Source organism: Mastacembelus armatus, chromosome 4, assembly GCF_900324485.2.
Source record: "Mastacembelus armatus chromosome 4, fMasArm1.2, whole genome shotgun sequence".
Classification (NCBI taxonomy): domain Eukaryota; kingdom Metazoa; phylum Chordata; class Actinopteri; order Synbranchiformes; family Mastacembelidae; genus Mastacembelus; species Mastacembelus armatus.
The window spans coordinates 24835572-25081742 of NC_046636.1; the positions used below are offsets into that span (position 1 = coordinate 24835572).

The following is a 246171-nucleotide window of genomic DNA, read 5'->3' on the forward strand; positions in this document are numbered from 1 at the left end:
TTGGGAAGATAGCTTCAATCTCAACGGGTTACCTTGTTATACAGTTATTGTTAGAAGAACGTATGTAAATAAAATGAGGACCCCAAACCATGACACTGCTCTTACAGACAAAAAGCCCCATGCTGCTGATGAGACAATGTCAATCTAATTAGGCAGAAAGGAGGAGAAACAAAAGTTAAATGATGCTTTGTAGGCTTTCAATGAGCATTTACCATTTCTACCCTGTTTTACCCAGTTTAGTGAATATTTGTTTTATTTTTCAGCATAATTAGAAATACTTACAACAGCTTAACTAGTTTCCTGTCATGTATGTGACCATGCATGAGAGAAGAATTTGCTGGTGAACCACTAACCTGGCAGTGAAAAGGAACAAGAGAGGTGGAGAACAAGCTATACTTCTAAGCAAAGAGAAACCTCTTTGCAAAAGGGAGTTCGAGCTACATTTCATCTTTTGTGTCCCAGATTGATGACCTATGAGATGGATGATGTTCTGTAGTGCTGTGTGGCATTGTCTTATCCTGCCCAACACAAAGAGAGAGAACACTTATCATCTCAGGCTTATGTATAGAGCAGGGGGCAGGGGTTGTCAGCATGGTGAAGAGGATTCAGGAGGGTAGGAGGTGGTGGGGGTCCCTCCGATAAAGCGTGATGGAGATGGGTTAATGACAGCAGAGGCAGATGGAGGGAGCCATCTCCCATGACGACAGAGCCAGAACCTCCATCCAGAAGCCAGGGAGGGAGGTATACAGAAAGAGAACAGGGGAAACAGAGGAAGGCGGCCAAAAAGGAGGGAGCAAAGACCTGACAAACAGGCTCGGTGTACGTGATGATGATGATTATCCATGCATTTATGAGTTTGTGCTCCTTGTGTGAGGGCTAGTGAAGCGCTGTTTTTAAGGTGATTCCGAACAGCTGGTTTGTTACTCGGGTTTATGTTGGCCTTTCAGTCTTACTGTGCCTGTGCTAGCAGGTGGCCCAGGTTTGTTGAGCTTGGTTTAGGATTAGGCTTTAGGACATTGTTTGGTGGGAACGGTACTGTGAATACAAAAGGATTAGTGCAAAGGGTTGCTTCATTGACTGTGAGTTTGTTATGTGTGTAATGGGGAGGGGGGGGATTAGAAACATGAAGTTGATGGATGGTGTGGATAGCCAGCAAAATAAAACATTTGCTGTAATTAGGCAAAGGAAATGAACTATAAGATGAAAAAAAATAATCCAAACAATATGGTAGAACTGGAATTTGTACTAAATAACATGGTGGTTTTAGGCCACGGGCATTTCTGATATTGTGTCTTTATTTTCAGAAAGTGTTTAAAAAATAAGATAAACTGACAAATTGCTGGATATATTTGAAAATTTCATAAAAAGAAAAAAGACACACGTTTCCCCTGGTTCCCACGTTCCTCTCCTAATGTATTAGAGAGGGGGGAAAAAACCTACCAAAATCATCTCAGTGCCTTGAACCATGTGCCACCATTAGGGACACACAAAGAGAGATCTGACAAATGACCATTTTAATGTCTCTCTTTGACTTTAATGAATTTATACGTTATCTGGGCCTAATAGAGGCTGCGGTGGAGGGGCTGGCGCAAGGCCATAACAAATGAAAAGCTCTGATTAGTGTAGAATGAGCTGAGAAAAAAACGCCATTCATCTTGGTTAGCATCCTCCTGTGCTCTTTTATGGGTCGCTGTTACAAGGACGGTGGAGTCGGGGGTGCTTGTCCCATTAGCGCAGCAGCCCATGGGCCAGCTGAGTGGTCAGCGGGCCGGCGTTGACGGAGCGTCTGCCCGCTCCGCAGTTCAAGACTGTGAATGCCTCAGTGCGGCTTGACTCCTGAATAACCTTCTGAGGTACCGGGAGCTTCACCCCTACATGACCCCGCACTCTGCACAGGGGTGTGGGGGGACTCCGGGGGGTACCCAGACCAGGACTCACTCTAGAAATAGGTAAACACTGGAGAGATCCCCTCACAGAAAGACTTCAGCAAATAAAAAACAAACAACAAAATATTTCTTTATTTCGCATTTGAAATGTTAGAGCCATAATAGACTTTACAATTACACTTTAATTAGGATTAATGACACACATTAGCATGGGCAAGGCTGAATGCAGGTTAACTAAAGGAAACTGAAGAAAATGTAAATATTGTGGGAGACTGCTTTAACACTAGATGTTTACAATCAGTCATAATGCGTATAGGCTCAAAATAAATAGAAAATCGATCTAGTGTTATGGGATTCAGGCTCATGTAAACGGGTGGCCATATGCTGTCATATCCGCTGGAATCACTTATAAGTCGTTTATATTTCATTATCAGACTCGGAGGCTGCAGCTGTTTTTGAGTATTTGTGGGTGTGAAGCTGAAAAAAGGCGATTTGAGGAGAAAAGACAGGTCGTGTTCAAAAATTTTTTTTTTCCCCCTTTTCTGTCGTGAAAAGAACATTTTGCTGTGAAAATATTGCAACGCCGTGTCACCGTAGGAGAGATGTTTCGTCATGATGGTGTTGGAGCCTGACATCGACCACTGTTGTCATTGGGAGAAGCCCTGTTGTGCCGCTCCCCCCCCCCTCGCTGGGCCCCCGCGTAGAGCCGCCTCGCAGAGTTCAGTCGGGCTGGGAGAGGAATGCGCTGGGATGCGGAGCAGCACCGACTGTAGGAAATCGACTCAACAGCTTGCACAGTATGGACAATAATGATCCGTATTTACACCTCAGTAAGTACGACTCCATGGTTTATTTCGAGCCCAGGCTGGGTGTTGTGATCCTCGCCGAGCTGCTGCGTTTTGTTTCGACTTCGAGGAGAGTGCGTTTGTTTCATGGCGTCTTCTCTCCAGTCTGCGAGCTGTGCGCGAAAGCGTCCGCGTAGTTTGACCACAGGCTCCCGTCTTTACATTCCGGTGCCGGTAACTTTGGTCATAACCGTTTTGCAAACAGCGCTAATTGGAATGAAAGCTGTGGCCTGTGCAAAAGTCAGGTGATCGTGGTGGTGCCGGTTAGGAAAGGTCAGAGGTTGGCACTTTAATTGCGCTTATGTAATTTATGGAGCTTGTCGCGCGTCTGTTGCTAAACTGTTGGAGACAGAGAGACAATTTATTGTCCTATGATGGTTGTCAGATGTAGAGGGAATGTGTGCAGCAGCGTCGAGGAATGGCCGATAAACAAACTTACGCTGTGTCAAACATGAGCGTATGTGAGTGAGACGCGCCCTGGTCAGCGCTGGGGTTATACTGAGCTGAGTGACAGCATGATTTGATTTTGCTGTTCAAGCTGAACTCTGCTCTGACTCCCTGACTTTGCCCTTGACCCAATTCACGACGTTTTTTTTATTATCAGATATATATTTTTTTTATGTGGAAGCCTTTGTTCCACAGAGCCAAAGAAATGAGATGACATCTTCTGTGTCCAATGTCCGCTGAGCAACATGTGGAGTACACCCTCTACATGTCCTATTTAAAGTGTGGCAAATACGTGTTAAGCCTGTGTTTTTATTAGCCAGATCTTTTTAAAATTAGACTGTGTAGTGTAATAGTTTGGGGCTTTTTGAGCGTCAGTGAGTCACACACTATATGCATCATTTATCATGTGATGTGTTCCTTTTCTCCGTGAAAGATGAACTCATTGTCAAACCACAGCAGTAGAAAAATGGCATGTGCTTCTAAACCACTGTCCCTTGTGGGGGGGAAATGAAAGATAATAGTGTGGTACTACAAGGAAACAAATAAAACCAGTCTTTGAAGACTAAATTGTGCAGCCCTTGTATGTTATCATGGATTTCTCTGCACCATTTTGAGGGGCTGAAAATTGTTTCCATAATGATTGCGGCTCTCAGGGGAATGAGAGAGACATCTGGATGGGAGACCATGTAGAGCGAAGCCCACAGTATATAGAAGTAACAGAGCAGTCCCCCTGGGCAGCACGGTATGTCCGTCTTTTAAGATGCTGGTCAGGCAGTAATGCCATCCCAAGCTATATGTGGATTCAAACAGCAACAGGCAAGTGTATATTTGTTCAGATATATTCACCTCTTAATGGTCTTTTATTAAGCATCAGATAAGAGTCAGGCATTTTCCCCCTGCTGATAATTTCAGGCTAAAGTTACATAATACCTGCCCAAAAAACTTTGGAGACGTGTAATTTAATTTTTAGCACAGTTTATTTACACATATAATTTATAACTTTGGTTGAGATGTTCCAGTGCACACTTCAAACCCTGCTCTTCTCATGAATTTCATTAGCCATGGTTTTGTGTTGTGTCTGCTCTTGCAGCTTTCCCACCCCTCAAATATCAGATATCTGGGTTAACTGATCAATATTTGGCCTTTTTTTTTCTAAAACAGCCAGCAGCCAAAAAATATGAACTGTGAACAGACCAGTTCTAAAAGTGGTGGTTGTAAACCTGTATCACTGGAGCCCTAGTTGAGGGCAGGTCTCATCTTAAAGTGAAATTACATTATAAAAGTTGAGCTGAATAAAAGCCACAACCACAAAAAGATCTTTCCAAGTCTTGTTTTGTCTGTGTGTTGGCTCACAGCGACAATTAATTATGTATTTTGGCAGGAACAGCCCACAGCAAAACTCTTATGAAGGATGGGCCACAAACACTGCTCATTTATTGAAGCTAGTCATAATTATGGGGCCAAGGTGAACCATTGTGAAGGCAAAAAACATCCCGATGATTGTGTGTGGATTGTTTCACGATCCACTCAGCTTTTCTCAGACATGTTATGTTTCAGCAGGTTTGATGCAGACCTGCCTCAGGCATTAAGTGGAATCAGCATTTTTCTCTCTCAGCACTTCAGCATTTTTTGTTTCCGTCAGTGGAAGTGATTCTAGACACGCTGACGAGCACCCACTCACTGCTTTTGACAGTAAGACCTTATTTAGCTTGCAGATCATGGAAGTCATAGCAGAAAGAAGAACAGGACTGGAGAGTGAAGGGAGCAAAATAAAGGGGAACTATATGGTGGAGGGGGTCAGGAGTGAAGAAAGAGGTCACCCTGGCTGATGTGAACTCTTAGCACTTGCCAGGAGTCAATGATTTACCTCCCAGTAACCCCCCAACACCCACACACACACACACACACACCCACACACACACACACACACACACACACACACACGCCTCAATTTGCACAGATGCAAATGCTTCTTATAATTTATTGTAACAAAATGTGACCATGATCTTGACCAACTTCAAGAATGTGGGTGGTACAATTTGACTGTGATGTCCTGGCAGATTTAAAACCTGTTCTGTAACCACTGATCCCTACACAGTGCATTCCCCACCCACTCCTGCAGAGCTAAATAAACCACACAGGTGGAAAAGGGTGTGGCTCTCTGCAGGTATTTGCTCAAGGTTTCTATAGCTAGACCTGCCATGTGCGCTTTTGATTGAGTGTGGGTATTTATGCACCACTGTCTGTGTGTGAGTGGTGCTAATTGTGCGAACAGGAAGAGGGAAAAGAGGGGCCATAAGGAGGACATTCTCTGGACTAATTGCCAGTAATTAGTCATTAGTGAAGAAGGTCAAAGCCTTGATCTATTTCCAGCTTTAATCAAGCAGAGAACCTTGAAAGGCCCATGGGCTAGAGCTGTGTTTGGTCAGGAGATGTATTAAGCTATTTCTTTTGCAATTACGCAATAACAACATACATGTCACACATGGATGCACACACTCTCGTTTTCTGTGGACTGAACATGTATTTATGTATTAAAACACTCCTATGATATGAATCATTTATGTCAGTAATTGCTTTTGATTAATTCAGCAATCACAAGTCATTATACATCTAATGTTGAATAAATGACCATATCCTGCTAAGTATGCATCTGATATAAAGCCCAATAAATACCACAAGTTGCACCTGCACACATGGTGCAATAACTGCAGATGTGGTTGCAAAACCAAAATGATGACGATTCATCACTCCTGCACATTTTTAAGAGGAAACACTGTTGTTTGCCTTTTAAAAATAGAAACGTACAGTTAGTGGTAAAATAAATATCCAGGTAAAAGATAAAATACACCACCACAAGTAAAGATCCGGCATTCAATAAAAATATTTTACTTTCATAAACAGCAAACAATCTGAAGTATCACTCTCACTAATCAACAGAAAATAGATTAGTAATTATTGTATTTATAAAAACAAACATTTTTTTCTACAGTTTTTGTAAAGTATTGTTTTGAACAGTTTGGCTAAGGACATCACCTCAAGTAACTTGTGGTTTTTTTGAATGTTTTCTGACATTTTAACCCGTTAATTTCTTCTTTATACATTTGTTCTGCATGCTTCCTTGTAAGGATAATATTCATTTCTTGCACCCTAGAGTCAGTTCCAAATCAAGTATGTCATTAGATAGTTTAAGCACCATAAACACAGCTTTAATTGGAATGGGTTTGATGGAGAGAGAGTTCATAGCACTCTGTGTTTTTGTGACAAGAACACAAGTGGCAGCAACAGGTAACAGCTAAGTATTAGATCTCATTAAAGCTCTCCGCTGCAAGACATGGACATACTGTGAATCATACGTAGCTATTTTGAGTGCTCTGAGTGCCATTTTAGTCTGCTAGTCCTAGTTCACACCCACAAATGTAAATGTGTAGTGTGTCCATCAACCCAACACATATGCACACACTGACATTTTTCTGCTCTGATTTTTATACATTTTATTTTTAAACTGCCATGAAGAGAAAACTGAGACAGTGCTAGGATGAACAGTGCTTGGTTCATCACTTTTGATTTTCTCAGTAAAGCCTGTAAAAGAGTCATAATTTGTAGACACAAGTATACATGACACTGCTGACTATACAGCGATAAGATTATTAGAAATTTAGATTAAGCCTTTAAGTGCGTACACTAAATTTAGGGTTACCCATTATCCTCCTCCCACGCCTTAGCAGTACATCTATGAATGCTAATTATGGCTCTGCGGGTTCATTTGAAAGTTTTTACTGTATGTGGGCCACAACTAAAAAGGACTGTATTATTTTTGCCTCTCCCTGTGGCAGTTGTTCATTCTGAAAGAGAGTCAAGTGTCTCTTCTCCTTCAACGTCTTCCCATCGTCTGCTGTCGGGCTGCTGAGTCCCTTACCAGGTTAGGGTCACTGAGGAGATCTGGAAACTGGTGGCTCTCCTATAAGCACTGTATAGATGTCTGATCCAGCCACATGCAAGTCCACTGTACAAGGAAGAAGTGTTGACCAAACTGCTTTTTGATTATATAAAATGTATTGCTGTTCTTATAGCTGTAGTCCTGTAACAAGGCTCAGGCTGAATTTGATCCATCCCTGTAGGGGTTTTGCGGTTTATTTACATTCCCTAAAGGCTCGTCATGTATTGTTCTTCTGTGGCTTTAAGGTATATTTTTGGCTTGTGGTTGCATCTGGGTTTTTGCTTTGCTTTGTGTGTTTCTTGACCATCCTAAACCATTGAAAGAGACAATTCCCGACTTCCTGGAATGCTATAACACTTTTTAAACACACAAACATACTAACAATGGGCACACAGTCAACTCCACATGCAATAACAGTAGCATTAAATACACACACTGGCATGGTATTTTTATTTTTTTTTTTAAGACATAAAAATATTTTGAGGGAGAGAGAAAAGGGAATTCTTTAGCCTGTAGCCACTTCTTGTTACTTTCTTTCTCAACACTCAGATCCTATTTATTTCACCTACACATTAGACATTACAGAGTCTGTGACTAATATTCAGAAAAGAGAACCAAATGATCAAATGTCATTGACACACAGTAACTTCTCTAATGGTACAGGCTTTCCCTGCTCTACAGGCCCTTCCAAGATGGGGTAACTGGAAACGTCTTGTTATACTGTACACTTAAGTGTGCCCCCCTCCTCCATGACCAGCACCCTCCCTCCCCTGAGTCCCTCCCATTCCAGATATCATGGTCTGCCACTACAACAGGTGTCTCTGTACAGATAGTTTTACCAGCACAGAGAGAGAGAGAGAGAGAGAGAGAGAGAGAGAAGATGAGTAGGTGGTAGAAGAGCTGATTTGTGCAGTAGTCAGGCAGCAAACAGTTCCTGTAGGATTGATCTCTAGGGAGGGATAATCTGAGTAATCCTATAACGCCGATGGTAGACTCCGCCTCTTTTGCTCTTCACTAACACCCCTTTGACGCCCACGCCTCCACCGCCTGACTGCCCGTTCATGTCAGACCTTTTCTTCCTGTTCTGTGTTGAAAAGCGGTTGCTGTCCAGACTATCCACATCATTTTTTTAGTTTGTCACTGAGCCAACGCTTGAGTCTGACTCCTGTTTTTGAACGTCACACTTGTACCTCCAGGCATGTGGCACCCTGTGGCATCACCTGCAACCAGAGGAAGCCCTGGGAGGGATATAGGTTATGGTCACTGTGAGTACCTGGGTTTTTTCTTGCCTGTGTGTGTGTTGTTGCTGGAAATACAGCAATGTCAGCCAGTCCTGGGATTGTCTTTGGTGGAATTTGTTGCCTGTCTACACGGCTGTTGATCTGTCGTTTTCCACAGAAATAAAGCTTGAGCACTAAAGGGTAGTGCTGCATTATAGTATTGCCTGTAACCTGCGTGCACTCTTTGTACAGTTTTTTTTTTAATTTCCTTCCTGAGCTGGAGTGGCCTGCAACTATATACATATAATCCATGTGGAAAACTGCAAATACAAAGAAATGATGAGTGATGAACTTACCGTGCTAGTTACAGGGTAAAGGTGGATCACTGTAAACAGTTGTGACAGGTACAAGGTTTTGCTGTTGCAAAATGAGTCTGTGACTCACTTGATGTCTCAGATGTGGTCAGCGGGGTGGCACTCAACTTAAGACAATGCTTCCAGCTCTCACTGCCTCATCCTTCACTATCTGTTTACCTCTCAACACTTTCTGTTAGCCTTCTCCAAGCTGCTTTCTCTCTCCGTTTGTGTCTGCTGTTTGTCACCCTGCATCTTTCTATCAGCAGTCGCTCTGGTGAGGTGTTTGTCTTTTCCTTCCTCTTCTGTTCGAGCGGGTGAGCTCACAATAATAGTAATGTAGTGATGTGGAATTCCTGTTTACAACCGTGATTCCTCCTCAGTGAAAACCGTGGAAATTGTCGTTCATTATGAAGGAGAGCAAATGACTTAATTTCTTTCTCAGATGTTTTTTTCTCATACCTCATTACTGCCCTTTGTCACAATGAGAGACTGCTTACATTAATTCATTTGAGGTACCCCATCAGCCAAACCCACAAGTGCAGATGCCTCAGTTTGCACTGGGCCTTTTAGTCCACCTGTCTGTTTGTTTTTCAGGAGTGCTTGGTCAGCCTGTTTGGACTTGTGTTAGCTCTTGTTGTTTAAGTTCCAAACTTTTTTATCACTTGCAAAACAGTCTTTATCTCGTCCCTGTCTCAGCACCTGCCCTGCTCATTGATTCTTTCTGCCTCTGTGTAAAAGTGTCCAACTGGCAGCTTTGTGGATGCAGTGTCAGCCTACATATGTGAGATACGATGTTCTATACATGTTCATTAGCTTGACTGAAAACTCCTTTTGTTTGTCTAAAGCTGTGCAACAGGGAAACTCAGAGTGTCCGGGGATAGAAAGAGAGGAAGGAGTTAATTTTGTTCTTTTTTTAGAGATGTGTGTGAGTTTAATAAGGGACAGATTTTTGGGTCAGAGAGGTTCAGCAGCTTCAGCCCTTGTGCTCTCACAGCCATATGGCTTTATGGGAAAAAATATTTTCTATTTGTTGTATGAGAGGAATCAAACAGATGTGCCGTTTCTGCAGCTTTACTTCAGCTAATATTGTGGGCACATTTATTTTAGCTGTTGAAAGGAAGTCAGAATTGACCTTAAAGCAGCTTTGAACAGTTTTCTGTTTATATAGCAGTAGGAAACATCTTAATTTTCTCTAATCAGTAACCATTTTTGTTTCCCAAATCAAAGCTGTACAGGAAAAAAAAAGGGGCTTTTCTCAGTCGATGATCTAATGTTCTCAGCTACGCAAAGAGATTAGTTGTGTGTGGTGGTGGGATCACGTGAGTGTTGGGGAGGGAAGCCGTTTCAGAGTGGGACAACCTCCTGTCCATCTATCCATCCATTGCTCTCTTCTTTACGGTCTGGCGCTGTGCCTCTCGCCGCTCCTCTTCCTTGGCCTCCCACCTTCTTGACAGCTGGCCTGCTGAGCTGCAGATACTTACCCGGGGATAAGAGGATTTTCTGACACAATTGATCAGACATCAACCTCATCGAAAGAAATTCATGTTTAAAGTGTGGAGATTATGTGCTATTGTGCATGGAAGATTTGTGTGATTTTTTTTTTTTTCTTCTTTTATTGTGAAAGAGCACGTGACAGACGTGAGTTCACAGCCAGCACTAGTGAGCTGGATTGGCAGTGGAGAGATTTCTTAATCACATGTCTGCTGTATCTAATGAGCACTGCAGGCTGTCTGTCTGATTACTTTAGGATGTGTTCTGCTCCCTGTCATTGGGTCGCAGAGATGAGAACATGCAGATGTACTACAAATGGTCACACAAAGTGATATGCAACAGATGAATGCATACTGACTGAGGATCTGTATCACAGCAGCGTATTTTGAGAGATATTGAGGCTTGTGTTGTTGTTAGGGAGTGGATTTGCTCCTTCCACACCCGTCACTTATCCCTCACTACCCACTCCCCCCAAATATACACTCGCAGAGCTGCTCTGCTCGCCAGACAGGAGATATTATTAGTTAGTGGACCATGGGCTTATTGAATTACCACACAGTGGAGCGCTTCATCTAGGCACTAGCCAGTAATTAACAGCGAGGGATTTAGAGGGTTTGTGGTCTTTGATGTTTCTTTAAACCTGTTGATCATCAGATCAGTATGATACGTTTGTGTCTGTGTATTTGTGGCTTTGGCTATTCTCTGCAACAAATCTCAGCATTAAAGGTGGTCGGCCCAGCCTGGCCTGCGTAAATGATCACCTGAAGCATACGGCAGCTGAGTGATGGCGATGATGATGATATGATCTTGGTCCTTGGTGCATAGGAAATGTGAAATAGCCCAGACTGAAGCTCTGTTTTTGAGTGCATATATACACTATGATATACAGATGTTAGGCATCATGTTTTAACCAGATGTAGTCATATTATATTATGCTCCTATCAAGTGGACATTGAAAAATATTAACAGGATAAGTGAAGTGTTTTATCTGCTGTAAATTGTCACAGAAGGGAATTATTTAGTTTATAGAGTAGCATGTTTAAATTGCTTGTTTTGTACTATCAACAGTCCAAAACCCAGAGGCATTTTCAGTGATATACAATCGAGAAAAGCAGCAAATCCTGTTATACACAGATGTAAGAGACCTAAACATTATAATCTAAATTTTGGCTTTATTTTTGTTGTTGTTGTTAAGCACTACATCATAGTATGCCTTGCACTACATGCATTTACATATGTTAGTCAGTAGAATACTCCAAATGTTATACTGTAGATCTGGATTAGTGTTTCATCAAGTCAAATTGCACATGGTTCTGCTAATTTTATATAACCAAACTGAATTTACTAAATTGCATGTATTATTGTATAGTCTTACTGAACTGTTTTTGCTTATATTGTACGTTTCAATTAATAATTGTTAGAATCCCACAAAATTCAGCCGAAAACAACAATATTTAACAAATTAGCTGCTGGGTCACACTGTAGGTTTACATCCACTACCTGCCGTCATTTCTGGGAATCTTCAGTGTAACTGTGTGCTGCGGCAAATAGGAACTCTTTTGAACTTGGTTCAGGAGTTTGGCAACAGGCGACCTTTGATTGGCGACGCCAGTGGTCAAAGGTGCCCTTCACTGCTCTGTCTGTTTGCTCTCAAACAGATGCTCACATTGCTGCAGCACTGTACAGGCGTAAACAAAGGATGATAAATCTGTATTACTTCTATGAGTATCTTAATGATGGTTCTATCTATGAACAAACCCCCAGTGCTTGCTGATGCAGTTTCCTCTGCTGTGTAATGTGTGATACTGTAATACTGTATGTTCCAGAGGCTTCTTTGTATAGAGGTGATTTACATAGAATAGAGCTGGAACAGCCGGTTGAGGTGGGTCATTCAAGGATAGGCCCCTTTGAGCCACTCTGGGCCGATTTATGCTTCCTCCGCTGAACATGTTGGCCTCCTTCCACATACACACACACACACACACACACACACACACAAACATATACACGCACAAAGAATGTTCACCTCTCTAGCCATTCCCTTTTAGGCATCCTACTGGCTGACTGTCCATGTGCTTTGCTGCTCCCCTGTGAGCTGCAGCCACAGAGACCATCAGCTCTGGATGAAGTGCAGTCATCTTTGCTGTTGTTTAAAACATGCAGGTTGTTTTACAGGACATTTTACAGGAACATATATTACAGTAAATTTATACTTTAACAAGACAGGGACCTAATAGGTTTCAAATAAGACCATAGCCTAGTAGTATTCTTTATATACTGTTTTTTTTATTATTTGTTTATCCGTTGTCAAAGATAGTGAGAGCTCAAGGTGTTTTTTTTAAAGAGGATCATTAGTTAGTTCCAAAATAATGAAATACTGTCAGTCTGTTGATCTTCTCTAGCACCTGTACTTTTTTATGCCTGTGCTTTGATAATTATAAGTAGTAATTGATGGTTCTGATTGGGCCTTGGTCGGGTGTGTTTTGATTGTAAGTGTGCAATAAGTAGATGCATTGCTGGAAAAAAGACATGATCATCAATGCAAGAGCTTACCCTTAATATGAAAGAGACCCTTACTGGAGGTTTGTTTGACATCCAAAAGCTTGTTTGATGACGCAAAGCTTGTCTTGTTGTTGCTTGTTTAGTCTACCCTATTCAGTGTGTCATTATTGCCCCAATAGAGCTACCCTTACCTTTGTTGACAAACCACAAATTGTTGGCTGGGGTAACAATAGCCCTGTTACCATATCTTCTGCCCAGAACAGGAAAGACCCTTATGAGCCCCTGGAGGGAATTTGTCATGCACATAAAGAGTGTTCAGTGCACAAATTCAGACACAGTACATGCCGTACACTGATCACCCATTCAGTAAACTGCACCCGCCCCTCCACACACACACACACACACACCATTGTAGAATTTAATTTGTTGCATTACAGGTCATTTAAAAGTTTCAACGCAATATATCTTTTGCATCCAGTCATCTCTGTGGTAGAGACGGAGGATCCACTACATATTTGCCTGCCAGGGATCACTCATGGAGGGCTGGAGAAAGTGGGCGAGTTAGAAAGGGGGTGGAGGCTATAGTCTCGCTGCCAAACAGGAAGTTGCACAACATCTGTTCCTTGGCATACAGAGAGGGAGTGAATGGCCAGCTGTGTGTTTCAGAGTTTGTCTTCAGGCAAAAATGCTACATCCAGACGGACAATGTGACATTCCTCCATGTTTTCTAATTTCTTGAAATCTGAAAGCAAATGTCTTGTATTACTCAAAGTTTCCATTTCTTTTAAATAGAGTTTATGCTTCTCATACCCAGTGGAGAGAAAAAAAAAAAACTATTGCGAGCTTAATTGCTGCCAGAGGTTAAGTATCAGACCAGCATTTATTTCAAAAGTATTGCAAACTATTTAGCAAGTATCTGTTTAACTTTCAGACTGAAGTCACTTTAGCAAGTTGGACAAGCATAAACAGTCCAAATAGAATTAAGCTTTTTTTGGTCGGTTAGACAAGAAATCAAGAAATGTATCAGCGTGAACAGTGTAGCTGACAGCTACTAAATGTGGACGAGTATTTAGGATTTCCCAGGCATTAAATGAGAAAATGTATCAAATAATAGTTAGATTAGTAACAATTGCATTAAAAAGGACTGATGACTACTATGGTGAAGACGTGATTAGCGGACAATTGTTGCAGCTCTACCAGGGTCCTCAGGTACCGAACTGATTTGCAGTACAAAGCATCTCTTTCACATTTAGTCTTTCAAGCAGAAATAAGGAAGCCACACTGTAATGAACTCACTCTTCAGCTGTGAGAGGCACCACTGATTCTTTGCCAGTATGAAATGTATGTAAGAAACAAGGGATGCATTATTGTTTATTGGAAAATATCTCCTGACAAATTGAGTCTTCACAAAACTGTGTAAATGGAAATTTTTAAAGATTACGTTTGGCATATTATTTGACAAATGCGGCAAAGGTCCCCTGGTTGAGAACTGAACTGTGGACATTGCCATGCCAGTAATTTTGTTAATATAAGTGATTGACTGGAAATGGATTTTTGAAGAGAAACAGAGTTGTTATCCAGTGATACAGACAGTATCTTAGGGGTGCAACACAAGAAAAATTGGGCCTGTGAAAACACTTCTGGACACTGTCTCAAGTCTTAAATAAAGAAGACAGTTACCTTTGTTTATACGTTTTATGAAACCAAAACAGGTGCTTCACAAACATATTCACACACATGCGCACATGTGCATTCAAACTGGAATGTGACATTTAACTACGAACAGTGGCATTGGGCCCAGTATCGCGCTGTGTATGTGTGTGTAAGGGTGTGTGGGGAATGGTCCACTAACACACAAGCAGAAGCTTCAGCATTTTCTGGCTTGTTTATTTGCGTAAGGTGGCATGTCACTCTTCATGAATAAAATTTTGCTCAAAACATTCTTTGGGGCACTGACAATAGCCCAGAGAGGTACTGCTTATTACATCTGTCTGTACTAGAACAAGCTGTGACAGCCTGTGCCATTTATTTATAGTAATTGTGCTGGTCCATGCATGCGCATGTTTGTATTGGTTGCAGTTTGTGTTGATGATGTATGAATGTTCTTCCAGCTACAGCACATGCATGAATTTACACATCACGCCTTGTTACCCAGTTGACTGACAGCTTTTCTAAGTAGGTCATCTGTGTAAATGCCAGGCTGTCAGTCTACATCAATAGATGAAAGCACCCTGTGAACAAACTCAACAGGGTTTCACTCAGTGTAGACATATGTAGACACATGTAGACATCACCTATAAAATCAGATTGCACTGCTGGTCAACAGTGTATTCTGGATATATTCTTAAGCTTTTGTTCCTTGATCCTCATTGCCCTGAAGTACTGTCCTGTATTATTATTGTGGGGTCTTAATGTTGATATAATCAATAATTTTATATTATGGCATATGCATGTGAAAGGTGCTTTCCTTTAGTAACTCAACAACCCAGAGTTATCAGCCAACTCAGGAGTTTCCTTTAGCTCCACAGGGAGTTTTAGTGTTTTTGTTGTTTGGCTTTTACAGTTCTCGACTTTATTATTTATTTTTGTTCACTCCCAGCACTCTCATTTCTAGTTGCAGTTTTTAGCTAAATAAAAGCTCAAAGACCCTGTGTATGTTAATATCCACATGTCTTCCATGTGTGACTTGATCACAGACAGCATTTTTTTTTTCATTACTTCTGATAATACTGATGTATCTAACTCCTTTTTTCTCTAACACACCTTTCCCTCTCCTTCAGACTCTACAGGGCCAATGAGCACAACCCACACCCACCCACCTCCTCTGGGTGGCATGGTGGGCCACCCATCAGTCATCAGCACCTCCAGGCCCCTTCCGTCCCCCATGCCCACCTTGGGCTCGCCAATGAACGGCCTGGCCTCACCCTACCCAGTCATTACATCATCTCTGGGCTCACCCTCTATATCACTTCCATCCACACCTACCATGAGCTTTGGGCCACTCAGCAGTCCACAGGTGAGAAAATGTGTGGATGTTTCCATGCTTTTTCTTTTTTAAAGAGAATATAATCTTTCTTTTTCATTGAGTGAGGTTTATGATTAGTTTATAAGGTTTGGTACATTCCAGATGTAATACAATACTTCATCCTCTTGGTTTACTCACTTCACTTAAAATAGACAAGACCTTTACTTCATTGCTACACTCTGCTAAGCACTCATCAATAGGGGTTCACATTCTTTCAGATTACTAGCTTTAGGCAGGGTCAGTCTGTGTGAAACTATCAAGTTCTTTGGTTGATCATGTTTTTGAAATCTCCAGCAGCACCAGGAGATTGAAGCTTGGCCATATCCCACATGTTTGGATAATATACCTTGGCTTTCCTCTCTCTCACCTGACCTAAAGCTGACCTATAAATTTCTCACCCTAAAGGTCATGGCTAAGTTCAGGGTTTTTGCTGTCATGGGCGGGCACTCAAGCGGCAATCTAAATATTAGCCCTTTAATAGATTACTGAGAGAAAGGCAAAAGGCAAAGTGATCAACTTCCATTTGTCCTGGTTTTCTTTTTCTTTCCTGACCTTTACTCTATTTTTTTATTTGCCTCTGCTTTCTTTAATTTCAGTTAAAAGTTCTATTTTGGTTATTTTGGAATAATTTATGATCCTTGCTTCAGAGACAGAATCAAGGCCAGTGCTGCGGGGCGCAGCAGACTGTGATTGCTTCGATCTCAGTATGGATCTGTGCCTGTAGGGACGGTCAGGGTTAATATGATTGTGTGGTCTTTTCAGTGCTTGCCAACAATCAGTGACCAAGCTGCCATCAGGTCACTGTAATGTCTCATACTATTTTCATGGTTCAACTGGTTTTGCTGACGGCACTGAACAATTTCATTATTATCCTCGTATGACCGCTCTATGATATCCTGGTTTTTACCATCATGTCTCCAGTAGATGAACATGTAAAATACAGGTATGTTTACATTAGGGCTGTCAAAGTTAATGTGATAATAAATTAATGCAAATTCTTTGTGAACTCCACATTTTCTATGCTCAATTAACAGTCAAGGCCAGTGGTATGAGACAGCCTATGTGATTGGCTTCTGGACAGTGCTGGATATTCAGTGTTGTCACCCAAGTGTTGGCTGCAAAAACAAAGCAAAATGACCCTGGACCTTCTTGCACTATCTGCTCTATCTTAATAGTGCTGGGTGACATGGCAAATACAGTGGCAAGAAAAAGTAGGTGAACCCCTTAAAATGAACTGGTTTTCTGCAACAATTTCCCATCACGTGTGATCTGATCATCTAAGTCACAACAGCAGACAAACACAATGCGCTTAAGTTGATAACACTCAAAAATTAATTTATCATGTCTGCAAAAACTAAGTGAACCCTCGGAGTTAGTAGCTGGTCGAAGCTCTTTTGGCAGCAGTGACTTCCACAGCATGTCTATGGGTTTAAGGTCCGGGCTCTGACTGATCCACTCCAAAGGCACATTTTAATTCAGTGCTTAGAGTCGCTGTCCTGCTGCATCACCCAACTTCTACTAAGCTTCAGCTGGCAGACAGCGACCGTGGTACTATCCTGTAGGATATTTTGGTAAACATCATTTTCCCCTCTATGATGGCAAGTGGTGCAGGCCCTGAGGCAGCAAAGCAGCCCACATCTTGATACCCCCTCCATGATGGGAGGATGTTTTGATGTTGGTAAGCTGTGCCCTTTTTGCATCATAGACAGTACAGAGTATTCAACAAACAAACATTTTCCCAGTAGTGCTGTGGAGTGCCAAGCTGGTCTTTGGTGTGTTTCAGATTTATAGACACTTTGTCTGTCGACTGATGGATACCTAAAAACTTTGATATTAGTATGATGTTTTATATTATATATTTATATTTTATTTTAATTAGTGGGCAGCACGGTGTTTGTCTCTATGTGGCCCTGTGATGGACTGGTGACCTGTCCAGGGTGGACCCCTGCCTTTCACCCAAAGAGAGCTGGGACAGGCTCCAGCTGATCCCAGGGACCCTGGTTAGGACTAAGGGGGTATAGATAATGGATGTATGGGTGTGTGAAATCAGTGTAAGCACATTGTGTTTATCTATTGTTGTCATGTAGATGAGGACCAGTTGACATTTGATGTATTAATCCAGAAAACCAATTTATTCCAAGGGGTTACAACTGTATTAGCTTTATCTCGGATGTTGATGTTAGAAAGCGGTTTTGAGTACTTTAACTGGAATTTCAAGGGGCTGATGACCGACATTGGAGCCAGCTGCTCCTGAGCAGATTGAGCATGAACCCAGTGCTCTTTTGGTCCTACTGTCCTGGCCTTGATTGACAGAAAAATCTGCAGTATTGTGAAATAAAAAACAACATTGGTAAGATGACATTTTGAAAGAGAAGCTTCTGAATTTTAAAAAAGGTGTTTTGCAATAAATTCTGTGATTGTGAAAGCGAGCATGATGAAATAATTTTTCATAATAATGAGCAAATGTTTAAAACATAAAACTATTTCAAAATAATGGGCTGAGTTTTATAGCTGTGTTTCATTATTTTACAATTTCATGGTCATATTAAAATATTTTGTATACTTATTCAAATAATTCATTATTACCTATGTATATATTTAAATATGAATGTTTTGAAGCTCTATAGTCATTCTTCTCTTGTTCTCCTAGTTCTAACTCGACGCACCCATCTGTTGTTGCTTGTTAAGCTTGTCATTTTGTGCTTTTAGCAAATGTTTCAGGCATGCAGTACCCTTGAGGCTCTATGCTATTACTAAACATTCGATATTTAATATTCAGTTGTTTTATTAATATCTAACTTATTTCAAATTGCATTAAAATACCAGTAACAGTTACTTACAATCTTGTGCTTTGAATTTTATATTTATGATGGGGCTCTATGTTTGGAGACCAAAAAAGAAAACAGTAACTACAACCTGAAATCAGTAGGAATCGTTTAAATATTGATTATTAGTAAAATTGCAGATTTATTCTCTCTTGAAATTGACTAATCTGATTTATCCTTTATATTGACATCTGTATTACTGGTTAAAACTCTCCATAGGTCTAAAAATGTATAATTGAAAATAAATCTGTTTTAATTAAGAGATGTATGACTGGCTCATTGTAGGTATAAGTAAGTCTTACATGTGCTATGCAGCACAATCCTCATATCATGTGAATCCTGTAAAAAAATGTATGATGCATAAATACTCTAGGTACAGTGTTGCCTTTTTTCTATAGCTGTACGTCTGCTTTAAATGGTTTGACTGTTTGAAGTCAACTCAAGGCTTATTTTTTTTAAACCATACATTTGTAAAGTGAATAGTTTTCTAAAAACTGAAGAGGAACAGCTGCTCACCACTGACTCATCAATGAGGAAGCAGGCAGGAGGCTAACTGCTCATTTAGTGTGACTGTCTGCCTTTGAGACATCTACAGTCAAAAAAAAAATTATGTTCAGTGCTCAGGGGGAAAATCTAAATAAATAAGTGATAGGAAGACCCTGAAGTGACTGTAGGTAGGATGTCTATGCCATGTCATGTTACATCAAATATATAGAACCACAGAGTGTATGTAGCATATGTCAACTGCACTTCCAGTTGGAGTGCAGATGTTTGCACATAACAAAAATGCACAAAATGTGCAGCATAAGCATGCATCTTGTCTGGCTCTCGTCAGCAGGAGTGGGTTAAAGGCACAAAGACAATGTGAGAAACTGAGAGAGGGATGTGGAAGTTGAAGGAGATCACCTTGTTAGTGTCATTAATTACATTAATTAGGGTTTGGTACTTTAGAAGAAGAAGAATTCTCACAAAAATTCTGTCAACATCATGACAATTCTTATTATCCCACAAATATAGCTGATCTGACACATGAGCACCCTCTGGTGTTTGTAACTGCACCTGCTACACATGTGACTCCTCTCACACCTCTCCCTGTCAACAAATATTAAAAAACCTGCATGACAAGCCTCAGACAGAAGCCTCAGCTCCTCCTCCTGAGCATGTGATCACGCTGTGAGGCACTTTCATAATAAAGTGTGTGGGTGGGGAGGAAAAAATAAGCGGAAGGCAAAATGAGAAAATAGAGGAAGGAGGAGAGGGTCATGAGACACTTTTCACTTTTACTTCCCTTGGCTTCCTCCTTTGCTCTGTTTTGTTGAGTTGTGGCCACCTCAGCGTCAACTCTTTGTCTCTGTTCTCTCTTTTGTCTTCCTGCTCTCCTCAGATGAACTCTATGAACAATGTTAGCAGCTCAGAGGACATCAAGCCTCCGCCTGGCTTACAAAACCTCGGAAACATCAACTACCAGTGTACGAGCCCGGGGGCAATGTCAAAGCACATCTGCGCCATTTGTGGGGACCGCTCATCAGGTAAAATGAGAGGGTGAGGATGAGTGAGAGGGCTAGACACACAAATCTACACTCACACTCACCACAAATATTGCCATACAGGTAGCTAAAGGAAAGATAAAAAAGACTGATTGGTTAAAAAGTTAGTTGTTAGACATTTAGGGCAGTTTGTCAGTGTATTTTTCCTATTAAGATCTTTAGCGTTCTGTTGTCTGTTAGGATATTATCAATCCTAATTCCAAAGTTGTCTCCCAAAAGGAGGTTTACAGTCCACACTGTGAGCCTGCACAAGAAGATACAGGTATATCACTGACTTAGGGCATTACTGATGTGGGTTGTGTTTCCAACAGGAAAGCACTATGGTGTGTATAGCTGTGAAGGATGCAAAGGCTTCTTCAAGAGGACTGTCCGTAAAGATCTTACCTACACATGTCGAGACAGCAAGGACTGTCCAATTGACAAGCGCCAGCGAAACCGCTGCCAATACTGTCGCTACCAGAAGTGCCTGGCCATGGGCATGAAGAGAGAAGGTGTGTGTTTGTGTGTGTGTTTGTACGAGATGCTTGTTCATGCATGGGGATAGGGGCTTAAACTGGGTTTTCTTTCATCTCTTCAAAACATATAATACATCCTTCTAAATGCATGTGCAGACAAGCTTTGTTCGACCCTCTAGAAAAGTATTTTAATTCTAGGCAACTTCACAAAGCTTCCAAACATGTCAGGCTGAATCTCATGGAAATGTCAAAAACATGATGCTCATTAAGTGCTGGAATAATCAGATTTGAAATAGTCAAGGAAAACAATCTGAAAACTAGGGTTTGGGTAATAACTGTTTTAATGTTGGTGACTGTTATCACTGATATTATGTTGGCAATACCTAGTCTGGAAGATTAAGGATGGGGTGCCTGTGTGTGTGTTTATCTGTGGTGGTGTGTGTGTGGGTGTGTGTGTGTATGTGTGTGCACAGCGGTACAAGAAGAGAGGCAGCGTGGGAAGGAGCGGGGGGAGAATGAGGTGGAATCTACCAGCAGTTTCAATGAGGACATGCCTGTGGACAAGATCCTGGATGCTGAGCTGGCTGTGGAGCCCAAAACAGAGACGTATAGTGATGGCAGCCCTGGAAACTCAGTAAGAATCACACACACACTGAGGTGGATTTTGTCAAACATACCCACTCCAGGTAAAAAATAGGCTGGTTTATGATGTTGATCCTTTGTAAAGGGACAGTCAGGGATGAGATATGTATCCATAATAATGGCTGTCTCTATTGTGACTCCATTATTCAAGCTGCTATCAATGAATTGTTATCATCATACAAAGTCTGACTTTATTGTTTTCTATTCAGTGTGAAATGTTAACCCTTGTTCTAAGAAATTAGTACATCAACAGTGAAGTGGACCCTGAGTTAAGTGCTTTATTGAGCACACTTACACAATGCCATGCAATCCATTACAGCAGCCTCATAATAAATCCTACCACCCAAATCATCACGTTGAACTCTGGTGACACAGTGTCAGAGAAGTGATGATTCAACTATCTGGTCATTTGTGAGACTGTGCTTTAATCTGCAATCTATTAAAACTCAAACTGAAATTGATTTACAAAGCACACAAAAACAGCCATAGCTGCACCCACAAAAACTATTCTTAGATAAGTTTACGTGTCACAGGAGGAGCTCGACAGCACAGTTACTGATGGTATTATTTTGGTAATCGTATTTCCTGTTTCTCGCTAGACCAACGACCCTGTCACCAATATCTGCCAAGCAGCAGACAAGCAGCTCTTCACCTTGGTGGAGTGGGCTAAAAGGATCCCGCACTTCTCTGAACTTCCCCTTGATGACCAGGTCATCCTACTACGAGCAGGTAAAAACACATACAGAAATATGTGCACATACCTAAATGCACATTTTTGTCATGGTGGTGTAGTGTTTACATCAGGTTAGTTATTCATCACCAGCCAAGAAGGTTATTTAAATCTGTTACATTTGCCATATAATTTAATGGAGCATTGAAACCAAATATAAATGGACTATCTGCCAACACACAGCAGTGACCAGTGCTGACCTCTGCTGGTGAGATACTTTCCTGAATGAGGAAGTCAAAAGGTTACACAGCAGACCTTGTAAGAGTCTTTGTAATTTTAGCCAAAACAAGGGAAGACTAACAAATTGCAGACATTATTTCATATTTCATTTATCCAAATCTGAGACTGACTTGAAAGAGAAAAAAAACATGGAGAAGTCACAGTTGTTTGTTGTTTTGCATCCAGGCTGGAACGAGCTGCTCATCGCCTCATTCTCACATCGGTCGGTCACGGTGAAGGACGGCATCCTGTTGGCGACAGGCCTCCACGTCCACAGAAGCAGTGCCCACAGTGCTGGAGTGGGTTCCATCTTTGATAGGTGGGTAGCGTTAAAAACGTGAATTGCATCTTACATGCTGCAGTGCATTGTCCAGTGTTGTCCTTCTCCTGTTGGTCATGAGCACTCACATTTTCATGTTTTTTTAACCAGAAGCCATTTCAAATCATTGCATATTTATTTTGGTCATTTTGTGTTTGTCAAGTGACCATATAGGCAGCTGCTGTTTTAGTTGCCTTCAACTGTGGTGTTAAGCTAATTAAAATGCTTCCTCTTTGAGAAATACATCTTTTTTGTTATTGACTGGTTCACTGTCACTGTTATGACTTTCTGATATTACTCTCTTGATCTCCTGCAGAGTTCTGACAGAGTTGGTGTCTAAAATGAAAGATATGCAGATGGATAAGACAGAGCTGGGCTGCCTTCGAGCTATCGTCCTCTTCAACCCAGGTCAGTTGCTCTTCCTGGCACCTTTACATGATACACAAGAAAGTAACACAAGCAGTGTTCAGAGATATGTGTCTAATACACCTGCACCTGACTGTGAATTTTTATTTGTGTCAGATGCAAAAGGTCTTTCAAACCCACCAGAGGTGGAGGGGCTGAGAGAAAAAGTCTATGCCTCATTGGAGTCGTACACAAAACAGAAATACCCAGACCAGCCTGGCAGGTAGGGAATACGTCACATTTTAATGGAGTATATGATATAGACTGATGGTGTTGTACCTCACAGAGAATGGTTACAATAGATTAGCTTAATTTACTGTTGAGAGCTTAATAGGATTCATCCGCTCTTCTGTTTTCCCACTCACCAGGTCATCAGATTTTGAAAAATAAACATGGTGAAAGAATTTTGAAAAAGACCTATAAAATAATGATCACTTATTTCCCTTATATTCCCTTTGTGCCGGCAGGTTTGCCAAACTGCTGCTCCGCCTGCCTGCCCTGCGCTCCATCGGCCTCAAGTGCCTGGAGCATCTGTTCTTCTTCAAGCTGATCGGGGACACGCCAATTGACACTTTCCTGATGGAGATGCTGGAGGCGCCGCATCAGATCACATGACACCAGTCTCCCCTTTTACCCTTTGTATATACTCCCTCATTGTCAGCGACATGAAGAAAAGACTTGATTCAGACTGTAAAACAGCGTATTTTGTACCAAGCAAAACATTGTAATTAAAACTTTTTAAAAGTATTTTGAGATTGTGGGGAGAGTGAGACGTACGATTGAGTACACTGTCAAAATGAATTCTAATAGAACTGTTAACAGATTTTGTTTGTAAATAGATAATTTCCGGTGTTCATTTTAAAGGCAACCCAATGCAATTTGAAAGAGAATATTTTATGCAAAGAGGAACTGTGTGACAACAGAAACCATCCCTTCATTTCGTAAAAAAACACATTCAAGAATTCTTATGGAATAAAGTTATTTAAAAATGTGTCTGAAATGTGTTGTTCGTCTATTTTCATCTTATTAATTATAAAATTGCATTATACTTCAAAACTAAATGTTTAACTGATAGATATTTTGTGTCAACATTTAAAAATTCAAGATGGTACCATATTCATGCCCTAAAATTTGAAGTATTACTTATATATTTACTTTTAAACTGTGATATAGTAAAACTACAATGTACCAGATTCTGTAACAATCTACTCTTTAAAGGTCCCTTATTATGCAAAATTGAGTTTTTGGCCACTTTGGTGCATTTATATGTCTGTCTGGTGTCTCTTTTTTGCTTTTTCCTGTTTTTTGAAGAGAAGTCAAGAAACGATAGGTTTTCCACTTCCTTCTCTTGTTTACGTAAACAAGAGGCACGTCCCTCCTCTGGCTCTGCTCAAACACCACCCACGGAAAGGTTCGACAGAACTCGGCTGCCCGCCATTATTGGACCCTGGCTCCGGCACCGAGCACAGCACGGCTTCAAGATAAGCACAGAAGCTGTTCTCTTGTTGACTGCAACAAAGAGCACAGGAGTTTGTTCTCACTGCCAAACTCACAAGACACGAAGGCAGAGTGGATTTATTTCATTTATAATAAACAGATGTCAACAAACCTTCCCAAAGTTTTGTTCGTGTGTGGAAACCACTTCACCTCATACTGCTCTAAAAACGAGGGCCAGTTCAATGCTGGATTCGCCAACACACCAACAATCCTTGAGCAGTCCTAGTCTTTCAGTGGTGAGTTTCTGTATTTTTTAATACGTTTTTATAGCATTGGCGTGTTGACATTAGCCACGTTAGCTGCATAAGTTAGCTAGGGCTAATGCTACCTGGCTAACGCATTCTGTCTGCTCCTAGCCTCGTTTTTACTCTGAAATAGGACAGACTTGCTGTTTGCTTGGTAGTTACTAAAACTGAAACGTTTAGATAATATTTTTAGTGCGTTTGTTGGTTGTACTGTTTATTTTAAAGCATTATAAAGCCGAGTAAAGATGTAAATAGAGACATGGTTGATGCACTCCAGTCGCTTCCTTGTCTTCAGGCTCCCGCCGTTGCCATGGAAACAAGAATGTTGTCAGAAGGGGCAGTCACCTAATTAGCAGGCACTTCCTCGAAGGGGCGTGGTCGCAGCAGCTTTATGCACATTACCAACACAAACTGGTAGTTTTTTTTCCCGCCACAAATTCCATACTGTGTCACCTTTAAAATTTTAGCTTCTTAAGCGGAAAGAAAAAATTTTAAATGGTGTGACAGCTGTCTGTGATGTGTATAAAACTTCACTTTACTGGTCTGCTTAAAAAATATTTTGCTATTTTAAACATAAAAACAGCAGAGAAACATTCGGCCTTTGCTTTCAGGCTCCTGGCTGGATCAAAAGCGCCTCACTTGCATTTAGATAGCATTTACATGTTCTAGCCACCAGATGGCAGCCATAGAGTGTAACAGGATCTCTCTCTCTCTCACACACACACACACACACACACACACACTGATTTGTATGTCAGTGTGAAAGTCCCAACATCAGAGACGCCTCTTATAACAAGTACCCGTGATATAAATGATGTCACATGGAGATGTAAATATAAGAAGATCAATATAACAAAAATGTATCTGTCTGTCTACCAATCGATCTATCTCTGTCTGTCTGTCTGTCTGTCTGTCTATCTATCTATCTATCTATCTATCTATCTATCTATCTATCTATCTATCTATCTGTCTCTGTCTGTCTGTCTGTCTGTCTCTGTCTGTCTATCTATCTATCTATCTATCTATCTATCTATCTATCTATCTATCTGTCTGTCTGTCTGTCTATCTATCTATCTATCTATCTATGTCTGTCTGTCTCTGTCTGTCTGTCTGTCTGTCTGTCTGTCTGTCTGTCTATCTATCTATCTATCTATCTATCTCTGTCTGTCTGTCTGTCTGTCTGTCTATCTATCTATCTATCTATCTATCTATCTATCTATCTATCTATCTGTCTGTCTGTCTGTCTCTGTCTGTCTGTCTGTCTGTCTGTCTATCTATCTATCTATCTATCTATCTATCTGTCTCTGTCTGTCTGTCTATCTGTCTGAAAAATGGAAGATGTGTATGTTTTATCCGCACTCCTCACTTCCTGAGCACTCGTAGGCCTGCTGGTTTCTAATGGAAATAATTCCTTTCATAAGCGTCTCTGGTAACTGTGGCATTCAGCGTGTGGGGGGAGATACAGAGGAAGGCACAGAGAGAGGAGCTGAGGGGGGAGAGAGGTAACCTGCACCTGCACATGGAGGAAGTCTCTCTCTCTCTCTCCCTCTCTCTCTCTCTCTCCCCCTCTCTCTTTCCCTCCCTCCTTCCCGTTCGCTCCTAATAGGATAATTGATAGATCGCCTAAATAGTCGATAACTGAGGACTGGACGAGGTCGCCGGAAGCTCAGAGGAGAAACTTTGATGCGCTGTTCTCTGAGTCTCGGAGCAGAAAGTTTCAGCAGGACTTTCACTGCCGGTGAGATGCTCTGAGCGGAACTGGGAGTTCATACCCAAAATACCTTTTTACTGTCTGGGAGCTCGCGTTTCACAGGTATTCTTTTTAATATTAAAATAACGGTATTCTAAATTTAATTAAAAACCTTTTAAATTAAGTTTGTTTTTTAAACAAATCACGATCTTTCTTCAGAGGGCTGCAATGTACCAGAATTCTGCTTAAATGGGTAACATTTTATGCCAGAGTTAGCCGATGTGTTAATCACATTTTAAGGCTTGAATATATTTTTAAAAACACATTTTACTGTTTAGTGATTTTAGCACTGCTTTATGCACGATTTAAACCAGTAAGAAGCCTAGTCGGTGTGAACAATTAAACTTTTTAATGAACAGTGCCAATTGAATTAACATTTTCCGCATTTGATAATGACTGAGTGTGATTTTGATGAGCCCAGCAAAACTTTATTCCTACAGCTGCGTCTTGCTGACTGGGAAAGTGCGCTTATTAAAGGATTTCGTTCGTCGTCGCAGATATGGATCAGAGGGCAGTGTGCGCCGGATGCCACCGTCTGATCAGAGACAGATTCCTGCTCAGAGTCACCGACGGCCTCTGGCATGAGGAGTGTGTGCGGTGCGCGGCGTGCGGGGACGCGCTCACGAACTCCTGCTTTCTGAGGGACCGCAAACTTTACTGCAAGCGGGACTATGTCGAGTGAGTAGACTAGTCCTGATCTCCAGCTCTTCATATCATGCTCTCAGAGGTTTTGCATTAGAAATACAATTTATGTTGAAAAAGGTCAACAGAAAGATCGTTTCAAATCAGATTTTCTAACTGACCTAAACACATTTTAATTAAAGGAGATTAAACGTGATTTGATTTTGGTTGATACTTTATCATGAACATGTTTTGATTGTATGGAAAATGCTGCAGATGCGCCTGGTTTCTCTTTTTTTCTGGTCCTATTAAGACAAGTTAATAAGATAAGTTGTAAATACAGAGCTTATTATTAACATTATAGCCCGTGTTACAGAAAAACATTTAATGGTGCTCTGCTACTCTACTCTTAGTTTTTTTTTTTCTTATAATTTTCATCTTTTTCTGCTTTTTGGCCTTAGGTCCAAAAATAATTGTGCGTTATGAAGCCAATTTCCACAACAGAGCCCTTGTCCAGATCTGACCTTGACTAAAGATTTGTGTGTGTGTGTGTGCATGTCATTCTAGCTTTATTAGATACCATCACTGTGAGGACATTTTGGCCTGTCCACACACCTGTGTGTGAAGGTTAGGACTTGATTTTAGGGTTTAGGTGTTGGGCCTAAGAGTTTAGTTGTGATGTTTAAGATTAAGGTAAGAGGCAAATGTGTTCAAAATGCATCCTTACAACTATAAGTGTGTGTGTGTGTGTATGTGTGCGTGTGTGTGTGTGTGTGTGTGTGTCAGCGTTTGTACCTGTATTACTCATGTTGTGGGCACATATGGCTGCATGATGTAAAATTGCCTTTCTTCTTGAAAGAAAAATGAATTACTGTTTAGAATAAGGTTAGGTTGGTGTTAGGGTTATGGTTGAGTTGGGCTGATGGTTAGGCAAGAAGTGGATATGATTAGGGTTAGTAACCAGTAAATAAATGTATGTCAGTCCTTTAAAGTGTTGAAAACAGCTGTGTGTGTGTGTGTGTGTGTGTTTGAAAGAGAGAGACAGAAAGAGATATGTCTTTATAGTAAATTAAACTATGTATTCCTACTTAGTGTGGCATATTTTACATGTGGGGCTAGATTTCATAGTTTATGACAGAAGTATCATTATATATGTGTGTGTGATCTTTGTTGTTCCACAGTATGTGTATGTGTGTATAAGTCGACTTCCATGGAACTTGGCACAATGCTCTAAGAGAACAAGGTGACTGTGGGAGGAAGGGGCGGCGAGGGAGCTGGAATGTGAAAGCACTATTGCATATTATATGTCCGTACACATTGTCACACGCACACACACACACACACACACACACACACACACACACACACACACACACACACACAAAACAACAAAGTCACACCTTCACACACATAGAGCACACAACCAGGGGTAGAGCTCAACTGACACATTGTCAAAATGTGTTAAAATGATGAGGCCTATTGGCGCGGCAACTGCAAGCTGGGGACAACATATGGTCTCATCAACAAGGTACTTCCCCACCAGTCCCCTGCCCCCCGAAAACTCAAACCATCACCCATTGCCTGACACCCCCATAATCACCCACACACCCTTAAAGACCAAACCCACACACCCCGAAAGGCAGCAGCACACATTATTTCTGAACAATTTAGTGAAGCTGTTTTGCCAGACAGACAGGGAAACAAGAAACGTTACAGTACCCTCAGTGGTCCAAATGTTTCCCACAATTCAAATTCTGGTTTGAAATGAATGGAATTGAATCATGTTCCCAGTCAACTAAAGTTACACTGTGTGATCGACGCCCATGTACCTTTGTGAGCAAAGTATTTGTTAGAATAATATGTTTTATTTAAAACATGCCAGTTTTTTAGTGGTTACGGACTAATTTAAATTTACGTGGCATTTCACTATGTAAACAGAAATTAAACTGGATACTTGCAAATGCACTTGAATCCAGAATTGCTTAGCATGATTAGTGGAGATAACAGTACTTGGCCAAAGCACATAGAAGTAATTAGGAGAGTAGAGCCATATGTCGGAAAGACTGGTGCATCCCTGCAAGAGAGACAGTGAGGATGGTGTGAACTTATTTTGGGGGACGGTGCGCTCCATGAGCCCTGGCGCTATGTGCCGTGGCATCTGGAAAGCTCCGCTCACAGTAGCCCCTGTGTCGAGCAATGGGACAACGCCCAGCCGACCGTGAGATATCTGACCTGACCAATTAGCAGGAGGCCTAGTGCCAATGCTCCACCTTTGAGATCCAAGTGTCTGAGCGTTTTAAAACTGTGCCAGTGGTTTTTCTCACCAAAAAACTGCATCCCCGTCTTTTGATCCAGGACGGGTATGAAGCCAGCCCAAAAGTGATGATTATTCCATACTGTGACATCATTTGTCAATTAGTACTGTCTTCTGTCTGAATCTCACCTCAGTTTTTTTCTTATATCATTGTAAGCCAGAACACCAGGTTCAGCTGGTTGTCTCATTGATCGAAGCTAAAACGCAATAATAACATTACTTTTATCTAGTAGCAGACTGTCATTTTATTATTTTATATGAAGAATTATTAAATCTCACAATTCATTATGAATTATAATCGAGGTACACATACCAAAACATGCAGAGGTTTCATGTAAAGAAAATGGGACAAAGAATTAGGACACGACAGGAAAGAAGCTCATCAAACTTATCTCAGATTCTTCCTGATATATAGGAACATTTAATTTGATAAATTATCATTCAATTTCAGCACCTGCAGGTAAATATAGGGGATATATTTTATATAAAAATAGGCGATATTAAAAAGAAAAACTTAGACAACAAAAAAATTGCAGAAATTGGGACCTCCTATGATATTTTTTATTTACATGATGTATATCCTTTAACATTTTTTTTAACAAAACCCTGTGTAAAGTGTAAACATAACCTTATTATTTAGCACAGATGAAAAAAATCAAAGGAGTTGCATATGTGCTATTTGTATGAGTCTGTTTTACAAATCCATACTCATTTTAAGGACAAATGACAGTAATTTGAATACAGTTTATATCACGTAGTGAACCAGTGAAACTTTAGCAACTACAGAACATAAATAAGTAAAAGAGGAAATGCAATTTAGAGGAACAGTAAACAAATAAACAAATCTCTTGTCAAATATCTTTTAATGTCACAGTGGCAGAAATGTATGTACTTTATAATTTTATTTTCTTTGTTATGAGTTAAAAGCTGTGTGGTGAACAAACCTCCAACACATCCAGTCCACAGACCAAGTGACCTTATTGTGTTATGTCTTTAGTAGGAAAAAAGCATTGGTAATATTAATGGGACATTTTTGTGGTTCATTTATTATTGGCATCTCAGGTATAATCACTGGAAATTTGCTGAATGTTATAACTGATATGTTGGTAAATATATAAATGGTCGGATTGAGAGTTTTATTTTTCTAGTTACCATTAGAGACCAAAAAAAGAAGATGGTCGGTGATATGTGTAATATGTGATTGTGTTGTCCATATCATGTAAATAGTTTGTTAGCCTGACCTGCAGCAGTCCACTGGATATGTACTGCATACCCTGGGGTCAGACTGTCAGTAGATCTAGATAGGCTGAATGGTTCAGTGGACAGGTGAATTGGACAGCACACTGGTCATCAGATCAGCGCTGTGACTGGTGGTGCACTTGAGTCGCAGATCTGTATCTGATACACAGCCTCTGTTGGTGTGTGTGTTCAGCAAGGGAACCAGGTTAACCTGATCCAGAAACAGTATCTGTGTCTGTGCTTATCCAGCAGACCAGCAGTCAAGACAGGAACAATGAGACACAGGGACTTTGAGTAAATTTGTGTCTGTACTGTTCTGCTGTACGAACACTCACCTTACTATGTAGTGCATCTACCCTGAGACTACTTTACCGAGGCCGGTGTAGAGGATTTCGCTGACTAATTTCTCTCTAACGATGTTGTCACTAATGCCATGAATGTCTAAATCCAGCGTGACTGAGTGTTCCCACTCTCCTAGCAGGGCCTCTGGCCCAGTCATGTCACCGGAAACTCTGAAATATTAAACATCTTGGGCTAGTCCATAAGTACTGGAGGTACTCTTAACAACGCTTAAGAGTACTGGGTATAATAAGATGATCTGGAGTGTGTATAATGGAAAAGCAATTCCCGAAACATGAATGACCTCACAACATTAATGCCCAGAGTTTCTTCTCCACTGACATCCACCATTAGCATCATGTTGAGATATTCATTCAAGTACTTTGCTGTGTCATAGAAACCCAGGAACATTCTCGGTATTTCCTCTGCCACACTTTGAAAATATGTTGTTGCATTTTGTGTTGCCCGAGGAACACACATACCACAGACGGTATGTTGTCCATATTAAAGTGCATACCACTGAGGCTGTGGGGCAGACGGCTCGGATAGGTCAAGCAGCCCGACTGACCCTCTTGAGCTTCTGGGAATGGACTTCACCCTAGCAACCCCAGAGCAACAGCAAAAGGTCCCAGCAATGCACTGCAGCTCCAGACCTTTTGACAGGGATGTCTCAACCTGGATGTCTACTTTATGTTTAGTCTGACTTTTTCTAAATATCGTGCTGCAGTTACGCAGATACAAAACAAATATTTATTTCACTTGAAATTTAATGTGAAATGTGTTTCACAAAAAAAATATATTTTCACAAAATGTTAACTTTTGTAGAAGTGATGTGAAAGCTTGTGAAACAAGAACATAAATATTTTTAATTTAAAAAATAATGGTTTAGTCACAGGTGATTGCTGTGGTTTGTTATATCAGCAGTGAACCACATAGGTGGCCAATATTATCTGTTATTTAGGGAAATATTTTTTATCAGCATTAAAGGAAACTTCATATCATTCAAGTTATTTTGTAGTTTTTATCTTATTTTAACCTCTAATGGCATTTTTTTCAATACCCAATAGCCAAAAACATATACGTAGGAAGTGTGCTAGTATTTATGTGAAAACAAAAATGTGGAGAAAAGCTGTCACTTTCTCATGCCTCTGTGCTGACTGGTATGGTGACCCAGTCAGGTCTGGAGACAAACGCCAGCTCCTGAATGATGACGCATCATCCTGCGTGACAGACCCAAAATGCTGAGGTGCCAGCCAGCGGACAATGGTCCTGCTGCTTGGGGGATGGCTCTGTCTTTGTCCCAGTCTGGTTAAGCAGACTTAGAGATAATTCTGCGGATAATTCCTGGGACCGGCTGCTCAGCCGCTCCCACCAGGATATCTGATTCCCCCCCTCTGCCTGGAGCCATGGCATGCCGAGAGCTTTTCTCTTTCCTCCCCAGGAGCACAGCCTCGGACACGGCAGCCGGAGCCACAGCAACAGTCTCTGAGACTAAGCCCACCAGTCCTGGTTGCCAGGCGCTAAGACGCACACCCGCCACACTAAGGGTATGTGACTGAGTGGCCGGGGCAGGGGGAGGTGGAGGAGAGGGGAGATGTCAGGCGGGGAGATGTATTGAGTGACAGCTCGACTCAGCAACATTCCCTAAGTCAAACAAGTATTTTTTTTCTCTCATGTAGTCCCATCTTACAAAGGTGTGAGAGGTCCTCAAGTGTCTCAGTTTATACTGAAGCACTAGTCAGCCCAACAAAAGCATTACACTCTCATTTTCTGAGCTTTCCTATGTTCTCTCCTTTGTTAATCCCTCACCCTCCTCTTCCTCTTTTCAGTCTGTTTGCAGTGCGATGTGGGGGGTGTGCGAAGGCCATCTCTCCTGCAGAGCTGGTGATGCGTGCAGGGGCCTCGGTGTTCCACCTGCACTGCTTCACCTGCAGTGTTTGTTCATGCCGCCTGCAGACCGGAGATCGCTGCATCCTGAAGGAGGGACAGCTGCTGTGTGCCAGAGAGGACTATCACCAGTGTCTGACCAGCCCGACCTCTTCTGAAACAGGTATTGGCTTTACCAACATCATGTTTAGTTTAATTAGTTTTGATCATGCATTATAAGTTTAATTTGTGAACATAGTGAGCTTCTCTTAATAATGAAATAAGTGTCATACTTACTAATAATTCATTCAACATCCCAGATTGATAGAGTGCATTTTTGTGTCTTTCATCAATTTTGAGTGGCTGGCATCCTAATAAATAAACATTTTTTCAATCATGTCTACCCACTAGGAAAAAGTGATGATGAAGATGAAGAGGAGGAGGAATCTGGCAGAGTAACAGGGAGACAAATTAGATCAGAGGACCTGGAGAGCAAACGTCCTAAAAGACCTCGCACTATTTTGACCACTCAACAAAGACGGACTTTTAAAGCCTCCTTTGAGGTCTCATCTAAGCCTTGCCGAAAGGTAGTGTGTTTATTTCATACCCACCCAGTATGTTGGCAGGATACAAAAACACTAAAAGTGCCAGAATAATGTCCTCTGGTACTTCTGTTTCATATGCTGCACTGCTATTGGCCATATGGGTAGATACACTGAAACCATTAAAGCACTTTCTGACAAAGCAGACATGACTTTAAACTTCCAAAATACTTTATCTATTCTTTCTTGTCTAAGGCAAATTGGTGAGGTGATACAGATTTTTTTTAACCTTCAATCGACCTCGACTCTTTTTTAATTTTCCAATTTTTTGCACTGCTTTTGTTTTGTCTCTTTCTTTCTCCTTCCATCCTGAATCTTAATCCAAGGTAAGGGAGACCTTGGCAGCAGAGACTGGTCTGAGTGTCCGGGTTGTGCAGGTCTGGTTCCAGAACCAAAGAGCCAAAGTAATAGAAAGTACACACACACACACACACACACACACACACACACACACACATACACACACACACATAAAGGCATATGCGCTACTAATAAAAGGACTCTTTCTGCACTGTATTTGTATGCCAGGGTGGAAATCAGCCTGGTTATCTCTTCATACAGGAAACTGATGACATCTCACAGCAAGATTAGTTAGATTATTTTTTCACAAAGTGGGCTCATGTGTGGTTTCCCTCCTCCACTGTTTTTAGATGAAGAAACTGGCCAGGAGACAGCAGCAGCAACAGGAGCAGCAGCAGACTCAGGAACAGCGTGAGCACCCATCACGTCACACAGGTACTATACTATTGAAAACAATTATAATAACTTAGAGGGAGATCTTTTAAGACAGACAAAATAATATTACAAAGGCAGGAGATTCTGCTGGGTAAGTTCTAAAGGATTTCAAACAGACGTTTGATGCATATGTGAGTTTTGAAAACCACAGAAATTAGATAATGAACTTAAGAAGAGTCCAAATAGTTACATCAACATGAAGAATTTATCACAGGGCACAAATCCTGTTCAAAAGTCAACAGACAGTGGTAAACCTACAGCAGTGGGCAAGATCTCTCTCTCTCGTTCTCCACAGCGCCCTCTCGTGGCAGTTTGGCTTCTGACATGGAGCGCCTGGGGTCCTCTTATTCCCACATTCAGCCGCAGCAGCAGATTGGGCTCACCACACTGGACCAGCAGGATTATGACATGGATCCCTTCAGACAAGGCCTGACCCCACCTCAGATGCCAGGGGATCACATGCACCCCTATGGTAAGAGCTCTGTGCTGTTATCAAACCATGACAGAGAGCTACATGTTTAATTATTGTTCCAAGCATTTGTGAATAGCATGATAAGCAAAACTAAAAGAAGAGGTAAATTACATGATTTGCTAATATTTTTGACTGTGTGAAATCTCAACTTCAGTCATGAGATTGTAATTTTAAAATCCAGAAAGGTAGCTGTCTTGTTCTTTAAAAACTTGATTGAAGCGAGCTTCAGTGTGAATGATGTAAATGATTTTCAAATGACTTTTCAGCTGTTCAAAATCATTTCAAAGATAAAAATGTCCTGGGAATCATATTGGATTTTCATTATATTGTCTTCATTGTTTTGTCCATCCTTTGTACTTATCCCATTCACTATAGTCATCCCATCTTAATCATGTAAAAGTCCAGCTCCTCCAAACAATATCTTTATTTAAAGCTGTAGCTGATTGGTTAAAACTGTTAAATCACAGGCCTTTAGTCCTTAGGATGAACATAAACTGAATGTTATATTTAAAATCAGTGAAGTGCACCTTTACACCAATTAATGATCAGACTGTTCAATGAACAAGAATGCTTTGTCATTTTTAGGTTTTAGGAGCCTGTACGATGACGTGGACAGAGATCCTCTTTGCCACGTGGCTGACAACGACTGCCTCTCACTGGGTGACTCCTCTTTACTCACTCCTATTGACCATCTCTACTCCATGCAGGACTCTTACTTCACCTCCTGAGGGTTGAGATCCAATTATCCCTCACTCTACATCATTTATCTGTCTGGACAGTGCACAGGGTAGTTAAAGCAGGTGTTAAAATAATAAAGATACTGCCAAGGGGACATGGATACACTGTGATACCATGCAATCTATCATATGCACCTCGGTATAAACATGATTACATTACTGCCTTGTATGCTTTACAGCCTCATTGTAACACACAGGCTCTTTAAAGTGGCCTGTGTCTGCATGATACTGTTGGACCGCTGTCATTATGTTTGAATGTTAGATCATGAGGCAATAACTGCATTTACAAATGTAAATAGCTGTTTGGGTGTGAATTTGTATTTATTCTCACAATTTGTGTATGCTGCTCATTTAGAACAAATTAGTGATGATCAATAAATGCAACAGTAAATGTTCAGTGTGAAATGTGTGCCACAGTAAGTACAAAGTACAGAGTGATTTTTTTTTTTTTGATTATGGAGATTGCTTATTCATGCTGAAGGTTACAGCCAGGTCAGTCCATCCTCAGTGCTTATCAGTCCAATCTAGGTGACAGGTCAGCAAGGCATCTTCCCCTGGTTGTTGGGTGGATCGTCAGATTGTAAAATGCTGGGCTATGACAGCAGTATGGGTCAGTGGCAGGTAAGCATCACATCCACGCCGCCATCATCAACGCTCACATTGTGTTCCTCACGGTCAAAGGCCCTTGCTGCATTTTTCTGCCTTTTCCTTCCTCCAGTCATAAAAGGCAGGAGTGGGGACCACCCAGGCACTGTGCCCAGCTGGAATGCACAAAATCTGGAGAAGGAGGTTGTGAAAACCCAGGGAGGGGGCTCCAGACAACAGAGGGGCTGAAAGCTGTGTCAGAGGAGAATGCCCAGGGTGACATGGAGATATGAAGCCCCACTGTATGGAGTATCTCCTTGCCCCAGCCATGAACTCTCTCCTGGACCCATCTCATATTTCCCACTATGAAATCAGACCTTGCAGAGCAGAGAGCGCAAGTCAATGGTCAGGAACAATCTAACTGTCTGTCACCGTGGTATGCTACTGCCAACCAGAACTAAAGAAGTGTGCGGCAGCATACAGTATGTGTGTTTCTTTGAGTATGCCTTTGTATCTGTTCCTGTATCTGCTCTAAGTGTCTGCTGGCATGTGCATGTGTGCATGCTCATGTGTTAGGAGGAACAACACTCTTTGTTGCAGGGACTAAAGTACCATAATGCATTTCCTTGTATCTTTAGAGGTAAATGAAGGGAGGGAAGCCAGACTTAAATATTAGGGAAAGAAGCCAAGGTGGTCACCTGCGGGGTCTTTTCCCTTCTTGTGTGTGAGTCAGTACACAGTTGGCACGCATATATGACTGCCAGCAGCAACGGTGGGAGGGATGAGGAAAATAATCATACGGTCGCAGCAGGTAGCAATAACCTCATTATTATTCTGATGGTAGCCGAACAGTTTACTGTCAACAGTTCGGTTATTTATTGCACCCTTCGTGCCAGCCATAGGCCACAAACCCTCTGTCTTGTAACCGCTATAATTGGCTTCATGCTGTTGCAGCGCTGAAACAGATGCACATGCTTTGCTGAAGATACTCCAAAGGCCATTTCCAGCCCATATTTACAGTGTGGGGGCATATTTCTACTGCATTACTGGCACAGACACACAGGAAGGATCCATTACAGTGGACATAGTCAATGAATAGAGTTCATTTTTAAATTAGACTTAAATTAATTTTAAAAATTTATACTAGAAAATGTATATCACCCCTGATATATAATACCAAGGCCATTCAATTAAATATACTGTAGGAAATAAATTACCCCTCAATGTTGGATCAGTGCCCAGTGTGACAAATCAAGCTGAGACTAATAATTGATCACAGCCTCATCACTCAGTGACAGAACACCAATAAATCAATAAATGCGCTAAATTGACACTGTGGCAGTTTGGCAGTCTCAGAACATTTCTGTTACTTCAGTTATTGACCCCACAGCATGTAAGTTCCTATGAAGGAGCCTGTCATGTGAGTAAACAGCTGCTGAAGGTATAAGGATGACAGGGTCTCCCTATTCTGTATCACCAACTTTGATCAAATGCATAATGCATGGCACTGGGCAAGACTAAAAATAAAAGAAAAATTGACAATGCAAGAATTGTTTGCCTTTTATTAACAATTCAAGAAATATACAGGAAACAAAAAAGGCAGGACAAACACTATTACAATGCATGATTTCTTTAAAAACAAATGAGTTTTTTAAGCAAAATGTGCATAATTACCTATTTTTTAAGAATTGTCTATGAAAGTTAATATTTATCGCTAATCAATATATAATCTTCTGTTATCAGTCTAATATCTACCAAGCTACATATAATATTAGTAGCAAGCATAAAGCTGTAGTATTTGAATGCATTTGAAGCAAATATTAAATCTCAATGTATTTAAATCTCAACAAAAAAATCAAAACTCAAATGCTGGATTCTCTCTTTCTTCCCATGCTGGCACATCAGACATGATCCTATTTCCTGAAAAGATCAGAATATTTGAATTAGGAATTCACTCTGTACAACAATACCCTGTAGGTATAAATGTGAAAAATAAAAGTGAGGAGCGTCATTATAGTAGGTCTCACCTTTTGTCTTAAATCGTACCAAAATGAACAAAGCCAGTCCTATCAGGATAACTGGAATGACAACTGAGGCCACCACGACCCCAGTATACAACAGCATCGTTCTTCCCACTGACATGCCTTTCACAGGAAAATATAATACTTTCAATGAATACAGGTATTTTTGGCCTTTTCTCCTTGGATATGTTTTCATCATCAAATGTCATTAGTTTATGTGTGTTTTTAAAATGTTTATTAATCTTAACTGGCAAATAAACACCACTATTCTGAAACAGCAAAAACTGATCATACACTAGTATTTCTGAAAACACTAACTTCATAAGGTAGCACAAGATCACTTTATACAAAAATGATTTACCAGTGCAGTTAGGCAGCCTGTCACTCCAAAGCCCAGGGGAGGAGCAATGCAGCACCTTTGTGCCATTTAGGGAGAATCCATCTTTACAGGTGAAAAGACACTGGGAGCCAAAGCTGAAATTCCCCAGAGGATGGGAGCAGTTCATAGACAGGGGTAAGGGCAAGGTACTGATGACCTCGCACTGTAGCACTGGAAAGGACAAAAATTGGAATAATTGCATAGAAAACTAGAACAGCACAAATAAACTAACAAGTTTAAGGTAGTGCTGGGTACTTACACTGACAGGTTGGTAGATCCTGACTCCATTGGCCTGAGTTGTTGCATGTGATAACTGGTACTCCTCTCACCAAGAAACCCTCATTGCATTTAAAGTCACAGTGAGAGCCATAACCGAAAGGGGAATGTGGATGGCTACAGTTCATATGCCCATGTTGTGGAGCCTTGTCCAGCAGGGGGCATTGACGTGCTGTAGATAACATTGAAAAGAACTATGACCTTAAGCTCTTAGAACAACCTTAAAACTGTTTATATATGGGAAGTTATTGCTATAGCTTTTCTGTTGTGTATGATACAAATAAATGCACTGACACACTCCAAAACAAAAGTACACAATAATGTGTGTGCAGTAGGAGGGAATATCTGCCAAGGGCATCACTCCTATATTATGATTAATTACCTAGGCAGCAGGGTAGTTCTCCACTCCACATGCCCAGAGAGGTGCACTCTGTGTCAGCTGTCCCGTTTAGGACAAAGCCCTCCTCACAGGCTGATGTGCAGCGAGAACCAAAACTGAACTCTCCATGTGGATTAGAGCAGGTTAAAGAACCATGAGAGGGAGGGTTGAGAGACGTACATCTCTTAGCTAGAGCGGAACACAGAGAGGGTCTGAGGAGATGGACAGTACTTCTATCTAAACATAGACTAATCACAAGTTCATGTGCTGATTATTACCAATAGATTAGGATTTCTTTTTGTTTTTTTTACCCAAGCAATGTGGAATGTCTGCACTCCATGTGCCCAAAGAGGTACACTCCACATCAGCTGTCCCATTCAGGAGAAAACCCTCTTCACAGGTTGATGTGCAGTGAGACCCAAACCTGAACTGTCCATGAGGATTAGAGCAGGATAAAGAGCCATGAGCAGGAGAGTTCAGAGTGGGACATCTCTTAGCTGGAACAGAAAGAGAAAAAGAGCAACAAGACATTTTAGAACTTTGGAGGATTCACATCTAAATGATGAAATTGCATACAGTCTGCTGAGTAGGACCAACAAATTATTATATAGACATCCATAATCCTGACCTATGTCCTAATATATAATGTTTTCATTTTTTTACCCAGACAACGTGGCATGTCTCTGCTCCATGTGCCTAGAGAGGTGCACTCAGTCTCAGCTGTCCCATTCAGGACAAAACCCGCCTCACAGCTTGATATGCAATGAGAACCAAAACTAAACTCTTCATGGGGATCAGAGCAAATTAAGGAGCCATGGGTGGAAGAGTTCAGAGCAGGACATCGTTTAGCTAGAAAAGAACACAAATAGAGAGAGACTAATATGATATTTTAGTTTTATATAGTAAAGTGAGATTAAAAGGAAATCTAAATAAGGAAATTATGACCTGTTATGTTGAGTATGATTAACAGATTAGGAAGCAAACATTTTGCATTTTCTTTACCCAAGCAAAGTGGGATCTCTGCACTCCACATGCCAACAGAGGTGCATTCAGTGCTGGCCGTCCCCTTCAGTAGAAAACCCTCATCACAGGTAGTTGTGCACCGAGAACCAAAACTGAAGGAACCGTTTGGGTCAGCACAAGACAGGGAACCATGAGGGGGAGTCTTAATGGGACTGCACTTCTTAGCTTGCAGAAGGGCAGACAAGGAGAGATAATTTACCTCCACGAAATTACACGAAATAAAAAAAATGTACATATTTTAAGATAAAGATGTCGCTCCTATAAAGTAGCAGTTTTTATAAACTGTGCTATATTTATTCTGATTATACTATATAATTACCCTGACAGACAGGAAGTGCATGACTCCAGTTGCCATGTGAAGAACATTTAGTCACATTTGTGCCAATCAGATCAAATCCTTCTTCACATTGCACGGTGCAAATTGAGCCATAGCTGGACGGCCCTAGCAGGTCATGACATTGCATAAAGGCATGTAGTGGGACCTGCAGACTGTTGCATTGTACCACTGGAGAGAAAGAAATGCTACTATCATCATCAGAGCACTGTGCCATTCGATCCATTTACAGAGACCCATGAAACCTCTGTAACTGTAAAAATCCCACCTAAATTCTGTGACCTACCTGTGCATGTCGGTGTAGGTTTGCTCCATTGTCCTGAAGCCAAACAATTAAGTGTACTGTCTCCGGTCAGGTAGTAGCCTTGCTGGCAGGTGAAGTTACACTGTGAGCCAAAGGAGAAAGGCTCCAGAGTGTCCACACATGTCACGTTACCAATGACAGCAACAGAAATGGGGGGGCACTTTTTTACTGTGGGGAGATACAGATATCAATTGTCAATGTGAGATATTATAATGTATGTATATTATGACTGTACGTCTATAAACATAGCAAAAACGTAAGGTAGTGGCATGAATAATTATGTTGAAGTCATTTATAGTGAAGTGGAAACGGCAACAGCCTACTTAAATATTTAGCCCAGCATTGTTTGATTAATATTATTGTCTGGACAGGATGGGACTACATATTGAGGCCAACTAAATCATCAAAGGTTGGCAGTAGATCTAGTACTTGGCTTCAAGTATTAAGGAAAAGGAAAGTCACATACAAGCTTCACAGCTACAGGATATTTCACATTTAACCTTCACATAGAAGAGCTAGAAGCTAATGATAAAGTTTAGAACAGAATTTGACCTAATTTTGCTCTTTAAAAATAACGACAGTCACTTTACTTGTACATGCTGGGACACTGGCTGTCCACTGGCCGGTGTGGTCACACTGTATCTGCTCCTGACCATGGAGCTCGTAGCCTTCATCACACCTGAACTCACAGCTGGAGTTGAAGCTGTACGGTGCAATGGGGTGGCTGCAGGTCACATTACCACTGATGCTGGTTTGGTTCAGAACTGGACACTGTTCAACTACAATCAGCAGTAAAACATGTTTTCTCTATAAATTTCAGATCTGAAATAACAGTTATTTCCTTGATATCTAATGGTCATACCTTGACAAAGAGGAACTGGGTTGTTCCAGTGTCCACTGGCTTGGCAAAATAGTTTGGTTGCGCCCACCAACCGAAAGCCAAGTTCACAGTGGAACCAGCAGGAAGAGTTGAAACTATTAGACCCATGGGGATTGAAACAGTAGTGAGAACCTTTTTCTGGATCCAGCAAGGCTCCGCATGCAATTGCTGAAAAGAAGACAAATAAAAATATGTTATTTAGCTCATCACAGAAAGAAGTCTTGGCTGGTTTCAATATAATGACTAGATCTGTTCACCTTCTTCACAACGTGGTCCAAGGAAACCAGGATGGCACCTGCAGGTATAGTTTCCTATGGTCTCCACACAATCTGCATGTTTACTGCAGGAATCCTGTGTACAAGAGGCTGCGTGAACACAGAAAGGAATATTATACTATATTAAGTCTACAGGAGTCAGTAAATGTGTCAGCAAACAAAATTAAGAGCGGTTTACCAGTGTAGCAGATAGTTCCCTTCTTACTGCGACATTTCTCATTGTTCCACTTGGCTGTGTCTTTGTCCCTCTTAATGTAAATCTCCACACAGTCCTGACCATTTATATTATCGGGCTCTTCTGGGGCCCAGTTTTGAGCCTCTTTGGGCACATGCCTATTGGTTCCTACCCAGGTCCATACACCAGCCACTCTGTAAATGCCTAACCAATAATATTTTGGGTTAAATGGCAGCAGGTTGTTGAGGAAGTCAGTCTCCTCTTGGTTCTGGATGATCACCATGTCTGTGAAGTGCTGCTGGCACCACTGGCGAGCTTCTTGCCATCTACGGTTTGGAGTGACGCTGTAGTTGTAGGTCCATGCCTGTGCTCGACCGTAACTGCTCTGGTCTAAGATTAGATATAAGAATCATGATGCAAAAATGAACTGATAGAGCAAAACATCTGGGGACAATAAAATTATAAAGACCTACCTTGGGCAAATGCAATTAGTGCAGCTATCAGCACCTTGTGATACAGGCTTTGTCTAATATTAAATAATTCTTGAAACATCTGAAGTTAAAAAGAAAAATGAGATCTTTTAACTGCATAGGAAAACAGAATTTATTTGTGCATATATGAATATATATGTAAAATTACCATTTAATCTGTCTCCAGTCCCTCCTTATTGCTGCTGCATCTACTCCACTTTGCTGACAATCAATACAAAAACAGTATTAATTGTCCCTTAGGGAGTGAGCCAATGACCAATTTTGTAATATCATTTTTTCGTAACTTCCGTTGCAACTTCCTTTCGGGAAGGACATCACTGTACCACCCATAAGACTGAGGAAAAAATTCACACACTCAAACACATGCAGACATTAATATTTAATAATAATAGCAAATTTTAAGTAAATCCATGTAAGTTAATTTATTATTAGCAAAACTATCATAGAAATACAACTGAAGTCTTGTTAAATGCATAATAATGCATAATAAACCATCACATTAACAATATAATATGAGAAAGACAGAAATTAGGTTCCAGTTGTCCTTCATTCATGCACCTCACTGAAAGAACTTGTTGCTTCTTCAGGCTGCCTATAAAGACAAGCAGATTAACATAAAGAGACACTTTCTTCATATTTTTGTCTAAAGACCTTTGAAATGTTGAAACATACTCGTGGTGTGTAAAAGGATAAAGCTGCTTTGGACAAATGCCACATTGCAACACTGACCTGACTTGGGAAAGTCTCTTTCCTGTAAGAAATGAACAGACCAACAGCTCACTATTCAATAGTGTTACAATAAGATTGCTTTGCTTTTATATTGATGAAGTGCAATAGAGGATTGCTGACTTTTTCTGTTTGATCCAGCAGAAACAGATGCAACAGAAGGCTGAGAAGGCTCCACCCCCAGCTACAGCCAGCAGAGCCTGTTTATAGCCGGGGAAAAATAAAACAGACATTTTTATACTAAACCGTAAATAGTTACTTAAACAAGTAGGCCTTGGACTGCCCCAGATCCCAGTGACCCCACAGAAGAAGAACCTATCAGCAGAAAGCCCATGTTGCATTGAAACTGACAGGTTGAGTTGTTGGTCTGATTTCCTCCAAAGCACCTTAGGTATCCATTATCAGGTTCAGACAGAGGGGCGCAATCCACAGCTTGGAACACAAACAGGATAAAGTTTAGCAGAGATGCAGTGACATAAGGTATAACAGTATCTTTGTGTTGTAAAAACACAATACAGTTTGAACTATGTACATGCTGATAAGTAAATGTTATAATCAGTATTTTGAATGTAATCCTAAGCCTGGCCTCAGGAAACAGAGGAAACAGATGCAGGACTTGTGATGACCATCTGAGCAGTGTAAGTCACTGGACCATGCAAAGGATGTTCTGGAGAAGGAGATAGTGTAGTGGGATTTTTTAATTTTTTTCATTTTGTCATTCCTCACCCCCTGACAATTTGCACCTGACCTGCAAGATTAATAATCTTGTAAGGGCAGTTGGTTTGGGGGTGAATCTCAGTTAAATATTGCAAAGTTAAACAAAGAGCTACAGTATGCTGAAAAGCTCAATAGATTTGAGAGGAGCTGGGTGTTAGAGAGACCTTTGCTCTGGAGAAGCAACCGTCCACTCATAGTTTAGCAGTTACGGCTAAATTGCACCCGTTATGTTGCAGGCTTGCAGTGGATAGTGGTAGTTACACCTGAGCACCAGAGGTGTCGCTGAAGAGGAGCGTGTAGAAAGGAAAAAAGAGAAGAAGACTGAATGCGACAACGCGACAGGTAAGTGAATAAATTACTGAGGTAATAAAACGTCTTTTGAGTGACTTGCCATAACAGAATTCTTGACAACTACAATCTAGTCATAAATGCGCCTGGAGACGCATGGCCGGATGAGAAGCGTTGTACCACACTGGTCGGCTCCGGAGGGACAGCGGCTGTTCCATACAGTTCTGAATCAAGGTACAACGTTTGATGAAGCCGGTTTGACTGTTGTTTTACTATTGAATAGGTGTTATCTGAGTACATCACTCCTATTTATATAGGTCAGTAGGAGCCTACCCACCTACTGGAGACAATGAGAGTCGATGCAATTAGCATTAGCATTAGCAAGTGACGTTGCCAATGCCAAAACTAATGCTAATGCTAATGCTGTACACTTTTGTTCGTTTTATTTCCTAAACTCAACCAACACGTTTTATTGCCTTAATATATAAGTGAGTAGTTGTGCTTAAACTTAAGGCCGTAACTTACGTAATGTACGTAATGACGACAACGAAGATCTGTAGGATAAAATCGACCTTCTCAACCTGCCAGTAGGTTCCAGTGGGTGAGTAGGGACCTACTGACCTATACAAATAGGATTGATGTACGTTGATAACACCTATTCAATAGTAATACAACAGTTAAACCGGTGTTTGATGAAGCCATGGCTGCACTTGAAAAAGCACTTTGTCCGTAAAATCAAGCTGGAAGATGAGTGTTTCTCCAAAATCCTACCAGAGGTAAATAACATAAATGTGTATTGTCTTGAGGATCAAGTGTATTTTGTGAATATTCTCAGTAAAGTCTGTTAAACAAGCAGAGTAGTTTACATTGTCTGAACTCAAGGCCATTAGTGTTCTTAAACAGTAATTTTAAGTCATTTAAGTAGCAAATAAGCAACATTAGATAATTTAAACAGTTTCTTTGAGTGGAGATGACATTTCTTTCAACTTTATAGTTGAGACCAGCAGAAACCCTGAATCACTTTAACTTTAAATCCTTTGCTTTTCTGCAAAGTTAATCGCACTTAATCTTTTATAAGCTTTGATTAGTCTGTATTATCAAATATTTGCAGGTAGAGATAGTGTTTGAGAGCAATTTTTGGACCAAGTTGGAGGGTTGTCGAGTCAAAACACTGAACTGTGTGAGTTATTGAAGAACCTTCTGCAGGTACTGTTGTTACTGCTGATTTGGATGTTTCATCGCAAAGCTGTGTATTTGGTACCATTAACACCATAGAACACCTTTTATATGAAGTCTAATATGATGATGTTGATTAATAATAATTATTATAATAGTCCATATGCTTATTTCGATTTATGCTTTAATTAGAAATCTTGTCATCGACAACTATTCTCCAAATTCATCATGTATTAAACATATGGATAAAGGCAAAGAATTTTTTGCACTTTTTCTGGTTTGATAACACTACAACATAAATATTGGTAAGATCTGATGCATTTTAATTAAACTTTGTTTTTGAACATAATAAATAACCACAGAAAAAGCGAAAAAGAACAAAAAAACCTAAAAATATTTTTTAACAGATGTTATTTAGCATCAAAAAACAAGATATTCCTTCATGAGGTTTATCATGGTCTCCTGAACGTAAGTTTAGGTAACCACTAATGAATTTTTAAAACAAAGACAAAAAAGGTCCTTTATGAAGAAAAGGACAATGACTGTGATGTCAGGGGGGCGCCCCTGGCTTTGCCGAAACGGGCAACATCACAGTCATTGTCCTTTTCTTCATAAAGGACCTTTTTTTGTGCCACCCTGGAGCAAGGCACCAAGCAACCTTGTGCTTGCGTGGGAGGTTGGGTGGTACTGACTAGAGATAGTTGTGCTCACCTCCACGAAAAGCCTGGACTCTGGTACCCAGCTCCTTTAGAGGGGCTGGACTCTTCTCTACACTGGAGTTGCCTGCGGTGAGAGGTGGCAGGCTGGTGTGGACTTCCTTATAGCTCCAGCTGAGAGGGTTGCAACCCTGCACCTTCAGGTCGGGGACATGTCTCTTACTGTTGTTTTGGCCTATGGGCCAAGCAGTAATACAGACTACCCAGCCTTCTTGGAGTCTCTGGGAAGGGTGCTGGGAGGTGCTTCAACTGGGGACTCCGCCATTCTTCTGGGGGACTTCAAGGCTTTGGTGAGGCCATAGAGGAGAACTATCGGTCCTTGGCCTCGAGGAAATTCTGGCAAGCAGTTCAGCACCCCAGGAGGGGGAAGCAGTGCTCTGCCAACACCGTTTACAGTGGAGGTGGGGAGCTGCTGACCTCAACTGGGGACATTGTCGGACGTTGTAAGGAATACTTCGAGTATTTCCTCAACTCTGTTGATGCACCTTCCATAGAGGAAGCAGAGGCTGAGGTGTTCAATCAAGCTGAAGTCACTGAAGTAGTTCGGAAGCTCCTGAGTATCTGATGGCTGACACGCCTCTGCAACATAAGTATCTTGGGATCTTGTTCACAAGTGAGGGAAGAATGAAACGTGAGATTGACAAACAGATCGGTGCATCAGCAGCAGCAATGTGGTTGATGTACTGGTCTGTTGTGGTGAAGAAGGAGCTGAGCCGAAGGGCAAAGTTCTCGATTTACCGGTCAATCTATGTTCCTACTAGAGACTGACTGATATATCGGTTTACCAATATTTTTCCTGATATTTAAGCATTTTACCATAATTGGATATCGGTTTTGTAAACGCCACCATCTTGTGGGTGTTCTGAGAATTGCGCGCAGGATCACATGTCTGAGGGGGAGATGAGACAACAGTGTGCACAGGTAAAGTATACTTACTTGCTTTGCTGTTAGTAAACTTTATTTAACATAACAGCCATTAATGCACAAATCAGATGTGTTACATAAATGCTTGATATGTAGTTTATGCAGGTATACAAATAGTATACAGTATACTATACAGTGGGTACGGAAAGTATTCAGACCCCTTTAAATTTGGCTGGGCCAGTCAAGAACGGTCACAGAGTTGTTCCGAAGCCAATCCTTTGTTATTTTAGCTGTGTGCTTAGGGTCATTGTCCTGTTGAAAGGTGAACCTTCGGCCCAGTCTGAGGTCCTGAGCACTCTGGAAGAGGTTTTCTTCCAGGATATCTCTGTACTTGGCCGCATTCATCTTTCCTACAATTGCAACCAGTCGTCCTGTCCCTGCAGCTGAAAAACACCCCCACAACATGATGCTCCCACCACCATGTTTCACTGTAGGGATTGTATTGGGCAGGTGATGAGCAGGGCCTGGTTTTCTCCACACATACCGCTTAGAATTAACGCCAAAAAGTTCAATCTTGGTCTCATCAGACCAGAGAATCTTATTTCTTGTAGTCTGGGAGTCCTTCATGGGTTTTTGGCAAACTCTATGCGGGCTTTCGTATGTCTTGCACTGAGGAGAGGCTTCCGTCGGGCCCCTCTGCCATAAAGCCCCGACTGGTGGAGGGCTGCAGTGATAGTTGACTTTGTGGAACTTTCTCCCATCTCCCAACTGCATCTCTGGAGCTCAGCCACAGTGATCTTTGGGTTCTTCTTTACCTCTCTCACCAAGGCTCTTCTCCCACGATTGCTCAGTTTGGCTGGGACGGCCAGGTCTAGGAAGAGTTCTGGTCGTCCCAAACTTTTTCCATTTGAGGATTATGGAGGCCACTGTGCTCTTAGGAACCTTGAGTGCTGCAGAAATTCTTTTGTAACCTTGGCCAGATCTGTGCCTTGCCACAATTCTGTCTCTAAGCTCCTTGGACAGTTTTCCTTCGACCTCATGATTCTCATTTGCTCTAACATACACTGTGAGCTGTAAGGTCTTATATAGACAGGTGTGTGCCTTTCCTAATCAAGTCCAATCAGTTTAATTAAACACAGCTGGACTCCAATGAAGGAGCAGAACCATCTCAAGGAGGATCAGAAGAAATGGACAGCATGTGAGTTAAATATGAGTGTCACTACAAAGGGTCCGAATACTTATGACCATGTGATATTTCAGTTTTTCTTTTTTAATAAATTTGCAAAACTTTCTACATTTCTGGCTTTTTTTTCTGTCAAGATGGGGTGCTGAGTGTACATTAATGAGAAATAAAATGAACTTTTTTGATTTTGGCAAATGGCTGCAATGACACAAAGAATGAAAAATTTAAAGGGGTCTGAATACTTTCCATACCCACTGTATAGTGCTGCACTATATAGTGACTGGGAGGTTAAGGACTGGGGGGTATTTGGACACAGCCTATCACAGTAAGTTCAAAAGTACGTCAGAAATGACGTGCAAATAAAGATTTGATGTGTTTTGTTGCAGCAGCATGGGCTAATTTGACCCAATGGTTCTTTTGGCACCCTGCAATCATGTGCAGTGTCTTTATCAGAGTCAATACTAAAGCACATCTAATTTAAATACACCCTTCTGCATTTCATTGTTTGTCCTTTGATTCTCTATCAAAAACTTAAATCACATTTATACCAAGTGTTTTTTAAAATCAGGTGTTATCACTGTCAGACAACTAAAAAGTGAAAGATGTGAAAAGAGACCTGCAAACATAATTTGTCTAAGAAATAGAAGGTTTCATTTTTACTTTTATTTGATGGATGATGGCTTTCTTGGCAGATAGCCTCCAATCAGAATTTCAAGGCTGTTTTTCTAAAACGTTCATGCAGGAAGGGGAAAATCACATCCTCAATGAGAGGGGAGTTTCTTGTTTAAAATCAGCAAGAGCTCCTTTCACTTGCTGTTAAGAGGATGCCCGTTCATTTATGTTAGATGGGGTGAAGATAAACTTTTTCCTCATTCCCACAGAATTTTCCGATGTAGTTCTAACAAAAAGGACAGAAAACAATGTTACAGAGAGATAAAATACCCAGAGCTGCACTGTACTGTTATATTTAGCTTATTAAGTCCCACTCTAAACTTTCCCGTTTTCCTTCCTGTACTTGGATCCTTGTTGTAGACTAAATTCTGACACTATGAACAAGGCAAAAATGGAGCCAGCAGTTAGTCAGATAAAGGTGGAGGCAATCAGGAGAGGCTCTTCTGTTGGAGGCTACGCCACCTTGGAATTTACCCACGCAGCAGCTATTTGTCTGCTGATCCAGAACATATGCTATAGGAGCACATGGGTTTCGCTGTCATCCTTAGGGTAGACATCATTCTAGGTCATTTTCATTTTTCATGAAGAGGAAATCCCTTTTTTTTTTTTTTTTTTTTTTTATATTTAAACCCAAAAAATGATAAATATGTCAAACATGCAAAAATTAATGTAACTCAAAGCATAAAATCTTTAATATTTTAATTAGATATGATACTTTCCTCTACCATAATGTCATGGAAAATATGGAGATCATAGTAATACTTGAAATTAATTTTAAAAATGTTTTTTTTTACTAGTAACATGCAATATTTTGGAAACAATAGAAAATATGTAATTTCATCCTTTTTTCATTCTTAATCTTGTCAGCAGCCTCATTGTTTGCACAAAAATACTCATTAATTTCAAAATTTCAAGCTAAAGTTTAGATTTATTTGATTTGTCCACAAAATGGGAGCATTGTTTACCATTAATTTATAGCAGTTAACTCTGTTAACATTTGATAGTAAAAAAGTGACCCTGTGGCAAGGTGGCTCAGATAGTGTCTGTGATCACCTGGTTGACTGACTTATTGACTTTATTATACTTGGACTTTTGGGAAATGCTACTTTCTTCTGCTAAAGGTGGGAGATTTTTCAGCAATATGTGAAAAGATATTTCAAATTAAAATAAAGCACATTAAACATCACTAGAATAAAAAAAGGTGGAAATCATTTTTTTTTTTTTTTTTTTTGAAATTATCTTTGCCTTTTTAAAAAAAAAAAAAAAAAAACCTGCCTAAAAACACTAATTTGTCCAAAGTGGCAGAACACTGGCTGTACCTGGAACTAAACTTTCCACTTATTAGTGTCCTATATCAGCAGGTTTAGTGACACTGCTGCTCGGCATAATAACAGTATAAATTCCATCTTTAAAAAGCAACAAATTGCAGAGTGCACCAAGGTGGGTTAGACGTTTTATTAAGGAGTTTTTATTAAGAACAGAAAGTCAGCAGTGCTTTAAACATACAGAAACATGAATCGACATTTTAAATGCATTACTATATAAATCTACTATATCTACTATAGATAGTATATAAATACTGAATCAATATAGTAAAACTATTCACAGTTCTGCAATGGCATGACCATCCACTCACAATGTAAAGTAACATTTGCCATTGCCATTTGTTTGTAAAATTGGAGAACAATTTGTTCAAGACAAAATGTCTCTTGGGAGAAAATATAAGTCTGAGCAACTATACAAAGCAAATCATGGATCAGTTTTATAATTCAGCAGAATATTGATCCCTCTGACATACTGGGATTTCCTGTTAAGGTTTACAAAGTAAAGGTGATTTATAATGTTGATATACAGCCACAGTAACGATACATGTAACTGTGGTTAGTTGCCTATGAAGACTGCCATTCAACAAACCTTTTTTAAGTTTCATGATTTAAGGAAGGTGACATCTTATCTAACCTGTTCAGCGCAAACTTAGTCGCTTTCCACTTAAGCCGTTTGAGGATCCACACACCAAGAGACAGACTAGATAACAGAGTGGCCCCTCCCGCCACACTGGAGGCAATGACAGTAGACTGAGATGGAGAAGCTGTGGAAACATTTTCAAAAGTGAATCTTCTGACCATTAAAATTCAAACTTGTATTTAAATCTTGAATTTTATTTACATGTCTTAGAACATTTGTTTACTTTGTTTCACCTTGACTTGAGGGTCTCTCTATAAAGCCTCTAGTCAATAAAATCTAAAGTGTGTGGGCGTACCGACACAAAACGGCTGTGAGGCATTCCAACTTCCTGATGCTTCACATTGCAGAGTGTTAGACGAGGAACCGATGAGCACATGACCTTCATCACAGCTAAAAACACAAGTGGACTGGTAGCTGGAGGGGCCCAGAGGATCAGAGCACTTCATGGATCCTTTTTCTGGTGGAGGCAGCTCCTGACACTGAATCACTGTGGATGACAAGACCATCAAAAACACATTAGAACATCAGTGTAATAATAAAATGTAGCTCCTCTGACCATGATTAAGTGAAATCATAAATACAATTGGACAATGTCAGACTCACATTCACAGGAAGGAGGCTGCTCTGACCACTTTTTGGGGGGGGTGCATCTCAGAGGTCTGGACATATTGAGCTGGTATCCTTTCTCACAGGAATACTCGCATGAGGTGTTGTAGGAGAAGTCTCCATACATGTGTGTACAATTTACACTTCCTTTATCTGGGGCTGTGAGCTCCTCTTTGTTACACGTAATGGCTGCCAATATTTAAAGAAGTCACAATTAGTTATCATCTCCAGGCTGCGAGTTACGACACTTTAAAAGTACAATATCATGTATTTTCTTACCTTGCTCACACTTCTCTCCATAAAAGCCTTCAAAGCAAACACATTTGTGGCTGTTGATCGTTTCTACACATTCTCCATGGTGGCACGAATCATTCTTACAGGCAGCTGGAGAAAGAAGAAGTACTTTCATATATGTAATCTTACATAAAATATTCTTATTTTTCTGATGTTTTAATGAAAAAAGACCATCACAATAAATAATTTTATAACCAAAGAAAAGCAGCTACAATGAGCAGCTCTTCTAATTTAACCATCAACTTTTGCTCACCTGTGTAACACAGAGCGGTCTTATTTTTTCCACACCTCTCATCGTTCCACTTGGCTGGCTGTGCATCCCTTTTGATGTACATCTCCACACAGTCCTCAATTGCCCCCATACGATTTTCATTCTTGCCATTGTTTGGTTCACCCTGCGCCCAGTTGGTTGCTTCTGCTGTCAGGGCTTTGTTAGTGCCCACCCAAGTCCAGATTTCATTGACCTTTCGGATTCCGATCCAGTAGTAGGTGTCTTTCTTGGGCAGCCAGCTGTTGAGATGCTGAATCTCCTCCTGGTTCTGGATGGCCACCATGTCTGTGTAGTGCTTCTGGCACCAGTCTCTGGCTTTCTGCCAGTTCATGGTGGTGTCAGAGTAGTAGTAAGACCAGCAATCTCCTCTAGTCCACATGCACAGCACTGAGGATGGAGGACAGAGACACATATTAGATGATTTAGTAATAAGTGTCAGTTAATCAAATAATAAGTTGAAAGTGAGACACTAATTGAGGCTGTGCTTGCATTCGATTGACATACTTGAGCAAAGAAGAGTCAGACTGATCCATGAGGTAGAGCTCTGACAGCCACAGGGATGGACTGATCCGAAGTAGATTAGCTGTAAAAAAAAAATAAGTGAATACATGTATCACTGACCACAAACAAGCACCAGAGTAATTTGCATTAAGGACAAATGAAGTTCAAATTAAACCTTCTGCACTCACCATTTTAAATGCTGCTGTGTGTGTGAAATCCTGCAAATTATTGAATTTCCCCTTGGGGATTAATGAAGTACTCCTTATTCTTCTTTTTCTTCTTCTTCTTAAAAGGTTCTTTAGTATTGATCTGTCTGGATGAAATGATTCTGAGTTGTATTTCCTGAGCTGCCTGCTTTTATACACCTCCTCAGCCAAGTCCACTTTTCCTGAAAACTCTCAGCACAAGTGGAATTTCCTTCACCCCCATGGCTACTGGCCTGGCCCACCCTTGGAAAACTTTCCCCTCCTGCACTAATGTTTCCATTACAAAGCGTGTTAGCTCTTTCACTTAAGTAAGGATTGTAAATATTTGCCTAAAATGTGGTAATGCAATGATAATATACTAATATATTTGTGGTGAAGATACACATTAGGTGATCAGTTTCCTGTAAAAGGCACAATAGCTCACAAACAGATTTAGGAATGAAAGATAAATGCAACTGAAAAAAAAAAGTTGCATGAAAGAGACTTTCTGTCTGTTTCCCCTTTTGATATCATCTTATCACAGATTTGACACAAAACAAATGTCTTTTCTTTGGTTCCAAATTAAACGCTGAAACGTTCATTAATTCGACTCCAGGTGTGCAAACTACTGGCTCCATTTAGTTTTCATCGAAGTAATTAGGTCTGGATATGTTGCCCCCGTGATGAATGAAATAATTAGTCTACAGGTTCACTTATAGTTCCCTCAAGAACTATGAATGTTTACTGGGTGTTTTCAGTAAAAGCATGATAAATTAGAAATGTTTTCAGCTTAGGTGCATTGTGTTTATTTTTGTGACTTAGATGCATGGCATCAGATAGCAAATTAGAATTATTATAGCTAATTAATGTGGAAAGCCAGTTAAACTGATTCCAGTTCAAATGTCAGTACAAACATCTGTCTCTAAATATGAACAATGGTTCAAATAATTCAAATGGAACAATTAAAAATTGGTCTTCCTGACCAATAATAATATATGAAGATCTTTTCAAATATGAACCTTTAGCTGCTTAAAAATCTCAAAATCTATGAAGGGACTTTCAATAGCAAACCAAATCGGGTTAGGCTAATAAAGTAAAGTATTTAGTTAACATCAGAAACACTAATCTTGTAACCCAATCTTGTTCTTTATAAATCAGCAGATATTTTGAGTTATTTATAAATACAGGCCTCAATAAGAAAAAACAAGTTAACAATGAAAAGAGAATTTTGCAGGTTTTGTTTTTGCCTGATCCAAATGCTCCATTAACATCACTTCCTCTTTGTGATATAATTTAAAGCAACACTGCACATTACTAAACAATACAAGTTACAGTGATGGACTGGTAAGTCAAAGTATGTCACTGCTCAAACAGGAAAGATGTGTTTAGAAAACTAGGTAGCCAAAGGTCAGTTCATACAAAAACAATTTACCAGTGCAGTTAGGCAGAATGTCTAACCCAGGGGAGGAACAATGCAGAGCCTCTTTGCCATTTTGGGAGACTCCCTGTTTACTCTTTGAAGACACTTGAAACCAAAACTGAAAATTGGAAGCTGGGAGCAGTTCATGGATAGAGGTAAGGGCAAGGTACTGATGACATCATAATGTACCACCATAGTTGCTTCTCTTCATTGGCTCCCTTTAAAGTCCAGCCCTTCATGATCTCTCTCTCTCATTACCTTCTGCAGGTGTCCCTGGTCCTCGAGCTGTATATTGCTGTTGTGCAGTTACTGGCCCCACCAACCTGCAGTGTCTATTTGTTGTTTATTGTTGCTGTTCTTTTCTCTCTCCTCTATCCAGTCGAGGCAGATGGTCACCTGAACTGAGTCCAGTTCTGCTGGAGGTTTCTTCTGTTAAAGGGAGCTTTCCTCCACTGTCACCAAGTGCTTGCTCATAAGGGATTTGCTGGGTTTTTATGTAAAGTGCCTAGAGATTGTTCTAGACAAATTAATTAAAATTAATTGAAATTGAATTTAAAGGAAAGAAACTGATCCTGAGTTGTTGCATGTGACAACTGGGGTTTCTCTCACCAAGAAACCCTCATTGCAGTTAAAGTCACAGTGGGAGCCGTAACTGAAAGGGGAATGTGGCCATATTGTGGAGCCACACCTGCTGTCCAGCAGGGGGCATTGGCGTGCTGTAGATAACAGAAAAAAACTATGACCTTAAGCTCTTAGAACAAACAAACCACATTGTCTGTATAGAGCAGTAATAAAGGGTATTTTAGAGCTAAACACCAGTTTTGTATATGGGAAGTTATTGTACAGCTTTTCTGTTGTACATGATACAAATAAATGCACTGACATGTAAGGTATATATCCCCATTATAAAACTCAAGTCTGCACCTAGAAACTGATTTCTGAAGAAGCTGGTGGGATTGCTGGTTTGCAGAAAAAGCTTCAGCTTGTGTTGCTGGCTGCTAATCAGCTGAAAGTGGTTTGAATTGCTGGAAACAGCCAGGAACTATAAACTGCACTGATAAAACTTTGTATAAAGGTGCAGAGAGTGGTAAAAGAGGAAAGTGGATGAAGAATACAATATGTATGCAGTGAAAGCAGATTAAATTGGACTCATATTGTGTGAAAGTGCTAAATTACTGTGTTGAAAGACTAATGGCTGGGAATTTTTTTAAGTTAGAATCAAGTTTCTTTATAAATGAATGAATCAGTAAGAAAAGACCGAAGATGATGCTTTCCAGCAGGCAAGGCAGCCTCTCACATGATTCAGTGCAAACAAACACATCTAATGACGGTCTAACAACAGAAACAAACTGGAATGATGAAATGAAAAGGAGATATCTCCCTGGGATTGAAAGAAGAGGAAGAGCCAAGAGCCCACCCACATATTTATGCCAGCATTGTGGAACTAAGGCTGGCACAAATGAGTGTGAAGCAAAGTGTGAACGGGTGTGACCTGCATGTGACCTGCTGTACAGTCTGGAGTGGATGTGACTACACATTGAGGTCAGCTAAATATTAGTAAAAGGTGGCGGTCAATCTATTTTCAGAGTTCAAGTATTAAAAAAGTTAAGTCGTATAAACGTGACCGTTATATATCACAATTAACCTTCAGATAGACCTTTTAGAAAAAGCCGTAGAGCTATTAGAAACATTACATTACTAAAACCAGGTTAACAGAATTTGACCTAATTTTGCTCTTTAAAAATAACGACAGTCACTTTACTTGTACATGCTGGGACACTGGCTGTCCACTGGCCGGTGTGGTCACACTGTATCTGCTCCTGACCATGGAGCTCGTAGCCTTCATCACACCTGAACTCACAGCTGGAGTTGAAGCTGTACGGTGCAATGGGGTGGCTGCAGGTCACATTACCACTGATGCTGGTTTGGTTCAGAACTGGACACTGTTCAACTACAATCAGCAGTAAAACATGTTTTCTCTATAAATTTCAGATCTGTTTCAGTTATTTGATTGATATTGATTGATTGATTGATATCTAATGGTCATACCTTGACAAAGAGGAACTGGGTTGTTCCAAAGTAGTTTGGTCGCGTCCACCAACCGAAAGCCAAGTTCACAGTGGAACCAGCAGGAAGAGGCTGCATGAACACAGAAAGGAATATTATACTATATTAAGTCTACAGGAGTCAGTAAATGTGTCAGCAAACAAAATTAAGAGCGGTTTACCAGTGTAGCAAATAGTTCCCTTCTTATTGCGACATTTCTCATTGTTCCACTTGCCTGTGTCTTTGTCCCTCTTAATGTAAATCTCCACACAGTCCTGACCCTCTATGAAAAAATAGATCTTTTAACCACATGGGAAAACACAGTATATATATTTGTGCGTTTACGAATTCACATAAACTCGCACGTAAAATGACTATTTCATCTTCAGTCCCTCTTTCTTTCTGCATTTATTGTATTTTACTGACCATTAATATCAAAACAGTATTAATTGTCCCTTAGGGAGTGAGCCAATGACCAACTCTGTAATATAATTTTTATCGCAACTTCCTTCGCAACTTCCTTTCAAGGAGGGTATCACCACCCATAAAACACACACACACACACACACATACACACATGCTCAAACACATGCAGACACCCACTGATATTTAATAATAATAATACATATAATAAATGTAAAGTAAATCAATTTCATGTAATTCATTTTATTAGTAGTAAAGCTATCATAGAAGTACAGCTAGTGTCGTTAAATGCATATTATGCATCATCTGATAATAAACCATCAGATACACACAGACATTATTCATGCAGAACATCTCAATTAATTAACATACAGTAGATTAAACAAATTGCTTAGGTATTATTTATTAACAATGTAATATGAGAAAGACAGAAATTAGGTTCCAGTTGTCCTTCATTCATGCACCTCACTGAAAGAACTTGTTGCTTCTTCAGGCTGCCTATAAAGACAAGCAGATTAACATAAAGAGACACTTTCTTCATATTTTTGTCTAAAGACCTTTGAAATGTTGAAACATACTCGTGGTGTGTAAAAGGATAAAGCTGCTTTGGACAAATGCCACATTGCAACACTGACCTGACTTGGGAAAGTCTCTTTCCTGTAAGAAATGAACAGACCAACAGCTCACTATTCAATAGTGTTACAATAAGATTGCTTTGCTTTTATATTGATGAAGTGCAATAGAGGATTGCTGACTTTTTCTGTTTGATCCAGCGGAAACAGATGTAGCAGAAGGCTGAGAAGGCTCCACACCCAGCTACAGCCAGCAGAGCCTGTTTATAGCCGGGGAAAATAAAACAGACATTTTTATACTAAACCATTCAATATTATACACTGTGATATTTATTTTTTCTAAGAAGTTACCAGTACTGTCCCGGATTATTTTAAAATGGCATGCGTGCAACCATATTTGAAAAAACCGGGCATTCACCCCTCTTGCCTTGAAAATTACAGACCAATTTCGAAATTGCCCTTCTTATCAAAGATTTTAGAAAAATATGTTTCTATTCTTCTACTCCAAACCACAGATAACTGTAACATTTTTGATGAATTTCAATCTGGCTTTCGCAAACATAGCACTGAGACCACTCTTTTAAAGGTGACTAATGACATCCTGCTGGCGTCCGATGCTGGCCTGTGCTCTGTTCATGTCCTTCTGGATCTCACTGCTGCTTTTGCTACAGTCGATCACCACATTTTGTTGGAGCGACTGAAGCACTGGGTGGGAATAACTGGTTCTGCACTGGACTGGTTCTCTGCTTACTGTATCTGTCCAATAGATCGTTTTGTGTCTCCGTTAATAATTACAGGTCTTCTTTCTCTCCAGTAAAGTACGGAGTCCCACAAGGTTCAGTGCTGAGACCGATCCTGTTCTCCTTGTATATGCTCCCTCTCGGACATATCATTCGTAAATATGGTGTCTCCTTCCATTGTTATGCTGATGACACTCAAATGTACTGTCCGTTTAATGTCTTAGACCATGGAAGGTTGAACCATTTACATGAATGTCTCACTGAGATAAAAAGCTGGATGGCTCAAAACTACTTGCAGCTTAATTCAAATAAAACAGAAATAGTTGTTATTAGCCCACAACATATAACCAAACATGTACATGCCCTGTACAGACCGTCTCTTACAGAACCCCACATCCGCCGCAAAAAATCTTGGTGTTTGGTTTGATTCTAAACTAAACTTTGAGCGCCATGTCACAAAGACTGTCCAGACATGTTTTTATCACCTCAGAAATATCTCCAAAATATGCTCAATTTTATCATTTAAGGATATGGAGGTGAGTTTACATGCTTTTATTTCTTCACGCCTTGACTATTGCAACAGTCTATTCACCTGCCTGTGCCATAAATCAATTAACCTGCTCCAGGTTGTCCAGAACTCAGCTGCAAGACTCTTGACTGGAAAAAGTAGAATTGACCATATCACTCCTGTTTTAGCTTCCTTGCACTGGCTCCCGATATGTTTTAGGATTGATTTTAAGATTTTATTAATAACTTTTAAAGCACTGCACGGCTTTTCTCCAAGCTATATATCCCAGCTGCTACAGCCGTATAAGCCTGCTCGTAGCCTGAGATCCTCTGATAGAGATCTTCTATGTATCCCCGATGTTAGAATGAAAACCAGAGGTAATAAAGCCTTTGCAGTTAGAGCTCCCAAACTCTGGAATGACTTACCTGAGGAAATAAGATCAGCTGACGCAGTACCATCTTTTAAAGCCCTCCTTAAATTTCACCTTTTCCGGCAAACCTTTAATTGGGGACAAGCTTTTATCTTCCTTTTATCCTCCTTAGTATTTAGGACTTTGTTGTTCTTTTATGTCTTTTATTGTAAAGCACTTTGTAACATATGTTTAGAAAAGTGCTCTATAAATGAATTTTATCATTATTATTATTATTACTATTGGTGCCCATTATAATATTAATCTATATTGATTCATCCAAAACAGAAAACTAGTGCAATAATGATTTTGATGTGTATATTATATTTAAAAAACATATTTTCAACTTTTGCTCAATTTCAAATAGTTACTTGCACAAGTAGGCCTTGGGCCGCTCCAGATCCCAGTGACCCCACACGTAACAGAAGAAGAACCTATCAGCAGAAAGCCCATGTTGCATTGAAACTGACAGGTTGAGTTGTTGGTCTGATTTCCTCCAAAGCACCTTAGATATCCATTATCAGGTTCAGACAGAGGGGCACAATCCACAGCTTGGAACACAAACAGGATAAAGTTTAGCAGAGATGCAGTGACATAAGGTATAACAGTATCTTTGTGTTGTAAAAATAATATATTTTTGAACTATGTACATGCTGATAAGTAAATGTTATAATCAGTATTTTGAATGTAATCCTAAGCCTGGCCTCAGGAAACAGAGGAAACAGATGCAGGACTTCTGATGATCATATTAAAATTGTCAAAAATGTAATAGTCTGAAGAACAGCAGTGTAAGTCACTGGACCATGCAAAGGATGTTCTAAGGAGAAGGAGATAGTGTAGCGGGATTTTTAAAATTTTCATTTTGTTAATCTTCAGCCCCTGACAATTTACACCTGACCTGCTGACATGGTGGTTTGTAGGCTCTTATTTCTGCATGTAGTTCAGTTGTCTGGGACAAGAGATTAATAATCTTGTAAGGGCAGTTGGTTTGGGTGTGAATCTCAGTTAAATATTGCAAAGTTAAACAAAGAGCTACAATATGCTGAAAAGCTCAATAGATTTGAGAGGAGCTGGGTGTTAGAGAGACCTTTGCTCTGGAGAAGCAACCGTCCAATCATAGTTTAGCAGTCACGGCTAAATTGCACCTAGTTATGGTTAACGCATGTTACATTGATTAGCACATGTTGTAAATATTAGGAATATTAAGAAAGCTTGACAGGCAGTAAGTGAGTGTGAGGTTTAACAAATGAAGCTCTGTGGCTTCACTATCATCACCTTTTAACATACAAATAGTCAAGTGATCAATTTTGAATGTATAAATATCTACCACTGAAAGAGTAAGTTTACATTTTAAAAAACAATCTCAAGACAATGTTCATGTGCCTACGTGCACACTGGAAGTCAAGTGTCACTGTATGAAATGTGTTTTTAAGGGCTGCAGATTTTGTGCCTGATCTCCTACGTTAGAATTGCTTAGGAAGGAATTTCTTCACTGTGAAGCATTTTACATATAAAGGATGTGAGAAAAACAATCTCAAAATCTGAAAATTGTAATAACTAGTGAGATGTTTACAAGCAGCTCTCTCCTTACCTGTTTGGCACCTGTCTCCCTTAAAGCCAGGATCACAGAGGCAAAATATGTTTTCTACAGTCTCCTGGCATTTTCCTCTGTTACATGATGTTGAATTACACTGGGCTGTCAAGAAAAAGGTGCAGTGCTAAAACCTCTACCACTTGTGAAACTGCATTTCATTACAAATGAAAGATTCATCTTTACATACCTTGATAACAAACGGCATATTTTTTTTTTGAACATTTCTCGTCGTTCCACTTGCCTCTGTTTTTTCCTCTGTTGGTGTAGATTTCTACACAGAACTCTGTGCTGAGGTTGTTGTTGGGCTCATTTGTCGCCCATGACTGCTCACCAATCCATGTGCTGTTAGTCCCAACCCAGGTCCAAGTTTCATTCATGTGGGCTTTGGTGATTCCAATCCAGTAATATGGACTCCCAGTTCTGTTTGGCAGGATGGAGACCAGGTAATCATTCTCTTTCTGGTTTTGGATGGTCACCATGTCTGTGTAATGGGTCTGGCAATACCATCGAGCCCGGGTCCAGGTCATGGTATAATTTGAGTAATGATATGTCCAGCCCACAGTAGTGTCAGTCAAGGAGCTTCCTAAGATATATTCAAAATAAAAAAAAACAAGAAAGGATAATTCATAAGATGACAATTCATGATCAGATTTGATATTATTCACACACATTGTTTTGTGTTGTGTAAACAGATTTACTCAGCAGCACTACACAGTTTGCCATAGTATTAAAACTGATACTCACCAAGGACGAGGAATAGCATCCACTTCATTTTCAGCTAAGGTTCTACAGCCACCTTTTCAAAAAAATAAAATAAAATAAAATGACATGAAAAAATGAAAGCATCAGTGAATATCAACATGAAATATGACTGAAAGAAAAATTACTTACAAAGAACTGGCACTGAAATATATTAACAAAATGTTTTCTTTGTTTCAGGCAAACTTAGTAATTACTGTATATTTTTCTTATTAGATCAAATTTTGAATATTTACAGAAAGTCAGTCTTGTTGCAGCCACAGATCAGTGGCAGGCTTTTATATTTGTCGTAGGCTATTTAGTCCAACATTATCATAGAATTCATGGATGTTTACGGTACAAAGTGCATGAGCGTATGTGACACTGGAATGTGGTTAACACTTCTGGCTTTGGAGTTTCCTGTTTACTGTGTCTTTTGTATGTGTGATTAAGCTGCTTACTCCATGTACTAAATGTGCATGGGCAGTCTGTGTATGCACATTGATAGAGCAACCTGCCCCTAGAACGTACATGAGTCTGCTGAAAATGCTGCAGCAACAAATACCTGCTAGTTAGTTTCAGCGAACACTGCCACATCCTAAGAATAAGAATGAAAAAGCATTAGATAACATAATTAAATGATTATTCTGTAGAATTTCAACCACTTTTTCTTTGACTAATGTTAAATGCATGTCAACTGGTGTCGAGATAACTACCACACTGGGCAACAACTCAGGTGACAGGATTTTAAAAATATGTTTAAATATAGCTATATTCAACTTTTTAAACATATCACACTAAAAACTGATGTTGGAGAACAAGATCGTTTGACAATGTAATATTGAATCTTCAGAACAGAGTTGGGGAACACTGTTCCATATAAGATAGAAAATAAATGGAAGAAAATTCACAAAGACAAATATGAATCACTTCAACAACTAATGTGCGTTTTATAGCATCTATCAAATAGTCTGTTCACCATCTGTGTCACATTTCATAATGTTTTCGGGGTTTCATCTCTGCGGGATTATTAACCAGCGTGAATGACACAGAACCGCCCAACGTCAAACCCGCAACCGTGGCGGGGCTGCGGGTTTGACGTTGGGCTAAGCTAAGGTGCGCAGCAACACTTAACGTTGACGATGAGACAAGTGGATGTTTATCTAGATAGTTTTGCAAGTAGGTCAAACTATGGGGCTTATTTCACTCGACTCGCCATTTTACTAGAAAAAAAAAAAACAACTTTTCCCTGAGCTCGAAAACTTTAGAAGTTGAAATGAGTCGATGGCTTTAAGCAAATTCACGCGTGGAACAATTCACCTTTCCTAGCGCCGTTTGACAGTGAAGTACATGTTTAATTAAAAAAAAAAAAAGAAAACTTACCAATAACGAATCCAATAGCAAAGTAATCCGTGTCTCTCCAGCACGAGAAAAGGACGGTCACGCACTCTTGAGGTGAGCTTCTTCTGCACATGCGCAAATGGCGACCCCATAATCAAATGTGTGTTAATCAAATTGAAAAAAAAAACTCATAGATGACAATATTTATACATTTTATGTTAGACTGATTAAATATATATGTGTATTAGTCTTAATTAGATATGTTTAAATAAAGTGACCAGAATATTAATGTGTCATATCTATGAAGTGCTTGAATCATTCTTTTCAGTGTACATGCTGGGACACTGGCTGTCCACTGGCCGGTGTGGTCACACTGTATCTGCTCCTGACCATGGAGCTCGTAGCCTTCATCACACCTGAACTCACAGCTGGAGTTGAAGCTGTACGGTGCAATGGGGTGGCTGCAGGTCACATTACCACTGATGCTGGTTTGGTTCAGAACTGGACACTGTTCAACTACAATCAGCAGTAAAACATGTTTTCTCTATAAATTCACAGATCTGAAATAACAGTTATTTCCTTGATAGCTAATGGTCATACCTTGACAAAGAGGAACTGGGTTGTTCCAAAGTAGTTTGGTCACGTCCACCAACCGAAAGCCAAGTTCACAGTGGAACCAGCAGGAAGAGTTGAAACTATTAGACCCATGGGGATTGAAACAGTAGTGAGAACCTTTTTCTGGATCCAGCAAGGCTCCGCATGCAATTGCTGAAAAGAAGACAAATAAAAATATGTTATTTAGCTCATCACAGAAAGAAGTCTTGGCTGGTTTCAATATAATGACTAGATTTGTTCACCTTCTTCACAACGTGGCCCAAAGAAACCAGGATGGCACCTGCATGTATAGTTTCCTATGGTCTCCACACAATCTGCATGTTTACTGCAGGAATCCTGTGTACAAGAGGCTGCGTGAACACAGAAAGGAATATTATACTATATTAAGTCTACAGGAGTCAGTAAATGTGTCAGCAAACAAAATTAAGAGCGGTTTACCAGTGTAGCAGATAGTTCCCTTCTTACTGCGACATTTCTCATTGTTCCACTTGGCTGTGTCTTTGTCCCTCTTAATGTAAATCTCCACACAGTCCTGACCCTCTATGAAAAAATAGATCTTTTAACCACATGGGAAAACACAGTATATATATTTGTGCGTTTACGAATTCACATAAACTCGCACGTAAAATGACTATTTCATCTTCAGTCCCTCTTTCTTTCTGCATTTATTGCATTTTACTGACCATTAATATCAAAACAGTATTAATTGTCCATTAGGGAGTGAGCCAATGACCAACTCTGTAATATAATTTTTATCGCAACTTCCTTCGCAACTTCCTTTCAAGGAGGGTATCACCACCCATAAAACACACACACACACACATGCTCAAACACATGCAGACACCCACTGATATTTAATAATAATAATACATATAATAAATGTAAAGTAAATCAATTTCATGTAATTCATTTTATTAGTAGTAAAGCTATCATAGAAGTACAGCTAGTGTCGTTAAATGCATATTATGCATCATCTGATAATAAACCATCAGATACACACAGACATTATTCATGCAGAACATCTCAATTAATTAACATACAGTAGATTAAACAAATTGCTTAGGTATTATTTATTAACAATGTAATATGAGAAAGACAGAAATTAGGTTCCAGTTGTCCTTCATTCATGCACCTCATTGAAAGAACTTGTTGCTTCTTCAGGCTGCCTATAAAGACAAGCAGATTAACATAAAGAGACACTTTCTTCATATTTTTGTCTAAAGACCTTTGAAATGTTGAAACATACTCGTGGTGTGTAAAAGGATAAAGCTGCTTTGGACAAATGCCACATTGCAACACTGACCTGACTTGGGAAAGTCTCTTTCCTGTAAGAAATGAACAGACCAACAGCTCACTATTCAATAGTGTTACAATAAGATTGCTTTGCTTTTATATTGATGAAGTGCAATAGAGGATTGCTGACTTTTTCTGTGTTTGATCCAGCAGAAACAGATGCAACAGAAGGCTGAGAAGGCTCCACACCCAGCTACAGCCAGCAGAGCCTGTTTATAGCCTGGGAAAATAAAACAGACATTTTTATACTAAACCATTCAATATTATACACTGTGATATTTATTTTTCCTAAGAAGTTACCAGTACTATTGGTGCCCATTATAATATTAACCTATATTGATTCATCCAAAACAGAAAACTAGTGCAATAATGATTTTGATGTGTATATTATATTTAAAAAACATATTTTCAACTTTTGCATAATTTCAAATAGTTACTTAAACAAGTAGGCCTTGGGCCGCTCCAGATCCCAGTGACCCCACACGTAACAGAAGAAGAACCTATCAGCAGAAAGCCCATGTTGCATTGAAACTGACAGGTTGAGTTGTTGGTCTGATTTCCTCCAAAGCACCTTAGATATCCATTATCAGGTTCAGACAGAGGGGCACAATCCACAGCTTGGAACACAAACAGGATAAAGTTTAGCAGAGATGCAGTGACATAAGGTATAACAGTATCTTTGTGTTGTAAAAATAATATATTTTTGAACTATGTACATGCTGATAAGTAAATGTTATAATCAGTATTTTGAATGTAATCCTAAGCCTGGCCTCAGGAAACAGAGGAAACAGATGCAGGACTTCTGATGATCATATTAAAATTGTCAAAAATGTAATAGTCTGAAGAACAGCAGTGTAAGTCACTGGACCATGCAAAGGATGTTCTAAAGAGAAGGAGATAGTGTAGCGGGATTTTTAAAATTTTCATTTTGTTAATCTTCAGCCCCTGACAATTTACACCTGACCTGCTGACATGGTGGTTTGTAGGCTCTTATTTCTGCATGTAGTTCAGTTGTCTGGGACAAGAGATTAATAATCTTGTAAGGGCAGTTGGTTTGGGGGTGAATCTCAGTTAAATATTGCAAAGTTAAACAAAGAGCTACAATATGCTGAAAAGCTCAATAGATTTGAGAGGAGCTGGGTGTTAGAGAGACCTTTGCTCTGGAGAAGCAACCGTCCAATCATAGTTTAGCAGTCACGGCTAAATTGCACCTAGTTATGGTTAACGCATGTTACATTGATTAGCACGTTGTAAATATTAAGAATATTAAGAAAGCTTGACAGGCAGTAAGTGAGTGTGAGGTTTAACAAATGAAGCTCTGTGGCTTCACTATCATCACCTTTTAACATACAAATAGTCAAGTGATCAATTTTGAATGTATAAATATCTACCACTGAAAGAGTAAGTTTACATTTTAAAAAACAATCTCAAGACAATGTTCATGTGCCTACGTGCACACTGGAAGTCAAGTGTCACTGTATGAAATGTGTTTTTAAGGGCTGCAGATTTTGTGCCTGATCTCCTACGTTAGAATTGCTTAGGAAGGAATTTCTTCACTGTGAAGCATTTTACATATAAAGGATGTGAGAAAAACAATCTCAAAATCTGAAAATTGTAATAACTAGTGAGATGTTTACAAGCAGCTCTCTCCTTACCTGTTTGGCACCTGTCTCCCTTAAAGCCAGGATCACAGAGGCAAAATATGTTTTCTACAGTCTCCTGGCATTTTCCTCTGTTACATGATGTTGAATTACACTGGGCTGTCAAGAAAAAGGTGCAGTGCTAAAACCTCTACCACTTGTGAAACTGCATTTCATTACAAATGAAAGATTCATCTTTACATACCTTGATAACAAACGGCATATTTTTTTTTTGAACATTTCTCGTCGTTCCACTTGCCTCTGTTTTTTCCTCTGTTGGTGTAGATTTCTACACAGAACTCTGTGCTGAGGTTGTTGTTGGGCTCATTTGTCGCCCATGACTGCTCACCAATCCATGTGCTGTTAGTCCCAACCCAGGTCCAAGTTTCATTCATGTGGGCTTTGGTGATTCCAATCCAGTAATATGGACTCCCAGTTCTGTTTGGCAGGATGGAGACCAGGTAATCATTCTCTTTCTGGTTTTGGATGGTCACCATGTCTGTGTAATGGGTCTGGCAATACCATCGAGCCCGGGTCCAGGTCATGGTATAATTTGAGTAATGATATGTCCAGCCCACAGTAGTGTCAGTCAAGGAGCTTCCTAAGATATATTCAAAATAAAAAAAAACAAGAAAGGATAATTCATAAGATGACAATTCATGATCAGATTTGATATTATTCACACACATTGTTTTGTGTTGTGTAAACAGATTTACTCAGCAGCACTACACAGTTTGCCATAGTATTAAAACTGATACTCACCAAGGACGAGGAATAGCATCCACTTCATTTTCAGCTAAGGTTCTACAGCCACCTTTTCAAAAAAATAAAATAAAATAAAATGACATGAAAAAATGAAAGCATCAGTGAATATCAACATGAAATATGACTGAAAGAAAAATTACTTACAAAGAACTGGCACTGAAATATATTAACAAAATGTTTTCTTTGTTTCAGGAAAATTTAGTAATTATTGTATATTTTTCTTATTAGATCAAATTTTGAATATTTACAGAAAGTCAGTCTTGTTGCAACGACAGATCAGTGGCGGGCTTTTATATTTGTCGTAGGCTATTTAGTCCAACATTATCATAGAATTCATGGATGTTTACGGTACAAAGTGCCTGCATGTGATGAATGACAGGCTGGGTTGACTGACTTATTGACTTATTATACTTAGACATTTGGGAAATACTACGTTTTTCTGCTGAAGGCGGGATCAGGGGAGATTTTTCAGCAATGTGTGAGAAGATATTTCAAATTGAAATAAAGCACATTAAATGTCACTAGATTATTTTTTTTTTAATTATTTTTTTTTGTGATAATGCTCTTTAGCTGATCACTTCCTTTAAGTATAAGTATTTTGAAATTATCTTTGCCTTTAAAAAATTGACTAAAAACACTATTAGTTTGGTCCAAAGTGGCCAAACACTGACTGTACCTGGAACTAAGCTTTCCACTTGTTATTGTTAGTGTCCTATATCAGCCGTTTTTAGTGACACTGCTGCCCTGCATCCTGACAGGTTATAAATTCCAGCCTTTAAAAGCAACACATTGCAGAGTGCACCAGAGTGTCGCCTTCAGTCTGATGTACTTCTGATCCCACTAAAGTGCTGACATGGAAAACAAACAATGTTAATGGTCCAGCAAAATACCCCTTTCCTCCTTTACATACCTGTCATTGTTATTTAACTCTTCTGAGCTGTCCTCACCCCTCTAATGGGGTATTGATGGCGACAGACAGAGATCTATGTTGTCGTTTCAAAAGGCTCTTCCTGGACACATGGAAAAACACATTGTGTCCTGCAATGTCAGGATAAATGTTACTGCTTAAAGTGTGGGAAAAGGCTGGAGTTGATGGCTGAACCATTGCACTGCTGTACCAGAATAATGACAGAACCATCCATCCATCATCTGTACCCCCTTATTCCTAACCAGGGTCCCAGGGACCTGCTGGAGCCTATCCCAGCTCTCTTTGGGTGAAAGGCAGGGGTCCACCCTGGACAGGTCACCAGTCCATCACAGGGCCACATAGAGACAAACAACCTCACAACACTCACACTCACTCCTATGGGCAATTTAGAGTCACCAATCAACCTGACATACATGTTTCTGGACTGTGGGAGGAAACCAGAGTACCTGGAGAAAACCCACACAAGCACAGGGAGAACATGCAAACTACAATGACAGAACCCTACATATTATTTTAAACTGGGCTACTAGATGTGCAGTTGGTCATTATACAGGATAAAATGCATTAAATAAATGATTCCCAAATGATGGTTAGACGTTTTATTTAGAAGTTTTTATTTAGAAAAAAAAGTCAGCAGTGCTTTAAACATACAGAAACATGATTCGACATTTCAAATGCATTGCCATCAATTAAATAAATAGTGTATAAATACTGAATCAATATAGTAAAACTATTCACAGTTCTGCAATGACATGACCATCCACTCACAATGTAAAGTAACATTTGCCATAACATGAATACATCCACTTTTCAGCATGTTTGTAAAATTGGAGAACAATATGTTCAAGACAAACTCCCCTTGGGAGCAAATACAAGTCCGAGCAACTATACAAAGCAAATCATGGATCAGTTTTATAATTCAGCAGAATATTGATCCCTCTGACATACTGGGATTTCCTGTTAAGGTTTACAAAGTAAAGGTGATTTATAATGTTGATATACAGCCACAGTAACGATACATGTAACTGTGGTTAGTTGCCTATGAAGACTGGTCTATATGAGGCTGTCAGTGCTGCTTTTGTAGACCTCTGCAGGGGCGTCTATGTCGGAGCTGCTGTATAAAAAAACAAAAAAGAGAAGAACTGAGTGCTGCCATTCAACAAGCCTTTTTAAAATAAATGCATGATTTAAGGAAGGTGAAATCTTATCTAACCTGTTCAGCTCAAACTTAGTCGCTTTCCGCTTCAGCCGTTTCAGGATCCACAGGGCAAGAGACAGACTAGATAACAGAGTGGCCCCTCCCGCCACACTGGAGGCAACGACAATAGACTGAGATGGAGAAGCTGTGGAAACATTTTCAAAAGTGAATCTTCTGACCATTAAAATTCAAACTTGTATTTAAATCTTGAATTGTATTTACATTTCTTAGAACATTTGTTCACTGTGTTTCACCTTGGCAGGAGGGTCTCTCTCCAGTCCAGTTACCATTACGATCACAGGTCAGCAGTTCATGTCCATCTAAGACATAATCGTCATTGCATATGAAGGAGCATTGAACGCTGTTTCCTGGCTCATGGTTTGAGCAGTTGATATGACCATTTTCAGGAGCCTCAAGCAATGGGCAGGTTACAACTGTTGAGAGAGTGAGAGTTTATGGTAACCAGCACATCCTGATAGTGAGGTAAAACTATCACTGAATGAAAGCCTTTGAGCATGTAACAATTAAAATGGTACCACAAACAGTGTACTGTACCTGTGCAGGTTGGTGGAGTGGAGGTCCACTGTCCTGGATGAGCACACTCCATGTTGAGTGCACCTTGGAGCTCATAGCCTTCATCACAGCTGAAGGTGCACACCATACCAAATGGATAGGGGGTCCCAGTAGAAAACGGTATAGACAGAGAAGGGTTGCAGCTGATCTGCACACCTGTTGAAATCTGGGGAGCAGGACATCTTATTTCTAGAAAAACAAAAAAACATGATTTCATGAAATATGAGCAGGCTGAGGAAAAGTTCTGTGTTTAGTAAATAAGGTGGTGACCACAGATTTATGTGAACACATTGTGAAATTATAAATCTATACCTTTGCAAGCCGGTATGGCTGCACTCCATTGTCCGTCCTCAGAGCACTGAGTTGTGTGCGCTCCCTGCAGTTCAAAGCCGGTTTCACAGCTGAAGCTGCAGGTGGAGTCGGGCCGCAGGTCATTCAGAGATCTGCTGCACTGGCTGATCAGGTGAGCTTCTCCCTCGGGACTCCTGCAAGTGATGGCTAAAATGGGAAAATACATTTTAAAAAGGACATTTAGTGTCTTTATCACAAAGCCACAAAACAAGAAAGCTTCTTAACTGTGAAGACGGGGGTTGGATTGCAATTAAAGTGTGCTCTCACCTTCACAGTGAGGCATCCTTTCACTCCATTCAGCTGCTGATGTGCATGTCACCCCGCTCGGTCCCACCAGGCGGTAGCCAGGAGCACAGCTGAAACTGCAGGTGTTTCCGTAACTAAACATCATTTCTGCATGATCTCCACAGCTGATGACTACATTCTCTAGGTCCTGGAGAGCAGGGCACTGGACAGCTGCCAAAGGGAAGGGCAACAAACGAGGTCAACAGCAGCCTTTAAAAAAAAATCATAGTACAGTAAAAGTGTAATGGAGTCAATAAAATCTAAAGTGTGTGGGCGTACCGACACAAAACGGCTGTGAGGCATTCCAACTTCCTGATGCTTCACATTGCAGAGTGTTAGACGAGGAACCGATGAGCACATGACCTTCATCACAGCTAAAAACACAAGTGGACTGGTAGCTGGAGGGGCCCAGAGGATCAGAGCACTTCATGGATCCTTTTTCCGGTGGAGGCAGCTCCTGACACTGAATCACTGTGGATGACAAGACCATCAAAAACACATTAGAACATCAGTGTAATAATAAAATGTAGCTCCTCTGACCATGATTAAGTGAAATCATAAATACAATTGGACAATGTCAGACTCACATTCACAGGAAGGAGGCTGCTCTGACCACTTTTTGGGGGGGGTGCATCTCAGAGGTCTGGACATACTGAGCTGGTATCCTTTCTCACAGGAATACTCGCATGAGGTGTTGTAGGAGAAGTCTCCATACATGTGTGTACAATTTACACTTCCTTTATCTGGGGCTGTGAGCTCCTCTTTGTTACACGTAATGGCTGCCAATATTTAAAGAAGTCACAATTAGTTATCATCTCCAGGCTGCGAGTTACGACACTTTAAAAGTACAATATCATGTATTTTCTTACCTTGCTCACACTTCTCTCCATAAAAGCCTTCAAAGCAAACACATTTGTGGCTGTTGATCGTTTCTACACATTCTCCATGGTGGCACGAATCATTCTTACAGGCAGCTGGAGAAAGAAGAAGTACTTTCATATATGTAATCTTACATAAAATATTCTTATTTTTCTGATGTTTTAATGAAAAAAGACCATCACAATAAATAATTTTATAACCAAAGAAAAGCAGCTACAATGAGCAGCTCTTCTAATTTAACCATCAACTTTTGCTCACCTGTGTAACACAGAGCGGTCTTATTCTTCTCACACCTCTCATCATTCCACTTGCCGGCCTGCCTAGCCCTTTGAACATACATCTCCACACAGTCCTCATTTTCCCCCGGGTAGTATCCATTCTTGCCATTGTTTGGTTCACCCTGCGCCCAGTTGGTTGCTTCTGCTGTCAGGGCTTTGTTAGTGCCCACCCAGGTCCAGATTTCATTGACCTTTCGGATTCCGATCCAGTAGTAGGTGTCTTTCTTGGGCAGCCAGCTGTTGAGATGCTGAATCTCCTCCTGGTTCTGGATGGCCACCATGTCTGTGTAGTGCTTCTGGCACCAGTCTCTGGCTTTCTGCCAGTTCATGGTGGTGTCAGAGTAGTAGTAAGACCAGCAATCTCCTCTAGTCCACATGCACAGCACTGAGGATGGAGGACAGAGACACATATTAGATGATTTAGTAATAAGTGTCAGTTAATCAAATAATAAGTTGAAAGTGAGACACTAATTGAGGCTGTGCTTGCATTAGATTGACATACTTGAGCAAAGAAGAGTCAGACTGATCCATGAGGTAGAGCTCTGACAGCCACAGGGATGGACTGATCTGAAGTAGAATAGCTGTAAAAAAATAAGTGAATACATGTATCATTGACCACAAACAAGCACCAGAGTAATTTGTATTAAGGACAAATGAAGTTCAAATTAAACCTTCTGCACTCACCATTTTAAATGCTGCTGTGTGTGTGAAATCCTGCAAAAGACTCTTAGTAGTTCTTTAGATGTGTCTGGATGAGATGATTCTGAGTTGTATGTTCTGAGCTGCCTGCTTTTATACACCTCATCACCCAGATCCACTCTTCCTGGAATCTCTCATCACAATTGGACTTTTCACTGGAATTCCCCTCATCCCTTCGGCTACTGGCCTGTCCCACCCTCGGAAAACTTTCCTTTCTGTTTCCCCCTCTTTTAGTTTTTCCACGAAGCCGAAAACACTTTGAAAAGTAAATTTGACCACTGTTGTCATATGCAATTTTTATTCATAAATAGTATGATAAAACTATGAAATAGGAAAAAATACTCTCACAGATTAAATAACTATAGTATGATACAAAGGTAACTCAGACAGCTCCACTCAACAAGTACTTTAAGATTTAATTCTTAAGAACACTTTACTGTGAATAGTTTTTTACTTCTAAATGGGTTTTTCAGTACATGACTTTTGCATGTAATGAAGTATTTTACATTTTTTTTAGTAAGAGATCTAAATAATTACCCAAAATGTGCTAATGTGACAAATAACTACAAATACAAATATTGTACAGAGACAAGTTTCAAGTGATCGGTTTCCTGTGAAAGACACAATAGCTCACAAACAGATTCATGAATGAAGTGAAAGGCGACTGAAAAGAAAGTTATCTGAGAAAGATTGTTTCCTCTTCTTCTGACTTCATCCTGTCAGTGATGTTTCACAAAATGAAAGTAAAGGCCATTCTCTCTGTCAGCACTAATAAGGCTATCTGGTATCTGTAAAGCAACTTGGACACATACGTGTAAGTTCAAGGAAGTAAGTGTCATTTCAACTGTGTACAGTAAACACATTCACGAGGATTCATTCCAGATGATGCATGTAAGAAGTGGTACAAAATGTACCGACAGACAATGACCTATGCACACACAATGTATAGGCTGGGATTTTCAATAAATGTACTCAACAAAAGATGAAAGGAGGAAAAAGAAAACAATGCAATGGCAGCTAAAGTGTTACTGGTAGTTTTAAATGTGTGTCTGGGGACTGGAAGTGTTTTGTGCAGGAGTCGAGGCGTCTGTCGGCTGCCTGTGTTTTTAGAAGTGATAGTTCATATCCTTCCTTTCTGACCCCAGTTGCAGACAAAATCCACTGTTGCCCGACATCTCATAAAGCCCCTTCCTCCCCCCTTTTCTTGAAAAATACAGACCAAGGCCGAAGGGAGAAACTCTGCTTTAGCTTTAATAAGCATTTCCTGAACAAAGGTTTATTTAGATCTGTGCTTGTATTTGTTATTATTATATTATTTCAAACACACAATAATTATTGTAAAAAAAATAAAGTAAACTACTGTCCAGTTCCAAAACAAACTAAATTGTCTATACTTGTCCATAGTCAATTAGTGTCCATATATTTGTTACAATAAGTCCTCATTGAAACAAGTGATAACTCTTCTATATATATTACATGTTTGAAAGGGAATAGGAAGAAGTGAACACTTACCCAGTCCTACCCCTTTTCTAATTCCCATTGCCCTCTCATATCATTACACACACAGCAAAGAGATCTTGTAAAGGGTATTGTTTAAGGACACCTCCACAGAGCTATTCTTGAAAGTCGTCATGTGTTATATAAATGGACTAATGCAAGTTGTACTCACTTTATTTTCTAATATTGTTAAATCTGCTGTATGTGTATGGAATAATAAAACAGCTACACTTGCTGCATTTTGATCACACCTTGTTTGACTGTAATAAAGATTAGACAATATGTCAGGTCAAAAAGAATGAAGAATGTGTGGTTAGCAGTGTTGCCTCACAACAAGAAGGTTCCTGGTTTGAAACCCATCAGGGGCCTTTCTGTGTGGAGTTTGCATGTTCTCCCTGTGCTTGTGTGGGTTTTCTCCAGGTCCTCTGGTTTCCTCCCACAGTCCAAAAACATGTATGTCAGGTTGATTGGTGACTCTAAATTGCCCATAGGAGTGAGTGTGAGTGTGTGAGGTTGTTGGTCTCTATGTGGCCCTGTGATGGACTGGGGACCTGTCCAGGGTGGACCCCTGCCTTTCACCCAGAGAGAGCTGGGATAGGCTCCAGCAGGTCCCTGGGACCAGTGTTAATTTTGACAGCAGATTTTAATTTAGTTTTAGTCATAGTCTTTTGACTAAAACGCAATTATAGTTTTAGTCATATTTTAGTCATCTGCTTTGTTTTAGTTTTAGTCTAGTTTTAGTCGACTAAATAGCATAAGATTTTAGTCGACTAAATCTACTGTAGATTTAGTCGACTAAAATATATTGGGTTTAATTTAAGTGTAATTTAGTTAAACTATTGTAATATACAAAATATTCTAAATTAAAATTTAATGAAAAACAAGTTTCATTAAATATATATGGAATATGGCCTTTCCATAAAAGACCAAAAATTAGATATGCATCGTTTATAACTTGCATATGACATTCTTCATTCTTTAAAGCAAAAGAGCAACTCCAAAATATTTAAGAGAAAAACTGTAGTTTTAAGCAGTAGTGCCATTGTATCAAACGTGAGACTGACCCATATATCATATAACACAACATGAATATGTTGGTAAAATAGCTGCAGTGCACTGATACGAGTCTTCATTATTTTGACTATTTGATTTCTTGATTTTTATGGCTTTCAGGTCCAGGTAGTTCCCTGTTGTCGTCAAGTGGGGGCGCCAGCGTGCAAACTTGCCTGCACGCTTATAAATACAAATATGGTCTGTATCTTTAAGACAGGAACCAAATGTCTGGGCCCATATAAAGCGGTGAATGCACCATGTTGTCTGTGGTTGGTAGACCTCTGAACAGTTTGAGAGTCTTCGGTGCGTTGTCCAAAGCTACAGTCGCAATGACAGACGCTCTGGCTAAAGTGCCCGATGTGGAGATCGATCCAGAGGGAACCTTTAAGTACATACTGGTCAGAGTCAAAGTGAAAGATGGTGATGTGCATAAAGACATAGTGCGAGGCACGAAAAGTGCAGAGTATCACAGTAAGTTCAGAAGTACGTCAGAGATGACGTGCAAAAAATAAAGACTTGATATGTTTTGTTGCAGCAGCATGAGCTAATTTGACCCATGTATCCCTGCGTTAATGTGCAGAAACACTGCACCGACCGGGACGTCATGCAGAGCTTGACAACCTCAGTACATAGATATAGATATGCTTATTGACTGTAATGTTAATAGCTAAACATGCAAACTGCTTATAAATTGAAATTTTAGTGTACTCTAAACAAAGACATATATTTGATAATGATTTAAATTATTCACAGATCATATATTTGACAAAGTCAGTCCGGCTCTGGAGGCCTTGGGAATGGAGTGTAAATGCCTTGGAGGAGGGAAGATAGAACACAACAGTCAGGAGAAAAAACTAAGGGTGTTTGGAGAATCAACTGTAAGTTCATTTGATTGGAAGAACATTCAAATCTGAATCTAATACTCAGCATCACCAGAGCAATCTTTAAATGTGATAATGTCAATGTTTTCTGACTAATTTCAGGGCTTTGGCAAAGCAGACCACTCTGTGTCTGCAGAGAAGTTGAAGAGTGCCTACAGCGACTATGACATCAGCTGGTCTGACGACAAAAAATAGTGTAAACATGCATCATCTCATTGCAGTTGTGTCTTCATCAGATTCAATACAAAAGCACGTCTAATTTAAATCCACCTTTCTGCATTTCATTGTTTGTCCTTTGATTCTCTACCAACAACTTAAATCACATTTATACCAAGTGTTTTTTAAAATCAGGTGTTATCACTGTCAGACTGCTAAAAAGAGAAAGATGTGACCTGCAAATATAATTTGCCTGAAAAATAGAAGGTTTCATTTTTACTCTTATTTGATGGCATTCTTGGCAGATAGCCTGCAATCAGCATTTGAAGCATGTTTTTGGAAAGCGTAAATTCCCCACAGGAAGGGATGACTCATGTTCGCTGGAATCACATATCCTGTTACGCTAAGGAAAAGTTTGTTGTTTAAAAAGCACAACGATAAGAGCAGCTTTCACTTGCTGTTAAGCGGATGCCCTCTCATTTATGTGTTAGGTTAAAAGAAGATACATTTTTAGCTCATTTCCGCAGAATTTTAAAATAATAAATTACAGCCAAGGTTCTAACAAAGCCAGGGATAGATGTTAGAGATGAAATAGCCTGAGCTGCACCACACTTTTATATTCTATTGCTATATTTAGCTTATTGAAATAAACATCTATAGACAAGAGCGTACAGTCACACTAGCAGCTCTGTGAGGCAGTGTGCAGTAACAGTCCTAACATGTTGATATTTTGTAGATATAATATTTACCATGTTCAGCATCTTGGTTTAGCACATATTAACATTTGGTTATTAGCACTAAACATAAAGTCTAGCTGAAGCTGAGGCTTATGGGAATTTATGTCATGTTTTTCTGGTGTTTGATCATAAACCAAAGTATTGGACTAATTGATGGTTAGTTGTCGCATGAAAGACATAAATGATCACTTTTACATTTATTATCTCAATATGAGGTGAAATAATCTGTTACCTCAACATAAATCTACAATCTGGTGCTAGAGGAAAAAAATAAGATCATCAAAGTTATAAGGATCCATTGTAGAGATACTTAAATATCCTAATGAGCTTTAAAAATAATAATCAAATGATCTAAAAGTAGAAATCAGAAAGTCAATATTCTCATCTGTGCTGACAGTAAGTGATGATGCCAGGTCTCTTCCATTAACTTTAATGGAGAGATGCATTTGATGGCTTCTTATCTAACACAAATTCTCATCACACTTTGTACGACGTTATTTGATACGTAGCTATTCATTGAATTATTTCTTGTAGCATCCAGACATAAGTTTTAGTTCCTAAAACATGTGGACAGTGTTAAATGCTACAGGTATTGACCATAAATCATCCTCTTTATCCTCAAGAAATCTCATTATTCTTATTTGGTCGACATCCTTTTCCTCAGGGTCTTTCCCGCATTACACTGGCCAGGTTCTTAAACAGAATGTGTATTACAGTGGTGGGGCACATTAATTCTTTTTTTTCGCTTATGACTCATCTTGAACTTGATACGCTCCAGAGAAAGTAATTATAGTAAGAGTTGCATGTGGCTCTAAAGTCTATATTAACAGAATTAGCTACACACCAAAGAGACTGAGTCACCTTTTGACACTCAGCAAAACAAAAAAACAAAAAACTGTTTCCTTCCAGTTTCATACCAAATCTGGCGTTTGTTTCCTTTCAAGCGATAACCTTTCCATTATCTTCAAATGATGAGGTCAGTAGGACAGAGAGAAGCCTGGTTTTACACTCAAGCCTCTTCTCGTAAAATGCATTATGGTTAGAGCTTAATGAAATAAAACTTAATAAGACTTATTTGTAAAACAAACAAACAAAAACTTCTGTAATTTATTGCAAGGCCTTAACCATAATCGTTTTGTCTAAACCTATCCTCTGATTTGTTCCAAACACTGACAGAGATGGTCAAATGTTCATAGACTCATACTGGTTATAAGGATGGAAGTAACCGTACATGTTGTCATCATTACTATTATTATTATTATTTGGAGAAGTCCATCATGAAGCAAAGTGTTTGTGATGAGGTATATTTGGTCAATTGCCAAAACACAAAGTGTAGTAATGTTGCACAAGATGTGGTCTTTAAAAAGAGATAAGCATCAAAGTGGAGTCTTGTTTCCTAAACAGGAGGTCAGTCCCTTCCTGGTGTGGCAACAACTAACACCTCAAGCTGTCGGGAAACAAGGGTGAAACTCCAGGATTTAAGATCTTATCAGTGACACAATAGCTTTACAAGACTCAATCAACTGAGTGAGAGCCAACAGAAATCCCATACACATATTACATATAACATAGTGTGCACATTTATGATCCTGGTGGGTGTTTGCCAATTGAAATTATAATGTGCTCATGAAAAATGTGAAATTTGAATGACCATAAATAAGTACCACACTGCAGTGGATTGGTTTTTACACAAAGATGCATTTTGCTCACTTGGAGGGGGTTGAAATTGTTTGCAAAAGTGGCAAAACCAAAATGTCATTATGACAAAATCTGATATCATTATTTGTATTACAACATAAAATTAAAATACCAGTGCATGGCATATTACTTTACCTGTTTAATCCTCATGAAAGCCTTATTGTTTATGGATTTAATGTTTAATGTAACATGTTTAATGTTTATTAATTAACCCTCTTTTTTTTGTTAAAGTCCTGAATTCAAAACTTTTAAAACTCTAATATTTACATTATTCTGTGACACGGGTCTGATTAAATATCACCTTATGTTGTTCTGTGGCGTGAACATGGTGACAATAAGCATGCTGTTTTACATTAACTTTCGCACTGTGAATGAACGCGTTTCATACCGTTTGACAAAATTTAGTGTGACTTTGTTCTGAAATGTGATATTTCCGATATTCATAAGCGATGCTTGCAATTTTTGTTATACACCCAATCCTTTGAAACACTGTGTGAGAAGTTATTTTTTTCTATTTACATTATTCAGACAGATGTGTATTAGGTTATTTGTAGGCATATGAGAGGAAACTGTTAAACTATTCATATTTCACCCATGGGTGTCTTATTTCACCTTTCATTTGATCCGGGAGCCTTAGTGTTGTTATTTACAACGCATTGCAGCGTTGCAGTTCTGTCATTGGTTGAAAACTTTGGAGTCTAACATTTCGACCAATCAGACGGAGGACAGTTGAGTGTCGTTGGTCTGTACGTCACATCCGTTTCGACCGACGGCGCGCTGTATGTTTTTTCTAATCGAGGACACCAATCTGCTGTTTTCTATTTTTAATCGATGTCAAAAATACTATGTCGACGTTAAATGAACTCGTAGTACTTGTGTGATATTATGCCCCCCGAACAGAGGTTAGCGTCTCGTATTTATGGTAAGAAGCGACGTGTATTTACCAAGTTAGGCTATTATGCTAACGTTAAAAGTTACGCTGTTAGCAAAACACAAGGTAACGTTAGCTAGCTAACCCGTTGATTGACAGCGGCCACTAATGAAGCTAAAGTGAGTCATTTCCAGGGACTGACTCAGTCACATTGTTGTAAACCTTTCAGTCATTGGGACAGTGGTCCTGACCTCCCCACGGTAAGTGCTCTCATCATGTCCCAAAGCAACACGTCTCTCCTGGATGAGGTGGTGCAGTGGAGTCAGGAAACCTGCCGCCAGGAGCTCAAGTCTGTCCTGCCAAAACTCGCCATATCCTGTATTATACACTGTTATGTCTTCATTTCAGCTTCATTCTTCTAATTTTAAGCTTCAGGTTTTTTTTTTTTTTAACTAATGAGAGTCCAGTGATTTCCAGGTTTTGTAAAGTTTTGAAATTCACAGAGCAGAAAAAACTTGGGAGATTAGATTTGTACTTTTTATGATAAGGGGACATAATATCCGTCACTGTGATTCATACTGAACCCCACCATGTTCAAACTGTCTAAACTTGGTAGTGACTTAAATCAATTTGTTATAATGCTGTGGTTTTCCTTGACTCACGCCACTCTTTGCATCATAAGTCTGAGAGCTGGGATGATCATATACGTAAGTTTTCCTTTCCTAACTCGTAAATACAAACTCCGTATTTTGTGCCTTGAGTACTGTTTGTGGTGAAGTATGACCTGTGCCATTCATATAGGTATACTGAAGATAATTACAGAAATGTTCCTCCCTCATATTCGTTTGTCCGAGCTGGAAGATGAGTGTTTCTCCAAAATCCTACCAGAGGTAAATAACATAAATGTGTATTGTCTTGAGGATCAAGTGTATTTTGTGAATATTCTCAGTAAAGTCTGTTAAACAAGCAGAGTAGTTTACATTGTCTGAACTCAAGGCCATTAGTGTTCTTAAACAGTAATTTTAAGTCATTTAAGTTGCACATTAGACAACATTAGATAATTTAAACAGTTTCTTTGAGTGGAGATGACTTTTCTTTCAACTTTTATAGTTGAGACCAGCAGAAACCCTGAATCACTTTAAATCCACACCTTGGCTTTTCTGCAAAGTTAATCACACTAAATCTTTTGGAAGCTTTGATTGGTCTGTATTATTAAATATATGCAGGTAGAGACAGTGTTTGAGAGCATGATGAAAGAAATTTTGGACCAAGTTGGAGGGCTGTCGAGTCAAAACACTGAACTGTGTGAGTTATTGAGGAACCTTCTGCAGGTACTGTTCTTACTGCTGATTTGGATGTTTCATTAGAAATCTGTGTATTTGGTACCATTAACACCATAGAAGTTTAGTATCTAAAAAAAAACAAAACCTTGTTCTCATGTCAAACTTAACCCAATATTTTGGCTACTGTCATTCAGGCTATGATGCAGATAATTGATGCACTATCTGCTTGTGTGCACTACGTTGGCTCATTTGAGGAAGCCCCTGTTCTGGATGCTATCCGCTCGTTACCAACTTGTATCCTGAAAGTCCTGAGGGAAACGTTTCAGCACTGCAAGGTCAGTCTGTCAGTTCACTTATGTTCTTATTGTGTATTGTCATTAGACAAGAAGTGCAACAAAATTAAACCATGCGTATACAAGCTGAAGAGGAGTGGGCTCAGCAAACAGCCCTATGGGGAACCAGTTCTTAGTCTGATGGTAGACAAGCAGTGGGGCCTATTTTGACAGTTTGACGAGTTTGTGCGTAAGTCCCTTATCCAGGTACAGGTGGATGGGGGGAAATCCAGGCAGTTTAGATTGTTGGTGATCTGCTGCAGTCCATTCCACACCTGCCAAATGTTGTTATGAGCCAGGTGCTCCTCTCTCTGTCCTGTAGTCCTTCTTAGCTGTTTTGATGCCTCTCCTTAGTTCTGCCCTGGCTCCACTTTACTGGCTCTTATCAGTTGACCTGAATAGAGTTTCATGCTTTTAAAAGGGACTGTACCTCACTTGTCATCCAAGGGTTAGTATTGGAATAAACCTGTATGTGCTTGGTTACAGTCACATTATCAGTGCAGGTCTTTATGAAGAATACAACAGTTTCAGTGAATTCATCTAGGTCCTAATGTTCAAATATATTACTGTTGTTATTAAACCTGTTTACACTGCAGTTTAAACTAATCTACATCCATGAAATACTTCAGTGAAAATGTATTTAAAAAAACAAGATGTTGTCCACAGGAGAGTGAGGTCATTTACTGTGGCCGTCTGTCTCTGGTGGCAGACCTGCTGCAGAGACTCTTCAAGGAGGCCTATTCCCTTCAGAAGGGTCTGCTGGAGCTTCTGGACAGGATCTCGCTCGACAGCAGTGCCTCAGAGGAGGAGGTCTCTGACATTGTTACAGGTGTGTGTTGGTTTGTATACACATATATATCCCTCTGTGTTTTACTGCCATGCTCTTTGTTCTATAGCCTTTCATATATTTTTAAAATTTTCCTCAGTGATTCATAGCCTGCTGGATATCTGCTCAATTATCTCCAACCTGGATATGGCACTGCATGCAAACACATGGAAATTCCTCATCAAGTCAGTAAAGCAGGCTCTGAAATTGACACTTATTCTTTTATTAATGTCATACAGTCTGTCATACTTTGCTAGAAGAGTTGAATACATTGAATAGTTCATTTTCTACCTGAGTGACTTATTTTAAATGGCTAATACTCTGTTCAGACAGAGTCTGAAATACCAGTCTTTGGTGGAGGAACACCTGCACCATGGTGCCATCAGCACCAGCCTGTGCGAGAACTTGTTGGCCTTTTTTCACAACAGTTTGGAGCTGGCTGAACAGATAAAAGATGCTGGTCTGCAGGTAGGAAAGCTTGGATTCCTAAAAAAAAAAAAGAAATATATATATTATTTATAGTTTTTTATTTTAACCTATGTCTTGTTTAAAATTTGAAAAAAAGTGTGATTTTTTTTTTTTTTGTTTTTTTTTTTATTGGTCTCAGCATAAGAACTGTATGTATTTGTGTTTTTTGTCTTGGCTGGCCTGATACTGTCAGGAATCACCACAATGGTGGATATTCTTGTCACTGTTATATTTTATTGTATCCTGTGTATAGAAGTCATGATGTGTATTTCTGTGTTGTATACCTGTATACTTAGAAATATTTGTTTATTGCATGTAAGGTTAAAGATTGACTTGATCTTTCTCACCTTTTGAATTATTGCTTTTGTGTCCTTTTTAAAGGAGGCGACCCAAAGCCCAGAGTACAAGCTGTTCCAGAAAACTGCAAAGATGTGCAGATTTTTTGCCAACACTTTGGTTCATTACATAAAGGTACAAACAATAGGATCTGCTTGCATTTCATTTGGCTCTGGCCTAAAAATCTGACAGTTAAATTTAAAAAAAAATTCTACTATAAACTTACACACCATTATTCTTCTAACAGGAATTCAAATTTTTTCTCACAAAGTATTGTACCTGCTTTCACCAACTCTACCTACAGATTGTCAGGTATGTGTGGTGCACCTGTGGTTTCAAGAAGCAAATTTAAACTGCATTTTATCCTTTGTGGTGACACTATTGAGCATTGTAGAAAAATGCAATCTCAGATCATAATGTCTTTCAGTAAGTTCCCTCCTAGCTTGTCTGCTCCGACACTGCCCGCGGCTCTGTCCGAGGAGCTAAACGCAGCAGGTCTGGTTCCCATGGATGCCCTCCTGCTCCAGCTGTTGCCTTTAAGGCCATTTGCTGAAGTTGTCCTGCAGCAGAACATGCGTGAGTTTGCCATTGCTCCCACGCAGGATTGATAAATGCTTTCCTGTTTGTCTTTGCAATGTTTACATTATTTTATAAACGTTTCTCGGCTGTGTACTAGTTCCATTTCCCACCTTTTTGTTTTTTAAATATAAAATATATATTAATTAAATGTACAGTATAAACCTATCAAGACAGGTATTTAAGTGTTTGTCACTGTAACAGACAACAATAGAGGTCTTGTAATGGTGGATATAAATTAAAGTACAGCTTGGGAACATCACTCAATAAGTTTATCAAGAAGGACAGTGTTAGTCATGTACATCTTCTGATCATTTTCTGGATTGTCTTCACTTTTCATAGCCAATCCATGAAACTAGATCCACATCGGCGCTAATACCACTCATATCATCCTCACATTATTAATATGATGTATGTGAATCTTGTTCATTTCCACAAATAACTTGAGGTGCGTTGAGGATACACAGTTGCTGACTTTTCTGTTTTTCACCATTAATCCACTGAAGATAGACATCGCTGACAAAATGTGGGGTTGACTAGCTTATTCAGGAAAATGTTGGTTGTATGTTCTTACTCAGAACATGTTAACATCACTTTGTAGCTGCTGACACATGGATTCTGCCACAATATGCAGCTTACAGTGTTAGAATGACCCTTATGTTGTTTGTCTTCAGGGTTAAGTCCGGAGCATAAACTTCCTCAGTGTGTTTTGCTGGTGAATGTCCTGGATCAGCTGCCCTCACAGCCAGAGGAGACACTGCAGCTTTGGCACATTGGCAGCCAGTTCTCAGAAGAAATACCAAGGTGATAAAAAGTTTTTTTTTTTTGTTTTTTTTTAATTCCTTTGCTTTAAAGCAAAGACCAGCAGTTTGCTCGTCTGGCAACTGTTTATGTAACCATGTCCCTCACATTATGGATTATTTTTCTTTTAAAAAGAGTAAATCAATTTCAGCCCCATCAAAATGTGATCTCGGTTTAGCTATTTGCATCATTCTAACATCCCAGCCAACAGTTTGAAGAGTGTGTATGAATGTTTGCATCATTTTGATGCCTGAAAAAAGATGAAACATTATGTGTTTAAGATTGAGTTTTGATCTGACAAGACCATCGTAACCTCTGTAGTGTAGTCTTTTTTTTTTATGCTAACCTAAAGGCTAAAAGGTTTTTTCCTTCCTCTCTGTCTCCAGGCTTCCTCTCTATCAGGCTTTGTTCGCTGGTTTCCGTCGTTGCTATACTGAGCGTAGGGTACCAGTGCTCTTTCCAGGGGTGATGATGAAGGGTCAGGCTCAGGCCCAGGTCACCCTGCACCATCACATCTGTGTGCATCTCTGTGCCAGCGTGGCTGCGCTTCCTCCAATGTACTTCCCCGTGCTGGTGAGGTCTGCACACAAAACCACATACACTATGTAATTAGGGACATCAGTAAAGGTGATTTGGTATTGTTTTGGAGGTCAGGTCATGTGATGCAGCACCCTATCACTCTCCTTGGCCCTTTAGCCTTTACATAGCCTAGTGGATTGTTTTGGAAGATGGTCTCACTAAGTACAAAACCAGATGGGATGGTGCATCACTGCAGTGTCATAAAAGTCATGCTGGTTAAATGAGCCTTGAATTCTGAATAAATCTGCAACATTGTCACAGAGGAAGCACTCCCACGCCATCCCACCTCCTCCTTCATATGCAGATACCGTCTTTCTGTGTTTCACAAATACATGTCAGATGGAAGCAACAGTCTCAAATGTGGACTCATTGTACCAAATGGTCTAATGGCTATTTGTTATGTTAAGGCCAACAGGGCTACTTTAAGGAATCTGAAATATGAAGAAAGAATCTGAATTAGAAATACTAATTGGGAGATTGTTTAAAAAAAGCATTTAAACACATTTTTACTTGTGACATAATTTCCTATGTTCTTCATATAATTGGTGCTAATGTACTATTTAGATCTTTGGCTGGTCCACTTTAAGACAGAGGTCAGAGACTTGTCCTGAAGTCATACTAGAGTTCCCTGCACACTTCAGCAGGGTCTGACCAGGGGGTTTAAGTTCTGTCTTGTCAGACCGGTGTCTTTTCTTTTTTTTAATGTAAAGTGCCTTGAGATGATTGTATTGTGATTTGGTGCGATACAAATAGAATTGAATTGAATTGAATTGAAATGAAAGGTCTCTGAATGTTTGTATGCAGTTTGACAAACTCCAAGTGGGCTTTCATATGTCTTTTACACAGCTGCTCTACTGTTGTTTTGTCAAATATGCCAGAGGGCATGAAAGTTAAACAGTGTTTTTTTTTGTATTAATTTTGCAAGCTTTTAATGTCAACATTGGCCTGGAAAGTAGAAGAAACACTTTCATTTCACATCTAAACAGATTGTTGCCATGGTTTTTGGGGCAGGATTTCCCGTCATTCAGAGAATCTCTTTTACTTTTACTTTATCAGCATCTGTTAAGTTCTTTAATGCCTTGTTTACTTTAAATTCATACCATCCACCTCTCCTCTATGTCTGGCTTCCTTTACTCTTTATCTCTCTCTTGCAGGAGCGCTCTTTGGTTGATGCTGTGCTGCAGGCTGATACACAGACAGCTTTACTGGCCACAGATGTGTGGTGCTTTACAGCTCGGTAAGAGTGTGGAGTAACACGTCACTATTCATCATATCTGGCTGGATTTTCCTTTATTAGTCAGCATTTATGTCGAATTGTTTAGATATAATTGGGATCAGTAATGGTGCACTATTGTATTTTGATCAATACTTGCTGTTACCGTGTATCACAAACATTACAGTACATGTGAAACCCCTATAGACTTCTTACAGCTACTGTATAAGAATTTTAAACATGTAGGCAAATGTTTGTCTTCTCTGATTTCAGGTATGGCACAGCTGAACTTTGTCTTCATCACGTCCTCCTCATTGCTCAGCTGGTGGGTAGAAACCGAGCAGATAAACAATACACTTGAGACAATAGGTTTTGAGCTTTTATTTAAATTTGAAAGAGCAGTCACAACAAGCAGCACTTCACCACCTGTTTCCAGACATCATTTATAAAGATGCTCAGTAGAGTGTAATGTGCACTTGTTATATTGAGCAAAGATACATATCAATTCTGTCATTATCTTGAGTATACACCTTAAAGTCATGGATGTTTTTTCATCTGTGACTTCATCCTGAGCGCTTACTAAAATCACTCAAATTCCTCTTCTGTGGGGTTTTGGATTGGAGCACTCATTTGTTTTCTGTGACACTGAGGTGACGGTGTGTGTTTGTTGAACATTATGTAACGATGCCATCATTAAGTTGGATTCCACTTCTGCTCTGATATCTGGGTGGCTTCTAGGCGGCTGTGGCAAAGGAAGTTGAGCCGAAGGGTCGAGGTTCGATCCATGGCATCTCTACTCAGTGTATCTTTGGGAAAGTCACTGAAACCCAAGTTGCTCCCGGTGGCTGTTCTGTCGTTGTGTGTGTGCATGTGAATAGGTGAATGGGCTGACAGTGTAAAAGTGCTTTGAGTGTAAAAACATGTCATTTACCATTTCACTCCTGTTTAGCCTTTACACTAGTCTACATCTCTGATCTACTTCTGCCCTCTTGTCTTTTAGGTGAAAACCTGCACCGCTGAGTGTTTCCAGTCGCTGCACCTGGGCCTGCTGCTCAAACGCATGGTTTTCCTCATGACTCCAAACCACCAGGTTAGAAACACTAAAAACTGACATACTTTTTTTTTTTTTTACAATTTCATGAAGTACTCTAGGGTGTCAGTGAACGCATGTATGCATGCAGTGTTTTTCACAATTTTTCATTGAAAGTCAGTCACTGAGTATTCACATTCATTAACATTAAATGTGATAGGTCAGAAACACAGATATACCAAATAAGATGACAGTAGGAGAAAACAGTGACCTAAACAGTGAAAATTGTGTGGACTGAATACAATATATCAGATCATATCAGATTTAAACTACTGACAAAAAATAGTGTGTATAAGATCATTCAGTGCCTTTTACACAAATACTCATATCTCTATGCTTATTCCATTCACTGACACCTCCCCCCTTACTATGTCTTTGTCTAAAAAAGAGATATAGGAGCATAACCTTGATATAAAGTGATTTCTCATAAATTAATCGTTAATTTTCCAGATGGAGCTGGTCATGCGTTATCCACCCTCTGACGTGGAAAACCTTCCAGTGTGGCGCCATGTCCTGTTCAGGGCTCTTTCACGCGATGCCTGTCATCAAGTAGAGTCTGATATCATTGGCCTTACTCAAAAAGCTTTGGCCGACTGGCAGAATGGAGGGTTCAAACTGGGACAAGTAAACAAAATGGTGAGGACAACCTCCGGTAGCAGCAGAAACAAGCATGTGACGCAGTAAACTATTGCTGTATTGTTCAAGGCATTGTTAAATGTGTTTACCCTTCATTATATATCCAAATGGGACAAAGGAACTGCAGTGATTGATATGATCTGATACATGGAGGGAAAAAAGAGGTACAGACATCAAGGGCAAGGCTGCAGAATAATGCCTGTCCTTGTGTACTGAAGAGAAAGTGGGTAGATGACAAATGGCCTATTAAGAATAAGATAACTTTGTTCCCATGGATAAAAATGGACACGGATAAGGTTGATGTTATTGACCTCTCTACTTCATCTGACATCTGAGTAGGAACCAGGTAGATGTTTTAAGGTTTTATATCTGGTATAAATACAGATTTGATGCTCAGAATCATTTTTAGTTTTTATTATTTTGATTTTATATGCGTTTCTCCTTACCTTTTGTAGTGATAGTTAAGATCATAAAAAACTTATGTGCAGGTGAAAGGTTATCAGAAAAGGAAGAGGAAATTTAAAAAGGCATGAAGGCAAAAAAGATGTATTTACAAAGTGCCTCCGGTTTTCAGAATGCAGTGCTCTTGCCCCTCCTAGTGGTGATTCGAGGGCTGTCCTCTCCTGAAGAAGAGTGCGTGTTGTCCATAACAAGGATGGTCACACAGCTCTGGTTACGAATGAATCCAGATCAGGTGAGATCTAAATACACACATGCGCACACACAGATGTAGTAGAAATGCCTGACTGTAAACTGTCATACTCCAGGTGCAGACCCACCCTGTGCTCCAGCGTACTGTGGAGCTGCTCCTGTCCATATCTGCCATTTTGGTTAAACACATTGAACCTCAAGTCATTTGTCAGGTATCATATTAGTTTTCACAGTTCACTATAAACAGATAGCAAACACCTCTGTTCACTGCTGTGTGTGTGTGTGTGCATGCGTGTGTGCGCTCCAGGCTTTGCTGTGTGTGGATGCTCTGGTGTCTCAGGAGTGTGTGGATCAGCTGCTGCTGGCTGCTCTGGAGTTCCTCTCCTCCCTAGGGAAGATCTTTGTCCCCCCTGACACACAGGTAATGAAACCAGAACATTGGAAATGAGAAACCTAATTTTACTTCCTTGCACTCCTTACTAATGGTCCCACAAGGAAAACTATTTAGTTCTATTTTGTCAATTCTCATTAGCTGTTTATTTAGAAAATATCAGTTATCATTTGATGATGTTGACTGGCTTTCTGCCTCAACAATCATGTAGTAAATATGCAGTTTGAAACATTACTTCTGGATTTTTACTTGAAAATACTGAAATTCAAAGTCTACCATAAAAATATATTTATTTTCTGACTGGCTGTTTGGTCCCAACAGAGTCAAATTTTGCCGAGGCTGAGTAGCCTGTTTGGAGTCCTGCTGGCAGACAAGTCCTGGCTTGTACATCAGCATGGCGTGGAGGCCTTTTCTCATTTTGCAGAGGTATGACAAGTACTCCACTGATGCCACTAATTTTTCAGATGTACAGCCATGTACAGTTGATGCGTTAACATTATGTTGTTCTTTTGATATTTAAGATTACAAACCACGAGGAAGTCATTTCCCAGAGTTTGTGCGCAGAAGAAACCAAGGCCAAAGTGGTGAATTATCTTACTAAGGTAAGAGACGCCAACATATTGTAATAATGATGTGCCTAAAATAAAACAAATGTAAAGGGGACTGTGTTTTGTTGTAGACTGTGAATGCACAAGAAGACGTGGAGTCTCGGCTACAGAGACTCAAGCTGGAGACGCCAGTTCTTGAGCAACACAATGACAAACTGGAGAAAAACAAAGAAAATGTTCCTGACAAAGTGGCTGCTGACACTGTTACTGATGCAGAGGTTAGTAACATTGTTAAATTAGCTTTAATGCATTCACAGGCTTTATAAATCCATGCATGTGCACAGCCTTGCTTCATCTGCACTGTCATAAGTATCTGAAAGCTAACCACTTGAAAACCAACAAGTAGTAAATATTGCATATTATTTTTCACCTTTGAACTGACAGAAGACACTGGGAACGTTAAGACTAAGACACAAAGAAAAGAAATGGGGACATTATGGGTATCACTGAGGTTGAATTTTGTACTTTGACTTTGGTTGAAAGCTCACCTCTTTATTTCTCATCCACTGATCAGCCACAACATTACAACAACCTGACTAATATTGTGTGGGTCAACCTCATGTCACCAGAACAGCCCTGTCCTGTAAGTTGCACGGTGGGACCCCCATAGATCACTCTACACTAGGAGACCAAGGCACCACCTTGAACTTTGTCATGTTCTTCAAATCATTCCTGTTTGCAGCAGGGGGCGTTACCCTGCTGAAAGAGGCCACTGCCATTAGGGAATACTGAGACAGTTTGTGCTACAGTAGCTATTCTGTGGAATCAAAACAGACTAGACTTCACTCCCAACCATGAGACTTTTGCCAATTGAACCAGTTGTCCTCTCCCTCGTCAGACTCAACTTCAAAAACTGACTTCACTTGCTGCATAGGATAATCAATTCACGTTCCCTGCCAGAGGTTTTAATGTTGTTGCTGATCAGTGTATACTTTAATATGCAAGTTATGATTTGAATGTTTGTATTTCCAAATGTATTTAATATTTAAACTTGACATGTGAAAACATTGATTCCCCTTGTCATTATTCTTCTCTCAGCCATCCCCAAAGAGAGCTCGGCAGGAAACCAGCACGGAGGAAGAGTACAGACGCTACATCCAGACAGCTGAGAGTGCTTTGAAAGCCCTTCAGGCCCTCACTGAGGGTAAAGTTGACACAGCTTCACCACCTCAACAGTGGCTGGAGTCTAAGCTGCAGGAGCTGCAGAGCCTCATAGCTCACATCAGTACAGCCAGACACACAACCTAGCTACTCCAAATTGTGTTCCAGCCCCCGATATTTACGTTCTGTACAGAAAATCTCCTGAATGAGCCCGGGCCTGTCGAAGTCTGTACCTTTGCTGCTACAGAGAATAGCTTTTTACTTTTTTAAAACTGTTATTAAACTTGTTTCAATACAAAAACATTGATTTTTCTTTTTTTAAATCATAAAGTCCAATCGGAGTCCTCCCTAGCTAGGAAGTTGAGACACAGTGTGGCTAAGGCCGACATCCTGAGTTTGAGGCTGTTAGTATGGTCTTGGATGAAGCATGCTGTCAGTAGCCCTGAATATCTACAATAACTTTGTATGGTAAAGCTACAAAACATAACTAGTGTAAGATAGAACTTGGGTCATATTTGATAGAGTAAACTCTTTATTTTACCAGCAACCAAAACCAACTAATAAATTACGTATTTTCTATTTCACATTTATTCAAAGTGCAAGCCTTCTGTAACTTAAACCGGACACGTTTTGGACAAGTCTCATCTTTCCAAAAGGTGCATCTTGATCTCCATGCCAGTGGTGATGTTGGCACAATTAAAAAAGTAGCCGATAATCAGCGTGACATTTACCTTTGATACTAGTCACCTCAAAATGAATGGAGGGCCTAATCAGTTCACAAGCAATTAAGAATGGCTTCATTTCATATCCAAGTCTAGCACCATCTATTGAGATTCCAGTCTTTCCAGTTCAAAAGCAAGTTACCTTAACCAAATTAAAAGTCCCGCAACCAAGAGATTATGACATTAAAAAAAGAATTAAAAAAAGCTCAGCCCATATCTGTCATTATTCTTACTATACCATGTTGTTAAATGCGGACTGGAGAAATTCCCATCAAGTGGTGCATACTTTAGGATTTGTTTTCCTCAGTGGTCAAGTCTTTATGCTCCAGATGAAGCTGATGGATCAATCATCATCACCAGGAATTCTCATCCTCCCAATTTAGGTCTCCTACATCTCCCCAGCCATCTGCATCCATCTGTGAAAAAAGAAAAATGTATGATGTAAACAAAAAAAAACAACTTGTAATTTATGGATGTATATGGAGTCATTAACTATATGAAAAATAAAATATATATTTACAAAATATATTCTTTTAATCTTTGAATGGGCTGCCACAATTTATTAACCTCGATCCACCTTACCTTTATACTACCCTGTTTTCAGAGGGGTTTTCTTCCTGACTAAACATAGTAATGCTAATTTCATGCAGTGTTTAAAGCAGTAGGAATTAAGAATAATAGAAATATACTACGCAAATTTAAGTGTTTTTCAGAGTTTTCCTGTGGGAAACTACAGTTTTATCTCTTGTCTCTAAAATGAAACACTGAGGAGAAAAATATACAGAGCTTCTCAACCTTATAAACATGTATACTCTATAATGAGGGACTGGAAGTAGCATTAGCTTCAGCTTTAGGTACCTCCTTAAACTGTATGTAAATACTGCTGAAACTGTTCAGGCACAATAATTTGCCTATCAAAATCCCAGAGAATACAAGACCACACACAAATTCACTCACCTCTGTCAGGTTGGCAGCTGCAAACTTGGCTGTGAGTGTTGCAGTATCGATGGATGAGTCCACCATTAGAGATTTAGTGTTTTCTGATGACACTGTACATAGTCCAGTGTCACTCGCCCCGTTCTCTTCCAGTGGCAGCAGAGTTGGAGAGGACACCTTGATGTCTGGCACCATGTCAGCAAATAAATCCAGCTCTGGGTCTTGTTCTACTTTTTTTCTTACTTTAATAGTGAACTCCTCCCCCAGACCTCCTACTCCTCGATTCTTTTGTGGCACTGTAGATTTGGGTATTAGGTTTAATGGACTGTGGGATTTCTCAGAGCCCTGCTCTTCTTGAGCCCAGCCATTGTCCCATGAGGAGGTCGTGTTGTATGTGGATTGTCTCACTGTTGAGGTCAATTTGAGTGGGTTGGAGGATCCCAGTCTCAGTGCTTCCAGGCCATGGTTAACAGGTGTAGTAGTAGTAGTAGTAGGACTAGTAGTAGTAGCAGTGGCCCCTCTGTGTGTTGTGAGTATAACTGGGTCTGATAAAGGAGCTGTAGGGGACAGATCTGAGGTAGGTTCAGTGTCCTCAAAGTCATCCCATGGCTCCTCTTCCATGTTTTGCTGTGAGAGCGGCAGTTTGCTTCTGAGTGAATCTGCTGCCTCTGAGGTCTGGATGTGGATCTGAACCGACTGCCTGGCTGTGTTCTCAATTTCTTCAGAGTCATTCCAGTCAGGCCAATCATCTACTGGGCCTTCTAGTCTATCTGGCTGCTCTGGGCTATATGACACTGGCTCCGTCTCACTATCATGATGAAGGCCATTCAATGGTAGAGACATCTCTCTATCACCTGAAACACATAACAGAAGAGACAGACTGACCTTCATGTGCAAAAGCATCATGGTGAATCTAAGCAATGGTATGTATGAGGGTGTCATATACCTGATATTTTTGCCAGGGGGTAACTTCTTGAAGTCTCCCTACTGCTCACACCCGTATTACCCAGCACCAGGTCTTTAGTCCCTGATGGCCTGGGAAATAAATTCAAGCCTTTGGAAGGCTGAGCCAGCTGAGGGTGGCTGCCTCCAACTATATGGACAGGTGAAGCTTTCAAAAAAAAAAAAAAAAAAGAAAAGCAAAAAACAGGGTAAGCTTATAGTTGACGACATGTAGCTTTTTTACGTTCAAGTAATCAATGAATGGTTTGCTGTGTGTGTGTATATATATATATATATATATATATATATACACACACACACACACACACATATATATATATATATATATATGTATATACATATACATATACATATATATACATACATATACATATATATATACATACATATACATATATATATACATACATATACATATACATATATATATATATACTTAAAACACATACTTCATTACAGTAACGTGTGTATGTAACTAATTCGTTACTTTCCACCCTGCTTTTAATTGTCTGCATTTAGACTTTTTAATAGTAACTGTTGACATGTTATTTATGCTATTTATTTTATTGACTGAGTGCCTTTATCTGTTATATTTTATAGTGAAATTTCTATGTTAAAGCTAATATAAGAGCTGCAGGACAATCTGAATTTCCCCCATGGGGGCTGATCCAACAACTTCAATTTAGTTATTGTCATTGTTAGTTTGGTGTTGCTTACTTTCAGGTGTAGCCTCTGTAGACTTGGTGAAGTTGGGTGTGGTGCGTTTAAAGACCTTGGTTCTCTCTCCTCCAACCACCACTTGAGCCCCAAGCAATGGCACCAATATTGCCAGACTCTGCAGCGTCATGGCAACCAGGGAATCATTGGTGTCTCTCATTCCTAACAAAACCTGCATCCAGGGACCGAAAGGCATTATGTAGCTAACTAAGAGAAAACGTTAATTTCAAATTAAAAAACATTAAGTACTTTTTATTCCTTTCATTTTTTTTTTTTTTATCATGCTCAGTTTTAGGTATCGGACAACAGGTTGACACTGTAGGAGTAAACCAGGTTTACCAACCAACCAATATTAAAAATTGTGTTTCTGTGTCAACATTTCACCTGAGGTAGGATCTGGATTTTGAGTTCATCGTGAGAGAAGAACTCCGCATAGATGTGGATGTGAGCCAGCAGCACTATCCGGACATGTTCCTCATTGACCTTGAAAAGCTTGAGAAGCTGTGGAATCACATGTTTACGGTAAAGGGATACAGACAGCAGGCAATCCTCACTGCTACCACTGCTACAATCTGTTGACACAGACAAAGAGGAGCATAAGCACTTCAGCATACTTGTAGATTTACACAACAGTTCTACCAAACAGATGCAGTATTCGTGGAGGTATTATTGGCAGCAAAAGAAACAGTCTAACAAAAGGCTTTCTTACCCTTCTTTGGCCTTAGGAGATGAGGCAAGAAGCTTTTAACAGCCATGGGTTCTGCAAAAACGAGAGAGTTGAGAAGTTTGGGGACTAGGCGTGCAGCTACCAGCTCTTCAGGGAGACTCTGGACCCGGTCTAGAAGAAACCTATAACACACACAACAAATGTGTCAAGGCAAAATGGGTTATTTAAACTTTAAAATTTATATATTACTTCTGAATTTCCCCCATGGGGGATGAATAAAATATCTATCTATCTACCTTCCTAATTGTGTTTACCATTTACATACAATAGAACAAATACTGTATGTGGACTGACAGAGAAAGACCCATGAAAACACAGCACATTAATATCAAATCAGCACACTGACCACACAAGATCATATGCAAAATAAGAAGACCATATTGTTTCTCACTTAAAGAATTCGTTCTTTTCTTCTTCTGTTTTCAGGGTGAGGCTCTTCAAAAAATTCATCACTTCTAGAAAGTCATTCCTAGACATAGGGGGAAAAAAGTGTTTGAAAACAAGTCATTTTTGGTATGCACCGATAACAGCAAAAGCAAACACGTCCATACAAACCTGAAAAAGTCATGAGTCAGCAAGGAGCTGAGTGGAGGTCTAGACAAAGGGTCAGAGTTCAGCAGGCCAACCTGCAGGGTCTTCGTCAGACTGTCTGATAACTCCTGTGACACTGGAAACAACCCAGAGTGGGATTATCAAGTCTCTGAAAAGGTACATACAGCTAAAACCTGACGAGATGCAACATAAGGGTTGTGGTCATATAAACAAAGCCAACATCAAAAAATTGCTGATGTCATACCATTTCTGTTCTAGTGGCATATGCATTAGGATGATGCACAAATTCATATGACGTGCCTAAACAATGCAAATGTAACTGTTTGGCCAGCCAGATGCATAGGTTTACTATCAATTAGGCTCTGAGGCCTAGGCTAGCAAGTCAGCTAATGCAAGTTCTACCAATATATATATATATATATATATATATATATATATAAATAATCAGAGCCACAAAAACATTGCACACAAAGAATTATAGGTCCATGTTCACTCATTTAAAGCATATTTACTTGAAGTTACAATGTCAAACACAAACACAAAAAATACCAAAATATGCAAGAACCAAATCTGCATTTTTCCCCCCAAAGAACAGTGATGTGACTCATGTTAGTTACAGTTTTAAACAGCATCTGCTGTTAGGAACAGTCTACGTCAGTAGAAAGGTGGTATACCCCTAGGAATGTGCAGCCAGGGAACCAGCATATGCCACTGGAACAGCAGTGGTATGTTATCATCCACTTTCCAATCTCAGTGCTGCTGGGACATAAGATCATCTTTACTCACCATAGCCATTAAGCAGAGGAATAAGGGTCTCCACCATCATTCCGAAAGAGTAACAGTCTCGAGAGTGAGCGTGTTTGTCTGGAAGCATTTTAAACCCCTCAACCTGGAAACAGCAGGTTTTGTAAGAATGTGTGAAGGAAAAGAAGATTTCATCTATTCGATGTTATGACTTTTGACTGACCTGTTCTTCTGGAGGAACACAGCTGGGCTCTCTCACATTCTGAATGCTTCTGAGAAACTGAGGAGTTGAAGAAAACCAAAAATCAAAACACAAAACTGATATATACTCCTATCTGAGCCTTAAAATATGTGCCTGTGGGGAAAAAAGACATGGACAGACTGCATTTTATTTATACTACCTCTGGAGTTGCTTCAGAGAATTTGCAGACAGTTTCCATCCCTCCCAGTTTCCAATGACCATCTTCACTAACAAATACAGATGAAATGTAGACATTGTTGTGGCTTGATTTGCCCTGGGTGAGGAGAACAGGTTAGAAATATATGCACCCTTCACAGACAAAGGGATAAATACTAAACCAAACACCCTCAGAATTTACTTTCTATAATGATTTCTCAGACAAATTTGATTTTGTTTCTATTGTTACATTATTTAACTACATGCATTAGGATAACTGCTCATGGGTCATTTGGGAGCAACAGCAGCAACGTCCTCTTGTTTTCTGCTCACCCTCTCATGCAGAAAGACAAGAGCCTGTAGAAGGTCATAGATGCCTGCACATATTTCCTCTGGAGATAGACTATCCAGCAGCAACTCCAGGGGCTGCACACGCTCGGTCACCAGGTGGATGCCACCGTCCTGCACCGAGCAGGACAGGAACCGCAGCAGACATGGGTGCCTCAAGGTCTTCAGGTGCTGCAGGAAATTAAAGACTTTCTATATTTACTAGGAAAAGCGAATATTGTGCAGCTGATGGATGATCCATGAATAGAAAATGATTATACAGCTTCAGTGCCAAAACTGCTGATTCACTAATGAAATTAAATGCACAAATGCTGTGTATAGAAAGCTAAAAGACATTTCTCTGTGGCTTCAGTTTTACACTGCAAAGAAAGATTTCTTTCTTTCATAACGCAGATATTGGGATTCTGTGTAACTACCTTTGCGGCTTTGTTGACTTTATCTTCATTGCCCCGCTTGTGGACAAACACGGATGCGGGCTTTCCGTCCTGGAGCACCGCAGAGTACATGGTGAGTCCAGAGGGCAGGGTGAGGAGCGGCTCCTCCAGGGTGCAGCTTCGCACCGCGCTGCTCTCTGCACCCATGGCAGGGCCCGCTCCACAACCTACAGGTCAATGGTGGGGGGACAGAGGGACGTAAAACACGCAAGATAAACGTGATATGTAGCAATGGCAGGCTGTGAGTCTTTAAATTTAAAGGCGAGACGTCCACATACTGACACCTGGAAGTTAGCTTCTGGTGTTAGCGTCTAGCTGGCTAACCTCAGCGCTACGTTAGCCAGCTTGTCATTGCTAGGCTTCTCGGTCGCTTTTCCACCAACAAAAAATCATGTTACCCAGACCGTGATACCGTGATACAAAATTAACAAAGAGTTCCCCCCCCCCTAAAGTTATCAAACTGTAGAAAAACACAGCACAGCTCCTCTTCACAGCGTGTCAAATCAACGACGCTAGCATGAAGCGAAAGCTGCGCTGTAAACATGGACACTTCCCGTAAAAGACCAAACCACCGAGTAGGGGACATATTTATCACCAAAAGAGTTTAGAATGCGTCAATGATGTTGTTTTCGTTAAAGTTGTGTTTGTATATTTATCATCGAAAGGTTTCATATAATTTATCTATAGGACACTACACTAATCGGTTTAAATGAACCTTTGAAATTCACGCACAGCCACAAACACCCCCTCGCTGAAAGCTAGTGGTTGCGACTGAAGTGGTGCGAGATAACGCACGTAAGTGACTTGTGGACCAGCACCAAAACAAAAAGGGCCAGGATCTGTTTTAATTTCTCTAAGTGCTCACTTTGACACAGTTATTTAGGAGACACAAAAGACCAGCAACACCAGCTACATGACACATTCACTTCTATAACTCAAACACAAACTTCATCAAGTGAGTAATGAGACACAAAGTTACACAAAATGACAATAAAGACACACAAAACTACTTCATAGACTCAAAACATCCACAGAGACACAAAATGACATTAAAGAGCTGCCAAGCAACCACAAAATGAAACAAGACTACTTCGACGAGACACAAAAAGACTCAGGGCCTCATTCAATCTGACTGAACAGCACCTGAAAATTAAATATTTCTTTAAATAGTTATTAATTATAAATTGAAATACCACTCAATTTGTTGCAAGAAAAATAAATGTTTTGTGGAAACATACAGTTAAAAAGAGTTTATCTTTAAAAACATGTCAAAACATAGACTTCCCAGCATGCACTGGCAACTCTTCAGGGGGTGTTCTTATTTGAAGTTCGAGGAATACTCTTACGTTGTTCTTACTGAGTATGTACTGTGTCTTTAACACATGTCAGATTTAGTCATGGTTGCTATTTTTTCAGAAAAATACAATAAAAAAATAATATTACTTATATATTAGTATTAGTAGTAGTAGAAGGGTAGAGGTGAGTCATCCACTGCAACTGCTTCTATTGTCCATCAGGATGTTGCGATGGGGATGATCAATGATAGTCAGTGTATTCCAGGATGGCATCTACATCTTTCTGTGTGCATCTCTGCACCACAGCCTCCAGTGAGTCCAACCTTGTCCCTGTCACTGAAAGAGCTGTTTCCACCTGTTTGCCTAGAGGCCTTGCATTCTTGTGCTTTATGCTGCCTCTTCAGAAGACTGCTGCATAAATTAGCATACCAGAAAATTGCTCCCATAGTTTGGTAAAACATGTGCAGCATCTTCCTGCAGACGTCAAAGGACCTATGCCGGTATGTTTTAAAAGGTAAATTAAGGGTATTTATATAGTATAATGTGCCTTTAAAAATGATCAAGTAAATGTACATTCTTTGTAAATCTTTGTTTTAATTGTACAAATCTGTATGTTGACTGTAATTGGCCATGAATAGAATCATTTTATTAACAACTGTTTACTGTAATTTTAAACATATCTGAAATTTTTTATGGAAACTATAACAACGTGGTAAATGTTCAGTATCAATTATTTATTTATTTATTTTTATTTTCTTACAATTTTTTACGGCGTAAGTGTGAATGTCTGTCTCTTTGTGTCAGACCTGCAATAGACTGTCCAGGCTGTACCCTGCCTCATTGCCAGCTGGGATCAGCTCAAGTTATTTAAAACAATACTGATATTTTTAACTTCTGTGCAGCGGTGTATGAATCCATGATGAAGAGACACTGAAAGAACAGTAAAATTTCTAGGCTGAGTTCTAGACAATTTTTCTATATTCTATTTTACTAAATTGACTGTGTTTTCTTCTTTTTCGTGCATTTTAATGTATTTATTTTTCTTATGGAAAGCACTTTAAAAAGTCCTGACCATAAATCTCTTTCCATATAAACACTTATAGCCAATACCATTTGAAGGGGAGATCATGTTTCCATTACTGTGTGCATATTACTCTTAGTGTCATATTCATATGTGTATATGTGCATACATAAAAACACAATTAAAATTCATGACATTGTTGTATCAGATAAAGAAATGTAACAATTGAGCACAAAACATATAGTTGCTATCGTAGTTTGTGCCCACGTGGTTGTGAAATAGTTCTTGGTTTCCTCCTTTTCAGGAAACAACAGCACCTCTTATCAAATATGAATATATCACTAACGAAAACCATAGTGAGAGGAAGTGACGGTTGGTTCCTGAGTAGATGAGGAGTTAGGCTAGTTGTCTTAGTAACTTACAAGCAGCAAAAAACACACACTCAAGTAGGCTTTGTACTGAGAGCAAGAGCCAACATGGACGAGCTTGGTAAGACAACATTCAGTCAAGTTTTGAATAGGTGATGAACCTTAAACTGATCAGTGGAAAGTGTTATACTGTTGTTTTTTCTTCAGTACAGTGTACAAATATAAGTGTAATACTTGATCATTCCTTATGGTTTTGTGAGTTTATAATATAGTATGCACTAAGTATAATATTTACTGTACTCCGTTGTGCTGATTGTTATAAATAATTTAAAAAGTAGTTACTGTTGTCACAGATTTTCACACCCCTTTGTTACATTTAACATATCTCACTTTTGGTGTATATTCTTAATTGCGTAACATGGCCTTACCCACAAGTTTTAAAAAAGTTGTCAACAGACTATAATAGAAAAATAATGGTTAAACAGATTAAATAAAAACCTGCAACGTGTCTCTTCAAGGATATGCGGGAGAGACACTGATTCAATTTTCAAACACAATAGTTCTAGAGGCTTAAAAGTTTTCCGTGTTTCAACAACCGTAGCGACTATAACCTCATAATATAGCCAATTTTTTCATACAGTTCTCTTCCCAGTTTTTTAAACATGTGAAGGAGAGTGCTGGATCTGTGGTAATATTTTTCACTTGTCTTGCGACATTACAACAAGTTTCACTTCTGTAACATTGACTTCCTGAGGAAGCTGCCTTGCATTAAGCAAACTCAAACCTTGATCTGCACATCAAGGTGCACTCTAGCTTAGTGTACAGGAAGTATGTCAGGGTGCATAAAAATTCACATCAGCTGGTTTAAAGGAAATGTCATTCAGTCGTTGTGTAAATGTTACACTTTATATACATGCATGATGTCAAGTGTATTTGTGTTTACACATGTGGTTAGAAGATATATAACTATGTTCTGCCACAGATTTGCTGTTGGAGGAGCTCGCCTTGAACACAGCGGGTTCTGAGACTGTCACAGAGAACCGGCGCAAAGATGCAGCTGATGGAGAGGTGAAGACATAATCACAAAATTTAGACTGCACCATCATTTTCTGGACTACCTAAAACCACAAACTACATCACATTTGAATTGTGTGTCTGCAGGTGCCAGGTGCAGTTTGTTCTGAGATTACCAAGAAAGAAAAAGACACAGTTTCATCAAACGTCTACAGGTGAAGTACAAGCCTTAGACTCCTGCTGACCCATGATTCACATTATCTTCGCGTAAACATCATTTCTAATTTGCCTCTCTCTGGGTTTTAGTGATCTCCCTGCTCCTGTTGCAGCCTCTCTGGATCCTGACTCACCCACTAAAGAGCTAGAGTCCATCTTGAAAGATCTGATGGGTCTTGGACAGGGGGTCAGTATATCATCTGCAAGTGCATGCCCCAAATTATTATGACTTCTCATATCGTATCATCAGTATTGGTCCTGTGTTATCAAATGCTCTTAATTCAGTCCTACATCTGTATGTTAAAGTTAAATACTGTTGAAAGACAGGAAAGTAAAGAAACTTTGAAAACAGGATTTAAATTGACCAGGTTTGACAACAGAGGGCAGTATTGTTCTAATGTTAACACTGCACAGCCTCAAGCAGGATTTCAACATAGGAGCACTGGGAAGCACTGACTTACAATACATTTATGAAACACATAGCTAATAGAAACAAATATTTGTACTTTTCTGTTTTATTATTTAGGATCCAGTGGCCGAATCAAGCCCACCACCACTTACTCAAAAACAGTCTGTGAAACGGACAACAGAAGGTGAAGCACAAGAGAGCAGCAGCACAGCAGGTTCAGATGCAAAGGCCTCGACCACAAACAAGAAAGCAGATACTATAGATGACTTACTAGGAGGTCTGAGCTCCGACTTGGAGAAGTTTGGCGTACGCACTGTCGCCAAGGGCCACTGTGCTTCCTGCAACAAGTGCATCGTGGGAAAGGTATTATAAAATGAGCCAGCACTAAAATCTGTGTATTGGAAAGTCAGAAATCTATTTCACTAAAGATGCAAAGATGCAGGTAGTTCTGTATTTCTGGACTTAGGACTGTAAAAGAGAACTTGGCATCCTTGTGGCGAATTACGGCATTTGAAACAACAAACCTCTTCTTGTTCCCAGATGATCACAGCACTGGGTGAAGTGTGGCACCCTGAACACTTTGTGTGTGTGGTGTGCAAGATGGAGCTGAGCAACATGGGGTTCTTTGAGAGAGACAGACAGCCGTACTGTGACAAAGACTACCATCAGCTATTCTCCCCACGTTGTGCCTACTGCAAGGGCCCCATTATGCAGGTGACAAGGGCTTATGTATGACACATAGCCTAGGTTAAGACAAAACAAAGCAACTATCCCTTTTTTTTTAATCCCCAGTAAAGCACATCAGTTCACTGTAAAAATGCATGTTCTGTCCTTTTAAGTTGTCAGTTTTTCATTTAATTTATGTTGATGAAGAGGTGGCAGAACTCCAACAAAATCATACACTTGTTTTCTGACCTGTACTCTAATTTGTTGTGTCATATATTCCATCTATTACTTTATATTGAATTCTTTTAAAGACTGGAAGATGACATACGGTAGTATGCAGTTATTTTTCTAGACATATTAAACGTCAATTTAATAAATACAATACAAAACCATATTGGGGTTGTGGGGACTGGGCTCATACTATGGTGCAGACCAAAATCATTAATCTGAAACTAACCCAACTTCTCCTTAACTCACTGTATGTGGTTCACCATATAAATTTTTGTGTTTCCTGACATCTGAACATGAACTTGGATAAATCTTATTAGTGTTCAAGGGAAGTAAAAGCTTGATGTAATATTTCTATATCTCTGTGGCTTACCAGAACATCCTGACCGCCCTGGACAAGACCTGGCACCCCGAGCACTTCTTCTGTACACATTGCGGAGGCCGGTTTGGACCTGAAGGTAAGAGCCTTGTGCATTAGTTTTAGTTTCCTGGAAAATACAACTTCATGACTCTATGACTGTATCATATACCTGTTCCAGGTTTCCTAGAGAAGGATGGAAAGCCATATTGTTGCAGGGACTTCTACCACCTCTTTGCTCCCAAGTGCTCAGGCTGTGGGGAGTCAGTGAGGGATAACTACCTGACTGCAGCCAATGGCACCTGGCATCCAGAGTGCTTCGTCTGCGCAGTAAGTCTCTCTCAGACCACACACATGGCTCTGGCTTGCACACAAGCTTGGGAATAAATGAGAAAGATGCCCACACATTTGCTTTATTTGCAGCATTTCTACCACAAGGCTGATGAAACCCGTCTGCCTGTTCAATATGTTGTGGTTGAAATGATACAAATAAATCAAGGAAACCATATTGCTCAGTGTGGGTATCTTTCACATTCTTGTCAAACCTACTTCTGTCTGCAACATCTGGTCAAAAATGGTTCAGTGTGCAGCTCTGCTTCAGAAGAGATGTTCTGACATCAACTTTAATATTTCATGCTCACTAAAAAGTTGCACTTGACTGAAATACAGTGAGCATGAACCCAAACTCTAAATACATAAAATGTATTCTTCTTAATACCTACCACTTAGAATTATACATTAAACATGGAATACATATAACTATGACTACACATCCCAATCATTATAGCAGCTGTATGCCTCACGATTAGAACGTAAACATATATGGAACAGTCATTATCAGCTGTATCTGGTCCTTGTTGGTCTACATCTAACTCCAGTAGGCAGGAGGTCAATCACTTCATTAAGAGGATGAAGTGGGTACTCCAGAGTGGTCAAGCCTTTTTAATCAGCTAATTTGGCCCCTCATTCCAACCACTCAGTCACTGTGCTGTGTCGCAACCTGTTCCTGTCCACAGACATTTCCGTACCATGAAATGTTAAAATGTGGCAACTGGCTTAACCCTAGTGGAATAGTTAGAAGACAGTCATTATGAGGTGAGTTTCCTCTGTAAGCACAGAGGCCTGCAGTGGTATTGTTAGCAAAAGTCAGCTGAGGATGATGATAATTGATATTATAAGAAACTTTCTGCTCTAACAGTTTCAAACATACTTACATTTACCTATAGCAACACAGAGTTTTGAAAACAGTTGTCACTTCTACATTTTACTTTCCAGTCACAAGAGAGAGTTTTCCATTCTTCCTAATAGATCACTCTAAATATTACACATTGACCCTTTATGTTGTCAAACACGTGGAGTTAATGTAATTAATGGATTATTCCATTGAAGTGTTCCAAGGCCGAGGTGTTGTGCATGTTGGCTCTCTGTCATCGCTTTCTGGCACGTAGAAATGGAACAGAGCCATCACTAATGTTAAGAGTTACACCTGTGCTGTGGCAAGTGAAAATGTCTGCCAAGAGAAATGTCTGTAATTAACTACAGGAGCAGATGCAACATTGCCTCTGTACAGAGCCATTTAGTTTATGCTCTAGCAGTTATTAATGGGCTGTTAAAAAAAAACAGTTGCAAATCTCTTTTAGTTTTTTCGTTTAATAACATATGAAAGGTCCATGTCAGTGATGTTACAGGTGAAGCTACGCTTTACATTACAGCTGTTCTGCAGAACCTTCCACAGGGTTATAGAAATCACAGCCTTTGGTTTACATGAAACGAGACACGAGTGAATCCGTAACAGTGGTTTAAATAATATTAAAGTTTCCCTAATTAGTCAACTAAACAGACCCTGGCATCCATCTTCTCAGAGTCAGCTACAACACAGCAGCAACAATACATGAAGCTACATGTGTTCACTGAAATGTTTATTTTTCATGCAGAACTAAAGCTTTGGTGATATAAGTAAACTATAGAAGCTACATCATGAAAAAACATTGGCATAGTCCTTTAAATGCAGCCATATTCCATTCCTCCTAATTACTATGCCTAACTATTGTTTTCTGCCTGGCTCCATCCTTTCCTGTCTTCCATTGTTTCCCACATCACTCTCCCTCTTTTCCTCTTTTATCCAGGACTGTCTGAAGCCGTTCACTGACGGCTGTTTCATGGAGCTGGACGGTCGACCTCTCTGCTCGCTGCACTTCCACTCACGGCAGGGCACGCTTTGTGGCGGCTGTGGCGAGCCTGTTATGGGCCGCTGCATCTCTGCTCTCGATCGCAAATTTCACCCTGAGCACTTTGTGTGCGCCTTCTGTCTGCGGCAGCTCAGCCAAGGCATCTTCAAGGAGCAAAAAGGGAAGCCATACTGCTCGACCTGTTTCAATAAACTCTTTCTGTGACATTGTGTAAGTGATTTTGGAACCCAACATGATGAATTACACGATTAACAGTGTGGAACAAGGAGTGTGACGTAAATTAATAATATATTAGATAAGACTGTAACAAAATTAATGGCATAGCTGTAAAACACATGGAAAATATGTTTCCCATGATAAAAACTGAAGAAACTTTTTATGTGTGACCTTTGGATGGTTCTGAAAGGTGTGTTTCTGACACATGGGTCTAAATTTTATTGGATTTCATACTTCATGATCGCATAAAATTTATAAATGGAGAAAGAAAAACACAGACGTGCAGTTTTAATCTGTGGTTTCCATTAAGCTATCCTCAGTTTGGAATAAGTCTTGGCAGAACAGCGATACTCTGGCAAAATGGAGCAGTTTGTCAAGGGGCTTGTCTATGCGGCCCGATAGCTTGTATTGGCAGTGACTGGCAGGGAATCAGCATGCCAACCTGAGTTTCCTCTTGCTCTGACCTACCATTTGGACCCTGGCTTGCACTGGATTCAGACAACTGCTTCATTCTGCACATAGGCTCTCTTATAGATGCCTATTGAAGATTAATGAAGGTGGTGAGGTAAACAGAGGTGGTTTCAGAAGGAACTCCTTCAAATCACTGCATCTCTTCAGCAACTCACTTTGAATGTTGAGGGATGAACTGAGTGTTTTAGAGTAAAGATAGTTTTGTTATATACTTTGCATGTCTGGGCATATTTTGTTGTTGCAAGTTTTTTGTTGATGCCCACTGATAAATGTGTGTGGAAAATATGTTAAGGTGAGATACATAAGTTGCACACGTGAAAATGTAAATGACCTGTGTAAATGTGAGATTTGTTTTCATCAAATCTGTGGAATAAAATTGTAATAAAATTGAGGTTTGCCAACAATACACACTGCACATTCCAAGCTGCACTAATTGCAACAAGCTCTTTAATCCAGCCCAAACTGAGATATGCTGAAATTACAAAACTTTCTTTTGCATCCCTCTATAGGTTATGCACTTTTGTTGACAAAAAGCATCACAGAGAAATTCTGCCAAAGTCAACCAATATCGTATCAAACAGTATCTTATCTTCAGATGAGCGCTGCCTACTTTTTGCTGACCCTGTAGGCAGCTTTCTTCAGCTTTTCTTCAAGCCACTGAAGCTTGCTGTGTAATATCAGTGTATGAGTGGGAACGGAGGTGGGCATTAATCATGCTGTCATCACAGTCAGGCCAGGCCTCTCATGGCCTCTACAGAATATGGCCCTTGCATCACAGAAGAAGTGTGAATGTATAGTATTCAGTTAAGATCCAAGATCATAAGTGTTTAATGATCTGAGGGCCTGGTGCCCAGATTCCTGCTGAACTCAAAGACATAAAATAATGTTGAATATTAGATGTTTAGGCCCACATGAGAGATTTGTATTTTATGAGACACAAGAGGAAATGAACTTTCCAGCGGGGATCATTCGAAGATCAACATACACTTGGATCTGATCTGAGACTCCTGTATGTGACAAGACTGTAAAATTTTACATTGCCTCACAACTCGAGGGGTAATTTGTTCATTCTAGTATTAACATTTTTTCTTTCTGCACCATTCACTGTCACAACTGCATGCTATTATGAGTGGATGTAGTTGCCTAAACAGTCTTAGAAGTGGGAACACTTGTTTAATGCTGTCTTTCCTATAAATGGCTTCAAGGAGTTGTAACTAGTGGTTAGCTTAAATTTAGATTTGGGAAAACCTCAGACACACATGCAAACACTCATCCTAGCTGTCCAATACATTTTCTGAAATACTGACGACACCAGAGCTGTACAAAGTTTTAAGGAAAAGAAGAGAAGCAAAGTATAAGGTGGGAAAAGACTTTCTGGTATTCACAGAAAAAAATGAGTGTTATTGTATGGTTGAATGCAGAGGTAAAGGGTTCTCTGGCATGTTGTAAAAATGAGAAAACATGAAATGCGAGCAGGGGTCTTTTTAAAAGGATTGTGAATAAAGGGCCGTCTGTGGAAAGCAGGGAGAGGAAAGAGAGAGGTGACATTTACAGCAGTGAAACAGAGTAGGAACAGTCTGGGAGTGCACTGGGCCTTGAGATGGCAGCTAGAGCTCAGCAGGGGAGTAAAAGGGAGTGAGGAGTATACTGGGACATAATGGATACTGGTTCTGAGGGAGGCAGGGTCTGAGGAGTGTAGTTACCCCTGCATGACACTGAAACCCAACACTCACCTCCTCTCCTGTAAAATAGCTGTGTCTGCTGGGCCACCCCTGATGGAGACAGTGGGGCGGACTGTCCAGACCCTTATTGACCGACTATGGGTCACACACTGGCTGGCCCTTCCCTAACCTGTATACCCACAGTTCACATCAGTGCTGAACCCATAACTGTCAGCTACGTCTAATGTACACACTGACTCATTAATCAGTACAATTGCTGGTGAATTCAGACACACATTTACTGAAACACCAGCTGGAGGCAGCTCTAGTTGCAAATCAGGCCTGACAATATGAAATCACAGCTCCAGCAGGCACAATAAAACATAGAAAGATCAGATTGCTTGGAATATTCATGCATACACTGATGGAGTAACAAGTCACAGCATTTCTTAGCTGTATGAATGCAGATATACTATTCTGACAATAAAGAAAATAACATTTCATTGGAACTATATTTAATTTAGCTAGTCACAAATGTTTGAATCATCTGTAACACTGTAAAGGACAGAAATCAGCCACTGATTTTATCTTACTTACTTTTAGCTTCGTTAACTGGCACAAAACTTGTCAATGTAAAACACCAATTTATGCTGACATTACACAAACCTTCCCTCAGTACAGTCAATGAGAGATGCTAATGCTCCTCACAAGATGCACCTCTGTTCCTTGACCCCCACAGCAACTGCATAATGGGAACAGGGAAACATATTTTGACTTGTTCAAACATTATTTTAAGATGACCACTCTAGCCTCACAGGGACATACTCTCTAGCCCTAATTGACCAATTTTGCAGTTATTTGAAATTTAGAGAAAACTTTAATAAGCAAAACTAAATCCAAACATTTTGTAAAGAAAGAACTGAGCTGAACAGGGACGAGTTAGTGTGTCCATCATTACTGGCCAAACAAGCGCATGCAAACTTCAGTCCTCCATAAAGATGAGCTGTTAAGCCTAAAGAGCCTGTTAAGGAAAAGCCTGTATGAAATAGAAGTGTTTCTGTGTAAAAGTTCAAATGAAAGTGTTTTTAACAGCAAAAGCAAAGCGACAACTTCAACACCTCAGTAATTACTTCCACACAGGGAGAAGTTGAGCCCGACTCCATTTTCGGGTGTGTTTGCTTTGGCACTCTGCTGATGCTGAGTGCAGGTATCACACCTGATTCATGACTAGCTCCTCTGTCCAAAAGGAACTTCTTGTTGTCCTTGGCTAAACACTGAGTGCTTCGTGCTATCTCACACTCTCACACACTGGCAGGCATGTACATACACACATACACACACACACACACACACACACACATACAGTAACCCAACAGAATAGTGTGTGAATTTTCTATTCATTCTGTCTTGGGTTTGATCTACATAGGCACACAAACACAAAAACACGTGAATACAAATAGCTTCAGCCTACCCACACATATACAAATACCTACACAAAGTTCAAACATGCATACTAGCTATGGTTTTGGTCAGCTTGATCACGTACAAACACAAATGCAAAACACATGCACGCACATAAACATAGAAATGCTATTTATGAGCTTGGTCTTTGTCTCTTTCCATCTCTCATACACATACGTGCACAAGAACAGCCGAGAAAACTATGCTCTTTGTGGGTTTGGCTGACACAAAGCATATCTGTCTGAGCATCACTGCTCTCTCTACTTGCTGATTCTTAACCAAGTGAACTTGAGGTCTTTTATGGGTTAAATGGAGTCAGGTCCTGATGGGGATGTTATGGGAGGTTCTCAAGACAACTTCAAAACACTTCATCTCCTATTCCTCTGCTGCATGTCTTTGTCTCATCTCCCTCACATCTCCTGCCAAGTCTCTCAGTTAGACCTCCACGCTCAACATGGAAAAACAAGGAGACAGAGAGGGAGAAAGAGAGCACGGTGCAGTTTATCTTAATGGCACAGACCGGCTGGGGTTATGAGAAACACTCATAGGACAGTGAGCTCCTTCTGTATGCTAACCTTTAGCGTCAGGAAGATAGATGGTTTCATTATGCTTCTTCATTGTGTCCATGTGTGGGTGAACGGCACAGTGTGCCAGAGCGGTACGGTCTGTGATGTATTTGGCAAAACCGTTCTTGCATTTGATGGCGCTCATTGAGAAAATTAAACCTTTCTGGTAATTGTTAGAACATGTTTTGAATGGTGGGCAACCATATTATATTTGGCCGAGCTCCTTGAGATCACAAGAGACCAGTTTCTAAATGCTGAGTATTAGGCCAAGTTTTCACAAGGGTTAAAACTGGGTGATGGATAGAAACATGGGACAGGACCAAAACTGTGTTGCTGCCTTGCATTGTTTGCACAGGCGATGGTTTACAGCTAAAGCATCAGCTCTTGTTGCAGGATAGGTGGCAAGTCGCAAGCTTGGACTAAGGGTCAGAGACTGAGCAGAGTGGCTCTGGGAAAGGGATGAGGCCAGCTGGGGATATGGCTCTAATCCAAATCCACTGCCTCTGCAGCAGCCGCAGCATGGATCATTATAAGATTTGTTTTAAAGAGTGATGGTTAACCGCAATACAGTACTGTTGCCTGAGAGCTGAATGGCCTCCTGGGTTTAAACAAGCTTGTGGAGGTTTGTTGAGGGTTGGGAAGGCCCACAAGGAGCACATCAGGGCTGGCTGCTTGATAAATCACAGTCACTGCAGGGGGAGCCCACAAGGCCGGCCTGGAGTCAAACCTCCGACAAGTCTGCTGGAAAACACTGGGAAACTTTGTGGATACACACACGCACGCACGCACGCACGCACGCGCGCGCGCGCGCGCGCGCACACACACACACACACACACACACACGCACACACAGACTTGTTTTTATAGCTCAAGGGGACTGTACACTGACTTAATTTAATTTCCATGAGACTTACCCTAACCATACCTAACCTAACCTTTACCATAATCACTACTTGCCTAGCCTCCAACTCTTAACATGAACTTAATCCCACCCTAACAAAGTGTCCCCTCTAAAATAGCAGAACACACTCACTCACAGGCAGAACATTTTTATCCTGCCCACTCTGTTTCACAGTCATTTCATTAGCAGGTATCAATTTTTTCAGCATCTCAGCTCTGGTATATTTGACAGAACATCCACTTAAATCAGACTGAGAGGATTCAGGTTTGCCCTACAGAGGTAATGAAGCATGTTCCAAAGCTTTGGTTCATAGAAGATATTTTTCTAATCACTAATTCTCCTGCACTTTCTGGTACACCCTGTTCCCACTAAACCCATTAAGAAGCAATCATAAGCCCTTGTCTGAGCCCAGGACTCATCTTCAGTTTGGTGATGATGGACCGGGACTCACTACTTTGCATAAAAATGATTTAGTATGCAGTAATTCAAAACCACCACAATGCTTCCATCATAAAGATTACTTCTTCATTTTTATAATCCTGCAACTTGAGTCATTCCTATTCCATTCCTCTGTAAAGACCGCAGAGCTTTTATAGCTAGCTCTCCTGAAGGATGCACGACAATCCAAGAAACCTTCAGGGTTCTTCATCTGTAATATTTAATTTAATCTCCTTTAAAATGATTTTAATCACAACAAAATGAATCAAATGCACATGATTTGAAATATAACAATAATTTAAAACCAAGCAACCGTGGCCAATATATGTTTTCTACCTGCCTAAATTGCCTAATCAAATGTACTGATGCATTTTACTCATAGATAGATTTTATTTTGAAAGGTACTCTTTTTTATATGTGAACATATGTTTTTGTAGTTTTTTAAGAACGTTATGATAAAGCTTTACGTCATTGTCACTGACACTTTTATTTATTACTGTACCTACAAATATGTGCCATACAATAGTAGATTCAAAACAGGTTCATTCCCCTTTCCTTGAGTTTTTCCTTTACCAATACTCTGCCAGTGCCACATAAGCAAAAACTCATGACAGGAATCTGAAGATTTTTGACACCACGTTTTCTCTCTTTTTGACACCAGGAACTCTTTCCATCTCTCTTTTCATCTCTTTCTCTCTCTTTCTCTCTCTCTGTCAGACACACACAGAAACCAAGAATGCCAAGACAAACAGGAACTGTAGGATCATTCAGTCATTTTTATCAACATCTTCTTCACTTTCCTTCCCCAAAAGATGTCTGGCTTTGGAAATGTTTCCACTAAACAGTTGAGTCTCCGTCAAGGCTTACGGTGGGATTAGAGCTCAAATTACAGACTCTGTGGCTCATTTACTCTTTGAATCCTGTCTTCAAACCAAAAGTTGCACATGGACATGACCAGTGATATGATAATAGCATGAAATGAGAAACACATTTCAGGAGAGGAAATCTTTCCAGCGCCATGGAGAGGCTTTTATCTGCAACCATTGATGTTGCAACACGCAGAGGATGTGAAAGGCAAGAGAAGAGACAAAAGTAAAGAAATGTGCTGTATATTCAACTGAACACCTCAGTGAGAGAAAGAGGAGCAGTAGCCACAGTATAAGATACAATAGGATGATTTCTGTGAAAAGACAAGTACTGGTAGATGGCAGTAGTAGTGTAGCAAGACAAATAATAATTATATTATCAATTCAATTCAATTCAATTTATTTGTATAGTGCCAAATCACAATACAAATCATCTCAAGGCACTTTACAAAAACAAAAAACCCAGCAAGTCCCTTATGAGCAGCACTTGGCGACAGTGGAGAGGAAAAACTCCCTTTAATGGAAGAACAAACCTCCAGCTCAGTTTGGGCGGCCACCTGCCTCGACCGGTTGGGGTGAGAGAATACACTATTAGTATTTTAAAGGACTGACCTGAAGACACAGAGACAAGACTAATGTCTAACGTCAAACAAATGTAAAGTGATTAATGCTAATGATTAGAACTGAATGTAGTGATGTTAATTCTAGTTCATCTCTGTGTAAATAGTTTTTAAACTTAGAGACTATAATCCGTCATGACTGATAGAGAAGTTATTGCTTAAATGAGAAAAATCCGTCAAAACACTGGAATTCAGTCAAATAATATTGCCAGAAAATGTTTGACTGTAATTTTACTGTAGTTTTCTGTTCAACACAGGTTCTAACCCCTGATGAGAGGAGGCTCATTTTGGTTGCTGGTTTGCAATGTTTTATTTTGGTTCAGTGTGTTTGCAGCATAAATGGTTTGTTGAAACCTGCATAACCAAACTGTTGTTATCTCTGTTTTCAAAAGACCATGGATGACAACATGCCATGCCCCATTTACCATCTTCTGAGACACTGTCACTGTATGTAACTTGATAGCTGGCTAAGACGCTGCTGGCTGACACTAGTTATGATGTGCCCCCACAAAATCCAAACACAGTGTCCACAATCTTACTCAAGAGATGAGGGTGAGTATCAAAATACTTTTGTGATGTTGTGTGCTGGGTATCTGATATCCAACATTTCTATGTTGGCTGATAAAGTGCTGCATGTAGTAGTTTGTCATGAAAATAAAAATAGGTGACAAACAATATGCAAACATGGTTTGAGTGAACATAATTCACAAAATGCTAGAATTGCCCACAATTTTCTGCATAAAAAGCTGTGTGTGTATGTGGTCTTTCCTCATTATGTGATTTTGAATGGCTGTAAACAAGTACAGCGTTCAATATGCCTAGTCTCATGTGAATGCAAGGATATGCCAGTGTAGGAAGGAGGAGAGGAAAAGACAAAATAGCAGCAAATAGAGTGCAGGGGGGAGAGAGAGACTTATGAGGAACAGAATCCAAATGCTACTTCACAACAGTAAAGCTATATCCTGTGTGCTCAAATTACTTTGTAAATGCTACTCTGTCAACTTCATTTGAGACGCTCTGATATCAAAACAGGACGCAGTAATTTCTGGGCATGTGCAGTGTGGTGAGTGAGTGGCCGGTACATTGGCTCAGATGTGACTTTCCATCACAGTGGCGTGCCTCGACCCGGTACACTAAGCTGGACTCAGCTCCGGCTCATAAATCAACCGACTGTCTCACTGAGAGGGCTGCAGAGGTCTGAAGTCCCCAGAGACTGATGTGTGTTTTAACCCTTTGCAATCAGACCAGGTTGCTCTTGTATAGCCACAGTGGTCAACGGGGTCATGGATGAAATCGTGTTTGTGAGTTACATGTCTGGTGTTTGTCACCAGCTGCAGCAGGGAACACAGCTGAGTGAAAGAGCTTTAACAGGTTATACTATTCTGTTTTAAAGTTGCTTTTTCATATAGGTTATAGGAAAAGTATTTTTTTTTCTAATGCTTTACAAAAAAAATGAAAAAGTGTAGTGTAACCCTGGGAACTAAATACCTAACACTGGCAGAAAACCTCAGTTTACTAGACCTAACGTCCTTTAGTCAACAGGACGGACAGCTACTAAGCTCCTACACTGCAGCCATAACTAAATGAAAGGATGAAGTCTAGACTTACACAATAACTGGAATTTGCACAAAAATGCCCATAGAACTGAATGAACATTTTTTATTGCATCCATAGTGCCCAGAAGACAAATTTGAATGACTTTCATGTTTTTAATCTTAGTGCCAAACCAGGTCAAACGTTTGACTTATCTTGTAAAATATTTCATGATTTGTTGGATGAATTTACAGACATTCATTCCTGCATCCAAGACACAGTTTTGTAACAGGTTTAGTGAACCCCTGACTCTTCCACCACTATGAGGTTCATGTTATTGCAATTTTGAGTGATATATCTCCACAAATACTAGATGAATTACAAGGAAATGCTTGCACGTTGTACTATGTGTGTGTCAGTTTTTTTTGTGTCCATTTATATTGCCCCCACTGCATTACTGGTGTCCCCGGTGGGACATTAAGGCTTCAGACTTGCCCTCCAACTGGACCTGTGAATCAGAACCCAGTCTGAGCCACACTATAATTCATCTTCTATGGGGCCAGGTGGAGATGGAGGCTGTCGTCATGGTGTTATTGATGGCCTGCATTTAAACCACGACGAGCTGAGCTACAGTATATTCTCTGCTTGGTTTGCTAAAAAAAGAGACACTTTTACACTAGAGGAATCTTCTCTCAAGATAAGACTGCAAAAAACTGTCTAACACGAAGCTGAGCTATTGACTGATGGACTGAAATAGTAAACATGAAGCTAAGTAGTGGGTGATGTCGTTCTACATGCACTCAGCAGCACAACACTGACACATCTCATGCCAACTGACAAGAAATCCAAGCAAACTGTAGAAATGAAAGGAGAAGCAGAGATGGTGTGTTTTCTTTTCTCAGGTGTCTTACAGTAGATTACAGAATAAACCTTGACACGTGTTCAGGATCAGCTAAAGAAGCAGAAAATTAACTCTCCAGACCTTTCCTCTGTGGACTGTTTGTGTATTTGTCTCTGCATCTGTGTGCATATATGTGTTTGTGTATTCAGTCATAAGGGCCGTGCTGTTTAATGTGTTTCTGGCCTCTGTGCGTCTGTGTTACAGTTCAATCAGTTCAGTCATACAAGCCGGACTATTTAAAGTGTCTCTCTTGACCTGCTATGCATGTGAGTTTGTGTGCATTTTGTCATAGAAGCCATGTTGTTTGACATGTTTCAACTGTGTGTGCTTGTATGGATCTATGTTTATATCTGTGTGTGTGTGTGTGTGTGTGTGTGCTGCAGTGTAGCCTCCTTCTTGACAGCCTCTGGACCTGTTGACAGCTCCTCTGCTCCCTGTCAAGCACGAGAACAGCTCTATGTGTGAGTGAGGAGAAAGACGTCTGGAGTGTGTGTACATATGTGTGTGTGTGTGTATGTGTGTGTGTGTGTGTGTAGCTGTTTCACTCTCTATTTGTGTCTGTCTCTGTGTTTATCAGGCTGCACAGTCAGGCTGTTATTATGGAGACAGTTCCTTCCCACCTCCTCCTCCTCTATCTACAAACAATTAACTGCAGACACTTGAAAAATGCAGTTTAAAGTAGTAAATTGTGCCTGTGATGTATCAATATAATGTCATCAATCATATCTAATCACTTCTCTCTCTGACACTCCTTCATCTCTTCGTGTCAGATGCTTTCCATCATAATCTTTTCCTTTCATGCTTCTTTTCATTTTCTTCTCCCCCCTGCTCTCTATCTCTCAATCACCCATCCTCTCTAACACGTGAACTTAACTTTTTGGGCTTGCAGGAGCAGAAAAAAAGCCAAGTGTTACAGAGTCGTGCATTGATCTTGAAAATAAACAGAGCCTGAAATCCAACGAAGATGTGGAAGAAAAAGACACAGAGGCTCAGAAAGGAGTGGATGACAGAAAAGAAGCATGAAATGTCATACTGATTTACCAAAACAAAATTACATGCATATTGGAAAAAAGGGAGCTTTTACACTATACATCGCCTCTCTGCCAAGGTCTTACACTGTCTCTGACCTCACTGCTGAAGTCCAATTTTATTAATCACAGAGATCGAAGAGCTTTTATCTAGGAAGGCATCATATGGTTCTCTTTGACAATGTAGCTGAAGCAAGATGTTCGCTGTCCTGTGCCTCATTCTGTGAATTTCAACAGACATCCAATCTACAGGTCACATATTTGGGTTTTTATGCTTCTAAACACACATTCAAGCCATATGTCTCCCCAGCCCAACTGATTTAAATCTTCCACACTTATCCTAAACACTGTCATCCACTGTGGGCCACAGCAGCTGGGATACAATACCAACACAGACAAAGATATGTTCTAGATACACCAAATAAACCTCAGGTAAATGGCCGATGACTATGGTTAAAGTTGTGCTGTCACCAAACTGAACTCTCTACATTCAAGCCGACAGACACTGCTCAGACATAAGCCAGTTTGTGCTTTTTCTAGTCGTACCCACCAGCTCATATTACAGAAGCAAGCAAGAGCAGCATGTAGGAAAACAGTGTGGTCAGACGCTGGTTAAAGCATTACTCTTCCATCTCTGTCAATCCTCAAGCATGACATCTTTTTACAGAAGCAAGCTTTGATGCCATGAACTTACTAAACACGCTGCAGACACCTCATTTGAACAGATGAGTATCTTCAAAGCAAGGTCAACTCCAAACTGTGATTTTGTCGACTGGAAGAAGAGCTCATCTTATCCTTGAGGTTGGAATTCATGTGTGTTTCCTGCACACCAGAGCAGACCAGAGGCTTTGGTTTAATGGTATCATCACACATTCCGTTTAGATTTCCCAGACAGTGCAAAAGCCTTTATTTGGTGCTGGCAGCCTCTGCTGAACCCCTGCTTGGATAAACCACAAACAAGACGTTGACACTGAACAACAAAAGTATCATAATGTCTAACATTCTCTCTATACAAATATTGTTATATATTTTTCACAAAATGATGATATAAATATGTCTGTTGTCCCATGTTGAGATTTGCAGCAGCACCACAATTGTTACTGAAATGACAAGATGGGAAATCATTGTTCCTTCATATCTTATTCTCTTATCATTTGAATAGCAAAACTATATATCTGTTTAACAGCAGGAGGAAGCTTTTCACTCTTCCAGCTCAGGAGTAAATGGGGCAGGATGAGAGAGAAGGTAGCTGGGGGGGTTCCAGATATGGACAATACAATAACTCACAATGCCAAGCAGCGGGTGACAGTGCATCATGGTGTGATTTGGCAGCCAAGCCTTTAATGTGAGAGCATTATGGCAAAACAAATACAGGATATGTCTTTTTGTATGTGGGACTTTATGCAAACAGTACAAAAATAAACATGATGATAAAAATTGTTGCTTTGCTAAAGTCTCAGTATATGAGCCACAATATCTGTAAGAAAGAGGACAGACTTGCTTTATCTCCAGATGATCATTAACAGATTCTCCAGGTCTGTGGATCTCTACTGGACTGAGCATTTCTGTTTTAATAAGGTTTGTCCTTTGAAACAACAGTTCACCCTTTTTGGACACACATTTAACGTAAATAGCCATCACTCAGATTCATGCTCCTCTTCCCTTACTGACAGACAAAAACCCAGACACTGCTTCCAGAAAAAACAATCCTGACTATGACCCCTGTCACTTTATCTCTCCATCTCATCTTTCCCTCTCTGCTTTTGCTCATTTTGGATGATGAAGATAGACAGATAGTCATCCACTGCATGTGTTCACATGCCACAGAGGACATCACTGCAGAAACTGTGGAGAAAACAACTTAACACAGACCTCTTGCCACTAAGCACTGTCTAAATCAGTGTGGGTAAAGGACACAACAAACTTACGTCTGCTTATCTATAATATAACTGATTTCTGTGACTTGGCTTTATTCCTTTTGGACCCACTTATGACATTCTTGATATTTCAACCCCTAACATTATTCTCCTCCTCTTTTACCACTTCCCATTCTTTTCCTTTTACCCCCTTTTTTCCCAGGACATCCGGAAAAAGGAAACCACAATAACATTTCACCAGAGCCTCAGTCAATATTATTCCTCAACATCTTCAAAGCATGACAGAGGATATTGGAGTCCATGCAAGAGACGGGTGGAGATAACGAGGAAGTGTGTGTGTGTGTAGTCCAGCTGAGAACAGAGACAACAGACAGAGACAGTTCACTGTGGTCTTTGCAGACTCTGAGTTATGGCTGCCTGAAGGTATGAGCCACTCCTTCATATCCATCATACTCATTTTCTTTGAAGGACTGTCTTTCTGCCCTCGGGTCCCTCATCTCTCTCTGTCCTTTTTACCTCTGTCCACAATGTTGATAACCTTAATTCTTATTCACACCACTAGGGGTCCCTGTGCACATAATAAACAAATGTGCATGTTTCTAATCTCAGGGCTTCTCGGTCCAGTAATGTTAAGGATACAGAGGAACAGGGAGTGAGTTCATCTTCAGGTTTTGTGGCATAATTTCTGCACAACATCAGACAAGCAGTAAAAGATCGACAAGGACAGGAAGACACAGGATCCATAGAACTGCAGCATCACAAACATTAACACTTCACTCCGTCCTTTTCCAACTCCCCCTCTCCCTTTATCGGGGTGCATACTCTGTAGACACAGACAGAACTGAGAAAGATATGTAAAGTAGTGGACAGAATCAATATTGAAAGGGTTCAGCTATAGAGGTGAAATACCACCTCCCCAGTCGCCCTCTTTCTCTCTCCAGTGCCTCCCCTACATGTGCTTTCTGTAAGTGAGCATTTCTTCGTTCTGCCTACAGAACATTAAATTTAAAGTCTTCTTTCGTCCCTGGCTGTATGTGTGCTATGCTGTAAGCGCTGGCTCCCTTCCAAGAATCTCCTGCAGCCAGCCGTTCATAAGCCCTTTTCTAACCAGCCAAGAATGTGAAAAACTCCTTCAAAGAGAAACCCTCTGCAAGGTGTGGTTAAAGCAGGTATCTGAGTCCGCAGGTGGCCATATTAGAGCAGATGAAACCGCTAACTGAAATCCCACACCTGTCTCAGAGCAAGAGCCTCAAAGGGGAGAAACAGAGTAGAGAGGATAAAAAGACAAAATTATCTCAACATGGTTCTATTGTGTGGTTCCTTTATATGCTGGCTTCATGTGTCACACAGCATCTGGGGCTGCATTCAGGTAGGCCATTGTGCAGACACATAAAACAAAGAAATAATGATTTTCAGCCTTCAGATTCTCCATTTTTGATGTGTGGCACCCAGTGAAAGCAGTCAGTCAAAGGTCAAAGAGCAAAGTGTCAGAATTTCACAACGAGCTGATCAAAGCCTCTCAACACAAACGCCCAATCTGCCTCATCTGAATGGAAAATACAATGAGCGTACAGGGACAGTCAGTCAGCAACAGAGCTGCCCAGTAACAGACGTGAGCATGGAGTGGTGAGAAGAGGAGTGGAGAGGAGGGGAGAACATGGCCGAGGACAAAGAGTTGCTTGTCCGAGGTCTATCTGCCACTGGCCTGCAGGGAGGGGCCCGGTGCCACTTGCTGGAGGGGTCTCTATGATAGATTTCCCACTACTTGACTCCGTCACACTGTCTGCCACTTGGACAATAACTGAGGTCACAGCAGAGTAGTGAAGCGTTGACATCATGGCCTGCACAGAGAGGGGCCACTTTCCCTCATCATGAGCATTTACTTCAGGCCTGCCTGCTCCACATCATGACGAATACATAGTAAGAAAAGCTGGTGGGCTGAAAATAAATAAAACACTTCTCACAGTTGTCTTTACTCAGGCCTGTTTATTCGTGACCATTAATCACGACTATAAGGTCTGAAGGTCTCTGCTGCAATGTGGCCCGTGTTGCTGCAGGGTTGTCAAACACAGAAGGACAGAGATAAATGTAATCGTGGTGAAGAGGAAGCACATGACAGCATTTGAAATATTGTTCGTTTACATCTTTAGAATGAATCTGTTGAAAAGCAAACAATAACACCTTGGAAATAACAGTGGTGAGATTTAAACAAGCAAATATAAAGACCTCCAGAGACTTCCATCTCCTTCTTACTTGTCTTGTAATAGAAAATAATCTTAGTGAAATCATTCAAGGCTTAATGAATTTGATTAAAAACTAGTTTACCATGATAAAATCATGTGCAACCACGGGAATAAAGTCACTATTAAACATGACCGTATGGCCAGCAACACACAAAACACTCTAAGTCTTACAATGAGATCATAGAATAGAAAAACTACTGTGCTGAATGAGGCAGACTGACACGTTAGAAGAATATAACACTCTGCAGTCTGCTTTACTCACGCAAACCTGTCATCCCTGTCTGAACCTGCGCTCCCTCCTCCTAAAAGAAGCAGCGTTGCGTGTGTAGGTTGTAGCCTGTGTACCGGGGTGGGCTGGAGGGGCACTCACATCGTTCCACCTCCCTCTCGCTCTCAGTCAGGACGCTCCAAACTTGAGGAGCGCACCGCGGAAACTTCTCCTAAGAGTTTTCAACGCCTATACGTCAAGACCTGCAGGCGAGTCGAAAGGAGACAGGAAAAGTTTCTGAAACAGCCAAACTGAGAAGTTGAGAGCGTAAGGAACAGAGAAAAGGGCGGAATGGTCCTCCAGCCGAGCGGCACATGTGAGCCCAGAGGCCACCGGTAACGTTTATTTATTTCAGCGGAGAAAGGGGGAAAGGGCGGCGAGAAGCGCGCACATAGATAAGGGTCTTCAGAGAGCTGACTGTCACTAGTGCCCTGTCACCTCGACACGATGGTCTGTAGGCCAGGACTCAGCTGGGTCTTCTTGAGCTCTCTCCTGCATACAGTGGCACCATGGGGCGCAGACCGGCCGGACAGACCGAGACAGTGCGACGCACCAAAGTCGGTGAGTTGTCCTGTGACAGTTGATCACTTTATCATCATGACAGACTCATATTAAAACCCGTCTATCACCTACGTAAGGTGTAACTCTGTCTAACAAGTTATTCAGCCTGCGGAGCAGGACACAATGAGCACGGAGACACTTGTATCCGACGGTTCTCTCTCTTGTGGAAGAATTTCTAGTGCCTTCAATTTGTTATTTTGATTTCTTTAAACTTTTCAATATCTTTTATTATGGACTAGTACACTGAGGTGCAAATGAAGAAAAGGATGAATGCAGATGTTACAATTGCAACATGAATGTGGGTTGCCAAACTAAAGTCCGCCAAGGGCTGGAATGTATTTATTATAATAACAATAATAATAATAATTTCTATATTATTATTAATATCCCTCCATCCATTTAAGTGAATCATTGCCGTGTCGATTCTTTTCTAACATGAAGGTGCAGGCATTTCTAAAGTGCCTAAGAAAAACTGCTCCGGGCCTCACGAGTGAAAGATGCTGCCAAGAGAAATTGTTACCGTTCGCCAACTTTATGGCTGTTTATGTGACAAACGCAAGTGGGGAACACCCACGCGTGACTTGGCTTCATTTGGAAAAGTTTCACAGACCTTTTCAGATGTAAGAGTGTTTCAGCGCAACACGCGGGCTTTAACAAAGCTTATCAGGCATATTGGTAAAGTTATGGATGTGGCCTGGAGCTGGACAGTGAAGCGCACGCAGCGCGGAGCAGCAGGTCATGGTCCAGCTCCATTACAATGCGTCTGTGTCTGTGCGCCCCTCTGCCTCCCACTGCGGATGCACATGAAAGATGTCAAGTTCATTAAAATGACGAATGTAGACATCACACCCAACCACTACAAAATAAAATCTATGACTTTAATAAATAATATAATTTCAAATAACACTTTTTTAGTGAAGCGTTATCGTTAAGGAGTTCAGGACCTTGTTTCTTCAGTGCATCATATCACAATGCAATAATCGATAATGGCTCAGTTGTCAGATCACTGAGGGCTTCACGCTCCTTGCTCCGTGTACACTGGTCTCTGTTTTCTGTTAGGAGTAATTCCCGCTATAAAAAGGAGTCTTCGTCGGGGCTCTCCGGAAAAGTCCGCACAGTTTTAGCAGACGGGCTCTCGGCTCAGTCCTACAAACACACTTTTCCACCGAAAGGTCTTCATTTAAAAAATGAAAAAATGCTTCACACAAAAAAAGCTCTTTCCCGTCTTTCCCACAATATGATGGAGAACGCACTGATGCGTCTATTGCCGTCCAAACCAATGTAAAAACTGAATTAGAAACTGAGAATCAAAGTCTGTTTAAACATTTCAGTGTGGTAGACCTATCTAACAAGGGCTCTGAAAGTCAAACATACCACTTTCGTTTTTTTTTTAGCTAGAAGATGACTGCGCCAGAAATGACTTTATGTTCATTGCAGACAATTAAGATGATAAGAGGACGTCCCACAAACTTTGGCAGATATTTCAAAAGTTTCATATGACAAAAGCAGCCTTGGCAGGGTGCAATATAATTGGAACACTGCTAAAGAAAATCTTGATTAAACTCTAGAAGCAAACATTTTCTAAGAATAACTTTATTTTACAGTAATGGGTTTCATCCCTCGCTTGTATGATTACACTGTGTCTCAGAAGCCAGGAGGTTTGATATTGTTTATAAAAGCTAATTCCTTTTTTCATATTTGAATAAAGTCAACATCAAAGTCACAGCACATGCAGAGCACATTTGCAGATCACTTAACAAGAAACATATTTTAAATGCAGCACGGCCTTAAGTGCATTTAGAATGGCTGTGATTATTTCATTTCCTTCGTGATATTGTTTTATAAAAAGATAACCACAGTCGACAAACACTTCCTGTAATGTAAACCATAGGGGACAAACAGCGCTGTACTTACGGCTGTCAGCACCACATCTCCTTGCCTGGTGTAAAAAAAAATTCACAAACAAAAGTAACACAGTGGGGTCAGAGCAGAGAGCAGGTTTCTTTCAGCTTTTGGCTTTTATGAGCTCCAGTGCAGTATGTTTGCACTGCAGCTTTCGAAATGCTTCCCAGGCCAAAAGGGGCTTGGCAACAGAGGTATGCACCTCAACAATACACAGGGGTCTGTTTACAGCCCAGAAGGCCCCTCTATAAACTCCCTCCTTGCACCACAGCAGCAAGCCCTCACAGCAACTGCTTCCCTTGTCGTCATCTCAAAATTGTATTTCAATCTTTAAGCTGTTGACCTGAACCTATGAGCTAAGGAACCACAACAGCTTTAGTTTCAAGTCGAGTTGTTCTAACACTCTGGTGTTTTTGTTTGCTTTTGCTCTCAAAGTCTTTAACACAACCTTCTTTGCCCTCCTTCTTCCTCTGTGTCTTCCACAGCAAAGTGACATGAACTCATTCCTGTGGAGAATAAACCGTGCACCTCCTCATCCTCCTTCTTACCTATTTGGTACCATCCATGTGCCCTACACACGAGTCTGGGACTTCATCCCCATCAGCTCCAAGCAGGCTTTCCACAACAGCCACAATGTTTTCTTTGAGTTGGACCTGACCGACCCTCTCACCATCTCCAAGCTGACCAGCTGCCAGCTCCTTCCCCACGGGGAGAACCTGCAGACGCTGCTGCCTCGAGACTTGTACCGCCGCCTCAAACGCCACCTGGACTATGTCAAACACATGATGCCTTACTGGATGACCGCTGACCAGCGTGGTCGCGGCTTGTATGCCGACTACCTGTTCAACGCCATTGCGGGGAACTGGGAGAGGAAGAGGCCTGTGTGGGTGATGCTGATGGTCAACTCACTGACAGAGTGGGATGTCCGGTCCAGGGGGACACCGGTGCTGGATCTGTTCTTAGCTCAAGAGGCAGAGAGGATGGGAAAGACAACAGGGGCAGTGGAGCAGGTGGAGGAGCAATGTCACCCCCTGAATGGACTCAACTTCTCCCAGGTAAGAGGAGGAATGAACACTTGTTTGTTTTCTCCTTTTGGCATTTGATTCCAAGTGTGTACACAGCTGGAATAAGTAAGGAAATTGCAAAGACCAGCCAGGCCTGGGGGAGCATGAGTAGATCCTTTTAGATTGTTCATCTTGGATCATTCTGCTTGTAATAAAGTAGCTCTGAAGACAAACAAGTTGGGCTACAAAACGTGACTGTAAGTAAAAGAAACAGCAAGAAAATGTAGAAGACAAGCTAAAACCTATTAAAATATGTGCGTGACAGCAGTTTTCTGGTTATGGATGTCCCTTCATCTTATTAAACAAATAGTCAGCAGCTGAATCTGCAGAGAGGGTGTCAGGCAGAACAGATTAGAGAAGGTGAGAAGTGTGGAGAGCTCTGCCTTTCTTTAATGCAGACTGTCTGGCTCTCTGTGGTGTTACTGGGCTCACACTGCAATCGGAGCCTGAAAGATGAACGCAATAACCTAATTATTTCTTGTGTGTTGATAAAGAAATGACAGGAACATGTGTCTATTTAAAGAATTAGTCATCTGGAGGTGGCCTAAGTTGGAAGCTGGAGGCAATTTTTCAAACTGCGGGAGGTCCCAGAAAAATCTGTGATGAGCCTTGACACCAAGAGGAGGATGCTCTGTTCTAATACAATATCTCTGATCTACATTAAGGAGCAAAAACATCTCAGTGTGAGTGTGTGTGTAGTCATAACTAAGCACATGTGCTGTGCAGGCATGGCACACCACACACGAAGGCATGTATAGAAAGTATGCAAAACTCCATATGAGCACAGTGCTGGTGCAGTGCAATCGAATCTGTGAAGGCCTAAGCCTCCATGTGACAGGTCAGGTCGCAGGGCTGTAGAGCTAATTTGAGAGGCAGTGGGCTGCCAGCATCTCCTCTTTCACCAGCACCTCCTAACTACGTTGTCAACGTCGCACCGCATGCCTTGCACATGCCAGAGAGCTTTGCTGCACCTAGAAATAAGCTTGGCAAGACACACTTCTCAATAATACAAAGGACAAGCACTAATGAAATATCTGTCCTATAGATGAGCGTGTTCATAATATCGTAAGCGTTCAGCATTTTTCATCAGTCTCAACTGATATAGTAGGTTGAAAGCAGTATATGGTGCCATTTTTTAACCAGTCTTTTCCAACATATCTGGATAACTTCTGTGTGACTTCAACCTTCATAATCTATTGGTCTTCCGTGAAAAGCACAGGCATACAAATAAGATTTTACAAGACAGGTGCTCAAATTGGTCATGGTCATGGATAACTTGAATTTCATCCCACCAGAGCACAAGCATCATTAGACTTGTGAACTTCCAACCTCCTCCTTCCAGCTATGTATGAGAACGTTTCCGAGTTGAACTGAAACTTGACATGGAAACCATTATTTTCAATTATAATAATTTGTGATTTAATCTGGGCACCAGGGTTGATTGGATCCCTTTACGCTTGACTGTAACAGTGATGAGGTCAGAGAAGGATGGATGGACGAAGAGTCAAAGATGAAATGTGTGGGTGGGAATCAGAAGAAAGGGAAGTGACACACTCAAGACAGAAAGAAGAGATAGAAGCTGACTGGGGAATATAAGAAAAGTGAAATCAGGCTGAAAAGACATGGAGACTGATGTGCATCATCTCACTGCTAACACTAATCTGAAACAGAAGCAATTCTTAAAACTCTGCTGGCCTACATATTATTTGTTCCCAGTAAAAGTCGGTGCTCACAGGTTCCTGTGCATCATGATCTGGCACACTGTGGATTTGTCACTGATAACTGGTCCCAGTGGTTACGCCACTGCACTGGCACTAGTGGGGGAACGATGGTTGTTCATCTCCACAGGTTAACTGTAGTAACAGGGGATCTGTGACCTCAAAGGGAGTTTTTTTTTTTTTTTTTGACAAAAAGAGAAATACCAGATGAATCATCCTCTCTGGGATAGGAGCGGAAGGAGCGGATGTTTGTGTGTGGTGAGCGTCTGTCTGTAGCGGTGGTAGCATAGGAGGGATGGAGAGACGTGAAGCGTGCCAGAGCACTCTTTAGACCAATGTGGTTTAACGAGAACTTTCTGCCTCGGATCTCTCTGTAGTCTCTTTAGATCACAGGGAGGTGTGGATGTCTCTGTGAGAGGGAGCATAGAGGCTGTGGAAACAAAGGCGGTCATGATGCATGGTTCTTCTCCAGTTCTGTGGAGGCCAATCTAAGCTGACAGCTGAGGAGGCCGACTAGTACCAAAGACTTTCTAAATGCTTTGAGCACTGAGGGGAAACAGCTGGAGAAAGCTAAGAGTTCAATCTGCACATCAGCAGCACTGTGTGCTTCCTTTCCCCTTAAAGGCCAATTAATAAATTACTACATTAATTACTTACTACATCAGTACAGATCAAAACTCCTAAGACGCACAGCACTTTAGCTGAAATCAACAAAATCTTGTGTGACAGTATCAGAAGTCTCAGCATCACAATGGCACAGCATACTGGTGATGCTTATAACCAAACCATAATGGCTTAGTTCCACTTAGATACTGTATATTATTGGAGTTAAGATGTGGAACAAAAACAGACTTAGTGCAAAGCTACTGTTGGGAACTTTGAGTGTGGCTCCAGCCTGTGGGCCTCTCTCACTCCCACCAAATAAACATCTATATTTATTTTCCCTGGGTCGCATTGCAGCCCACGTCAGAGAAAAATGACATCATACTGTTGGCGCCTGTGTCATGCGCAGGGGTCGACAGTCACGGTGGGAGGTGGCAGTGGAGTCGTGGAGCAGCAGAGCGGTAAGGAGGCTAGCCGTCTGCTAGGGTCAGTCTGGGCACCACTGAGCAGGCAGGTTTCACTCAATCTGACAAAGTACTGGGCTTAACTGATTTTCCATCAGCTATTTTGTGCTGTGACTCTGTGTGTGTGTGTGTGTGTGTGTGTGTGTGAGAGACAGAACTGGCTACCTGTTGGTAGACCACAGTGTTGCGACCTTTCGGGCTGGAGGTTTAAAGGGATGGGAGGGTGGTGGGTGACAGAATCCAGTTTCCTCCCAGCAGAAGGGAGTCCTTCTCTCAGCAAGAAGCAGTCCAGTTTAAAGCTTCACTGGCAGTCTGATGTGACTATTTCAATCAGTGCAGATCTTGTGCCATCCTTCTGATCCTGAAGCTGTCAGTCTGAGGCTTCTGCTGTGCTGATGCTGCAGCCTCCCACATGCTGTGGTGACTGTGGGATGCTTACAGGCCTGGAGATGTGAGCTGAAGTGCCATAACGATATATTTCTTCATGGTAAAATAATGACAATGTGATGAGAGTCAGGATTTTTCTAACATATGGATGAAAACATCTAATGAAAAGTTCATGGTGCTAGGATAGCAACACTGACTTTACAAACAACAGGAACATTTTGTCAGTCTGGGCCAGACACATTCCCTTTAATATGTTAAGACTCACATAGCTTGTGTTTCCCATAAGCCAGTATTACTTTATATTATATCCAATTTGATTTGTATTTGTGTTTGCTTTTCCAATTCAGATTGGATCTCATAAAGTATATGGTTCGAGGATATAAATCAGTGATTTGAAAATGAGCAGTAAAACTGTTAAAGTAAAATATAGTGCATATCCAGGAGGAATGTCTTTCTCTTCAGAGATCCAGAGGTTTCTGGCTGTGCATGGCAGTTACTTGATGAGCATTTATGGTAAGCAGTGAATATGATAGTGTGATCCCATGGTAGTGAACGTCTCCAAAGGCTAGACAAGGGTTGCTAAGAGTAACAGCAGAAATGAAATAAAAATAAGATTCTCATGCGTCGTATCAAATCATGCAGAGTACTTTGCTTTGTGTTTCTTGGACTATGTTCACCTAAACAGGACATCGTTAAAGGGAGGAATTAAGTAACATCCAACCATACCCATATCCAAATATTTACATTCCGTGACGGGTGTGTAACTTGTGGTTTGAAGGGACGTGTTGGCCACAGAGACCTACTGATGGAAAAAGAGATTCTGTGTCTGCACTCTGCTCTTCTTTTCTCTGACCTCCTCATTACTTCTAGATCTCTGTTCCCTTCTTCTTGCTCCCTATCTTTCTCTCTGACATGTCCCGAGGCTCTGCTTGTCTCATTGCTAACCCATTGCTCATCTGCACACATGCACATCAACACACACACACACATGCACGCACACGCAACGAGTGGAAAAAGAGGTGAAAGAGGAGGAGGAGGAGGGGGAGATTACCTTTAAAGTGTGCTGGCGACGTGTATCCCCTCCTCAAGCGTCACATACGAGGGTGTTTCACATCTAAGCTATAATTATCTGCACAAATACGTGGAAAACTGCAAAGCAACACGTATCGGGCCGATCATCTGGTCCTGTCGGCAGGCAGACGGCAGTCCCACTGTTGCACTAATGACTTAATAGGCCCCTTAATGACCAAATAGCCTGCTGCCATCTAGAAGCACTTAGACAATTATGTGCTGGCCAGAACACTGCAGCCTGACGGTGAGACTGAGGGAGGCAGAGAGCCTGGATGAGGATGCTGAAAAAAAGAGGGCTACTGTGCACTTGACAACTGAATAAACTGCGTTTTTTTAAAATTTGATTTTCTTTAGAAAAAATGAACAAGAGAAAAAGAAAAAAAACAAAACAATGGTAAAGCTATGATTGAGTTTGATAGTAGAATAGTGAAAAGCAATGCAGCTACTGGAAACGTTCCACTTAAAGTAACTGCCACAATTGTAGCATTTACTTTACTGGAAAAACTCAAGTCAGCTCCAGTCACTCCACTTAGTATTTCTCCAAGTTGAAAGTGCCAAGCTCACAAACCGAAATGATCTGTCTATCTAGGACTGCTTTTTTTATTCTATAGAACCTTTACATTTTATTGACAACTGGAAACATTTAACTTCTATACTCCTCTTTGAGCTCACTGCATTGTCTTCACTTCACAGAGGCCACGTCCCTCCTCACTCTGAGTACCTGAGAGACCTGCAGTAATGACTCTACCACATTGTCACTGAGCTGATGTTGTGTGTGGCAAGTCAGAGTGCATGTCCACATTCTAGAGTTTGATGTGCCAAATCCTTCCCCTCCTTCCTTCGCCCACATGCTCTTCTCTGGTGGAGAAACTGTGCGTTCCTTTCTGCTTAAATTGTAACAGTCTTATGTCACATTGTGGCTCCATCTCCACTCTGCTTCTTCTGCAGATGAGTGTGCAGATTTGCACACTCTACACTCTCTGTTTCTGTAGAATTGCAGCAAATCGAATGGTGGCTGAGTGGGTTAATCTCAAAAACACGCATGCGCGCACGCACGCACGCACGCACGCACACACACACACAGTATACCTAAGATCTATATTATGTGCTTGCTCTTCATAACAATGGAAACTGCAGTGATTTACATGGAGCTGGAGGTCGTTAGAAAGGGCAGGTAGTTTGAAGGAAGGCTAAGGTTAATCTCAGGTTGTCCGGGCCAGAGGCTGATTGATCACAGACAGGAATGTGACTGACTGATTTCCTCACAGATCCACTTGGCCTCTCTGGAATGTTGGTGTCTTTTAGGACGTAGCCTGCTAGAACCAAATATCACCGTATGTACCTGTGATGTGTGTGCCATTAAAATGTGCACATTTCTCTAGTTACTATCAATTATAATTTTATCTAAATTTATCCAAAAGGGGATTAAATGCAGCACAATTTTTTTTAATAGAAATTTTGCTAATTCCACCAAGTCCTCCAAATAAATGACAATACACATCATACTGTATTTAACTGCCTTCTGCAAAGACACATCTAAACATTTTCCGATCGGACTCCCACATTGGCAGGATGACGTCCTTCGTGATTGTCTTTCAAAATCACCATCACAAATCACTACTTGGAAACTCAAGGCTTTTTTTCTATGGGACTGCTGTAGTTAAAGTTTGGTTAGTTTAGGCACAAACTCAACATTGTTGATTAGGTAGGGAATGATCGTTGTCATTGCCTGTATGTTTTGGAAAGTGGACACGAGACTCCACTGTCTCCAACTCATCCAACCACCCCGACTATGACAAATTCTGCTGTACAGCCTGAATAATTCTTAGGGTAGAGTTATGTTTAAAAAGAACCAGTATGTACAATGTGCTGTCTAACTTAATGGGAAATCAAAAGCCTATAAAACAGTTTTTTGTCTTTTAAATGGTGCATAGGTTCAGGAAGCCTCTATTTTTGTTCACATGAAAGGTGACAGAAATAGTTGTGTCAGGACCCACAATTTACCCACCAAAACATAAAAAAGTGTGAAGGTTGGATTGTTCCTTTCAGAAAGGTGTGGGGTCTGACAAGCAGATTGGATGAAACACATCGGCAGCTTTAATCTCCTTCCAAACATGTGCTACCTCAGCGGTTTATGTGTGTGTGTGTGTGATCCCGAGTTGCTTAACCTCAGGAGTGCAGTAGCAAGATCTGTACCCATAAACAGACACAGACAGTTGGTGCTAAATGAGACAAAGTAGTGGAATACAGTATGCAGTGATTTCTATCCACACTCTGCTTCTTTAGAATCACAATGGAACCAAGTCCAAACTCACAACAACCATATATAACATGTAACATTAATGTGGACAAAATTATGACACTGCATCACCCGACAAGTGAACATGGATTATTGTATATCGATATTACCTAGTGTTGGCGAACATGGAAAAAAGCTTTGTCAGTACAACACGGTATGTAACTTTCCCTGTCGGATGCTTGCTGGGCAGAGATGAACAGTCCAGTCTTCGCGTGACATCAGCCACATATATTACCACAGCTCTTACACACCCCTGGCCAACAGTCATAACTGTGTGCCCATGGAGAACAACTGCATATACATGTGTGTGTGTGTGTTTGGGTGTTTTGGGAGCTTGGCTTATGTGGATTAGGTAGCATTAGCGGAGCCCTCTCACTGACCTCAGTTTTAATGTGACCCATGCATCTTCTCTGCTCCCTCTGCTCTGTCCCCATTACACACAACCCAACCTTCCTATACCCTCTTTTCAAAAAAACCATACAAGCTTACCTTTATTTTTACTTTACCAGCAATTACAAGCACAACTCTGCAAGTTAAATCAAATTTTTTGTTCTTGGTTTCAGATTTATTTATTCAGTTACGTAAAATGTACATCATTTTTTTGGGAAACAAATTTGTGCATATTCATGTTTGGCTCTGTCCTGGAAATTAACACTATGATTTCAAAGTGGTGAAGAAACTGTTTGCCTTTGAGTGGTATTATTTGTCACTGTGAAGACAGGTTCGTTTCAGCTGGGCACTTGATGATGAGAGAGCTGAGAAGCGGATTATTGTGACAACAATATACAGAGAATTTCTTTTTTAATGATCGTCTGCAAACAGTCCAGCAAAATCCAGCAAACGGTAAACTCGCTAATTTCAACCGAGGCTTAGGTGCAAAGCAGGTCAGCCAGAGTCACACATTGTTTCTGCATCTCTATTGATATTCCTGCTTTGTCTTGTAAATCCACGAGACTTAAATGCAAAATATAGACATGAGTGAACTCCAGTTGGAGCTTTTTTGCTGCCAAAAACTGAGTGTGCATGACCTGTTCCCCAACTCCCATGCTGATGCGAAAACTGCCAGTTGGAGCCCTTAAAACAAGGCTCCACTCGTAAACTTTATGAGGAAGCACATAAATCCTATCATTCGTCTCATCTCCCCCCATGTAATCGGGTACAGTGACGCCCCTTACACTCCTCTCTATCAAGTGCCTCTTAGTTGAAGCAGGAAAAAGAGGCAGACAGTCAAACCAGCTGTGAGGTGTAGTGTTCAGCATCATGGATAAATGGGTAGGCAGGAGGTAAAGCATGCAATCAGACAGACATTTGGGCAGCCAGGAAAGCAAAACAAGACAGCAGCAGAGACAGGGAGCCAAGACACTGGCTCCAGTACCAATAACTAGACTCAGTTTTCTGCTACCAATGCAAACTGTTTTGCAGGGATTGATAACTTCAGCACAAACACAGAATTTCACAGGTCAAACTGAGCTGAATCATCAGTTTGATAAGTGTTACCATCTGTACAAGCCTTCTTCCTCCCATTACAGACCTATTCTCAGTCACCCTCCTCTACACATTATACACCCTCTAGATCCACCCTTGTGATGCATAGCAGAAAGATTTATTTCCTGGTTGCACAATATAGTGATGCATTCACTTGGTTTAAAACAGTAAAGTGTTGGGCCCAAGTGTTGAGGGTTAAAAACCAATAACCAAACCAGCAGCTGAACACCTGGATTGGCAAACAGGCTTCATGTTACTGGAGCCTGGAGATCAAAATTCTTCAGACCCCAGTCAATAAATTTGTTTTACCCCAGTGTGCCCTCAGTAGCTCAGGGGATTTAAGGCATTTGTGCATTCAGGCCTCTGTTTCACCTTTCAAATTAGAGTTCCCAGAACTAGTTCTGAGCCAAATTGACTGAGGGAGCCTCGTCCTTGCCCTCTGGATGACCCCATCCCTTTGGCTAAAGCCCCAGTAAGCCCAACACTCCCTGCAAGGCTGTTGAACATGACCTTTTCAATTCTTTGTAACTTCGGGCCTGAGTCAATTACTCTTTGCAAATATGATTTTAATAAGATAAGCGGCTTAGTGACTACATGGATGAATGACGATTATTTCTAGTCATTTTTGCACCATATGATCAGTTTACTGTATCAGGACATTGACAAAAGCTGCACTCAACTCTTTGTTTTCTATAGTCCTATGTCAAAATGACATAAAAGGGAAGAAATAATGATAAAATTGGCTGCACTGCTGTTGACGCGAACTGGTCAATCCTTAACACGACAGAAAAGACCAAAAAAAACAAAGACAGGACAATGAGAAGAGAGAAAAATGGAGGAACAGAAACCAGCAGGGAGCACGAAGAAGAAGCAGAAAATCCTCCACACCACTTAGGCAAAATGGGAAACAGAGGAGAGGAAAATAAAAGTGTTCAATTTGGTGGTACTGGAGAGAGCAAAATCAACAATAACACAGGAAACCTTTCACTTTTACCACTTGACAGTTCCCCTCTGTGCCAAAATAAAAAGATAACAATAAAAAAAAATGAAGGATGCTGCTGTGAAGTTTCTTTTCCCAAGTTTTTTCTCTGCTGCTGATTCACATCATGGTCAATTTCAGCTGTCAGGCACTTCAGCAGTGCAGTTTTTCCAACAAAGTTCTTCCACCTTTCCCAAGGCATAGAGTCTCTTGGCATCCACTGGTACAGTTTGAATATAATATTCCACATATGGCAGAGTTTATGGAATGTAAATGAAATGAGAAATCAAATTTACTTAGAGGGCTGTAGCGGGCCGTGGTTTCAGAGGGTGCTGTTGTGTGGAGACAGCCTAAATGATGGGCAGCTGTAATTACAGCCACAAAGTGAATGCGAGCTGGAGATGGAGGGCATGGGATACGTAAGAGGACCAGGAGGAGAGAGAGACGTTTCATGGGGGATAAAAAACGAGGGCTGAGAAAGAGGAGTTCTCTGTGGGTGGCTCTTGCCTCATTTTTCTTCTTCGTTTTCTCTTGTGGGTGTGCATCATGTGACGATGTGTAATTGGCCTGTGGTCGCAGCAGAGTTGTGCAAACAGATTAGCATGGAAACATGTCAGCCTGAGGGGCTGCAGAGGTGAATGTGTGTGTTGTGTGAATTACAGATGTGGGATTGTGTGGGAAATGGTTTGATGGAGTAGAACTTATATTAATGGTGAACAGGTGGGGCAGCTGACTTTGTCACAGACAAATTTTCGTCGTGCAGACAGGCAGCGAAAATCTACAGCTGATATTTTTTTGAACACTCGCACATTTGACAAACCGATACACACATTTTAATGTTTCATTGTGATTTGATGAGTTCTTCTATAAAGCCTGGCTAAAGCTGCGAGACCAGCCTGGATTTCTACAGCTTCATTGATAATAACTAACACACACCACACACCAAATTAGCTTTTTTGTTTTTGATGCCACCCACTGTTGATGTTTGTATTTGCACATCCTCAGATTCCCAGTTTAAAAAATGAGAGGAAACTGAGACAAAAAGAAATAATATTGAAAAAATACTTTCTGCACCCAAATGAACTGATCAAAATGTGTAATGGACAACGACCTATATTAATCATGAAATATATCAAAACATTTTGCAGCATGCTTTGTATTTTTCTCACTGCTTAAGGTTTTGCAAAAGTATCTTAACTTTTCTTTTGCAATGGTTTAATGGCATCAGAGTGAAAAATCAGTGTCACCATCTGTTTATCTCAACAAACCAGCTTTTACAAATCAAACCAAGGGATGGAAAAACAAACTCGAAGTTTTAGATTTTCGTCAAAGCTGCGGTACATTTGGAAAGAAGGTGAGAGGCCGATGCCACTTTTGTATCTGTGCACTACAAATGAATCTACAGCCAGCAGCTAATAAGCAGAAAGAGACACCCACCGCTTAATTGTGAAAATGTAAAGATCACTTTTGTCCCAGAGCACAGAACTTTTCTCATCTAATGTCGACCCTGGGAACAGTGGCACAAATGCTGCATAAGTGAGCATTCCTGGAGCTGAGCTGAGGAGACAGACAATCAGAGAGTGTCAGGAAGAATAAGAGCAAGAAGAAATCTCATGAACATACTGTACGCGCCCTTTCAGATACGCGAGTTTAACTTGGCTGAAGAAACTCTGTATGTAAGCAGACGCAGTTATTGGTTTCTGATGGCTCTGTCAGCTCTTTGCCAGACCACCTGCCTTTGGGTAGTAATAACATCACAGAATATACCACCCAATGTGGATGGCAACCAGATTTTGTCCTGAAATACTCCAACCCCTGTATTGCCAGGTCATTCCACTGTATCCATTAAAAAGGGTCTTTCATTTCCAGCACATGTCAATTTAGGGCAAATGTATGTTTTTGTTACCTTCTAGCATGCAATAAAAATATTTGAATTAAAGTTTAAAAGTGTTTTTGTTGTTTTTCTGTAACCACTGGTACCAGAATTATTAAATGATCCATCCATTAGATAGTGGATGGATCTCTATACCACTTATTCTGTAGGAGGGAGCTCTAGCCAATTCCAACTGACACTGGGTGAGCGGCGGGCTACACCCTGGACAGGTCGCTCGTCCATCACAGGGCTGACACATAGAGACGAACAAACACTCACATTTACAACTACAAGTTTAGAGTCAGTCAATCTAACCTACATGTCTTTGGACACATGTCTTTGGACTGTGGCATGCAGGGAGGAAGCCAGAATACCCAGAGAAACCCACACAGACAGAGGGAGAACGTGCAAATAATAAAAGAGAAAGATCCCAGTCAGCCACGGGCTCAAACCCAAAACATTCTTTCAGTGAGGCAACCACTTCTCCACTGTCACATGATATCAAATGATGAAAACGTTTTGAAATCAAGCATGTGATCCTGAATAAAGTATTGTTTGCAAATTACTTTTTAACAGGGGGCTGGTTTTGTTTGGCCTTGTCATTATAGATTACAGTGGATTTTGCCATGTATGGCATCTGTCCTGTTGTTCTAGGCTTTATTGTGACGATGTGTTGGGCAGTCTTGAAGGGTTCCACAGAGATGTTTCTTCACCACTGGTCTAACTCACATGGCCCTCAGCATCTTATGTCATGCTGCAACTTTACAGACTCTGTTAATATGAAAAATATGGACTGGCAGCAGTGTGAGCCAAGCCACGTTCTAGATCGTCATGAACAAATCCTGTGTTTCTGGTAGATTTTTCTGCTGTTGATTCTCTCAGGTAATAATATCAACGCCTCAGGCAGCCGTTAGAAGCCTGACAGACAGACATTGCAGGCATGAATGCCATTGTTGACAGCCAAAAACCTAGATCTTTGTGAAAAGCTCACAGAGAGTAAGTGAGTATTGGAATGGAAACACAAGTCTGTTTTATCAGCTTGCCAAAATGCAAAGGGGGAGAGCATAGGAAAGACATAGGAAAAGAGAGACAGAGAGAGATGGAGAAAGAGAGGCCAGGCCCTTTCAAAGTCTCTGTAGTCAGCTCTGGTGACGGCCAACCCAAGCACTTGAGAGCAGTGTGAATGGCTTTTTAATACTTACTAACAACTGGGATATTTAGTGGGATAGAGGGATGGATGAAGGGATAAGCGGAATGATGGGAGGGATAGAGAAAGAATGAGAGTGACACCAGTGTTTGTACATGAGATCCCAGCCACTACTGCAACACTGCTGCCCTCCTACAGGCAATGATCACATTTTATAAACATTGTGGTCTTTTTACTAACTCCAAACTCATTTATCTTGGTCATGCCTCAGTATTTTTCTTGAGTCTTTTTGAAATTGACACAAATGAAGTCTCAATTATGTGGAAATCACAGGGGTAATTGCTTTTATTGCTCTACTATCTATAGATGAATGTCCAGCTGGCTACAAATGGCTGGCTGTTGAGAAATGCTGTCCAGTTTAAGTTTAATACAAAGTCCCACTCACTGTTCTAATCCTGATGAACTTGCACCAGAATGTGGCAGCGGTCAGAACGAAGGCAGTGACTTGTCTTTGACTTAAGTTGGACTTGACTTTTGTTTAGTCTTGGACTTGATCATGACTCCAGCACTGATTTACATCTTCCTACAAGTGGTTCAAGACAAAACCTTTACAGCACAATAACTCTGCCTGAAACCTAATGAGGCTTTAAATGTGTCTGTAGGTTAAAGGAAGAAGTAGGAGTGAAATAATCACAAAATTACTCCCATTGCTTTGTCTCTGACCGATTCTGGACAATTCAGTCTGTATATGGTGAATGACAAGCACTGCAGGTAAGTGTGTGTGTTCCTCTACACTGTGCTAATGGTGCTCCTGAGTATATCAGTGTTGTGCCTTCCTGGAAGAACCATAAGATTATAACAAAAGGTATCACCTTCAACCTCACCAAAAATATTCCTTTCATAAAAATGATCTGCAAGCTCTACAATTAATAGAGTGCATACAGTAATTTGTGTGTTCTGTCCCTTACTGTGTGTAATGGATTAGTTTTGTACTGCATTGCCAAAGAAGCGAGTTAATAAATGGAGTCTACTGTTGCTGTTAAAGAATGCAAATGTGTGTCCAAATCAGTGACTGCTTACTTTTTGACTGAACAACAAAGGATTCTGTAAATCATTCACTGGCCTAAGTGTCATACAACTCAGCATATGTATTACACAGCTATGCACTAAATTGGTCCAAATGTCAAAAAAACATATGAAGACAATGAGTCAGTTTCCATTTTTATCATGTTTATCATGCAGGGAGACTGATGCAAGAAACTGCCGAGGTCATATAAACCACATACTTTACTACGTTACCTCAGTGTGGCTGCTGTTTACACAGATCGGCCCCTGACTCATGCAAAGGCTGGACGGCTCACTGGAAACCAGGAGAAGACGAGAATGATGAGGAGAGTGACAGAAAAATACAACAGGAGGTGGTAGAAGAGGAAAAAGAAAACAAACAGAAATTAAAATGTGGTATTTCCTTTTAATGTCCTATTTTGTAAGAAGAGCAAAACAAAGACTCCTGCAATTACTTACTGACTTCATGGAGCACCAGATGTCTCTTTATTTTTAAATTTAGCCTACAGTGTTTCGTGGAATTTTGCATAGACAAGCAGCCCAGGCTAAAACTTTTAACTGAAGAAGTAAAACATATTCAAGCAAAGAATTTTAACCCTCATTCCATATCCTTCAAACCCAAGGGGGTCAGCTGCCAAAATGGAGAGACCAACCCTGAATCCCTAAACCTCCAAAGCTACTAAACAATTAAACCTGGTGGCACCAAATGCGGCTCAGATGGATTATCTGTCAAAACCATCCGCAGGGCTCTATAAATAAAGACGAGATTTACAAAAATCTGGTTTAAGTCTAGAAAAAGCTTGGGGTATTCCGTCCATCTTCACTTGGGCTAACCTGGGATGGTGCGACCTGTGGATGGGTCGGTGCCAGGTATTGGAAAATTTTTCAGGCTTGCCTGCTGAAATGCTGGACGTCCCACGTCCCCCCCCCCCCCCCCCCAAATTTTCTTCCTTCTCTGTCATAAAAAAAATGCTTATCTTGGATCACTTGCAGGCGTCGGTGAACCAGTGATTGCGGATGAAATCATTTTGAAGGATGTCTGGTTTGGGTTCAGCGTTTCTGCGGCAGCATTGCCCACCCTGGAGGACCTGCTGATCTGGCTCTCGTAAAAGGCAACTCTATTCCACTTTCTCTCCCAGTGAAACACAAATAAATTCCTTTTAATCAGCAATGGGTTCTTCGTGGGGTCATTTGGAAGGAATGCAATTGAAACTTAAGGTAACATTATTCATAAGGTAAATGTGCTTTTGTAAGCTTGATTTCTTTCTCCCTCAGCTGGTCTTTGATATACCTGAGGGTGACCTTGCAATGGTTTAAATCAAGACCTATTCATAACTATTCACGGTGGCATGGGAGGCGGCTTTGAAAGTCTTTAGGAAGACAGTGTGAACTGTAAACATCGTGGAGCATGAAAAATATTTCAACAAATATTTAAACACAAACTATCTGATACTGTGAAAGGTCCTTGCCTCTCACTTCCTGTCTGCCTTCTTTCCTTCTTGTTCGCTGCTTTACTCCCTGCGTTGGCTCCTGTCTCTCTCTGGAAGTGCTGAGGGGGAAAGGTCCTGAGTTCAGCGCCTCTGAAAGGGGATCCAAACCACTTGCTAATGAGAATGCCAAGCCTAACAGGGACTGACAGCTCATCGCATTGGGAACTGCCGTGTGTATTTGTGTGTGTATCTGTGTGGGTTAGGATTGGTGTCAGAGTGTGCCAAATATCTGTGTGCATTTATTATGAAAAGGCAAACATCCCTCATGAAGCTTAATAACGCTGTTATTTTTTTCACATGCATGCATGCAGGAATGCACCCACATAAACGCACTCAAAAATGAGAATTACATCGCACACACACACAGTCACACAGACACACTGTCCACATGCATCAATCAGTAAGCAATAGTAATTCTCAGGAATCCGATTGGAAAACTATGAATGTCTCCCCACCTAATGCTATCAGGGCCAGAACCACCAGCTTTCTTCTGTCTGGGCTCGGATGAAAAGCAGATGGGCAGTGAAAAGGAGACTTAAAGAAAGACGTGAAGAATAAAACGGGTGTACAAACAGATGAAGGCTCAAGGCAGATGAAGGTCAGAGTTAGACTGAAGAAATGAAAAAGTTCTTAAGAGAAATCGTCCGAGGAGAGAGAAAGAGAGAGAGAGCGACAGAGAGAGAGACAGGAAAGTGAGAGTGAGGCCAATAGAGACAGAGGGAGATAAAGGCAGCCAAGGGGTCAGGCTGGGAGCGAGGGAACAGTCAGCCATTTTCAGATGAAAGGAATCCAACCAATCCCCTCAATGATAAACATGTGTCTGTGTCACCCATCCCAGGGCTCTGCTCTATTTATGCATGCATGTGTGTGTGGGAGACAGGGTGTATGTCTGCATTACCACAGTCTGACACTTAAACACACACTAACACCTCGTCCACCATTTTGGCAACGGCGTGAGTGTTACCTGATACAAGCCATCACACCCTCAGCACAACACTATAACCAGATAGCAACGTTTTTCACTCCTTTCTTCTCCTTGCCTCTTACCTGCCTTCTAACTTGCTGCTCACTGCTCTAAAATGAAGATGATGACCAAAACAGTACCTACATGTATTTGGAGAACGTTCACCATCCAAATTATTTTGTTCTTTTTTCTACAATTTCAGCTTTAGCACGATTAACATTTTTACTGGTTATGCTTAGGCAACTTGATAGAGGTTGTGCATATGGCTGTAGTCAAGACCAATTACGTTGAGTCCAAGTCAAGTCTAAGTAAAAGAGTAAAAAAAAGCATTTCAGCATTTTTTACAGGGCTACAGTTGCATCTGGCTACAAAAGGCTGCTGGTCTAAAGTTGACATTTTATGCAAATTGCACATAATTAGACTCAACAAATAAACAGAAACAATTAAATTGAGAATTAAATGGTGAATGTTATAGAACTTTTTCTGTGCTGACTGGATGTTGGACTGGACCTCATTACACTGGGACAGAGAGAGAAACAATAGGTCTTAGTTGAGACGAGGCATTCAAAAGACTGACACTGAGGCAAAACATCCACAGAGACATATCCTAGATCACAAAGAACTCCTTTAGTCCAGACTCAAAACAAACCGGGACTTGACAGCACTGCAGCTCTGAGTGGGAACACAACTTCATCCTAAACACTGTAAAAGTCATGACATGAAGCATAAGATGATACTCTCACTCTTTCAACATTCAACCAAAACCACAAACTCTCTTTAACCTTAAACAAGTTTTAGTTGTCTAAACCTCACAGCCCAGGAGACACACAATGCAGGTCTCAGAGTTACAGTCAGAAAGTTCCCCACTTTTCGTCATGACTTCACCTGATACGTAAAACGAATTTCTAGGCATTTTTCTTTCCTTTCACAAACACCCATGTGTAGTGAAATTGACCTCATTGGGACTTTCTTATTTGGCTCACATTGCTTTGAAAATTTAAAATAACATTAGTCAGCATCACAATAATGGAAGTTTGGTTTTCCAGACTTCTTTTATAGCTGACGACTGCAACTAGCATTGAAACTAAGGTGATGTGTTTGCTGTCTAGATAATACTCTTTCCTGTCCTCTTGCTCTTCATCATCTCCCCTCCACCAGTCAGTAGGTCTTTCAGAGACTGCTCCAGTAAATGTCTTACCGCCCAGAGATGGAGACGGAGGAGAAGTGCCTCTGTGTATTTCTCTGTTGACTCATCCACCTTCCTGGAGTGTTGCCATGGCCACAGTTGGCCTGGCCTGAAATGAACTAGATGGGGGTGGGGGAAAGAAAGAGCAGGGGGTCAGGGAGAAACAGGAAATGAGGTGGAGAGACTGGGATGGCGAGCTGAGGAGCAAAAGAAGAAAAAAGACGGGATGCTTTGTTTTGGTGGTGTAAATATTGAGCTTGTTCTTGATGTAACTCTGTGTGTCTATGCATGATAGTTTAGGTCATATGTTTGTATGTATATGCATGAATGCACGTTTAATTGGGTGTTTCTTCCTTTATGGTAGTTTCAGAGACGATGGATGTGGTGGATAGAGTATTTATTTGTGAGAGATGGAGAATACAGTCGCTCTTTTCCATTCTTCTGCTGTGATCCTGAACTGTGCAAACGCATTTGTCAGCATGCCTCGTTTGTGTGTGTGTGTGTGTGTACGTGTGTGTGCGTGTACGCACGAAAACCATGGCTACTCACCCATAACCACACTTTAACAATTGGGTCACTGGCACATATTCATGCATGTAGGAGAACATATGAACACTCCATGGATGTACACACACACACACACACACACACACACACACACACACACACACACCATGCTTGATGATGTGGCTCCATCTCTACTCAATTGACCTTGACAGATCTTGTTTTCAGTGGCCCTCTAGTTGATAAACCACGCATATGCAAAAAGCATTTTCATTTTAGTAAACGCACCAGAGTCTCAGTCCTGACTTCAGCACTTAATTAATGTCAAAGCTGAAAGTAGCTGGTACTAAACCAACAGTGATCTAGTAAAAACCCAGTGTTAATTAAGATAGGCTTTAGCCCAGCAGGGAGTGTGGTGAGATGGAAAATTAGTTTGCTGTGAAAAACAGCCTCTTGTATAATTCGACAACCAGTAACGCACATACAAATAGGCAGGGTCATGGTGGAACAATTCTTGTTTTAAGGCCATCTCAATGAACAATGATTAGGTTTAGACCAAAGGTTTAGTTAAACACTGGTCTCTTTTACGGCGCAGGGCAGACAGAGCATATCAACGTTACAATAAAGACGAAATAAACAGCTCTGGAAACTCACAGCAGATTTGATGGGAAATCATTTCCTCTGTGGTGAGACTTGGACCATTAAGCCGAGGTGTGTATGTGTATGTGTATGTGCGCCGACTGTGAGAATGTGTTTTTGTTTGTTTGTGTGTACAGCCAGGCAGACAGTTGGCCTGCAGTCACAGGCAGTGATCAGCAGTGAGATAACACTAAGGTTAGGCCAGGGTCACAAAGAAGCAGTGTGTGTGTGTACATATGGTGTTGAAGCACCACATGTTCAGTCATTTCTATCCAAACAACCGTGCTGTATCTGTGAACCATCAAATTGACTCCTGGAAGAATGATTCATTGATCAGTGTTTTAACATAATAGAAGCATCAGTTTCCCAACAAAGATTTGGAACTTGTCCACATGTAGAGTAAATTGCAACGCTGCACTCTCAGCTTGTCTCAAAGATTAAGATGTTTTCACTGTTAACCAGCTGCAAACCCCTGACCCTTCATGGGCTGAGGAGCCGCTGAGTCCGAAACAGAGAAAGCTATCACACTTTAGTAGCTGCATAGCACCATCCACCATTAATCCTCCTCTGTCAGAGCAAAAATTGTTCTAGAGAGGAGAAATGGTTTGCAGGCCCCTATTAGATAAGACTCTATGGAAGAGCTACGTCTTTTGAATAAACAGTGTGAAAGCTTTGTTTTCAATAATTGTTTACTGACAAAATGGTAGACCCAATGCTGGTGGGAAAAGATTGGAGAAAAATTGTGGCAGGCTAAATTCCCTTGGTAAGCATGTTAGTGGTATTTTTATTTATCATGACTCATGAGTTTTTTACCTCTGTACATGGATTTGGTGTCAGATCAGGAATTCAGGAAACACCAGAGTGCACCTCCTCAACACATTTGGTTCAGCAGCCTCTCTCTCATCAGCACTTTCCCATGGCAATTTTCCACACAATGACAAATGATTTATCAAGGAAACAGGTATAAATGCTTATACTATGTGTCTCCTTTCCCCAACATGGTGCAGTTCAAACCCTGGTATGTGCTTCAATCAGGGAAACAAGACAGATAAATAAAAAATTGTATTAACACAAAACACAAAAGTTATTCAGAAACTGTCTTAAATGGTCTCGTTGTTCAACATTCATGCTCATATTATATAAGACTATATTACCTCCACTATAGCCACTTCTTCTAAGGGCTTATTCTTTCACTTTAAGTAAAGACAAAGTGTAGAGGCTGTAATCTTGTTTATCCAGTACTCCTCCCGTTTGCTTCAGCATTCCTGTCCAACGGTGTGGCCTGTTAGATGATTTGCGGCCCATTTAAAGCCACAATCCTGTGATCTGTTGGTCGGGGTGACCACAAACCCTCAGCATAGCTGACCAAGTCTGCCCTTGAGCCTCTGCGGGCTGCGCAAACACACACACACCAACACACACATCCAGTACACCATTTCCCCAAAAAGCACTGATGTACATTCTCACATACAGTACATACAACTCATACCTACATGCACTCAAACACTGAATTATGGGCTTTTCCCACAGGCTGATTCCCTGTATCAGAAGCTTGTGCTAAGTTGTGGTTCAAACCCAGTGTTTTTCTTAATAGAGGGTATGGGTGCTAAAATGATTAGAGGCAGCGATCATAGTCCTAATCATATTGAATTTCTTCATACCAAGCACTTTCCCTGGGAGGCTACAGGGCTGGGAGATCTAGGTGGTTGGAGACAGAGATAATGTGGACGTGTCACAAAAGAAGGTTATATGTGCTCATAAAAGTATATATTTCTAGCAAAGCATAAATGCATTTCTAGTAGCACATTTTATCCCAAAGACATGTGATTTGGCTCACAGAAGGATACGAACATCTACACAAAGTTTCTGTGTGAATATTTGTGGTTACCTATTTGGATCATTTTGAGCATGGTAGATTGTGCCATTTGGATGTTCAGTCACCAAGAAACATCAGATCAGACTTAAAATACAAAAATACCAGCAGCAGGCTCTTGAAAAAAAGAGTAATACAGAGATAAAAGAACAGCCAAGAATGTGACAGAGAAAAATAAAACTTACAAAGTAAAAATATGTATCAGAGATTCATGAAGGAACCAGGCGAACAGCAGACGTGGTGAAACTGAATTCCCTGTTGGCGCGGTGCTAGAATTATCACATTAGCTCCAGTTGGCTGATGCATACAGACACAGACACAGACACACACACACACACACACACACACACACACACACACACACACAAACAACAACAACAACACACACATGCATGAACATATATACACATTAAACATGAAGAAGGCAACAAACAACAATAAATTCTCCCTCCATCCACCAATATTCTGTGACGTTCGTTCTCTCTCACGCTCATCCACAGTCAAAAATGAACCAAGACTGTAAATAAATTAAGGAGATTGTAAAAACATTCTCAAAGACTTGGCTTAGGCTCAAATCAACAGAGCTGAGCGCCTAAACTGCAGATTTATGAAATAATGAGAGTCTTATGAGGGCAGTTAAATGTCCTGTCTCTGATGTGACAGCCAGCACCACTCCTAGTCAAGGCCAGCTACAGGAAGAGCCACTAATCTATGGCCAGCATTACCCCTACATCAGTTAGCAGGAAAGACTCAGCCTTCCACCTCCAAACCACTGACAGCATGGAGGAGTTATTACCCATATCCTGTCACTGGGCTTTCTCCCCATTCACCACCTCCCACTTGGTGCTTCTGTGAATTTTCTTCTGTTTTGCACTGTTGCTTTGTTGGCTTCAGTGCCTCTTTCTCTGTCTTCCCTCTTCCTCTCTCTCTCTCTCTCACACACAGACACACACTTTTTCTACATTATATAATAGATAGAGAGATACTACGTTAGCAAATACATTTATACACTTCCACAAGTTCTCTCTCTTTCCTCTGACATTAATCAGTTGTTCTGATTCTCATAAACACGATTAAATCGTCCTCATTTGGATTTTCAGCTCAGGCTTGACATCTGCTTTAGCTCTCATTATGAGCAGGTTCTGTTAATTGATTGCAGTAAGGCAAGGAGAAAATGTCTGAAACAGTATTAAGTAACACTTGACTGAAATCCTAACTTCATAAATATAATTTTCTCCCACAAAGTCTTCATTTTTAAACATATTTGGATCATATTTGTATAAAATCCAAGGAAAATATAAAGGTGAGAAGTCAGTTGATGTTTTAAGCTCATCAGTTTGCAGTTCACAGAAGAAAGTCTCATGGCATTTTGGTTAATTCTTCCACTTTGAAACTGTAGTACCTTAAACGTGCGATTAGTAAAACACAGCTCTTATATCTTTTGATCACTTTCTTCAACTGTGCGTCCCAGGGGGGATGCTATTAGGGTATTACTGTAGCCCATTATACTGTGCAACCCAAACACAACCTTTCAACAAGTCCTGAATGCAAACAGCTGACTTTCCCATGTTCCACCTGTGACATGTGTATCCTATGAGTAAAAGGTTATAATCACTCACATGAGAAGTGAAAAACACACTGTAAAATTGGTTGTGAAATTGTTGTGTCAAAAATGAACAAAAGCCAGCTGAAGAGAGGTCAAACTCTGGCCCCTATTCTAGTCTCCACACAACGGCCCCATCACGTCGGACTGTCAGATTCAGAAAGCCACAAAAACGGCTTGTCACAGCCATCCCCCTGCTTTAACTTTGGAAATGTGCAGAGGGAGGGCCAATGCACCAGGCCACAGCGGCACAGAAAGGTTGACGTATAGGGTATGTACATATGTGACTGTTTGTGTGAGGGGGCAGGTTCTGACATGTGCAATAAATTAACCATTTCTAATTTCTGGTAAGGTGACTATATTAATATTCAACAGTACACAAGAGTACAAGTAATTAGTTAGATTAATACAGTTACATTATTTATCATTACATAGCCCATCTCTAATCAGATGCCTTTCTGATGCTAATACATTACAAAATACAGTAAAAAACCAAGCCGCTGGCCTAGACTGCACACAGCACTCTGCAGGATTCACACACCCTTAACCTGCAACTAAAACCCAGGCAATTCCTCAGTGCTGCTTAGCGAGTGGCGATCTAGCCACATAAGAAAAGACAGCTTTGGACTTTCTGGAAGGTGCTTTCCTCCTCTTTTGGCAGAGACTGAAGAACATGTCCTCGACCGGCCTCTCCAGTGAATGCACAGAGAAAAAATAACACAAACAATTGCAAAACACTTTCAGCGAATGCCAGTGGCATGGCACTTATTCTTCCTCTTATCACGTTAAGAAAAGATGCCGCCAGTAAACTTTTCTAACGTTGAAAATACTTTTCTGTCAAACATTATAAATCTCCCTGGTGACCCCACAATTATTGCCAAGTGCTGGCAAACCTTGGAAAGCAATAGTGAGCAAGGATGTGCACATTTGTGTGTCTGTGTCTCCTTGTTGCTTCATTGAAGGCAGCTTGTTTTCACTGGGGAGGTGACTTGGTCTCTGCTTCCTCATGGATGAGTGTGACTGTCAGTTAGCAGTGTGATTTCCACCTGTAAAAACCATCATTTCCACACTTCCACACACTCGCTGCGTGTTCACAGTCTGTCTTTCTTTTGTGCCTGAAAGGTTTACATTACAGTTTCACACTCTCTCTCTGTCTCTCTCTCTCTCTCTGATTTTCTGCAGGCTGAATACGCTTGCATGAAATTGAACATTTCTCTTGCTGATTTGCCGTGAAATGGTGTGCTTGTGTGGGATTATGGCGCTTTAGCTTCAGAGCTGAGCCTAATAGAGCCGTGACTGAAGGGAGGGGAGGAGAGGAAGCTTGGACCACTTGCCCATCTTTCTGCTGCTTCAGTCTATTACACAGTCAGAGCACTGTGAAATTTGGACAAACGCTGGAGTGAAGACAGACACATATGGAAACACAAACAACACAGTACCGACATGCAACACATGTAGAATGTGTATGAAGCAGAGCACAGGAAGGAGGAAGGAGGAAGGAGGAAGGACATCAGTGACTGTGGTGGATGGAGAGGAGAGAGAATCAGACCAGGAGGGAGGGCCGGCGAGAGATGAAGGGATGTTGCTGAACTGTATAATCTAGAGATTTGTCATTGAAAGCGCATAACCTGGGTGGGAAAAGGAGGAAGGTTGGTGATTGAAGGTTTGAGAACTGATGGAAGATGAAGAGACATGAGTTGCTTTTGGAGGGATGGGGACAGGGCTAAGGATAGAGGGGCTTTGGGAGGATGAAGCAGTGAGGTAGTGGAGGACAGGACCAGCCAGATGGGCTCCAGACCTGCCAGACAGGGAAGGGAGAGGAGGAGGTGAGGGGCATTAGGTCTGCTCCCTCCTCTCCTCTCCTCTCTCTACCTTGTGTGTTTAACTAGAAACATCTGGTCTTTTGTCTGTCGTTTTGCCTCTTACATATTTTTACATTATGCCTACTGCTGTGTGTCTTCCACCAGTTTTCTTTCTCACTCTTTTCTTCTCTTTCTGTTTCTTTCTTTCTTTATAGCAGCGCTCACTTCTCATTTTACCTTCTACTCCTCTGCACATGCCACTGAAGAAACACACAAGATTCAGACTCATTTATAAAACTCTCCCTATGATATGAGAATATGCTTTTCTTATAGCTGTGGTCCAATATTCCTCAGGGGAAATTCACTCTGACTGTCAAATAGTGCAAACAATAACCAAAGTAGTCTGTTCCACACACAAACCTGTACAAAAAAAATAATGATTTATTTAAGGAAAACTAAGTTCGACTCAACTTGGAGTGACATCATTTGAATATTATCAGAATGATGCGGGATGACTGAAGGCTCTGTGCGTGCTTGACTAGGATTTCTCACTTTTAAAGGAGCGGGTTCAGTCACCTGGACACGCTCCTACCAACTGTTTCGACACTCGCTATTTCCCAATCTGGATCCAGTTTTTCCTCCATTACTCAATTTATGTTCATTCAGGAGATTATGTGCCGCTCTCATGTTACAGCCGGACCTCAGATGTGGACTTTGCAAAGGACGAATCATTCTTTGGGAATTATTCTGTCTAAATCCATTAGTCCAACCAAAGCAGACCGGGGGAGATAACAGAAAGTTGTTGGGCCCTGTTTAGGGGCTGGGTTGACTTGTTTTAAGCACACATGGCTGTTTCTGACTGTTCCTTTATGATGCTTGTGGAGAAGACCCAGCTCATCTGGTTTGGATAGCATCACACATCATAATGGGGGACGGATAAATCCGATGGAATGAGAGTTTTTCCTTTGGAAAAGAAAAGCAGTCTGTGAAATGTGTTAGGATTAGTGGAGACCATGATGTTAGTGGTAGACTACGAGCTTTGGTGGGAGATAAAGTTAGAGTGACCTGATCTGAGCAGATCTTAGCAAAGCCTTTAAGTGAAAAACTCTAAGGGTTCTGGTAGTGGGTGAACTCATTTCATTTGCTTTGAGTGAAGTTCAGTGATTCTACAGAATCTTCACTTCTTTTTATAAAATTAGATTTTAAGACCTTTTAAAAGCCTTTTTAGGTTTGATTACAGGCACTGCTGTCTCATAAACATACACGTTTTTCTTCTAACAGCTAAAGTATATGTTGTACTTTTTACACATAAAAGCTGTAATTTATGGCATTTTATTATATGCCGCTGATATAGCCTATGCACAAGAAGAAAAACAGTTCATTTTATTTAATTTGATTTCAATCAGGAAGCATTAATTGTTTTTTTTTTTGTTTTTCTTCCCTTTGGCTGCATCAGGCTGTAAACTCTGACTAAACTCTACCCCTTTCTATATAGAGATCGCAGGAAATTGCTTTTTTGTGGATCCTTCTTCCAGGCAGCTTTTTTGATTTAGAGTCAATTCAATAACGTTCACACTTTCTTCACTTTAATTCTTGCTCTCCACAAATTCCTGCTAAATGCTCCACTATATTTATATTTACTTTTTTCATGTGGTACCAGCTCCCTGCTGCACTTTGAAACATGGTAGACAAGGGTGAATGTAGATGTTACATGTATAAATAATAATAAAACCAAAACAACGAGCTAAAAGAGGATAAAATAGTCGGCATAGTTCGGGGGGAGTAAGTCTTTGGGCTCATCACTACAAGCAGCTCCTTTCACATTATACCGTACATTTGACCCATTGTTATTGTAAAAACGTGATAAGTTCAGCTTTAATTTAATTTATGTTTTTCAACTAAGCATCATTTTCTCTCTCTATTCACTTCAGAGGGGGATCAATAGCAAAGAATTTGAGTCTAGCAGGTTTTTCCTTTCTCCTGTCAGAGTCACTCTTGTAATGTTCAGCTGTGCTGTACGGCTCATATATTTACACACACTTATTCCTGTTCAGCAGCTCTACGCCTGTGATGTTGAAAGAAAACAAAAATTAGCACACTCTCCCACTATAATTTTCCACCACTCTTTCACACCCCACACCCTCTGCTTGTAGGCATTCACAGTGAGGGCCCAGCTGTGTGCTCACTCCCGATCAAGTGATACTTTATTATTTTCTCTGTTTTCTGGGGAGGCAGGAAAGCTGGGATGACTGGCGCAGCAGCAGCAGCAATGCCAAGTCAAACAGCGGGGTTTATTTGTGGACAAGTGTAGGGAGAGCTGAGGCGACACCCACCCTCCCCCGATTCAACTAGAGACTCTTATTAAGAGGCAGGAGGCTGTGTGGACTGGAGGGCTGTGTACAGTGTGTGTGTGTGTGTGTGTGTCTATAGGTCTGGTTTCACTGAAGCAAAAAACATAAGCAGAGAATAGTAAGCTGTGGAAAGAAGACAGTAGTGGAGGTGGAGAAAAACAAAACTTTAGTCAGTGGAAAGAAGAATGAGAAAAAAAAAAAAGAAGTGGATTTTGACATACCAAGCTACTAAGCAATCATTAGACCCTCACCCCCTGCCTCTGAGAGGAAATAAGACAGGACGGAAGGAAGAAGGAGGGTGGGGTGGGAGGGAACAGGAGACTTTGGGTGGAAGCTGGGAGCAGCAGGTCTCTGCCACTGGGATTGTCCTTCTGGTAATCCCTGGATTTCCTACACTGAGACAGGAGGTAGACCAGGCACGGCGAATGACTTAGTGAGACAACCAGAGGATAAGAGAAGGAAGTGAAAAGAGAAGGACAGATAGAAACAAAGAAGAAAGAGTTTTTGCGCTGTCTGAAACAGAAAACATCTGAAATTTCTTCTTTTGTTTTTGGCAAACTGTGACTAGGCAGGTGTTGTTCAAAGAGGAATGTGATGTGTATAATTGCCATGTGTGCTTACGGTTGGTGTGTTTGGATCATGGATATTAACATGGGTAAAAGTTCATAAGGAGCTAAGGCTCTGGCTTTCTGTAGCTCATGCCAGATGTAATGAGTTGAAAGGGATGTTTACCTTCAAACGAGCAAATGTAGAGAAAGATGCCGGAGGAATGTAAAACTATCTGAGCGATGCCTGGATACCAGAGGCCTCGTTTGAAGCACATTTATTCTTGAACGTTGCCTTTAAAGCCCTGACAGGTTAGAGTCCCGTGAAGTGAAGAGACTGAAAAAACAAGTCTTGAAGACGTTGTTGATAAAACAGTATCAGACAGCAGTGAAGCTATCATGTGAGACTGTCCAGACGACTTTGATGTGGACCAGGGAGACACCATCTTTCCACCCTAATGTTTTCAAGGTGCTTTTCAGAGTTAGTGGGGCCTAAAAGACCTGACAGCAGCAGGCTTTTAAGATACCCCCACTACTGCTATGTGCACATTCAAGCATGAAACCATACTGAGATAGTACAGATTCAAGACTGAACGGACTCTAGTTATGACTTTCTAGGAAGACAGAAGTAATATTTAAGTGAAACATCCATAAAGGAGCATAGAGGATTAAGCTGACACTGACGGAGAAATACAACAAGATAAAAGGTGAGTAGTGCACAACCTAAGTAAAGATAAGACATAGATTTCAATACTAACCCAGGCCTAGCTCCCTCCACAAATAATTACACCCATAATCTTCATTTAGACCCACCCAGTCGGTAGAAATGCCCCTGCTCTGTGGAGAACAGGGATGAGATATCCCTCGTTTTTTCCTATTCTTGGGTTGCCCTGGATGTTATTTCAACTCCCTGCCTCCTTTCCTTCAGTCACCCCAGGGTGCTGTGAACTCAATCCCCTCTTGCGTAGGAGCCCACTGGGGAAGCTGGCTCGGCCCAGAGGAACCCAGCAGTGCATGTCCTGGGTCAGAGGTCTAGCTCTTCTCTTTCTCAGGCCATGAAACACAAGCGGTTCTCAGCAAGTCGAGAGCGGTGAAGGGGAACACTCCACTTAGAAACTGTTTGGACTGTTTGGACTGAATGACCAGTGATGGGGACAAGGAGCAAATGATGAAATGTAATCCTAGATGGATTCTCTGTGTTTAAAAGTGCAACAAAGTTGAATTAATGATTTACACTGAACAGAAACTCTACCACTATTACACATCAAAGTCTGTTTCCATTAGTTTGGGAGTACTATACATGTGGGACCTGGATAAAATCTGATAAATTTCAAATAAAGTGATGTGAGTTTAATCAGCTTACTGTTGGTTTGGGGAAAAAATCTAGTGGTGTCGGGTTGGAAAGAAGTTTCATTTCACCTGCCTGGTTAATTCCTGTGCCAGCTCTTGACCCCTGTGCTTTACACCACCTACTCCAAACTCTCACCAAGCAAACAGAGAAGACCCACCTCCATCTGTACAACACATGTTCCTCATAGAAAACAAGGTTTTATTTGTCTTGTACCATTCTATCACACTCTTATTCAGTCCTCTATTTTCCTCCTGCCCTTGGTTCTCTGTCAGTTTGCAGGAAGACTGGAACAGTGTCTCATTGTTTCACTACAGAAATTAAAGAAAAATACAGCGGTGGCCTTGGGGAAAGTATACACATGACACTGGATTGCAAAAATGATTGAAGCGGAAAAAGAACGGGCATGTGACAGTGTTTTTATTTTAACTGTGTTAACTGCTGTCGCTGTTGATGCCTGCGTTTTGATTTCTTTTGCAGACATCAAGCTGTCGTGTTGTTTTGCCGGAGTTCGATGTTTGTCCTCCACACTTTTGACATGTTCTGTTGGATTTGCAGCCCTTTAGTTTTATCCTTCACTCACATTCTCAGATTTAAGAAGGTCTGACAGGGGAGTGAAGTAGTCGACAAGTTCCAGCACCTCGTCATTGACACCTACTCATTACATGACTCAGACTGTGCAAAAGTTTTCGGCAGGAAAAATACACAGGGGATACTTTTAATATAAATGACATAAACAGTTTTTCATTTATCAATCAACTTCATACAAAGTGCAGTGAAGGGAATCAAACCTAAACCTAATCAGTATTTGCAGCACTTTGCCCTTAAACCAGCAGCAGTTCTCTCTGGTTTGACCTGACACAGTTTCTCCTGGTACTTTGCAGCTTCTTGGAGAAGCTGCTGCAGTTCTTCTGTAGATTGAGCCTGTCCCAGTGTTTCTGTCTCCTCATATGATCCCAGACTGACTCCACACTGCCCAGATCAGGGCTTTATGGGGGTCGGACCATCTGCTGCAGGACTCCTGGTTCTTCTTACCTCTGAGAATAGTTCTTCATGAACTCTAGTGGGTTCTTTATGGACTTGTTGTCCTGAACAATGAACCTGGGAAACACCTGAGAATCTTAAACTTCATAAGTGCCTAAAGCATCCGCACAGCACTGTATAAACCTTCAAACAAGCTAAAAGTACTGCTAGCTAACAGCCAGGATGGTCTTGGACTTCAAGGTCAGTCGCTGTAACGCACAGACATGTTGATATTTTCACTCTGAAACATGAAAGACCGCTCTGATTTTTTTCATATTGCTCCTGCCCAGCCCCTTCTGTTTTCTTTCCAGTGCTTGCTAATGAATTTTTGGAGTACTGCACTCAGATCACAGGTTCCCAGACAATGTGTGTGCTCTGCTCCTTCCAACATTGCTCTTATAAATTTTTTATTTAATTACAATAAGAGTTTCTCACGCATGTATTAAATGAGAGGAGGGAACAAAATGAGAGAAGAGAGACCTGCAGCAGTAAAGTATGTGGTGATCAGAGTTAATGTTAGTAACTTTGAATAGAGCCAGTCTGTCAGCGAGAGGGGTCCACTTCAGTATGAGAACACCCACACTCTTAGTTAATACATGCACGCACGCACACACACACACACACACACACACACACACACACACACACACACACACACACACCACAGGGAATGTTTGCATTTTTCCTCTCTCCCTTTCTTTCTTCCTCTCTGCCTCTCCTGCGGTGATTGACGTGTTCTCTCATTCAGCCCAGCACAAACCGAGGCACCATGGTTACAGCCGCAGAGATCTTCCTTTCCCCAGAGATCGACAATATTTAAATAACAGCTCCCTTAACAACACAACCAACCACACACACACACGCACACACACACACACACCCTCCCTTATACCCTGCATCCTCTAATGCATTCACCCAACCATGTATCGGTCACTTGAGTGAAACTACTGAAGCTGGCCCCATTACAAACAGGCTGACAGGTGTGTGTGCTCTGCCAGCTCCGGCCTTGCACTGGTGTTTCTCTTGGAGAAACTATCGAGACATGGCACAGCTCCCTGTGGGTCAAGGCCTCAGGAAAGCGACAACTTATTGGCTCAGAATCAGCATCTGCACAAGATGAATTAGCTACTGTAGCTGCATAGCTAGTCAGCCAGGTATTAGCCTGTCTAGGCCTGGCATCACCTGGAGATTAAACCAATAAAAGAATCTCATGTGAGATGGAAATAGAAACTGAAATAATGTATCATGATTATTATGCATCGTCTATCATGCATCATTAGTAAGTCAGCAGGGGGACGTCTGGGTTTGGGAAGTCTGGTGATGAGATGTGCAGAGAAAAGAACAAGTCATTAGAGGTAATGTAGTCATTTTTTCAGGACTGAAGTAATCACAGGTTTGACCATGACCCATTCTTGGTGCAGAGACTGTGGTGTGGTGAGCATAGCAAAAAATACGCAGGATGAAACATTTCAAAAAGAGTGAATAAGTTCAGACTAAGTTGTTGGTTGTATAGTGGGAGGAAGGGCTTGGGTTCTGGTGCTGGCACACATGAAACTGGGTAAATGAGAGGGTTAAATTGGTTAGTGAGAGGTTATACACATTGTTTGCTCACCTGTTGTCTCTTTGAGTTATGGAAAGAAATCACACTAAAGATAAAAAGCTCACAAGACTGGTTAGCAAACACAATGGCCTCAGTGAGAGGGAGAGGGAGTCACAAGGTTGAGCTTAGAGCTTGGATGTGATTATCCCAGCATAAAATACAGGTCGCCTGGAGTTTAAACATTCAATATGCACCATATAGGCATTTATGATTTAGAAAACATAACTTAATTGTGTGAATTATGACCCAGATTTCTGACATGCACCTCAACCAGTGCTGCAGCTGTACTGGTCTTAAGCTGCTTCACAAATCATCTTGGATGTTGACGTTCTCCCTGCACTATTTTCTGAAGCACTCATCAGGTTTCTTGGTAATTAGGATAATAGGCATGGCTCAGTTTGATGTGGCACGAAGACATGATGAGCTGAGTCACTTGTTCTCATCAAGTCAGTGGAAATGCTCTCACTGGGTGCAATGTAGAACTGTGTGAAATCTGCTGCACTTCAACACAGAAGGAAAAAAAACACATTTGCTCCTTCAAACACACCATTGGTTTCTGTAAGAGAGCTTAATAGTGATTGACAACTTGGTCCCAGTTGACAGGCCAGTCAGAGGTGGCGTGGGATTGTGTAGGGCGGGAGCAGGGAGGTTAACTCCTGCTGTAGAGGACAGCTGTGGAGTGGTTGGGCTGGCTCATGCCTGCATGCTATAAATTTTCTCTAAAGAGGGTTTACTTTTATTTTTAATGGGTGCTGTAAATTTACAGCAACCTAGTCGTGGTGCAGGAGAAAGAAGGGTTATTTTGAAATGCTCCCTCTCTGTCTTTCTGGATTCTGGCCATGATTTTGTGGTCTGCTTCTACCTATATTCAGCCTGTATGTAAAGTGTATGAATGTATCCTGAAAAGTAATGAAAACATTGCAAAAGAGCATATATGTTTTTCTGAAACACAGCATAATGGCTCAATTGTATATTAATGTTACATGATATTTGTAAAAAATGAGCACTGACAAAATTCTCCCACTTAATGGCAAATCGCTCCCAAAGAGAAATCAGAAAGTATGTGAACAAAGAAAATATCAGCACCCCCTCTTGTCTTTCTGTCCCCCTCTCTCCCTGTAGGTGCTCTTTGCTCTGAACCAAACACTGTTGCAGCATGAGGGCGTTCGAGCAGGCAGCCTGCAGGGATCCTACACCACAGAGGACCTCATTACACACTACAACTGTGGTGACCTCAGCTCCATCATCTTTAACCATGACACCTCACAGGTTGGTCTCATCTAGATCATCTAACTTACAAAGATGATGCTAAAATAACAAATGCAGTTGTTATTTACAGTTTTGCCAGCTGAACCTCTGAACTTGTTATGTCTGCCCGCTATAACACAAGGTAGTATGTGGATCTTCATCATAGTCGTGCAGATTTTTTTAAAGTTTCTACAATTAAAGAATAATTTAAAAACTTCCAAGCTACATATTTACCAAGCGTTACCCAAAAATATGACATTTTCCCACTTACAAAGTTTTAAATGGTCCAGTGACAGACGACTGGAAAGATCTTCTTGTCTTGCTCCTCCCAACAATCGGTTTCTTCTGAATTTATGAAGTAATAGACGTAAAGTACAAAGAGTAATCCACAAATGTAACTTTCTGTAACATTGTCAGACTCAAAGTATTGTCTTGTTTTACCACACATTCTCCTTTCTTATGATAACCTGACGCATACATCACCCACAATGCAACGCAACTAATTCAGCCTCAGCTACATTCAGATCCAAACAACGGTGACTAAAGTGACATCACTTTAAGGAATTTATCACATTTGACACAAAGCTAACTACAATGTTTTTCACAGTAGTAATCGTGACACCTGTACTTTGATGGTCAAACTGATGTGTTCCCCTCTGAAATGTTACTATTAGGATCAGGCCACAGCAGACCAGCTGCATCAAAAACGAGTGGCTGTTTTATGACAGGTGATATTTATAGACAGCTGGGAAACCTCACAATCTTAATAACTAGTGCCTTTTTTCAACTAAAGTCCAAAGTATACTAGCATAGTACTACATGTTATTTCTGCGTAGTACTGTATGGTACATGCTAATAAAATCTGATTATTTCATTTCAGTGGACTAAAACTTTAAAAGAGGGTGATTCATCCTCTGTCCAGGATGTGTGGGGGTGATGCACCCTCAGCTTACTGTGCAGACAGACTTTCATCATTAAGCTGTACCATATATAAACATTTGCTGTTGCTGTCAGGTAGAAGAGTGAAGCTGGTTCTTGACACTGTCTTTTTGACCAGTACTAGTTATTCAAGTCATAAAACACGACAAAAATCTCTGCACCTATTTAAAAAGGCATTTTCTGATTTATTATGTTGCCTATTATCATTTTTCACAGTTTTAGGCCAACAAAGTGTACAGTTTTAATCTTGCCTCTTTTGAATTATTTTTATATTGTTTAGTTTTGTTGGACAAAAGATCAGCCAAGATACGATTCAACATTCACACAAAATGACAGCTGCTTTCAGCTTCATTCCAAAAACATCTGTAGCGGTGTTCAAATACCCAAATCTGTCAGACCCTTGATGTGATTTGGCAACTCTCTCACAGCCACATCTCTGCCATTAGGTTATCATCACCTCAAACGTTTAGGCACAAAACTGCACATTGCTGTATTAATCCATCTCAAGTTACTTGATAGTTTGACACTGTAGTAGTGCTGGACTCAGCTGTAAATACACCATCTGACCTCCTGCAACTTTGTGTTTCCTAACATAGCCTCTGCTGCCTCAGTGACAGCCTCCTCATCAGTCTTCACACCCACGTCTGCTAGCTGTCAAAAGGCCATTCAATATATAGAACACGTACATATGCTGCCCAGACACCACATGTATTTGCACCCTTCAATGCAGATTTCCTTGAAAGTTCTCCTCATAAATCAGTTGTGGTGTGTCAACCTCCCTCGCTGATCCTTCAGTCCCATTAAACCCAACACACCATGTAACCTCAACTCACCGCTCAACAGCAAATATTCTGCATCATTTACACCAGAAACACACAAAGTAAGAGACAGTGTTTGCAATCTACTGCTCAAACACTTCAGACACAAACTCATATTGTCTCTGACGTTACAAAAGACACATTTCCCTTTTATCTTTTTCTCCCTCTGCCTCTCACTGACTGTGGTTCTTTTCTCCAGGAGTCATGGGGAGCTTGTTAGTCACAGTTTCACCTGCAGTTGTGGCCACATTTGTCTCCTGCATGAATGTATTAAATCATACCAATTCACCCCTGCCCCTCATGTCATAATAATGTGTACTAATACTCCCCAGCACATGATAGAGCAACGTGTGTGTGTGTGTGGTTTTTGATAGATAGGACCAAATCCAGAGGGCTCAACACCCCCGACACTCTCCTCGCTCAACATCCATCATATTAGAAAAAGGTTGGTGATGGGCTCCAGAGCACAGGAGAGCAAAATAGTGCAGGACACACTGATGCTCAACTGGTCCTAAATCCATCAGGGACACAAAGTCAGAGTGAGACAAAAAAGAAATACTAGAGTTAGGAAAGGTCAGTAATTTCAAGTTTTAAAAAAAAAGTTAAATTGAGCTGATCTGACATGGTCAAGAAGTAAAGTCAAATTTAGGTGAAATTTAATCTAGATACCATATTATTTTGATGGTTGCAGAGTAATTGACTGTGTCCCCTCAGTTATTTCTCACATTATGTGGTGATATTTCTATAGTTTGATGCTAAGGGAACAGGAAGGATATGGATGAGAAGCAGAGTAAAATAAAAGAAGAAGACATTAAAAATAAAAGAAAGAGACGTATGGAACAAAGCAAAAAGCAAACAGAAATGAAAAAGACAAGAAATGACAGTATAAGAAGAGAGTTCAGAAGAGAGAAAAAACAACATTCAAGAGCCAAATCCGAGAGAAAAAGAAAGAAAAGGATAAGTTGCTGGTGGGACAGTGAGTGGAGAGTGGTACCAGTAGTGAGGAAGGGAGAAAATAACTTGCTGTCACTCCACATTTCCTGTGCAGGTTTGGATACAGAGCAGCTAATGGCCTTTCCTGTGATAACTTATCTGCATCTACTGCTACACTCCCACCTTGACCCCTTTCTGACCGAACACTTTTTTCTCTCATCATGAAACACTTACACTGTGCCCCCACATCAGCGCGATGATGAAGCACTCCTTCCTCACCTCCTTCTCTGTAACTTATTCCCACATATTCATCCAACTATGCTTCATTTCACTTATGAATCATGAAGTCCTGTCAATCTGGATAAAGCTGAATGATTCACTTTGAAAAAACACAAAGAGAAAACACCAGTCTACAGACATCTTTGTGAATGTAGCTTTCTTTTCCAACTCAGTGAATAATATGGCTTGCATCATGCAAAGTATTTGGAAAAGATCGGGTCTTGAAATTAACAACCACTAACCAGCCAAATGACTTATTTTCTCACTTTACTGACTTAAATTTAAAATTGTGAACCTGAACTGGTTGAGTGTTTGAAAAAACTGAAAGAAATCAAAGTGGTATCAAAAATGGTATCACCCCAAACTTTGTATGTTATTTACAGTCAAGAAATGCTATTTATTATTTTTGGTTCATGACCAAATAAACTTAACTTAAAGCTTCATTTTAAAAGGAGAATCGGGGGAATCTATCTTATGTTTGCAACATCTTTCTGGGCAAAATGTCACTTACACTGGCATTAATGTACATCACTGATTTAGCTTGAAGCGTGTTAACGTTGTTAGAATCACTCAGGACAGTTAAGAAAATGCTAATGAATCACAGACATGTTTTTTTTATGCTATAAATTGACTTCTACCTTGTCAAAACATCACCCACAATGCAACTTGGTTGGCCGTTGACAGTTTCTAGTTGCGGTTTTTGCAGCCTCAAGGAGCTAGTCTAAGCAGAGACAATGAGTGGGCTACAGACATTTGGTGAGCTCACGTCCCCAGGGCTGGGGTTATTAGGTTGTTGAGAAAATGAAAGGGATAAATATTAGAAGTTTTCAACTCGTGTGTGAAACAGTCTGTAAGAACAGCAGTGGAGGGAGTGAAAGAAAATGTTATAGACAGATTTTGGCTGGATGCTGGAGTTCAGCACCTTGGGCACATGTGGTACAATAAATCGCCCCATGTATTCAGTATTTAGACATCACACACTGACACACACACACACACACACACACACACTGATTTATGCTCCATTTGTTTCCATTCTACTGTTGTGTCAACACAGTTTTACACAGTCACTGCATGTATGCAAGTGTGTGTTCTTGTCACACTTAAATTGGGTTCCAGTTTAAACACATGTGCATTTGTGCAATCAAACACACACAGAGACATAGTGCAGCACAAAACCCGAATGTTTCTTTAGTCCCTCCATCACTTCATTCTTTGCAGTTCAGTAAGCAATGCTGGCGGCTGGGTAGATGCCAGGTGGTACTAGAAACAGTTCCAGTGAAGGAAGGTGACAGAGTCGAGACAGATATCCCACACAGGTGAACTATATATGGCTTAACAAGCCACATGTCCAGTGGAGGAAAAGTCAAAAGTACGAATTACATAAAAAAGTATTTCTGTTCCACAATAGCACAAACAGTCCTCGTTAAGAAGATATGGTTTTATTACTGCCAATAAACAGCATGCCAAAATTAAGAAAGGGGAAACGTCGTATTTTACTGCACTCATTTTAATAGAAAGAGCCTAAAAACTCTACAATGCTACCCTGACAGAAGGTGAATAAGCTAAAGACAGAGGGGTGTGGGTTTATGTATTTCTGACCTGGGCAGCTAAGACCCTGAAGGCAAATCCCGACTACTTCAACAACCTGCTGAATTATCTTGGCTGAAAAGAGTGGAAGTGAGAGAGCGTCCTCCCTCAGTTTCTCCCATTCACTGATGCTTCCTCATTTAAAACTCAGGCGTCAGAGCCAAACCTTGAAATGGTCACTTTCTGTCAAGCTGTCACATCACAAACACTCCTGGTTGCCAGGTCTCACACTCACATGGGCACAGAAACTTGCCACTTTGTCACCAACGCCCCCATTCAGTCCTCTGCTTTCTTTCCATGTCAGTTTTCTTTAATCGCTTTTTTTCATTTGATGTATGCATTGAATGATTCACAAACCTCTTGACCTGCTATGGATTTTTACCATAAAGGGTTTTAAATTATAATTTTCTATCTTTTTTTCTTCTCTCAGCTTCCTCACTTCATCAACAGCTCCCTGCCAGCACATGACCGCACGACAGCCCAGCAGATTGACAGCTACTTCCGCCAGGAGCTCATCTATAAACGCAATGAGCGAATGGCTCGCCGAGTGTCTGCCCTGCTGCAGAGAAATCCCAACCAGACTTATTTCTTTGCATTTGGTGCAGGTAAGGGAGTCTCAAATGCTGCATGTCTGACATTTGATCTGCTGGTTATTGGGCGCTTTTCTAAACTGCAGGCCAAACCATATGAGAATCAAGCATCCCAGCAATTCTAAGGACCAAATCTCCATTTTACATGAACTGAGGTCTTTCCAAATACACTCTGATTGGAGCTGAGAGTGTGTGTTTGCATGTAATTGTAAAGTGAAAGAGAGATCAGGTTTGCTTTGGTCTGGAACAGTGTTTCTGTCAGCACTAATGTGTGTATGGTGAACAATTTGCTCTCTTTTTGTGTTTGAAAGCAAAACTGGAGAAAAAGCAGGAGAATAACAGTGTACAATGGCTCCCAGATTGCTGGCATGAAAACTGTGTGTTTTCACACACACACGCACGCACGCACGCACGCACGCACACACGCACGCACACACACACACACACACACACACACACACACAGAAGTCTCCATTACAGCCAGCTCCCACCTCAGAAATGAAGAAACCATGAGTTGTTTGTTTCAATTAGCATTCCTGGCTAATGCTGCTAATGTTTCCTAAATGGTGTAGTGTGTCCTTAGGGAAGTGTGTGTACGCGTGTGTGTGTGTGTATGCGTGTGTGTGCATCAACATACGCACACATAGTGTGTTTTCCCTCAAACACAGGTGGTGGGTGTGTGTCTATTTACTGTACGACTGTGTGTCTGGCATTGTGAGTCTGAAACTTGGTACCACCTCTATGGTGAGTGTGTGAGTGCACGCAGTGTGTCTTTGGTGTATGATTAATGCTGAATGCCTGGTTCCTTCCTTTTTTTTCCTCTGTCTGCCCTTTGTACTGTCCAAATAGTACCACAGTAGTACATCTAGTTACTACATGTGAGTGTCCTTGCACGTGCACGGACTGAACACTAACACTGCACACTGTTATGACTGAAGAAGCAATGAATTTGTGCAATAATGTCAGTGACACGTCTCCTGTTATACAGTGATAAGAAACAATGAGGCCTCAGAAAACCAACAAACTCACTCCAACTCCAGGTGCTAACAAGGAGCTGAGGAGTTTGAGTGGAGCAGTAGCAGAACAAAAAAGGAGCTAGAGGATGTTACACTGTTTAAAACAGGATATATTTCCCATAGGACTGACAGCTGGGAGCCTGGGGAATATTCCTTTTAAGATCAATAAGGGGTTACATTTTTGTTCTGTTGTGTTGTATTTGATTATTTGCAGAATGTCATCTAAATGCACTATATACTAATAAGGCTAATAATAAAAAAATGTAATAGTGTTACAGCTGTACTGGTGTGGGAGGTATCAGTTCAAATCAAAGCACAAACAGGAGAAAGTAAACACTAAATTGGATGTGTGAGTTATACAGAATGATTAAATTACTAAATCCCGTGGGAGGAAGACAATGAAAGGAAATGAAAACTCCTACTGGCGCTCACATCTAAAGGTCATTGCTAGCATGCAGCACTTACTGGACAGTTTCTGAATGTGAACATGTCGAACTGTTTAAACATGTAGAAGGACAGTGTTCAGCCAGGAAATCTTGTGTGGATAAATATGTAACTGTGCATGTGGCTGAGTCTCAGACTTTGTCAACTTACATTAAACAGACTACAAAAAGTTCCTTACAAGCATTTAAACTTGGAAGAGGCACTGACATGGTGTGTTCAAAGCCCATCAACATAAATCTGATGCTTTTGATCCTTCACTGCTGACTTCATTATCTTACAAATGTATGTCATTTGGGGAAATTGAACACGGCCTCTGTCACATCTTTAGCCTAATCAGTCAGGCTGTTCTAGTGCAGCCTCATGTTTTCCAGGTTGGTCTCTGTTAAATGTTTGCCCTTCAGTAAAGCAGCTGTGTGTTACTTTCCCCCATGTGCACAACCTGGCCTTGCGTGTTGGGTCACCCACAGGCTACAGCGTTGTGTGAGAGAGAACTGACAGCTAGTGTGAAGTGATAAGAACCATAACAGCTATAGCTTGCTAACACACATGCATACACTTAGATTCATATTTAAACCTGTGCTGATATATGTGCATACTTTATAACTTTCTAAACAGAGAAGTGCTTTCACTCACGCACACACACACACACACACACACACGCACACACACACACGCACACACACACACGCACACACACACACACACACACACACACACACACACACACACACACACACACACACAGTAAGCACACACACACAGTAAGGCCTAGAGCAGATATCAGTCAATGAGAGCCACATGAATGTGCACATGCATGGGCTACATGCTTCATTCAGTTTTCCACTCACAATCTGCATGGAATTAGTGTCCAATTTACAGACACTTGCTGCTAATTATGCAAGTAGTTACTGGGGTTGCCTTCTAGGTTCATTCAAGGAGAATGTCAAAGCTAAAACAAACTTACAAAGTAAAGAATTAAAGAAATACAACATCTCAATGTCACTACACAAACCTCCAAGAACATGGGAAATGTATTTTTTTTAACTAAAAGCAGATCTCTATGCATTCCAGGACTTAAAAATGTTTCTCACCAGCATCCTCCATCATTCCCATAATATGCCCTTTCAAATTTGCACTGTCTCTGCTCTTTAGTCATAGTTAATAACTTCAGCTGGACATTAGTCTCCCACACTTATCATGTCCTCTCTCTCTAGTTTCTATACTCATGTAGAAGCATAGCCATAACAGAGAGGCGCACATCGTGTCTCAGATATCTGTTTGATAAATGATACACAGTACATGTATCCAGATGCACATTGACCAAAAAACCTTAATAAATCAGTCTTAATAAAGACTCTCCCAGGCTCTTATCACAAAACATCCTTGCTCCCATCTTTTATTTCTGTCTTTGCGATGCAGACTCATGTCTTTACAGTTCTGTAACTGTCCCTGCTGGTCCCAGTTTCCCACTGGCCATTAACCAGCCATGAAATTTTATCATCCACTGATGCCTGGACATATTAACACTGCCCTGCACATGATTTTGTCGGACTAGCTCTGGAAGTCGGCTTCCTTTCTGCTTATACTCTGATTACAATCTAACCACAATGCATATTTTAAGTAATGAAGAAAAATAACAGGAGGTGTGAGGGTTAAGATTATCCAGACATATTTTAAAATAAATATATCCTAGGGAGATGGATTACAACCATTTTCAAGCCGAATGTGGGCGTTCAATAATGTGATCACATAAAATTTAAAATCACATTAACATGACGTGTAACTGCAGGCAGTTGGCTCAGAGTATGGCTTATTTGTATGGATTATTAGATGGGATAATCATAACATGAGACTTAAGATGTCCGAGCATTGTTTACTGACTGGCTCATGAACGCTCTAGAACTATGATCCAATGTTTGACTCCTATTTTGTCCATGTTTAGAAGCTGTGGATTTGTCAGGTTGCGTTTCTGCCCCTACAACAGAAATATATTAGCACTTGCCTTTGCCTTCTGTCCTGAACCATGTCCAGAGTGCAGAAGGAAAACAGGACTGTCGGGAAAGAGAAAGGGCAGAGCTCAGGTCAAGGCCCTCTAGAGTTATTGATGTCAGAATCGAATCCATGGGTTTTTTCGCAGGGTAATTAAACTATACGACATGTGTATAAAGTGGTTTAGGCAGGAAATCCATCTCTGCTCAGCTCAGCACCTTACTTCCCAGCCTCCCCCTGTCCTCTCACTGTACACCTACACCTTCCTGTAGTACAAGCACTTTAATGTGCAAAATGAACGCTTAAAACAATTTCTTTCTCTTTTCCTCTGCCCATTTTTCTTCATCATGCACATGTGCATGCACATAAATGTTGTAACAGACATTTGTTATTTTTTCACTTTCACCAACAGGCCATTAATACAAATTACAGAGGTAAAATTGCTACAGCAGGCAGTATATAGGAAACTGACCGAGCAGTGAGTGATTGTCTTCCACTGGAGGCAAATACTTTGAGATACTGATGGTTCACAGCAACAGTTCAGTCAAACTGAGTCTTTCTGTCTCATGTATAACATTGGTATTTCAGTCAGAAAGTCAGGAAATAGCTGAATTTCAAGTTGGTGAATGTAGTGAGCTGACATTGCTGTACAGCTAAAATAGGTCAGAACAACTCCAAGAAATTCTATGGGTATTGTATGAAATCACTACAATTGTAATGTAAAAGACCTTGCATGCCAGTAGTCAATTCTAGCTGTAAGCAACTTTTTTGTCTCATTTCCAGCAGCACCTTATTTCAGTTTGTAGTTTTCTCACTGCTCTCAGCCCTTATTCAAACAGCAGCAGGGAGTGGTTAATAACAAAAACACACTGTACACTACAGCAACAAACAAAAGACAGATGAGTTATTGGAGCTGTTTTTTTTTTTCCTTAGGAGCTGGAACTAAATGGAGACTGGATATCTGACTGTCATGGTCATGTGTTCTGTTAGTAGAAACTCAACCCTAAATGAAAGTAAGAAGACTGAAGACAGCTATTTGCTAATGCGTTAGCCAAAACTCTGTTAACTCTGTTAAATGCAAAGATACTGCCTGCAGCTAGTTCAGCTTACAGACTGAACAGGGAAAACTTTGGGGTTTTTTTTGAAGCGACTTTGATTCTGTTGCTGAAAGAATATTGATCAAACATTTCCATTCAGCTTTTCCATCCTCTTCTCCCCTGTCTCCTCACAGTTTCTCATCCTGTTCCTGTACACCACTGTGGTCACTGCTGTTCACTATTACAATCAGTATTATGTAATGGGGACCAATCATAGGCACCCACTGTAGCACGAGGCCAAGTGAACTCATCACTGTTTCCTCTTGGGCAGAGTGACACAGCAACACCAGATGATAGTAACAGGAAAAGCATGCTGGCAAATACGTCGCACTCGCATTCAGCACTTGTTCTGTTGCTATTGTAAACTGATACAAGCCTCAATGTGCCTTTTTTTTCCTCCACTCATTCAGCAAAATATGCATTCTGTGTCACGCTCTGTCTCAGTCACACACAAAACAAAAAAAGTACATGCAGAGTTGTCATTTGTGCTGAGTAGTGAAGTGCTGCGAGGGTAGGCGGTGTGTTGTTCCAGCGTTATGGTGTGCTTCAGCAGGTTTTCATTTGCCAGTTCTCTGGCTACCACTGCCCGCTCTTATTGAAAACATCCCATGGAATTTCCTGACGCTGCCACAGCCTAGACACCAACTTCACACATGTACACACTTACATGTGTGTTTGTGTATGTTTGCCGCACTAAAATCAACTGATCTGCAGAGATATTTATCGCCAAAAAGAGTAGTCGCTGTCAAAAATACACATGTAGTATTGTTTGTTTTGAAGCTTGAGCCACTTTGGAAGTGTTCGCTGAAAGTGGATTTTTTCTTGCATGTGTTCTGCTGCGTAGGCCCATAATAGCCTATTGTGCCGGCAGAGAGAGAGTCCATGTGTTTTGCAGTCGCTTGTGGTGTTGTGGTGTTGAAGTGATGACTGAGAGAGAGACACAGAGCCTGCCTGGCGTGCATGACACTTTGTCTCTGCAGCTCTTCTTCTCTTAGTGCTTCTCTCAGCCCTTTCCTCATCTGGCTGTCAGTCTCTCTCTCTGGCTGCACCCTTGCTTCCCAGTCTGTCTGCCTGCTTTCTCTCCTATCTGTCCTTTCCATCTGCTGCTGTCTCGTCTGTATTAATCCGGCAGCATGCTTTACTGCTGTTTACCTCAGTCTGTTCCGTTGCTTACCGTCTTCCCCTTTCACCCGGTGCAGGAACATTTCATGAAGTAACAGAAATGTGTTCTTCCTGTGTTGTCTTCAGCAGAGAAGACAGCGAGGCAGAGATAGGAATTATTAGTGCTTGTTTACTCAGTTTGGTACATTTAAATTGATTTTTAACTGGAGTGTGGTTTGGCCAAGAAGCCAGTGTTCTGCAGGGTCACAGAGAAGTAGTTGAGGTAATGCAATGTCTTAAACGATTGAAATCAGTGGTTTTGATGTAATTGTTAAGTCAATTTGAAAAAGCTTATAGGTTATAGAGTAATAAAGCTCTTGAAACAATTCTCTCTTCTTCAGTGTGTGTTTGTGTGTGTGTTTGTGTTGTGATCCAGTATGAGAACGTTTACTGACATGCTTTCCTAAAAGTTCCTGCCCCTTAAAAATATTTTTTAGCAAGTCACAAGATTTGAAATTAAGCTAAAATGAGCTTGAATGAAATATATTCAGTTATTCAGTGCTCTGAATATTTATTGCAGGGTGTTCTGTGCTGCTTTAATGCAAATTTACACCAAATTTATGAAGCATCAGAAACCCTGAAAAAAAATGTCTTTACACAAATAATTTTACTCTACTTCAGCTGCACACATGACATTCCTTTCCTTTCCAGGTAGAGAGGTCTGAATTTTCTTATAAATGCTGTAAGTGTTCAAAGTTGACTTGAGATGTTAGCACCATACCTTTCAACTACTGTAGCAACAGAAACAGCTCTATTGTGGTTGCCATGTAAGGTTATGTTGTCTCGTAAATGTCAAAGAATGTAACTTTGTGAGTTAGCATGAAAATCATGTTAACGCTTAGCTACACTGGTCAAATTCCTCACGCTAATTAAATCAGCATGGCTCATTGGCTTGTTCAAAGATTACACACTTCATTAGCAGCTGAAAGAACGTCTCAAAGCCTATTTAGAGCCAATAAGCTTAATGCAACTTTTAGCTACAGCTTGTCTTTCTCTGCTTTGATCTTTCGAGCCTTAATACCGGTCTACATGGATACTGCAGTACTACGTGGACACAGGAATACAAGTACTTCAGTACGGGATGTGTTTGAAACTGTTACTCATTTTGTGGAGATGCTGAGTTTGTATGTAACTCACAATACTGTATAATACATTCACATATTGCGCAATAGAACGTGAAAAAATATGTTACCTACACTACGTTCTGCTAACAATCCCACAATGCAACACTCCATGATCTATCTGTGGGACTCTATAGGACCTGCAACTTCAACTGAGTGTTAGGTCTCTACCATCGTGTGTGTTCATAAGAAAAGTCTTTCTCTACTTGTAGACCATCTGCTCACTAGACTCCACTTGTCCCAGCAGGAAGCGACCACAGGTCCACAACGGGATCAGCTAAGCCCCCCTCGTGTCTCGATTTATTTGGGCCTTTGGTTCCTCCTCTGCCACTACTTTTTCTTTTTTCCTCTCTGTGCTTTTCTTTTTCCCCTCACCTCAGCCACCGTTTTCTCTTTCTTTCTGCTTACTAGGACAGCTTAACAGACTGCAGTGGCACGCTCATGCAGCCTAAATATTTAAACATGGAGAATCACTTTAAAGCTTCTAACACTGTGCCAACGAGGCCTGAGCCTCCCTCCAGCCTTTTGACATGTACTGTTGTCAGGCCCACCGCGTGCAGCAGTCGGCCTCTGGATCTGATCCCTCCCAGCTCTTGATCTTTGTATTTGACCAGAACGTCAACCAGAACTTGACGTGAATGGCCCAGTCAGCAGCTGTCACTCATAACACCTCAGTGTGGGGCAGGGAGACAGACAGACGTCGTGCCGCATGCAAAGGAAATGAAGTCATTATGGAGATGAGGAATGAGTGAGAGATGTGGGAGGGTGAAGGGAAGACTCCAGATTGTGCTATTCCCTTTCTACAAACCCAGAGCCTGGCTGTTCATGGGTGGAATTTACCATCCTGTTTTTTTTAGATTTACACATTAAATGAAAGCAATGCTCCGTTTTCACTGCAATGGTTCAACTATTTCTCAAGCGCCATGGGTAGTTGTTTCTCTGGCTCTGCTTTGTTAATCCAAAAGCTGCTATGTGATTTATAGAGGAATCCCAACACTGTAAAGCTGTAAATAGAACTGCACAGCAAGGCGCGGGGATGCTGCCCTTATTAAAATCTTTGTTGCATTACTCACATGTTGTTTGAGGAACGAGTGCTAGTGCTACACAGATTAAATAATACAGCATCTGTCTCCTGCAACACATATCCACAAAAAACATTCATAATACCAGTCTACTTTTGCAAGTAGGCAGCCACACCTGTTAGCAGATTATCAGGTGACAAAACGGTTTAATTTAAATTAAATGTGCACATGACATGGTGATGATGGCTGTGGGGGCTGAAGATGCACATCTTGGAGAAAAACTTTGCGTCCTCACAAGTTAAAACTGCAAAAGCTTCCACATTGAGTATATTTGACTCCTGAATTGGTAATATAACCTTTGACCCCAACAAATCAGTACAGTTCAGGGACTTCCAAGCAAAAGCATTAAATCTGTTCTGGATGCTCATTGTTGTTCAACACTTTTCATGTTTTCATCTAGTTTGTCACCAATTTGTCCCATCATCCATTTTTGCCATCATCTCAGTCTGCAGGCATATTTCCAAACAACTCTAAGGAGGAACATGTCCTTTGAATATAAAGTGGCGGGGTGGAATTTTATTTTTCCACTCAGTTCACCAGGTTTCCCTCTTCACTGTATCCTCTCTGATTCTCCCTGTTTTCCCTCATCTTCTCATGCCTCTTTCATCTGTTGTTCAATTGGCTGGGAGGCAACAGCTTGTGTTTGTTTGGACCATAATGTAGCAACAGTACCCAGCATGTGTTCTGGCTGGGCTGGGTGGATGGGGTACGTCAATGCAATCGCTCTGGCTCCCTGAGCACGTGCTCCATCCAACCGCCCTTATCTTCTCCACCCCCAGTCATTCCCTGAGTCCACGATCGGTCCCCTTTTTCCTTCATCCCTTTTTTATTCACTTCATGTACCACTAAATGTCCTATTTATTCCCGGCCTTCTTGTGTTCTCTCTTTTTGTGTTACTGTTTGGGTAATTTTCATATGAGGTGGTCTGCTTGCAAACCATGTGGAATTTATTTAAACCACTAGACTATATCAGTTTATCCATTGTTTACCTAGTGTAATTGCAAACACATTTGTTTGCACAAAAACTGAAAAATATTATAATTTCCTTCCTGTGTTTATTTCTATTTTATTTTTGGACCAGTCCACTATGCCCTAATCTACTGCACGCTGCTGCCAGCTTCTCTGTGCTCCTCAGAGGTTATTTAGAGGGAAGTAGACAGGGAAGACTGGGGAGATGGATGAATAGAGGAAGGAGACAGAAAAGGGGGGGTGTGAGGGAGTACAGACCAATGCAGGGTGCGAGAAAGGAGATGTTGACATACCTGGAGTCAAGCCTGGGTGGCAACAAGAGAGACATGCAGCAACACCTCTGTTTGCAACACACAGTAAAGCATACATACACAGACTTTCATGGAGAGGAAAAATTGACAGACGGTGGGAGACAGACGCAGTGACATCCAAACGACTAAAGATGCTTTAAGAAGACATGATTCAGTCTGGAAAACCAGACAGATAAAGAGATAGACCCGAGACAAGAGGTGGCTAGAGTAAACACAGACAGAGAGAAGGAGAACTGGAGTACATTACTGTAAGTGGAAGTCAGGATGGAAAGGTTATTACGCAGAGGAGTGACTGGGTCATTAACCCTGCTCTCAGAAGTCACAGGAGTGAAACACCCTGTAAGGTGGAGCACACACTGCACAAAGTCACAACTAAAACATTACTTAACTTATTTATGGTATATGATGACAGCAGAGTGCCGAGAGAAATTAGATTATTAGGTGATGTGTCAAAGTGGTTGTAAGTGGTTTGAAGCCACAAGACCACAAGTTATGTTATTTCTGTTTAACCTTAGTCCGAGCCACACATCATTTGGCACATTAAACACTGATGGTGAAGAAGCTGCCATTTGAACACTACATAATCAATTTAAGCATGTTTTGACTACTGTGTGTTGTGCATTTACCAGTGGAAAATAACAGTTCAGTGTACCCAAAACAAGTCAGGACTTGAACCACCTGTTATGCTGAGGAGCAAGTGGCACATGTTTATTGAGAGAAAGATATGAGATATAGGATGAAGTTGTAAGGAGGCTGCTGAAGCGGATGGTGGGTTTACACAGTGCAGCATCCTGAGCGCAGCATCCTCAGTCCAGCATGTGGTTAAGTTTAGAAACAAACTCTGTTAATTAAATGTTCCTGGCTCATGCTTAAAGTCCTCTTTGAGTTTTGCAATACAGTACTTAACAAAGAGCAAGATCTTTTCCTAACCTTAACCAAGGGCTCTGAGTGCCTAAATGTAACCATAAAAATGTTAATCATGGAAAAAGAAGAGCTGCCCACAGCTGCAAAACATCAAAACAGTGTGCAGATGGTGGTGATGCAGCTGTAAGGAAAAGAAAGAAAGTACCAAATGTCATAAATTACTGCCAAAAATATCCATAAGTAAGAATTTTACACACGGCCACAGCATGTTTTACGGTGTACTACCGCTGCAGTCAGCCCACGAGCGCTACATCCAGCAGGGGAGCAATTAGGAGTCACCTGACCCCTTCATTATGTCTTGGCTAATGGAACTGTTTGGTAGACCTGCTCTCTGCTTCAGAAGCACCACAGTGTTTACTGTCTGGATACTCCACAAACAAACACACAGTAGATCTCGCACCACCCCTAGCAACATTCACTCACACATACACACATACACAGAGAGAGAGAGCGAGAGAGACACACACACACACACACACACACACATATAGTCTCTACCCACACCCAGAAAACAATACACATGCCACTGTGTTTTCCAAAATAGGTCTGACAAATTGTGCCTACTTGTGGTGAACTGTGCAATTACTCCATTTAAACTCAAACATGGTAGTTTACATAATTTTAGAAAGGCTGGTTTTCACCTTGAGTATGACAATGTGTTTATGTGTGTGTGGGAGCAAATGTGCATAAGTGCATGTTTGTCTCTGGTGTATTTGTGTCTTTCTTTAACTTTGTGCTGCTGTCAGAAGTGTTTGTGCTGTGTGTTCAGTAGGTTGTTTAAGGAGTTGGTGCAGGATCCTGTAAACAACAAAGTTCATATTGAAAGGAACCCTCAGACAATTGAATGTTTAAAGAATTTCAGATTTACAGCATGTGTGTCCCAGAAGTTAAAATCATGTCTTGCTGTTGTGAAGGAAAACTACAATTACTTCATGCAAACAAACAAACATGCACCCACACACATGCATTCAAATATAGCAGTGTGTGTGTGTGTGTGTGTGTGTAGGGCGCAGCATGAGTACATCAAACAGGCAGCTTGACCTCACACCTTGAAACACACAGGAGGTCTTCTTCCCTCCACCTTCCCTGCCATGAAATTAATGAAATAGCTGCTTGACACAAATGAGGGCGCTTGAATCCGTCAGCATGCCGTCACTGAATGAAATGACTCCAGTCAGTCAGACTGTTTTGACCGCCTACATTTTAGCAGGGACTTTTCCCATGTATACACATAACTAACTATATTATTATATTATAGGCTCCAACTAATAATAACATTTTGATGATTTATTCTTCTTCATGACTCCTTCATAACTGATGATTGTGTTTAATATGAAGTAGAAGGAGGTCATCCTGGTTAATGTGTGTATCCATGCCTATTCATCCTCATGGTGACAAAAGAGGAAAGGTGATAAGGACACTCATGCCAGTGCAATATGAATTTCCTACCAATCCAATTACTGAATTATTTCCCACTAAAGGGATCTACTGTGAACCAGCAGCTGCATGGAGAAGATCACTTCTACAACATGTGAACTTCACTTTTTTTTTTTTTTTTTTTTTACAGTCTAACATTTTGGTCTCAGTACCCTCACCCTGAAAACAAGGATGAGAAATGTGTTTTCACCTCTGTCCTTGTGTAAAGAAACAAGAACACACACAAGCACACACACACACACAATTACACACAGCCACCTTCAGTCAGACAAAAACTCATACTCTCCCGTCTGTGTAATAACATCTGATCTCGCCAGCACTCTGTTGTTAGAAGCCTCCTCTCACTCCGCAGCCTATCCCAGCACTGCCTTTGAACTTGGCTGCCAAAAAAGTGTGACACGGCGCGCCTCTTTCTTTGACTTTCAGAAATGATCGGTACCATTAGAATGATAAAATTGGCAGGGGCTGAGTGGAAGCAGAGGGCCGTCACAAAAGGCGAGCAAGAGCCTCGGATATTGTCAGCGTGTTGTTAATAAGTCGCAGACGTGAGCTGAGGTGTGTAACTGTTTGAATTCCAGTGTGTGTGACAATTTTGCATGTGCAGATTTGTGTATGTGTGCGAGCAGAAACGTGAATTTCTTCTGTTAGTGCGCGTGTGTAGTAGGGGTGAGGTCAGGCAACAACCAAGCTTATTGCTGGGTTGAGTGACGCGCAGGATTATCGGCTGATGGGAGAAATTAAAAAAAGCTTTCATCAGCATGGGGCTGGGGCCCGCATGTTTGATGTTAGACTAAAGGAATCATATACAAGGTGAAAGAAAGAGAGAGAGGGGTGGAGCGCAGGCTGAGGTTGAGTGCTGACAATATGGGGTCATTACAGAGCAACAAGTGGATCCAGTAGATGAAGAGAGAACTTGCATTTAAAAAGTTCTTCTCATCTTTCATCAAAGTTTTGCCACAGTCCTTTCTTGTTTCTGTCTATACTGTACTGTATATGGCATAATCTATAAGGGGCACATGAAGGTTTAAACCACATTTTGTAACAATCCACAACATAGTCGTTATATGTCATTAAATACGACAAAGGTCAACCACTTGGGGGCGCTAGAGGAAGGGGATCGCCAAAGTCAGCAGGGTCCTGCTACAAGATCAGGACATATCGCCGTCTGGACCACTCCCATAACTACAGTCACACCTCTCAGCATCAAAGGATTTTTATTAAACACACTCCACATTGCAACAAAGACCAAATATGAGCCCAGCAAATAGATGTTTTAACTCTCTCTCTTGCTTCTTCTAAATCTGTCATGACCTTAAGCGTTTTGTCTACTGTTAGGTCACTTCCTGGGGAACCACAGTGTGCTGGACATCCTCAGGCAGCAAGGCTACGAGATCGTCCACATGCCTTCTGATCACCAAGAACCAGTCACAGAGTGAGTAATCAGGGAAGAGTGTACAGAGTGTAACAGATGACACAGCATGTCATTTGATTAAACTGCTCCGGTTACAAAGAAACAAACAAAAATCTGTTTCTGAAAACTAGAGAAAGTAGATAACATATGCTTTGTTACACTATGACTGTTTGACGTCATGGAATTTGACAAAGTTGTTTCTGACAATATGTAATATTTTATCTTGGAGGCTAAATAATTCCAGTGCAAGCAAATTATGAGTTTTGGATGAGTCCAGTCATGAGCAGGAAAATCAGCCACAGGTTTCACTTCGAAACTAAACCACAAAAGTGAGCTAATCTGACAAGATAACAAATGGAAAAAGATGAGGGGAGCGTGATTATGTACAAGAATTACACTGATGAGGCTGTGATAGTATGGTACTGCTGAAGAGCAGGCATGCAGGTACACGTGGACATACATCGACAGAGCTCATCGGACGGGGAAAGAGACTCTATCACCCTCTCACAACTTTGCCAGTACACATCCGTCTTATTCTCTCTAGAGTTGACGCATTCAACCTTGATTTACTGAAGTGCAACGCAGATTCTGTCTAAATTGTGGTCTGTAACAAATAACGTTCAGCTATTCAGGAATCTTTTGATACCTCAACTCCTTCACCTTCCTCCTTTGCTCCCTCCCTTCCTGCCTCCCTCTCCTCCCTCGCCTGCCAAAGACCAGCTGCCAGCAGTGGTTCTGCCTGTTCTCAGCAGCCACGGGTGCCACAGTCCACACAAACACGCACGCATACAGACAGTATGTACTGTATATGCAGGCTAGGCCCAGTGATGCACGGTGCCAAAGAGCAGGCGCAGCGGGGTTGCATATACAGTACACACTCACACACCTCACACAGAGGCTTGGCTTCCATCCTGCAGCATTCTTCACAAAAAAATTCTGCAATAGTGTGTGTTTATGTGCACCCCCATTTCTTGGCACAGAGCATCCCATTCCCCCTTTCACCGAAGGGGTTAGCCCATGAGCTAATAAAATAGTAACAGCCACTTGAATCAGACTGAAAATGGAAAAACAACTGACAACAACAGGAATGTCTTTAAAAACAGCAAAAAAAAAAAAAAAAAACAACCCTCCCCATCCATCCATTCAGCCAGGGCTTTTAGAAAATTCCAACTACAAATTACAGCTGTGAACGTAGCCTCCCTATCTCCCTCCACCCTGTTTGCAGAGTTGTGGGCTTCAGCCAGTGGTTCTGGTTTAATAGCTGACAAGTGGAATGACTTACTGTGGTCACAAAACACTTGCAGTTGCTGCACACATTCACAACCACGCGACCACACACTTACCCATGTGCATGCACGCAGACCCTCCAAGTCCCCTGATTCAAGGTGATGTAGCATCGGAGGAAAAACACCACAAGATGACTGAACGAGAGGTGTTTATGAAAGCTGGAGTGTTTTGACTCGATGGGCAAAAGATTTTAAAGAGCGATTACATGACTGACAGACAGAGCAAAGTGGAGCTGGGTTTGGCTCCACAGTAGTTTGACCACAGGAGGGGAGCTATCATCACTCTGACCAAGGCATCAAGGCCTGGATGGGGGAGAGGGGGGTTTGAAGCCTGTAAAAGCAGAAGTGAAGACCATCAAATCTATGATGACAAGAGACAAAACTAATTATGAGTGAGCGGTGCAAATCATGACTCATGCTTTAGTAACATTAATATTTACCATATGCATAGGAAGTGATGTTTTTTTATTTTACACCGGCCATTTCAGCGTAATGTCTGTAGAGGAACAGTAAGCTCTTTTTGATGTTCTACCTTGAAACCCAAACTCACATGTGAGCCACATTGACAGGAAAAGAACAAGAGGAGAGAAAGTATGAGTAATGGGTGGAAGAAAGAGGAGCATGGCTGGTGATTCCGGGTGGTCTGCTTTGAGCAACCGTATGGTCACAAGAGTTACAGCTTCCCCTAATGTTTCCTGCTCTGTATTTCTGCCACTCAGTGCAGCATTTATATTATTCGCATCCTTGATTGAAGTTGTAAGTGGAAAGCAGTAGGGTGGTCAGAAACCACAGAGAGTAACATTCAAAGTGACACGGGCCTGAGAAAAACACTAAAATGCTTATTCATCTGTAAGTCAAAGGCTTCAGTGATGCCTTTGAATACATCTTGGATTAATATGATCAAAAATCCCAACTGGGGTTTTAATGAATATAAACTGACTCCATGTCCTCTACATCCTGTTTTTTCTCCTTCAGGAATAAACCAGCTGAAGAGCCTGCAGCAGGTTCCAGCGAGGAGAGCGCTGACGCCAGCACAGCCTCACCCACCAGCTGGCAGACCACTCCACCAGAGATGGAGCTGGAACTGGAGGACCCAGGGAACGTCCCTGGTCTCGGAGAGGAGGAGCTGCCCCACATGCTGCTCCCCGACAGCCTGAGCCAGTTGGAGGAGTTCGGACGACACAAAAGACCTCGCAAGGCTCATCGTGGCCATGGTAGACCCCGACTCTTCAGCGACCTGTGGGTTCGCATTGGGGACAGGTGAGATATCTATTATCACCTTAAAATAAGGTGTTTTTTTTAGAGGTACCTGGAGTGTGGTTTATGTCTGTAAATCACTTATTAAAACGATTATACATAATTTATTTTCAAATCTTAAAAAATAAAGGAAACTACACTCTGGTTTCTTGTGTCCTTCTCTTTCCAGTGCAACCCCACCACCTAACATGAGAATAATAAATGGCTATGTGACTGTGGAGACACCACTGACCCACCAAGAGCAGCGTAGGTGGATGAAGAGCTATGCTACGCAGGGACACCCGAGTCCTTCCTCCATTCTCCCCAGTCCCAGCTCAGCTCAGCCAGGCTTTGGTCACAGCACACTCACACTGTCTTGTCTTTTAGCCGGGCTGTTATCACACTTTCTCTACACCTCCTGACCATAAGACCCCATTATCTCACGAACACTCAGACACTACTGAGTCCGTATCGGAGCAGTGGAATGTACCTGATAAATGAGGACTGGCCATAAAAACGCCTGCAGACAACAAATAGAGGAACATTTTAGTCAGGACCTGACGTCCTGGGCGGGACAATCCTGACACCAATCTCTAATATAGGGAGCGTCAGAGTCTTTGAAAGCTTGTCAAGTCTCTAACTATGTTGAATAAGCTTTCAGTCATTAACAGATGATGGCTGCACAGGCTCCAAACCTCATGAAAGTATTATGATAGAATAACAAACACATAGCACAGTGAAGACCTGTATTTCTGAAGAGTTTGTATCATTTGTGTGTGGTCTTCTACCCAGTGAAAACTGTAATAATGTATAGGCTGACATTAATAATGAGAATAGAACATACTAATAACAGGAAATGAATTAAACAGTACTGTGTAGAAAGTGGAGCTTTTGCCGCTTTTGTAAATTGTGCATTTTGTTCATAAAGAAATATTGTATATTTATTATTTCTGGAAGAATAAGAGAAGAGTATATTTTCTGGCTTTTTGAAGGTAAATGAAAAAAATAAACATTGAAACTGATGAGTCATGCTTTCGTTAATTCAAACATACTAATACATGAATTAATTGTTTAAATAATGTGTAGACTGTGAGATAAACAAGTTGTTTATATACAACAGTAAATACCCATAAATGATATCCTGAAAATATAATTTGCAAGTTGGTAGCACTTTGAGTGCAGAAGCAGCAAACTTGTGCAACAGGTAATGTCAATCTGCCATCTACTGGCCAAAGCAAGGAGAAACATGTACTGTCTCCATTAGGGTTGACTTAATCAGGCCCCAGACAGGCCTGTGAGCAGGTTTATAAATGCTAATCTGAACCCACCAACAAATTAAAATAATCAGAGAGCAGAAATAGCTAGAAGAGAAGCACAGTTGAGATGGGCTGGTCCTTATTCATCACTTAAAAGCTCTGAAGGCTACGCTGAAGGAACCCTTACCAACAAATTTATAAGCTACTGTATATACTTTGGACTCAAAATTCAACAACACAGTTAAAATAGGTATCTGATCTGTTATCTGATCTGAAGTGATCACAATATTAGACCTGACTGTTATCTTGTTTAATGGGTCTGCAGCAACAGACTTTTTTTTTGGTTTCATTTTTAGATTGAATCAATGGAGAATATTCATGATGTCTGCACTCAAACAATGAAGCAAATAAGATAAAATTATACAAAATTGCCTGATGCAACACTGCAAACAAATAAGAGTTTGTGTTTGTGTATATATGTCATGTAGCTGCTTTGTGGCAAACACCGGAGGTGCTCTAGTTGAACTGCACAGTGGCGAAAATATTTTGGCACAGAGGAAATCAATGTGCCAAATGTAATTATATTACTGTGTAAAATTCTCATGTCTCTTTCACCACTTATTCAATTTAACACAAAATGATTGGTGTTATTCTAAAACAAACCAGCTCTAAATGGCTTTTTTTTTTTTGTAGTTAGCACATCTACCACTAAATGGCGCTAAAGGCACATAATAATTTCAGCAGCAACACAAACTGTAGAAAGTGCTGCCTAATGAAAACCTACTTCCAGGCCCAGTAATTAGAGTCTGGGGCTAAAGACATGCACGGAGACAGGTAGGCACTGCATTTCGGAAACTATAGATTTATGATGTTTCTAAAGAGACATTCCAACCAAAAATATATATATATACATATAAATATATATTTATAGAATAAAATGTCTAGTGATAATTTATCCATTACCTATTAGTATTTTAAAACCGGACCTTCTAGTCTAACTCAAGCTTAGAAGTTCACATATTTCAGAGAAAATAACAAACAACATAAGGAAAAGTATATTCATATAATTTCTAAATTTACATATAGTAAAAGTATCGATTTCAGTGTTTGAAATATTGATCACATTATCCTGTTTATGTTAAGAGTCAAATATGTAGCAAATAAAAACCTGATTCTCTAATGTTTTGCCAAACTCAAATTATGTATAATTATGTATAATATACGTTCACATTTCTAAATATTTTCACTAAGACATTTTATCAAATGCACAATATGATGTAAGAAATATTAGGACTTATTTAACTTAGTAGTTTTACTTTTATAATGTTTATAATGTAGCTTAATTCATTTGTGGTTCCCTATGTCTTTTAATTTAATTAATTACTCTAAGTTTAGGATTAATTTTAGAAAAAAGAAGTATTTTATGCAGTGTGCAGCTGTGATATATATTATGCATACAGTTTATTTAATAAAATATATTTAGCAAATTAAAGTAAAACAAGCCAAGTATGTGAAGTATGTCTGAAGTGATGGTAAAACACTATCAAAGCCTCTTGAGATGTTGTAATTAAACGCTCCTAATCCATTTTCATTTGACAGTACCAGTAACTGCTAAGTAAATTTTATTTCAAATTTGACTTTATAACTTTATACTTATCTTTAGGTAGAGCCTTCCCCTTTTGAACAGCCTAGGAAAAAAAAAGTGAAGTATGTTTTTTAGAACAAACAGCTTTTTCGCCCCTTAAGCCAAGACAGGACAATATTTGCCTTAGCTAGAATACCATTTTCCCTTGGCTTTGGGGTGTTGTTTGAGGGAGTGGGGGCCTTGACAGGGCGCTCTGAGGGCTGACCCTCACTCTGCCGGGGACACGCCACCAGCTGCATATAAATAAAAGATTACAGTGGAAAATCAATTTCTGTGCAAACTCATTAAAAATGCCCCTCACCTTAAATGATTCCCATTTCCTTTCATTCAACTTGTTAATGCCTCGCTGTCCCTGAGACTGACCACCCTACCCCCACATCACCATCAGCACCGCCGCACCCTTCCCTCCAACCTTCCTCTGCCCTGTTGCTCTCTATCGGTGGTAATTACTTGCACGTCGTTTTTTGCCCTTTGATTTGCACCGTTTCACAAATGAAGGTTAAGTTTGTTTAACCGTGGTGGATTTGCCAGTCATGTTAAAGCATATAATGTAGCAGGTCCTTGGTTTCTCCACACACCTCCAGCAGCCCCTGGCCTGCCACCCACCCCCAGTTTTCCTTCCCTCTTGGCTTGGACCTCTTGGGGATGGAAGGGTGCACCAAGGTTAAGGCTTACTGGGCCTGAGGAAGTCTGCAGTGGATCAGACTTCAAACCCATTGACTTGACTGAAAGGGGACCTGGAAGTTATTGAAAATCACCTCTGGCAGAAGGATTAAGAATCTGACTGCTGTGTTTGCCCTAACAGGAAGTTATCACAAGAAAAGATGGGGAATAAGAAACAGGAGCAAGATAAGTGATCACCTGTTACCTTCTCTACCAGATCTTGGATGCAGAGGTTGCTTCTGACATAAATATTCTCCTTTACAACGTACATTTATGACACGTTGTGCAGTAAACTGGAAATACACGACAGTAAAATATACATATACAAGTTTGGCTGTGCTTTCACATTTCAGCGCCGTAGCTTCATCACTGATCAATACCTCACCGAGAGTGAAAGTCACCGGAACCAAGGTGAACATCGATCTCAGCCAGCTGGAGCTGTTAAGTGCATTTCAAGTGTTTGTTGCTTTGATTTTTGAACTCCAGCTCGCACACTGATCACAGCAATAACACACAGAGGAGTTTGTTATTACACAGACAACAGCTGACTTTCACATTCGCAGATGTAGGTGTGCACTGAAAGCCACACGAGGAATGGCATGTCTGTTTGGTTGATGCTGAAGGATTTTACAAAATGTCTTCTGTTTTTAAAACTTGGATCGGTAATTATGAGTTTCAGAGAATGTCGTCTACCCTCAGCATGTCCTGTGTGGTGAATCCTACCCTATGTTTCACAGACAGCTTTGATTCTCTGTCGAGCTGAGTGCAGCCATAAAGCTTTGGGAAAACAAAAGTGTGTTTATCTCGGGGCAGATAGCCTGTCTGCCTTTAGATAATTCTGTTGATAGTGAAGGCAAAGCGGTGCTGTTTGGTGAGCTCTGCTAACAGGCAGCTCATCTGTGTTTGTGCTGGTTGAGACATTATTTTCTCCCATTGTCCGAGTCCCCTTGGAGATGCTTTGAGCCGTAGAATTGAGCCCTGTGGCCTTGTGGTGTCTTAACACAGGTCAGGAGCAAGTCTCCAAGGCAAAACTGCATCTGGTGAACATCATTTTATCTTATGTTGGATTTTACTACATTTCATTCATTTAGTAAATTAACATTTAAAATAAAAAATGAAGGAACAGTAATTTTCCCACAGTCCAAAAACATGCATGTCAGGTTGATTGGTGACTCTAAAATTGCCCGTAGGAGTGAGTGTGAGTGTGTGAGGTTGTCTGTCTTTGTGTGTCTATATGTGGCCCTGCGACAGACTGGTGACCTGTCTAGGGTGTACCCCTGCCTTCCACCCGAGAGAGAGCTGGGATAGGCTCCAGCGGATCCCCGTGACCCTGAACAGGAAAAGCGGGTATAGAAGATGGATGGATGGATGGATGGAACAGTAATTTATTGATAAGGCTGGAGTTATTTTATCTTTTCATTTTTGGTCAACGCCCATATTGAGACAATGAATGTATGTTAATTACTGCACTGCAAGTATTGTTTCTACAATAATATTAATATAGCTGATAATATAGCTGATAATGCCATACCACAGAATCTATATAAACACAACAAAAGGCCCACAGCCACGGCTTGATCTGAAACATCTCAGCGTCTCTTTACGTGAAAGAATAACTGAGCTTGAAGACGCTGCTGTGTTTGTACTAAAGGAACATGACATGGTGTGGAGTTTTTCTGTATTTTTAGCAGTAGTAGTAGTAGTAATAGGAGTTTATCAAATATAAGTTATATTAGGCTTTAACTTGTTTGATTTGTTGCTGTTAATGAAGTTAAAATAACACAGTCTTGTGATATTTTTTTGAAAGCACATAAATACAGACTGTTAAATAAAAACAGCATGCATATTGTGCTGGAAATTCTAAGTAAGAGAATAGTAAACACAGATATGTTACACTACTGGTTCTGTATTGCAACATACACTAAGGCAAAATAGTTTGTTTTTGAGTGCAGAGGTAGAAGGAGTGAATATGTACCAAGGAGAGTAAAGTAGGTACAAAGGAGAGAGGAATATCATGTGTGCTTGTGTGCTCAGGTGTATATGTGCATGTGTCCTTGTGTGAGCATTGAAGGATGGTGGTGAGAGTGTTGTGTTTCACAGTTTTTTGCCATGATGCACTGCTTTATTATTCTGCACAAGGGGCACTTCACATGCGGAATGGGTTCTCTTTGATATTGACAGCAGCTTGAGGGAGAGAGTGCACTCAAAAACAGGCGCGGGCGAATTTATTCTGGGAAAAAAACAGATAGTTGTGTACTTCCCTGGCAGTGGTTGCCGCACATGCGAAGAGCCAATCGCTTTGATGCTCCAGCGGTGACACTCCACGCGCTAATGAAATATGGTAATTACAGACACATGAAAGCCCTTGTAGACAGCGCAGGAGAAAAGGTATAAAAAACAAATATGACTTTATCCAAAGATACCCACTGTGATTAATTCTCCTTTTCATAAACATATATTTTATGCCGTTCGTTTGCTACAAAGCAGTGTGGGCCATCAGTTGACCCAGGAACAGGCAAGGGGGAAAGGTCCGCTGATTAAGAACCCTATTGTTCCCTTTCAATAGAAGACCCTGTGTGCTGGAGAACACAGGATAGAGCAGTGTGAAAAAAGAGCTCCAAAGAGAGTGCTCTTTGTGCTGCTCTAACTTAGGCCCTTTTCTTTGCAGCAGCATATATTTTTTCCTGATTTGAAATTCACCCAATCTGGACTTTAAAACTAACTCCACAGCATCAACACTTGGCTCTGTCGAACACTTCAGAAGTCCCATTGGTGGAAACTCTGGTAACTTGATTGCGGGAAATAAGAGATTTAAAGGAAAGTATTATGTTTAAAGTTTACACAATGGAAATTTAGCAATATGCCTGCATTTTCCATCAAGTACTGACAGCACCAGAGAAACAAATCCAAGTTTGCAAGGGAAATGACCACAATTTGATACAATGCAACTTTTTAAAAATAGAAATGATTGTGTGATTTGTGCTGGAAGCTGGTGAGCAGGACAGATTTGGATGGATAGTAAATTTGGCAGGTCTGCTGGAGATGAATGTGTAGACAATTCAGATTTGGAGTGCTGGGAGCAACCGGGAGAGATACAGCAGAGAGGAGGAGGGAGAAGAAACAGATAACATGGGGGAAGGAAGAAACACACAGCATGACTGGGAGCAGGTCCTCTCTGTAAATTCTGTTTTGTTCTGGACGTTGGGAGGAATCAGTCTGGTGCAGCCAAGGGTGTTCATCCACCCAGAATTTATTGTTATATGAAGTTATAATATTAGCATTAGTATAGTGAGTCTATATAACTCTATCCTGTGCAATCACAAAAACAATGAAACACTTTTAATTGCCAAGTGTGGCCAGTCCTAAATTCAGAAGTACAAAATCATTTATTTCAGTATAATAAAATACCAACAAGAGCCACTTCAATGTGTCGAATTTTATGGCTGTATCAGACTGATCCTCATGTAACTTTGTGATTTCTTAATACTTCCTCAATGATGTAAATTTCACTTGTATACTATTTTTCTAGAGTCACACAGTGCACTGCATGTCACTAAAGAGGATGAGGGAGAGGAAAAGAGAGGGAGAAGAATTACGAGGGGTGGAGGAGGCCATGTGTTTGACCATCAGTGTTTGCTCACAGTCAGACAGATCACACACACACGCACACACATGCACACACACCCCATCCCAGCATCTTGTCACACTCACACACACTTTTGCCTTGCTGACCAGCTCTCTCAAGGGATGCAGCTAGAGGTCAGGGAGAAGGTGGAGGTCAAATGGGCTCTGATAAGTCCTGCTAATAGGACTGTGTGTGTGTGCGTGTGCGCGTGTGTGTGTGTGTGTGTGTGTGTGTGGATCTGAACAGGGCTGTGGGGGTTTGACCAGCTAACAGGGGCTAAAAGCTAAGAGAACAAACACACACCAATACACTGTGATGATCCACATGAGCACAAAATACACACCCACCCACGCACGCTGTATTCATGCATGCACACTCTTTAAGGTCAGAGCATAGGGTGAGAATGTTAAATGGCCAAGCTGGGAACATCAAATATTTTCCTACCCATCACTATCAGCAAACCACCTGCCTGAAATTTTGAACTATGTGTGTGTGCCTGGAGGAAAGGGTGATGTTAGGTTTTGCTGATGAAACTACTGAGACAACTTGGCTTTATTAGAGCACACACTGAGTCAGACAGACATAAAGACATGCAGGCAGACAGACAAGACGGTGGGCGCCAGTGGTTGCGGTACAGCAGACAGACAGATGGAGTTTTGGGTGCAGACTGCGGCCGCTCAGATAGGAGCTCATTCCCACCCTGTGTTTCTAATTCCCCCAGCTCCTTTTATCTCTCTCCTCCAGGTGTATCCAGGTAACTCCAAGGCCAGGCCGCTATTAAAACCACAACAGTCAAGGTAACAGGTAATTGTGGAATGGTACTTGTAAAACAGTCTGTTTGTCCACAGCTGAACTCCGCCCCACTCGTTTCCACTCCATGCCAAACTTGGACGGACATGGAGCAGAAGCTCATAAGGAAGACTAACACGTCATGGTGTCTTCTACATGTTGTTTTTTTCCTGCTTTAAACCATTTTTTCCACCTTAATCTATATTTTGCCCTTGGACCCTTGTCTGAGGGTGTAGCCCTTCTCCTCGTCTTTCAGTCTTTAAATTTAAGTTAATGTTTTTTTTTTTAATTCCTCTCTCTGCTTCCCACTGTCTTTATCTCTCTCCCCTTTAGTGCCCATATTTCTCTGACTTTATGAGTAACTCTGGCTCCCTCCCTCTTTTAATGTTTGATTCCAGGTGATAAGAGAAGACTGAGCGATGAGTCTGGCTGCACCAGTTAATGTGGTCAAAGGGCAGAGGGCTGTGCTGGGGAGTGAGGGGCTGGCTGCAGTCATTCAGTCCAAGCTGAGACTGGACTGCGCTCAGCTTTTGGACCATGAATTGTGGATGGTGGCCCTTAGCCAGGCTGTCTGCACACAAGCCAGGAGAACATACATACTGAAGCAATTGTCCATATCAGCCTGAGGAGTCATTATCTGACAATCTATCAACATATTGATAAAGAGTTTGTATATATCTACTGTCATATGTACTTACCCTCTGAACAGCATTAAGATTACTGCTTCTCTTTGCACACAGGCCAATAAACATGTAGCGTGTAAGTGCACACGCCTGTGCATGCCCACACAAAGATGCGTACATGTGAATTGTTGCTTCTTCTGTGTGTAACTTATACAAAAAACCCAAATAAAAACAGTAAACAGGCAAAAATGTACCGTCTACGTAAATGGGTGTAACCTCTCACTCACATATACTGTACAGTTTACTGTCAAACACAGTCACAGTCCATCTCCTCACTTTCAACAATCATTTGTTTGTTTCAGATCACAAACAAACAACACACTCTCCCATGCAGTGGTCATTGACGCAGACAGCAACTGAACTCTCCTCTGGCCCTTTGCTTCACTCTCTCTTACTCCCCATCTTTTCCTCTCTTATCCTCCCAACCCCTCTCCTTCTTTGTCCCTCTCCTCTCAGTTTCATCTGATTTCATTCCTGGCCCAGCGCTGGTCATTATAAATTCATTGTATGCTGTCGTGACTGATTGAAGTGATGCGCTGATTCCTCGGAGCATCCTGCCTGATGGAGGGTGCTATAGCAAATAGCCCAATGGGTCTGTTTAGATAACACTGACCTCTCGCAAACCACAGCCACAGCAACTGAGAGTGAGCTTTGGGGGACGCGCTGTCATCCCTGAGTGGAGTGATGGACACAAAAGGGAAGAAGGAATTGAAAATGACAAAATGGACGAAATAAAAAAAGAAGAAGTAAAGAAAGAAATGAAAAAGAAAGATAGGAAAGGGGGAGTGAGAGAGGGAAAGTAAAGGGGAAATTCTCCAGAGGGCAATGATTTGAAGCGTCTTGTAACTCCCACCTGCCCTCTCCATGAACAAAAGTGTTAGCCATCATCAGGGTGAATTGTGAGGGGAGACAAGGGGCCGCTTCGTTGGTCCCCCTGATCTGCATTCTGCCCATGGGGTTACCAGGGTAACGAGTACAGTACAGCGAGAGGCGAGGAGGGTGAGGGGGGCATGAAGAGGGCACTCCCTCTTTTCCTTGGAAATGGATATTCATGCCTTTGTTCTGCAGGGGTTACGATCGTGTTGATTAGGAAAAAAAAAAAATCTTGTTTATACGGCCTGCCCTCGCGTCTGGCCTCGCACATCGTGTGGCCGACTGGGCTTCACCTGGTCAGCAGATCAGCATTCAAACACCAGTGTCCATTAAAGAGGAAAAGATAATGGAAATCACATTAACAACCAGTAAATGAAAGCCATGAACTTACCCAGGCAAAATAATAATTAAGAGAAGGTGTTTAGAGGTGGCTCATTTCTTCCTTTTGTCCCAACTGAAATCACTGAGTTGTCAGTCTGTCAGTCAACCTGCAGTGTACTCTGCTAATTCCAGACGGCCCAGATATGTAACATCTCTTTTTTCTGCTGCATATAAATTCAGAGGTTTTTGTGCATGTTTAAGAGTGTGCTAATAGTTACCCTGCAAGTGTGTGCAGGCCTATGGGTGCATCATGTATCTATGTCCATATCTGTGGCCTTATGCTTAAGTGCCCACTTTATGATCTACATCATAACACACAAGCTTTGTCTTTAATTGTGCATTTGAAAATAATGTCTCTTGGTGTTACACAACTCTCTGCACACACTGAGCCTGTTTTAAAAGTTATAGGGGACAATAATATGGCTCATCTTTGAAAGCACAGGCTGTAAAACATCACTGTAACTCCCTCATGTGACAAGATGTTTTACAATCACACAATTAAAAGCTATTTGCAAACCTTGGGTCATATGGGCTACAGGAGGGTAAGCAGCAGCCGCTCGACGTAGGCGGCATGCTCTCTTTCCCTCCTGACACAGCATTGAAAACAGGGCATTCCTCTCTGCTAGGAGTGCAGCTGCTCTAAGATAATGTTGTTCTTTAATTAAACTATCTCTGCCGTGCAGCGTAAAGGAGTGGGGGAGAAGGAACAGAGTTATGGTAGCATTAGACAAATGGAGGACCATGAACACATGCAAACAATGCACTGTGAACTGCACAGAGTCATTTAGGAAGCAGTGGTCCATGTATCCATTTGCAAGAAACTGAAGTACGTGTATTAGTAGTGTGTGTGTGTGTGTGTGTGTGTGTGTGTGTCAATTAAAACAACCCTCCACTCAGTCAAATCATCCTCCTGACTCTTACAATGGACCACCAGAGCTCATTACAGGAGATAAGCCTCTGAAATAAGTTTAACTTAAAAGTTTAAAACTGGGAGCAAATATTGTAGCAGTGAGGAAACACTGTGAGATAACACAAACATATTATACATGCATGAATACATAGAACCCTATGTGACATCACTTCTGTATGGTGGAGTTTTAAGTATGCCTTCGACTGCGTGTAGACGTAGATATTTAAGCACTGAACCCACAAACAGTCTTAATAGTAATTAATCTACAGTCTTTCCACAGATGCTGTCCTTATAATTGAATTATAATAATATATAATGACCTACATATAAATTAATCTGTCACTTTAAAAATTCTAAATTGTAGAAATTATACATTAGCCTCAAATTGATCCACTGGGTTTTAGTGTAAACATCTTCCAAAAAAAATATGAAAAAACAGACAACCTAACTTAAATATAATAAACAGTCAAATTTATGGCGAGATTCATTAGGACTTTTTGTGGGAGCTTGTGACAGGATGATAGCCTGACGCAGTACAGTAACTTGAGCTGGCAGTTTCTGCCGTCTGTAATTTTTCTCAGCTCAAGTAGCGGTAGGTCAGAGTGACTACTGCTGAGATTTGAGAGGAATAACTCCGCTATCTCCGTGTTGATCCGTGTCCTGCGGTTTCGTCCACGCTGCCTCAGGCATCTGCTGCCTGACAGAAAGTTGGCGCACAGACCTAGGTCCGGTTTGCACCGAGGAACACTGAGACCAAACACCAAAGACCACCGCAAGTAAGGCGAGGCTTTCTGTCACTGCTCACATAACTACTTGTCAAGTGGCATATACTATGGTATTGTCTGTTAGAAAACATCAGTCTGCTACTGTTCATTAAAACAGGGCTGGCCTGCTGTTATTGCTCATAACATAATAAGTTTGGCAGATGGGCTGTAAAGCTGCTGCCCTTGTACTTCATCCTGCAGTTGCTAGGAGGAGGTATGAATGAAGGAAGACTGCAGATAGATAGATAGATGGATGGACGGACGGACAGACAGACAGACAGGTAGACAGATAGATAATTGTGTGCAGAAAATAAATCATATATGGAGAGTGGATTTCAGAAATGGGGCCCAGAGAAAAAAAATGTCATTTAGAATTCAAGATTTCCATTTGACAGCCTGAAAGAGACTTAACGCCAATTGTCCTGCTGGTCATCTCACTCGATAGAATGCAAATGTGGAGGTCTATAGGGCCTGGTGCGGGAAAGCCATTGATTTGAGATGAATACAGTGGCTACTCTCAGGCCCTTCACAGTTATTAGGACTAATAGAGAAACATAAAATAGTGAGCGAGAGAAGCACAGATCCGCACAAATGCTCTAAATAGCTGGCTACTCCACAGGCCTCTCGGAGAGTTTGGCTTGCAATTTGCATTCCTTTGTGTGACAACTTGTAATCCTCTCCTCAGCATGCCAAGAAACACACAACAGATTTATTGTCCCAGTCAACAAATCGTTTAGGTCATCCCAAACCTATTACAGCATAATGCAATGGGAGCCCCCAGCCTCATGCACCGCCTCGTCTCAACCACCGGAGGCTTGCAAACACAGAACCTGCATGGCCGGGGGCCCCACGGCCTCACCGCTTTGTTGGCCCTCAGGTCTATTGAGACTCGAAGCTCGATGTCCCCCTGGAGCTTTAAACCTTCTCTGAGCAGCCTGGGAGGTTGGGAGGGACAGAAACCACGGCTGAGGCGCAGACGGTTTTGGTGTTGGGGCAGCAGAGCTAAACGGACAGGAGGTTTCCACCACTGCAGGGCCACACATGCTGCGCTGAGTGTTCACACATTTAAAATACAAGTTTGTGAAAAATGCATGTTTAGGCTTTGTGTAAAAACATCACATCCGTAACCCAATCACATTTAACCAGGAGTTTGGATCTGTTTTTTTTACCCTGAAAATACACTGAAATATAAAATACAGGCTGTTTTTTTTTTTAAAAAAGAAAGAAATGACCCCAAAAATAATTTAAAATAAGATTTAAGATTTAATCTCAATAACGCTGTCTTTCCCTCCTGTATAGTTTTTTGTCTTGTTGTTCATTCTTAGAGAAAATTCCATTTTCAAACGTGGGCACTAACTAAATCATCTCGCGTCATATTGTTTTTGTGCAACATGACCTAAGCATGACAGTTGTTTGGTCCTGTTATTATTTTTGATGGTGCACAACCACATCCTCACGTGTGTGTGCAGGAAAACCATAACAACACTGTATTTTTGCTTGTCTGGGACAGGCGTGGACCCACTGCTGTTTGTTTGTTGTGGGCCAGAGACAGACAAGGACAGAGATGTTGTTATGCACTTTAACTTCTTTAGACATAGACATAGACATAGACATAGACATAGACAGACAGACAGACAGACAGACAGACAGACAGACAGACAGACAGACAGACAGACAGACAGACAGACAGATAGATAGATAGATAGATAGATAGATAGATAGATAGATAGATAGATAGAAAGAAAGAAAGAAGCTGGACAGAATTGAATCGAGCTACTGAGCTGAAATAAATTGAACTGAATTCATATGAGCTGACCTGCATAATGAAAGAGTGAGAGGAGCGACAGAACAACAGACTACAGCCCATCTGTGTCTCGGCCTTGCACTGCAGGACTCAAACACAGGGTCAGTCCAGAGAGAAAGAGAGAAGGGGGAAGATCTCTTCCACCAGTCATCTTCCCACAAACACAACGAGCCTTTGATTCGTTTGTTTGGACACACACATTCATGTCTAATTGTTGTTTTTCTTTTTTCGTGCGCCCCACAAGGCGCGCATGCATCATGCAGGACAGGCAGCGCATATGGCATCGGTACTCCTCTAAAACCACACTAAACAGCCCTGCGCATAGCCTGCGTTTCCCTTTGCATGCAGAGCAGCCGGCTCGGGCTGGCGGCCCAAAAAGCGTCATTCCTTCTCTATAGAGATCAACACGGCCATAATTATAACGGAAGTCGATGTCCATTTTAGTATCAGTGAAGATGAAGCCTGAAAATATATATTTCGAGTCCTAACGAGCAGCTTAGTGGCGCATTTAACCAATTCTCTAACTCGTAATTTGGTTTAAAAAAATGAAAGTAGGCTATTGTAAAATGGGCTTAGATGATTTTTGCTGTGTCATATGCAAGTTGACTTGTTTGCTGCAAAAACATAACGACATTTTCTTAACACTAACGGGCCGAATGACCTTTGTTTTAATAGCGACGCTGGTGCTTGGGGCCCAGTATGAGTCTAAATGACGTGTTAAATGGGGAAGCCTGTCTTGGTCAGTCTGTAACAACATGGTGATTACTCTGATAGCACACACGCGAGGAGCTGCAAGGTAAATTACAGCTATCAGACTTGCTTTAATTGTCTGTCTCATTTGTCATAACTTCGCTCCCACATTAGTATTTCTCCTGCCAACAAAGGCTGATCTGACTACGTTTAACACCCATTTCCAAGGTCCCACAGAAGCCGCCTTTCATTCATTTTTGATTCTGCTCCTAATCCGTCTTTATCCTTATTTAAACGTCATTCATTGTGATGCAGAAAAACGACATTAAGCAGGTGAATGAAGGGGTTAAGAAAATAATTCTCCATCAATGTAGCCACCAAGCATGAAAGCTGCATCTGAAACACATGTTCTCCATTTCCATATGGTCTATACTGTGACTCACAGAAAACACAATGCTTACAGAAAAATGTAATTGCCATCATTATATTTGATTTAGGCTAATTCATTAAATTCAGCACGTGAAGATTTAATTTGAAAAAAGAGAGAAAGCAGATTTTTTTTCTTATTTAATAAAATAAATTATAATATATAGTTCACACTAGCCATTAAAAAAATAACATTAATACTACTACTAATAGCAGTAATGTATTTATTTTATATAATGTATATTATTAGTATTAGGCTAGTAGCAGTATAGTGGACTATTAATAGTAGTAGTACTAAGTATTTTTTTATTCTTGTCACTGTTGTTATCGCTGCTGCTGTTTAAAATATTTCTCCACCCTCTGACAAACTGAAGCTAAAACTAAGCTAAACCGTTTTACAAGTGTTTTACATCGCCCAGACTGAGCTGCATGTCTGTGCAGCTGCGCTCCGTCGATGTGACGCCCTGGTATTAATTTATTTTGTCAAATTTAATTTTCTCTCGGAGTGCGTCAAGGCCAATGAAGCCTGCCTTTGAAGGGATGTTTGTAGTTGTGCTTGGCAGAGACAACTGGCGTTTGAAGATCTCAGGACCTCGTGTTTCAAAGACTAACCTACTTCTATGAGTGTATTTTATTTTTAAATATTATTTCTCAACTCCTGAGCTTGGCAGAATTTCCAGTGTGACAAAGGCTGCAATAAATACCTCACTTTAGACCAATATTTATTACAATGAAATATTGAAATTCACACCAATGTTTTACAATCTGTCTTTGGGTTCCAGCACTTTCAGAAGCATAAACATTGCCTAAGTGTGACCTTTAGTTCATTTTACGTGACACGTTTTTGGGGGATTTTTCTTAGAAATAAATTAAGGTTAATTATTTTTTATTTTAAACGTAAATTATACATTCCGCACGCCTGAACGCAACATGTTTAGAAAAAGCAAAATAAAGTAGCCTACCAGGTGATCGGAACGAAAGCTTTTAATGTGGAAGGTCTGTAGACTAAATTAAATAGGTTACGTCTCCTTCAACGCAAATATGAAGCAGAATGACCTGAAAGACACGAATTTCGTCTGAACACGTTGCTCTGGCCACACGGATCCTCGCACACATGCCCTTGGTTAGGTCGTCTCCTTTTGCGAGACTTCCCACAGATTCTCCGCGTAACTCAATCTGTCGCCAATCAATACGCTGCCCAGAGCCTATTGAATAAATACATTATTCAATTATTTGGACCACTCCGCTGTGTGCAGCTCTTTTCATCTCAGAGGGGAAATCTAATGCAGCATTTGAGTTGGATTTAACATCCTTTCTGCAGTGATTCACGTTGCAAAACGAAATGAATTCGTCAGAAATGTGTGATTTTAGCAGAACATAAACTTGTCCATAAACAGGACAAGTTACAATATTTCAATACTACCAGAGGTGTAGTGTGTTGGTAGCAGGGAAGCAGGTGTTTTTTGTTGTTTTTTTTTCCTTATTTGTTGGACATTTTCATACCAGGCCCTGCATTCTGCAGCCCAGCTTCACCTCTTCTCTCCTGGGCAGCCTGCTGCTCTCCCCTCCCTCCCCTCTTCTTAGGCCTTGGATCAAAGCTGGCCTCTCTGCCACAGCTGCCCATCAGGGGGCTCCTCACCCTAACCTACAACAACACTGCCTGCTGCGAGTCCCTCCCTGATGCACACACATGGGTGCAAACAGGGGCAATTGCAGGAACCCACACACAGATTCACGCACAGATCAAGCGCCCCTTCATACACGCACATTTCCCCCCAAAAAAACTATCATTAATCTCTGAGGAAACAGCAAGCAGGATGAGACTCGGGGTGAGCTGCAAACTGTGAGCAGCATGAATTATTTTTGCATGTGTTTGTGAACTACAGAGGAAAAAAAACAAGAAAAAGTAAGAAAGAATGAAGGACAACAACCTTGTGTGCACGTGTCACTCTGCGTGTTGGGGCAGGTACATCGGTGTGTTGGGGTTTGCACACAGGGTCACAAATTCACGCAGGTTCATATGGGTTTTTGCCAAGTGAAAGAGACAGGAAATGCTATCCAGAGTACATGCTATACTTTTACTGAGCAAACACATTATGCGTTGGGAGCTGCATTTTCCACATACAAACAGACACCAGAACAAACAATCACCACAGCTTGCTTGCATATGTAAGACTGTACTTAGGTCCACCTGTAAGCTTTTATCTGAAGGCCTGGTGCCCAAGTTACTTCCTCTTCTGTACGTGAGCTCAAAACTCCTCTCATTTGGCATGTGCACCCCCAATTATAGACCCAAGAAACACTTTGGTCAGCCTTCGAGACACTGAGAGCATTTAAGTACAGGATTTTTTAAACTCTTATGTTTTGTTCATCATAGTGGCAAATGGTTGTTGACATGTCTTTTTTGATGGGAGAGTTGTTGGTTGCTCTTTGAAAACCCACTGCTCTTCTCCAGAACTGGAAGTAATCCTGCTGAAACATCTGGTGATGACTCAGGCTGCATATCAGATGCACATCACATGTGATTCATTATCCTGAGGTTGGCCTTTCCCGGGCAAATTGGACTTTGTATATTTTCAGACAGTCCCATACATATACATGGGACTCGGCTGTGATGACACATCGGCCCGATGAAAGTGTTTCCAGTGTTTGTGTCCCAGTTCAAAGGGGTTGATGGGTACCTCCACTGGTGATGTGACACAGGAAGCACCTTGGGCCAATCCTCTCCACCCTCACCTGTGCCCCCGAAGCCCCATCACTCTGTAATCCACCTTCCCTACAACACTGGGGTCAATCAACTAATTAAGTGCCAATTAAAGCATTAACTGCCTCCCGGAGGTTGTGAGGTAGCACCGGGTGGGATGTGGCGCAAGTGGCCACCAGGCTGAACCAGAACTAGTTCAAAAGGGTTTTTATTTCCTAAAACACAATGACAAAGAAGAAGGTCGGCCACGGCGGGGAGAGTGGATGACTCCAGTACATTTAACATGGCGTCATTGCATGGCAACTGTCTCAGAAAATAAAACACAGATATTTTCCAGCCATCAAACTGTGCTTTGTGTTCTGACAAATTGCTATGAGTCATTAACTAATTATGACGTCAAACATGTTTAATCTGTAAATAAACACATTAGGTATTATTGCAATTTTGCTGCAAAGTTGTAAACATGAATCTGGTGTCATAAATGTTAAACTAGCATTTCTGCAACCATGTGTCCCGTACGACTGCATAGTGTTCATATATCATTAAATCAGGTAAGTATACTTATCTTCCAGAGACCTTATAAGTTATTATAAACACCTCATGCAGGTTAAAGTATGCAAAAAGAATAATTTCTGAATTTTTGACCCATGTCGGGCTGAGCTATCCTTTGCATAGACACAACTACTGATAACACCTCTGGCTCTGTGCTGAGTACAGTGTTCTCTCTTCATGCGAACTGTTTTCTCCCTCAGACCCCTGCTGCTCGTCTGGACTGTGCTTAAAACTTCAGCGGTCAAAGTTTAAGGGGGAACAGAGAGTCAGTGAGGTAAAAAGCATAAAAGGTGATATCCATACCTCTTCAGAGGGGTGAATGTACAGGTCAGTAGGTGGATAAATTAAGTAGCAGTGCATATCCACATAAAGCTTAAATGTCCACCTTGTAGATTTAAAGTCAATTTGCTCTGTTTACTTACTTTAACGTAATTTAAAACTGCGTATCATTCATTGATAACATATACTCAGTCCTAAAATTCTTCCCTACAGGCTATTGCAGTGATTTTATTTCCAAGAAAATCTACTTGGTAAGTTGACTTAGAAGTGAATTAAACTTTGCTGCCTTGCAAATAGGATACAGGCCACTGGAAAATGATTTCCTGTTTGCAAGACCCACGTCCAAATCCTGTCTGTTACCTATACATCCCTCCGAGCAGCTGTGATCCAACTTTGCTCCTGGGCCGCTCCCAGGGAACATGTGCAAGGGTTAGACTTGGCCCTGCTGGCTCCCAACAGGCCCAGTTATTGAACATTTTTCCTCCACATTTAGGACCAACAAGCTGTGTCCCTGGCTCTACCTCACAGTGTGTTTACCCAGGCTGGATGCCACCTCCCTTTCAGCAGGTTCACATGGAGTTCTGGGATTTCAACTGGCCGAGCGAAGCATGTGTCAAGAAATCACATCACCATGACACAGCAGAAAGGGTAGCGAGAAGCAACATCATTGCGTAAAGAGCAAGGCAGCTAAAGGCAGACCGCTCTTAACTTTCCATTCAGTGGGCAAACAGGCAGCTTCACAGGAGACGGGTGGGAGGAATGCAGGGAAGGAGGCAGCCAGCAAGGAGACAGCAGATGAAATGGATCAGAATAAAATATTGTCTGAGATCTTGGTGACTAAATGATGCAATTCTTGCTGAGTGAGTAGGTTAAGCCCTAAGATGTAATCTATCTCACCTTTTAGGCATTTCAGTAAGACGGAGGATAATTAATGTGAGGCAAAAGTTTTCATAAGCTCTGTGGCTTCCAAGGCACTCACAGAGCTGTTATATGAGACGAGCAGAGAGGGAAAAGACACCATGGGAGTGAAGACTGTGAGGAGGAGTGACACAGAAAGGAGGAAGACATGGAGTCGAGTGGAATGTCCAGGAAAACACGAGACAACAACCCATCACAAGTTGCTGCAACTGTCACACATTATTATGCTTTTGTATAGCGAGAAATGCCTGCAATGCCAATAAGCATGTACGAGTGGACAAATGGACAATCCGAGGAATGCCGAACACAACTGCTCCTTGTGCATCTTCAGTGTTGAGAGGGAATCTGAGTAATGATGCCATGAGGAATTTCAGATATCTAAAGCAATCTTTCACTTTCCTCCTACTGAAGGAATTTAAGCTCTTACTGTTTTGTGGAAGCACTCAACATATGAGACTCATTTATCAAACAACGCTGCTTGTGTTCTATCCCAAATCAATGCTTTGACTAAACTAAAAACAAGAACCAATGCTTCTGTTCTATATGCACAAATACAGCAGGTCGCAGGTTAACAGTTAAACCGGCTGCCTTTTATGAAATATTATCCCCCTACCACCAACTCCCCTCTCTCTCTCTCTCTATCTCTCATCTCTCTTTTGCTGAATGTTTCTTCTGGCACTCAGCTCCCCTGTCTGTGTGCATCAACAAACACAAGAGGAGGAACCAGCAACTGTATTAACAGATGGCCAGAGTCAATAAAACACACACAAATCAAGTGTTGGACACATCTGTTGTACGTGGAGTCTGACTAATCTTTCTGTGTGGCTCAACGGGAGTGATGGAATCACAGCAGCTCAGCCAGATTAGAGGGGACAGAGCAGATCACCCAGGGGACACCAGGCAGCTTTGTAATGGATCGTAGAATGGAGATAAAGCCCAATAGGGGCCAAGGGGGACATGTTTTAGTCAGATAAAGTCATTTGCTTGGATAAGAGCCAGAAATAAATGTCCTATCATTTGTCCATTAGTTTACTGCTTGGAAACTCGTGTTTATTGAGCTGTTATCTAAACAACTATCTCACAGTGCAATATTTAAAAGGAGACCCAAATAAAACAAAAGTAACAGAACGTTACAAACAACATCTTAGATCTTGTAGTACAGAACCAAAATTACAGGTCGATCTCTTGGATAAAACCTTTTGCCATAGTGTATGTAATTTTAAACAGTAATACAGTGATGCTTTTATTATTATCATCTGCTTTTAGCTCATTAAATGAAGCACTTTGGCTATTTCATCACTTGGACACAGAGATCAGGTCAAATCAGGTTATGCCATTAAAAGAGTGACTACCCTGCTATGAACCACACAGGGAACACTAAATACATGGATTGACATAAAAACAGTTTGGTGCTAAGTCGACTGACCAAAGAGAGAGAGAACCTTTGTGTCGCAATGCCTCAACAAACTTTAGACTGAGGAGCAATTAGTTCTGATGGTTTGTCAAGTCTGTTGAATAATCTAAGCTAAAAAGTGTGACAGAGTGACATTTTATAGTTGATAGATGTAGTTAATAAAATGTGCATGAGGAGGAAAGAAGAATGGAAATGAAATATTACAATAATAAACGTTAACACAGTCCTGATGAAAGTATTAGACATGAGAGTTGCTGGAGACTCATTATTGGTCATCGGTTCCTTGCCTAATATTTTTAGTAACATTTCATGAGTTTAATTTTCAAATATTTTATAGACATTTTATTAACATCATCAATGTCTGGATTATTCCATGAGAAATATGAGGATGTGATCAGTTAATGTGCCCTCTTAATGCCACGTATGACCACAGCAGCAATTGTTCCTGACATGTCCACTCCAGCAGCCTCTTGTGCCACAGGAAAGTCAAACATTACCCGTGAATTTTAATTGGGAATAAGCCATTATAGAAAGGCCAGAACTGGAGAGCTGTGGCAGTGAATAGAGGACCTGCTGCTGCCAGTGATTAGAGGGAAGGTTAATGCTGTTCAGTGTTAATCTTCCATTTGTCTGAAAACATATCAAACAAAAATGCACAGACAAAACTGAATACTAGCGAACGGGCTGAAAAATAATGAATGCTGGGGGGAAAAAAACACCAAGCATCAAACAGATGTAATCAGATGAGGTCGATAAGCATTCAGGCCCAGTTAATTCCCAACAAATTATCTAATCCAGATGTTGCACTCTTAGTGTAAACACAGTGCCCTGCAGAATCATAAAACAAATAAGCATGAAAAAGGTTTAAAATTTCAAACACAGCCTAACCCTGGACTGAGACCTTTCCACTGAAAAAAAAAAAATCCACACCCCACACTCCCCCTCTGCTGCCTTTTTGAAACAGGAAAATGTAAATATGGTAATATTTAGCACGTGTTTTAAAACAGATCGGTTTTCTCAAGCAGGGAGAAGCAGAGCGAGAGAAGGAGAGCAAGATGCAGACAGGCAGGAAAAGAAATGAAAAAACTGGCCCACACACGATAGAAGGCCTCCCCAGATTTGTGTGTGTGTTCCAGTCTGTGCGATGTGGACAGGCTGCGGCTTCCTCTGTTTGCACACAGTTCCACCAAGAGCCCTGGCCCGGTGCTGATGGCCCTGATGCACTCCAAAACACCAAACTGGATCTGTCACACTGTGAGTCTAGAGAGTCAACAACAACTTAACAATAGGAAAACCCCACTACAACGGGTCATATCATCCATCTGTACATTGCAGCCATTTTTCATGGAAGAAAAATAGGAGGTGGAAGATACAGGAGGGGGGAAGAGGAAGAGAGAGAGAGAGGGAGAGAGAGAGAGAGAGAGAGAATGAGAGCGAGAAGAGGGAGGAGCAGAAATGGAAACATGCTGGACATATGGATGTGTTTAAGGACCACCAGGGAAGGGAAACTTGTGCATTTTCGCATAAACCCCGATAAACTCCAAATATGTAATTACACGGGGTTTAGGGCTTGTCTGTTGCCGATTCATTCAGGAATTTCTGGTTACGTCTCTCTGAGAGTTCGGGTGTAGCAGGGCTCTTTATCGTTCTCAAGTGGCGGATCTGCTCAGCTTTAGTGCGGCCAAGCCTTCCACACACACTCAGCCCTAGACCTGCTCAGTAGGAGAGTGCCATTGTCCCCCCACCTATTTAACAAGGCAGTGTGTGAAAGAAGAAAGCAGTCAAAAGAAATACCTCCAACTACATTAAAAAAAAAAAAAAAAAAGGCAAAGGAGCAGGACCCTCGTAAAATCCGTGCAGCACGTTTAAAGATTTCATCACATTGCAATATTTATAGTTCTTCAATTCCTTGTCAGTGTTTGTAGCCAATTTGTTGTGCTCCAATAAATAGACTGGCCTATTTATCAGCAGACCACATGGCAGCCATTTATGGTGCCTAACAAGAGGCAGATGTGTTTTGTATATGTTTTCACATGCAGGTTTGACGCACTGACAGCCTAAAACCGATAGCTAAGATGTACAACCTCTGTTCTGACTGCAGTATCTGCTGTACACATCAGCTCTGAGTAGACCGTGGAAAACACAAACACAACTCCCCGGCCATCCCTGAGCCTTATTTGTCTTCCCATGACAAAGGTCTTTGATTCATACACAGGCTGTATCATTCAGACTACATACACGACATGCATTGAGGGAGGGTGCACCTTTTCTGCTGCCTGTGAGGCCTGTGTGTGTGTGTGTGTGTGTGTGTGTGTATGATGTCTATCCCTGAGCCTTATGTGTGTACATTTACAGTAAAAGTGTCTACTTTTTTGTACTTTCTTGTGCTGTGTGTGTGCACGTTCTGCGTGTGTGTCTGAGTGTTGCCAATTACCCCAGCTATAAATACAAGATCCCCATCCGTCACTGAGTTTCTGGGTGGCTGCAGCGCCGCCATAATTGGTTTCAGATGGTCACCCGGATCTTTCGCTCTCTGTTGCAGCGCCATCACATTGCCTGTGTGTGAGAGAAAGCCACAGGGGAGAGCGAGGTGGAGAAAGGAAAAAAAAGATGAGTGACAGGAGTGAATAAATACAGAGCGAGCACAGGAATAAACAAGCGGACACTAAATGTTTTTTTTTTCTCCTCAGCCTGTGAGTGGTGAGCTGGGAGGGAAAGGAGAATTGAACTTGTTAACTCAATAAGTGCTTATGGTTTTGTAACTGGTGTTTTCATTTTGATTTGATTTATTAAAATCAGATGAGGTTTGGTAGAAAGGATATTTGGGTTTGATGCGATATAAATGTTGACATATGCATTTTCAATTATGTATGCATATAAAACTACAAAATCAATAATAATAAGTACATTTTGAATACTATTTATGTACTAATTGCATCGAACAGTGACTATTGGGTCATTATACATGACCAAGAAAATAATCTTTAATTATTTTTGTGAGATTTAATTTATTCATTCACTTATTTATGTTTTAGTGACTTGCCACATCAGACAATTTTAATTAATGGTATTTATTTGATGTCAAGTAAAATTTATTTATAAAGCCCATTTAACAGAACCAGTGTTGACCAAAGTGCTGTAGAGATGGAAAAGACATAAAATGACTCTAAAATATACCAAATATAAAATCACAACTATATAAAATACGACATAGTAAAATAAAATAACACAAACAGACAGGCTAAGTAGACTAATTAAAACTAGTAAAAGTAGAATAAAAGCCTAGATGTGATGCTATTTAAGGATTAAGTTGAACTAGGCTTAAGTGGTGTTTCTCTATCTGGTCCCAAAGGACACCTGATCAATGGACATATTAACAATAAATTAGCAGACTCTGCCTATCGATCAACAAAGCTGAGTGAGTGGCAGCTGGTAAGTAGCCCAGTCTGAAAAGGCTGGATCAAAGTCGAATAATAGGCAACTAAAGCCACGAATTGTGCCTGAATAAGCATTTAGTTCATAAAATCCCTTCATATTTATAAAAACTGGTTATTCATTTAATAAAAACCACCGTCTCTTTTATTTTGTATTTTTATTAACACAAAAACACACACTACTATTTTAGATGAACCTATTAATAAAATAATTTTCATTCATTTTTATATTAAAAAAATATATTTTTCTTAGAAGATGTGAACTTCCTCTCTTTTCCTTCCTGCTGCAGGTCAGTGCTGATGCTACGAGGTTAGATGAGGTTAAAACCCACGTAGATAATTATATTACCCCCATTATGAATCTGCATGTCTACAAATTCTCACACTACTCCCACAATCCTCCTCTCACTGTGTTGGTCTGGGCTACCTGTTTTCAACACGGTCGTGGGAAAGCAGCCGTTTTTTCTCTTTGGTTCGTGTTAATGTGCAGGCGGCTCACCAATTATTACAGACGCTTCTAGTCGGCGAAGCCAAGAGCCTGCGGACACACAGGAATCCAGCACCGCTATAAATCCATTAAGTCCCTCTCATTAGAGCACGAGCCTCACCGCCGCCAGGCGGGAGGCAGAGCAGGGGCGCGTGCTGTTTCTCACACCGGGCATCGCCCTGCCCTCGTGCGCTCCCTGCGCAGCGCACTCATTACCGGCCTGCTGCTTCTCTAATTGGCTCACTTTGTTGACAACAACAACAACAACAACAACAACACGACGTCAGCACAACACACACGACGCTCATTTCAGCGCCAGTGAACCAGAGGCTGCCATGTACCCAGTGCTACTTATTTACAAACCCTGCTCCCAAAATGTCACAACACAGACTCTGATCGAGTATTATCGGCATTTAATGTGTAAAAACTTCAACAGACTATTTATGAAAGTTCATCATATTTTAAAACTATTATTTCTATGTAAAATCTCAATGCACCATATAACCAGCAGGCTGTGTCCAATACTATCAAAATAAAGACTGCACACAAAGCCATATTTCAGTCAACTTTATTTATGTAGCACACTTTAAAACAACTAACCCCTGGACTGAGACATTAACTACCTGAAATGTTGTGCAATAGAATCATAAAGTGGCACACAGAAATAAAATAGATCAAATATTTACTTATATGTATATAATATTTAAATATATTTAAGTGCATGTCACTACTGGTCTAAGAAAGTGAAGCAGTGTTAAATGATGGTTAAACTGTGACCTCCACTGTCAGACACCCACCCATCCATTTCTTCACTCATATATCCCAGAATGCAATAGGGAAGAAGTAGAGAATAACCTGGACAAGTCACCACAGTTAGTGTCTACTGATATAAACAAGTTATTTTATTGTGAAATAAACACAGTAGTTATTATTATTAATTTAAAAAATATTGCATCTATCCAACTGTGGGGTAGAAGATGATTCAGAAGACTTAAAAATGAAGCTGTTTCTTTGCAAAGAACAATCTCAATAAAAATAAATCTATTTGGAATCTATTTTACAATATTATTATATTTTATATAATATAGTATGACACACTTATTTGTTATTATTCAACTGGTAAATGAAAGCGGAAACTGAAATAACAAACCCCACATTTTTGCCAGGGCTAATTTATTGCAATCCAAATCATCCAACAGGCTCGGTGCTCATTTTTAAAGAGGAAAAGTAAGTTGTTTCTATAATACGGTGCAGCCCCAAACTTGATTTATACACAGGTCCATAAGTCACTGTGACATTTTCAATTGTGTCAGCTGAATTGTGTTTATTACAGTGTACTCTACACTCTGTCAACAAGTGATACGTCTGTGTCAGAGGGGATTAAGACATCAGAGTGGTGCAAGTTGGTATTAAGAATGAATATTTAGATTTTGGTATTTAACAACTGGAGGAGATGGAGAAATGCTGCAGACAAGAGACAGTGGGAGTTCAAGTAGAGCCGAGAGCGAGAGGAGAAACGTTGTACGTGAGCAAGAAAGGCATTGCTAGAAGATGGAGAGGTGCTGGGCAACGTGAAAGCATGAAGACAGGGAGGTGAAGGAGAGGACAGCAGGCACTCATCAGGAGGAGAGCCAAGAGGGGAGCGGAGGCCACAGCGTGGAGAGCTGGCCCTTGTGTAAATGGAGATGTACTAAACCTTTGCTAACCTGGATTGCCCAAGATAAAATATTTATATATGCTATTGTGTGACAGATCGCTGGGCTGAGTAGAGCTTTAATTTGTTTTTCTCCATGATAAATTAATTCCCTCCCCATCATCAGTAGAATGAACTGATGGTGATTACTGCTCAGTCTTTCTCTGGCCCCTCCTGCAACAAGCACTTGAGAGATTTTAATGGTCAAAGTCCACCTCACAATTATACTTCATCAGCTCCATACATTTCCATAGATTAAGAGTAAAACAGAGACAACTGAAGGAGGTGAACGTTGACCCTTCCCTGATTGTCTTGTCTCCTCTCTCTTCTCTATCACCTCCTCCTCCATCGCTTCTTTCCTTCCAACTCATCTTTGGTATCAAAATGCGAACAATTCAAACCTACTCACCAGTGAAACATAACTGACCTGATGAGTGTAGACAGTCAATTGTTTACTCTTTGGATGTAGGCCACAAATATTGTGCCAAGTGGGCATGTTCCATATATGGGAAGATTCAAATGGTTTTTAACGGTGAATATGTATGCACATCATCTCATATGTCTAAACAGGGCCAAGGTAACGGTGGTGTATGCTAACCATATGTAAAACACATAGTCAAAGGGCACACTGTGTGAACGACATTTGGAGCCCAGCACAGATTGACACTGATTGTCGTGCTATTACAGGCAAATAGCAACACTTGGTCTGCAGTCGACAGGGCATAATCATGTGTGACTAACAGTGATGGAGAGAGCGCTACAAAGGGAAGGCGAGATGGTGGAGGTACAGGCTCTTTGTCTCCCCTGACATCTTCCTCGTCTCTTAGTAGCCTGGAGGGGTGAACGGAACGGGAGATGATAAAAAGATGGAAGCCACTCAAAGTTCAAGGCGGAGATGCCCTTTCATCTATTTCAAGACAATCATGTTGGGTTCTACATGTACATTACTGCAAACTACAATCTTTGCTTTCTACAGAAGAGAAAGGCAAAAAGTAGTGAAGAGGTGGTGGCACAACTAAATCCTGCATAATACTATTTTCTTGTTACTTTGGTAGCTGTGGAAAAATAAGTCAAAAATACCAGCACACTGTTGTGATGTCATTTCAACCCTATCTCTTGGAAATTGTTTATATACTATTAATTTGCAACAGCACATGCATATTGCTGCTGACTGAAGTTAAGGAAAGATCATGTTCTTGCCTAAATACTAAGTGAAAGAGTCAGAAGTGACTCGAACCATGAGACAAGATATATTTGTTAAATAAAACCACAACCTTTTCCTAACCTCAAACACAGTGCCTTTGTTGCATGAAGCACATTTGGGATTACAAACCATGGTCTCTGATACTGAAAAACAAACTCAGGAGAGAATAAAACTACACAGAGATACAAAAAGTCAATCTACTTTTCACTCAATTTTCATATCTACGTTTAACATTTAAATATGATTATTTATTTTGTAGTGTGACTTGGAGCAACGTCTGCAGAATACTCTTAATTTAACCAAATCAGAGAGCCCACAGGGGCAGATGACCCACAATGTGTTTTTTAAAGTACACTGTGAAATACATCCAGCTGTACATTGGTACTATCGTTTACCTCAACTCAAACACCGTAAAGTAATCCCTGCTCATGTAGCTGCATACCTCACAAGCAAAAAGAAGGAGAGCCAGTCGTGATTCAGCAACATGGATTAGTCAGTCTACCCACCAGTCAGTCAGTCAGGCAGACAGCAGGTCGGTCAGGGAGCCAGTCAGTCCACCACAGCTGATGTAGTCACTTTCTTGTTCTCCAGTGTTTCCTAAACACTGGTGGGCCACCACAGCAAGAAAATTACCAGCACTAAGCCCAATTTCCTCTCATACAGCAAGTAAGTATAGGGCCAACGTTAAGACCTGTTTTGATGCTGCTACATGCACCAGAACCACAACTGGAACTGATGGACAATTAAGCTTAACTGTAATTAAACCCAGCCAGCACTGCTGCTGAACTGTCACTGGAGAAGTATTGTTGTCCTGGTTTACTCACTCTGATGAAAGCCTTAATCCCTGAAAAGAAGTTTGGTTTTTGCTTTGAGTTAGAGTCATTGCCCGTCTTTTGATATTTTAGTCAACCACTGGGCTCATCTGATAATCAGTCAACCAGCAAGCAAGGAGTCAGCCAGCACACCAGACAGTCAGACAGGACACAGAGTTAGGTAGAATCAGTTCCTGCCACGCAGTCTGATAACATATGCATTACACCTTTACAGTGGAGCGGCAGCCTGTAGTCTAATTAACGTAACCTGAGCTGTCCGTTAAACAAACTGTTCAGACCTGTGAAGAAAACCTCCACGTCACCCTTTTTTCAACTCTCATTAAAATTGCTTGGACCTACAGTACAAGCCAGACCCGATGGCCGCCGTCCACTGCTTTAATCTTTCAATTACAGTTACTGTTGCTATTCTGCATATTTTCATAAGGAAACATTAGAAGGGGCTGCTAATGGGTTTTACCCTTTGTGAGAATGTGGACGAATGACCTAATTGACTCTTCTAGACATCGATACGGAAGGAAAAGACAGTCTGATATAAAGATTACTGATAAATTATATACACTCTTTCACTTTATGCCCTGCTACCTCTTAACCCTTTCTTTTCGTCAGGCCCCTTCAGTTGGGCCGTAAGAGAAAAATTCAACCTGTTTTCCAGCAGAGGTCATTGCTGTGTTCTGGGGCCTTTTTAAACTTTTTAAAACTGTAGCATCATTTTGCTAGTTTTTCCTGAACTACACTCACGGCCATAAAATAAAATAGACATAAAATTCACAGCCCAAGTAATACTATTACTAAAACACACAAGTGAAGGGAAAACAAGTGCTCACTTTTCTCAGTCAAGCTGGAAGTCATCTCCAACATCTTGTATTTTAACCTGGCTAATATCCAGTTAGTTTCCAGTTGTCTCTATACTAGTTACCAGGGAAAGGGCAGGAAAACATCACCACAGGGAGACCATATAGAAAGATCATTTGAAATGTTGAAGGAACAGACGAAAAGAGGAGTGACTGGCTATGTAACCTGGAATGGGAAAAAGTATCCCCTCAACCCTGTCCGCCTCACCCGCCCCTCACTGTGTGCTTTGCCTCAGCTGCCGATCAAAAACTAATATCCTCAAATTTGACGCTGGTGTTGTCCTTTGAAATTAGAAAGAATCTGTGTCTAATGCAGTAAGCCAAATCTGGCTGCTGTGAACTCTAACCTCCTTCCCCTGATCTCCCCCTCCTTCTCCCTCTCCATCCTCCCTGTTTTCCAGCAACTCCTTGTCCAGTCTGTGCTGCTAAGACCAACAGGGAGACCGGGATTTAGAGACCTACACCGCAAACCCTTTCTCCTCCCCTTTCGATTCCCTCTGAACAAATCTCCTCAACCCAGCATCCATCCAATCACCCTCTCACCCCCCAACACCCACCCACACACTCCTGTTTCAAGCTCCAGTCACTTTTAAATACAGTAACACAATCTTAAAGAAAGCTGATATAATCTTTTCTAAACTATAAAAGTCAGTCACCCAGAGAAACATCTGCACGGTCAAATTTAAAACAAACTGTCAGGGAGTCCGGTGTCCCCATAAAGAGGGAGCGGAGCAGGAGGAGCGGTGGGAAGAGAGGAGAGGGGAGGGAAGGTGGAAAACAGAGAGGGAATGATTTTTAGGAGGGAGTTTTAGTGCTTTCCACTTGGCCTTAACTTAAACACACACCTCCCCGAGGTGATCTGGATGCTCTCAGGGTAAAGCTAACTCACCAGCAATGCTACCAGTCTTTTTTTATGGCCGTTAGAATTACACAGTGATTGTCACTGTTTTTCAGTCTGTTGTCACATGAGACAGCCAAATACGTGAAAGTCATTATGGTTGACATCTTAACAGCCTTACATCAGTGCAAAACACATGTTTAGACTTGGCTGTGCATGTGGTAATGTATTTAGACCCATATAAGTTTCCCTGAAAGTATGAAGAAGTATTTATGGGCCTCATTTAAAGTATAAGTAAATTGATTGTTTTTAAAGTAATAGTTTAACATTAGTAGCTTCCCTGCCAAGAGTGAGATGAGAAGCTTGATACTATGATGAAAATATGAAGTCAGTGCACAGTTAGTTTAGCCAGAGACTAACAAATGGGGCAAAAACGAACTTGAACAATTAAAGCTGGGTGCAAAGCCCCCACATCTCTAGCAGCACAGAAGAGCATCTGCTTAAATGTCGTTATTTTATCAAATCATTTAATTCGGTTTTGCTTAACGTCTGTCAAATTCCCACAGGTGCCACAGCATTTTGGTGTCAAAACTCACAAGCTATATGCAACATGAGTTTAGTTAAAACCTCCTCATTCACATCAAATGACACTGTGGCCACTGAGAATATTTATTTAATAAAATAGACAACAGGGAAGTTCAGTATGTGTGGTCCAGTAGATTCATAGTTTAAAGCGACAGTATGTGGTTTAGGTGATATATGTCATTCATGCTGCTAACAGTGTGGATTAGCCATACAACTGTAAAAGACAGGAATCAGAATGGACATATTGTTATTCATCTCAAGGCCTCAAATGTAAACGGGCCTCTAGAGAAAGCATTATCCTGGAGTGAGTATAGCTAAGCAATCCAACACACTTCAGTCCAATTCCCATGGGTTTTAGGTTAGAATGCCACTGAAGTACACGTTGAACAGGGGGGCACAGTGCCTGCTCTACTCTGCCCCGTCTGTTTTGAGCTGAGTGTTGGATTGGTTTAATTGATTTAATGGGAGAGCATGGAGTCACAGTGGAAGATGGCTAACACAGAATGTTTTAGGGAAGTCAAGTGTGTTGCACTACCTCAACTCGATCTTAGACAGCGTGTGTCATCTGGCAGAAACAGTTGATAGTGATGATATGTGATGGCAAACACAAGCACAAACAAGCAGAAAGAGCCAAATTTCTCTCACACATATAAACACACAAATTCACACGCACTTGTTCCCAGCCCAGAACACCATGCTCCCTGCTAATGGTTTGAATAACACCCAGAGTGGCGAGATAAAGCCTCGGTGAGACGCACACATCTCTGTGCGTATTCACACACTGTGCAAAGGACACAGTGGCAGCAGCCCGTGCTAATGCCACTCTGAATGGTGTGTCTAATTACTTGGCCTAGAGATAGCTTTTAGCTAAATCACCCCGCCTTCTGAAGAGCCTGTATCAACAGTGACAAGGGCCTGGACAATTACATTAGCCCTCTCCCCATCCACCGGGTGCAGCACTAACAATCAGTGTGATTTGCAGCCGCTTCATTGTTGTCATCCTTCTCTCCATAACAATGATGTTTTCCCTGCTAGAGAGAAGGATGGAGAGTCAGAGACACAGGGGAGAGATTGGAAAAGAGGAAAAGGCAACGAGGGGTTGAGGAAAAGAAGGCAAAATGAGAAGAGAGAGAAATAGAAAGGGCCAGTTGTCAGTAGAGGGCTTACATATGTTAATGCTCTACCTGCTAATGTGATGGCTGGTAAACCAAGGTGACAGCAGCAAGTGGAGTGAGCTGGTGACTTTAATTGATACTGGAGTGAGGACATCTCTTGCAGGATTGCTCAATGGCCCACTGTGCCAAACACACACACAAAGCACATTTTGTACAGTAGCCACCCACAGAACACACATACCAGCCAAAGCTCCAAATCATATTAGAGCCAAAGAAGAAATTTCATTCAGCTCTGCTTTGTGGCTTTTACATTTTCCAATTACAATGTAAGTAAAAGCAGAATAAGACTCCCAAAGGGGCCTTTTACCTCAGATTGTAATACATTCCTCCTTTTTATTTTCACTTTTTCTCTTTGCCAGTCTTTCTCACTCACACATGACTTTTCACACAGATGAGACACACAAAACAAAGTGAACATAATAGTCACCAGGGAGTAACTTCTGATGGACCACAGGAAGACACAAAGTTAGAAGATCCAGGGTCACATGGTGACCTCTGAACTCCCAGCCATGTCAAAAGTGGCAGGAGTTGGGCAAGAGAGAATTGTGAGGAATGCCTCAATACCTCTGAGAGACACTAAACATTGGCAGGAAGTTTAAAGAGAGGCAGTGGAAGAGAAGACTGAAAACTTTAAAATTATAATCCTCCAGAGTTTAGACCTGGCTGATGTAGCAACATTTGTGGTTACCTATGGCAAACGCCCATGAGCAAGCAGCACCAGCAGGTCAGTGTCTGCAATATTTCAAATGGATGTGCTGGCAAAATAATAATAGTGACGATTACATCTTCATCTTTTGTTTCTTTTTCATGAACAATTGGAACTGCTTAACTTTGAGGCACATTGCATGTGACAGCTTTACAAAAAAAAAAAAAAAAAAACACACAGAGCTTTTCAGATCACCTAAGAGCCACAACAAACGTTCACGTTGCTTTAGCAGAAAACCTAACACAGCCGTGACAGTTTTGAAAGAGTGACAAGGAGGCTGATGTCAGTGAGATCACATTACAAAGGTTAACACTGGATTACATGATGCATGGTTTGCTGTGAATGCCTTTTGTGTGTGAAGGTCATTTTATTTCAGCACAAGAGTAGCAGACTCCAGCCATAACCATTAAAAAAAACAGAAGCCATCTATAATCAGTACCAAAAACAAGATTCATACTAATCCTGTAACCTAAACACAGATAGACGGAGAACTAAGAAGGCAGTCTGATAACAGTGAATATGAACCTTACTCAGGGGCTGAGTGTGAGTGGGATTTACTTTCAGTGAGTGAAAGAAAGATTAAATAAATATGATAACAAAACATTATCAAAACACCTGGAAACAATAGCTGTAAGGTGAAACCTTCTGTCTACAAGGGATGTTTGCATTTATGGGAATAATAATGATCATTAAAAAAGTTGTCAGTTATATAAGACGTACATCATAGTACTGAAGTGATGAAGGAGCCCCAAGACACAGCATAACAAAGACGAGAGATGTTGTAATGATTTCATGCTTAGAAAATGTCTTGAATAAAACTGGATTTGGGGAGGAGTCTAAGTGGAATGAGGAGAACCTTGAGTGGGATATGGACACTATGGGGAGCAAAGTGGTGCCAAGTGGGGTTGGATCACTCGACAACAGCCTGTCCTACCCTATTACCCTCTGAGCTCCCCCACCTCTCCAAACCTCACTACCACCAGCAGCAACACCATGTTAGTTCACACCACCGGTCTGACTACAATGACACCACCACTGGGTTACTGGATGAATGGAGAGAGAAGGAGGGTGAGGAGAAGGTGGGGTGCTCTTCACATGGAGGGCTTTGCAATCACTGCATGTATTTTGTGGATACCCAGCGTCACTGTAACGGGCTTCTGTCGGTGTCTGTCACGAGCGTCATCATGCTTTAATTTTAAGAAAAATCAAACACATAACACATGTGTTAGATGTTGCATTGCGTGTGTTGCATTAGATGTACTTTTCTCAAATTGGCTAATTGGCCAAATTATGACCACATGAAAAATGTAATTTGTAACAGGAAAATTTTCAGCGTCTGCCATGAGGATCAAAGCCTCTTTAAAAGAGCAACTTTTTTTTTTTTTTTTTTTTTTTGCACCAACATCCAACAATCATTCTAGAAGAAAACCATCGAAAAAAGCAGAACAAAACTATTTCTCTGCCAGTAGGACCCTCAATAAACCAGTACACTATCCTACTCCTGTACTCCCAGAGCAACATGCTCAAAAACATTAATGAAGTAAAGGAAAAAAAGAGAGAGAGTGAAAACTAAATAAAAAATAAATAAATTAAAAAAAAATATAAGTGTCACCATATAAATCCATGGACACAAAAACAGTCAATATGGAATAGGGTGGATTTGGGGTGGGACTGGGGTGATCGGCATGGTTGGGGAGGCTAAGAGGACAGGAGAGGGGAGTGAAAAGTGGAGCGCTTTTGGAAGCACCCCGGATCTCCTGATGTTAAGGAGGTGCTCCCAGAGGTCCGAGACAAAGGTACCAGTCAACAACAGGAGCTGGCCTCCCTCTTTTTCATCTCTCCCTCTGTCTCTCTCTCTCCTGGCCTCAGTGCCTCTTCTCTGTACCACACAAAAGGCTTGTTGGAGGAATTGTAAGGTAGACGGGTCGAGAGAGCGGCATGGCATTTTAATGGTGGTGGAGAGAGTGAGAGAGGAGAAGAGGTGGTGGGGTTGATGGGGGTAGAAGCAGAGAAGACCCCCACTACCCCCCTTACATATGCACACATAAATAGACACACAAAGACACACACACAAACACGAATATGCACACAGCACAGCAGCATCATTGTAGCTGGCTTTTTATCTGAATGATTGTCCTCAATTAGATCACTGCTCAGAGTAGGTGAGAGCAGACAGCTGGAGAGGGGAGGGTTGGGAGGTAGAAGGCAGGAAGAAAGAGATAGAAAGTCGGAAGTAAGTAATCTGGTGCCAGAGCAAGGGGACATATCTTACTCTGACTGTGATGATGCATCCAGTATCGAAAAAGTAAAAAAAGAAAATCTCTGTTATGTTTGGCTGAGGCAGAAATATTCTGTCATTTATGACAGACCTGAATCCTGTTACTGAAATGTGCAGTAAAGAGAGAGATCTCCTTAGCTTCAATGTTCCTCAAATTAATACGTAACACATGACATGAGTACTAATGCATGAGTGAGAAAAGTTTCGTAAAGACTCGAGTAATGACACTACAAGTTTGAAAAGACTCTAAAGTGTAGTGTTAGAACAACGTAGGCCCCTGTTTTAACAGCATTAAAATGTTTAACCAATTCAAATAACAACCTGCTAAAGACCCATAACAGTTGGTAGCTTCAGTAGGTTTTTTCCCCTCATCGCAGGCTGCAGGCCAGTGATCGCAGCACAGTATCTCTCTCTCTCTCTCTCTCTCACAAACACACACACACACACACAGAGATCAGGATACAGCAAATCCCACTGCTGCCCACTAAAGCCCAGTGTTTACTCTCTTTTGTTTTTAATCACAGCAAGCCTAAACTCTAGATGCAATTTTCCACTCTGCATACACCTAAACACAAACACAGACACATAGAAAGATACACATACACATGCTTACATACATACACACTAACACATAGAGTACAGTACACTCAGCTCTACAATTACCCCTCAATTAGAGATAATAACGTGACCACTTCCTGACCAATTACCTGCAGCCTTGCTATGACTCACACAGTGTCACTCTACAGTCACACACAAACTCTCACACACACACACAGGGTCAGATGGTTTATAAAGTTAGTGGAGGATGTAGAAGTCATTGGTTGTTTTGTCTGACCACCATGCTTTGTGATTTTCCCAGTATCAGGCAGGTGGGGCAAAACCCATCTGTCATTTTATGGGGATAAATGTTGCCTTACTGTGGTTTCCTGTATATGCTGTTACTGCTTCTTTTTGTAGGGTAGATATGTTTTAGATAGCCTACTGCCTGGAAGACAGCAGAAATGTGGAATACCATAACTAACTTTATGCCATGCTTAGGCTGGGATACCTGACTCAGAAGCAAAACCGATATTATGGCTGAAAATGATTTGAATTATTAGTTATTCAAATTTCTAACAGTGCTTGAAGTGGTAAAGCATTTGTTTCTACAGTTATGATGCAATATTTCCCAGTAAAGAAAATATTATTATTGTAAATTATGAAAGCTTTTATAAATTTTTGATGTCAAGTTAGTTTAAATGGTGAACACCAGTGGTTGCTCTAGTACAGTGGCCTTGTGGTTGGGTAATGTACCATGTGGCCACAGTGTCCCTGGTTGGGTCCCAGTGGAGGCCTCAGCTGCAAGTCATGTCCGTCTATTGCAGTGCACTTCTGTTTGTTTCTACAGTGTTGTTTACTAAAGATAAAATCCTACCCTCAACAATTGTTGCACGTTACTATAATCAGCATCTTCTAAGTATCATTCATGTCTCATATCTTAGGTTTCAAGTCTATTGGTGTCATTGTTGTCTCCTTCTCTTTAGGGGAAAGTTCATGCACCACAAAGGAATAACAAAGCAAACCAAGTAACAAATAATCATGCACACAATACCCCACAAACCAAACATCATATGTAAATGCCTGCTGTGTGACACAATATTGAGACAAATTGTCAAAGAGCTCACACCCCCCCATGCTCAAAGGATCATATAGTCCACCCCCCCCCAACCCCCATGCAAAACATTAGCGGATTGACACTATCACACCAGCTATCTGGCAGAGCCCCTTTCACACATAATTACAGGCTCTCATTTCCCCCGCTGAGGGAACAGGTGCAGGGGGAGAGGGAGAACAGTTCAGGCCCAGTGTCTCCTCAGGCTTAGGGCCTTTTCCTGGCTATGGCTCTGAGAGCCCTGTATTGACAGAGACAGAGGGGGGACGCCAGCACCAATAAATCATTGCGAACGTGTAAATGCCATTGCACCACATTCCACTCAAGAGCAGGAGGCCAAACAGCTATAAGTTCCTTTCTCTTTCTGCTTCTGTTGTTTTAAGGCTTGCACCTTCCTCCTACCCCCCCACACACACTATCCATGCCTTTTTCTTCTCTTTCCATCTCTCTCTCTCCTCGTCTCCCACTTTCTCTCCTTTTCTACTCCCCTAAGCAGCTAATAGCATAATTTGAGGAAGAATGTTCCTGGAGTTTCCTGTGAATTCAGCCATTAGTCATCCAAATGACCTCTCTGTTCCTCCCCTTTCCCTTCCGTGTCACTAACACAGCTTTGGAGCAATGGCTGCCGGTGGAGGAGGGAGGTAAATAGGAGCCAGAGGTGAACTGAGTGTGTGTGTGTGTTTTAAACATGCCGATGTATTGTAAATACACACATTCTGCTTCTTCTGTGATTGCCTTAATGTATTCATTTTTTGCATCTTTACGTAAATTCCAACATCAACGAGCCTGCGAACATGCTTGCAGGAAAATCTGAGCCTAAATGCATGTGTGTTAGGTGGAAGCTCCCTCACTCAGTGGGGTGCAGAGGTAGGGCCCCAGCACTTAGCCCCTGACACAGAGCTGTTAACTGGGGATAGTAGAAGAGGATATGTGCAGGGTGGAGTGGGTGGAGGTTTACATGTGTGCGTGTGTGTATGTGTGTCATGGTGTGTGTGGAAGTAGAAATGTGTGTGCGGGGTAGCAACAAAGAGAGAGAAATAAAGTTTATGTCACCACCACCACCATGATAGCTGAAATTACTTGTTTATGTTCCTTTCAGCTCTAATAACCAAAGCAATTATTTGCTTTCACAGTGCAGTTACTACTTTGGCTGCGTGTCTGTATAAGATTTATTTGGACTGATTAGACAACAAGACAGAGAGAATGGGGCCACTATGCTGCACAGTTACGACAATTACATATACATAAACATCATTGTCTGGGATAAGTTGGCCTTTGCTGTGGGGAACATGCAATTAGCTTTGAGGAGAGTGAAAGCAAGGACTGTATTCAAAAAGCAAACAGACGTCTACAAATTTAACTCCAGATGATGCAACATTTTCTGGATCTGAAAATAGATTTGAGAATCTGAAACCAATTATTTACAAAGGAGAACTGGAGAGATTGAGAGTTCGCTTTATAACAGATGTTTTTGTAACTTGTGATTGACTCTGGATAGGATTATTATTAGCAGCTCCACTCAGATTTTTCCAGCATAATCCTCTGTGGAACAGGTAATTGGCAGACCTTGTTCCATTACACCAAAATATTTATATTAAATTCATCAATTCATTGGTTTCATCAAGTACCTGTAAGGATGTATAAAACATCCTCATATCAACCCAATACAAGGTAGGAAACTGATATAAATGAGGATTTTGAGATTCCAAACAGAGACTAACCTCAACATTCACAAGTAGTGAGCCATATCACAACTGCAGCAACCATGTACTGTACACCAGAACCACTGGGCCCCTCAGTGGCCTTAAACCGGGTCTCTGCCTATCCGTTCACTCCTCCATCCCAACACCCTGAGCCTCTGCACCTCCACCTCCCCCCACATCAAAGGCCATCAATCTCCCACAGTACAGGGGGAAAGGCAAATATTTACAGAAGGACTGAGCCCCTATAAATCTGTAGTAGGAGAGAGAGAGAGAGAATATGATACCCACCGTACTTCTCCAATCCTCCACCCCTCCCCCATCATCCCAGTCCCTTAGCAATCCTATGTCTTGATCGCCAGAGGAAGCCCTGGGAGGCCACAGGAACCAGAGAGGAAGAGAGAAGGAGGTCTGTGGCAACAACCAGTGAGGAAGACGATGGGGATTAAGGAGAAGAAAAAAGCAAAAGCGAGAACACTCTCACACACTTGGTACAGACCTGCACACTTAGTCAATCAGACAAAAACACCCTCATATGTGAACTCTTACACACACACACACACACACACACACACATACACGGCACACATGGACACAGTCTTTTTGGCCTCTGATTTAGTATAACTCTCAGTTCCACTCGACTGAGACTCTAGAATATTATTATTTATGTCCTTTTTCATTTGAAAACAATATGGCTTTCGGTAATAAAGAAAGGAACGCTGCACTGACAGGTCAGGGTTGGGAGGTCACTGAGAGAGTAAATTGGGGGCAGATGAGATCCTGAACAAAGCAAGTCCAGTGCCGACAATAACCGCCCAGGAGAGAATGGAGGCTGTTGCTCCCGAACAGCTTGAAGGGAGGCTCAGCATACAGACAGACAAAGCTGTTAGGCTTCTGTCACAGATGAGGCTTTTATAGATACACCCATCACAAAGCTCAATGTTTCTACTAGACCATCAGATAACAATAAACAAGGTCAAGCATTTAAAGCACTTATCTCTTCTCTAAATTCCTTTGGTTCTAAGGTTATCCAAAATCCTGCTCAATAAACCAGTTTATGTTGTCCAATAGTACAGAATGTATGTGGTAAAACATATTCAGATGTACAGAGGCCCGCTAGATTACAAATACACACGCATACACCCAAAGGTGCACATGCTAAAAGGTGCAGTTACACACACTAACATTTACACATATATAGACCAAATCAATGGGAAAAAGTCACAGTGTAACACTGCACATAATGTGTATTGCTTCATCAGAAGTGCAAAAGGACACCTACACACACTCTCACACACACACACACACACACACCTACACACACCTACACACACACACACACACACACACACACTCATACAGAGGTGTCCCCTGTAGTCAGCTGTCAGAGCAGTACGAGGGATTTAAGGAGCTTTGCAGGCCTCTGGATGCCCCCACTGACTAAGCGAGAGTCCCAGGGGTGAAGGGTATTGATCCCTGGACAGAGTGTGTGTCCTTTTCCCCTGACAGACTGGATGATTGACTTTTCAGCCCCAATGGGAGACAGCACAGGCAGATAGAGACACAAAAATACCTTAACACCAGTGGGCTTGATATATTAATACATGCACATGAGTGAGACGGCATACATTTGGGGACATGCATAATTTGTGGGTCAAATTACATGGGCACACAAGCAAACACATGCAGTAAGATACTAGATGCTATGCATGCATCACACACACCCGCTAACACCTTTACCGCTGTCACGGCTGCCATATTCATGAGCAGGATCTGCACTGAGCTGCATTATCATGGCCCAGATCTTGCCTTTGTTCTGGCCTTTGTTGGCTTTGTTGCTTGCCTCTGCCTCCATTAAATGTCACGTCTCTGCAGACTCTGTATTTTGAGCATCAGTGTCAATAATTAGACATACAACATTATGGCAGTCTGTAGACCTCTTTGAACATTGATACATTTTTATGTGTGTGGTTTTGTTCTTTGTCTTTCTACCTTTGAGTGTGTATATCCCTAAACACAATTTCACATCGGCATTATTGTTTCTATCAATGGCTGCCTCAACTGGAAGGATATATTTTGTTTTTTGTCATTTTGTTATTTAAATATTCTGTCCTCCATTCTTTTCCACTACCATTTTCAAACAGCTCCTTCTCATCACATTCTCATTTTTTACAACTACCTGACAAAAGCATTGGTCTGCAAACTCAAGTGTTGTATCACAATGGTGAAACTGTTTTTTGGAGATTTAATTCCATTTTTAAAGCAAACTTCAGCCAAGTCTATTCCTAATTTCTTGTCTGCCCTGGTGGCCAACACTGGCTCGTGCCTGCACTTTCATTACCTTTCACATTTCTTTCCTATTTGTACTTCATATCCACACATTTTTGTTCATCCCTCATGGGGACTTTACATTGATTTGACAGAATAGAATAGAAAAGATTTTTATTGTCACCGTTTTAAACAATGAAAGTCTGTTTAGCAGCTCACAAGGTTTTGGTATAATAGACAAATACCAATAAAAAAAATAAATAAAAGACAAGAAGAGAGGTATTCCAAAAATAATATATACAATGGTTAGTGCAAGATATTGTAGTGTACACTGGAGCAAATTAAACAGCCTACTGCAGTTTACAGTTTACAGTCTACATAGTGTTGTTGTATCCTCTATGATGTATATCAGGATTTATGAATAATAGACAAGTGTATGAGAGGTGCACATTAATTACATTAAATGCATTAATGTGCACCTTTTACATTCATTTCCTGGAGACTTGCCCTTAATCATACTTACTACTTGCCTACCATTAACCCTTAACCTAACTTTAGCCTAAACGTAACCACAACATAACCCTCAACCAGGTCATCGCCCTAAATTTCAGCGATTTACATGGTGGGGACCCGATCGAGGAAGGCCAAGTCCCCGCACTGTGAGTGTGTACACAGGTTTCAGCCCCCACACTATGAGTAATACCAGGCACGCACGCACGCATACACACACCCACACCCGCCCACACACACACCCACACACATACACACGCAAAGTGGTGTGTCTTGGGGGAGGATAAGGGTTTGGGATGTGCTGGGAATGGGCACCTAATTGCTTCTTACTGATCCAAATAGCACATCAGAGGCAACGGCACTTCAGTGGACCTCTGAAGAGATCTGCTAGGTTGGGCCTGTTCATTACCCTGCTGACCCCCCAGCTCAACCCCTCATACACACATATATTACACACACCAACCTCCACCCCTTCACCTACCCTAGTTTATTGTCTCTGGGGTTTAATTGGAGCGATGTTCTCCATTGTGAGCAGGCTCAATGGCAGTGGAGGGCTCCATTGTCAGGTTGAATGAGGGCAGGAGTGTTCATTAGGTGAGTCTCTGAATAAGGCCTTCTGGAGCTGGGGCACTGAGAGCCGGGGCTGCTGAGGACCTCCAGGGTGGGTGAAACTGCATGCTCTTCTCTTCTCTTCGTTCTTCTTCTCTCATCTCCTTTCCTCTCTTCTCTTCTCTGCTCTCACTGCTTCCCTGCTCCTCTCCTGCCATCCTCTCTCCTCAACAGCCTGACGCTTGGCCCTGAAAGGCAGCGGCTGCATTTGTTGGAAAGGCAGGCTTTGTCTGCACCAGGAAGATGAATCGTAGGAAAAGAAGAGAGATGGGGATCAAAGGCAGATTACAGAAAAAGCAAGGACCACCTCCTCTGATGGAGTGAGAAAGGAAACCGATGAGCCTTGGCCTGAGAGAATTTCATCGTTCCTCAGTTTGCACTTGGACCATAGTCTTCACTGGTGGTCCCAACAAAAATGTTTAATGAAACACTACTGTAAAAGTGATACTTCATGGATTCCTGTTGGGAATATTCTTTACACTTGCCTTCACCGAGAGAGGTCAGGGCCCTGGTTCAGCTGCAAAGCAACACCTCCTGGGCTGATATGAGTTTTTCTTCCTGGACACTTTAGGCTCTAACTGCTGGGCCACCCTGCAAATCCTCCAAATGCTGCACAAGCAGGTGGCTTATGCAGAGACTGAGCATTTGGGAAAAAAAGAAAACACTTGCCAGTGAAAAGAAAGGATGACTGTTTGCTGTGATTTAAATGACTTGCTGTAGAAAAGCGAGAATTTTTATTCCTCCAAAATTGATACGCGTGATAAATGAGCCCTCATCACAGCAGCGCATGGTAATAAATACAAAACTGAAGGAAGGGAAACAGGTGGGCATTTCTGCAGGTCTCACTGGTGGAATTGGCAAAATCCACAAAAGTCTGGCACACGGCCAGATGTATGCTGCTGTTCTAGAGAGAACGACATCGCAGATTAGAGGAATTTGCCACTCAACTATATTTCTGTTTTTCTTTGGAAGTGAGGTTCTTTAAAATCAAATTAAACCCATTTAAAATCTACTTAAGGAGAAAGGCAGAGAAAATTCCAGTCACCTACGTTTTAAATGACCTTTAAATTCTTCAATTTACCGTAGAAAAGTACACACCGTTTACTTTCACGATGGCTATGAAGTTGAGGTGGAAACCTTTTAAAGTCGAAATCCAATGCCGTTACTGTTACTTTTCTCAAGCCAGACTGCTGCACTGAAACATTTAAGCTGCCACAGAGCTGACAGCTTCTGGCAGACCACCGCCAGCCAGTCCTCAAGCCTCCACCAATTGGCTTAGTGCTCCATTGTGAACGTGGCGTGCAGTCAGACGACGTCTGTGTGACAGACTTGACGTTCACACTGACCAGAGCCCCTTCACCTGCTCGCTGCCCAGCCGCTGATGTCATCATCCCTCTGCCACACACACACACACACACACACACACACGCGTACACACAAACACACGCATGGAACGTCTCTGCTCTTCCACTCTCCCTTAACCACTACCTTCCGCTGTTTACATTTCTCTTACTGCCCAAAAAACAATACCAGACATCTTTTTCACCGCGTTGAATACACACACATTCACACACACATATAAACACAGGCCCAAGCTCACGCTTAATGCTAATCTGACATCATCAGAGAGGTAGGTGTGTAGGGTTACACAGGCTTATGTGTACACACAGAGCCAAGTCTTGGAACTGTGTTATTGCTGCCACACACAAACACATATTACTGCCCCTTAACAAGGGTGCGTTCAGGTTTCTGAAATAGGATGATTCGTCTGTCTCTCAGCTCCACTCGGCAGCTCCCTGACTTCAAACAGACTCGCTTTCCTCTCCTCTGCGTCTCTGACAGTATTTATTTTTCTGTCTGAACAGCTCACATAAAGTCCTGCATGGACAGTGTAGCGTCTGCATTCTGCCTGGGCTGTCACGAGTATTACTACACACCAGATCCAGGCACACATGCACACAAATTCAGATTCAATACTGCAGATGAGAACACAAATTCATTCGCAGCAATGTAGTGACGCACAAATTTACCACCCATAGTGCTTTGGTCTATACGTGGCCACTATAAGGTGCTTGGCCAACCGTAATGTGTGTGATATTGATTTAAGCGAGTGATGGTAAAGCTAATCCATGCAGAGAGGGCCTGTAGATGTGGGTCTGTATTCGGAGTCCCCAGTGACGGTCTCCTGTACCTTCCTGTTTAGCCTGGGCGCCTGCCGCACATAAACACTCTGGGGCTCTGCTCTAGGATATCTGGATACGTGGAGGTGGGGGACAAGAGTCATGGTTTCAATCCCCCTGGAAAGCCACCTCAGAGAAAGACTGTTCAGACTGACAGACAGAATGAACAAGGTGGAGCATTGCAGAGGGATGATCCTTAACCTAAACTCACTGGGGAGACAAAGAATAAGTCTGGTGATATTCTATGTGATATCTTTGCCAATGAATCCCATGAAAAATTCCTACTATGTAGGAACAAATGGAGTTGGAGCTGAGTGCCACAGACTGGGCAGGGTTTGTTTACAATAAAAGAATATTTTGCATTTTTCTCCTTTACTAAAATACAATTTCATTTCATTCCTTTCCTACACACTTGATAAGGTTTTGCTACTTTTATTGCCATTTTCCACGTGATTAGTAGAATAACATGAAACCACAGGGAGTCACACCCCCCTCCTTTATTGCTGTTTCAACTGCATTTACTTTTATTTGTTCCTCCTAAGGATTTATGGCTTTCATGCTGTAAGCATTTGCATTATTGCCATTTACAGTTGGCTTTGGGTCACCTGTTCTCATACACGTGCAAAACTGGATTCAGTTAATTAAAGCATTACTCAATAGCACAACTAGTGGTACCTTTAAATTTACTTTTCATTTAATATATATACTTCTCACTTAAAAGAGAAAAAAGTAGTTTGTTCTGTGCTTTGCTCCAAGACACAGTGACAGCTTGAGCACTTGTTTTATAATAATAATAATGTGTTAATTATTTTTAGAATTTCTACCAAAGAGGAAAATGTAGAAAAGGGGATGCACTTTCTCACATAAGGTGAAAGGTGAAACCAGCTTAGACTGTGTAGGTGCATGTGTGTGTGTGTGTGTGTGTGTGTGTGTGTGTGTGTGTGTGTGTGTGTGTGTGTGTGTGTGTGTGTGTGTGTGTGTGTCTCTGGGACACCACAGGCTGAGTTGTAAAATGATGAACAGAAAGATCGACCTCCCTGTTCTGCTCCACCACCATCCTGACTCCAGCTCTGATCACAGGGACAGATTTGGTCAGAGATAATGAATTCAAGAGCTTAAATCCAGTGTCGCCGCACCCAGTTCTCTCTCATCTTTGACAGAGTGGAACCACTGTGACACCATGTGCTGGGGGAACATAAGGACCACACAGCAGGAGATCGACCAGTCATGAGTGTGAACATCTAGTTATGATCTTAAAATGATAAGATGTTATGGTAAACTGTCCTCAGTGGGCTCTGTCCTCAGTGCGATTACAATAAAGTCTTACCTTTAGGGCACATACTGCAGCAAAGAGGAAGTGTTTGATAAAATAATTGTTTGCTGTCCTGTCAGGGTTTGAATCCAGTCAAAAAATTATTTCATCCCAGTCATCATTGCTTCACTTCGTCTGAGGTTTTAATTATTCTCTAGTTACAAAAAGAATTTAGAAAAACCAGAAAAGGCTGCAATGGGTATTTGGCACTACCACAGTGATTAAGTGACAAGTCACTTCAATAATTAACTTCTCTTTATTGGAGTCATGTGACATGTGCTGCAAGGAACAGGGGTTACACTATGTATGTGTGACTCTAAATTCATGCACGTTTCCTTTCATGCTTCCATGTGTACATGCTTGAATTACAGCTGACAGGACTTGGCAACACTTGTGCACATAGCACGGTGAGAATGTTTCGCAGGCTGTTGCATAAAATTCTCCAGTTTGTTTGTTTGCTCTGCCTTAGTACCATAAAAACTTGGGGACAGGCAATTGGCACCACCCTGTTTACATGCCGAGGCTGTGACTCCAGAGAGAAAAAGCAGAGAGGGTCTGGGGAGCAAATGTTTCCCCACACTACCTCACCACACAGGGCCACTCATTAGGGCAGCGATGGCAAGTCTCTCACATGGGAATGACTGGCTGTGATGGGACTGGGACAGAGTCTGAGGAACCCAGGCATCAGTGAGAGTCTGCTCTATGACAGGACAACGTCTTGCTTGTCATAAAACATGAGGGAAACCATGAAACACTGTGATAAGAGAAGAAGTAGTAGTGAGAGAAGGGCACAAAAGGCAAGGAAGGCTAAAACAAATAAAACAGGATACTAAACACATCCCCCAGCAGTGAATACCCTGCCTGAAGGAGTGCCATCTGGGGCTGAATGTTGAAAGGCCGAGAGAAGAACACAGAGGAGAGCCAGGGCAGAGATCCACAAGAGAGGGAAGGTAGGAGTGCAGCTGGGTCCCATTAGGGTCAGACCACATGTGTCTGCAGGGGGGGTGGTGAGTTGGGAATGGAGGGGTGTCGGACTGAGGGGGCACGAAGGAGCAGAGAGGGCAGCGGGGAGGAAGTGCTGAGAGCGATGAGCCTAAACCCTGTGAAGCTTTATTAGCCCTGTGGCCTGCTCTCCTCAGTGGGGCTGCTCACACCCCTCTGCAACACCCACCACCCTAACTTAGCCCCCTCTTCCCATCTCCCGCCTGCCCCTGGGCACCGCCAGGGCAAAACGGTATAAAACTATTAGAACGAGAGAGACGAGACTAGACCACCCAGACACACATACACACACACACACAAACACACTCATAATGGCTACCAGGAGGAGGCCCCAGCATGAGAGCTGCAGCTGGAAAAGGAGAGGGACATTCACATACACACACACAAATGTGCACAGCCGCACTATGGTGACACACACTGAAATAGGGCGCATGTGCAAGCAAAGTGTAACAGCGATCATTCAGTCTTCCATTCAAATGTCACACACACATGTCGAGGTTCTTTAATTTTATGTGATTTTTTTAAAGGGGGATTGGTTCAAAATCTGAGAGGACATTAACTGTGACATTTGTATTCATATTGTTTTTGAGAATGTGTGTGTGTGTGTGTGTGTGTGTGTGTGTGTGTGTGTGTGTGTGTGTATGTGCCATGACCACCTGTAGGTCTTTCCTTCTGTGAGGATGAGATATGTGCAGGAGAGACCAGTCCAGGGGTGAATGTATGTGAGACAGATGGAGACAGAGATTGTTTGCATGCATCATTTCTGCATGCCTTCATTTGTGTATGTGCATACAATTCACAGCCCTGGCATATCTAACATACCTGCAGGCTCATCTGACTCCCACACCCCAATTCCTCCGTCCCCTCCTTGCTTCATCCAGCCATCCTTCCATCTCTCTATCCCTCCATTGCCCCCCAAGGGATGCGTGAGAAAAGCTTGCCTGGAATCTGAGCCCTTCCTGAAATGTTGACCAGCGCTGCGAATGATCGGCTTTGCTGAGGTAATGATGGTGATCATCCTACAAGGTAGCAGATGAATAATGAGCCGTATGATGGAGAGCTGTCAGTCTGGTATGTCAACATTAGCATACTGACTTCAAAGTGCTGGAGGAAATCTCGGGTTGGACTGTATGTGTGTCAGGATCAGAGAAACTGAAGGTTTTGCTTCAAAGCTTCTCTTGTGTTTGCAAACTAGAATTATGAACAGAGTGAATGTTAAATTGCAGATATACTGTGAATGTCAGCTTATACTGGTTCTTTTATTATCTGTAAGATAACTGAAGGTTATTAAAAGGTGAAACAAAGGGTCAGTGGATCTACAAAAACCAAAATAAAAACAAATATCAGCCTTTTCTCACCTGGACACAGTTTGTTGTTTTTGAAGAGTTTTTATTCAGAACTGATCATTAATCTGCACTAACCACGCCAACATAAAGATTTACTGAGGCAACTCCTCTGCCAAGTTAAGGGTAAAGGGTGTGTATGTCACTATATTTACTTGTTGATATGTGTGTGTGTGTGTGTGTGTGTGTGTGCGCGCAAACTGATTTTATTCTATCAAACTACTCTAAAAGCCCTATCTTCTTTCACCTCCTTCATTCCAGGTCAGAACCCCACAGCCAAAGTTTTAAGGTTTAATACTTCAGCCATTCAATCATTAAGGCGTTTTATACAGCCTGCCCCGGACTTCTCTTGCTCGTAAAAAAAATAATATTTGTCTTTCCAACTGCACTGTGGACCACAAAGTCCTCATGTTTTATTTTAGTCAGAGCAGTAAAACCCTGTTCTTCCCCCTGCCAATGTACTTCCAATATAAGCTGTTGTTCTTACTCTGTAACTGTGTGAGAATGTGTGTGTGTGTGTGTGTGTGTGTGTGTGTGTGTGTGTGTGTGTGTGTGTGTGTGTGTGTGGAGCCTCAAGAGGGAGCACAGAAATCCAAGGTGGAGGTCAAGGCTGCTTGAGATTTTGAGAGCAGTTTTTTTATGTTCTTTATTTCCCCAAAAGTCTGAGGAGAGCAGTGGGGGAGTGGAGGGAAGACCATACATCAAACATGAAGTGAGCTGATTGCATGACACCTAATTTTGTTATTAAAAAGATCTTTTTCTCCAATACTGTCCTGTTATACTGGTTTTTCTACCCCTAAATTAAAAGAAACACTCACATTATGTACGATTAACACATAGTGTTCAGTCTGGGACTTTGCGATGTTGAGTTGAGGTTCTTGCTGAGGTAAAGATTCAATTCTACACCAGTCACAACTTCAGAAGTAAACATTTTAGGAAGCCCTGAGCTCATGAGCAGTGCCATATGCTAATGTGTCAAAAACACAGAAGGGGTCCATGGAAGTTATGCAGCAAGTCATCCCACATTTTAACAATAATACACTGAGGAGAGAGCTGTGAAAATGTATAATGCTGTATAATGTACAGTCCACTCCAATGTATGTCATTCAGCTGCTGCGATACCCAAAGCTGCAAAGGTCGCAGCTGATGTGAACATATGACCATATGATAGATGTGATAGATGATCCGCTGTGTGTGTTGGTGTAATGAAGAGACTGCCTGAACTGAATGGCTTTGGAGCTTGAGGAGAGCAGAGAAAGTATCATTGAATCAGCAGTGAATGGCGACTCCTGTGGTACGGAGAGCTTAATCTGCTCTCAGCTCAATCCACAGCTGAGGTTAGCACTGCAATACAGAGAAGGGCCTCCTATCACAGATAATCATTGCTTGTAGCAAGACACTGCTGTGTTAAATGACCCCACTGCTAAAGCCTTGTTGTCTCTTTGTCACTTATCTGACTGTGTAAACACAGTTTTTATTATTTTCAGAAAAACCTAATACAACAAAGTGGTTTTAGGAAGCACAATAAATATTACTTGGTGTAATGAAGTAGGATTTTTTTTCAAATTCTGTTTTTATATTGTATCATATAAGATTAAATTATCAAATGTACATGATCTTGTTAAATGAAAAATGCTAAATCAATTTTAGGTTGTTATTTCAAATCTCCCTCCCCAGTTAATCAGTAAATAAACTGAATGTGCACATATTAAAGGACTAAACTAGCGTTTCCTCAGCTGTCTGAGCGTTTATGCATGACACTGAATCATTAGTTACAAGTGCATGTGTAAGGCCGTCTCATTAGCTAATCAAACCGCAGTCTCAGACATAGGAGGAGAGACGTCTCATTGAGCAGCAGAGGAGACGATAAGATGAGAGAAGAGCCATCTTGGTGGATTAGCTTAAACTGTTGTGCAGTTAGGTCGTTCTCTCTCTGCCACGGTGAAAAACCAAGATCAATGAGTGATCTGAATGCTCATTTATAAAAGTCTCTCATGCGCAAATTTGCTCAAGGTCAAAGTTCTGATTTATAAGTGATTTACGGAAGCACTTGTATCTAAAATCAGTGTTTTGCATTAATTTTCTGCCAACATGTACATACAGAAGGCTGTATCACTGCCAATAACAGCGCTGCTATCATTTATGTGCATTTTAATTTATGTGTTAATGGTTTCAAATAATATAGAAGAACATGGAAAAGCAACTTATTATCGTACAAGCCTGGGTGAACAGAACAGAGACAGGTTGATGGAGTATGTCAGGGGTCGGCTTTGTTATGGGTATGGATTTGAGAGGGCTGGTGCACATTAATGACCAATGTTTTATCCACTTGTGTGCTAAAGCATAAAAGTACAGTCACATAATGGAAGGGCTCAAGTGTTTGTATCAGGTTTTTAGATATTAGGCCAACATGAGTCATAACAGTTTTTTTCTAAGAGCACCTTACACCAGGAGAATGGGGTTATTTTCAGCTGCAACAAATAGTATTGATTATATCATCACTCAGACCAGGGAGAGCAGAGTTACTGTTCATTGTGGGAAAAGTAAATTTTATGTAGTTTCATTGTCCACAGGCTCTATAATACTGCAGAATTTTATAAGAGAGGAAGTCACTGGGTATTATCTGTTAAACATTAACTTATGCCCCAAGTGCTTTGCTTTTACCACACAGCCTTAAAAGCACCAAATCCCCTCTGTCCGACGTTCTCTGTCATTTTCACTCTCCTCCTTACACACCCAATCCTCCCTCCATCTGTCTCACATCTTGCTATACTACTTTGGTTTTACCTCTACCTCAACACCTCATTTGCCCATTCAAACACACACACACACACACACACACACACACACACTCACACATTCACACCTAACCATGGTTCGAACTGTTGTATTTCACACCTTATCAGATTTTGAGACTATGAACAACAGCAATTTGTTGCAGCTACTGCAGAATAAGATTTGATGCTTGGCTGCTCCTTATCAGCTGTTTACATAAATCTTTGCCACCTTTGCTACATTCACAATCATCGTCACCAGCATCAGGCAGCAAAATACATAGCAACATCCCACAGCAAACACGTGTCAAACAGTAGGGTATGACCTGAGTGTTGGTGACATAAGCTTATTAGCATGCACTTAGGATTTCTTCTTCAGTTTCTTTTAACTTCTTTTAACTCTGTGGGTATCATATCTATGTGCCCACTTTTCCCTCCGAGGGACAATAATTCTGTGTGGACTGGAATGAGGAGCATGTGAGTCAAACAGTATTTCTGTCTTTCTGTCTATCTAGCCTAATGACCTACACCAACCACCACCATGCTGGGAGCATTTAGCTTAAAGGAACACCAGAATGATCTTTCTTACGAGAACAAATATTATGCTATGACTTTTTATGATTCAATGATTCAAGGTTATAGAGTGTTTGTGCAGTTTTATGATGGTGCAAACTGCTGAGTGAGGCACAGCGCCGACAGACAGTAACAGAAGCAGAAACCATGACAGAAGAAGCCGAGGCAACAAGACGACTAGTCAGACCAAAGCAAACAACAAAAGAAAAATCTGTAAATCAAGTCAAAAAGATTTGTGACAGAATTTTTTAAATTTCACTAATGTAATTAAACACATGATTATCTATAGGAACAGGAAATCTAAACCAAGAGATGGGCAAGTACAAAGAATGAGTGAGAGGGGAAGACAGACAGCTATAGAGGGGGCTGATGTTTATAGAGGGGAACATGAAGTGTCAGACTGAGTATTCAGTGTCAGGGCTGGGTTAGGTTTCCAGCTTCAGCATTGTCAACACTTTCACTCCTTCGCCTGGCTCCGCATCGCTCTGTGGCCTATCATGCATCAGGCAGGACGGGGTTCACCCTAAGAACAGGAGCTGGCGTCGCCCTCTGTGCCAAAACCACTTTGACTTTACAACATATGGAACCTGCGAACATGACACTGGCGCTTGGTGGAAAAAAACATGCAGGACCAACTCTGTCATGGCCCGGGCCATCTGAAAATAATGTTCTTGCCCCACATCACTTGATCTTGTTGATGCATCCCGTCAATACTGCCAGGTTTAGATTTCCCACCTTCAAAACACACTTTGACACACATGAACCCTAATATATTTACAGTGCTTTACTTTTCACTGTTTGACCTGTGTTTTGCTTTTGAAGGTCTACTTACCATCTGCACATTTGACAGAGATATCCACTGTAGAGACACAAAGAAGTAAAGGACTCAGAAGATTAAAGATGTCGAGTGTGGAGAGCATGAGAGACGGAGTAAGAAGATATGAAAAAGTATTTCAGGGAGAAAGGAGCGAGAACATGTGTGCTTGTTTAATGTTGGTGTGGGAAGTGGATAGGAGTGTAGTAACAGGGTAAGAGGGACTAGGGTCTGTGGCTGCTAGTGTTTAGGTTCAGCAGCATCTGATGACAGCTAGCTGTTCTTGAATGTGGCTACAAGCTGACCACGCTGCTGCTACAGGCTGAATAAGAAAAACCCAAAACTTAAAACTCTGCGTGAACACAGTACGTTGGAGCATGACTGACACATGACCGGACAGATGGACGACTGAATGAAGAGTATGACTGTAAATGTATAAATAAATTGTTAAAATGCTTTAATTTATTTCCTGGAGGGAGTTAAATGAGAATATTGCTACCACTCTCTTGTTTATTTGGGAAATAGTGTGATGCTACAGGTTTATCTTAGCAAAGACAGTGGAAACTTGTTATTGTCATTTTTTTGATGTTTTTTATTGTGATAAATTGATATAATGTGCCGATTAGCACTTATCCCAGTAGTGGTCCGTGACATCGGACTGGATTGTTCACTGTCTGACCAGGAGATTCATGGAGTGCTGATAACAGCTTCATCTCTCTACGTTTAGTGAACAGACTGGTTCCTAATATGTGTGTCTGATGCAATGGCTGGCAGTTTGCCTCTGCCAGAAGAGTGGAAATGTGGCTGCCCGTAACTCCAAGAATATCTAATTTACATGTAGTGTGTTCTTAGGTGGCTGGCTAATGTTAGCCACGGATAAGTAAACAGGAATTAGGTGGTTTTGTTCAGAGCTGTGTGAACGCCCCAGCTTCACTCGGAGGAAGCGACCTCTGGGTGCTGTGTCCAGTCACCAGGACTAATGTTAAGATGGTTGATAATCATTTCATACTTTTCAAAGGACGGTGGTGGAAAGTAACTAAGTACCTTTTCTCAAGTACTGTACTAAAGTATAATTTTGAGGTCTCTGTATTTTACATGATAAAACTGAACCTTTTCTGGCCATAGCCTTACACAATATGGATATAAAACTATACATAAAACTCTCTGCTTGGTGCATATTTCTTAGCAAGAGTCTGTATGACTTGAAACACTTAAGCTTTCATTGCTTGATGTATTTTTTATTAAGCCTGGATAGTTTATGGTCAAGAGAAATTACTTATATTGGCTAAATGCAGTCTGTTGTTTTAGGACCCGTGTGGCTACTCGATTAGAGTAGTCATTTTGGTCTGCACCTCATTCTGCAGCCCATAAAGAGAAAAACCTCAGAGAATGTGCATGTGTAAGCTTTGCATGGAGTAACAATGACACAAGAATAGACGCAGTAGCCTGAGGGAAAGAAAACTGGTTGAAAAATGAAGAGGAAAAAGGATCAAACATCCTTGAGGGAAATGTGAGAACCTTTTGATTATTCCCAAGGCTGAGTAATTAACATGCGGCACTCCTTGCTCTTCTGACTTCTTACATGCACACACAACCATTAACGCCCACATAAACACACACACAGGTCACCGATCAGACTGACCACCCAAACAGTGGCCCCTGGCCCCCCACCTCTCACCTCGCTCAGGGGCGCTATAGCTGAGAAAAACTACACCATTCACTTCCTTTTTCTCCCTCCCCTCCTCCTCCACTTTTCCTCCCTCCCCACCTAGTACCTCCCTCCCTCAGTGCTCCCATTCATGTTGTAACAACTCGTAAAAGAAGGAGACTTTGACCCTCTCAGTAAAACGTTCCCAATCTCTTTTGTTCATCTGCTGTGTAGGAGGGTTAGGCAAATTCAGACAGACTCTCCTGGAGATGATGACTGGACTGTGTATTGACTTCCTGTTCAAATCTCCACTGTAAATATCCAAGCTGCTAAAAGGGGTTTGGCAAAATAAACTATCATAAGCTTTGGTAAATGTGTAAGACCTATTTCAAATGTCATGACCCATCCTTTGGAAAGAAAGGAAACAACTGCACAGTTATTTGATGTAAGGGTAAAACTGTAGAGTAAGATGAACATACAACCCATAGAAAACAAAATCCTCATATGACAATCATTACTTTGAAATGACTGTTCAGTCCTAGCAGTATCAAATTGCTCTGTTACAAGAAGTGTATAAATTATCTCCATGTGACTCACTGGTACAATTACTCTTCTATTTTATACACCACCTGTAATAGAAGGTAACACTGCATGGACATTTGAAGAAAAGTTTATTTTTGATGTCTGTGTGCTTCAGGCATTGTCTCCTTATTTCCCTTCAACAAAATAAATAATGTGCCTGTGGGAGCACAGACTATTTCATACAACTGTACATACACTAAATATCTTGGTCATCATAAACATCTATCAACATGTTTATGGACCAACCCCATCAGTAAGAGATTACAGTAAAACCTCTGCACACTTGAGCACATAAATGTTTCATATTTAATCTGACGGCCATAATCCTAAAACAACTGGTGAATCTAGGAACGACGTCCTTTTCAGACTTTAGTACAACACTCATGCTATTAACCAAAGGTTTTAACTAGGGATGTTCCTAAGCCGTATCTTCTGTTTTACAGCAGCTGTCACACAGGCATCATAAACAGGAAGTACAGTTTGCAGAACAGTGTGTCTAAAATATCTTCATTGTGGAAATACAATTAAATAGCTGTCCAGTAGCCAGTTAAACTGCCTATGAGTTAAGTAAAGCTTAGTTCAATACCACCAGTTTGAGACGACACCTAAAAGATAAATAGACTGAATCATCCTGTGCAGTCCCTTATAGACACTGTACATCAAAAGGAAAAACACCCCTGTTCTGACCTCTAAACTGGCTGTTTTCCAGTTGAGGTACCAGGTGATGTAGTGTGTGTTTTCAGTTTTGTTGTGGCGCGTTAATGAGATGAGATTTCGTTTCTTTAGCCTACAGTGAACGAAGTGCCAAAGTCAAAATGTCCGTCATCAGCTGCATCTGAACAGAGATGACTGGATAAATTCCAAATTCACCCACAATCCTATAACCAAAAGCCTTTTGAAGGCTGTCTAGTGTCACCACGGGGGAGCAGGACAACGTAACCCATAAGGCACTGTCACTGTTCTGATAGCAACTTTTTATGCATCCAATACATTATTAGTTTACTATTTAACCTCCAAGTCATTGTGCATCCTATGTAATCCTGAAGCTGCTGAGAGTGGTGACTAAGGTGTATGTATTTATGCTGAGCCCATATATATATATATCTCAATTTAAAAATGGTAAAGCAGTTGCGATTGATAAGGTACAATGTCAAAGTAGAATTGAAGTCATTTTTATTCTAATCCCCTGTAACCTGTAATTTAAACACTCCACCAAAATGTGGATTGGGTTGTTAATTTAAACTTTGGAAAGTAAATAAAAAGGTTTCCAGAGACACACATGGGTTCATAGCCTGGCAGGCCAGACAAATGGCACTAATTAAGTACGGTAAGACAAACAGGCAGCAACAGAGACAAACAAAAAATGTGCATGAAGACACTCATTTAGTAAAAGCAACCAGAGCCACATGTGGGAGCGGTGGCAGGGGAAACCAAACAAAGGTCAGAGGTCAGGATGGATTTGGATTTCCGGCTTCCAGACCCCAGTGGAGCTCCAGCATGTCTCCCTCACCTTAGAAAACCATAATCTCTGCTTGGATCGGTTCTGCTCTGCATCCTCTATCACTAACACACCTGTGAACAATTTTGCATTGTTCTTTATTTGAGCAACACTGCCCAGATGCTTTTACTGAACCTACTAAACATACTGCCAGAGAAAATGCTAACAATTTGTAAAGGTTATTGCTCCTCTTCATCTTGTCCTCGACTATTTTCATCTTTGTTTTACCACAGTTGGTGATTACATTATAGGTTAGAGTTCCCAAAAATGCCACTCCCCAACTTCATAAGCAAATATGCTTGACATGCACACAACGTGTCACTTGTGCTCGGAAAGTTGTGTTCCTGTGCAAAAACATGGCCAAGACTGTGTTTCTTTAATATGTTCATGTGTGTGTTTTTCATACGTGCCTCCTTTACCTCGATGTTCACATGTATTTTTCCAAATGCTATGTAGCTACTGTAGACTATGTGTGTGTATATGTTTATGTGGGGATAGTTCCCACTACAGCCCTCTTTATAAACACATCAGTCGGGCTGACAGTGCACAGCGGGAGGGATAGAGAGTCCTGAGACAGCCTGGAACAGAGGTCTCGTAAAAAATCACTTCTAATTTATTTCCCTCCAAATTGGAAAGTGCACGCTCACACCTGACTAAATCATCACGCGTCAACTGGAGACGGCCCCCCACTGCACGCTGACGAAACCCAATCCCAGTTTTGCCGCGCAGGCCCAAGCCAGGCCTGGCAGAGAAAACACAGCGTCACGCTGCATAACATGCACACTCCTTAATGACTTTTGCAGATGTGCTGCTCCAGATAGCCCCTCTAAAGCCTGATCCCCACTCCTCCCTACCTCCCGCCTGCGTGCTCGATCTGGCCCCCACTAGCCAACTGGGCTTTATGAAATTTTTCATTTCACCCCATTTTTTTGTGGTTCGCGTGGCCTCCACATGCCCTCTTGCTATTTCCCACCAACTCGCCCTCCCCTTTCCACCCCTTTGCTCTTCTTTTGTATTCATTCCCACCCCATTTCTGGATCCATTCTTCCCTCCCTTGTCTAATCTGTCACTCCGCTACAAGGCCTGAACTCAGCATACCTTGCTCACTTCCTTTTCTCATTGCAAGGTGAATCCCCTTTGTTCTAATGTGAAACACACGTTATCACAGCACACTAGACATGGGAATCATAAACTTTACAGACACTACAAACAACAAGGGTGACGGTGTGTTAGAGGGCAACACAGGTGTGTGTGTGTGTGTGTGTGTGTGTGTGTGTGTGTGGGTGGGTGTGTGTGTGTGTGTGTGTGTGTGTGTGTGTGTGTGTGTGTGATGTAAGATATGTTTCTGCATGGTGTGAATGCTACTGATGCCACCCCAAGACAAGAGTAAGGTGATAAAGGCCTGGAGAGTAAAGAAAAGCCTACCCCAACTCTACAAAATAAGACTAACAAATAATCAATAAATAATTATTTACTTAAAATGATGACTTACAAATAAGAATTAAGCAAAAGGTAAATACCCCAAAATAATAAAATTAGCCAACATAAAATGTTTATATTAATATGCTTTTAAAAAGCAAAGTCTCAAAAAACTTTACCTATTAGCAAAGTTTAAACAACGTACTTTAAACCCCAAATCGTGGATCATTATTTTGACCCATAAAACAACTGATAATTAAACCAACATCACAAATCAACCTGAAATAACTGACTTTTGAAGACACTCCACAAAAAACCATGTGAAATATTTTCAGTGTACAGTTTTGTTTCAGTCTTTGCAGCAGATGTTGAAGAGAGAACAGCAGCGAAGACTGAAAACCTCCTCAGATGCACACAAAGGATTTTCCAGTCATCACCATGTTACAGTCCAACCCATATTTTCACCGGTGAACCGCTCACCATTCCCAGTCACTGTGGAGTCTATCTGACCTTGAATTCAGTGTGGGGGCTCAGCTCAAACTCGCCCGTGGTTTAGTTACTCAAACTAACTACCAGCAATGAATTAATTAGCGCTCTATAGGTATGCAGTTAGCATCGCTGCTCCAGTGGCTAACAGCGACACGTTTTCTTTAACTGCACACAAAAGCACCAATGATCTGCCTGCAAGACTTTAATAATTTTTGCAGTCCTTGCACCTCTTTCTTTCTTGTTTACTCTGCGTATCAGGTGACCTCTATCTGCCACCAATCACCCCAGCTTTGATTGACTGACCACTGGTAATGACCAAAACATAATTAAGAGTTTAAAAGTCTAAAAGCACAATCAGCATTTTTATTCTAAATATTTGCCTTTGGTAACCCAAATATTTTTATTTCAACCCTTTCTTAACAATTTTCCTTATTAAAAACTTTGTAGCTTTATTTTGAGAATAACGATTTTTTTTTTACTTTTTAGAAAATGTAATGTTTGCGCTCACATGTATCCATTAGTTTCTGTAATTTAATGCAGTCTCATTCAACATTTCTGAAAACATGAAGCACATTTAAAAAAAATCATCTAATTCAACAGGCACTATAAGAAATTTAAACCTTCATAAATTCATGAAGATTAAATAAAAAAGCTACAATTTCCAGCACCACAAGCACTGTTACAACTACAAGAAATTACAATCACTGCAGTACTTGGCACTGTCAATATCAAAAAGTCTAAAATAAGTGTCTCATTCTAGTCCCTGCTAAAAAATTGTCATCTGTTCTGCTGTTATCACAAACATGTCACCACACATTGACTCTAGTTTTTCCTTAGAAATAATATCTTTGTTTAAAAATATGAGAGTAGGATTTTTTTGTTCCCTGAAAAGGTACAAATGTATACAGATGATTAACGTTGTGATTTTAATTCTGCTTCTTCTTGTGACACTAAAACTCCACAATGTATCTGAGCTATAAGTGCTAACTCTATAATCTTATAATGCCATCCTCAACACATGTTAATGTTAATATAAACACAGTTCATGGAAACATTAAATGAAGTGAATCAAGTTATATTTTGTTGAAAAGTTAAAAATAAATGTCGCTAAACTGAATATGTTTCTATGGAAGTAATCTCATTAGCCAAAGCTCAAATCCAATCTCACGCACAAAATTAACAAAAATCGAAAGCGAAACTGACATTTAACTATATCAGCTTCTTCAGAAAACACAGAGCAGTCGTTTCTTCCTGACTCATCAGAGTCCACATAGCTCAGCACGGCTGACTGACCAGTAATGCGTGTGTATTCAAAACACTGTTGTGACCTTCACCTTCCCACCACAAATACTGTTCCCCTTCATTATCTAATGAAAATTGTGGCTGAGGAGTTACAAACCAAACACAACAACAAATCCAAGCATGTCATATAAAAGCAAACGTGTCGAGAGAGACAGAAAAATAAACAAATATCACTGAACCGTGTCCCAGATAAAGTTCACAAGTAAAGATAAGGTTAATAAATATAAAGTTAAGAAAATCTGCTTATTTATAATAGCATAGTAGTCTTTTTGACTCTCCTTGCTAAAGTAGAGACTCTGAGGCCTGCTGGTTGGTCTTTGCTGATGTGGTGTTGCTGATTACCACTGTCTGTATTTTATTGCAGGTAGACAGGGTGGTCAGATGTTGAGGTCACTGGGAAACAGTTTACAAACTCACCCCAAGGCCTGGAGGTCAGGAGCAGAGGGCAGCAAAAGGCTGAGAGGACAGGACAGAGACACACTTTTGTTTTTACAACTTCTTCTTACCCTTTTGTTTTGTTGTCTCTGTTTCCCTCCTTTATCCCCTCCCTCAATCTGTTTCTTCTCTTTTGGCTTCTGTGAGATTTCCTGGTTAGATTTGCTCTAGTCTGCAACAAGAATTTAATTATTATTCATTTTACAAAAGGTTCTAAGCAGCACAGTAAGTTGGGACAGCAATTTGTCATCCTTTCATCTAAAGTTGTGCTGTACAACATTTAACGTGCATACAGTATGTTCTGTTCAGCGTGGTTAGCAATCCCACCAATGAAACACTATCTACCTGGAAGATTTAATAGTCAGGCACAACCTTTAAGATTGCACATAAAGCTGAAAGTCATTATGTTTAGGTTAAAGTTAGAGATGGCAGGGGTGAAGTAAATGTTCAGGAATGTCTCAGAAACCAATTTTCTAGTCAAACTTCACTCCAACAGATGCATATCGCTAACGTTAGTAATGTAGAGCTACAACTGTCCCACTGAAAGCCTCTTTCACACCGACTGTCGCACGTAAGAGATATTCACCTGTATTTCAGCGCTGATCTGCTCAAACAATCCTCTGAGTAATAAACAACTCTGGTTCACTAGATGCCTGACTGTTGATCGTCTGTGGGACTGAGGCTGGCTGCCCTAAACTTTTTTTGTTTGACACATGATACATTTTGCAAAGAAATATTTTTCTGTGTAGTCATCTCTGTCTGTGCATTTATCTGTCTATCATGCTCTTCTAACTGTATACAGTAACTGTATCACTGCTGTCTTTGTGGCCAGATGTTCGACCCTGTACAACCCACGGCTGAATAATCCAGGCAGTCTCCTCAGCTCCCTGCCCACTGGCACTGGCACTGTCACTTTCTCGTTCAGATACAACAAAACTAAACTTTAAGTCACACAACATTTATTTGCAGCAAATACAGTTTATTCTGTTTATCAGGTTGATCCGCTTCAGTTTTGGTGCATCTTTTACACATTATACCTCCACAATATTAAGTTAACTTGGTGACATCAAGTACTTTCATCCATCATGCCACCCAACTAGAACTTGAGGTTTAATTAGCTATATTTTAGCAGAAATGACCTTAAGTAATTATTGATGCATGGATCTTGATCACTCTGGCAGCTACAGCTTAATGCCTATTAATATGGGCCTCTTGGTCGCAGCTGTATTTAGACTAAGAGGTTTCCAGTACATTTTATATTTCATAACAAGCATTTTGAGAGCAGAAAATATGTGTAACTAATAATAAATGCCACTAGTTGGGAATGTGCATGTGACATTTATTCCAAACATAATGGCTTAGGAGGTAGAATGGATTGTCTACTGACCAAAGGGTCAGTGGTTTGATCCAGGGCTTTTCTAGTGCACATGTTGAAGTGACCTTGGGAAAGACACTGAACATGTTGCTCCTGTTAGTGCTTCCATTGGTGTATGATTGTGTGCAAATGGGTGAATGGGCAAACAGTATGAAGTGCACTCGAGTGTGGAAAGTGCTGCGTAAGTATGAGTCCATTTCCAAGTCCATAATAAATAGCAACATTTCTGACTAGTAATTGAACAGACGAAGGCATGTTTGTACAGTGCAAAGCACATCTTCTACACTAGAGGAAATACTTCATTAAAACACAGCATGTTTTATCAATGGTTGTGCACATGAAATGAAATCTTCAATGGCATTAATCCCCTGGGTAGTGACCCAGCAACCCACAGACTAATTCCCTGTCCTCTCATATCCTGGTGTGTGCACAGAGGCCACTGGCCCGGGCAGGGCAGGTGAAGCACCGAACTGCACTACATAAGACTGAGGAAGTCATCCATCAGTGCAGTGGACTGGGATGGCACACAACTATGTCCATTTTTGTCCGAGGGAGCTGCAGTTTCCATATGTGAGGGTGTCTGAAGTGTTTGCGTAAGCCTAAATCAGTCTGAGAAGGGTGGAAACAGTCCACGCTCTGTGTGTGTGTGTGTGTGTGTGTGTGTGTGCGTGCGTGCGTGCGTGCGTGCGTGCGTGCGTGTCTCCTAAATGATTTATTGTGACAAATGATCAGCCATAAGCTAACAACAAGCAAGCCACTCATCTGTCCACACAAACAAACTAACAAACAGCACAAACAAACAGAGGGGACAGACAAACAGGTCGTCAAGTAGAGTGACAGCTCAGTTTAACATGATCCATCACAGTTAGACAGGCCCAGATCACCGTGGGCTTATTTAGTTGTGATCAAGGATTAAGGGTGCATTGTTGTGTGTATCTTTGTGTGCCGAGTGTGTCCGTATTTGCAAGCACGTCTGCAGTGCGTGTGAACATTTGTTTCTCGGGTATGAATTTGTGTTTATGTGTTTGAGGTTGCCATTCTGCTCATCACATGTGCATTTCTGAGCAAGCTAGTGTGTGTGTGGGATGTAACCCAAGCTGGAGCGGCACAACACAGCAGCCTGTTCAAAGGCCTGTTTGTATTATTACAGCTTGTCCAGCTGCTCAGGACAGACAAACAAGACTTAGAGCTCTGAGCAGCAAAACACAGACCTCCCACCCCATCACAGAAACCCCTGTGGCCCAGCCTAGCCCGGCATTGTAACCCAGAAATGGACAAACATACGCCTACAAATAGACAAACTGCCAGACATGAGGGGAAGTTTTGTTCTAAACGGATGAAGGATAAATTCAAATTCACATGATCACCAAAGGAGCCTTTTTCTTGTTTTTCTTTTTTGTTCTTTTCCTGTCTGAGAAAAAAAAAAAAAAAACATCCATCTGGGATGTTTCCACTGAATTTCCACCAAATTTGACTTGATATTTTACCATCTGCCTGCTTTACTTTAATTCAGATTTGTCAAGTTGAATAAGGGAGTTTTTATAGTGTAAACCTTTGTTTCTAAATTGCTAATATTCATTTATTTAAAGTAGATATGGCATACTTACGTCAACATTTGTATAGTGTAGCCCCCTCCTTACCCCACTCTCCCCATAACCAGTATGGAAAATGCCTATACATGTCTACACCACACTGTAATGGGTAACGTTACCTCCTGTCAAAATATTGAGTCTCCATTCCACATTTGCTTTTCAAATCTCACTTACTAGGTTGAGCAATGATCCTCAAAACAAAATATTGTGTTATATACACAGTGATCGGCTTAAAAAGCTGATGAAAATGAATGCCTGTATTTTTAGTGTGGACGTTTTGCCAGCAATATTTCTTTTCAGTGTGTACTCAGTGTACAGTTGCCCTCTGAACAACTCTGTCCCCTGGAGATCTCCACAAATGGATGTGATGGTGGTGATTAAGATCAGAATAAGCTCTCGCTCCCTCACACCTTTCCCTCTCCCACCTCCTCTGCTCCTTTGACACTTTCCTTTTCAGATAGTCCTCTGCCTGTCCTCCACCTACATCTTCTATCCTTGTCACTCATCCTCCCTCCTTCTGATGCCTCCATTCCTCATCGCTCCTGCTCTCCTCCTCCTCCTCTCTCCCTGTGCTCCCGCTCCCTCTCCCTCTCTGACTCAGGGTCCCTCTGTGCCTGTATGTAACATCAGTAAAGCTGTCAGGCAGCCAGGCCAAGGTAAACAGCCCAGCACTGGGTTCAGGGGTGATGGGGGCTGAGATGTTTTTCCTCAGGAACCCAGGCACCCCTGGAGGCTTCTAGCCGGGGCCAGGGAGGGGCCAAGGGGGGAAGACGATCCCTTTAGTTGCCCCCCACAAGAACACACACTGACCAGTCTCTCTTTTTTCTCTCTCTCTCTCTATCTTCATCTTCTCTTTCCCCCTTTTTTATCTCTTTCCTCCTCATCACACACACTCCCTCTCTCTTTGTGGCTCTTTCATTCTTTAACTTTCTGCATCTGTGCACACAAACCTCCACATCAGCATCTCCTTCTCACATATACAAGCTTTCATCAGCACTTTCACACAGTCCTACATTCACACTTTCTTACCTAAATCATTCCGGTGCTGGCACCTGGCCTTGGAATACGTTCCATATACGCAGTATGCAGCATATGGGAGATGCTGAAATCATAAATATCATTTTATTTCCAAATGCATGCCTCTCATAATTAAATGACATTTTGAAGGTGGACTTGGATTGGGATTTTGGCTTGATGTGCTTCTGGAGGTATTCTGCAAATTAATTATGTCACTTGCAAAGGACATGAGGGGAAAAATAAGAAAGAATTTAATGAGAGGGAGGAGGGATGTCTAGAAAGGAGAAACAGGATACAAGAATGAAGAGAAAGATATAAAGAAGAGAGAGACAGGGAGTAAAATGGTGGATAAAGGATAGAAGAAGATAGGCGAGAAGTGATATCCCTCACCCAGGCATGACCCCTCTCAGCCCCAGCAAGCTGCTCCCTCTGAAGAAGGCAGACGGCCCCGAGATGGGGAGCAAGACGGGGACCATCCAGAGGTTGCAAATCAGAGGCAGCACTAAAAACACAGCAACTGGGAGCAAGGGAGACAGAAAGAGGGGAGAGAAATGAAACAGGGAACGGAGAAAAATTGGAGAAGAGATAAAAAATAATGAGGTTAAAAAAAAGGGTGAAGATGGATTTAATGGAGAAAGTGAGGACGTAAGAGAAGAAACACAGGAGGTGAAGAGAAAAATTGTTGAATGAAGACAAGAACCAGTCAAGCCAAGAAAAGCATGTAGAATTGAATTAGGGGAGGGAGAGCCACCGAGCAAACCAAGAGGACAGGAAAACAGGGGGTGCTAGGAGGAAGAGGAGGGCCATTACCCTTCGTACATCAGCCGTTACATCCCTTGGCGGCTGTCAGGGGAAAAAGAAGTTAGGAAACATCACAGAGTGGATAGAAGGATTAGGATAATTGGAGAGGAATAAGAAAGGGAGAGCACATTCAGCGGAAAGTGAGGTTAAGACCCGACTTTATTTGGAAATACTGTTTGTTTTAAAAATCTTGGAGTAGCAGGTGGGTGGTGCTGGGAGTGATGCTGGGGGTTGGATCGACTTGGACTGATGTTAGAAGGATCAGAGCTGGACAGAGTCACTGAAATATGTCAGGGATAATAAACATCTGCTGTCAGTGTGACATGTCATTTTCTTACTGTGTTGCTAAGCATTCCCCTTTGTGATTAATAATTTGCATGAGTTGTGATCATAATATTCCAAACATGGTAGGAACTCTTTGCTTTTTGACTTTTTAACCATTCAGCCCAGGTTTGACTACAATCCAGCCCCACATTGTTATTAATCAGACCAAATGTGAAACAGTCGGAGAAAGACACATGGCCTGGAATTTTTTGATAACACACAAAACAAAAGATGAGGGAGTGGGAGAGCTCAAGTCCAAGAGCACAGTAATTGTGGTGTTTTATGTCAGGCTGACACTAAAATGTGTCAAAGTGGTTGGGATTCCAGTCTATAGACATGAACTTGACCTTCTCCTGAGCACTTTCAGTTCCCTGGCTTGGTCACATCATCCAACCATCACATCTTCATTTTCATTTACTGTTCTGCAAAGCATCACATCTCCACGTTCGTCTAACTTCACTAAATGCTACTTAACTTCTCTTCCTCTTCGTCTTCCTCTTCTCATCTCCCCCACTTCCTGTTCCTGTCTCCCAGCGGCCCTTTGTGTTGCTGCCTCTCATCAACCCCACACTGCCACAATGGTCTGTGACAGCACAGTGGCAGGCCTATGACAGGCCTGCCACCCGGACAGTCTGTCCCAGTCTACCAGCTCATATTAAGCCTTCCCTCCTCCCAAAACCTTGCTGGCGCCTGGCAGCATGGTCCAGGACTTTCCACTCACTCAGCCTCTTTCTGTCTGAGAGTTACCTGATCATCAGACGGCACAAACTGCGGCGTGACCCTACGGATGGCAATGTCAGTCTGTCAGATGGTCTGCCCACCATTTTGACCCAAATTGAATTATTTAACACATTAGTGGATGGACTGGCATGAACAAACATTCTTGGTTGCAAGAGGATAAATTGTAATTTGATATGTCCAGTAGTGCCATCATCATCATCAAGTCAGAATTGACAGCCTTGTCACTGTATGTCAATATGCTGGTGTTAGCATTTAGCTCAACTGCACTTCATCTCGAAGAGTCAGTCTATAGACTCTTAGTGTAGTTACTGAGTTGGTGTATTTAGTGGTTCCATGTCCCTGCTGGTTTTTGATCACACTCCCATTTGAATGTTGACTGACATAATATTGAATTGTTTCAACAAGCTATTCAGGATCTTAAGGCTGTTTTCTCTTCTCTTGTAGTGTTGAATGATGTCTAAATTTGCCTTCACCTCCAATAGCTTTGTTTCATAATTCATGCCAAGAGGTTTTCTACTGTTGGTTAACCTTTATTTTTTAGTGAAGGTTTTAGTGAACTATTGTGCCAAACCATAAAGTTCTTATTCTAAGCATTGCCTTAACCTTTAATCTGAGTTTAAGGTTTCTTTCTCAAGTTAAATCTTCACATTAGAAAACAATATGATGACATCTCAAAATAGTGGTATTGGTAAAAGAAAAATCCAGCATGTGTGGAAGCAACATCACTTTCCCACACTTTTATGTCCACCTAACATGTAATCTTCTTTTTTGGGCTTTTACTCAAAAGACTTCAGTTTTATGGGAATGTGGTGGCCATTTGGGTTGCATTTATCACAGCCATTATACTGAATAAAGCTCAGTATAATCACTTTATGCTTTACCATCAGCCCCAGTGATCCAAACACCAATATTAACTGGAAAGCTTTGAATAATTCCAACCAAATTCTCTTCCAATTTTACAGCTATTATTGAGTTATCTTTCATAAAACATGCACGTTACATAAGCCAGAGAGTACAGACTGCCTTGTTATGGCTGCTGATGGTCAATTAACATGAAAGATGTTTGCCTGGCTGACAGGCCATTCAGTCACACTTTGGTCACTCACTTCCATTCAGAAATCAATGAACTTGTTCTAATCTGTCTGTTGTGTGAGAAAACACCACTAGTGGACGTTAGGATGGAAACAGAGGCACCACCATCCACCATCACACTTCAATATTCATCAGTTGTGTAAAAACTGTGAAATCTGTCACAAACACAATATTCATATTACAATTATGTTTTGAGGCACTCTGAAGTATAGTGTGTCTAATTTTGCTCTTCGTCCCTCTCTGTTTCACACACACACACACACACACACACACACACACACACACACACACACACACACACACGACTCTTGATCTACTTAGATCTGCAACATCTAACTACCACTTAACCTCACTTTCTCTACTTACGCATCTGCTTGCCCCTTCAGCTTCCAATCCATCATCCAGCCATCTAGCCCTGTGAAATGACTCTACTAGTTATGAACGACATTAACCTACCTACCCCCATCCAATTGCAGCCACACACACACACACATGATCAGATGCCCCTTTACCTCTCCTCAGAGTGCAATCAGGCTGCTTCAGTCCCTGCATCAGCCTCTCACTGTGGAGGCTGTTGTTTCTCTGCTCTGCCTGCCTTTCTTTATGTGTGACATTTCTCCTCTGTAAGGAGCCTCAAAGTGGCCTTATCATCTTTGGCCTTTTCATTCGGCTCGCCTTTGAACCTGGGCTTTCTGTGAACTCTCCAGCACTCACACACAAATGCATACGCAATCGTGCATAGAAATTCTCACAGATGTAGAAATACACTCTATTTATGATACATCAGGACTAATTGGATTTCGACCTTCCATCCTTACCACACATGCAGTCTTACAATGAAACACAATTTTGTAGCTGTGTTCATCATATTATTTGTAAGAATTTAGATGAATAACATGAAAAAAGAAAACAGGACTGTAAAGAAAGACCACATATGAACTGGTGCTTCACAGGTTATATGTTACACGTGTGGAGAGCCACTTTCTGAGGCCGCCATCCATATGGTTAATATTATATTTGTCTACCTGCATGTATGCATGGTTAGACTTCACCACTTAAAAGCTGATAAAGTTTAAAATGAGCATATATGAAAAGGATTTATAAATTTAAACCTCCTGACATTAATTGCTTTTAATACATGATCCATGTTACAGGGGAAAAAACACTGTGTGTGTGTGTATGTGTGTTTTCTCAGAGTGTGTGGACATATTTTGTTCAATACTATCATTGTGTGGACGTTTTAATGTTGTGAGGACATTATAGCTGGTTGTTAATACTTCACAGGGCTTTTCAGTTCAGGACTTGGTCTCAGACTTTGTTTGGGTCTAGGGTTAATATGTTTGTGTTCCACAGTAACCTCTCATTATTATGCTGAGGACTTCCGTGCATGTGAGGCCATATGAGATACTCTCCGTCTTTCTTTTCAGATAAAGACAATAAATGTCCTTAGAATAAATCATTTGATACATACATCATTTAAAAGCTGAAAGCCTCGTGGTTCAAATGGTATAAACCAATTCCGGACTGAATTACCACAGCGACAACAGTTCCTTAATGTTCACCAAGAGTCCAAACACAGCAAAACGCTAATTCTTACCTTTGCTGAGGTGCACAGATCCACCCGTGGACTGAAGCGGCAGGTGATGCATATCAGTTTTTGCGTCCGGGGAACAAAGTAGCTCCAGGTTTTTAGTCCAAAAGACGAACTTTCCTTTAGAAAACCCATAAAACCGTCGTCCTTCACTCTTCAGTCCTCATTCAAAAGTTTTAAATCCGTTTGTTCTCCGGTTGTTTTAACTGTTTATTTACCACAAACAGACAAACAAATAGTAGACTGACATTCTGCAGACTCCAGTGAATCAAATAAAACCACTATGAACCGTGGCCGCCAGGTTCTTTCATTCTGACCGCCATGGGACGACGCTTTGCACCTGGGTAATCCACCTGCGCGCATGCGCACACGTCGGTAGACGTCAGCAACTTTATTTAATGCGTGGTCACCGCGCGTTCGGATCGTTCTACTTGTCTCGGATCGATGCAGTTTGTCGTATTAACTGGATATTCGACCTCTTCGCTTTGGAGCCTCGTAACCAGCTGGTTGGAGCTGCGTTGTTACGTCCCCCATGTCCCTCACAGGTGACGGTAAGTAGACCCCTGCGGCTTTATAGTTTTTGACGAGTATTGTTGTGTGTTTTTTGTTCGCGGCTATTTACGGTCAGTTATTGCGGCTCAGAGATTTCTTGCCTTGTCAGTCTCGGGGCTCTTCTTTTTTTTTTGGCCAGCTATCGCGTGTTTTCTGGATTTTTCCTGCCTTCTTGGGATGAGAGTTGATAAGAATTTACGGATTCCAATTCCTTATCGGTTCTCAGTTATCGATTCGATTCCTTATCGATTCTCTTATCGATTCTGATTGGGTTAGAGAATAAATTATCTGTGGGTTTGTTTGCATTCATTCCTTTAATGTAAAAAATGGACTAACATTTTGCATACGATTGGAACAACATTCAGAATTCCTCGGTAGAAATGAACATCTGCGGCAGAAAACAGGTTGGTCAAGCGGCGTATCAAACACGTTACATTCCTAAAAATTAATTGTATGCTGCGTGGCTAGATATTTATGCATGTTGGAGGTATTTCCCCCTTTTGTCTTAATGAAAGTTCCACACGTACTGCAAGTGGCCCTAGTGTTGTATTTTTTATTAAAATACAACCAAACTTCAGCCTTGACGCCATGTTGGACTTGTTCTGAACCAAAATCTGGAGCATACATGTGACAGCATCATGCAAATGCATATTGATGTCAGCAGAACCGATAGGCAGGATCAAGCAGAGTAACAATTCCTCGGAATCAAACTACTAGGAACCAGTTCTCTACAAGAACGGGTTCTCGATTCCCATCCCTACTCATTGTATTGGGTTTTGCAGCATGTCTCGCCAGCGACTACCCTTGCAACTAACTTGGACCGATATCTCGTGTCCATGAGCCTGCTCCCTTTCTGCTTGGGATAACTCGCGATTTTTGCTGCTCCGAATGCTTTTGCTTAGAATGTGTTTGTACAGACTGTACTAAATGCTTGTGCATCCTCCACTAGAGCATTATATGATAATAGATGGAAAGTATTTGCCAGTTTTTGCAATATATGAGGTGTGGACCCAGACGCTGCTCTGTGCTGATGCTGCTCAGTTATCTTCAGACGCTGTTGGATAGAGGTCTCTCTGCCTCTACCATCAAACAATATGTTGCCGCTTTCTCTGTTTGGCACATTAATGGTGGATGGCGAGTCAATGGGGTCTCACTCTTTGATGAACAGTTTTCTGAAAAGTGCACTCCGGCTGCGGCCTCTGAGGATTACACGTGTGCTATCATGCGACCTCCCGTTGGTTCTGGAGGGCTTATGTTCTCTGCGTTTTGAGCCACTGGAAAGGGTTGACCTGAGGGTGTCTGTCAGGGCTGTGTTTCCCTGCAGTCTCATCTGCAATTGACGTACATTGACGTGACAGCGAGATTCTGCAACATGGACACTCTGTTAATCTGTTTTGGGGGGGTCACAGGAAGGACTGTGCCTTATTGAAACAGAGACTCTTGCATTGGATTACTGATGCTATATCGCAGGCTTAGAAAACCAGCGGCCTTCGGCTGCTTCTTCTTTCTATGACTCCTCGTGACTTTTTTGGTATAAAGTCATCCAGGTGCAAAGAACCGTCCTCTGGCATTCATAGAACCTTAGTTACATACGTAACTCGTTTTAGACAGTTAAGCAGTACGAAAATCAATGGCAATCACAACTGACACGCAAAACCCACCCAGGGGGTAGAACACTTTCTAATGGCAGTAAAATCAGGCAGTCGCATTGTTTGTCAGCGATGATTGAAATATGAAATAACGTTCCCAAAGATGTGACACACTTTGCGCTAAGGGCCAGAATAGCCTGAATCTATTTTGTCACTAGGTTCACCAGAACAACCTACATTTAAAGTGTTCTAGTCAAAACACAAAAAATAAGGTGAGGATAAGACCAAAATTTTTATCAGGTTTTTATGTGTGTAAATTTAGCACAGTATGACGTAGGCAGATTCAGATTCAGATTTCATAATAAACTACAAACTGTTTCCTTTCCCATGATACCAAGGTCATCAATATAGCCCTTAAAATGTAAGTACAACAGCTGCTTTGATTTGAGTATTGGGCATCTGTGCACAGACTGAATGAATTTATTGAATATAATGGTTCGAATATTATACCAGTCCTCACAAACGTTTGAGGAAATGTCAATAAAGAAAGGGACCTATGAGATTAGCACTGTGACTTGACAGAAGGTCCTGTACCAACATGTGATTTCCTGTGTATACATGGCCTTTCCTCTGGGTATGTTGTGCACATGTCCGTGGTCTGCAGGCCGGCCTGTGTTGCAGTCTCGATCCAGTCTGCGTCTCAGATCAGCGTTGGTGGTGGTGTGTTGGCTGCACAGAGGAGGAGAAAGTGCGGTGTTGTTGGGATAGGGAGGGAAGATGGCAACAATAGAAATGGACAACGTGGACACAACCTGCAGTGACAGCTCCAGCTGAGAAAACAAAAATAGCTCAGGAAACACTAAAACCTGAGGGGTGAAAAACATGGTGGTCTGTGGAGAGGTCAGATTCCCCACCGTATCTAATTCAATTTAACAAAGTGTAAGGAAACACGCTGCTGCTCAGGGCAAATGAGTTGCATAGCTGTGAGTTTTTACACTTTGTAATCAAACTATTTTATTATATTAGTCAAAACTAGATCATGTCACTTCTTCCAAATCAATGTTGCTTATTTGACTAAATCTTCATCATTGTGCCAATATTTTGAAGAAAGGGATATCAAGAAGATTGGTAGCCTTGATATCTAAAACAATCCAATTCAGTGTTATTTTGTCTTCAGTGGAAATCAAAAGCAGCTTGAGACTCGATATTAAAAGGGCTGTCTCTGAAGATTGTTATTGCCTGTTAGACTCCAAATGTTTGCTCATTCAGCTTTTAGCCAAATCACAGGGAGACCAAGCAGAATTACCAGAAACTCACTGGAGCTGAACATCATATCAGAAGAAGTGACTCTGGGTGTAGCATCTGGATTTGTGCTGTATTGAATGTTTTATTTAAACAGCAGCTCATCCAGTGATGATAAACTTTCCACTGGCTAATATTCTGCCTGGTTTTAATGTTGGGTCAGTGGGACGCTACATGCAGTTTAGCTGGTGGTCTGCTCAGGCCTGGTAAAGACATTAGTGAAGCATTCTGGGAGAACTGGGAGTCCCATAGACAGCGCTCACTTCTCTAAATAAACATTAGTCTTAAAAAGTTTGGCCCCACGACCTCAGCACGATCACATTTCACTCTGGATAGTAAACTTCAGTTTTATCATGAGCTTTCCCCCCTACTTTTCAAAAACACACTTTCACGCTGAAAACTATTAGATATCAACTTAAACAAAGTTTCATTTTCACCTTTCTTAGGGGACACAGGGGGCGGCAGTGTTTTTAGTATTTCTCAATAATTTTTAATTTCAATGATTTACCTCCATGTTTGAAGTATAACTGTTAGGTGGATGCCAGTGCCCAGACCTTTGAAACTCCTGTCTCAGTGAAGCCACCTGATCATTTGATATGTGCAATATTTCTGAGGTTATTAATAAAAAAGGAATTTAATTAGACTACTCAAGTTCATACAACACACCCAAAATACATTATTTGTCAAGCTGTCACAGTTCATGGCACGAAAAACTACAATGCAGTTTATGTCAAGATTGAAATGAGGGACAGTTGTTGAGGGTTTTTTTGTGAGCTGCTTAACCTTAAATTTCTCTGTGACTAATTACTAATTCAGGTTCATTTCATTGTGTAAATGCATGTTAATACATTTAAATCGCACATAGGAAAATACGTGTGAACCCTACCAATAATGATGGGTTTTATGGCGAAGGCCTATGGGTCAGACCGCTGCCTTTACTCGCCCTGGACCCTGGCCGTGAGTCTAATGCGCTTGCATCAAAGGTTAAAAGGAAGAAGCCAGTAAAAGCGCCCGCATGACACAGCTGAGAGCGACCAACGGCAGCTGCGCCTCTGCGTCAAAGCAGCAGGGGAAAGTGCTGCACGGTCCTTTAGTGGCACTAGAGTCAGCGCAGGGAACAGGGGGCGCTAGAGGGCACCTCCACTCCCCCAAATAAGATCATCTGAGGTCCAAACAGTAGAGTTTAGGTGTGTGTGTGTGTGTGTGTGT

At 41.2% G+C, this 246171-nt stretch overlaps 10 protein-coding genes across 17 annotated transcripts; 6 read left to right on the forward strand and 4 right to left on the reverse strand.

The window, feature by feature from the left end:
* Window positions 1-2560: 2560 nt before the first annotated feature.
* Window positions 2561-23847, forward strand: rxrgb (retinoid X receptor, gamma b). 3 transcript variants are annotated; one of them, XM_026305413.1, is made up of 10 exons: window positions 2561-2716; window positions 15468-15703; window positions 19922-20066; window positions 20396-20575; window positions 21013-21173; window positions 21781-21910; window positions 22317-22449; window positions 22766-22857; window positions 22972-23077; window positions 23322-23847. In XM_026305413.1, the coding sequence occupies exons 1-10, from the start codon at window positions 2686-2688 to the stop codon at window positions 23467-23469; spliced, it is 1362 nt and encodes a 453-aa protein (XP_026161198.1). In that variant the 5' UTR covers window positions 2561-2685; the 3' UTR covers window positions 23470-23847. The 3 variants fall into 3 exon arrangements, with proteins under 3 accessions (XP_026161198.1, XP_026161197.1, XP_026161196.1); XM_026305412.2 differs by lacking the exon at window positions 2561-2716 and adding an exon at window positions 8039-8383 and having other exon boundaries at window positions 21025-21173; XM_026305411.1 differs by lacking the exon at window positions 2561-2716 and adding an exon at window positions 8044-8383.
* Window positions 23848-26845: 2998 nt separating this feature from the next.
* lmx1a (LIM homeobox transcription factor 1, alpha) lies at window positions 26846-35262 on the forward strand. The gene is made up of 7 exons (XM_026305416.1): window positions 26846-27024; window positions 32689-32909; window positions 33137-33312; window positions 33654-33731; window positions 33978-34053; window positions 34358-34534; window positions 35120-35262. Exons 1-7 carry the CDS (start codon window positions 26846-26848, stop codon window positions 35260-35262), a joined length of 1050 nt encoding a protein of 349 aa, XP_026161201.1.
* Window positions 35263-37404: 2142 nt separating this feature from the next.
* selp (selectin P) lies at window positions 37405-52780 on the reverse strand. Its single transcript, XM_026305595.2, has 28 exons — window positions 52561-52780; window positions 52376-52454; window positions 51854-52258; window positions 51586-51690; window positions 51304-51495; window positions 50996-51187; window positions 50658-50824; window positions 46833-46905; window positions 46502-46595; window positions 46220-46393; window positions 46012-46130; window positions 43506-43551; window positions 43123-43144; window positions 42376-42454; window positions 41906-42292; window positions 41710-41817; window positions 41435-41620; window positions 41163-41351; window positions 40555-40740; window positions 40254-40439; window positions 39914-40099; window positions 39575-39760; window positions 39223-39408; window positions 38915-39100; window positions 38516-38704; window positions 38239-38427; window positions 37884-38000; window positions 37405-37776 (listed from the first exon to the last, which is right to left on the reverse strand). Exons 1-28 carry the CDS (start codon window positions 52561-52563, stop codon window positions 37712-37714), a joined length of 4296 nt encoding a protein of 1431 aa, XP_026161380.1. The 5' UTR covers window positions 52564-52780; the 3' UTR covers window positions 37405-37711.
* Window positions 50177-71978, reverse strand: LOC113129417 (E-selectin). Of its 3 annotated transcripts, XM_026305397.1 has the most exons (13): window positions 71838-71978; window positions 71656-71734; window positions 71134-71538; window positions 70866-70970; window positions 70584-70775; window positions 70276-70467; window positions 69979-70167; window positions 69673-69858; window positions 69343-69549; window positions 69042-69221; window positions 68803-68932; window positions 68629-68703; window positions 50177-50624 (listed from the first exon to the last, which is right to left on the reverse strand). In XM_026305397.1, exons 1-12 carry the CDS (start codon window positions 71838-71840, stop codon window positions 68643-68645), a joined length of 1929 nt encoding a protein of 642 aa, XP_026161182.1. In that variant the 5' UTR covers window positions 71841-71978; the 3' UTR covers window positions 50177-50624; window positions 68629-68642. The 3 variants fall into 3 exon arrangements, with proteins under 3 accessions (XP_026161182.1, XP_026161183.1, XP_026161181.1); XM_026305398.1 differs by lacking the exon at window positions 50177-50624 and having other exon boundaries at window positions 68174-68700; XM_026305396.1 differs by lacking the exon at window positions 50177-50624 and having other exon boundaries at window positions 68174-68703.
* Window positions 54440-66838, reverse strand: LOC113129543 (E-selectin). The gene is made up of 13 exons (XM_026305596.1): window positions 66806-66838; window positions 66659-66710; window positions 66102-66497; window positions 63206-63313; window positions 62949-63116; window positions 62659-62864; window positions 57202-57278; window positions 57082-57103; window positions 56450-56468; window positions 56205-56306; window positions 56027-56116; window positions 55740-55928; window positions 54440-54693 (listed from the first exon to the last, which is right to left on the reverse strand). The coding sequence occupies exons 2-13, from the start codon at window positions 66684-66686 to the stop codon at window positions 54530-54532; spliced, it is 1569 nt and encodes a 522-aa protein (XP_026161381.1). The 5' UTR covers window positions 66687-66710; window positions 66806-66838; the 3' UTR covers window positions 54440-54529.
* Window positions 71979-74626: 2648 nt separating the features above from the next.
* Window positions 74627-75567, forward strand: LOC113129427 (14 kDa phosphohistidine phosphatase). Its single transcript, XM_026305418.1, has 3 exons — window positions 74627-74873; window positions 75156-75280; window positions 75386-75567. The coding sequence occupies exons 1-3, from the start codon at window positions 74660-74662 to the stop codon at window positions 75476-75478; spliced, it is 432 nt and encodes a 143-aa protein (XP_026161203.1). The 5' UTR covers window positions 74627-74659; the 3' UTR covers window positions 75479-75567.
* A 3077-nt stretch (window positions 75568-78644) lies between these two features.
* firrm (fignl1 interacting regulator of recombination and mitosis) lies at window positions 78645-90028 on the forward strand. 2 transcript variants are annotated; one of them, XM_026305388.2, is made up of 25 exons: window positions 78645-78796; window positions 78975-79116; window positions 79413-79452; window positions 79547-79635; window positions 79972-80076; window positions 80223-80363; window positions 81027-81189; window positions 81287-81371; window positions 81516-81654; window positions 82036-82125; window positions 82238-82302; window positions 82418-82566; window positions 83241-83370; window positions 83754-83940; window positions 85101-85183; window positions 85433-85484; window positions 86160-86249; window positions 86700-86885; window positions 87460-87579; window positions 87653-87748; window positions 87844-87957; window positions 88249-88353; window positions 88449-88529; window positions 88607-88753; window positions 89574-90028. In XM_026305388.2, the coding sequence occupies exons 2-25, from the start codon at window positions 79021-79023 to the stop codon at window positions 89781-89783; spliced, it is 2763 nt and encodes a 920-aa protein (XP_026161173.1). In that variant the 5' UTR covers window positions 78645-78796; window positions 78975-79020; the 3' UTR covers window positions 89784-90028. The 2 variants fall into 2 exon arrangements, with proteins under 2 accessions (XP_026161173.1, XP_026161172.1); XM_026305387.2 differs by having other exon boundaries at window positions 78645-79116.
* A 122-nt stretch (window positions 90029-90150) lies between these two features.
* Window positions 90151-96906, reverse strand: scyl3 (SCY1-like, kinase-like 3). 3 transcript variants are annotated; one of them, XM_026305393.1, is made up of 14 exons: window positions 96892-96906; window positions 96159-96343; window positions 95728-95913; window positions 95399-95512; window positions 95221-95277; window positions 95040-95142; window positions 94257-94368; window positions 94093-94170; window positions 93684-93823; window positions 93359-93546; window positions 92975-93146; window positions 92241-92405; window positions 91316-92148; window positions 90151-90774 (listed from the first exon to the last, which is right to left on the reverse strand). In XM_026305393.1, the coding sequence occupies exons 2-14, from the start codon at window positions 96321-96323 to the stop codon at window positions 90712-90714; spliced, it is 2376 nt and encodes a 791-aa protein (XP_026161178.1). In that variant the 5' UTR covers window positions 96324-96343; window positions 96892-96906; the 3' UTR covers window positions 90151-90711. The 3 variants fall into 3 exon arrangements, with proteins under 3 accessions (XP_026161178.1, XP_026161176.1, XP_026161177.1); XM_026305391.1 differs by lacking the exon at window positions 96892-96906 and adding an exon at window positions 96461-96723; XM_026305392.1 differs by lacking the exon at window positions 96892-96906 and adding an exon at window positions 96455-96723.
* A 1911-nt stretch (window positions 96907-98817) lies between these two features.
* Window positions 98818-105018, forward strand: lpxn (leupaxin). Its single transcript, XM_026305414.2, has 9 exons — window positions 98818-98981; window positions 99843-99928; window positions 100022-100089; window positions 100181-100277; window positions 100617-100862; window positions 101040-101213; window positions 101770-101851; window positions 101933-102081; window positions 103878-105018. The coding sequence occupies exons 1-9, from the start codon at window positions 98969-98971 to the stop codon at window positions 104142-104144; spliced, it is 1182 nt and encodes a 393-aa protein (XP_026161199.1). The 5' UTR covers window positions 98818-98968; the 3' UTR covers window positions 104145-105018.
* A 14046-nt stretch (window positions 105019-119064) lies between these two features.
* On the forward strand, window positions 119065-175439 carry trabd2b (TraB domain containing 2B). The gene is made up of 7 exons (XM_026305573.2): window positions 119065-119551; window positions 121939-122508; window positions 153659-153805; window positions 158774-158948; window positions 171820-171916; window positions 174157-174441; window positions 174608-175439. Exons 1-7 carry the CDS (start codon window positions 119438-119440, stop codon window positions 174837-174839), a joined length of 1620 nt encoding a protein of 539 aa, XP_026161358.1. The 5' UTR covers window positions 119065-119437; the 3' UTR covers window positions 174840-175439.
* The last annotated feature ends 70732 nt before the right edge of the window (window positions 175440-246171 follow it).

Bases quoted from the DNA above. Each gene is read 5' to 3' on its own strand.
- LOC113129417 (XM_026305397.1), bottom strand. The intron at 69,859-69,978 runs GTGAGAGCACAC...TTCCCATTTTAG, and splicing joins AAGGATGCCTCACTGTGAAG to CCATCACTTGCAGGAGTCCC. The intron at 68,933-69,041 runs GTGAAACACAGT...ATGTTTCCACAG, and splicing joins AGAGAGACCCTCCTGCCAAG to CTTCTCCATCTCAGTCTATT.
- selp (XM_026305595.2), bottom strand. The intron at 43,145-43,505 runs GTGCTTTGGAGG...CATTTCTTACAG, and splicing joins CCTGATAATGGATACCTAAG to GAAAGAGACTTTCCCAAGTC. The intron at 40,440-40,554 runs GTAGGTCACAGA...CTTTCTCTCCAG, and splicing joins ACCTACACCGACATGCACAG to TGGTACAATGCAACAGTCTG.
- scyl3 (XM_026305393.1), bottom strand. From the start codon at position 96,323: ATGGGTGCAGAGAGCAGCGCGGTGCGAAGCTGCACCCTGGAGGAGCCG. The intron at 93,547-93,683 runs GTAAGAAAGCCT...CTGTGTCAACAG, and splicing joins TCTCCTAAGGCCAAAGAAGG to ATTGTAGCAGTGGTAGCAGT. The intron at 92,406-92,974 runs GTAAGCAACACC...TTTTTTTGAAAG, and splicing joins TACAGAGGCTACACCTGAAA to CTTCACCTGTCCATATAGTT.
- lmx1a (XM_026305416.1), top strand. From the start codon at position 26,846: ATGGATCAGAGGGCAGTGTGCGCCGGATGCCACCGTCTGATCAGAGAC. The intron at 27,025-32,688 runs GTGAGTAGACTA...TCCTCTTTTCAG, and splicing joins TGCAAGCGGGACTATGTCGA to TCTGTTTGCAGTGCGATGTG. The intron at 33,732-33,977 runs GTAATAGAAAGT...CACTGTTTTTAG, and splicing joins TCCAGAACCAAAGAGCCAAA to ATGAAGAAACTGGCCAGGAG.
- lpxn (XM_026305414.2), top strand. The intron at 100,090-100,180 runs GTGAAGTACAAG...TCTGGGTTTTAG, and splicing joins GTTTCATCAAACGTCTACAG to TGATCTCCCTGCTCCTGTTG. The intron at 101,214-101,769 runs GTGACAAGGGCT...GTGGCTTACCAG, and splicing joins GCAAGGGCCCCATTATGCAG to AACATCCTGACCGCCCTGGA.
- LOC113129427 (XM_026305418.1), top strand. From the start codon at position 74,660: ATGTTGTCTGTGGTTGGTAGACCTCTGAACAGTTTGAGAGTCTTCGGT. The intron at 74,874-75,155 runs GTAAGTTCAGAA...AATTATTCACAG, and splicing joins GAAAAGTGCAGAGTATCACA to ATCATATATTTGACAAAGTC. The intron at 75,281-75,385 runs GTAAGTTCATTT...GACTAATTTCAG, and splicing joins GGGTGTTTGGAGAATCAACT to GGCTTTGGCAAAGCAGACCA.
- rxrgb (XM_026305411.1), top strand. From the start codon at position 8,317: ATGTGGCACCCTGTGGCATCACCTGCAACCAGAGGAAGCCCTGGGAGG. The intron at 20,067-20,395 runs GTAAAATGAGAG...TGTTTCCAACAG, and splicing joins TTGTGGGGACCGCTCATCAG to GAAAGCACTATGGTGTGTAT. The intron at 22,450-22,765 runs GTGGGTAGCGTT...GATCTCCTGCAG, and splicing joins GTGGGTTCCATCTTTGATAG to AGTTCTGACAGAGTTGGTGT.
- LOC113129543 (XM_026305596.1), bottom strand. From the start codon at position 66,686: ATGAAGTGGATGCTATTCCTCGTCCTTG. The intron at 63,117-63,205 runs GTGAACAAATCT...TCTTCTTTTCAG, and splicing joins TGGGCCACGTTGTGAAGAAG to CAATTGCATGCGGAGCCTTG. The intron at 54,694-55,739 runs GTAAAGTGACTG...TGTTATCTACAG, and splicing joins CAGTGTCCCAGCATGTACAA to CACGCCAATGCCCCCTGCTG.
- firrm (XM_026305387.2), top strand. From the start codon at position 79,021: ATGTCCCAAAGCAACACGTCTCTCCTGGATGAGGTGGTGCAGTGGAGT. The intron at 82,126-82,237 runs GTACAAACAATA...TTCTTCTAACAG, and splicing joins CTTTGGTTCATTACATAAAG to GAATTCAAATTTTTTCTCAC. The intron at 88,754-89,573 runs GTTAGTAACATT...TTCTTCTCTCAG, and splicing joins ACACTGTTACTGATGCAGAG to CCATCCCCAAAGAGAGCTCG.
- trabd2b (XM_026305573.2), top strand. From the start codon at position 119,438: ATGGTCTGTAGGCCAGGACTCAGCTGGGTCTTCTTGAGCTCTCTCCTG. The intron at 153,806-158,773 runs GTTGGTCTCATC...TTCTTCTCTCAG, and splicing joins TTAACCATGACACCTCACAG to CTTCCTCACTTCATCAACAG. The intron at 171,917-174,156 runs GTGAGTAATCAG...TTTCTCCTTCAG, and splicing joins CACCAAGAACCAGTCACAGA to GAATAAACCAGCTGAAGAGC.